This window comes from Leuciscus leuciscus, assembly GCF_965113295.1.
Source record: "Leuciscus leuciscus genome assembly, chromosome: 1".
Lineage (NCBI taxonomy): Eukaryota > Metazoa > Chordata > Actinopteri > Cypriniformes > Leuciscidae > Leuciscus > Leuciscus leuciscus.
Window position 1 is genome coordinate 25726649 of NC_138725.1, and position 285841 is coordinate 26012489.

The 285841-nt window shown below is 39.2% G+C and overlaps 9 protein-coding genes and 5 long non-coding RNA genes across 27 annotated transcripts in view; 5 read left to right on the forward strand and 9 right to left on the reverse strand.

Annotated features, from left to right (window-relative positions):
- Positions 1-228, reverse strand: part of LOC309492988 — a 7275-nt gene extending 7047 nt beyond the window's left edge. Inside the window, exon 1 of the long non-coding RNA XR_014203761.1 lies at positions 1-228. This exon is cut by the window's left edge and continues 90 nt beyond it. This is a non-coding gene — a long non-coding RNA (uncharacterized lncRNA).
- Positions 229-7698: 7470 nt separating this feature from the next.
- Positions 7699-20570, reverse strand: LOC309501728 (uncharacterized protein). Of its 3 annotated transcripts, XM_082173918.1 has the most exons (9): positions 20418-20570; positions 13896-14210; positions 13441-13794; positions 12892-12981; positions 12626-12688; positions 11772-11819; positions 8797-8877; positions 8623-8685; positions 7699-8537 (listed from the first exon to the last, which is right to left on the reverse strand). In XM_082173918.1, the coding sequence occupies exons 1-8, from the start codon at positions 20476-20478 to the stop codon at positions 8630-8632; spliced, it is 1068 nt and encodes a 355-aa protein (XP_082030044.1). In that variant the 5' UTR covers positions 20479-20570; the 3' UTR covers positions 7699-8537; positions 8623-8629. The 3 variants fall into 3 exon arrangements, with proteins under 3 accessions (XP_082030044.1, XP_082030043.1, XP_082030045.1); XM_082173917.1 differs by having other exon boundaries at positions 8529-8685; XM_082173919.1 differs by lacking the exons at positions 12626-12688; positions 12892-12981 and having other exon boundaries at positions 8529-8685.
- Positions 20571-29901: 9331 nt separating this feature from the next.
- Positions 29902-210174, forward strand: LOC309498471 (uncharacterized protein). 5 transcript variants are annotated; one of them, XM_082169238.1, is made up of 7 exons: positions 29902-30022; positions 184535-184870; positions 186357-186704; positions 187518-187565; positions 187711-187791; positions 209404-209504; positions 209596-210174. In XM_082169238.1, the coding sequence occupies exons 1-7, from the start codon at positions 29962-29964 to the stop codon at positions 209659-209661; spliced, it is 1041 nt and encodes a 346-aa protein (XP_082025364.1). In that variant the 5' UTR covers positions 29902-29961; the 3' UTR covers positions 209662-210174. The 5 variants fall into 5 exon arrangements, with proteins under 5 accessions (XP_082025364.1, XP_082025363.1, XP_082025362.1 ...); XM_082169239.1 differs by lacking the exons at positions 29902-30022; positions 209596-210174 and adding an exon at positions 174606-174783 and having other exon boundaries at positions 209429-209504; XM_082169237.1 differs by lacking the exons at positions 29902-30022; positions 184535-184870; positions 186357-186704; ... (2 more) ...; positions 209404-209504; positions 209596-210174 and adding exons at positions 100856-101023; positions 106017-106301; positions 125031-127080; positions 138070-138872.
- LOC309503787 lies at positions 50977-53174 on the forward strand. Its single transcript, XR_014207860.1, has 4 exons — positions 50977-51148; positions 51937-52020; positions 52900-52947; positions 53093-53174. It is a non-coding gene; the product is annotated as an uncharacterized lncRNA (long non-coding RNA).
- Positions 67746-75320, reverse strand: LOC309497695 (E3 ubiquitin-protein ligase TRIM35-like). The gene is made up of 6 exons (XM_082168023.1): positions 74739-75320; positions 74565-74660; positions 73102-73332; positions 73002-73024; positions 72802-72920; positions 67746-68269 (listed from the first exon to the last, which is right to left on the reverse strand). The coding sequence occupies exons 1-6, from the start codon at positions 75132-75134 to the stop codon at positions 67770-67772; spliced, it is 1365 nt and encodes a 454-aa protein (XP_082024149.1). The 5' UTR covers positions 75135-75320; the 3' UTR covers positions 67746-67769.
- Positions 76250-79809, reverse strand: LOC309473871 (GTPase IMAP family member 8-like; the record flags this gene model as incomplete). The annotated part of the gene is made up of 2 exons (XM_082136106.1): positions 79116-79809; positions 76250-77196 (listed from the first exon to the last, which is right to left on the reverse strand). The coding sequence occupies exons 1-2, from the start codon at positions 79771-79773 to the stop codon at positions 76250-76252; spliced, it is 1605 nt and encodes a 534-aa protein (XP_081992232.1). The 5' UTR covers positions 79774-79809.
- LOC309473903 (zinc finger protein 862-like) lies at positions 88580-92083 on the reverse strand. Of its 3 annotated transcripts, none has more exons than XM_082136156.1 (4): positions 91342-92083; positions 89551-91300; positions 89176-89393; positions 88580-89059 (listed from the first exon to the last, which is right to left on the reverse strand). In XM_082136156.1, exons 2-4 carry the CDS (start codon positions 89709-89711, stop codon positions 88734-88736), a joined length of 705 nt encoding a protein of 234 aa, XP_081992282.1. In that variant the 5' UTR covers positions 89712-91300; positions 91342-92083; the 3' UTR covers positions 88580-88733. The 3 variants fall into 3 exon arrangements, with proteins under 3 accessions (XP_081992282.1, XP_081992281.1, XP_081992283.1); XM_082136157.1 differs by having other exon boundaries at positions 88812-88822; positions 88948-89059; positions 89551-92083; XM_082136155.1 differs by having other exon boundaries at positions 89551-92083.
- On the reverse strand, positions 159974-232862 carry LOC309501239 (uncharacterized protein). Of its 3 annotated transcripts, none has more exons than XM_082173304.1 (4): positions 232792-232862; positions 224348-224590; positions 222684-223713; positions 208039-208829 (listed from the first exon to the last, which is right to left on the reverse strand). In XM_082173304.1, exons 2-4 carry the CDS (start codon positions 224472-224474, stop codon positions 208823-208825), a joined length of 1164 nt encoding a protein of 387 aa, XP_082029430.1. In that variant the 5' UTR covers positions 224475-224590; positions 232792-232862; the 3' UTR covers positions 208039-208822. The 3 variants fall into 3 exon arrangements, with proteins under 3 accessions (XP_082029431.1, XP_082029430.1, XP_082029429.1); XM_082173303.1 differs by lacking the exon at positions 208039-208829 and adding an exon at positions 219273-220554; XM_082173305.1 differs by lacking the exons at positions 208039-208829; positions 222684-223713 and adding an exon at positions 159974-161437.
- Positions 175546-179588, forward strand: LOC309487293 (uncharacterized protein). Its single transcript, XM_082154906.1, has 2 exons — positions 175546-176057; positions 176159-179588. Exon 2 carries the CDS (start codon positions 176544-176546, stop codon positions 177870-177872), a length of 1329 nt encoding a protein of 442 aa, XP_082011032.1. The 5' UTR covers positions 175546-176057; positions 176159-176543; the 3' UTR covers positions 177873-179588.
- Positions 232863-237828: 4966 nt separating the features above from the next.
- Positions 237829-240145, reverse strand: LOC309512653 (E3 SUMO-protein ligase ZBED1-like). The gene is made up of 3 exons (XM_082188352.1): positions 239250-240145; positions 238176-238777; positions 237829-238086 (listed from the first exon to the last, which is right to left on the reverse strand). The coding sequence occupies exons 1-3, from the start codon at positions 239320-239322 to the stop codon at positions 237895-237897; spliced, it is 867 nt and encodes a 288-aa protein (XP_082044478.1). The 5' UTR covers positions 239323-240145; the 3' UTR covers positions 237829-237894.
- A 1738-nt stretch (positions 240146-241883) lies between these two features.
- On the forward strand, positions 241884-243390 carry LOC309503430. Its single transcript, XR_014207641.1, has 5 exons — positions 241884-242107; positions 242192-242254; positions 242334-242401; positions 242480-242606; positions 242705-243390. It is a non-coding gene; the product is annotated as an uncharacterized lncRNA (long non-coding RNA).
- A 5844-nt stretch (positions 243391-249234) lies between these two features.
- Positions 249235-250741, forward strand: LOC309503426. Its single transcript, XR_014207640.1, has 5 exons — positions 249235-249458; positions 249543-249605; positions 249685-249752; positions 249831-249957; positions 250056-250741. It is a non-coding gene; the product is annotated as an uncharacterized lncRNA (long non-coding RNA).
- A 5309-nt stretch (positions 250742-256050) lies between these two features.
- LOC309496321 lies at positions 256051-262189 on the reverse strand. The gene is made up of 2 exons (XR_014205108.1): positions 261860-262189; positions 256051-256230 (listed from the first exon to the last, which is right to left on the reverse strand). It is a non-coding gene; the product is annotated as an uncharacterized lncRNA (long non-coding RNA).
- Positions 262190-266353: 4164 nt separating this feature from the next.
- On the reverse strand, positions 266354-272029 carry LOC309501167 (uncharacterized protein). 4 transcript variants are annotated; one of them, XM_082173229.1, is made up of 2 exons: positions 269356-272029; positions 266354-267920 (listed from the first exon to the last, which is right to left on the reverse strand). In XM_082173229.1, the coding sequence occupies exons 1-2, from the start codon at positions 269411-269413 to the stop codon at positions 266860-266862; spliced, it is 1119 nt and encodes a 372-aa protein (XP_082029355.1). In that variant the 5' UTR covers positions 269414-272029; the 3' UTR covers positions 266354-266859. The 4 variants fall into 4 exon arrangements, with proteins under 4 accessions (XP_082029355.1, XP_082029354.1, XP_082029352.1 ...); XM_082173228.1 differs by having other exon boundaries at positions 266354-267950; XM_082173226.1 differs by having other exon boundaries at positions 266354-268040.
- Positions 272030-285841: the final 13812 nt, after the last annotated feature.

A 285841-nucleotide genomic window follows, 5' to 3' on the forward strand; every position in this document is an offset into this window, starting at 1 on the left:
GATCATTTGTTTATCAATATTTGTTTACCATTGAGCTAGTTTCAGCCAATTTTAGCGCTCCATGTAAGTGACGTCACCGATTAACAGCACATATGTTTCTGTTAAATAATACATACGTTTATGTTAAATAAATTAGCTCACTTCCAAGCAAAACCCTTAACAAAACTATTAAAAACATCTAATCTACATATAAGATGTGATTAAAACCCCAAACTTTCATAAACAAAAGCTCAAGCTAGTTTTCGAAGACAATAAAGCATTTCTATAAGTAAAAATTCAACAGAAGCGTGTCAATTACAAATAAGATAAATGTCAAGCACACTTGTGTGTATTATTCGTGTGATTTAAGAAACTAAACTCACCTGAAAGCAATAAAAACACCACGAGAGAGGGTTTAGCTGCTCGTCAGTTGCAGTGGTGGCCCGCCGTTTCCATGGCGACTCTATGCCGCTCCAGTGTTTGAAAAAGCGTCTGGGACGTTCACGAGCACGCGCATTAAAACACGTCAAAGTCACGCACGCAGCATTTACAAACATAAACATCTAGAATTAGAACATTACATAAATACAATTCGTATAAAAATAAAAATAAAATAAAAATATTATTATAAATTATTTAATTGGAAGAGTAATTATAACAACATAAATTGATTTTGCACTAAATCCTAATTGTAATCGTATTGCCCATATAAAAGAGTTGTTTTTAATTTTCTATACTGATATTGCCTCTTTCAAACTCCTTTTTTGGTTCTGTTAACGTCCCGAATGTCCTCTTTGTAACGTTGTTGTGTGACCATATAATAACCAATATCGAACGTCCCCCTAAAGTAGCTACATTTACATTTATTCATTTATTCATATTCATTTCTTCAATTCATTTATTCATATTATTCAGCTAATAACGGGAACGTTATTATATGACCAACTGAGAACCGTATGGGAACGTTCTGTTAACGTCCCGAATATACTCTTTGTAACGTTGTTGTGTGACCATATAATAACCAATATGGAACGTTCCCCTAAAGTCACATTGGGAACGTTATTATATGACCAACAGAGGACCATGCGAGAACGTTCTGTTAACGTCCCGAATGTCCTCTTTGTAACGTTTGTTATGTGACCATAAAATACCCCAAATAGAACGCCCCCCTAAAGTCATATAAGGAACCTTGAACTGCAGCACTTTCATAACCAAAAGAGGACGTTCTATGAACGTCCCTAATGTTCTGTAAAGGTTCGGAACTTTCGTTACCTTTAGACAACTTTTAGGGAACGTTCCACAAGGTCGCGAGAACGTCCCCTCCTACGTGGGTATGTGCTTGTGTTTCTTTTGCCTTTAGAATTTTTGTCTATGTATTATTCTGAATCTTTTAAAATAAAACAAAATCATGTTGTGGTGATTCGTAAAACTTTTTAAACAAGTCTCAGAGTAATTTTTCCCTATAAATATTTCATGGCTTTGGTCATGGAATATTAATAAAGGCCTTTATCTCATTTCCTGGATTCGGGAACGTTCGAAATTGCCAAGCAGTGTACTCACACTTCCAGTGGTTACTTAGTTACACCTTTAGATGAAAAGTAGGTCAGTAAACTTAAATAAAATCGCGATATAGACCAGTGTCTGTCAATATTAAACCGCATAAAGACTATTTAAATAGGAATCATGCATCTTCTGCGTTTCTCTGTGTGGTAAATGAAACAGCGCGTCTGTGCCATTCATTCACACACACTGAGGCACGCATGACACTCGCGATGTTTTCAGCCTATATGAGGACATTAATGCACTTCATCAACACAGCCGCTCTGAGAGTCACTTCAGCAGCATTTTAGCTTCATTTGAGAAAACCTATCGTCATATCATAAAACACAGAGAGACTCAAAGGTCAAACTGTCAAAATAAAAGTTTGGTTTAACCTTTGAAGAAAGTTTTGCTTAAATCATTACATTTTAAATAATTGGTTATAACAATTTAATTAAACCAAAAAAAGATGCGAGAGTGAAGTAGTCCAGTGATAATTAACAGGCAGCCATGGTGAATGCAATAACCGGAAGACAATTTTTCACGGCTACTTCCGGCGTTCAGTTGTGATGCGATAAAGGCCTGTTAGCAAATTCCCAGAGCATTCGAATTCATGATTGAACTGGTTAGAGGCACCGCCGAGGACCCAGAAACGACCTCCTACATCCTTATTCCCAAAGGTAAGAACAATGTTTAATTGCAACAAATTATGAAGATATATGAGAATAATTTAGGGGTTACAGCGGTATAAAAATACAACTGCTTTAAAAGCATAAACTGCTTTAAATATAACTCTCACTCGCCAACAAGATAAAGCCCATTGCCACGGCTCACAAAGGGTCACCCTGGTGAAGAGGGAACGTCCACGGGGCGAACAAGAAGATGTCAATAGCACAAATCTAAAATAAAACATTCCCATATCTAAAGAAAAGAACACTGACAGCTGCGGCCCTGTGCGAGCACAAACGAACCGGACAGGTTTGTAGACGAGATGGATGGAGAGCGCGGCTTGCTTGCGTGACGTCACGACTCCTCCAAAGATTTTGTGATGTCTAAAGAATGGAATCATTTATGATGGTTCTTTCTACTGCACAAATCGAGCACAAACAAAAAGCACCGGTTTGGGGCGATTTGGACGGTATGGGGTGGAGAGTGACGTCACTGTCACGAATCCAATGTGTTATTTCTTAGGAGGGGGAAAAGATACAATGTTCATCGTAGCGGCACAAACCAGCACAAATCGAGCACAAACGAGCGGCACAGTTTTGCAACGATTTGGACCATATGGGGTGGACAGTTATGTAATTGTCCTTAAAAAGTTTATTTTTTAATGTTTAAGAGGGGATCGTAGTGCAATGTTTCTTTCAACGGCACAAACCGGCACAAATCGAGCACAAACAAACGACACCGGTTTGGTGCGATTTAGAGGAGGTGGGGTGGAGAGTGACGTCACAGCTCCCGAATTAAATTTGTTCTATCTGCGAAAGGAAAACAGATACAGTGTTTGTTTTAACGGCACAAACCAGCACAAACCGAGCACAAACGAATGACACCGGTTTGGAGCGATTTGAAGGACATGGGGTGGAGAGTGACGTCACACAACCCAAAAAATAATGTTCAATATCTCAAACACCAAACCAGCACAAACGTTCGTTTTTGCGGCACAAATCAGCACAAACGCAGCACAAACGAATGGCATAGTTTTGGAAATTATTTCGTTTTATGGGGTGCCAACTTCACGGAGGTTTTTTACCTGACATTGGGTTGCACAGTTTTCATTTAGGACACTTTTTTTTTTCATACACGCACACATAGGGGAGAGCGGGGCACAAAGTAACGCTTTTTGACTTTCTCAGTTTGTGTAAATCTATTTATGGTTCAGAGTATTTTTTTATTTTTTTTACATTAATTTCCCACAAGTCTAGTACAATTATGTGGTTTTGTTTTATTAATACAGTATATTTTTTCTGGATATACCCCCAAAAGAATTGAAGTGAAATGTGACAACATGCCCCATAGGTGGGGTACATTGTAACATGTGCAGGGGCACATTGTAACATGACATATGCCAGCTTAAAATGTTATCTGATCTAATAAAAAAAATATACAAGACAAACTAAAATATTTTCTAAATAAAATACAATTAAAAAACTTTTTCATATAAAATAATGGCAATTTTTAATAATTAAATATAAACTCATTTTTGAGTTTTGACTACGAACACATGAAAACACAGCTATACAACATAGTTAAAAACAAATAAATAATTAGTAATTTCTGAACATTGACTCTCAGTCTTTATTCACCTTTTTCTCACGTTTTCTCAATAAAATGAATAAAAGTATAGAATATAATAGCATATTTCTAATAGGGGCACATTGTAACGCAGTGTGACAACATGCCCCCGCCTGCACAACTGGGATTTAAACCCGGCTAGTGTCTTCTGCTAGTTAGTGAAGCATTAAATAACAATCTCAACTGTTAAATAACATATTGGAGATTAAAATAATATCAGATTTGTTTAATTTTAAATAAACACAAAAAAATAGAGATGAAAAATTAACTTAAGTAAGAAATTTACTTTTTTTCTATGGTTTAATAAATGTCTATGGATTTCTTAAAAAAATAATTATTATTTTGGCGCAATTTTTTCTCTATAGTGTTGATATGGCAACTAGTAAATGCACCAAGTTTCGTCATCCTAGCATGTGTGGAAGTATTTAAAACAAGTGTGTTACAACTAGCCCCGTGTTACATTGTGCCCCGCGCTCCCCTACAAATGCACGCATTCATAGGCACGCACACATACACATGCACGCACTACATGCAGAGATGGGCATAAATACATGGAAATGTATTTAAAATACAAATACAAAATACTGTGTGGAAAAATGTATTTAAATACAAATACAAAATACTGTGTGAAAAAATTTATTTAAATACAAATACAGTATTTTGTATTTTGAAAATACACAAAATACTTGTGAAATTGGCCATCCAGTGCAGGGATAGGTCACAGTGAATGAAGAAACTACACAGGCCTACTGACTTATCATTCCTAACCTCATCTCTGCCCTCTCTTTCTTTCTTTCTTTCTTTCTTTCTTTCTGGCAATTACAAATAAACTTATGCAAAATAGCAGCCATTTATATACTTATTTCTGGTTACAATGTAGTCTATTACTTGTGGTGAACACTATTAAAAAAATCATACTGCATGTAAAACTGTGGGAACCTTTTCTGCTAATTAGCAAAGAATATGGATGGGCGATATGACCAAAATCTCAATTTTACTTCACAGTAACAATATCATGGTTTCACAATTCTCCATATCAGTTTTGATTCCACAGCATAGACTGAATTTCAAACTCTTTTGATTTTAAAAAAATAAATAATTAATCAGAGCGTCATCTCACATTCCCTTTAAGAGCAGGCGCGCTTGTTCCATGGCAGATTTGCTATTATAACGGCGGATTTGCTAGACGCACGCCAGGAGCGGTTCACAGCCGAGGAGAGCGACGTTCTCGTCAGGGCCGTAAAACACAGAGAAGTGACATTGGGGATGGAGAAACACACCCAGATTAGCTTCGGTTAAACAGGCGTATGATAATTTGGGTAAATGTGTAAGCTAGATTTATGCCTATTTTTTCACATCTTCATGGACACAACAATGATTTCCCCTGAAGTCCACTGAGCACGTAGCCTGGGTTTCCCGATGCTGCCTTGCTCGCAGCGCGATTTTATTCACGCTGCTAGGCAGCCTGGACACCATGGACCAGATTTTCCCCTGAAAAAGGGAACCAATCACAGAACGGGGAGGGAGCAGCAAGACGATGACGACACCGAAGCAGTTTGTTTATATCTATGGATCCAACATGGCATCAGACTCGACGTTACCTCTACCCTCATGTTTATCTTGCACAAACGGTAATATTCGCTAAACGCCATCGTGTACAAATAAATCTTTGACCCATCGTCTTTTTCCTCGTCGAATTTCTGTCACTCTACATATGTCATCTGGTATAATTGAAACGATTGGCTATGAGCTACGTACAGGCACATTTGATAGACATTCATAGCGCCCAATAAACGGCTCTGGGCATTCGTAAACCACGCCTCAAATACGAGAAAATGAACATGTGGTTCCCAGACCAAGTCTCAAATGAGACTTGGTCTGACGTTAGCCAGGCTACTGAGCGCGGGTGCAAAATAGGAATGATACATGCATCGGTGTACAAAGTCAATTGTGCTGGGTGCAAGATAGGGCCCGTAGTGTCATATCACCCAGCCCTAACATGCAGTAATGCTTTAAACACATTTGACAAGCTAGTTGATCAAAATAAACAACCGGTCAAGACTGATTGGCTTACGCTATTTTCCCACTTGTCTCTGCTCTTTTATTCTTTCACGTTAACTGAAGTGAACAATGCACTATTTTAACTTTAATCAACAAGTAGAATTGATCATGACATTCTCACCTTATTCCAAAAAAAAAAAAAAAAAAATCACTGATCTAATGCTGAGCTAGTGAATGTCTGAACTAGTTGATGCACAAAATCAATACCCTGATAAAGAGGTTGACTGGCAAAAAGTATTTTATGTATTTTGAAAATACAAAAATACTCATCTTAAATGTATTCAAATACAAATTACATTTGATTTTTTCCAAAGGCTTTAAAATACAAAATACAAAATAGTATTTTGTATTTCAAATACGTATTTTAAATACATGTATCTGAAATACTGCCCATCCCTGACTACATGCTTAGATACGTGAAAGAGTAACGGCCACCCGCCTCCCAAATTTCATTAAAAATCATCCCAATCCCCTCTTCTGCTGTCTAACAGTTCTTTCGCCATGTATTTGTTTGTTTCTTTTATTATTTTATCAATCCAAAACACTCTAACCTGCCGCGCGTCGTATCTCTCTGTTCAAATCCATCCATCCCGCTCTGCCAGAAAGCTGCTGTCATTTGCAGACGGAAAGCATGACATTACCGTAATAAGCCGTATATTGGTGAAAAGCGCATATGTCTACCTTCAGGAACTATTTGAATTATTGTGATAGTGCAAACGGTTGAAGAGTTACAGTGACATGAATACAGCTTGGTTGGCTGTGTCGTCGACGACACATCCGGTTTTAAAGGTTTAAGAAAAACCCTCATTTACTTGAAAAAAACAATGGAATTGACTCAAGATACTGTAAGGGTGGATTTCCTGCAGGGGTTCAAGCTGCAAGACTGCCGAATGAAAAAGAAATGTTATTCGCAAGAATGGTAGAAAACTGTACATTTCTTGTCTATTCCACCCACTGCCACTTATACCAACGACGGAAATAAGCAAAGTTACAATAGCTTAATATGTGGGAGAGCGTTGCTATAGAGAGTGATGATATTGAATTGCAATATGTAGCACTTCAAAGTCAATACCAAATCATAACACATTATTTGTAATTGAAACGGTTTATTGACAAAATATGGTTATGGTTACACTTAAAATAGTTACAAAATAGATGTATAAGATGATGATAACTTATAGCATTAATGTTACCCAGCATGTAAAATGTTATGAGAGAGAGAGAGAGAGAGAGAGAGAGAGAGAGAGAGAGAAGAGGAAGCAAAGGGAGAGAGCCTCAAGAAAGGGACCCAGAGAATAAGAAGAGAGCGAGAGCATAAAAGAGACAGAGCATCAGTTACAATCTTGTTTTATCCTTTCCCAGACCATGTGACTAAAGAAATGTGAGACATTCAAACTGACCAATAAGATAATTACAACTCCCCCCATTGAACTAAAGGTGTGACAATTCATAAACCCCAATGGTAGCGCTGCGGCTGCAACTCGGTATATAATATTAAAGATTCGTTCAAAATGAACGGAATCGTTCATGACCGACCCATCACTAATTTACACCAATCCCTGATTTTGCTGATTTTGACGTAAAGTTTTGGATCGAACCAGAATCAGAACACAGGAATCACACATGAAATGAATCCTCAACTGAATCAAGATGAGAAAGCTGATGTAACATGACAGAGGAGATTAAGTGGAAACAGACATGTTAAATACATACAATATATGAAGAATAAAATTTTTCCTATTGCTTCCCCTTTGTTAGACTGTGTATTCATACTCTTGTGTAACCTTTTGTCTGGTTTTAATTGAGCAAGGTGACTGTAACAGGGCCTAAGCCATTCGGCTGATATCTCTAAATAAGCTCTAACTTTAATAATGTTCGAACCCTAGGTTGATTTTACTCCGAACCATCCCTTTAAGGGGTAAAACAATATATATATATATATATATATATATATATATATATATATATATATATATATATATATATATATATATATATATATATTACAAATGCAAAAAGAGGGAATGTAAAAATAAACATGTTAAACATTTGTATCTATGTATGAAGACTTCAGATGCAAAAGCCTCTAAGAGCCATCTGAAATTTTCCTCTAGAATGATCGTTTATATCAAGCTTGTATGTTTATGTTCAGTTATTTCACTTTATTGGCAATGAAAATCACCTATTAATTGTCATTAAAGTGAAATATACAAGATATACCTAAATATACGAGCTTGATAAAAATGCTAATTTTAGGAGAAAATTTCAGATGGCACTTAGAGGCTTTTGCATCTGAAGTCTTCATATATATAAAGTGACTAAATAGTTGCAAAATATATACAAAAAAATATTGTAATGAAGAAAACACAAACAAACACAACAATAACAAACAAACAACCCTTACAATTGCCTTAAATTTATGAGATTAAAACTATATCAATAGACATGTGAGACTAAAGCATTAAAGAACACCCTCTCACCCCCTCCCCAACCCCCCCAATCCGCCCGGCCCACCTTTCATCTCATATCTGGAGCCGGGCCTGCTTGTGACTCACATTGTGATCATATGGAGAGATCACTGTGAGATCAACGTGTTGACTGGGATGTTAATGAAGATAAATCTGGCCTTTTATTTGTAAAAAAAAAAGTTTTTTCTTTGTTTTCTGAGAAGAAGAAAATAAAACGATAAACAATCCTCTGTAAGTTTTTGCTATTGTAAATATTGCTGCAGATTCGCTCAAAACTCACCAGTATTTTATTCTAATATTGTCGGCATCTCTATTTCCTCGGGGTGCTTCGAGTCCTTCCTCCCTGCAAAATAAAAGCATTGACTGACCTCTCGTATGTGTTTTTATCATGATTGCAGATTGTTCCAGATCAGATGAGTGTGAATGATCAGATCGTGTGATGCTCAAAACTCACCAGCTCTTCTTGCACAGATGATCTGAAGAAGAATCACAGTAGGAGCAGCAAACACTGCGATCTCAACAATACTCACAATCACTGCAGGAAACATGAGAGGAAGAAGAGAAACTGTACATGACTGAAGTCAAGGGTATTCAACTATCAACAGTTATTGATGAAGCTTTTACAGACTGACTGATAGTTTAATGTTATAAAGCTGTCAGTACACTCAAAAAAAAAAATGTGTCTAAAAATAAGATTTATGTATTTGAATTGCATAACAAATTTCCATGCATTTGGATTACATAGTTTTAACATAAACCAATCAATAATCTGAATGTGATTCATATTTTTAAGTCATATCTAAATGAAACAGATAAGATTTATGTAATTGTATTAATAAACTGAATGTGATTTATATTTGTCAGTCGTATGTAAATGAAACAGGTAAGATTTATGTAATAGTACACAGAAAAACGCCCATGTTAAATTAACACTGCTCAGTGTTCATATGTGTGCACACTACAGAGGTAAAGCGGTCTTGAAGTTAATGAGATCATTAACTGATGATTGAGCATTAATTATGAACACCTGCTGTTAACAAGCAGAATCACTGAAGGAAAGAGAAACACAAGAACTGACTTCAGCCACAGCCTTAGATTGACATCAACTGAAGAGAAAAGAAGACATTAAATCTGTGAAGATCTCAGCAGAGGAGGATTAAACAACTCCACAAACAGCATTACCAGCTTCACTTATTACTAACCAGACTGACTTTATTTCATTTCCGTTTGAATGAAAACAATAGGTGTATTTTTAAGTCACCATGATGGTGGTTAGCGTTTGCTTTAGTTGGACTCTTGACCCTTGACTCTTTAATAAAAAAATTATTTGGCTGCTATAATTATGTGTTTATAAAACACGTTTGTTGCAGCAAAAAAGCCAAGAGAAAAAGAGATCAGGTGATGTTGGCTGTTTATTGATGATGATGACGACGACAAAGTCATCATCATGTAATTGCCTCATTCGCTGATCTTGTTCAGTGTCTAATGCTTTGATTATATAGGACTTGTGTTTTTTTATTTTGTTTTATCCATAACAGAAGCCATTTAATTTTACAGCATGAAATCTGTCAAACAATATACTTTATTTTTTTATAGTTAGTGCACAAAAACCTTTCATCTATGGCAATACTTAAACTCACACAGACATCAAGAAACAGCATATGAATCTCAACAATGGTGACAAAAGCTACAAAAATCCTGATGCATAATTTATTAATGCCGCAATGCATGCTGGGAGATATGGGTGAGTTTTGATTGGTTGTACCCAGCATGCACTGCAGCATGAAGCATTTCATTGATTGTCACCATTGTTGAGAGTCATACACTGATTCTTGAGAGTCATACACTGATTCTTGATGTCCAAGTAATAATGTAGAAAGTTTAATGCACTAAATGTTTTTAAAATTCTTTATATTATTTGATTAACTGTTGGATTTAATGCTGTCAGGTCACACAGCTACTATAACAGTTAAAGCTGCCGTCGGCAAGTCTGGCAGATTGGGTCGATTAGCCAAAATTTTGAATGTTTACAACTCTCATGCCCCTCCCCACTACCAGCGAGCACCCTCCCATCGAGGTCGTGCTCGTCAGTGCGTCACTGTGCGTGTGTACCTGATTTTCTGTGAACGCGTCCGTCTCTTCAGCATCTATCAACACCATGGACTCGGAGGTAGGCAGCCCTGGCTAATCTATCCATAGATAGCAATTAACCGAGGAATTGGAAGCTTGTTAGTAGATTTTCTCTCCGCCATCACGCTTCATGCAATCTCCAGGCGGACTTCAGGCATGGCGTGTGCATGTGATATTAACGTGCGCGAGTGAGGGGGGATCTGTGGCGTGTGCACGACCTGTGATTGACAGTCAGATCTCACACCCCCCTGCGCTGATTGGACCTGATGAAGCGGGAGCGCTGGATTTTTGCAAAACAAATAACACGCTCCAGGTGGAGTTAGAAGCTCGGGTTTTTTTCTAAAACCACCTTATTTATGTTGTTCTGTCGGATTATAGTGTCGATTACACTGAATATGATCAAAAAAATGTTGCCGACGGCAGCTTTAAAACAAAATCACATAAGCCCAATAATCAAAGCATTAGACACTGAAAAAGATAAGTGATTCAGGCCACAATATGATGATTACACCTTCATCAATAAACAGCCAACATCAACTGATCTCATGTTCTCTTGGCTTTTTCGCTGCAACAAATGTGTTTTAGAGACACATAATTATAGCAACAAGGAAAAAATTACATTATAGAGTCAAGGGTCAAGAGTCAAACTAAAGCAAACGCTAACCACCATCATGGTGACTTTAAAATATAACTATTGATTTCATTCAAACGGAAATGAAATAAAGTCAGTCTGGTTAGTAATAAGTGAAGCTGGTAATGCTGTTTGTGGAGTTGTTTAATCCTCCTCTGCTGAGATCTTCACAGATTTAATGTCTTCTTTTCTCTTCAGTTGATTTCAATCTAAGGCTGTGGCTGAAGTCAGTTGTAGTTCTTGTGTTTCTCTTTCCTTCAGTGATTCTGCTTGTTAACAGCAGGTGTTCATAATTAATGCTCAATCATCAGTTAATTATCTCATTAACTTCAAGACCGCTTTACCTCTGTAGTGTGCACACATATGAACACTGAGCAGTGTTGATTTAACATGGGCGTTTTTCTGTGTACTATTACATAAATCTTACCTGTTTCATTTACATACGACTGACAAATATAAATCACATTCAGTTTATTAATACAATTACATAAATCTTATCTGTTTCATTTAGATATGACTTAAAAATATGAATCACATTCAGATTATTGATTGGTTTATGTTAAAACTATGTAATCCAAATGCATGGAAATTTGTTATGCAATTCAAATACATAAATCTTATTTTTAGACAAAAAATTTTTTGGGAGTGTATAAATGAACGTGTCGTACCTCTGTATAATAATCCAGCAGTCACACTGACTTCAGTTTCTCCTGGATCTGTGGATCACGTCTGTTAGTTCAGTTCAACACATAATGCCACATATACACAACATCATCATCACATAATACTTGAGCTTCACATCACAGAAATGATAAATATGTGCACGAGTCTGTCATCATTATCTTCTTACTTCAATCTCAAGCTGTCATTCATAGATATTCATGTTAAAGGGATAGTTCACTTTGAAATAAAATGTTGGTATGTTTTAGCTTACCTCAAGGGCATCCAAGATGTAGGTGTCTCTCAGATCACTTCGACATGGCTGTGTTCAAGAGGTAAAAACGATATAACTACTGTTCGTTTTCTCACACAAACCGCTCGTTTCGTGTCTTAGGCCATCAATGTGTACTTACGATGGGGAATTGTTTAATTTGGACGATGGGGAATTGTTTTAATTTGGACTCTGTGCATGCTCTTTGAGGTGGTGACCATAGGACCTGCATTATATGACTGACAGACAAGAACGGTTTGACCTAAAAATATCAAAATTGAAACTACTGCGGAAAAAAAGACACCTACATCTTGGATGCCCTTGAGGTAAGCTAAAACATACCAAAATTTAATTTCAAAGTGAACTATCCCTTTAAGTGAGTTTCTAGCACACTTGCATTTCAAAGTTTGCAGAAACATTGAAATGTTGAATATCTATTTACTGACGACATCTAAAACATACAATGTTTCCTGTATGAAAACATTGAAATGCACAAATATTGAGGAATCCTTCGAGGTTGATGTGTGTGACAGTGATCATGTGATCATGAACTGTGTGTAGAAGCTGCTGCTGTAGTTCGTTCACACACACCTGGATTCAGAGAGATTGCTGTGGTGTCTGGAGTCAGTGTTGTTGCTGTAGTTGATGTTACAACTATTAAAAACAAGATGGAAATAGTAACATGGGATGAGTTGTGTTTAATAAATCCTCACTATGATTTTATTAATTTATCATAGGAGACTAAAGAGCTTTTTTTGTAGCTAATATGTGTGATGATAAAGCAGTCTGTGAGAGCCAGTGCAAACCACTGAAGCGAGAGACTGATGATGTGTGACAGTGATCATGTGATCATGAACCTTGTGTAGAAGCTGCTGCTGTAGTTCGGCTTGATGTCTTCTCAGAGTTTGAGCTTCTGACTGGAGTCAGTGTTGTTGAAGCGACTGGAGCTGCAGAAGATGAATGTTCAGACGCATCAGGACATTAACATCATATTTTCATATTGATCATGACATGCAGTTTGTGTTCAATCATCACAGCTTACAGTGGCAGTAGTTGAGAAGAGAGATGTTACTGTATCATTTATTCCTGGTTTATATGAGAGTGAAACACAGTGAGCTGCTTCCCATAAACCTTCAGCTTTCCTGAATCAATGACATTATTAATTAAGCCTTAGAATTCCTAAAACAGGGTCATACTAGGCTTTAATAGATTTATGCAATATTTCATATATGACCCATGTAGTGAATTATATCAATGTTGTGAATTATAAGGATTTTACATGCAGTTTATGACTTACTGAGGACCACTAATATTTTTACAATTGCCAAACGTATGAAGCCATCAGAAAGAGTCGAGCCAGTGTGTGAAAGTTTTGACAAATCTCTCTGAAAAGAGTGTTTTCTCACCTGAATACTTGACAGTGTATCTGACTGAGGTCTTGAGTTGATTTCTGTGAGTAAGCTGACATCTCCACTCTCTCTTGTTATCTTCATTCAGGAGAGTTGTAGTCAGAGTGATGATACAGTGATATTGATCTGATGATGATGATGATATCTGATATCTGGAGTCTGTCTTCAGATCAACACCAGCCTGATTCACCCACAACAGCTCAAATCCCTCATAACGAAACCGATCATCACAGGAGAATCTGTAATCTGAATACAACTGACAGGAGAGAGTCACAGAGTGGCCTGGACTGATCTCAGTCTGTGAGGATGAAGATGATGATGATGATGATGATGATGATGGAGACACTGAAACTGAACACAAGACACAAATCACTGACTCTTCCATCATCATCTGAGTTTAAAGGGAGAATCTGCCCTTTAAAAAAAAATTGACCACATAATCATAAACTTACCATGAAGAACATTCAGATAAACATGTGCATCAGTTCCTTGTTGTTGTCCGTTCACATATTGTCTGCAGGTGTAAGATCCATAATCTTCTACTGTGACGTTCTTGATGTTCAGAGAGCAGTCAGACTCCAGACTCAGTCTCTCATGTCTCTCTGTGTCTTTATTCTTTATCCCTAAAGTAATCAGTTCAACTGTCTCTGAATGATTGTTATAGTAGATCCATGTAGTTGATTTGCAGTCAGGAAGAGCTTTATTACAGGACAGACGCACATTTTCACCAGAACTGATGAACACATGATCCTCCACTCCACTGATACCTGAAACACAGTATATCTCAGTGATCATTATGGTATTAATAAAAAAAAATAAAAAAAATAAACCATACCAGCATAACAAGCAGAATATTCAAATCATAAGTAAAATGACCTCTTAATTCTTTTTTTGTAGCTTCTGAGCAGCAGAAAAGACAGTCCCCCGCTGAAAATGAGGAGGCCATGATGACTACAGGGACAGGTAGGATACCAGAGTAAACAATATGCATTAAAGTTATTTAACCCTCAGGTTGTGTTCAAAACCCTACAACACCGTCACCTTTTGTGTTCCCAGTCAAAAATGAATAAATAAATTGTGGAATAGTGTAATATTTTTTGTTAACTTCTCAGCTTAAGTGAATTATTATTTAACCTTTACATTATTTGTTGAACCATGGTATTAATACAAACTACACAATAGTAAGAGCTGAACTGTTGCTTCATTTATCCAATTTGGAAAAAGTGCTAATTTGGAATTCCACCATGGAAAAAGTGGGCCAGTGTGTGTGTGTGCGCGCGTGTGTGTCTGTCTCTCTGTGTGTGTGTGTGTGTGTCTCTCTCTCTCTCTCTCTCTCTCTCTCTCTCTCTCTCTCTCTCTCTCTCTCTCTCTCTCTCTCTCTCTCTCTTCCGATCAGAAGCTGCTGAAGTTCAGCAATGCGTCTGACCTGCACCACAGATAAGACAACAAATGATTGCCTGGCAACCATTTTTTCAGTATAGCATTATGCGTTTTTTATTGAGTCAGTTTTACTCTAATTGATAAGGAATATATAAAATGTATAATCCTGTTGCCTCAAATAATAAAAAGCTTGTGAGACGTAGTGGGGTTTTCTGCAAGAATCCGCCCCCCTCCTGAGAGCCCGCGGTGTGTGCCTGCCCCCTGCTGGCGTCGCACGTCGTCGCATTGTGCAGAGCAGTGGCGAAGCGCATCAAAGCAGAGTGAAAGAGTCTCGCAGCGGATCTAACGAGTGTGTGTACGCATTGTAAAGCGAGAGAAAATGAAAGCTCTTTAATTATTAATTACTCTTTTTATGTTATTGCGCACAGAGGATGCAGCCTGTATAACGAGAGGATTATTTTTTTTTTTTTTCTCGTTTGATGCAGTGAATAAAAGCAGTTAAGATAATGTTATAGGTTAAGTTATGCAGCGTTGGTCAAGATAGATCCGCGGTGTGTGTGTGTGTGTGTGTGTGTGTGTGTGTGTGATCACGTTCGTTCCACATTGTATTTGTGCTCTTGTACATTAACGTATGGAAATTTTCTGATTTATTCTGGATTTATTGGTTTTTTTTGACAAATGGAAAATAAAAAAACAATTTTCATTTCAAAGGTCTTGAGTGTGACTTTTTTTTTTTTTTTTTAATACCTTCAGAACAACTGAATCAAGCCCAGTTTTTGTGTGTGTAAAGATAGAAAATTTAGAAGTCACAAAATCTTATTGCACTTGGTTGAAGGACACCATTTTTTTTTTTTTTTTTAACTAAAGAAAAGTCGACTGGGTCATACTGACCCTAAAGGACAAATTAGGGTTCGGTCCTGGAGGGCCACTGTTATACTGTTATAGTTGTGTTTTATTTTCTGAGAGTGCAAGCATTATGTTGAATCATCATCATCACATTGTAACATAAATTCAATGCCATTATCATTGATTTTCGGATGAAATCTAAAAAAACATTATGGGTGTAAAAGTGATGTTGATTCAATGCAGTAACATTGACACATTAACAGTGGTTTGACATTGTTTGGATGGTTGCTTGCTATCTGGGACCCTCATCAAACACAGCTAATCAATGTCTCCAGGATTACTAGAAAGCTACAGACAGGAGAGTTTATCAGGGTTGGAGATAAACTCTGCAGGACAGTGGCCCTCCAGGACCCAGTTTGCCCATCCCTGGTTTTCTTTATGAAGCACGTCACCGTTATTGAGTTTCACGCGCTGATTCTTGAGGTTTGAGTGTATCAAAGCGAAACAGTAGTTCAAAATGTTTAGTGTTTTTCTATATGTTTTTACTCTATTCAATTATATATAATTAATAACACATGACAGTCTAGAAGAGATCAGCTGATCAGAGCACTACATGATGACTATATCATTATCATCATCATCAAGTAGATGACATCATCTGATCACATTAGTAGTGGGAATCTAGTAGTAGTAGTATATTTATCAAAGTGATTTTCCCGATCATAGATAAAGTTTAAATTACCAACTCTTGGTACATTCTTATGGAGAAGAACCATCATGATAGAAATTCAAAAAAAATTGTATTGAAAGAAATAAGAAAGCTATAAGAAACTGAGATTGAGACCAAAAACGCAGCATGTAACTGTTAAAAAAAAACTGACTACACGCTTGTTTATAAGAAAGTTTGGGAATTATTAACTCATTTATGTGTCCAGCGCTGTCACATCACGTCAGGTGTCAAAAGAACGAAAGACTCCGAAGAATCAGACCCGAAGACTCAAGAGATGAACTTATCATTTCTCTTTCCGGTACAGAACCCAGAGGATTTTGTGCATGCGCGGTCGACACAAGATGAACGAATCACTCTCTGAGACAACTCAGTAGTCCTGAGTCATATTAAAGATTTGTTCAAAATAAACGAATCGTTCATGACCGACCATCACTAGAACACATTTACTTTTACTGTTCTTGCCATAACGAACAGTTCCAGCAGCCAGAGAAAAACTAACATTAAAACATCGAGTCAAACTGACCAGCTAAAGCAAACACTGATCACCATAATGATGACATCAAACCAAACTACACTGAAAAAATATTTTCATTCATCCAATTAAAACATTTTAGGGTAATGGTTCACATCTAGGCTATATTTTATAACTTGAGCCAATGAAAAATAAATAACTTGCCCTTACCAATATTTTCTATGTCTATGAAAACTATTTTATAAAACTTGGCACAAAGCATATTTTTCTTGTTGAAAAAAATCAATTAATTTAAATTCTATTTTTGATCTAAACAAAAATATATAGATTTAATCAAAACAAAAATTCTCATTTAATAAATATGTATTAGAAATTATTTGTTTTCTCCAATTAAATAGATATTGATTCAATAAAACATATTTCCCATTAAGGAACATTAATTAATCTTGTCCAAAATCAAATAAAAAAGACACATCATTTTCATTAAATCGATATTTATTAAATTATTATATACATTACTTCCACACATCCACAATTTCGTGTCAGATTTTCAACTTTTTCAACATTTGCGACAGACAGCAAGTCCCTCAGAACCTCTTGACCCATATATGATTCCAATGTTTGTGGGTATACAGCTTGTGCATCTCTGATGACAAATATTTCCATGGTTTCTGCTGAAGAGTTTTTTCAGCCTCTTCCTTCTCCAACACCTGGAAAAGAATTTAGGAAGGAGAAAAGAATAGAAAAAAAGAATAAGGAATCAATACAGCTTGGGTTTCCCCCCAAATTTGTTTACATAATACTAATACTTCTAACTAATTATAAAATTTACTCCAATTTGTTGTTGACATATAAATATAAGTTGCACAAACTTTCCAGCACATGGGACTCTGATTTTAGCTGAAAGTAATTGTCTCTATATTTGAAATTAGCCTTCAGACTGTTATCAGACATATATCTGAACATAGTCTGATGGCTAATTTTGAAGTGGACAGCCATATCTAGCATTTTCACATCTCTAAAGTAATCTGGCCTTACCAGGAAATCTTTGATGAGGTCCTCCACTGCTTCTCCCATATAAAGGATGAGATATTTCAGTGCTCTTTGTATCGGTGTCAGTATCCTGCATCAAGATAGTACAAATTTGGCATGAGGGTACATTATGGTCAACAAACTTTAGCACAATATACTATCAGTTGATATAATAATATTATAATATATGATTCAATAGTGTGTCAATCCTATTACTAACGCCACGAAAAAATGTCTGCCCCCCCCAGTGTCCTCTGGCTAGTAGCTGCTACTACACTTTTTTGAAAACCAACCGACATCAACCGATTGGCGCCAATGCAGCAATACTTCTATGCATACAATCCATAAATAAATGACCATTGTGAGTGTCGACAGTCATACGTGTTAGATAACGTTACCATTAATCACAAGTGAACGTCAGTCCTTTTACATGTAAGTTAACTTTAGCTCCTTAGTTGTTGATCAGGTTTCTACGGTTTTAACCAGAGAACGTCGTTCTTATGACGCTGCATCGAGATAACGTTATGTTCAATGATTAAACGTTCACGTTAATTACCATTGTAAAATCGAAATAAGCCAGGGGTAAACGTATATGTTCCCTTTTGCAATCGGTCAGGAATTGATTAACGTCGACACATTAACGTTAACTTGCCTAGTGTAAACTAAGCTAGCTAACACATTTTTAAACTAACGTAAGTTACATAACGACATCTAACAGATAAATTCGGCAGAGCAACATGTCTTGTACAGGCTTCTAAATATACAGCAGCACATTTAAATGGTTGTTTGTTTCACTTACTTCAGTTTATCCGCGATGAAATCTGATTCTCTCTGGAGCAGCAAAGTGATCCAAGGAACGTAGAAGAGCGGTTACAGCGGTCTGCTGACGTGGTCGTTGTCGTCGAGAAGATTTGTGTTTAATGCCCATGCGCAATCCTGTGTGTAACCTTGAAATTGTACATTCGTCGAAACAAATATTTCTTATTTGAGCTCTTAATGAAAAATATTTATATTTAACTATGTTTTGAACGAAAAAAATATTATTTGAAAAATAAAACAAATAATGGTAAACTGAATTGAAAGACAAATTATTAATTGGATGAAGTACTGCTTGAAAACCTTTTTACAGTGTATTATTATTAATAAATCATCAACATCTAAACCTCTGTTAATCTCAATAAGGACTTTTGAGACATCAACCCATTTTCCAGAAGTCAGAGAACGGAGGTGCAGTCAGGGTACTTCTTATTCCTTCTTAAAGAGGCAGTTTGATTTGGTTTATCCATAAATGTTAATGAACGCATTAACTATCAAACATGTACTAACATGTAGTTAAGGCTGCCGTTATTCATGCGTGAATCCATAATGACTCCAGCCGTAGTTCAGGATAACTCTTCAGTGGTTCATGATTAGTTCATGCTTTCAATTATCATTAGTTCATGTTGAATTAAGTATAAATCCAGGTATTAGTACATGATTATTATTCATATACCCTTATTGTAAAGTGTTACCATTTTTTACTCACTTAATGCAAACAACACACTCTCCAGAATAAACTATTAGTCTTTATCAGAGAGCTGTTCAAATCACTGACACACTCTTGTAGAACTGAAATAATCTTGACTGTTTTTCCACCCCCTCTTTCCACCACAAGGACCATTTGGAGTTCCCAAAGACACAGATAGTGATCAAGGCCTGTAGGCCAAAATGTGAAGTTCGAATTATCTGATTGGTCAGTTTAAACATCTCACAGTTGGGTTAAAGTCAAATGGTTAGGAATGGATAAAAGAAGATTGAAACTGTTGCTCTGTCTCTTTTTCTTTACTTCCTCTTCTCTCTCTCTCTCTCTCTCTCTCTCTCTCTCTCTCTCTCTCTCTCTCTCTCTCTCTCTCTCTATCTCTCTCGCTCTCTTTCTCTCTCTCTCTCTCAGGAAACAATTACATGCTGGGTAAGATTAATGGTATAAGTTATCATCATCTCATACATCTATTTTGTAACTATTTTAAGAATAACTATAACCATATTTTGTCATTAAACCTTTTCAATTACAAATAATGTTCTAAATAGTTTTGATTTGGTATTGACTTTGAAGTGCTACATATTGCAATACAATATTGTCACTCTCTATAGCAATGCTCTCCCACATATTAATCTATTGTAACTGCACTTATTTCCGTCTGTGGTATAAGTAGCAGTGGGTGGGATAGACAAGAAATGTACAGTTTTCTACCATCTTGCTGACAACTTTTCTTTAGTCATTCGGCAGTCTTGCAGCTTGAACCTCTACAGGAAATCCACCATTACACTTTTAATATGAAGATCATTCTTCATCATCAGATGTTTGAGTGACACTATGTCCAGTATCAGGAATAATACAGTATGATCTGTGTTTATCAATACACAACTCTGAGATCACAACGTGAATGTGTGCAAGAATAAACTGAGCATGTTCAAATGAACTCTTTCCAGACTAATTCCACTAAATGTCTTTAGAGAAAATACAGATTTCTTTACCTGTGAGAAGTGAAGAGAGAATGATCAGTCCCAGCAGACACAGATCACACTTATCAGCCATTTTGTGTTTCTGTCAGTCTTCCTCTTCATTTGATATAGTTACAGCTCCTCCTTTAAACATCATCAGCTCCTCCTCTGGTTGGTAACTTCCTCTGATCTCATCAACTGAGTGTTTAGTCCTGACTCTATGATAAAGCTGAAGAAGCGATCAGAAAGATCTCTGGTGTAAAACTGTGTTGACTTTGAAAATCTCTGGATCAGAAAGTGAGCTGAACTGTACAGTGGCGTCCAGAATCCAACCAAGTCCATAAAGAAGTATTATGTTTGACACTGAACAAAGTGCTTTGAATGAACATATCCACACAAATCAATACATGATGTTTCCATCAACCTGTTTGTATGCGCATTTGAAGTATTGCATTAGAAACGAGTGATGGAAATGTCAAATTTCGAATAAAAATCCCTTAATTTGCAAAAAAGTTTTCACGCTCGCTTGAGGTGGTTTTTGACTTATCAGAGGGCCATATCTTGCACCCAGCGCAATTGACTTTGTACACTGACGGATGTATCATTCCTATTTTGCAACTGATGCACAGCAGACTTTTCCCTCGACAGACGCATGTCGGTAAATTAGAGAAAACTTTCTTCAGTTAAACAAAGACAAAACTGAAGTCATTACGTTTGGAAACAAAGAGGAAGTTCTCAAGGTGAACGCATACCTTCACTCTAGGGGTCAAACAACTAAACATCAAGTCAGGAATCTTGGTGTGACACTAGAGTCAGACCTTAGTTTCAGTAGTCATGTCAAAGCAATAACTAAATCAGCATACTATCATCTGAAAAATATTGCAAGAATTAGATGCTTTGTTTCCAGACAAGACTTAGAGAAACTTGTTCATGCTTTCATCACCAGCAGGGTGGATTATTGTAGGATTACTCCTCACTGGCCTTCCCAAAAAGACCATAAGACAGTTGCAGCTCATACAGAACGCTGCCGCCAGGATTCTGAGCAGAACCAGAAAATATGAACACATCACACCAGTCCTCAGGTCTTTACACTGGCTCCCAGTTAGATTTAGGATTGATTTTAAAGTATTATTACTGGTATATAAATCATTCAATGGCCTAGGACCTCAATACATTGCAGATATGCTCACTGAATATAAACCCAACAGATCACTCAGATCATTAGGATCATATCAGCTAGAAATACCAAGGGTTCACTTTAAGCATGGTGAGTCGGCTTTTAGCTATTATGCCAGCCGCAGCTGGAACCAGCTTCCAGAAGAGATCAGATGTGCTCCTACAGTGGTCACATTCAAATCCAGACTCAAAAAACTTCTGTTTAGCTGTGCATTTACTGAATGAGCACTGTGCCGCTGTTCGTCCGACTGTACTGTACTGTATTTCATTTTATTTTTCTAAACTGTTTTAATTATTTTTATTTCTTTTAAATATTTAAATTTCTTCTATGTAAAGCACTTTGAATTGCCATTGTGTATGAAATGTGCTATGTAAATAAACTTGCCTTGCCTAGCCAATGAACTTGCGCTCCTGGGGGCGGTGCAGCGAAAAGAGGAGGCGTGGTCCGGTGCAAACGTTCCCTGGTGCTATTTTGCAGTTCCAGAAAACAATTCCGCCACAGACCAGGAAAAACCTAGTCTAAAGTCAGTGCCGTGTTTTCAGTGGCGCGTTCAGATGCTATTTTAAGGGCGCATGCTTGGCCATAATGTAGCGAGTGCACAACGCACATACACTTTGCTTCTCTCATCTACACACAGACACAGCAGTTGACATTTTTGCAAACCATACATAATTACAAGAAAAAATATTCCACACGAGGGAAATCATTGTGGTGTCCATGAAGATGTGAAAAAATAGACATGAATCTAGCTTACACATTTACCCAAATTATTATACGGCTGTTCAACCGAAGCTAATTTGGGTGGGTTTCTCCCATCCCCATACAATGTTTCTTCTATGTCTTTTACGGCCCTGACGAGAACGTCGGTCTCCTCGGCTGTGAACCGCGCCTGGCAAATCCGCCGTTATAATAGCAATCCGCCATGGAATTAGTTAGTTAGTTTAACCACACAAGTTTTTAGAGAAACACGTGTGGTTAAAGAAGAAAGAAAGAAGAAATAAAGAAGAGGAACTGACATCTTAACCCACACAGAAATGATCATCTCTGAACCCAGTTTGGACTGAACCTGGTAAAACAAAACTAACGTATTTAATGGATAAATACAAGTATTTGTCTGGTACCTCATATTGGATGCTGAATAAGACAAAACAAGAGAAAATGAACTTCCATATATTGCAGATCCTTTATGTATTCCTTAACATGTTTTTAATGCCGCCCCCCTGGTTCAGAGATGACCAGTTCTGTGTGGGTTAAGATGTCAGTTCCTCTTCTTTCTTTCTTCATTAACCACACGTGTTTCTCCAAAAACGTGTGGTTAAACTAACTGAGTTCTCACACTCAGCAGTAACATGTTTCCAAACCTCAACAGTGAGTTCATCGCTCTGAAAATACTCCTGAAAATATGTAGTCACACTAGTTCCACATTACTAAATTAAAACTAGACCAAAGGTTATTAAAACAGTTCTGGAAGCGCTAGAACTCAAAGCCAGAACACAAAGAGGACAAAAGACAATAATTCATTACAATTTGTTTGTTAACATGTAAAAGACATTGAAAGTATTAACAATGAATGAACCCATTAGGATTGAGTTATATTAGACTGATATTCCTCTGCTCATGTGGGTTTTGTATAATTATTTGACTGATTTGTTCTTGTTCACAGAGGCATAAAGTTGACTGCAGTTCTCCTGAGCTCCAGCTTTTGCTCCTCTGATGGAAGCATAAGTCACTTTATCATCACAGCGAACCTGAATGAACATCACAGTTCTTTCAACCCACAATTATCACAGCATGTTGTTTGAGCTCAATTCATGAAGAACTGCATATAATCACACAAATCAAGAAGAACTGCATATAAGAGGAAAATATACAAAAATCATGTTGAGAGAAACTGGACAACATCAAGGAAGTGTTCGCTCACCTTGTTCTTTTTGCCTCGTTTTTTACTGTACGCAGCGACTTCAGTATAAGTCACATCATCTGTCTGCTCCTAAACATCAATGGAAATATGGAAAAAAATCAAGCTATTAAATGCCATCCATCAATAAAATTTTCCTCGGGTTCTGCAAATGTTCAGGTAATATATGTGTAAAACGTGTGTCCTGGCAATTTCATGACCTCATCGTCTTCAAAGATTCACATTTTGTTGTTTACAGGGAGAGCGTTTTCAAATACTTGCACTTTAAAACCCGTTTTCAAAACTTTGCATTTTCAGGGACCCAAAACACAGTTGCCGTGTAAATGAAGACTTCTGAGGCAGTGTTACGGTTTAATGTTCTACAGCAAAATAGAGTGAGCTTTTGTGAAAACTAAGTGAATATTTAATGACACCAATAGTAATTTCTTGCTAGAAATGGCATCATAAGTGGAAAACATTGATAAAAAATTTACATTTACACACAAACTGACAAACAGCCGCAACTTTCAGACGCCATCTTTATTTTTCTAGCTCAACTGTCACAGAATGGAAAGCACAGGATTGTGGGATATCAAAGGCAGTGTGTCACAGTGTCTGGTTGGTGTACCCTGGGTGTCCACTAGAGCAGTGGTTCTCAAACTTTTTACACCAAGTACCACCACAGAAAATATATGGCTCTCCAAGTACCACCATAATGACCAATATTAAAATACAGTAGCATAGTAGGCCTAACTATTCAGCTACAGTTATGCACAGCTCAAACACCAGGCAGTTTTATTTATAATAAGAATATTTATTGTTGTCAGCCACTTTAAACATTGTAACAACAGTTTTAACATCAATACTGCATTGTGTGCTGCTTACATACAGGTTTTTTTTTTTTTATGATTAAATGAAAATGTATTGTACTTAAAAGTACACTGTTGTTAGCACTTGTGCTCGGTTCACTCTCATCCTCTTCAGGTCTTGTATTTGAAATATTCTCCTCCTGATCCAAACTTCTCTTGCCAGATTGAAGCCACAATAGCAGTTTTGAATTATTCATAATTTAATCATCTACCTAACATTCATTTATATTTAACCTTTTCACACACTTAAGTTAAAAAAATTTAGCTGCTCCCCAAGCGTAAGCTTTTCAAGGCGACCGTTATAGATCGTATCACTTTGTTTCCATGGTGACGCGTCATTGCTTGTCACGCGACCACAACCACTCAATGACTGATGATCTGCTTTTATTTATTTTTTTATTCAAAATATTCACAAATTTGTTAGCTATAGCATTGAATCGCCTTTATAATGATCACGTTAGTTTGAAAAAAAATCACAGTTTGAATTTAGCAGTTGATCACGTTCTACTCACACCGGTGAGATCGAAATTCAGTGTTTCCTCTGCGTACCACTAGAGAGAACCTGCGTACCACACTTTGAGAACCACTGCACTAGAGGTATCTTCCCCATACCGTCACCACCACATCATGAACTGCATTTCCCATAATCCTTTGTCTGAACTCATCACTGATCATTGCACACAGCTGTTGCCACTCACATTGTTTGTATCTGTCTATTTATACCCTGTCTGTTTCAGTTATTGTCATGGAGTCCTTGTTTGATGTCAGATTGCATTTCTGAGTTCCATTCCTGTTTTGTTTCTTGTTTTTGGACTGTCTTTGTATGGATTTTGACCCTTTGCCTGGCTGGTTTATGATTACGGATTACCCCATTAAACTGCACATGGATCTTACCCCCTTTTGTGTGCATCCTGTGACGCAGTGAAGGATAGATCTGCGCTGCCTTTAGTGATGGCAAAATGAGGCTTCTTGAACCACTGAGACCTTGCAGCCCATTGCTTCAGCCGAAGGTTCATTACGCGAAGCTTCATTCATCATTGCTCACTAGTGACACCTAGCTATTGTGCAAAGAAATAGCAGACAAATTAATTCATTCTGAACAAGTCTGTTTTATTTATTTATTTATTTTCTACTCACTGTTAATGTCTGTAACCTTTCATTTGCTATAATAAAAAGACCTGAGCAAACATTTGTCCATTACCTGAGTACAATATAAAATATGTATCTTTCTCTGTCTGAATTTACTTGTGCAGAGACAACTGTCACACAAATAGTTAATTAATTATTCATAAATGGTTTGGATAGTGACAGTATGAACAACAACAGTGACACTGTGTTGAGTGCAGTGCTTATGTTGGAGGGAGTGTAATAAAGTAAACTGCAACAGAATAGTCTGGAAGGAAGGATTACAATAGATTTTTATTGAGAAAGTGTGTTTGGTTTTATACGATTCCTCTTCTCGGACAAAATCTCTACAGCCTTCAGAAGGAACAGAGGATGCAGGGGAACATAAAACTGGCAGTGCCAGCTGGTATAAATGAGGATACTGATGCTTCTGTTGAGCCCAGACAGGGGAGGATTGCCTCTTTCTTGCTGGCTCCATTACCAGGAAAAAGGAAGAGTCACAAAAAGCAAACATATCCAAAAGGGCAATCCAAATAAAAAAGCAGTCCAGTCCAGATCCAAAAATTTCAAAGCAATCCAAATAATCTTATCTAATTAATATAACAAGACTATAATATAGCTACTAGAATTAAAGCTGCAGTAGGTAACTTTTGTAAAAATTTATTTTTTACATATTTGTTAAAACTGTCATTATGTTCTGACAGTAGAATATGAGACAGATAATCTGTGACAAAAATCAAGCTTCTCTGGCTCCTCCCAGTAGTCCTATTGCCATTTGCAGAAATACACCGCTCCCGGTCAGAAACAACCAATCAGAGCCAGGAGGAATGTCTTAGCAGTGTCAATCAAGCCGTCAAAATCGTCGTTCAAAATCAAGATTGCCGGTGTGCCGCAGCTGTGCTAATGGCGGACAAACAACCAAAAGCAATCCAAATAATCGTATCTAATTAATATAACAAGACTATAATATAGCTACTATAATTAATAATACGAATATTTTATAATTATTCTAACCTGATAATGTAATAATATACAGCCCTAACACATATATGACACAATAACGATAATGACAATGACAGTTCTCTAACTCTCTGACTCTCTGACACTACAACTGCTTCTTCTACTCCTGCAACACCCACAAGGTGGCGCGAGTTTCGAACCGCCTTTTATCCGGAAGCGACACTCAGACCGAACCGATGACGTATCCACACAAACCGAGGCCTCGTTTGTCATTAGTCACGTGATTTTCATGTTAACGACACAAGCCTCGAATCGCGGCTTCATCTGGCACGCCCATTTTTTCTCGACACAAGCTACACAAGACCCAGAAACGACCTCCTACATCCTTATTCCCAAAGGTAAGAACAATGTTTAAATGCAACAAATTATGGAGATATATGAGAATGATTTAGGGGTTACAGTGGTATAAAAATACAACAATATGGATATTATGAACACCTACAGTGTTCAAGGTCATTTTCTTGTGGTTTGTATATAAACTGCTTTAAATATAACCCTCACTCGCCAACAAGATAAAGCCCATTGCCACGGCTCACAAAGAGTCACCCTGGTGAAGAGGGAACATCCACGGGGCGAACAAGATGAACTACGTGTGTGTGTCCAAGAAGATGTAGACCAACTAATGCTTGAAGTTTAGTAAGAATCCGGTTATGTGGTGATTTTGATCATTTTATTCCATTTAATCAAACTAAAGGGCTGAGAATTGATATTAATCTCAAATTTGAAATTCATTTGAAAATATTTCAGGCATATGACTTTTGACTACTATTTTGAAGTTACTGTACTCTGCCTTTGTATTGTCTGCAAAAAAGTCACACCAAAGCAAATGGCAGTAACTTCTACATTATCAAGATTTGGTTGCTGATCACCATTTACAAAATCATTATAGTAACACCCAGAGCCGGATTATCCATAAGGGCACTTGGGCCAGTGCCCAGGGGCACCAACCATTCACAACCACTAGGGGGGGCACAAATGTGTCATTTTTTTTAACGGCTACAGAAAATGAATCTAAATCCAAAATGGACAGACCACCACTAGTTTTTTTGTGAGATCATCACTAGTTTTTTGTGAGAACATCACGGGAATTGCGATCACTAGCAGCGCTGAGTCTGACGAAGCCGGAGCTAACTGTGGAGACGGTAACACTCGCATCTCAGATGGTACCGCCGGCGCTAGCGGGGGAGATGCTGCAGCCCGGTGCGTGTCCACTGTTCTCGACTTTATGCAAATATCAAGCGAAAAACGCGGTCGGGATGTGACATCTGTTTTGAGAGTTTAAAAATATGCAAATTGTGCCAGAGTTTGTGCTGGATTTAGTGCGTAAATCATTTTGTTTACAAATTAGACGCTTTGCAGTTGTTATATATATGTTGAATATTTTATTTTGGATGTGTTTATTGTGATTATATTGGCTGGGTTTATAAAAGTTTATAAAATTGAAATGATCTTTGCTTGGTGCATTTGGAAACAAAGTTTGTCTATTTCTAAATGTAATCGTGTGCATCGCTGATGATTACTGTCCGTGTGTTGAAAAAAACACTTTTGAGGTATAGTGCCCAGGGGCACCACACTGTCTTAATACGGCCCTGGTAACACCTGTATAAAATCCAGTGATCGTGGAATTATTTTTTCTGATGATTACAATTACTTTGTTATATGGTGCAGTTTGGTAGCCTATTCATTATAGCTGACTAGCCTATTATGCTATAGGCTTCTAGCTAGCTAAATACAGTAGATTGTGATCTATCTAATTTGTTTGTCTAATGCATATTTTGTCTTACTTGACCTTGATGTCTGCGTTTCAAAGCCATCTAAACTATCATTTTCCTTTGAGAGCAATGGGCCATCCTTAAATGTTATTAGTAAAAACAACCACTATTCAACTATATCAACTATTTGCTTTACCTACACTTTAATTCAGGTCAGAAAGCACAAATGTATGACACAGGCTAATTTAAACGCAGAAAACTTTAATGGACAGTAAAACAAGGGCATAGTGCAGTAACTTCAGGATGGCACAGCCTAACTCAATTTGAGCATTACAAACAAAGGCGAAGAAAGGTAAATGGTGTTAGGGTCCTCTGCCTTGGTTTTTCCCAGTGGTGTAGTCTACGTGATAATGCAGGTATACGCCGTATACCCACTAGAAAAGGTCAAGGATTTCCGTATACCCACTTAAAAAATCGTGAGGATACGTAACAACTTCGTTTTGTGTCAGAACTTTCACTTTCATTCATAAATTCACCCCGTCTGTGTTTGCGAAGCGACACCGAATCGCGGAATCCAGTCACAAATAGAGCTTGCTAAGCAGAACGTCACCGAATTTGGCTATTTTTGAATGAATAAATCAAAAGTAGGGCTGTACAATGAATCAAATCTCGGTATAGACTAGTGTCTGTGAATATTAAAGTTAAAAGAGACTGCAATTGTTCTACGCGTCTGGAATGAGCGCTCAATGTGTGCTCCACCACACACACCCACACACACCCACACACACCCACACACCCACACACACCCACACACCCACACCCACACACCCACACCCACACCCACACACACCCACACACCCACACCCACACCCACACACCCCCACAAAGTTTCATGTGGAGCATTCGGATATTTTTTTTTGTTTTTTTGAATTACCGCTGGGTGTGAATTGTGCTAAAATACGTTGCCTTATCTTCTCTGAAATGCGTTCTGCACATTCAGCTGACATAAAATTACTCTCTAAATAAATGAAAAAACATATCCAGTGATGTAATGTTTTCTGTGTTGACACTAACCTTGTGGGATGTCCATGTCCTAACTGCTGGGATAATCACACAACCGTATGACACGTCCAATTCGCGAACTAATGACTCCTTTGAACCGATTCATTTTAATGAATAGTTAAAACAACTGATCTATACAATACATTGTTATTACTGATAAAGTGCAAACCTGCTTATATTTAAATAATGGTGAACAATATTGACATTGAATATTGCACAACACCGGCATTCTGGATAGAGATTCAGTGGAAACACACATGTTAAATACATACAATATATGAAGAATTTTATTTTTTCTATTGCTTCCCCTTTGTTAGACTGTGTATTCATACTCTTGTGTAACCTTTCGTCTGGTTTTAATTGAGCAAGGTGACTGTGGGCTTGTGGGCTGTGCTTTTATTGTGACATACATGTTTTCCGTTGTGTTTTCAGTGCTGTGAGCTCACTGTTGAGGTTTGGAAACGTGTTACTCAGAACTCAGTTTGACCACATCGAGCATTGATCATCTCTGAACCGTGTTCACACTGATGATGGCTGTGGATTCTGTTGGTAGTTCCTCTTCTCTCTTTTAGCTGGTTGCTTCATACAGTAGAAGCTGGTGCGGATCTGGACTCTCATGATAGACTTTATGAGTCTCTACACATAAAGTCAAGGTATTGCTGAGCTATTTTTACTGATGATATTTAACTGAAGGAAAGACTGACAGAAACAGAAAATGGCTGAAAAGAGTGATTTGTGTCTGCTGGGACTGATCATTCTCTGCTCATTTCTCACAGGTAAACACATTTCTACATGCTCTTTAAACTCACGAGAAAGGGTTAAATATTAATATACTTACATAAAAATGTTTTACTAGAGCTGGTCTGGCATGGAGTCTGTGAATGAGTTAGTTTGAACATGCTTTATTCGTCCTCACATTCATGTTCTGCTCTCACAGTCACTGTCACTTGCTGTGCACCACCTGATGTATTCTGGTATGTGTATCACATTATATTGATAACTCAGCAGAAAAATAAAAACTTCCATTCCAATTTATTAGCAAAGCTATTTGTGTCACTGAACACTTTTAACTAAAAATGTAGACGCTACAAAATGTATAAAACTGAAATAGTACTTTTTTAAATAAAAATGTAAGTGCATTAAGTAAACATTCATAAAACTGAAATAGTCAGTATGCTTAATTACAACAATATTATTGATCTGTCTGCATTGACACCATTATATGAGAACTGAACTGAGCTGGACGATGACATCACTGTTTTCAGTCCTGCTGTATATATAAATGAACTAAATTAATAACTAATGATTTTTACAACCTAAATGACCTTGGACAATATGGACAATGACACTTTTCTTTTAGAGCTAAAGTAAAGCCTTAAATAAACTGTGTTGCATTATTTTCCTGTTATCTCTGTAACGACAATGACTATGACATGCGGTCACATGCTGTTCAAATTAGTAAATCCTGATCTCCAAACAGACAACGAGTTGTTCATGGCGTCTCCAAGTCTGCTTGAACGGTCAAAATTGCATCTTTGTGGCTCCCCCGAGGGACATTTGAGTCACATAAGGAAACCCTGTTTTCTTAGAATCCCCTCTAAAACCCCCATTTCAGCATGGACTCCCTGTGACTTTTCACAGACTCGTGACATTCCACACACACATACACACACACACACACACACACACACACACACACACACACACACACACACACACACACACACACACACACACACCAACATCCTTTAATGTATGTAACTCAGACTTGTATCTGAACTTCCTGTATGCATGTGTGATTAATGTTGTTTTGATCATATAGTTATGATCTTCGAGTGTTTGGATCTGAAATGTATTTTTGAAGAATGTTCTCCCAGTAGAATCGATTTCCGTAACCCGAGCTCATTGGCAGGTCATAAAATTTGACCACAGAGCTATCCAGCCGTATGCATGAGATAACAGGGTCGCAACATTCCAACACACACACACACAAACACACTCTGGACTTTGAAACAGAAACCCCCTACAGAAAAGGACTTTTACCCATAAAGTCACTCTTAAATGTACTAAATATATATATTTGTGTGTTAAGAGGTGTGTGTAAACCATAGGAAAGCATATGTCCTATTTGTAACATTAATAGAACTGCTATTGCCTATACAAATGCATAATAATGTATCTTTGCATGGCTACAATGCCTAGATTCTATTTTTCTCTCCAGCTAACGGAGTTGAATTCCGATAGCAGAATTCAGTGATGCGCATTGTTTTATAAGTTCTACCAGAAAGACTCGGGAGATAAAATGATATAACGAGTAAATTTATTAATAGCTCAGCAAGCATAGTCTTTGGCGTAGGCCCCGTCCTTAGCAAGCAATGCGAGGGTAACGGAATCTGCAAATCCCGCCTGAAGATGAAGGCAGGGGCGCAGCCGACCCCCTGGAGGCAAAGGAAGGGACCATCCTGGTGGTGGTGGGGAGGATGGAGGGAAAGGACCATCTTGGAGGTGGTTGGGGAGGATGGAGGTAATTGGCGCCGTCATCTGCGAACTCAGACGGATGTAAGTACCATTCTTTTATACTGAGAGTGTTAACACATGATTGGTTAGAAGTGAGTTAATTCATGACGCGCTGATTGAGTCTTCCTGGCAGAACTTAACGCTAAGCTTACATTTCTACCAGAAAGACTCGGGAGATAAAATGATATAACGAGTAAATTTATTAATAGCTCAGCAAGCATAGTCTTTGGCGTAGGCCCCGTCCTTAGCAAGCAATGCGAGGGTAACGGAATCTGCAAATCCCGCCTGAAGATGAAGGCAGGGGCGCAGCCGACCCCCAAAGATAGGTGGAGGAACACCTCCGCCGGGACGGAGGAACACCTCCGCCGGGACGGAGGAACACCCCCAAAGATAGGTGGAGGAATACCTCCGCCGGGACGGAGCCCACCCCCGAAGAACTGTAAGTAAGAGTACCCACCAGTCATGGATCCTGCAGTTCCTGGAATGAGAAAGAAAAGTTAAGAATAACGTGAAAAAGCTTTTTTTAATTTTTTTATATATATTAAAAAATGAACTGCATAAAGACAAGGTCACGATAGACCATACGTGAAAGCCATAATATTGCTCGATTATGATGACCACTTAGACAAGGCCTCAATGGACCATAATACCAAATTTGCTGTGCATAAACATGATGTGATAGACAACATAAAGACAAGGTCCAAAGACCACACATAATAGCTATAAAGCACAAGGTCGTGATGACCACATAGAGACGAAGCAGCGATGGACCACTTGACCCTGATAGGCTGCACATAAAAGCCATTGAGGCGCCAGGTCGTGATAGACCACATAAACAAGGTCAAGCTTGACCACAAGGCCACGATGGACCGCACGTAAACACAAGGTCATGCTTGACCACAAGGCCACGATGGACCGCACATAAACACAAGGTCATGCTTGACCACAAGGCCACGATGGACCGCACATAAACACAAGGTCATGCTTGACCACAAGGCCACGATGGACCGCACATAAACACAAGGTCATGCTTGACCACAAGGCCACGATGGACCGCACATAAACACAAGGTCATGCTTGACCACAAGGCCGGCTCGACCACACATAACAAGGCCGCGATGGACCAACATACCTCAATGGGCATATGCAGACAAGCCATGCAGGCTACACGGCCATGATAGACCACATATAGCTGGCCATGATGGCCATTAGACACAAAAGACCACAAACGAGACAGGCCACGATAGACCGGACGGCCATTGGACCACATAAAACCAAGGCCTCGATGACCCACAAGGCCATAATAGCCACAAATAGGACAAGGCCACGGTAGGCCACACGGCCATGGGAGACCACATAGACGAGACCGCTTAGGAGCCACAACGGCCGCTAATGCCACACAGAGACAAGCCTATAAGACAAGGCAACTAAGCCACACAAAACCGAGGCCTCGATGGACCACAGACCCCGATGGGCCACACACAGGACAAGGCCACGATAGGCCACACGGCCATGATAGACCACACAAAACGAAGGCTGCGATGGACCACAGACGGCCACACATAGGACAAGGCCGCAATAAGCCACAAAGCCACTAAAGGCCACACATAAACAGGCTAAACATAGACACGGCCATAAAGCCACATGAAACCACGACCTCTAGAGGTCACTAGACCTCGATGGGCCTTGCAGGACAAGGCCACGATAGGCCACACGGCCATGGGAGACCACAGAGACGCGACCGCTTAGGAGCCACAACGGCCGCTAATGCCACACGAAAGACAAGTTTCACAAGACAAGGCCGCTAGGCCACACGAAACCAAGGCCACGATGGACCACAAGACCACGATGGGCCATAAGGACAAGGCCACGATAGGCTACACGGCCAAAATCGACCACACAGAACGCGGCTATGATAGCCACTCAGGACATGTCCACAAACGGCCACAAGGCCGTGATGGACCACACATAGGCGAGAGACAAGACCAGACAGCCACATGAAACGAGGCTGCAATAGCCACATGGAGACAGACCACATTATCTGCTTATCGGGTGATGCAAGATAGAGTTCCAGCACAGATTAATTGAAACATGACACCACCACCAGTATTTGCATGAGGATTTACCTGAATCGGTACTGAAGAGCTTGCTGAGCTTCCAGAATGATTTTAGAATCATTTCTTAAATAAGACTTGAATGCAGAGGAAAACCATCTGCCCAGCATCTTGATAGCTGAAGTAGAAATGCCGCATTTGGCTGCTGTAGTGGCTGCCCCGATCCTGCAGGAATGACCAGTATGCTGAAAGGGAGACAGCTGTAGCTTTTGAGGACTGAAACTAGATGAGTCCTGAACCAGACTTTAGAGAGAGATGCTTCGTTAGGTAGGAAAATAGAGGGAGTGATCTGAGAAACTAGGGAGGATTTTAGGAATTTACTCAGATAGAAGGGACAAAATGTATTGCTAATTTTAGAATTTGTTAATGTGATACCAGAACTTTAGTCATTTGGAGTGCTTAAGAAAGAGTAAAGAAATTAAGTGAGAACGTAAATCAGAAAAAGAAAGACCATGGCAAGATCGGAGTGTTTAGATCTGAAGTAAATTCCCCTGGGTGCATGAGCCATGAATGCTGTTAAAACATGGCTACAATCGAATATGAAAATAGAAAGAGAAGACCATTTCGAATGGAAGTTAATTAAAAGGGGGGTTAAATGAATTCCACTTTCTGATAATGTTGCTGTTAAAGCATTTCAACAATTGCAAAGTTACAATGCACAAAGTCGAGCATGGAGGACTTAATTTAAAGAGATTGCATTGTAAGGACTACAGCAACGCTGAGAGGGACTGAGCGGCATTCCTTCCGGATAAGTGGCATTGCAAACCCTAAAGTTACATAAATCCAGCTCCCAGAATATGATTTATAGCCTATCGAGACAGGATGAGATAGTGAATGACTAGAAGATTACTACGCATAAGCTACATAAATTCATCGACTAACCATCCGGAAATGGTGTCTACATGTTGATGCTTCGGAGTCTCTCCATCTCTGAGTAGGTTTGACGAAGCTAAAAGTTTTGAAAATGTCTGTGAGTAATCGGAGCTGCAAAACGAGCTGTTGAAACTCCACCCCCTGTGCCAGGGAGCAGCAGCCTGACTGCGTCCAAAGGGACAGACAAAAACAATGCACTTTACTCACACTCAAATGACAATTCCAGCATAATAGAAGAAAATATCTTTGGAGCATTCCAAGTCAAACCCCTCACACACACCCTGGGGACACTGGAGACCCACCAGACATTGATTTCGTAATTGTAGACTTGGAAGGAACAACCGGCCGTGATGAGGATGGGAAATAAAGGAATAGCACATATTCTCTTCTGTAAGTAGCACGTCCTAAGCGCAGCGCCATCAGAAATAAAGGAATCTGAAAAGAAAACCGAAACATTATAAACAAATACTGCAGAAATATAAGCTTTTAAGGTGTAGGGAGCCACGCCTTCAGTGATATATGGTCTAGCTGGATTGAGCAGAGCGACTAATTTACATGATCACTGTTAGAGGAGGCAGGGTTGCTGAAGGGCAGAGCCACCTGAAGACTAAAGTGTGTATCTATAGCATTGCAGTGGTCAGGAATGTGCTCACGTGACCTTAATCATGAAATTGGAGACTACTGATTGCCAGATAAACATCTCAGGAATAGCATGATCGTCTAACAAGATCTGCCTCGATGTAACCGGTCTTCGTTAGCACATACAACATACGTTTTGCCACCACTTATGTTGATGAACCCAAAAGGATGTTAGCAGCCACTATAGGATAATTTCTGTAAAGCGTGAATGAACTCGTTCATTTCTGAGCCTGAGCAGGCTCGATAAGTTTTTTTTTATTTATTTTTTATTTTTTTATTTTTTAAGCCTAATTCTTAATCGTATTAATCTTAGTACAATACTTACCTGAAGTAGGGTGACGGCATACCGATAAGATACAACATCAATCACACTTGATATTCTGTTGTTGACTTTTGAGCATAGAATCTATTTCTCAGCTGCGCAGCGTACACCTGACATTACTCTCGAGTTGCTCTTGTATGAGTGAAGTTTTATTCCCGTCCAAGAGATCGCTGGCCATGGCAACAAAGGGAGTCCCTTGAATAGAAAAATCCGTGAACATTTAAATCATACAGATGAGTAAATATAATTTCACTTGAGTCTTCTTGACTGATATTATTATTATTATTATTATTATTATTATTATTATTTATTTTTTAATTTTATTTTTTTTGTAATTTTTTTTGTTAAATTTTTTATTTTTATTTTTATTTTTTTTTGTGATTGGTTTGAATGATAAAATTTAAACATAACTATTAGGTCTACTGTGTTAATCACATTTTGGCAAAGTCTGTGACCTTTGACCTGAGCATCCTTAGTCTGCCTTCTTTATACATTTAATATCAAATACCTATTACGTAAATATTTCTATGACACATATTGGTGGATTAAAGTAGTCGCTGAGAACATTTGTGTTGCAGCGATTGTACCATATTTCTGTTACTGAAGAACTTAAATGCGGGTATGAAAAGATCTTGATGATATGAAGAAAAAAAAAAGTATATATAGTTTGGAACAGCTTTAGAGATTTATCAGCACTGTAAATGTATCATTTACTTCCTTTATATTATATACTCATGCAACATACCCATATAAGCCCGACATACCCTTCATAACCATGTCTACTATACACAACGTCAAATGACCAACCTTCCTTTAAGGTCAGCTTCTTTCTTTATGATAATGGTCATATATTTACATGTATCATTTTCACATTTTTTTTTATTTTTATATATATATATTTTTTTATATATTTTAACGGCATTAATTGCTGTTGTTTTATGTTTGAAAAATAGATAGTTATATTACGAAAAACGAGCTGAGATACAAGTAAAATAATATTCCCCCTATTGATTGGTTGAAGTCTGCAATCATCCAGTTATAAGTCGAGATATTTCCGGCGGTCGGGAAGTGATTGACAAAAACATCTCCATAAATGCCGAATCAGAAAAGAGCGTAAAACAAGTTGAATAGGTAGGCCTAGGCTACTGCTCCTTTAAGATGGAAGGCACTCTCACAATGGTGAGTGAGCAGATGAGGAGCGCGAGCTGTAATATATGGCATATGCATATAAAGCCGATTTAACATCTTAGTTGCTTTTAAGCTTGTTTTAATTTTATTCAGCAACCCAGTTGTTAGTATTTTGCAACTGCCCATGAGTGCGTGGGATCAACGACGCTGAAAATAGATTTCACTGCGCTGTGGGATATCAGTTACGTAAGTCTTTGCATATACACTTGCTACAACCAGCGAGCTATCCGACCCTACTTTTTAAAGCGTTACAGTGTTGCGTTGCGGACTGCAGTATAAATCGGCATTTTTTTATATTATTTTTTTTTATAAGAAAACTACCACGTCACCACAGTCGCCATTTGAACTATACCGCTGATGAAGGGAACAGTAGAGTAGCAAGTTAATATACTTACCTGAATGAAGTTTAATCAAAGTAATGGGGACATGTAAACAGTGGCCGCTGAAAGCGCCTACCAACGTAAAACCTTGAAAGTGGAACTTGAAAAACCCTGTGTGGAGATCATCTCGCATGAGATTTCAAGCTGCCGCGCGCTTGTTTCCTACACAAGTGTGTCGCACTCGCGCACCGCGAAAGTTGCTGAGATCTAATCAACGATACGCGAATGAGTGAACGCCGGCGTCGGTTTCGGCGAACTGAATGGAAGCGTAATTGGCGCCGTCATCTGCGAACTCAGACGGATGTAAGTACCATTATTTTATACTGAGAGTGTTAACACATGATTGGTTAGAAGTGAGTTAATTCATGACGCGCTGATTGAGTCTTCCTGGCAGAACTTAACGCTAAGCTTACATTTCATATGTCTGGAGAAAATCCTCTCCAGTTAAAGTCAATCATTACTCATTCGAGTGGGCGTGTCTAACCGGACAAAGGAATCTTCCCGCTCGAAAAATCTCGACAGCTGATTCGTCCTACACGAAGGAGGGGACGGCACCTGGGACACTGATAAAAGTCCAAAACCTTCTCTCTCATCTCTCTCTCAACTCATCCAACTTCTCTGGACCCTCTTCCTCGGCGCAGCGCTTCTCCAAAGGAACATCTGGAGGAGGCCCTGGCCTTCTCCATCGAGCGAGCACATGTTCGAGTCGTAGCTGCGTCCTTTGCAACAAACACTGTAAACCTCTCCCATCCCGGGAGATGAACCTTATTTTCCGGTAACATTAAATTCAAGTGAGCCTTTACATCGTCTTGCGAAACGACCCAGAAGACGAAGCTAGACGCAAACCAGCCGGACACGCGCACGCGCGCCCCCTCTTCAGCACCACACTGAAAGAACACAGAATCTTGCAAGTAACGTAACGCTCTCTAAACGCTGATTTCAGGTGTCCAGGTCTTAGGTCTGTGATTTAAGTTACCCTCTATCTTCCCTCTATATCTTTCTCTCTTTCATTTCATTTTCATTCTGATCACGCTATGTTTATGTTTTCGTTCGATTAAATGTTTGTTTGTTTGTTTGTTTGCATTTTTACGTACGTTTATGTTTGTAGTTTATATAATCTCTAGTGTGTGCCATTTTATTAATAAACCCATGTATACTTTTAATTGTCTCTGTGTTTGAAAACCCACCTTATAAAGTCAATGAAATTTTAAAAGATCTAAGCTACAAGCTCGATATTGACTACCTTGAGTAGTTTTAATTCATAAACTCAGAAAGTTTGATATTCGCGGCCAGAAGATAAAACTTTCTTGGAGTTTGAAAAGAGATACCCCCTTCTTAACTGTAATGATCAGACAGTACAGAACAAGGTAATCTCGATAATTGATTAAATAAATGTACATGCGACTTATGAATTATGACCATGAGTCATAAATATTAATATTTCCAAAATTCCCTATATTCTTGAGCTAATTCACATTTACCCCGAGTCGTTATTGTTACATCTCTGTAAAGCTGCTTTGAAACGATCTACGTTTTGTAAAAAGCGCTATATAAATAAACGTGACTTGACTATCCTCTAATTTGCTGTAAACTATTTTTTGGTATTTTGATAACTGCGAGTCGGGATCACAGCGCATGGATCCATAAATATTATATATATATATATATATATATATATATATATATATATATATATATATATATATATATATATATATATATATATATATTAGGGGTGCAACGGTACAGATAGCCCACGGTCTCTGTTCGGTTTCGGTACATGTTTTGTGCAGAAAGAGACTGCTATTTCATCCCAAAAATATGTTTTATTTTTCTTATGAGCATAAACAGAATGTCACAGTAGGAAGAACATCAATGTATGGAATAAATTAACACTCTAGTCTGTACTGAACAACACTAAGTAATACAACCTCTTTAACTATCACTTATATGAAATACAAAATGTAAACAAACACACTTCAAAATATTCAAGTGGATCCCAATTCCAAACCTTGATAACTGGTATATGAAGTGATCAATGTGAAAGAAAAAGTGCACTTTTACCTTTAACAAACATAATTTAGCTTGTGCTTTGAATAAAAAAAAGCAGAGCAAAATAATATAATTAAAAAAATACTGCATTCAGGATACAAAGTGCAATGTTATTTACTCATCCACTATTGAGAGATTCTTGTGCAAAAAGATGAGTCTATCAACACTGTCTGGTGCAAGGCGAGACCGGTTGGCACTAACGATGTCCCCAGCAGTGGAGAAAATTCTCAACTTTTCAGAATGCCGCAAGCGCACCGTAGGTCACGTGACAAGAACCAACCAGAGCGCAGCTGATGGTTGCTTTAGCAACGACAGACGCCTCCAGAGCGCAACCACCCTAGCACTTTGGAAAAAGGAGAACGCGGCGCGCCTAGCGTTTTCTATGCGTTTTTAGGCGCGATATGTGAACGGCGCCTAAAGCAAAAACTAAAAGGATCAGTGTGAACTCAATGGCAAAACCGAAGTCCCGCGGGACACGAGGGTAGATTGTCCCGTGCAGGGCTGACCGAACGGTCCGGGATTTTACCGTGTACCGTTGCATCCCTTATTTATATATATATATATATAGGGGTGTAGTGATATTCAAACCAAACCGAAAACCGTGGTACACCACCCATGATGCGTATCGCGATACTCTCATGGCGTACTGAGGACGCCCCGCCCCCTGCTGCCCCGGCCCAGCCCCGGCTCAATGGACCTCATGTCTTATGTGTACACAACGAATACAGCGTTTTAGCCTAACCACCATTAACACCCTATAATAGCAAGCTCCGTATTTTGTTACTTTCGAGGTGTAATCTCTCAAATTCTGTCTATTTGATCACAAAATTCAAACAATAAATGCCGTTTTGGCGCTCTTTGATGTGGCGTGACAGATCACTGTACTAGCTCCTCATTTTAAGCGGCAGCAAGCGCGAGTAAACGTGATTCTCTTCCTCAGTTACAGAATAAACATGAATGGACACCTGAAGGTATGTTAAAATATACAGTATACTTACTGAAAGGCATCATAACTTGTGTAATCGATCGATCAGTGTTTCAGCAGCGGAATAACGCCAATAAAACATCTTAGTTTGTCACATCGCCTTATATTTACCTCAGGCAAGTCATTCAGTGCCCACAGCTTGTTGGTTCCTAAATGAACTCTTGCACTAAATAAATGCACTATATTAGCCTATATAATATATTTTACTTAACATGTTAATGATTGATATCTTGATTATTTAATGTAGCCTATGTTTTAAATATCTGTCATGAAAATGACAGCAACTGTGAAAATATTTATATTTCAATAACAAATTAGAGTAGAAAACATAAGTTAATGATAAAACTGCCTTATGTGCAGTTTACATGTTTTCATACAATGTGTTGAGTGTTGATTATTATATCTAAAAATAAATAGTATCTGAAATTAGGCTAAAAGTCTAGGCTCTGTTGTTAACCTTTAAGGTTATAGTAATGTGTGGGCTCCCTATAGTTTACAGCATTAGCAGATCTTTTTTTTTTTTTATCCTTGCGAAAAGTTTAATTGTAATTGAATTAATTTAAAGACAAAGACAGAATTTGTTCATTAAACCACTGTAAAAAAAAAGAAGCAATTTTAGCTTTCTAAACCCCCCACCCCACCGAACCGAACCGAAACGAACCGAGATGTCAAAACCGTGGGGCGTACCGAACTGTCAGTTTTGTGTATCGTTACAGTAATATACACTGTGTATATATATATACACAGTACTGTGCAAAAGTCTTAGGCATGTTAATAGGAGGTGTTACGATATTAAAGTGTCTAGGAAATATACATAACATTAAGGATATTAAAACACCACTGGTGTGTGGAACGTGGTGGAAGGAAACATGACAGACAACTTCTGAGAGAGAAATTTGACTGGAGTTTTATTTTACAACAAGCCGTAGCCACTGAATCCAGTCAAAGCAATTATATGTCTGTGGGCTATGTACAATGATAAATAAAATAAAAAGAAAAATGGGAAAGAACTTAAGTGGCGCCAAAGGAAATAACAAAACATAACAAAACAATCCTTAACTAATCCCTAAACCTAACCAAATATAAACCAAAGAAAAATGCAGAAAACAAACCGAAATCTTCGCGCTTCCGGCGCCTAAATAACCTGACTAATAATAAAAATACAAGGGTTGGCGCTCACCTCTTACCTGGTGTGTATATACACAAAAGCAGCTACGGGCAAAATGTATATCGCGATATACTGACCTGATGTTCCTTCCCAAAATAGCTTTGCAGCTGAAAACTCTTGTTATATTCTCATATAGTGATACACACGTAATACGAATAAGTTACTAAATATAAATATAATCACTAAAGCACATAGCACACTTCTCCGGGTAGATTAGATTAAACAGGCAAAAACTCTCAAGGAGTATACAAAAACTCAGCACGCCGCATAACAGCTTGCTGCCGCAAGAGAGGGAGAGAGACAAGTGAATGAACCCGCCATCTCTCTTAAACCAGCTGGACTGCCTCTGATTGGTTCTGGTGCTCCGCCCTAAGGATAACTGACAGATGAGTCAGCCAGTCACAGCGACCTAGAGGCGGGCACAAACAGAAAGAAAACTCAATGAACGCACAACACACGTGTAGTGCATCAGCGAGCGAAAACATCATTCCCACGCCAGCGAAACGCACGTGGAACGTAACAGGAGGCCAGGGAGGAGATGACCCTTCAGGAGGCCAGGGTGGACCAGACAGTTCAGGAGACCATGGCAGCGCGGCCTCCATGGTCCTATCAAGGGACCTCCTGCCCCCCCAAAAAAATGTCCTTGGGGGCGGCTATGGGGTTATGGGCAGGAACCGACAGCGTGGCAGCGGCCATCTCTGCTGAGGGCTCAGGTTCAGGCGTGGCGGCGGCCATCTCTGCTGAGGGCTCAGGTTCAGGCGTGGCGGCGGCCATCTCTGCTGAGGGCTCAGGTTCAGGTGTGGCGGCGGCCATCTCTGCTGAGGGCTCAGGTTCAGGTGTGGCGGTGGCTATCTCTGCTGAGGGCTCAGGTTCAGGTGTGGCGGCGGCCATCTCTGCTGAGGGCTCAGGTTCAGGTGTGTCGGTGGCTATCTCTGCTGAGGGCTCAGGTTCAGGTGTGGCGGCGGCCATCTCTGCTGAGGGCCCAGGTTCAGGTGTGTCGGCGGCTATCTCTGCTGAGGGCTCAGGTTCAGGTGTGTCGGTGGCTATCTCTGCTGAGGGCTCAGGTTCAGGTGTGGTGGTGGCCATCTCTGCTGAGGGCTTAGACAACGTGGCGGCAGCCATCTTGTCCAGAGACACTGGCTCGGCGGCGGCCATCTTGTCCTTTAAGACGGTATCGTTTAAGTCCACCCCATGGCAGAGCACACAAAACTCTTCAACATATTCCTCTATCGTGCGATTACCTTGGCTGAGGCGGAAGAGACGGATTACTGGGTTCATGGTAGGTCTGGGTCTTACTCGGCTGCTGGATCTATGTTTGGCGAAGTTTTCTGTCACAAACTGCTCCGAGACTCGAAGGTGAGATCCAAATGCCGCCTTTATTATGGGAAATCCAAAGGCGTAATCCAAAGAACAGTCAATGGGTCAAAACACAGGTAGGCAGTACAAACAAACAAACAAAACAAAACAAAACAAAACAAAACAAAACAAAACAAAACAAAACAAAACAAAACAAAACAAAACAAGCAGGGGTCAGAGGCAAGAGAGTAGTCCACGGAACAGGGAAGAAATCCAAAAACCAAGAGACAGGAAACCAGGGGAAAAATGCTCAGAGATGCAGTGAGACACAAACAGAACTTCACAGAGAGTAAATGAGAGAACATGGAATAAATAGGCTGAAACTAAGATAATGAGACACAGGTGAATGTGATAATGAGTGTTGATGAGTCCAGGCAAAGAATGATGGGAGATGTAGTTTGTGAGTGAAACATGATAGTCTGGTGTGGAGTGAGCATTCTCAAGGGCACTCCAGCTCTGGTGACCGTTACACATTTATTGCTAAAGGTTAGTAAAAATGATAAGATTTCAGAAAAAGAACTGTTATTCAGATGTTTTGGCGTCTACTATTTTAGTTCAATTGGATGTTCGTTTTATTAATGATTTTGGTATAGTTCTATTATAGAAAATCTGTTAGTGTATCAATCATCTACTGTGTGAAACAACTGTGAGAGAGTCTGGAATATTGTATTTATTATTATTAGGGGTTCAAGCATGAAATGCTGAAACCCTATTGTAATTGTAAGGATTTGTAAAACGCATCGTGCAGGACAAACCGTAAGGCCTAGAGACTTGAAACCTGGCCAGATGGTAGGCCTCAATTTGGGGACAACCTATCAGAGTATGACACCGATTGGCCCATAGGTGGCGCTACAGCAACCAAAAGTTCAAAATTGCTCATAACTCTTAGACCGTTTGTCCCAGGATCAAGTGTCTTATATCGTTGGAATCCTTGGCTCAAGGTGGACAAAATGGCTATCTCCAATTTGCTCGCCCTTCAGGCGCCAATTTCGAGTAAATTGCATTTTTAAAAAACAAACAATTTTTTCGAACTTCTCCTAGGTTTTTGGCCCGATTGGAACCAAACCACTGCAAGAATATTCTCTGGAGTCTGACAATCAATAATCATCCAAACAATTCAAAATTTCAATTAACAGTCGATAAGGGGAACCAAAATATTTGATGGCACCAGGGCCACTTTTACTAAAACGGTTATAAATTGTGAACGGAAAGATATTTTTTTGCTAAACTTGGGATACTTCTTCCTGAGCTCAATCTGAGATCACTTGAAAAAAATCGCAACAATTGGCCATTTGGTGGCACTATAAAACGGTTATAACTTGTCAACGGAAAGAGATATTTTCGCAAAACTTGGGACACATGTTCATGAGCTCATTCTGAGGTCATGTGAAAAAAAATCATGACAATTGTCCACTTGGTGGCACTATAAAATGGTTATAACTTGTGAGCAGAATCTGAGTTGACATGAAAAAAATCGTGACAATTGGCCACTTGGTGGCGCTATAACAGTGAAAAAAATCATTAAAATAGCTATAAGCGCACCCAACTGTTAGTCTACTGAAAATTGGCACGCAGTGTCTTTGTCCAGGGTGCCATGATAGTCTATGAGAACATTGGTGTATCTCAAAAAACTCAGTATACGTCATTGGCACAATGCCAGTGTTTTTTCACAGGAGTGACCTCCTAAGACTCCTGAATCCTTGCCGAGTCCAACAATACCAAACATGCCAGGTTTCGCCTTATGGTTTTTGTAAGTGTTATTTAGAGCTTTAAAAAATTGTGTTTATCTTCAAAGCCGTTAGTCCGATCGAGACAACAACAAAAAAACAAAGGAAATTTGAAAACATAGGTAAATAGCTAAACAATAATGCCAAAATGTTAAAATTATGATAGGAACTGACAAAAAAATGAATTAAATCCAATCAATTTCACCCATGGATCATTTTGATGCTCTCACATGTTTGAAACGAACAATGATGGATTGTGATGAAATTTGTTTTGAATTGGGACTGGCGAATCCCCGTCCATACTGTCAAAAGACCCGCCCACTTTAGTTACTGTTGCTATGTCTGACAAGCGACACCACTCTCACACCACACCAAGTTCTCACACAGTGAAAAATACATTACGGATCAGAGAGGAGACTGCGCGCTGACAGACAAGTACTTTTGATATGAAACAAATGGCGCTTTTCCACTACACAGTGTAACACAGTGTACATTTTCCACTGTGTAAAAGTTGTACCTGTACCTGCTTCCAGGTACTTTTTTTCGTACCACCTCCGGCGAGGTTCTAAGCGAGCTGAGGCGATACTAAAATGTGACGTGAAAACACAGCAGACTGCTGACTGGTCAGAGAGAATCGTCACTATTCACTGCGTCATCTTTGCACGCGCCAGACGGAGTATCCTGAATAAAAAACAGCAAAAACAAAAACATCCAAAAACAGCATACACTCGATTTCCTCCATTGTCCTGTGTGTGTGGGTAGCGGGTGTATCTCGCGTAGAAGATTAAGTCACAGCAGTTTCCTGCGGCGTCGCTATGACGACCAGGTACTATTGTGGAGGTACTATCTGCAATGGAAAACGGAGCGAAAAGCGAGCCGAGCCCAGTCGATTCGAGTCAAGTTGAGCTGGTACTGGTAATGGAAAAGCGCCAAAAGTCTCACCTTTCAAATGTAGTCATTTTTTAGAGACATTTAAACAATAAATACTGTTTTGTGACTCTTTAATGTGTCTGACAGATCGCTGTAGACTCGAGGCTCAGTTAAAGCTGCTTGTGAACTGATCATCTCTTCCTTCTAGGTAATTTATAGCATTAAAATAAACATGAATAAACATAAAAGGAATGTTGTTTTAAAGTGCTAAGACGTCAGTACACTTTGTTTTTCAAATTTAAATCCTCCAATGTTAATCTACTAACTCTCCTGACTGCTTTGTGGGACAAAATGGCTGATTATGATTAGTCAGATCGCCTGTCAATCAAACTCCCTGCAAAGGGTCAATTGAGAATGCCCGTGCGCACAGTCCTGATCTAATCAACAACTTTGCAGTTGCACATAGGAAAGCCCGGAAAATCCCGCTATAATGTAAGAGAGCATCTTTTTTATGTATTTGGACATAGGCCTAACAATGTGTTATGGTGCGCTGTCACCAGTGTTTTTTGTTTTGTTTTTGTTTTTGGTTTTTGGTGAGCGTAGGCTCCTCCTGATTTTGTTAGTCATCTCATCTCTTATATGCTGTGTATGATCATATCCTGCCCTATTCATGGTAGCTTACTCGTGGACATTGCGTCATCAATGTCATCAATTGCGTCATCAAGGGGCCCGCCTTGATAATCCTACTTAAGGGCCCGGTGTTGGCTCGTTACGCCACTGAATATACTTGTCTAAACTCCTTATCAAAATTACATATTTACAACAAATTTGACACATATATATGGGCACACTTTGAGTACTACTAATAAAAGTGGTGGAGATCAGGCAAGACTGTAAGAAGACTTACAGAAGACCATATATTTCCTATGTTAAATGGCCTGTATTGGCTGTAAATGGTCTATTCCATCATATATGTCAGTGGTTAAATGCTTGCTAAATAAAACTTAACCCTTGTGCATCCTTGAGGACATTTTTGGCTTTTTCAGTTTTGTTTTTTTGATCACTTTGCCTGTGTTAATGCTAACTGCATACAATTTGGCACGGGTGTGTTTTTTTATTGGAATTTTACTATTTCATCATCATTTTCTTTAAAAAATCTATTTTGCACTAGTTACACAAAATACTTCCTCTCAGGACCTTAAGGACAAAAATGTCCCCATTGAAACCCATTAAAACTGCATTTTTTAATCCCTGTGCCGTTTAACTATAAAATGATGCAATCTTTTTTAATAGGCTTTCATTCTGTTGGCAAGGCTTCAAAATTGACATAAAAAAAAAAATTATCAAATGGTGCCATTTTTTCAGGTTAGGCCTATAAAGCAAATACTCACTTTATTCCTGTTTTCTGCTTCGGCATATTATAGAGCCAATTGGATAAACTATGCAACGATAATTGTGTGGGTTTGTTGGTATGGATGTCTAAGTGTGGTTTGTATGTGTGTAATAAAATAAAAAGGTTGTTTGTGTGCTTGTAATATTTGAGAGAGAAAAACTCAACTGCAAATCGAAAATTCAATCACTGTGTTCACCAGTGGAGTTTTGCTGGCATCCAATGGGGAAAGTCTGGTACTGCGCCCAAACAAAATCTTACTGAAAGCTTATTTTTTGAGATATCGTCCTCAAATTCGGAACACAACCTGTTTAGATTTATGGCTTTGAATTTATATCAGTTTTAGAGTTCCAAATGTTTCATAAAATATATATTTTAGATAAAATATTGATTATAATGTTCATAAATACTTTTCATAAACTTAAATTTCTATAACATTTTTTTGGTTGCACTTTTTAAAAATGTTTCACTTCAACAACAATCTGCCAAGGGTCTTCTTTAAAATGAGACCAAACTTAAGTATTTGCTCCCAAGCATAACAATTTTATGAGAGTTTTTTTACTTGGACATTTTTGTCCACTTTGGACCTGTGTGTAAGTTTTTTTTTTTTTTTTTTTATGTTAACTGCATGAATTTTGGCACAGGTGTGTATTTTTATTGTAATTTTACTATTTCACCCCCATTTCATTTGAATTTTTTTTTTTTTGCACTAGTTACACCAACTACTTATTTATATTTTATATAAAATATTGATTATAATGTTCATAAATATTTTTCATAAACTTAAACTTCTATAACTTTTTTTTTGGTTGCACTTTTTTCACTTTTTTCACTTCAACAACAATCTGCCAAGGGTCTTCTTTAAAATGAGACCAAACTTAAGTATTTGCTCCCAAGCGTAACATTTTTATGAGAGTTTTTTGACTTGGACATTTTTGTCCACTTTGGACCTATGAGTAAGTTGTTGTTTTTTGTTAATGTTAAATGTTAATTTTGAGCTATTATAGAGCCAATTGGATAAATTATGCAATGATAATTGTGTGCGTGTGTTGGTATGGATGTCGTAGTGTGGTTGGTATGTGTGTTATAAAAAAAAAATGTGTTTGTGTGCATGTGTGTGTTTGTAGTATTGATAGAGAAAAACTCAACTGCAAATAACAAAGCCAATCACTGTGTTCACCAGTGGAGTTTTGCTGGCATCCAATGGGGACAGTTTGGTACTGCGCCCAAACAAAATCTTACTGAAAGCTCATTTTTTGAGATATCAACCTCAAATTTTGAACACAATTTATTTAGATTTATGGCTTTGATTTTCTAGCCTTTTTAGAGTTCAACTTGTTTCATAAAATATATATTTTATATAAAATAATATTCATAAATCATTTTCATAAACTTAAACCTATATAACTTTTTTTTGGATTTACTTATAAAAAAAATTTAACTTCAGCAATAATCTGCCAAGGGTATTCTTTAAAATGATACCAAAGTTAAGTCTGTGCTCCCAAGCTTCAACTTTTTATGACAGTTTTTTGACATGGACATTTTTGTCCTCTTTGGACCTATGTGTAACTTTTTTAAATTGATGCACAAGGGTTAATAACTTTTGATGCTTTTGTTCTTAAAGGCCTTAACACTAGAACTGCCATGGCGGTCATTTTGACCGTTTTGAATTTTATATCTGCAATAACTTTGTTGAAAAAATAAATAAAATCCTGCCGGTACCTGACTTTTCCTAAAAGTGTCTGTATTTTCATTTAAAATGTTTTTCATATAAATTGCACATAAGGCAAAAAAAAAACAAATGAACATGTTTACCTATTTCGGCCATAGACGGTCATATTGACCGCACTGAATTTCGCGGTATTATTATAGGCTATACCAATATACACAACAATAAAATGCGGTAAAAATACACAAAACAAATTCAACAACAAATAATTTAAATGTAATGATATTCAGAACAGAACAAGAATGAAAAAATAACTATAAACAAGCCAAAATGAAATACTTTATAAGCGAAAGTGAAAGTAAGCGGCGTTAGGCTCACGTAACTCTCTAATTAGAATCGAAATGTTTCAACATTTGCGATGTATTTGGATGGTAAACTATTTTAAACTAAACTACTTTATTATAGGCTTTGTACTTCACTCACGTTCCAATATCGACGGAAAAAATCATCCTCTTCACACGTGCAAAATGGTACGAATTGGACGAGGCTATACTGACTATATAAACAGAGCAGTGGAATTTTTATATGTTAGGTTGACTATTTTATTATGGCTATAATGAACAGGCTGCAATGTCAAGACTGCAATTCTGTAATATGGTGTGTGTGTGTGTGTGTGTGTGTGTGTGTGTGTGTGTGTGTGTGTGTGTGTGTGTGTGTGTGTGTGTGTGTGTGTGTGTGTGTGTGTGTGTGTGTGTGTGTGTGTGTGTGTGTGTGTGTCGGCGGGCGCGATCGAACAGTGGAAACATGAAAACAGGCTACTCCGTTATTTTGTTCAGGACATCTACAGATATTATTTATAAATGTATAATTAAACTTGTTTAAATGCACAGTTTGGTGTTGTTTTGTTTTTAAAATATATCCTAATACAATAAATGCATTAATCTCTCAATTGGGTATGTATCATTAAAGATATAGAGTTTGGAATCTAGCGGTCAAAATGACTGCTCGCGGCAGTTCTAGTAGTTATGGAATTCTGGCACTTCTAGTGTTAAAGGCCTTAACTGCTTGAACCCCGATAAATGCTGCTTGCAGCTTTAATTATTATTATATTTGTTGTTTTCTTTGTGTATATATTTGTTTACTTATTTATTGAGAGTTAAGAAAATTACATTTGTTTCATGGTATTGAAAACTATGCTTAAATAATAAAAAAACAACACAGAGAGGACCACTGAAATAACACAGTTTCGTCTCTCTCACTCTCATTTATTGCTAAAGGGAGTACTACACATACTAAAACTACTGTAGGTGATGATTACATCGTTATCATCAATATCAAACCAACATCATCTGGATGTATTCTCACTTGGCTTTTTCTGTCAAATGAGTCTTACAAACACAGTTACAGCAGACAGAGAAAATATAATGTCTAAAAGTCAAGAGTCATGAGCCCAACTAAAGCAAACACTGATCTCCATGATGTCAAATGAATTAATAAAACATCAACATCTAAACCTCTGTTAATTCTCAAACAGAACTTTTGTAGACGTCTGACAGAAATAAAGTCAGTCTGGTTAGTAATAAGTGAAGCTGGTAATGCTGTTTGTGGAGTTGTTTAATCCTCCTCTGCTGAGATCTTCACAGATTTAATGTCTTCTTTTATTTCATCTAAGGCTGTGGCTGAAGTCAGTTGTGTGTTTGGAGAACGTTCTTATAAGAAACATCTGTTATCTGGCTGTGCACTCATACTGTGAAATAATTTAAAAAAATCTATATTTTTTAAATATAAAAACTAAAAACTGACATTTGACACTGAGAATGTCCTGTTGTCACAGGGGTTTTGTTTGTAGTTTAATTTATTAATATAATAATGATCACTGAGATATACTGTGTTTCAGGTATCAGTGGAGAGGAAGATGCTCATGTGTTCATCAGTTCTGGTGAAAATGTGCGTCTGCCCTGTAATAATGCTCTTTCTGACTGCAAATTAACTACATGGACCTACTCTAACAATCATTCAGAGACAGTTGAACTGATTACTTTAGGGATAAAGAAGAAAGACACAGAGAGACATGAGAGACTGAGTCTGGAGTCTGACTGCTCTCTGAACATCAAGAACGTCACAGAAGAAGATTATGGATTTTACACCTGCCAACAATTTGTGAATGACACTCAACAAGGAACTGATGCACGTGTTTTTCTGCATGTTCTTCATGGTAAGTTTATGATTATGTGGTCAATTTAAAATTCTCCCTTTAAACTCAGATGATGATTGAAGAGTCTGTGATTTGTGTCTTGTGTTTAGTTTCAGTGTCTCTATCATCATCATCATCATCATCATCTTCATCCTCACAGACTGAGATCAGTCCAGGCCGCTCTGTGACTCTCTCCTGTCAGTTGTATTCAGATACTGGATTCTCCTGTGATGATTGGGTTCGTTCAGAGGGTCTTGGGCTTTTGTGGGTGAATCAGACTGGTGTTGATCTGAAGACAGACTCCAGATATCAGATATTATTATCATCAGATCAATATCACTGTAACATCACTCTGACTACAACACTCCTGAATGAAGACAATAACAGAGAGTGGAGATGTCGGCTTACTCAGAGAAATAAACTCAAGACCTCAGTCAGATACACTGTCAAGTATTCAGGTGAGAAAACACTCAGGGCCCTATTTTAACGATCTGAAACGCAAGTATCAAGCGCGAAACGCAAGTAACTTTGTGGGCGGGTCTTGGGCGCTGTTGCTATTATACCGGTGGGATAAATTACTCTTGCGCCCGACGCAAATCTAAAATGGGTTGGTCAGGCGCGCTTGTTCTATAGCGGATTCCTATTATAACGGCGGATTTGCCAGGCGCGCGCCAGGAGCGGTTCACAGCCGAGGAGAGCAACGTTCTCATCAGGGCCATAAAACACAGAGAAGTGACATTGGGGATGGGAGAAACCCACCCAAATTAGCTTCGGTTAAACAGGCGTATGATCATTTGGGTAAATGTGTAACATTGATTATGGCCAAGTATGCGCCCTTAAAATAGCAATTGAATAACATGCGCAACGCGCCACTGACTTAAGACTAGGTTTTTCCTGGTCAGTGGCGGAATTGTTTTCTAAACCTGCAAAATAGCATCAAGGAACGTTTGCGCCGGAACACGCCTCCTCTTTGCGCTAAACCGCCCCGGGGAGCGCAAATGTATTTCCTAGTTTACCGACGTGCGTCTGTGGAGAGAAAGGTCCGCTGTGCGCAGGTTCAAATACATGCGTCGGCCTACAGTCAATTGCGCTGGGTGCAAGATAGGGTCCTCAGTGTTAGAAGACTTTCTTTTAGACGTGCTATATAATGATAGATATTGCTAGAGTTATCTTGTGTGTTAACTCATTAAAATATGATTGAAATCTACAGGTATGAATCATCTGAACTAACATTCATCCTTTACAGCTCAAGCTTCAACGACAGCAGTGAATCCAGTCCACATCACACACTCTCAGGATCCCTCAACTACAAACACACACGTATCTAAAGGTACATCATCACTGTCTTTCTCACATCAGCGCTTTGCAGTGGCTCTCAGATTCGGCTTTCTTCTATAATCAGTCCCTAGATATATAATTGATTCCTCTGTGACGACATTAAAAGATGGAGAACTGTGTGCAAAGTAATAAGTTTGCCAATGTGCTTTTGGTACACTTTATCACTGATAAGTTATTAGTTAATGATGAGCTAATCATTTACAAAAAATGACTATATATTTATAAATTATTAATAAGTGATATGCTAATATTTGATAAATATTTTGTTAATTCAGTTATAAGTCACTTATAAGTTATTAGTTATTTATGAACTAATCATTTACAAAACATGACTATATAATTATAAATTATTAAAAAGTGGTATGCTAACGATTTACAAATGTGATGTACGTATACTTTATTATTTTCACTCTTGGAATATTTTCTTTATTTTTAATGAAAATAAATGCCTTTTCGATCTGATATGTGATGTGAAAATGGAGTAGAGCGAGTTCTGCTTGAGTCAATTTGAATCAACTTTCTGCCACTGCTTTAACCCTACACTATTGCTACTGTGGACCATCCAGCGTCTAACGTCATTTTGTCTGCCCCAATCAGACGTCAGTGGGCGGAGTTAGTGTAAATAGACACTTCACTGTGATTCGCTGAACTCAAAGAAGAAATGGTTCCATGTGTTTACAAATGTTTTCAAACCTGCCCTGTTATAATGCTGAATGAACACAAACCATTAAAGTACATAAATGTATACCAATCACTTTATGTTGATGATCCAGAATTCAAGGTCCAGCACATGTTCATCATCATGTGATGATGATGTTTCGTTTATATGATGCATTATGTGTTGAACTGAACTAACAGACGTGATCCACAGATCCAGGAGAAACTGAAGTCAGTGTGACTGCTGGATTATTATACAGAGGTACGACACGTTCATTTATACTGACAGCTTTATAACATTAAACTATCAGTCAGTCTGTAAATGCTTCATCAATAACTGTTGATAGTTGAATACCCTTGACTTCAGTCATGTACAGTTTCTCTTCTTCCTCTCATGTTTCCTGCAGTGATTCTGACTATTGTTGAGATCGCAGTGTTTGCTGCTCCTACTGTGATTCTTCTTCAGATCATCTGTGCAAGCAGAGCTGGTGAGTTTTGAGCCGCACATGATCTGATCATTCACACTCATCTGATCTGGAACATCTGCAATCATGATAAAAACACACAGACCCAGCAGCAGACACAAATTCACAGACGGGCATTACATTTTTCCAGGGGGGCACAAATGAGATCAACCTCATTGCATAATAACATTAATCGATTATGAACATATGGTCCAATGATAATGATCAATAGTGCATAATAATATATGATGTATAATGTACTGACGCTAAAGGTCCTTGCAAACTGAGTCCGAAATTCTCTTCCGAAATTTTCTCACGTTAAAAAATAAATACGACCTCACATTGTGTAATTTAGCAGCGATCTGGGAAAACCCGTCGGATGTTTTTATTTTTTTATCCAACGTTATCGTGAGATGCGGAGCGGAGCACAAGAGAACACTTCAAGAGTCTGAAGTAGCTGCTCGCTTAAAAGATCTTGCTCGCCTCTCAATCGTCCAATTTCAAAACGGTTTTCACAGGATGAATTTTGAGTTCATAAGCTTTCGAATGATACCTAATCTATGAGGATTACAAAAATATGTGATATGAAAAAAAAAGGCAATAAAAAAAGAGCGGCAATCGCCCAGCTAGCAGGACGTGACAGTTAATTAAACCCGTTTTTCTCAAAATTCCAGCCGACTTCAGATAACCATAACTTTTGTTACCGACAAACGCTGAAATAAATAAAAACTGATTTGGAAAAGGTTCAGAACCACCTTTAATATGGTATCAAAACCTGTAATCGGTAAAATTTCACCATGTGGTGGGTTTTCCCAGATCGCATCACATATACTGTTATATATATATAATTTTTTTTTTTTTTTTTTTTTCTTACAGACCAAACACATTTTTATTTTTATTCAGGAGTTATAAAACGATAATTTTTGATAACAAGTGGCCTATTGATAAAAAAAAAAAGTGACTCACAGGGCGGGCCAGGCCCCCAATGCCTGTCCATGGTGCTGGGACTGAAAACACATACGAGAGGACAGTGAATGTTTTATTTTGAATTATACGAGAGGTCAGTGAATGGCTTTATTTTGCAGGGAGGAAGGACTCGCAGAAGGACTAGAGATGCCTACAATATTTCAATAAAATATGACAATACAAATATTGGTACGTTTTGAGCAAATTTGCAACAATATTTAAAATAGCAAAAACTTCTTGAGAATTGTTCATTGTTTTATTTATTTTATTTTTTTATTCTCAGAAAAAAGAGGGGGGAAAACTCTGACCACCCTGAAGAAATAGTGACACCATCAAGTTTAGATTAAAATATTTTTACAATGTCACGTTTTGGGTTTGTTCTTGTCATGTTTCTGTGTCATGTCTTGTTTCCAGGTTTGTCATGTGATCCTGCCATGTCTTGTTTTTGGTTAATTGTCTGATCATTGTTCACAGGTGTCCCTTGTTTTGTCATTAGTCTGTGTATTTAAGCCCTCATGTTTGCCATGTGTCTTTGTCAAGTATTGTTTCCTGTAGTCTGCTGTTATGCAAGTTCATGCTACGTCATGTTTTGTTTTAGTTAATAAACTGCACTTGGGTTCTCATCTATCACTTGCTTCCAGTGGATCCTTATTACAGAAAACTTGACCGTTTACCATGAACCCAGCAGTTGTTGCCCTCCTTTCTCTTCGCCAAGACAACCTCACCATTGAGGATTATGTTGCAGAGTTTTGTGAACTCTCTCACCTGGTGGACTTTAATGATGTGGCGCTCAAAGACATTTTTAGGGTAGGTTTAAATTAGCCTGTTTGCTACCAGCTACCTGGGGGAAAAATCCACTGGTCCTTGGCCCAATATATTGACTATGCCCTATTATTGAGCGGTTCCTCATTTACTGTGGGTTTTGAGGAGAAGCCCCACAAACCCACAGTATCTGCCAAGCCTGAGCCACTTCACGTCATGCCTGCCAAGCCTGAGCCACTTCACGTCATGTCTGCCAAGCCTGCCAAGCCTGAATCTCTTCACGTCATGTCTGCCAAGCCTGAATCTCTTCACATCATGTCTGCCAAGCCTGAATCTCTTCACGTCATGTCTGCCAAGCCTGAATCTCTTCACGTCATGTCTGCCAAGCCTGAATCTCTTCACGTCATGTCTGCCATGTCTGGGTCTCTTCACGTCACGCCTGCCAAGTCCGAGCCTGTGTCTCCTGACAAGATGGCCGCCGCCGAGCCTGTGTCTCCTGACAAGATGGCCGCCACCGAGCCTGTGTCTCCTGACAAGATGGCCGCCACCGAGCCTGTGTCTCCTGACAAGATGGCCGCCGCTGAGCCTGTGTCTCCTGACAAGATGACCGCCGCCAAGCCTGTGTCTCCTGACAAGATGACCGCCACCACGCCTGAACCTGAGCCCTCAGTTATGGCTACACTAACAATTATGGCCACAGCCATATGGTGTGTGTGGTCGGTGCACACATTTGAAGTTCACGTCACGTCTGCCGGGCCAGAGCCTGTTCACGTCACGTCTGCCGAGCCAGAGCCTGTTCACGTCATTTCTGTTCTGGAGTCGTTGTCTGTTCCAGCCCATAACCCCATAGCTGTCCCCAAGAAAATTTTGGGGGGGGGGCAGTAGGGCTGGGCGATTTAAATCGCGATATTGTTATGCGCATCTCATCAGTAAAGCCGGTTCCTTGATTAGTAGTAAATCACCATCACCTGCTTTCAGATGGAGCGGCATTTACTACAAAGAGCCGTAGTTAACTGACAAGCTGAGCCAAATCACATCAATATCGCGGACGTATCGCCAGCGATATTTAATGCGATATGGCTCAGCTTGTCAGTTAACTACGGCTCTTTGTACACAGCAAAACCTCCAGTGTTAAATTAACACTCCTGGGAGTGTGTGAGTCCACACTCAAGAGTGTTTAAGTTAATGAGATAACTAAGTGATTAATTTAGTGATGATTGAGCATTATTGAAGACACCTGATGTTAACAAGTAGAATCGCTGAAGGAGAAAATCGCAAATTGTAAGTTACCATTATTGTGATGGGTAGTTGCTTTAGTTGGGCTCTGACCCTTTTGTGAATACTTTACATTTTGTTTTGACTGTTGTGTCTGAGCTAAAACTGCCAGTTGCACAAAGAATAAATAGTGATCTGATGGTGTTGGTTATATTATGACAAACATCATTTGAACTTGATCACTAAACTCAGTAAAATCCTTCTTTCTGACTTTGATTTATGTTGTTGGTTACAGCATAACTGTGAATCTGAATAAATGACCAGAATTTTTGATATAATATAAAGGATTTCTTAAAAGTTGTTTTAAAACAAAAATCGTTCGTTTAGGCACACACAGATATCAAGATTCAGTCTATGCATCTCAACAATGGTGAGGAGCAGAATAGTCAATGAGGAAAAGCAAATTACATAGACAATTCAGATCATAATTTATTCATACCGCAATGCATGATGGGAGCCATTAATGAGTTGTGATTGGTGGCAGCCACTGCAACATGCTTTATTATTGTCACCATTGTTGAGATTCACAGGCTGATTATTGATGTCTGTGTTTTAAATGAAGTAATCTGAATATCTATTGATCAGAACAATGTTTATTAAATATTTTGAATTATAAGTAAGTACTAATAATCATAGGCTGAAGAATCACTAAACTGTTGCTAACATGTTAAACCAAAATATCTTAATATGTTTCATTTTTCAGATCACAGCATGATTATATCAAAACATAACCAACACTATATGATAACAATTTACTTTGCTCATTTAACTGTTATTAATCAATAACAGCAGACAAACAACTGTAAATATTAAAGAAAACATATAATGGTCTAGAGCCCAACTAAAGCAAACACCCATCACCTTAATAGTAACTTACAATTTGTGATTTTCTTCTTCAGTGATTCTGCTTGTTAACATCAGGTGTCTTCAGTAATGCTCAATCATCACTCAATTAATCACTTAATTATCTCCTCAGCCCTAAATGCCGCTCCATCTGAAAGCAGGTGATGGCGATTTACTACTAATCAATGAACCGGCTTTACTGACGAGATGCGCATAACAATATCGCGATTTAAATCGCCCAGCCCTAGGGGGCAGTAGGGTCCTTGATAGGACCATGGAGGCTGCGCCGCCATGGCCACCTGAGCTGTCTGGTCCGCCCTGGCCACCTGAGCTGTCTTGCCACGGCCCAGGTCCGCCCACGCCTTGCCACGGCCCAGGTCCGCCCACACCTTGCCACGGCCCAGGTCCGCCCACGCCATGCCACGACCCAGGCCCGTCCACGCCATGCCACGTCCCATGTCCTGTCCCCCTGCACGTGCCTGAGCCCACCATCCCTCCCCCATGACCTTCTCCACTCCACCACCCTCCTGGTCTTATCTTGTGTTTTGGTTTTGTTGGGCGTTGGGAGACGCCCTTAGAGGGGGGGATTCTGTCACGTTTTGGGTTTGTTCTTGTCATGTTTCTGTGTCATGTCTTGTTTCCAGGTTTGTCATGTGATCCTGCCATGTCTTGTCTTTGGTTAACACTAGAACGGCCATGGCGGTCATTTTGACCGTTTTGAATTTTATATCTGCAATAACTTTGTTGAAAAAATAAATACAATCCTGCCGGTTCCTGACTTTTCCTAAAAGTGTCTGTATTTTCATTTAAAATGTTTTTCATATAAATTACACATAAGGCAAAAATACAAATGAACATATTTACCTATTTCGGCCATAGACGGTCATATTGACCGCACGGAATTTCGCGTTATTATTATAGGCTATACCAATATACACAACAATAAAATGTGGTTAAAAATACACTAAACATATTCAACAACAAATCATTTAAATGTAATGATATTCAGAACAGAACACGAATGAAAAAATAACTATAAACAAGCCAAAATGAAATGCGTTATAAGCGAAAGTGAAAGTAAGCGGCGTTAGGCTCACGTAACTTTCTAATTAGAATCAAAATGTTTCAACATTTGCGATGTATTTGGATGGTAAACTATTTCTTTATTATAGGCTTTGTACTTCACTCACGTTCCAATATCGACGGAAAAAATCATCCTCTTCACATGCGCAAAATGGTATGAATTGTAGGCTAGCCTACTAGGCTACAAACAGAGCAGTGGAATTTTTATGTTAGGTTGACTATTTTATTATTATATTTTATTGTGGCTATAATGAACAGGCTGCAATGTCAAGATTGCAATACTGGAATATGGTTGGGGGTGTGTGTGTGTGTGTGTGTGTGTGTGTGTGTGTGTGTGTGTGTGTGTGTGTGTGTGTGTGTGTGTGTGTGTGTGTGTGTGTGTGTGTGTGTGTGTCGGCGGGCGCGATGCGATCGAACTGTGTAAACAAATATGGGCTACTCCGTCATTTTGTTCAGGACATCTACGGATATTATTTATTTATAAATGTATAATTAAACTTGTTTAAATGTACAGTTTGGTGTTGTTTTGTTTTTTAAAGACATATTAATACAATAAATGCATTAATCTCTCAATTGGGTATTTATCATTAAAGATATAGAGTTTGGAATATAGCGGTCAAAATGACCGCTTGCGGCAGTTCTAGTAGTTATGGAATTCTGGCACTTCTAGTGTTAATTGTCTGATCATTGTTCACAGGTGTCCCTTGTTTTGTCATTAGTCTGTGTATTTAAGCCCTCATGTTTGCCATGTGTCTTTGTCAAGTATTGTTTCCTGTAGTCTGCTGTTATGCAAGTTCATGCTTTGGTTTTTGTTTTCATGCCACGTTTTGTTTTAGTTAATAAACTGCACTTGGGTTCTCATCTATCACTTGCTTCCAGTGGATCCTTATTACATACAAATAACAGCAAGATTTATTTTCATTTATATGGGTATTATGGACATTTGCCTACAGTGTTCAAGGTCATTTTCTTGTAGTTTGTATATAAACTGCTTTAAATATAATATAATGGACGTATTCAGAGGTGTGTAAAATCCTCTCTCTGTTCCTGTTTTTAGCTTCTTTTTATTTTTAATCACTGCTACTCATTTTCAGTAAATCCTTCTGCAATTGTGTTTATTATGTCACCTTTCCTGAAATATATGACTCTTGAGTTTCTTTTACTTAATTATGATTATGGAATAGTCTATAGATGATTTAATAATCACCATTATTATGGTCACTTGAAGAGATATAAATAAACAAATTACTTTCTCATTTTATTTTCTCACTTCATTTTCTTTTGTTTTTTACTTGCTAGTAAATAGTTTTTTGTGTCAATGCATCTTTAAAAATAGCAGCCATGAGTCTCGTGTGTCATACTGTCATTAAAAAATGTTATGCAAAACTGTTTTTCTTGTTTTTAAAAATAATAATTTTGTACTCCCAAAAAGCTTTTTTTTCTCAGCAATTTCTAACTATTAAACATGTTTAGAACTTGACATGACTAGTAAAAATGTTATTCATTATAGAAATCCCGATTACTTTTTTAAGATTTTATTAATTTCCATATCTTTCCCAGCTATAGAAATCACAATTTTAATATTTCCTCATGTATCCAGTGAAACTCAGTGCTGCATCATGGCGTTGACGCTATGGGAATGCTTCTCGTGAACCGGTTTCTGAAGCATGTTTGATACACGCCTATTTCTGATTGGCTACGGCAGTTGGATGATGTCACAGGTGTGCTGGCAGGCTATAAAAGGGCAAAACCAGATTTGGCCTGTGTTTTCCACATTTAATTACTCCAGAGGGTTTCTGAGCACAGGTATGTGGTTGTTATTCCCAGGTGGAGGATACGCTTGGCATATGTAACAGCAGGCCAGACTGATGATGCTTTACACACCATGGCAGTGTTGCAAGCCTTTTAAGCCGACTTACTGAAGGACCTCAGTCAAGGCAATCACATATGAATGTGCTTTACAGAAGATGAGAATGGAAATTACTGCCACACGCAGACACTCCACACATGATTAGATTGATTGTTCCCGTCTCACTCCCTCATCTGTCGCCCTTACTACAGCATGGACATGGAGGTGATAGTGTGGACATAGTCGTGGAACTATGTTAACACATTTTCTAACGGCTTGCGAGGAGCCTGCCTTTGTTAACCTATTTCTGGCTTAAAAGACTGTGTTGCAGTTGTTTTGAAGTTTTTTATGTTCTTAAACTTTTATGTTAGTTAAGGGCAATCACGTCATGTTCACTATGGTTTCACAAGGACAGGAGACCTGCAGGAGACAGGTGATTGTCTTAGAAAATCCATTGCAAACATGTGAATGTAAAAATTTATTAATTTAATAAATGTAAAAATTATTTTCATTCGAATATATAGTAAAGTGTAATTTATTCCTGTGATCAAAGCTGAAATTTCAGCATCATTATTCCAGTCTTCAGTGTCTCATGATCCTTCAGAAATCATTTTAATATGATGATTAGACTCGATCTACTCCATTTGTGTTTTGATCGTTTTGGTCATTCTGAATCTGATCTGGATGTAGTCTTTAGCCTCTTTTCACACAGGATAAGTATTAGCTGGTGACCTCTAGTCATTTGTAATAATTGCGGAGGTTGTCTGAGATCTTAATCCCATGCGAATCGGCCATGTCTGTAAAAGTAAAAATTCCCCCGCAAATGACCAACCATATTTCGCTGAACACCGAGGTCCTGTGATAATATTAGTCCCATGCGAATCGGCATCTCTGTGATTTGGCGGGGTCGTTTATAATTTTTTCAAGGTTTTTGTTTGCTGTGCGCTTTTTTATCCATCTTTCGCGAAGAATGGAGGCTGCGTTGGAGTGTTTTGATAGTATGTTGGGTGCTGGGTCACATCGCTATACACCATGATACGATACAACTATACAATTTGCAGAAAGAAAAAGCTGAAAACCTTCAGAAGAGCAAAAGATGGAGATGAATGACATGTATAGCAATATGTGGTAAGGAACATTCTTCTGTTTATGATATAATAAAGCTATAATAACGACAAGACATTTCCAAGCAATAGCCTATTGACATCACATCCGGGAGATAAGTCAGTAAATTCGAGTAAAATCACAGGCTTCGCTTATCCCGTGCGAATGCGCCACACGAAATTCAGATGTGGGGGGTAATTTCTAAATCACACGAGGTCCCCAGATAATACTAATCCAGTGCGAATGGGGCTTTAGAATCATTTTTGTTATCAAAATGATTCCAGGTCGCATGGATATGCGGAAGCGACAAAAAAAAATGTATTATGAATTTTTAAGGCCAGACAAGTAATTTGATGAGGTCAGTTTGTAAAGAAAGACTATACAGCTGCGCACATGTATTCAAACGCGCACACCTATAGACTGAACACGTAATACGCATGTCCACGCCGTCAGCGTTTTCACAGGTTTGTGTTTTTTTTATTTTACAAAGAGATGATAACGCTTTTCAAAAATGTTCTAAAATTAAAGCTGCAAGCAGTATTTATCGGGGTTCAAGCAGTTAAGGCCTTTAAGGACTTTAAGAACAAAAGCATCAAAAGTTATTAAGTTTTATTTAGCAAGCATTTAACCACTGACATATATGATGGAAAAGACCATTTACAGCCAATACAGGCCATTTAACATAGGAAATATATGGTTTTCAAAGCTTTTTGACAGTTATAGCACCTTTTTGCCTGAGTCTTCTTACAGTCTTGCCTGATCTCCACCACTTTTATTAGTAGTACTCAAAGTGTGCCCATATATATGTGTCAAATTTGTTGTAAATATGTTATTTTGATAAGGAGTTTAGACAATTATATTCAGTGGCATAACAAGCCAACACCGGGCACTTAAGTAGGATTATCAAGGCGGGCCCCTTGATGACGCAATTGATGACATTGATGACGCAATGTCCGCGAGTAAGCTACCATGAATAGGGCAGGATATGATCATACACAGCATATAAGAGATGAGATGACTAACAAAATCAGGAGGAGCCTACGCTCACCAAAAAAAAAAAAAAAAAAAAAAAAACACTGGTGACAGCGCACCATAACACATTGTTAGGCCTATGTCCAAATACATAAAAAAGATGCTCTTTTACATTATAGCGGGATTTTCCGGGCTTTCCTATGTGCAACTGCAAAGTTGTTGATTAGATCAGGACTGTGCGCACGGGCATTCTCAATTGACCATTTGCAGGGAGTTTGATTGACAGGCGATCTGACTAATCATAATCCGCCATTTTGTCCCACAAAGCAGTCAGGAGAGTTAGTAGATTAACATTGGAGGATTTAAATTTGAAAAACAAAGTGTACTGACGTCTTAGCACTTTAAAACAACATTCCTTTTATGTTCATTCATGTTTATTTTAATGCTATAAATTAACTAGAAGGAAGAGATGATTGGTTCACGAGCAGCTTTAACTGAGCCTCGAGTCTACAGCGATCTGTCAGACACATTAAAGAGTCACAAAACAGTATTTATTGTTTAAATGTCTCTAAAAAGTGACTACATTTGAAAGGTGAGACTTTTGCCGCTTTTCCATTACCAGTACCAGCTCAACTCAACTCGGCTCGGCTCGCTTTTCGCTCCGTTTTCCATTGCAGATAGTACCTCCACAATAGTACCTGGTCGTCATAGCGACGCCACAGGAAACTGCTGTGACTTAATCTTCTACGCGAGATACATCCGCTGCCACACACACAGGACAAAGGAGGAAATCGAGTGTATGCTGTTTTTGGATGTTTTTGCTGTTTTTTATTCAGGATACTCCGTCTGGTGCGTGCAATGATGATGCAGTGAATAGTGACGATTCTCTTTGACCAGTCAGCAGTCTGCCGTGTTTTCACGTCACATTTTAGTATTGCCTCAGCTCGCCCCAGCTCGCTTAGAACCTCGCCGGAGGAAGCAGGTACAGGTACAACTTTTACACAGTGGAAAAAGTACACTGTGTTACACTGTGTAGTGGAAAAGCGCCATTTGTTTCATATCAAAAGTACTTGTCTGTCAGCGCGCAGTCTCCTCTCTGATCCGCAATGTATTTTTCACTGCGTGAGAACTTGGTGTGGTGTGAGAGTGGCGTCGCTTGTCAGACATAGCAACAGTAACTAAAGTGGGCGGGTCTTTGCGAATGGTCATTGACAGTATGGACGGGGATTCGCCAGTCCCAATTCAAAACAAATTTCATCACAATCCATCATTGTTCGTTTCAAACATGTGAGAGCATCAAAATGATCCATGGGTGAAATTGATTGGATTTAATTCATTTTTTTTGTCAGTTCCTATCATAATTTTAACATTTTGGCGTTATTGTTTAGCTATTTACCTATGTTTTCAAATTTCCTTTGTTTTTTTGTTGTTGTCTCGATCGGACTAACGGCTTTGAAGATAAACACAATTTTTTAAAGCTCTAAATGACACTTACAAAAACCATAAGGCGAAACCTGGCATGTTTGGTATTGTTGGACTCGGCAAGGATTCAGGAGTCTTAGGAGGTCACTCCTGTGAAAAAACACTGGCATTGTGTCAATGACGTATACTGAGTTTTTTGAGATACACCAATGTTCTCATAGACTATCATGGCACCCTGGACAAAGACACTGCGTGCCAATTTTCAGTAGACTAACAGTTGGGTGCGCTTATAGCTATTTTAATGATTTTTTTCACTGTTATAGTGCCAACAATTGGCCAATTGTCACGATTTTTTTCATGTCAACTCAGATTGAGCTTATGAACATGTGACCCAAGTTTAGCGAAAATATCTCTTTCCGCTCACAAGTTATAACCATTTTATAGTGCCACCAAGTGGACAATTGTCATGATTTTTTTTCACATGACCTCAGAATGAGCTCATGAACATGTGTCCCAAGTTTTGCGAAAATATCTCTTTCCATTCACAAGTTATAACCATTTTATAGTGCCACCAAGTGGCCAATTGTTGCGATTTTTTTCAAGTGATCTCAGATTGAGCTCAGGAAGATGTACCCCAAGTTTAGCAAAAAAATATCTTTCCGTTCACAATTTATAACCGTTTTAGTAAAAGTGGCCCTGGTGCCATCAAATATTTTGGTTCCCCTTATCGACCGTTAATTGAAATGTTTTATTGTTTGGATGATTATTGATTGGCAGACTCCAGAGAATATTCCTGCAGTGGTTTGGTTCCGATCGGGCCAAAAACCTAGGAGAAGGTCGCACAAATAGGTTTTTCAAAAAAATGCAATTTACTCAAAATTGGCGCCTGAAGGGCGAGCAAATCGGAGATAGCCATTTTGTCCGCCTTGAGCCAAGGATTCCAACGATATAAGACACTTGATCCTGGGACAAACGGTCTAAGAGTTATGGGCGATTTAGTACTTTTGGTTGCTGTAGCGCCACCTATGGGCCAATCGGGGTCATACTCTGATAGGTTGTCCCCAAATTGAGGCCTACCATCTGGCCAGGTTTCACGTCTCTAGGCCTTACGGTTTGTCCTGCACGATGCGTTTTACGAATCCTTACAATTACAATAGGGTTTCAGCATTTCATGCTTGAACCCCTAATAACACATTAACAGTTAAAACGGTGTCGTGTTAAGCAGGGTTGAGTCTGGTCAGGACCTGGATGGGAGACTCCTGAGAAACTAGGATGCTGTGGAAGAGGTGTTATTGAGGCCAGTAGGGGGCGCTGCTCACCCTGTGCTCTGTGTGGGTCCTAATGCTCCAGTATAGTTTAATAAGCACCGTCCTTCAGATAAGATGTTAAACCGAGGTCCTGACTCTCTGTGGTCATTAAAAATCCCATGAAACTTCTTGTAAAGTGTAGGGGTGTAACCCGGTGTCCTGACCAAAACCCTCCATTGACCCTTATCAATCATGGCCTTCTAATAATCCCTATAGTTCTATGTGTGCTGTCTGATTTAACCTTGCCACGCAGGTCGCACATGTGCACTAAATGCAATAATCAGTTGTTCCACAAGGTGGCAGCCTTGGCCCTCTGAAGATCTTAGTTTTCTTTATTTATTTAGGGTAAGAGGTTATTTAAAAGTCAGACTTCTTTTGGTTTTGTTACTTTCTTTTCTTTAGCGCCGCCCACGTCCCCTCTTCCTCTTTGTGGTATTGACCATCTTACAGAAATACTGTATATCCACTGTATATATTATTTATATTATTTACGTGTTTGTCTTGCTTCACTCTTGCCTATATAACCTTTTTTGTACTGAATAAAGGTATTGGCTTTTTGTACAGTTACAATTGGTGGTTCTCAGCACATAGATTATATATGTTTCTCTTTAATGTACATTTTAAATGTTAGAGCCCTGAATCCCTAGACTATCTTGGGGGTCGTAACAGAGAGCCTCAACTTTAGTTTAAAATAGGGATGCACGATATATCAGCCACCATATCAGTATCGGCTGATATATGTTCATTTTTGATGTTATCATTATCTGCCCGATAAGAAAATTTGGCCAATATATTAAAGCCAATAAATAAATACTGAATTATTTCCTATAGCCAAGACACTTCAGATGCGCAGTTCACCATGATGGTTTTGAATTGCTCTCCTATGCTGACACATAAAATAAACAAAAGAGATCTTGTTGCACGATAACTGGTGTCTTGTCCAGGGAATTGAACAACACGGTAAAAAGCATAATTTTCAAGTCTTGAAGTATTTCAAGTCCGAAGATTTCATATCGGTGCATCCCTAGATTAAAAGAGTTCAAAATATTTGTATTGGTCACAACATCTAAAAATAGAGCAAAATAGGGAGAAAAATAGAGCAGACACTAGACAAAGATGAAAAGATGTCAAGTGCATGTGTCGACCAAACCTGTGGAAGATTTTTATTAATCAGAATATAAATGATTAAAATATAATATAGCCATTGGTGTGAAGTTATTTTCCTACTATAATCATGTAGCTGACTGTGTGTAGAAGCCTGTAAGAGAATGTAATGTGTTTGCATAATATGGAGCCTCTCGCTCTGCCATTAAATCTATGGTAAGCTGTGTGTCTCGTTCTGCCATTATAGAATATTTGTAGGATGACTGGGGGCCTCTAATCTTAAATAGGTTGGGGTCTTTTGTTCTACTTTAAAAAAACAGACTGATTTCACACATTTAAAAATGGAAGAATTAATAAACAATAGTGTTGCAGTGTTTGAGAATGTATGTGATGTATTTACCCCCACTTGGAGGAGAGCTATAGGAAAACTGTATAAGACTGTGCTAGAACTGGTCCAGCAGTTGTTCTGCAGACCAACTCGGCTTAATTTCTTTGTAATAAAGTGTATCTTCTGGCATCAAATCCCCGTGACTTTAAGAGTGGTTTTTTCGAGGCGACAGTAGCCACCAAGCATGCTATCAAATGGAGTATACTTTGAAAGGCTGTGCGTTCCACTTGTACACATGCGCTAGCGTACGCCAGAGTTGCCAACTCTCGCGAGACAAATAAGCAACTGGAGCTTCAAAAACAAGCCCAAAACAAGCCCAATATTATTAGATATACTAATATATATATATATATATATATATATATATATATATATATAGTATAATATATTATAGTAGCCTATACATTCTTATACTTGTATAAGTAATTCATATATACTAATATATATAATATACATTCTTAATACAATATTATTAGATTATTTAGTTTCAGCATTGTCATTTATTATTTATTACCAATATCTCCGTTTTACACTACCTGCACATCGCTTTACTCTGATCACCAACCACTTGACGTATTCAGTCTTTAAGTTGTTTATCCTTTTCCCAGTCTTTGTTGTACTTTTTGCCATACTTGGACCACTTCGTTGAAGGCATTGTTTGTAGAAATTGAAATACATGTATGTGTATTTACGTCTATCATAGCTTGGATTACAGCGTCGCGTGCGCCTGCACGTTGAACGGGATTTTTCTCCAATGAGGGGGATAAGGGGGCGGATTCGGCGGAATGTTTTGACGAATTACGCCACAGCACTTATATGATTGCACTGATTGGCTATAGCTGTGTGCAGACAGTGTCAATCAATATATTGGAGATTGAGAAAACGGCAACCACGACCACAGATGTAAAGAAAACGAAGTTGCTTGTCAGATTTTCCTAACAAGCAAACATATTTTTTTAATAAGCCCAAAAAAACGCAACCCGCAACCCGTGCTGTTTTAACGTGACTTACTAAAAAAAAAAAAAGCCCAAAGTCACATATTATAAGCGGACTTGGCAACTATGGCGTATGCATAATAAAATCTGTTCATCAGCCACCAAGTGGTAGTTTTATGTAACAGCAGCGGCTCTGGACATGTGATTAAGAAGTCAGCTTTTTTCACCATTTAAAAAAAAATGTTTACATGCTTGCTAGTTTTTTTGGTTTTACAGTGAGGCGTTTATTCTGACCAATATTTGACGTCTGTCAGATGTTGGAGCTTGACATTAAACAAAATTTGGGTTTAGACAGTTGGAGTCCAACATCTTCCTGATGTTACATTGATATACTGTGCCTGCTGGGCTCATACTACACACATTCATACTTATAAGTACCTACTGAAAAGAGGATGCAAATTTGGACACTGCCACACTCAAAACACTGTCCCTTACCATTCACGTCATACCGTTATGTTTTACCTGCAGACATAACCAATCCTCATTCTATTACACATGATGACTGCAAAAGATGAAAACAGGAAGATCCAGACCGTAACAGGTGTAACGTTTATTGAATACTGACCGGAAAGATCCTCAGAGGGTAACGACTGCAGAAGAATGGAAAGACTGTGTGAATGAAGGTTGCTGTGAATGTGTGTAGATGTGTGTTAGTTACAGGATCAGAGAATGAAACCGTTCCTCTATCATAGTCCAGATTCACTCTCACACTCTTTAGCCTCTGTTTAACAAGAAAGCCATACTGTTCAAATGGTGATTTGAACTGATCATATCGCACACACCAGACATCAGTGTTAAAGAAAACGTTTCCCTTCCTCTGGTTTGATGCTGTAGTTACTCCAAGACTCCAGACTAAACTCTCTTTAACCTCCACATCCCAGCAGTGTGTTCCTGAGTTAAAACCCTCTGAACCCACAACACAGTCATAACAGTCAAATCTCTCTGGATTATCAGGAGGAAGTTGTTCGTTTCTTCTCCGTTTGACACTGGTCAGATCATCAGACAGGACGAGACGTGGATTTGCAGTGTTTGGATCCAGAATCACAGGAGCTGATGAGACACAATCAACAGATTATGAATAACGACACTCGTTCTGTTGAACAGACACATTGTCGGTGCTATTAGTTTCATAGTAATTTTTACCATCAGTGTTTTATGATGCATCACAGAAACTATAAACATTAAATATGTGATTCAGACATTTGTGTCCCATCAACAGAAACATCTCTCAGGTATGTAAGTATCACGGTTCCCTAAGAAGGAAACAAGACGCTGTGTATCGTGGTGTTGATGCAATGGGAATGCTCCTGCCTGTGCTGGTGTCTGAAACGTGTGAAATCACACCAATTCAATAGCCGACGAAAGGGTCAGGTGATGTAGCATGGTGCGTCAAGACCATAAAGGGGACCTGCGTCAAACGTCATCAGATTTGGATTGTCTGAAGGAAGATACACAGGTATGCTAAAGTATGGCAATGCAACACAGCGTCTCGTTCCCTTCTTAGGTAACCGGGTTACATATGTAACCTGAGACGTTCCCTTTAGAGCAGTGGTTCTCAACCTCTCCTGCAGGGACCCCCTGACAGGCCATGTTTCTGTTTTAACCCTGAAAAGGCACACCTGATTCAATTAATGAGTAGTTATTAGAGTAGGAAGAGTAGGACTTAGTCAATTAATCAATTTGTCAACTACTCATTAAGCCTTTAATTAATTGAATCAGGTGTGCCATTTCAGGGTTAAAACAGAAACTTGGCCTGTCAGGGGGTCCCAGCAGGAGAGGTTGAGAATCACTGCTTTAGAGGGAACAAAGTGCTAAGTCATGGTTTCGACGTTATGGGAGTGAAATACCCAATACGCCATACTGAAAGAATGCCTGCCCAACAAAGCTGTACCCAACCAAGCTCTTGCTGGGCATATAGGCCTGGAGATGTGTTTAGGTCAATTTTTTATGCCCTTCCCTCACTGACTTCCCTTGTTCACTCAGATGCTTATATCGCATGAGTGCCCACTACTGGTGAAACCCTTGCAAAACAACTGGAATGCCCGGCCTAAGACCTTGATCACTTGGAATCCAGTTTTGTCCTTTTTAATTTGTTTTACACAATTCTATAGGCCTGTATGTATGCTTGGGATGTTGGAGAAAATATAAAAAATTACACAAACGAAAATGATAACACTACAGTAAACTATAACTGTACAAAAACAGTCAGCTTAAGTATTATGCTGTTAAATATCAAAATAACTCCAAGTGTACATATTGAGTATACTCGCTACCTCAAGGGGTCGAGGGTATGTCCAAATAAACTTCCCTCACCCCCTTGACAAAGTTTAACACACTTCAAAATGGCTTTGGGGATTCCCCCGATGGAAAGTTCTTAGTGAAGTTTGCGATTGTATGTCTAAAAGTGTCCTTGCGGAGGGAGCTCTAGCATTCAGAACGGTCTCAACAACCTCAGTCGAGAGACCAGACTGTAGAAGTGGGCCCCCCTCGGGAAAAAACAGAGGGAATAGATTCTACAGAGGTGAACAGGTCCACTTCAGCTCTGCTGAATCGAGATGGGTCTGTCTGCGGACTGCAAGAGAGGGGAGTAACAGGAAGTGGGCGTAACTTGAAGTTGTCCAAATCACATAGAACCACACGATATGTCAAACTCAAAATGAGATGTTGTCGGCAAGATGCCAGCTCGTATAGAGACATTTAGTAATGTCGTAAGTTTAACATTTAAACCACATTATTAGATTACCCTTTGACTTTATGAATACACATAAATGACAGCTTGGAAATATATTAAAGGTTTTAATTAAATATTATTTCAAAAAAAAAATTCAGCACATGTAGTCAGAGGTACAGAAAAATAATAATAATTCAGCAAATAAGGAAATTGTTTTATTTATTTTAATCATGTTTGTTAAAAGTATGTTGAATGATGTTAGTTCATTTGTGCAACCATGTATTTGCTATAATGATGAAAATATTTGAAAACCAGTTAAAATCAAGTAGCCTAATGATGCAATCCTTAGTTTAAATCTTAACTTTTGAGTGTATGCAGAATTAAATGGATGTAAAATGATCATGTCACATGTGATATTTTATTTCATGTGACAGAAAAAAAAAAGACAGTAACACCAGTGACACACAATGAATTACCAATGACATACATAAGACCAAAGATCATTATTCTTCAATAATAAAAATAATAATATAATCATAAAGTTTTATTTTTTTATTTTTTTATTTGTTTTAGCACAATTCACACCCAGCGGTAATTCAGGAAAAAAATATCCGAATGCTCCACGTGAAACTTCGGTCTTCCGATCTTTTACCATCGTGTCAATTCTCAATTGATTTTGATTAATATGCGGGAGGGAGCGAGAGAGAGCCAGACAGTTTGAAGACGCGCACGCGCGCGACCGGGGATTTCTCTCTCTCTGCTCGTTCCTATCGTATGCACAGCAGTCGTCTACATTCTACATCATTTACCGATCAAATAAGGCAAGACAAAAAATCGCTTGTGAGAGAGACGCGTGAGTGACAGAGAGACGGAGGGAGAGCAAGGAAAGGAAATGCAGCTGAATGAATACGCTACGTGTTTTAAATAGCGAGCGTACTTTTTATTTATTTTTTTATAACGAAACGCAATATGTTGCGGCCGGTGTTGATTCTGTGGCGCACGGCACTATGTGTGGGAAACAGTTTGTTCTGTTTATGTTAAACTCGTGCAAGAGCGATTCAAAAGCATTCATAAGTGTCTGTTTGCTCTTATCGCTCTCGCGGTACTTTGATATCATACACCGACCGGTCTGTGCAGCGCAGCTTTAAGTCGAAAAAAACAGTGAGCAACTTGAAGTGGACGTAACTTGATATGACGTAACTTGAAGGGGCGTAACTTGAAGTGGGCTAACTTGAAATGACGTAATTTGAAGGGGCGTAACTTGAAGTCTTGCAGGATGCAGACAGATTCTATTGGCTGAATCTCCCCCCTGGGCCTCAGTGTCATGATCCTGCCTTCCTGTCTCTGATTTTCCCTGGTTTTGAGGCAGGATCATGACAGGCCCATGTTTTATGTGCAAGCACATGGCCATTTGTTTGGGCCATGTGCTTGTGTTGTCTCGTCACCTAGTCCCGCCCCCTTGTTATCCTCGTTTTGTCATTATTGCTTCACCTGTGTCACCCGTTTCCCTCATTAGTTTCTCCCTATTTAATCCCCTCATGTTTTCTGTCCTGTGTCGGTACATTGTCTAACTTAGTGTGAAACATTGCTTGTTATACCCTGTGAGTACTTTGTCAAAAGACCTGTTAATCAGTATTGTGAGTTTGTTTTCTGTCATCGTCAAGTCAGAGTCTAGTCTTTGTTTATTACTTTGTCTTAGTCTAAGTGACCTCTCCTCGTTCCTGTTTTGCCCCCTCGTGGGTTTTGTTTTCTGTTTTGTGTCCAAATAAACCTTGAGTGTCTGCACCTCGTCTGCGTTTGGGTTCTCTCCTTCAATCCCATGACACTCAGCCTATGTCTTGACAAGATCCCAGACAGCAATATAATGTCGGCCCAGATCTGGCCCACATTTGATACTCATGGATTCCACACAGCCCAGATGTGGGCCGGATCTGGGTCGACGCTATGGTGCTGTTTGGGATGTCTGCTCCCACATTCGAATGCCCAGGAATGTAAAATGCCGTCAATGAGAACAGTTTTCCCTAGGTTCAAAGCAAAGTCTGCTGCACCAGCCTCAACTGGGGGAGTGAAAGCAGCCCATCTTGGAGGTTTATATAAGAGACTACCACTGTGTTGTCCAGCAAAGCAGGTTCTTCTGTGCTGGTGAAGTCAAAATGTCATTAGTTGAACAGACATTCATCATTAAGTCACCATTTGAGGCACACTGGCAGAACCTCGGGAGAATATTTATATCAGCCAGTTCTCTGAGGAGTTTATTAAATGAGCCCACAAGATTCTGCATGATCTCTAGAGACTGTCAACTGTTCCTCCAGTGACACCATTATAAGGCACTTCAAATACGTGCTGATCGGGTTCCTTGAGTACACACTATTATATCAGAGGTTCTCCAGTGGTTTCAGTCTGAAGAACCCAGTCTCTTTTCATTTAAAAAAAATCATTATTAGAACAGCAGAACCTGATTTCACCAAGTGCAACATGTTTTGATCCTGGAACAACATTCCAATCAACCAATTAGATTTGAGGGACAAGTTTACAGTTTATGTCAAGTTTTGGCTTATAACCAGGGTTAGGTGGTTCTACATCAGTGTTATTCACCTATCATTACCCTCTGATTTTAGGGATAACTTATGGGTAGGATTAGGTTTAGAGGTGGGAATATGGTTAGGATTAAATTTTGGGACATGAATGTTGTTCCAGGATCAACAAAATATATTGACCCAGGAACACTTCTACCTCAGCAAAATCAGGATGTGCATAAGAACATAATTGAAAATATTTACTATCAGACCTAGTATGATCTTCCCTTACTACAAACCCTTAAATAATCTAGTATACATGTACTGTGTCATGAAAAACCATTAACTATCCACCCATCTGTATGTGTAACATTACAGATCTTCTCCAGACTTACTGTTTTGGACGATGTTCTGCACCTTCTTCCAGACTCTGAACGGCAGGTTGCCCAAGTATCGTGGCACATGAATCAAAGCTCCAGAAGCCATCTGTGGATCCGGCTGTGAGATCTGGACTCTGGAAGAACATTCAGGAGTCAGAACTGCAGTGGCTTTGGATCAGAACCAGAGAGACCAGAGACACCAGCAGATCACTCACCTTTCCATTGAGACTGGAAACTCCTGCAGAACAAACACACCATTTATCACCAAGAACTCAATCAATGAACCAATGATCAATCAATGATCTGAAATCAGACCTTCAGAAAGCAGACGTCATTGGCTTTCATCATCTCCTCCATGTCTTTGATTCTGTGTGAAAGAGCTGAGATGTGTGTGTTAATCTCCTCCAGCTTCTCCTTCATCATCTGCTTCTTCAGCTCCTCTTCCTCCCTCAGTGCAGTGACTGTAGCTTCTTCTTCATCTCTGAGAAACTGATGAAGCTTCTCAAACTGCTGTTTAATCTGACGCTCTGTGTGCTCAGCTTGAAACTGAAATCAAATCATATTCACATCAATCATCTCAAAGGCACAACTTATTCTGGAGCAGAATGAAGCGTGAGTGGCTAAATGTTGGTTAGTTAGCTACAACTTTAACTTTCTGAAGTACTTGTACTATAGCTGTAGATGTTCTGTCTTTGTAGGGTGAAAAATATCATCAGCCTCTCTTCACAAAGTGACAAAGTTTTAAATGGCTTATGAATAAGATACATTCATATGTAATATTTTGCTGGGTAGTAACTAATTACATGTAATATGGATTCCATAATCAGATTCCAAAAATGAAGTGCTAGTAATTAGATTATAATACTTTTTTAAATACTCGTAATCAGACTACTTTTATATTGATTACATGATTACATGTTGTGCTCACAATGGCTGTACATTATTAATAATTAATTGATTCATCAATTCATATCTTTCATATTTAAATTCCATTTATTCCAACTTTTTTTGTCAGCTGAACCTCTTTGACTTAATACGTTTACTTGAAGTACCCCCTGAGATTTTAAGTTAATACGTTAGGTTAATAATACAATTAATATTAATAGCTTTTCATTAAACTCACAAACCCCATGCAGTTCCATCACAAACCCCAGTCTAGGAAACCCTGGCGTAATGTTATGTTTAATTCACTTCATGTGGTTGATTACAATGAATGGAATATATGTATTTTCTTTCTCTTTGTATTTTTATATCAATATGGTACAAGATTATCCTATTCAAATCAACGTGGTTAACGAGTTAGGTGAAAACTGAAAAGTAATCTAAAAGTAATTAAAAAGTAGTCAGATTATGTTACCTTAAATGTGTAATGGATTAAGTTACTAACTAAAATTTTTTGTCATACAAATTGTAGTTGGTTACTGATTCCAAATTACAAGTAATCTACCCAGCACTGTTGAAAGCATAACAACTGAACCTTTAAGGAACATCAGTCAATAAAGCATTTTTATTAACTCTATGAACATTATAACTAAAACATTGCAACCATGTCTGAATGAAAATGCATAATTTTCATATTAAACAGAATTATGTGCTGCTGGTGTTTTAGACATTATTGGTCATTTAGTGTTTCTGTGAACAGGGTTTGAATAAAAAGTCTCTAAAGTTACTTATAATTATAAACTAATATTAAAATATTGATGACACTTGTACATATGAATGTCTTCAAATTGTGTACGTACAAGTGTCATCAATATTTTTCATCCATCAATCCTCACCTTGATGTGTTGAACTGTTTCCTCAAACTCTCCTTTAATGTTTTCATTGTGTTTAAGTTTCTCTTGTAAGGACTTCAGTGCTGTATTGAGCTCTTCCTAGAATTTAAAGAGAAAATCTATAAGACACCAGATATTTCTCTAATGTGTTCAAATCCTTGAATAAATCTTTCTTACCTTATATGATGAAACCGCTTCACTGATTGGTCTGACTTTATGATTGTCATGTTTCTGTGAATCAAAACACACTAAACACACAGGCTGTTTATCCTCCAGACAGAAGAGTTTGAGTTTCTCACTGTGTAAACTGCAGATCTCCTCAGATCCTGATGAACGCCTCTCCTTTCTCTCCTTCAGGAACGACTCGCACAAGTTTTTTAACGCCAGATTGAACGGAGGTTCATCGCTTGAGGATCTTCTCCTGCAGAAAGGACACTCCTGAGTTTTCTTGGTTCTCCAGAACTGTTGAAGACACTCTTTACAGACACTGTGACTACATGATAAAAAAACAGGATCCTTGAAGATTTCATGACACACGGGACAAATATAATCATCTTCAGCTGCTGAAGCCATTTTCACTATTTGAGCTCCAGCAATCTAAACTTTACTTCACTTTCTGAATGATGTTGCAAAAATTAATAACCAGAGAATCACAAATATCTTCTTGAAAGTGTTTTTTCTTCATTCTCCACTGATCACTGAATATTTTTTTATTTTTTTTGAGAGTGAGTTTGACAGAAAGGAGAAATAATGAGTCAGACTCTTCCTGGTCAGTGTTGTAAGAGGGTGGAGTTTATTATTAACTTTGGTTATGTTGTGAATTAGGTCAGACTGCACCTTCAGGTTAAAGTTTAACAAAATGTGAAGCATTGACTCAAGTAGTGTATAATGCTCAGATCAAACTCAAATAAACACATGAGAGAACACAAATATTGATAATAAAAAAGACACTAAAAAGACAGTATAGTTACGTTTGATCACTTAAAATCACATTATTTTATTTCATTATAATGAAACAGCAGTAAGTGCTGAATTATTACTTATACAGGCCACTTTATTTTACTCATTCCTTTCTAAAAACAGCACTTGAAATGCCACATAAACATAAAAAACAATCAAAAACTGGCCTATGTACACGAGTCCGGGTCACCAGCACAGCAGCGCCGTCAAAATATCAAGGTAATTTAGATTTTTCATGTCATAAGCCCTTTTAGATTATTCTTATTTGAGCAAAATACTACAGAATAAGCCTTTACTGCATATGTATCAAAGGTGGCATACATATACAGTACACATATACAGTATGTATGTATATGTGGCCAAAATCTTGGCATAAACATACAAAAACAGGAACCATCTGAAAGATATCTTTCAAACAATATCTTTCAGTATGACAGAAACACCTGAAAACTGTTAATCAGTTGCTCTTTTATTTGCAACTGCAAAGACGCAACTTTTTCCAGATTTAAAGACCCTCATTCAGCTATTAATTTCAGTTTTATAGTTGAATCAAATTAGTTTTATAATGAATGGACTTTACACAGTAATTGAACTGAATCAAAATGACTCGAATCTGAATTTGGTCAAGTATGGTCAAGTAACCTACAATGGACTACTTGAGATGGATTGACCTCCTAGCACATTATACTCATGATTTGTTTACTGAATCACACACAACTTCTGTTTGGCTAATGTCCCTTCCTACGACTGATTCCTATGCTCTGAGCCTCCTTTATGGCACTCGCTCTCTCCTCATCGGTCACTCTTATCTTCCCTGTTAACTGGGCTAGATCTGATATGTATAAATCAGGAATAATATACAGGCTTGTTTTGAAAATGTCAGAAAAAGATTGCTTAGCTTCTCGTCGTGACTCTTTTACTAAACGCCAGTATATTTTCTGCCATTCTGTCTGAGTGAGCCGTTTGTGCTCCCGTTTGTGTTGATTAATTTTCTCATCTAGTTTCTGCTTCTGAATCTCCTGAATGTGTTTCTCTGCTTCATCAAACATGTCATTAGTGAAGTGTGTCCCTCCATTTTCTTCCACCATCTTCTCTATTTTACTGAGCAGATCTTTAAACTGTGGGAAACTGGCAGACTTGTTGTCTAGAAAGAAGGACCTGTTTCCACAACTGTCAACAAGGTTTTTAAGATCTTGATCACCATTCTGTAGAAACTCTTCAATGGTTTTATTTTCCTCCTCTAACTGATCTTTATGGGTGAAGAGGATCATGGTGTATTTTTCTATGTGTTCTCCAAACACTTCTTTGAGCGTTATTGTGTTTTTCTCCTCCTCAGTGAATCGACCCGCTTTTATGATGATAATAAAAGCATGTGGCCCAGGAGAGGATAATGTTACACATTTAACTATTTCAGTAATAACCTCCTTTTCATCAAGTTCAGTATCATAAAGTCCAGGTGTGTCGATCACTGAGATCTCTTTACTTAACCTCACTGTAGTTTCTGACTGACACTGTTTCGTCTGAGACTTTGAACTGATGGAGGATTGAAACACGTTTTTGCCGATGATGGTGTTTCCAGTGGCACTTTTCCCACATCCAGTTTTTCCCAGCAGAACCAGCCTGATCTGGTCTTTCCTCGCAGGAATCTGATGCTCATGTAAAACTTCACCGCAAACTACAACACAACAATTTCACTCATCTCATTATTGTGATATTATAATTCTAAAACATCCTCTTTTCTTTTAAGAACATTGATTGATTTACATAAAAGGCAGGGTTCCTCAAATCCGGTCCTGGAGAGTTCAGTTACATCCTTTATCAAACACACCGGTGAGTTTGATCAGGGTTTGATCTAAACTCTGCAGTAAGTGGGCTTCTGGACATGAGGAATCCTAATGTAAGGCATTAACAGATGCTTTAAATCAGTGGGTTTCAAGCCTGTCCCGGAGGACTGCATATTTTGTTTGTTTGCCTTACCTAGCACACTTGATTCAACTCATCAGCTCATTAGTAGAGACTGCGAGACCTAAAGTGAGTGTGGCAGATAAGGGAGGTCCTCCAGGACAGGTTTAATAAAGGCACAATGTGTAATTTTCACCACTAGAGGTCACCTATTCAAAACAAAGGTGTGGCCGTGAATGAGCGTGGCATCAGGAGAGTTGTCGTCTTCACCTCCACAGCTGATGGAAAGGAATCCGACGAGGAAGAAATCATGTTCATGGATGAGCTAATATATTAAAGTTTTACTAACGTTACAGTAGTGAAGTAGGGGTGTTACGGCTCTCTCTAAAAAAAAAAAAAATCGAACCGTACCATTCTCCACCCCTGGTTCGGCACGCACTTGCACCGCGGTTCATCTCAAATCTGATGACGCATCTATCATATGGTTTGTTGGTAAAACAGAGAGTTTCTCTAATGTATGTCGATGGGTGCACATGCTGGCTCCTCAATAATAAATTACAAAAGTCATAATAAAAAAAAAAGGTGGACAAAACTAAACTCTTTGTAAACTTTGTTCAATAAAAGTGTTGTATGCTCTAATATGAGCAGTCATTTACGCTGTCATATCCCGGGTGTTGATAGCGTGCGAGTTAAGGTGAGACCTGAACAATACACGTTGCTATCAGTGATTAAACTAAACTCATTTAAGCTTTGCCAATTTGAACATTTGAGCGCAAGACGCGAAAGAGAACTTGCGCACGCTGTGAGAATATTTGTGTGTGTGTGTGTGTGTGTGTGTGTGTGTGTGTGTGTGTGTGTGTGCACGCATCCGAAGCGCACACACGTCTCAGACAGCACGCAAATACTGAGTTCTCTTTCAAGTCTTACGCTTGAATGGACAAATTCACACAAAAATTTTGTTCCGACTTGATGAGTATCCTAGCAGACTTAGTCTGTTATGTCTTAAGTAAACTTATACAGTCGAGAAAGATAACGTGTGTATACATGTGTATCAGTATCAGTGTACTGAATCTGTGCAATTTGTCTTAAAGGGACAGTAATATTCCTAATATTCCTGCTGTCTGTTTTTAATGTTAATCAAACAACAAAAGACATGGAAATCAGTCACTGCTCTTGATTGAATAGCTTTTGTAACTTTAATAACAATTAATCTTTAATTCAACAGTCCAATATGCAATGTTATTTTACATTTGATTATGTGAAGTTGAAAGTTAAGTTATAACATTATGAGTGCGTTCATTTGGTGGCTGCTATGAGAGACTTTGCAGTAATCTAGATCAATATTAGTAAAACTGGAAATCGAGGGTAACGCGGATATGACGTCATTGACAGGCGATGCAATGACACGGTCTTGTGTCCTGGTTAAAATTTATGATTTCTTTGGATTTAAACATTGTTGGAAACATTTGGGATAACGTAAGTACATAAGTCAACAAAACATAGAACATAGTTCTAGTCTTTTTTTGGGATATTTTAATTTAAAAATCTTACATGTTGTGCCTTTAAAAAACCATTGCTTTAAATAATAATAGCTCATAAATATCACTGCTTTACATTTAGTAAACAGGTAAGCCTAACACATCATGTATCACTGAAGTAATTTATAATGACAAAAATATAAAATAAACTCACACAGGACACCAGGATCATCCATGCTTGAACTTCTCCTCATTCGTTCCATGGGAAATTTCCTTCTGTTCTCCATCATTATTTGTTCAATCTTCTGCAGTAGTTCTTGTCTCTGACCATCTGATTTACTCCTGTTATTGAAACAGTGAAACCTTCCTCCACATTCCCTCACCAGTCGCTGGAGATCCACATGGTTTTCCAGATATTCATCAATGGTCTGCGGTTCATCCAGATCCTCCAGATCATCCTCACGAGTGAACAGAATCATGATGCACTTCTGAACTTCAGGACCAAATAAACCTTTAATGTAATCCAGGATCTCTTCCTCATTTTCTACAGGTTCCTCTAGAGGAACGGTGAGCAGAACTGCACTGAGACCTTCTGAACATCGAGAGACCAGTTGCTCCTTCATCATCTCCAGCTTATCTTTATTTAGATCTGGATCCAGTAGATCTGGACAATCAATCACAGCAACCTGCTTCTCTCCGATCTGTGTTTTATCCTCACAAACTTCAGACTCATGTTTCTTCTTATGTTTGTGCACTTTAAACTTCTTTTCTCCCAGTATAGTGTTTCCAGATGAGCTTTTTCCAGAACCCTTCCTGCCCATCAGAAAAATAAGGATCTCTGGATCATCTGGACTGGAGCTGATCTCTGACATCCCTGAAAGAGACAGAAAATATGGAGTATGAATGTAAAACAAGGTCAAGTAAAGTGTATTGTATCGTCTGAAGAATGACAGACAAGGGAGGCTCCGTACACAAACACACCAGCCTAAGAGAATCGGTCTTGAGAATCGAGAGTTTGGAATCGATTCCATCAAGGTGAATCAACTTCTCATTTAGAACCTTTTTCATTTCAACAAAGCGTATTATTTAATTTGCTTCTCGCTTGCTAATCGTGATTAGAAGTCTGATTCAATGTCCACAAAAGCTTATTTCGGCTAGTCCGTTTCAGTGAACCAGATAAATAAAAAAACTATTCAGCGCTGCACAGACTTAAGAGCTACTTGCTATAGTAAAAAACGCAAATTCCACATGCATCTGATTGACAGATAAACCACAAAGATAAGAGCTTATATCAGTGTTTTTGTTAAAGGAGCTATGTGTAGGTTTTTACTTAAAAAAATCGTTAAGATAGAGTTTTCATTTGTACATGTATGAGCCAACCATGATGTAATAAAAATAATGACACCTTGACTGTCCACCACGGTTGCCTCTATCAGCCTGTAGGCTCAATTGTGTGTGGAGGAGTCGGGCCCGAATCAGCGCGAAAATTCACAAAATGTGACGTCATGCGCGTTCTCGTCTACTTGGGCTTACATCCGTACGACACGGCAGCCATTATTAGTAAGCAGCGGCAATCGGTAGTGTTTTCAAATGGTGTTTTCTTACCTCAAACATTATGCTGGTGAATCTCGATGAGCCTTCAGTGGTTGTTGCGGCAACCCTGGTTGATGTGGTCGTACGAGCGTGTGCGCACCGAGAACAAGAATGAGACTGCCTGCAGTTCCTCTAACGGCCACTGGTGTTAGTAACTGTTAGAAATTTCAGAACCTACGCAATGCTCCTTTTATGTTCTGGGCTGCGTTTTCCAAAACCTTCTTAATGCTACGACGTTAATACGTGTTTCCTGAAACGTTCTTAGTTAGCTTTACCTTATCACTGTTGTAGGTCTATACCAAGCGGCAACATTCTAATCTGAAAAATGAAGCCTACCCGGAAGTGCGAAAAACTGCAATACATCGAAAATCCGCTAGGGGAAGGTCCCAAAAGGGAGCAAATGTCCATACACCCCCATGTTAAAATGTCCGTTTTCACAGCATAAATTCATGTTTTTACAGGTTGGTCCCATGGACTTTTATTGTATTTTTCGATAGGTTCCGAGTGCCTGACAACTGTGAGGGGGGTGAATTTTTTTCTAACTCGTTAGTTTAGATCGTATTTAGATATAAAATGTATGACAAATAAGGGCGCGATTGACAGCTTGATTGACAGCTGACAACGAGCATAGGCTGCGCCGAGTGGAATTCCTGAAATTTGACGTCTCGGCCATGATCTGACACAACACATCATACCTGTAAGTTATCCTTTCTGAACATTTGTATTGAAATATGGCGCCGCCCATACCCCCCATAAACGGCCTCAAAACCGTTCTTCAGAAGTCGTGTCACGGTGTGACAAAAATTAGAGAAAAGACTAAAGTCCTTGTGATGCAGTGTTGTTGTGGAGACCTCCAGTGGACACCCGTCTCTATTGCACTGCGAATCTGTTGCCATGGCAGCAAGGCCAATTGCCCGATTGACAGCAGGTGTGGAGTAATTACAGAGAGTGTTGTGAGAGGGACACGTATTGAGATGGGGTTTTAAAAATAGAGAGGAAGCAGACTGCCGGGTGGTTCTCCTCCCCGCCTGGGGGTTCTCCTCCCGTGAGATACTGTGTTTTTGTCGACGGGTTGTTCTTTTATTGAGGCTGGGCTATGAAGTGGGCGAAGATCGAAGTTGAGAAGTAGAGAGAAGAGAGTGAAGTATTTGTCAGCGAAAACCCAAGGAATATCGTCAGCAGTGGGAAAGACGCAAAGTGATGAGTATTGGATCTGTTGTTTATATGCACTAACACTGAAGTGGTGTTGAGAGTTTGGAAAGTGTGCGGCACGAGTGAATTAGTACACCGAGTGAATTGTTGATCTGTCTCCAACTTTTGTCCGCTCCTCGCTGAATGTGACGATCGCTGCACCCGTCTTCTGCTGTCTCCGGAGAGAAGTTGAGCCCTTGCGAGAGACGAGAGTCGATCAGGTGGGAGAAAGACCGGTGGGTGAGTGCTGGCCCGAATGCACGTGTGCGAGTGGAATGCAGTGCCTGAAGTGACGATTCACACGGTTTGTGTTATGGAGTGAAGTTCATCGTGTGGAGAAGCAATAGTAGTCTGCTGTGCACTCTCTCCTTACAGTCTTTCACCCGCTGTCTCCAAGGAAGGTTTTGATATGTCGAGTGCCCAACTTACCATTTTGAGACAGCCCGGCTCTGTTAATGCTGAATGTTTTATATGCTGTTGAACTGTTAAACCCTGCTACATTGTTACAGTGTACAGCTGAAGCGGAGTGTCTCGCTTAAAGCATCCTCTCTGCCTGGTGGTCTCCACACGCTCCTATCGAAAGCCGCTGCCCTGTTCAGAAAGAGAGAAGGTATTTCAACTGAATGTTTCATATGCTGTTGAATAGTTAAACCCTGCTACCTGGTTACAGCGCACAGCCGAAGTGGAGTGTCTCGCTCAAAGTGTCCTCCCCGCCTGGTGGTCTCCACATGCCCTATTGAAGGCCTCTGCCCTGTTCAGAAAGAGAGAAGGTATCATTGTCGAGTGCTTGTATACCATTGAACCCTGTTGTATTGTTGCAGTACACAGTCGAAGGGGAGCGTCTCGCTCAAAGTGTTCTTCCGTCTGGTGGTCCCCACATGCCCCATTGAAGGCCTCCGCCTTGTTCAGAAAGAGAGAAGGTATTTCAACTGAATGTTTCATATGCTGTTGAATAGTTAAATCCTGCTACCTGGTTACAGCGCACAGCCGAAGTGGAGTGTCTTGCTCAAAGTGTCCTCCCCGCCTGGTGGTCTCCACATGCCCTATTGAAGGCCTCTGCCCTGTTCAGAAAGAGAGAAGGTATCACTGTCGAGTGCTTGTATACTGTTGAACCGTTGAACCCTGTTGTATTGTTGCAGTACACAGCCGAAGGGAGCGTTTCGCTCCAAGTGTTCGTCCGCCTGGTGGTCTCCACATGCCCCAGTGAAGGCCTCCGCCCTGTTCAGAAAGAGAGAAGCCCTCCATGCCTACGTTGCAAGCCGCTGCCCCTGTTGAGAAGGAAAAGGAATAGCTGCGGCACGTGCCTCGAATCGAAGTGTCTTCCTGTTGTCCAAGGTTCCAGTCCGAATGGGGTCCGAATAACCACGACTTCCTCTTGAGTCCTGTAAAGAGTACTTACCCAGTGACCTACCTAGACGGTGTGAGTTTCCCGCTGATCCCTCTCCAACGAGTTGCAGGGCCGCCAATATCGTTCTCCCCTCTACGGTCCAGGGGGCCATCGAATTCCCTCTGGTGACAAGAAGAAGATTTTAATTAGGAACTTTCAAATTACTGCTCTTAACTTAATAAAGAAACCTGTTATTCCTTTATTCCCTTGTCTGTCTGGTCCTTGACACGTTCCTCGAGGTGGTACCCGGTTTCCAGGGGTGGGTGCAGTCTGGTTCGGCCCACCCCGACCTGTGACAGTCGCTTTGTCCATATTTTTTACAGTCTATGGTCTATACGAGTATAATTCTGAAGTTGTAATACACTCAGACAGTGTTCAGTTAGGCTAATTCAAGTGTTTTCATGCAAAGAATAAAATTGTCATTACACTGATTGTTGTTATATTTTTAATTATATTATCCAAAGGTACATCAGCTGGCAAACCATTATAGGCTTAATAGTCTATTTAAAGGGAATGATTGTGGTGGGGAGTTTGCTCAAATTAAGAGATTCAAAATTCACTGTTGAAATCCTTTTTGATCCGAGCACCGTACGTAAGATGTACACTTTTATTACTGAAATGCTGGAAAGTAGGCTATTTACAAGAACAATATTTCATTGCAGCTCGACCTCAGCGAACAAAATGGGAAAGAGAAGAAAGCACGTAAAAAAATTGAAATGGTTATTATGGCAGCAATATATAATACAACTTTAAATTATGTAGGCTAGGCTATTATAGTTTGGATAATTTTTTATATCCTAATAAATGCAATTTCAACTATTTCTGAAGTGCTTCTTTAATAAAGAACACCGCTTCCTCACATAACGCAGTGAAGCAGCCCCTGCACGAGAGAATAATTGATTCTCGAGCCATCGATATCAACCAATTCAGCACCATCGCCACGGACAGCACCGGGTAACGTCGCACGTAAGAAGGTATATCTTAAGCAGCTTCCTAAGGTATGGTTTGGGGAACACGCCTAGCAATGGTATACCTTTAGTTAAGTTATACCGTAAGAGTCTTCGTAACACACTAATAGACAACGTTATCGGGAAACGTAGCCCAGGTTATTTTATTTCAGTGTAGAGTTTAATTCTGTGCAAAGCATACAGTTAAAGTAAACTGTGCACATGTATTTAAAGTAAACTGTGCACATGTATTTTTAGACACTTCATCTTGTTCCATCCAAGCAATAAATGCATGTCCACAAATAAGCCTTTGAGTTATGAGCTATGACCCATTTCAGGGGCAATGGAGCCAAAATTACAATTTCAAATCAATCAGAGCTATAGAAATGTATCTTCATTTTACAAATAAAGCTTTATATTACGAGAAGGCAACTTTCTACAACCTTTATCTCATGGCAAGATTGGGATCCTGCAATGTAAATAAAAAACAAGAATTGAAAACAACAGTGAGGAATCGATTCTTGGAATCGACTTCCTTCGAATTCAGAGCTAGGAATAGGATTCAGACTCGATTCCTCTCCCGCTGACCTTTTCCGAACTTACCGCATTATCCCTATTACTGCCAGATCAAAATAACACAGCAATTTCACAACAAAGAGTCTGTGCGCTACAGTAGCCTATTTAACACAAGATTAAGAGAAAAAATAAAACCTTAGTCTGCTACAAACATAGAAGACACACAACAGTAAATTATTTTCAGAGCACTCAGTTAAAATACTATCTGAAAAAAGTCTGAAAACACTAAGAAATGTGTGCATAAAAAATAAAATAAAAAAAAACTATGCCACTGTTCATCAAGGTTCAAGAATCAAATACGGTATTACACATGAAAATTATTATTACTGCTTAAAATTAAATAGTTTTAAAGTCTGATTAGGACAAAAACTCGGATTAACAGTAGCCTACATTTATGGCGTACCATATTGTCCCCATGTCACGTGATTCAAGGGGCGTCGCTTTACCTATACTGAAAATTACAGCGAAGTATTATCATCAGTATAGCATTACTGGAAAAATCATTGTATGAATGGAAATTACCTTGTACCACTCTGGTATTTTTATTTTTATTTTTTTTTTGACAATATTTATAATGCAATAATGTCATGAGAGTTTTATTGGCTGTTTAGAACAAAACGGAATGCCAGATTCGTAAATGAATCACTGTTGGTCAAAATTATTAAGGCATGGCAACTGCTGATGGATCTTAAAGATATAGTGGAGCTTGTTGTTTCACCCAAGTTTTCAGAGGACAGTCTTTGCTACCTGGAGACTAAAATATCTGACCATCGCAACCTTTTTACAGAAGTGTTTCCAAATGAAACATTTAAACCAAAACACCATTTTCTGGAACACTACCCAAGCCTGGTGTGGAGTTCTGGACAATGCGCTTTGAGGCAAAACACAGTTTCTTCAAGCGTGTTGTCCATAACGTGCACAATTTCATATTTTCAATTTCAACATATTGCAGACATTGTCCACCCAGCACTAACTTATGGTTGCACATGTCATGCAGTCTCCCAGCTTTTTCAAACAATCCATTCATGTTGACAAAGTAAAAGTTGTGAAGGTGTCCTCTCTAGAAAGAAAGGTGAAAACAGCTGTTGAGAAAAAATGTGCTTACCTTAACACTGTATCTCTTGCATCAAACACTGAATTGCATGGGACCTCATACTCCAAAGGTATGATGGTGTCTGTTGGACACTGTGGCAGCTTGCCAGAATTTGCAAAGATCCACTGCATTTTGTTAATTGACAGTGAGGCTTCTTTTGTGCTGGATAGATTTTCTTCTTGGTATGTTGAACATGTTCGTGCCTTTAAGGTTGAAGAACTTCCATACGAAGATCTGATTATTGCTGAGCTGAAGGATTTAAATGACTTCTACCCACTTGCAGCCTACAGTATCGGGGGAAATCTCATGGTGTCGCCTATAATGTTTTTTGTTACATTAAAGTTTGCATTTTTCCGATTGGGATTGCAAGCAGCATGAACAGTTAAGCAAGAGAATGTTAATCACTAAATGGTATATTTTGTTTCAGAAAAACACAATGTTGCTGTGAGTGATCGTGAATCCAGAGTGCATAAAAAAGCTGACACTCCCCAAAGTGCCATCATCAGTAGATGAGCTCAAATAAATTATTTGTGACAAACTGAAAATTGATCAAAACTTTGTGATCCAGTATGAGGACCCCGATTTTGGTGGTCAGCTTTGCAATTTAAGTAACGTAGAAGAACTTCCATCTGAAAAGGTCAGACTGAAGATTATCTGGGAAATGTTCAAAACTGCAGCAGTAGCAGAAGTGAAAGCACAGGGTCTGAGGCTGATTTTACCCTAGACACAGCAAGCATCTCATCCAATCTGTCCAGTCCATCTTCTTCCACAGTCAGGGAAGAGCGCTGGCCACGCGTTTTCCTAATTCCACATTTCTCCTATGATGTAGAGTTCAGACTGAGAAAAGCGAATGAAGTCTATGAAAAACAGAACACTTTGATGTTACACGAGACATCAAGATAGAAATACTGGAGAAGTTGGCAGAAACAATGTACTCCTTTAAAGCTTACCCAAGTGATTCTGTAATTGAGCAGGTGGCACTTGCGTAAGTTTCCAGACATCCATGTCTAAGAGAACTTGGCTGTGACATGGGATGCAAAGGCTGGAAGATGAGCTTAAAATTTAAAATGGGGAATTACAGACAAAAATTACGCAATGCTGGATGTAGTGATTTTGACAATAAAAGAGATGATGGTTCAAGAGTACGCTAGAAGAAACCAAGAAGATCGTAAATCAACTTCCTTCCAGACAATCCTGTTGGTTTAGATGATGCTGCATTGGAACATGAAAGGGAATAGCTTTAGATTGAAGTCAAGAAAAGGAACATGGATATGACAAAACTGAACACCAAAATGGAAACTGCATTCCCTCTCAGGAGAAAATAAATAGTCAATGAGCAACCCTTGGTCTCTGTCATCAAAGAAAGATGGCCTGGCCTCTTTTTGGAGGAGCAAGTATGTTACAATTTGTCTGTACATTATTTTGTCCTGATTGTATATAGATTTTATTGTTCACAGATTTTTATCCTTTCACTTCCTCAGGTTTGTACAGAGTTCCAAAGGATCACTTGTGTGGACCTTAAAATGGCTTTCATGACAGCTCTACATCAAAATGTATCGGGCAAAAAGTAAAGACCTTGGAGATGACATGAAAAGGATCCTGGACCATTTTGACGAGCAGGTATGATTTCTATACTTGCAATTTTTTTTTTTAATTAGGGGTTATATCTTTAAATCTTTTGTGAGAATTATTTAATATTTTTGAAAACCCAAAGATGCTATATATATATATATGGTTGTAAAGGAGTACAAAGAAGTTACTCTTTAGGCCATGAGAATATTGTTGCCTTTCCTAACAACATATCTTTGTGAGACTTCTTTCTCAGCCATGCTGGCAATAAAGACAAAATACAGGGCACGGCTTAATGTTGACGATGACTTGAGAGTTTGCTCATCCTTAATAACACCCAGAATTGATAAGCTCTACAATAAAAAAGACAGTCTCATCCTTCCCACTAACCCTTACGAAAAAGAAGTTTATTCAAGTGTTCTATAGTATACTTCTTTTAAACTAAAAATAAGAAAGTATACTTTCAGTCTACTTTTTATATACTTCTCAGAAATATACTTTATGTACTTCTCAGAAATATACTTCAAATTGCACTCAAGTATACTTGACTTATACTGACAGAAACGTCTAAGTACCCAGGTGAAAATAAAGTGTACTTAAGTGCACTAAAAAACACTTAAATACAAGAAAGTACATTTGTAGTACATTCTTATTTTTTGTGCTAAAAAAACCTGTAAAAATTATACACTTTAAATACACTAATTAAACGTATATTTTAACTTAAGTAGTACTTAAGTGTAATTGCGAAAGTATACTAAATACCATTGATATTTTAAATGTATTTTTAGTGCATAGAAATAAGATATACTATTGAAAAAATACACAGAAGAGTTTTATTAGTGTATTTCTTACAAGTAAATTTTTAACGCATTAAAAATAGTTCATTGTTAGTGCACTTTTAGATAGCTATCATAAGTTTAAATTAAATTGATTTCACCAGAAATATGTTAGAAATGTATTCACAAATGTGCTATTTTAGTACACTCTATATAAATACACTAAAGAGCACTAACACTGAAATTTATTTTAAGTGTTAACCTAAATTAAGTTTGTTTAAAATATATTAGCAATGTAATAGTTTAAATTAACTGTGCTACTTAAGTATACTTAAATGCACTAAATCTTAAATTGATTTTAAGTCAAACATAGCACACATATTCAGAAGTGTTTTGCATTAAAAAAGCATGCAGCGATCACTTTACATAAAGTTTTAGCAGATTTAATATCACTAAGTTATATTTGGATTTTCATGAAAAATACAGTAGATATAACCTTGTAGGTGCTTAGGCTGTACTATAAATGCACTAGTATCACATTAAATGTCCTCACAGCTTTCATCATCAGATTCATCCTTTCTCTGCTGGTCTCTGTGCTCCATGAAAGCTGGCCTTCGAGACCGGAGACTTCCCACATGCCACAACTTGATGGCTGGGACTGGATCAAAGTCTGTGATGGAAACAGTGGACAGCTGTACAGTCAGCAGGTCTGACAAGGTCTGATCTTAAGACTGGCCCGCCAGTCACTTTTGACCAACTTCATGGCACTAAATCCCCGCTCACAATCAGCTGTTGAAGCAGGGATGCAAAGGATGAGGTCAACCACATGCAGTATGTCCGGGCAGTCCTGGCCAAGCTGTTGATTGACCTCACGCCATGAGATGTTTTTTAGAACACTGGGGTCCTGGTACAACCTTGACTTAAGAACAGTCCACTGGTCCAGGACTTCTTCCACCTTCACCCCAGCTCTCAGCAGCAGAGGTTCAAAGTGCGTGATGAGCTCCTGTACATCAGAATCCCCAAAATCTAAAATAATAGAGATATAAGAAATAGAAGATGTGTTAGACAAAATTATATAAAATCAGTAACTTAATGTTTTGATTAGTCTGGTGACTTTGCATACAAAAACACTCCCAGCTCACCAGCATTTCTGTCTGCCTCTGGCCAATATCGGAAGTTGGTAATGCGCATGGCACGCAGGATCCCATGGCTCACATCTCCAAACCTGTTGTCCATTGTCTTTGCCAGCAGGTCAATGAGGTGGTCTTTGGACTGATTCAGGGAGTGGTCGTCACATGGTTTTAGGCTGACACCTTCATACTGGTTTGTTCCCAGCACTGTCTTTAACCAAGGCCCAGGTCTACAAATTATAAGAGAGAGAGAGACAGAGACACACACACACACACTACTTTGAGTGACTTCTTTTAATGATATATTGATATTATTATGATTATTTTTTATTTATAATATTATATATGTACATTTAATGATAAATACAGTCTATTTGGTGGTTGTACCTGGATTTGTATTTGAGCATTAAAGCCATGGTGGAGGTCAGGCTGTCGTGGACTTCGGCCACAGTCACTGAGGAACGCTGCATGGTTAGGGACAGGCTGCTGAGCTGAGTCAGCAAGTCACGAAGGAAGCAGGAGAATTTGATGACCGCCCCATCCTTCATAATATGGAGAAACCCTCGGGCCTTTGCCTTCTGTGTTTCATTCCCAGCTCCTCCAGGTGACTGTGCCTGACATGACAAATGTATAGAATGTAATCAGTATAAAATAACATTTAAAAATATCGAGTAATTATTAAAATGAATGAATACACACTTCAACTACACTAAACTAACACACTTCTCCTGTACTGTTTCCAGGCCCGACATATTAATATTGCCACCATAACTGTCTTTTTCCTACCTGTACTAGCCTACTATACCTGCTCTAGGTGGTGCACGAGTCCCTTGTAGCCTTTCAAAAAGTTTTCAAGGGCTCGCAGGAAATGTGAAACCCACCGGGTTCCTCCTATCCTTGTCGGCATCAGATGCCTCATGCCAATCTCCTCGAAGCTCCCCCTTAAGTTTGGCCTGTTCACACAACTCTTGTGATAGAACGTATACAGGCCACTCAGCAGGTCATTAACTTTCCTTGCCAGCTTGTTATGGGACACGGCATCGGAGTAGGCCAACTCCAGTCGATGAGACATGCAGTGTATGCCCAGAATCTCCACTCTGTCTCCACGCAGCTGGCTAACTACACCTTTCTTGACCCCTGTCATGACAGCAGCGCCGTCTGTCCCACACACTACCAGTTTTTGTAGCTACTGTCCTGTCTCATCTTCGCTCCCTGACACGGTCTCCATTATTGAGGATATGGCCTCAGCGATGTGGCTAGCATCTGGTTTGTCCACCGATTGGATACCAACAAAACGCACCTCCATCTTCCCTGCTGTTGCCCACCTGACATACACCAGCTCCTCTTCCATGACTGCACTGTCTGTCGAACTGTCACTCATTACTGACAGGAACTTTGAGCTGGCTAGAGCTTCTCTCAGTTTTATTCTTTCAGCCTCAGCAATGTAAAACATGAACTCCTTAGCTCTGTTTGAGTTCCTGTATGTACTTCCAACTTTCAGACCTTTTTTCTCATCGACCCTAAAACACAAATTGAATGACGTTATGAGTCATCATCATGACTAACCTAGCTTTCTAACAAATTAATTAACATGCACAACAATACTTACTCGCACATCCACACGTAGTCCGTGAAGGGCCGACCTTTCTTTCCTATAGCGTGTACGTTGCGAAACAGCATCCCCATCTTCTCAAACTCGGCCGACTTCATGAGGACCAGAGATTTCACCGCCACACTGTCTTGTAGCGAACCAGCTGCCTTCACCCGTTTAGTCGAAATGCTTCCGATATGACCAATGGACACTTCATGATCCTTTACAGTTTCGACTTTAAAATTGCTTGTCCCAATCACAAAAGATGCCCCCTTTACCTTTTCACCGCCGTACGTCCTACAATCGGAGCAATACATGATTGTGTTGGCTGGATCATATACCAGCCATTCTCGACCTGACTTCCACTTTTCGTTGAAAAGTCTTTTGTTTTTCTTTGTCTCTTTTTCCTTTTTACTTTCATCGTCAGGTTTTCTCTTGTGTGTTGTCTGCTCACCGGGTTTTGTTACACCTTTTATATGTCGCCACATAGCTCCACCGCTAGCAGCTAGCTGTCTCTTCGTGTCCGTGTTGTCAACTTGTCGGTCACTAGCGCGCAAGCGCAAGGCAACACTGTGTGCATGTAGTACTCATGGGAGTTGTAGTTTCGTAGTGTCACACTGCAATATGGCTTATTTCAGATGCCTTTTGAAAAGACTACAATTATTCAACCCGCCAAAGTGGCTAGTTGGAGTGACTGTGTTACCCGCCACGCGCAAAATCCACCCGCATTTGGCGGGTTGGCGGGTGTTAATGTCAAGCCCTGTTGACTTGACTTGACTTGACTATGATACCATTAAACAGGCTGATTTCATGTTTCCTCCTAACAATATTTTCTTAATTATCAAGACAACAACATTTAGGGATTTTCTGCGGCACAAACACATTTATTCAACACAATCTCTACTTGGAGAAAATTACCTGTATGATTTTGTCCAAATTAAAGATGCATTGTCCAGGAATTTGCATACGCGGTGCATTGAGAATTGAACAGGTCAAACAAACGTTTTAAATACATTTGTCCTTGGGTTAGAATGTTTTGGATGGTTCTCATCAGAAGGTAATATGATGCCATAAAGAATCATATGCGCAGGGTAAGATTTGTGAAAGTGTACATAAGTTTGCAAGCGTAAATTACATTTGCATGCACGAGAGAAGATTTGTAAAGGTGTAAATCACCTTTCAAGTGTAAGAAAAAAATATTTGCAGCATTTTACCGTTATTCATAAGTGTAATGCATGTATTGTGAAGCTGCAGCTTCATGCTGGTGCAAAATAAATAGGATCTGTATTCGTCGGACTTTTCTTTTTTTCACGTTTGCCGCACAAATTCGTCCAAAAGCATTGCAGGCCTGTGAACAGCAATTTGCAACCGAAAAACAACAGAGTCACAAACTGCAAAAAAACAGACTGGTCGCGTAAAACCAACCTTTGTGTAAAAAAATAAACTGTTGTAAAAGTCTGAATGACTTCTTGTGTGCATGGGGCAAAAAAGTTCCCGAAATAACCCGATTTGTACAGTTGGGTCTTTCTTTTAGCTGCGCTTACAGTTTTGGCACGATTCTCTCACTCATTGAGTTTTGCAAGTGAAGAGGGTCTTCCACCTTCTAATGTCGCCAATCAGATGAGCTTCTCGCTGACTCTCGATTTATTCTCATCTGTCTCGTTCAATAAACATGGTTCGATAAACACACCAGTCACCAGATTTATTTAGATACCCATTTATCTATTTATTTAACATCTATTTATGGATTAAAAGTACCATTTTGGCAACGAGAACATTTCTGAGCCAAATGAAGATACAGTAAAGATGTGTTCTGGTGACGGGCGTTTGTGGCGTGATCTTCTCTCATGCAAATTTAATTTACGCTTGCAAACTTGTGTACACTTTCACAAATCTTACCCTGTGCATGCGATTCTTTACGGCATCAAATTACCTTCATACTCTCAGTTCAGTACTTTGAAAATCAACAATTATTAAACACATTTAAAGGTGAATACAGTCATAAGGGAAAGGAAAGCTGATGTGCATTCTAAAAAGCAAAATAATTTGGATAAGAATGTTTCTAGAACAGTGCCGCCTCTCCCTATAAGCGAACTAGGCGGCTGCTTGGGGACCCGGGGGCTTCCCTGTAGCTCAAACAGTGGAGCGTTGGCGCTTGCTACACCAAGGCAATGGGGTTGATTTCCAACGAAAGCAAGAACTGATAAGAATGTAAATGTGTACCTTAAAATGCAATGTAAGTCGCTTTGGATAAAAGCATCTGCCAAATGCATAAATGTAAATGAAAAAAATGAATGAAATTTCAGAAAAACTTTAGACGCTTTTTTTAAAAGTTGAACTTATTGTAGCTTGAGCACCGTTCTTTTAGAACGCCATATCAAGCGGGAGATGCTGCAAAAGAAGCGAGCGCAACAGTTATACACGTCCTTCTAGCGATCAGCGTTATATTAGCAATTTCAGCCAACTTAAAAGCTCCTCTGACCACCTTGACCTCCTCCAGAACGACGTTCAGGTGGTCTGGTGCAGCCAAAGCTTTATTTCCAAACTTAAAAGCTGCTTTGTTTCGGCTCCCATTTTGATAGCCCCTGATCCGTCACGTCAGGTCATGGTGGAGCTCAGAGGTGGGCGTAGGTGCGGTTCTTTCCCAGCGCTCTTCCACAGAAGACAAGATGCATCCTTGCGCGTTTTTGTTCCATCATCTATCATCCGCCGAACGTAACTATAACATTGGTAACAGAGTTGTTGGCAGTCAAGTTAGCGTTGGAGGAGTGGCGCCATTGGTTAGAAGGGTCAGGGGTACCTTTTATCGTTAGGAACGATCACAATAACTTGGAATATATCAGATCTGCCAAAAGACTCAACTCCTGATTTTGTTCTTTCATATGTCCAGGTTCCAAAAACATAAAACCCGATGCCTTGCCTCGTATTTTTGATCACTCCAAATGCCTGTCCACTCCCGAGTGCATTTTATCTGAGAGACTCAGGGCGTTTTTCCACTGGGTTCGTTTGCTGCGGTCCGAACCCGAGTGTGCTAGTTCCCAGCGCCCCCCGCAGCGTTGGTCTGGTTTCAAACTCAATCAGTTGTATCGAACCCAGGTGCGTTTGCAGTGATCTTACGTCATCGCAAACGCACACGGAAAACGCATGGAGAATACAACTCGACTGAGCATAGCTGTAATTTGTCTGTTTTTTTTGGTGCTATTATGCACAACATAGTGAGAGACAACTACGTTTATGTTCACGGCATTGCTCGGTAGTTCTATGAAAACCCAACTGTTTTAATTTGGTGCTGAGTAATGCATAAACGTCTGCATTCTTGTGTGTTGTATTTAACTGCTCCTGTATGGTTTGTTCTCCCCAAATTTGAATGAGGCACCTCACCTCTTCAGTGTCCCACAACGTTCCCATGCCACTCATGGTTGTCGTGTGTGAGGAAACAATGATATCGACAGTGATACGCATGCGCGGGATACTATACTTCCTGAACAAGCGCGCACCCGAGTCCGTGTTGCTTGCACATTAACGCGAACCGAGTCGATTGTTTGTGCCGGAGGAACTACGGTCTGACGTCATTCGGTGGGGTCATTGTTTCAACGTAGCTTGTCATCCGGGAGTAAACCGTACCAGTTTTTTTTGGTTAAGCAACTGTGGTGATATGGAAGAAATCCATACCAGCTTTTCAATTTGTCTAATGGGCGGACACCAATGAGTAAATTGAATATAAAAGAGAGCTAGAAACGGCAGAGGGAGAGTGAAAAAAAAAAAAAAATGTGTAGGTTATCGGAGTGGGAAGGCCGTCGTTGCTATTCTTTGCTGGAATCTCTGTGCATGCACTGACTGGGTGCGATTGCCAAAAGTGACGGAGAAATCGAGCTCTGCATGGTTTGCCTGACTGGTGCAACACAATCCAGCCTGGTTCGCCTGCCTCAGGTATTAGTCTTGATGTCCATCATCTTTTAACCTCACACCAAGTCTCCAAACTCTTTCCCCGGCCCTGGATTTGCGGCCGCTACACAGACTGCCTCACGCAGCCAACACACACCCACACACACATACACGTTCATTACACATGCACAAACCCATACACCAAACACTTGTTTGGATTATTTCTTTTTCTTTTTTTTTTTCTTTTTTTTTTACATTTCTTTTCTTTTGGTTGAAATTGAACAGGAAAAATTGAGTTTGAAAAAAATAACGAACTTTAAGACATTAGTGAATGAATCAAGGATTTTCATGGCTTTTTTTTTTTTTTTTTTTTTGTGAAATCTTGAACAGCAATCTCCCCTGTCTGGTTTCATTCAATCTTTTGTCATTTGTCATGTGAGGCAAAGAAAAAATCAAATCTATGTGTGAAAATTGAACTTTGTGTAATTGTTTTTATTTCTGCAAAATGGTTTCTTAACCCTCATGTTATAGAAATATAAAACCAGTTCTAATTGAAAGAAAACAAGTTGACAAAAATATTGAATCCAAAATTGGGTGATAATATTGCGTAACGAGTGATTTATAAGCAATTTTTTGTAGGCCGGTCATTTTTGACCGGGAAGACCACAAGTGTGACAATGTGCCATTTTGTACAAAATAAAAGTTTTTCAAAACAAAATTCCTGGTGAAAAATTAAAGTAGACTAGTGTGATAAACAGTGCCAATTTTCTTCAGATTTTATTTAATATTTCAAAAATTATTCAAAAATAATGTTTTTTTTTACTCAAAAAATTTGATCCCTACTGTCAAATAAATGAGGCCTATGATTAATTAGATGCAAATAGAAATATAAAACCAGTCCTAATTGAAAGAGAACAAGTTGACAAAAAGATTGAATCCAATATTGGGTGAAAATATAGTATAATGAGAGATTTATAAGCTATTTTTTATAGTCCGGTCATTTTTGACCGGGAAGATCCCGGGGGTTATAGGGTTTTGAACACCACACAAGGGTAAAAACAAAACAAAAAAACATTTGACCTGAAACCCTTCAATCTCTGAATGTGTGTCATTTAAGCCCTATTCTATGTTATTGTGGGTAAATTAAAACCTGTGTTTCATTCACACATTAATCTGCTGGTCCGTTTTTTCCCAGAACAGTCAGGGGAAAGCCTCAGTGATTCACAAGGTTTCATTTCCCCATCCCTATCAGGCACAATTCACAGATATCCAGGAAGGAATAATCCACAAAGGAATCCAGGAACTCTCAGGAACAGAATCAAAATCCAGGAAGACAGGTGGCTAAGAGGTCAGGAAACAGGACTTGACATCAAACAACAATTTAACAATACAAGACAGCAGACAATAAGCTAATAAAGGCATGGCTAATAGACCGCAGCTGGTGCTGATGATAATTGAGGTAATCAGCGGCCACACCCACAAGCACACACAAACACACGGGAAGAGAGACACTTGAGACAACCATGACACTTTCTGGACGTGATCTATAAATAATCAAGTATATTACTGAATATAAAATTACATACATTATGATATATTAGTAAATATACTGTCACATATTTTTAAATATATGAAAAGCGGCAATTCCTTATTATTCAGTATATTGTAATATATTAACACAATGTATTATTCTGTATATTTTCAAATATACGGTTAAACCATATATTGATCATTCATAAATGGGAAATATATTTTCTTTTCATAAGGAACGCCAATGAATATGATGGTCAAATGTAATGTTTCCATTCAAGAAGCTGTTAGACTAAGTGGTATTAAAAAACAAAACACAGTAGAAACAGTTGAAACTTAATACAATGTTTCTGCTCAAACTCACTCTATTGTGACCTAATGCAGATATCATATATAATAAACTGACGCATAAATGTATTATGAGACAGAGCGCAGAAGTTTACCATCACGGTAAGGTGGGAATTATCATCATGCAATATTGATTGATGGATCGGCAGAGAATCGTCTTTCTGCGAGATCACTTGATTCTATTTTCCCTTGCTATTACCAAACCAATTGAATTGCGCTGATGCCCAGTTTAATTTAAATGTCATTTATTCTGCCAATAAGATTCGTTTTCACATTTCACCAAATTGGTCAGACATGTTCATTGGTTCTTTGGAAGTGACGTCATGTCACATCTATTACCATAATGCACAGCACCTTGACCTGGAAATTAGAGAAATTATAACAGTCAATCAAGGGGGTCAATCCAGCAGCCGAAAAGCGTACCACCCCTGGGCCGCCATTTGCTAACAAGCCATCACCTGCTGTTAGCATTCCATTGTCTCCCATTCAGCCTGGTTCGCCTGCCTCAGGTATTAGTCTTGATGTCCATCATCTTTTAACCTCACGCCAAGTCTCCAAACTCTTTCACCAGCCCTGGATTTGCGGCCGCTACACAGACTGCCTCATGCAGCCAACACACACCCACACACACATACACACTCATTACACATGCACACACCCATACACCAAACACTTGTTTGGATTATAATTTTTTTTTAATTTGTTACATTTCTTTTCTTTTGGTTGAAATTGAACAGGAAAAACTGAGTTCGAAAAAATAACGAACTTTAAGACATTAGGGAATGAATCAAGGACTCATGGCTTTTTTATGTTTTTTTTTGTGAAATCTTGAACTGAACTTGAACAGCAATCTCCCCTGTCTGGTTTCATTCAATCTTTTGTCATTTGTCATGTGAGGCAAAGAAAAAATACAAACTCTGTGTGAAAATTGAACTTCGTGTAATTGTTTTTTTTTCTGCAAAATGGTTTCTTAAAAAAAAAAAAAAAAAAAATTGACCTGAAACCCTTCAATCTCTGAATGTGTGTCATTTAAGCCCTATTCTCTGTTATTGTGGGTAAATTAAAACCTGTGTTTCATTCACACATTAATCTGCTGGTCTGAAACTGAAATGGAAGCACACATCTTACCTAATTCAGACTAAAACACATCTATTTAACCTCACATACTGACTTTTTTGTAGTTCATACTGTTTTAATACCCTGTATTTTCTTTCTCATTTTTAGGAAAAGCACTTAATTACCATTGTTTATTTCTATACCAAATGTCATACACTTGCAATGAAGCTAAAAATATAAACAACTGGAATTTTACAATTCCACAACATAAAATCTGGCCCCCTTTAAAAAAGTGTGGACACCTCTGTTTAAGTGAGAGTTCCCTTACGAAAAAGAAGTTTATTCAAGTGTGCTATTAGTATACTTCTTTTAAACTAAAAAATAAGAAAGTATACTTTCAGTCTACTTTTTATATACTTCTCAGAAATATACTTTATGTACTTCTCAGAAATAAACTTCAAATTCCACTTAAGTATACTTGACTTATACTGACAGAAACGTCTAAGTATATTTGGCCTATACTTGTTGATCGAGATATACTTAAAAGTATAATTAAGTATTCTGAAGTATTCTTGGCTTGTACTTGTGTTTACTATTTTGATTGAGTAGCTTATTAAATACTTTTTAAAAATTATAATATTACACACCGTCTTATAAACTAACAAGTTCAGCTTTATATAGTAACAAACTTTCGGGTGGAATAGCTTATAGAGTAAATAAAATATGCATGGAAAATAAGTTTATTCAAGTGTTCTATTAGTATACTTCTTTTCAACTAAAAAGAAGAAAGCATACTTTCAGTCTACATTTTATATATTTCTCAAAAATATACTTTAAGTACTTCTCAGAAATATACTTAAATTACACTTAAGTGTACTTGACTTATACTGAGAGAAAAGTCCAAGTATATTTGGCCAGTACTTGTACTTAATCTTTTGTTTGAGATATACTTCAAAGTTTAATTATTCAAAGAAAAGAAAAAACACTTTTCAAAACACACACACACACACACACACACACACACACACACACACACACACACACACACATATATATATATATATATATAAAATATTAACCTACATGTTTTGCCCTTTTGGAAATGACAACAGCTTGAGTTGACAGTATCTGGCCCCCAGGTGTGTCCACAACATCAAATCTGGCCCCCTTTAAAAAAAGTGTGGACACCTCTGTTTAAGTGAGAGTTGTGGTTTATAGAGAAGTGGACATTGTATTACATGTCGATTGGATCATTTGATTTAATCAATAAAACTTGTATATACTGTCACGGCCGGCTCGCAAGCCGCGTGAGGAGGAGACAACACCTTGGATATTGCTCAAAAGAATAACATTTATTAAAGTAAGAATAATTAAATGAGACGGCGACGAGACGAAAAGCAAACAAACAACGGAATCCAGGACGCAAACGGCACGAGGATGGGAGAGCGCGCCCCATCACAGCTGAAGGGAGCTGCTTTAATTGCCGGCATCAGCTCCAACGCATTCTCATCCTAGGGCGTCATATACTGACGCTTTTGACATTTCGTCTACATCCAACGCACATGGCACCCTTTAGCGTCAATATGAGACGCACAGAGCTTTGTTCGGTTATGAGTAGGTTTAGGTCTGGGGTAGGGTTAGGGTTAGACCGCTAGGAGGCGCCTTCTGGCCCATATCTATCTGCGTCTCATACTGCGTCGAATATCGCTTCCGCCTAGTCCATATGGGAGAGTATGGATGGTCAAGCGATGGGGGTGTATTTGCTGGCTCAGCCATAGGGCAGGCACTAGATGCAAAGAAGCCGTAGGTGCCAGCTGAACAGCATCTTCCAGGAGCAGAGCATCTGGGGAACATGCAATTCACCATTGTTGGGGATGCAGCATTCCCATTAACAACTTTCCTGATTTGGCCTTACCCTGGTCGGGATTTGTCTACACAACAACGCATCTTCAACTACAGATTGCCTCGAGCATGTAGCAGAAAATGCCTTTGGCATATTGTCATCTCGCTGGAGGATCCTGCATAGCAGGATCAACATACACCCTGACAAAATAAACAGCCTTATTTTGTCAGCTTGCATCCTGCACAACTTTCTTCTCAAGCCAATGGAAGTAGAGAGGTGGCTGAATACCAGTGCCACAACTACTGAATCGATGGAGAGCATTTCCACTGTTGGTGGAAACAGTTTCCACTGTTCCAACAGAGGCCTACACAGTTCGAGACACATTCTGCTCTTATTTCAACTCTGAGGGACATGTATCTTGGCAGAATGAAATGGTTTAATGGTCACCATAAGTTTAACTATGTATTCAATTTAATTGATTTTAGAATTGATCACTTCCTTAATATCTTAATGTATGCTTGCCTACCTCATAATTTAGTCTTTGATTAGCATTACTATTAGATTAGCACTAATCAATTATTAGAATTATTACAAATTGATTTCAACATTTCTTATAGCTAATAATATGATTTGTTTGTTCAATAAAACAAAGATGTTACATATTTGTTGCTTAAGCTATTGGTTTCATTTTTAACAATTAATATTCCTATGGTGCACTGAGGCAGGTTATTGGAGTCTTAATTCAACAGATTTATTTATGGAAATATCATTATAGTCAGTTGGTGGTCAAAAATATTGTTGAAATTAAAATAATGTCTGTACTGTACGTTATTTTACTGTACAATTATGCAGGGAATCGTCATTATGCAGATTGAGGACTGATGTGTCTCTTACACCTCTAACACACATCTGTGCCATTTGCTTCACAGGACACACACACACACACTTATGCACACTACATACTACTGATCTAGTGGTTTCTAACATGTTTTGTCTCATCTGACAGCATATAAACTGAACAGAATTGTGCTGAACTTAATTAAGAAATCCTAATGTACAATCTAGATACTGGAACATAAATAACTTAAAATTTATCAGATTATTTATATTGGAGTCAGATAACTAACTAGAACTAACTGCTCATTTTCCTTCAACTGCTTTTTGATCTTATTATTGGTTCAAAATAGCACTATAAGCCTTCAGGACTTACAAAATATAGTGTTCAGCAGCTGTTATAAAGAGTTGATCAGCTTTTTTCGAAGGTTTGATTATGTTTATGTGATGCAGTCTAACATGTGTTCATGCTTCTTTAAAAAAAAAAAAAAAAAAAAAAAAAAAAAATTATAAGAAGCCTCGCCCTCAGAAATACACGATGGGCTCTGATTGGTCAGCTTGGCCCAGTCTGTGTTGTGATTCGCTAAGCGCCTAGTTCACGCTGTCCGGAAGCGTCACGCCGTTACCATAACAGTAGTTGCGCTCCGGTGCAATGTAAACACAGGCGTCAATATTGCCTTATCAATTTCAGCCCGAATCAGATTTAGAGAATATTAGCGGAGGAATCAAGCAGAACTTGCGCACGAACGGCTGTTACAGGACGTTTCAGAAAGGTATGTTTTTTTGTTGATGTCTCATACTTTTTTATATAGGCCTACGCTGTTATTTGTAAATGCTAAGTTAAATGCTAACTTACTCTTTATGTTAAAACACGCAAAAAGTTCATACAATCGTTGTATGTGAAAGAAAGAAAATGTTTACACAGAAGACAGAACCATGTTTAATGTAACGTTCCTGTAGCCATGATATAATTATTTTATGCCGTGTTTCAGACTTATCCCTTGACAAAACATGAACAAATACAGTGAACTAGAGTATTTGTATAATCTGACATAACGTTACATTTGACAGTAATATATTATTTAGCCACAGCCACAAATCTAACACTAAATCTGAAAAGGGTATTTTAGTTTTGCAATATAACTTAACTGTATAGGAAACAGTGCAACAAATAAATATATGAATATAAATAATTATAAATGAATAATATTTGGAAAAAAATCTCTTTAAAACTTTCTAGAAACAATTTTGCTAGATAAAAAGCATTTCAGTTTTTAAATATGAAAGTCCAACAGAAACGTATACTCAGTCTTTCACTACAATCAGTGTAGTGAAATAAGAGACTTGAGTAATAGAGTACATCTCAAATTAACAATTAAAGGGTCAGTTCACCCAAAAATGAAAATGATTTACTTGCCGGCCCAGATAGTTAGTAAAGACAATGTTTAAAGGGTCATGAAACCCCCCTCTTTCAGCTCAAGGGAGGGGAGGGGAGAGGGGAGGGGAGGGGAGGGGAGGGGAGGGGAGGGGAGGGGAGAGGAGGGGAGGGGAGGGGAGAGGGGAGGGAGGGAAACTGTCATCGATCGGCAGTGACCCATGCATATCGACTGTCACTAAAAAACAGTGGTAAAACGTGAGGAAATGCTAGATTTTTTTATAGCTGGCAAAGTTAAAGTCTAATGAAATACACGCACACCTTATTTTTGTCCTTTCAAAAGTGACTGAATGTCCTGCTACATATATTAGCGTGCAGTAGCCTAATCATAATTGTATTTAAAACATGTAAATTGTTTCTATACACACTATTGAATAAGTTAGGGTTAGGGTAATAAGTTTATTATATTAGGGTAATAAATTTTCCGCTTAAAAAAAAACGTTCCGTACATAGATCTACGCGCTCCCTAAACCCATAATAAAGATGGACAGTGACAGAGAAATTTTCACAAATTAAGCATACGTTCCATACACGAGGTATTATCGAACTATCTCAATTTTAATAACGAGTGATTATTTAACAGAAGGCAGGTAAAACGGTCAGATTTACATTTTAGACACACACACACACACACACACACACACACACACACACACCTCTGAAGCGATAGAAAAGTCCTCGGGACCGCATCACTCGCAAGACGAAACCTGCATTGGTGTACAAGGCCGAAGTCCACCATTCTCCCGTTGAATGGTTGACACACACGTTTAGATGTGTCCGTCGTTGATGGCCAACCAAACGCCCGCAGTCAGAGTCTAGCCCTGGCAGCATCGCGGGGAAAGATGCACTGGAACTTTTGCACCACGAAAACAAACGCGCGTCCCATCATTGCACTCTCATCTACTACGCGATATCACAGTCTGTCATTGGAAAGTTCCACGTGGTGTCATGAATAATTAAGAGAAAGTGTTTTCTCATTGGATAAGAAAACTCAGTAGATGAATAATAATAAGACACCGATGAGTCATCAAAGGACTATAGTGCTCTGTGACGTGGACACAATGAAGATTTTAAACCCGGAAGATGAAAATAGCATAAAAAAACTAAAATTTAACCATTTTCCCCCTATTATTAAATCTAACAGATGCTAACATTGTCTTCAATGGTGTTCAACACACATATCTCTGTTAAAATCTCAGAAAATTTGGTTTAGGGTTTCATGACCCTTTAAAGGACTGATGAAATAGAACAGTTAAGATAAAATTTTGGACAAATGCTGCTGTCCCGAGAATTTTAGGTTTCTTTCGCTTTCCCCCCCACCAGTAGACTGGGTGTATAGGTGCACTCGAACACTCCTTCCTAAAACACATTAAACTTTCGTTTACAAAGACGTGAAACTCACCGAGTGGTAAAACTCGTGGAGCTATTTTTCCAAACGCCTCACACCCGTACATTCTTCCGTTGAGAGCTTGAATAATAGACACTCCAGCCCAGTTGGTGGCGATAATGCACCTCTGCAAGCAAACCACTGGCATTTCAGTTTGCGATCCGCCGAGGAAAAAAAAAACAAAACAAAAAAAAACACGAAGAAGAAGAAGAAAACAACCCCTGAACCACATTACAGTTTCCGGCGCGGAGTAATAAGGCTTGCTAATGTGTCGTCATCATGACGTATACCCAGTGGTGAACGCAAAGCATTTTGGGAATCCGCGGCACAAACATAAGGTGCCAGACTTCATTGCATGGAGGGAAGAACGTAGTGTTCAAGATGCCGTCTACCTCCTGTTATAAACTGCAATAGCAGAGCTGCCAACTCGCGCATTCACCGTGAGACTCACGCAATTGACACTTTTCACACGCTCTCACGCCACACATAAATTTTCTCACGCACAGAAAAATTGCGAAGCAAAGAGGACATGGAGACCGACAGACTAGACAGAGCAGGTTACTTATGCTATTAAAAAAATCTCAGCTTTCAGATTATGTCACTTTTATTACGAAATTCAAACAATAAATACCGTTTTGGCGCTTGTAAATGTGACGGGACAGATCCCTAGCGGCACGTGAACCGATCATCTCTAGCTAATAGTAAATAAACACGAATGAACAATGTTGAAAGATACAGTACAACTTACCGAAATGTATATTCCTCATACATAATATCGACCAATCAATCTAACAAAGGGGTCAATAAAACAGCTGGAGAACAATTATGTCACATAACATTTACCTCAGGAAAGCCATTTGATGACCATAATATAGTTAGTTGGCTAGAAAAAAGCTATAGAGTATTTTGCTAAATATGTGTACTATATTACATATTTATTATATTTGTACTTAGCCTATAGCATTAAATAAAGTTGTTATTATAATAAAAAAAAACACATTATATTTCATTTGAGTTATTTTTAACCTTAAATAATACTGCCAGCTGATAGGGCTCCGGCTCTCTGTATGTCTATTTACAGCATTAGGTGAGTTGTTTTTTTCTTGAGAAAAATGAATGCCTATAGGCCTATCTTGTGCAGCCTACGTAATATTTATCCAAATGAGTCAAATTAAATCAAATCACAATAATTGAATTGAAATAGAAATTGTACCATGTAAACATTGTAACATGTTGTCCATAAACCTAATACAATTCAGTTTAGTTACTAAAATGTTTTGACAATCACAATACACTTATTGTGATGCAATATTTTTTTACACCCTATGTTTTTATGTTTCCACTGTTCGATCGCGCCTGCGCCTCTCTCTCTCACACACACACACGCACGCACACACGTTGGTTTGTTGAATTCTGACTGCATGCAGATAGATGAGAGTGAGCGAGGAGTGTGGTGCTTAAAACATTAGCATACCTTTGAACGGACGACATTTTTCTGCCCCACTTTTACAATCTCCAGCTCCATTATTTTCATGCCAGAACACTACCCTACTATGCCAACCCATGGAAACGGGCCAAACATACCCATAATTCTTTGCGTTCTGATGACGTTGCCGCCCAGTTGGTCACATGTCTTAGCAATCTCTATACCATACCTCACAGCACATCCAATGCAAGTCAATGGAGGAGACAAAAACTACGATAAAACCTGTTGGAAAGCATATTTTGCAGCAATTTATGTGTGAGCATATCAGTGGACACCCCTGACCACTCGGTGAGTTTCACGTCTTTGTAAACGAAAGTTTAATGTGTTTTAGGAAGGAGTGTTCGAGTGCACCTATACACCCAGTCTACTGGTGGGGGGGGAAATTGAAAGAAACCTAAAATTCTTGGGACAGCAGCATTTGTCCAAAATTTTATCTTAACCGTTCTATTTCATCAGAAACGATCTGTAAACAGGGCTTTAAGTGTAAAATACCGAACTTGTCCTTTAAGTGACTACAGTGGCTCAACCATAAGTTTATCAAGCGACGAGAATACTTTTTGTGCGGGAAAAAAAACACACAAAAAAAACGACTTTATTCCACTATTTGGTTATTTGCTTATTTTTGGGGGTTTTTTTGCGTACAAAAAGTATCTCGTCGCTTGATAAATCATGATGATTGTCAGTTTCTGCACATAAAAACTGTTACGTGTTAGAGATCTAATTGCTTTAATACAATGTAGGCCTAGTTATCATAAAATCAAACCATCTTTCAGTTCATAGTTAGGCGTTTCCATTAACCGATGTTATGCGACATAGCCTAATTTTTTCCTCTTGCAATAAGTCATTCCAAAATTCATGGCAACGGACGTTGGTAAGTTTTATATATATATATATATATATATATATATATATATATATAACAGCCACATACCGCACTAGACATTATTATTATTATTAATGGAAGGAAACGTAGGCGTGTTATCCAAGCATTAATGGTAAGGAAAGACCCTTATACTGTGTCTGTGAGCGTCACATATGAAGTGTTTCTGGGTTTTTCTCACTCATTTCTGCTCCGAGGTCTTGATTGTGGCATTTATTTGAGGTTTAGAATCCAGTATTTCTGTCATTCTTTTGTCTTTTATGAATTTAATAAAGAACTCCGTCTCGTATTCTGTCCAAACACACCGCGCCTTCTAAGTCAGGTGACTATAAATGCGCAAAAACTGTTTCCATTGCAGTTTTGCGAAATATTTCTTTTTCAAATTGCCTGAAAAACCACCTCATGCGAGCGTAAAAACTACTTTTTGCAAAATTGACGTGTTTCCATTGAGCGTATTTTCAATTGGCAATTTCAATTTGCACAATTTGAAGGGTAATGGAAACGCGGCTATAGACAAATGCTTTAATGTCATTTAGTATTAAAACAAACTCAGTAACTGATAACTTTGGTTTTGTCAGATCAGCTCCTCCCACAGCAATCACATCATCAGTGAAGCTCCTCCCACAGCAATACATCATCAGTGAAGCTCCTCCCACTGTAATTAATCATCAGTTAAGCTCCTCCCACTGCAATTCTCCAATAAATGCTGGAATATTCCCATCAGCTACAAGTGAAGACGAGCACAATGCATCAGGAAGAGATGATATCTGTAAAGACTGAGTTTATTAAAGAGGAAAGTGAGAACATGAGTGATCCAGAACCCTGCAGAATGAAACACACTGAAGATCCTGAAGAACAAAGAGGTTGGTGTTTATTCTTCATTCAATCATGATGCTGAAGAACATTCATGTTAGAAACATTCAAGCACTTCATTACTTTTAGATAAACAGTAAAACTATGAAATGGTAAGTGTTCTTGTTTGTTTACAACAAATGGTCAGTAAAGGGAGGTTTTAGAAATTGTTATATTGACTGTCAACATCAGTTCCAACTAAATATTTTAGCTGTTTTATTTTACATTTATAACTGGCTCACATTTTTTGCAGCCATGTTACCAAACATTTTGACATTTCTCAATATAGTTTGCTGGGTATTTATTGACACAAGTTTTGATTAAATATCTATTCACAAGCTTGAGATTCGATTGTTTTGGATATACTGATGTATATCAGATTAAGTGCATGCTCTCAAGGAAAGAAAATCTCTCAAATAATGCTGTAAACTACACATGGGAGTCAGTTGGTACTTCACTACTTTAATATTGAAGGTTACAATTTACTGATTTGTATACAAACACTTAAATTACATTCAAGGATGTTTTTTTTATAATAGTAAAGTTATACTAACTTTACAATTACATAATCATATTTCTACCTTTAAATATTCACATTTAAATGGTGGCTGTCACAAAAACTTTACTGATTTATTCAAACATGCATTAAATATCGAACATTAAAAATTATAATGCATATGTAATGTGGTGCATTTATATATTTATGAAAATGCTCCTCTAGAATAATTTTTTTTAGCTGACTAGCAAGTTTTGGTTACTGAATATGGTTTTCTTTTTTGTATGATTGTATGATAATTTTTATGATGCATACATAAAGAAAATAAGTAAACAACCAAATAAATAACAAAAAAGGTAAAGGACAAAAAGTAAAAAAAGGAAGTAGTAAAATAAATCTAAATACATTCTCATCAGCAGATGACACTGGAAAACTGAGAAATACTGAGACAGACCAACAAAGTATTAAGTGCACTTAAAACTGAATTCTAAACATCATTGTAGGGCTGGGCGATAAAACGATAACGATAATTATCGCGATATAATTTTTCTTGATAAAACGATATCAAGAGGTCGATAAATGTTCGATAATGTTTATGCACCAAAAGCGGAACGAAACTCATTTGAACCGCACACCACACGGACCGTTTATCTGCTCGGCTCAAAGTCCAAACGGCAGCGCAGCGCGAGCTCACTAAAGTTAGAGCAGATGCGTTTACTCTGATCGTTCTCGGTCACGAGATCCAGTGAGAAGCGCTTGAATTCAGCGAAGAACACAAACGTCTCAGTGATTTAAACCAGTTTAAAGGCAGATGAAACAGCGCTGATGAACAGGGGAAACACTGTGCGCAATGATACAGTCAGAAGGCTTTTCCGTCTACAAATTCCCATCATTTACCATAGATTTACTGTAACGTTAGCCTAGTAATATTAACTGCACCATGAAATGTGGGATATCCATCCATCTGTCCATCCACATTGAATTGTATTATATTATTCTAATGTAATATAATTACAGTATTTAATAATGTATTTAGGCTACTGTTTTTCATACAAATACCATAGAAAACAAAGTTACATTTTGCCATGATAGTGAGGTGCTGTAGGCTATGCCTGGTTTTATCTGTGGTTGTCATGATCGCATGAGACTGGATGACCAATGGTTCATTTTAATAAAACTCAAACAGTCAGAATATTACATTTTACCAAAAAAAGAAAAAAATTAGCCCATGAAGAAACTAAGAAATTGTCCAATAAATATATTTATTTTGTTAAGGAAAAATGACAAATGTTTGAATGTTCTACCTCAGATTTATGAAATGTTCACCTGTTTGTCCCCTTTAATAATAATCCCCTTTCATTGAATTGGCTCTATCACTCTCTCTCCTCTCTCCACCTATAGCTGGTGTGTGGTGAGCGCACTGGCGCCGTTGTACTGTGGCTGCCGTCGCATCATCCAAGTGTATGCTGCACACTGGTGGTGTTGAGGAGAGATCCCCTGATATGATTGTAAAGCGCTTTGGGTGTACAGTAGTACATATGAAAGCGCTATATAAATGCCTCATTCTATTCTATTCTATTCTATTCTATTCTATTCTATTCTATTCTTGTCCTGATATGTTCTGACAATAAAGAGTAGTTTAAAACCACAGTTAACGCTCTGGTTTCTACAACTTTCACTTAGGAGCAAAAATCTGCCTTTAAACTTGAAAGAAATAAAGATTTGACTTTTATCGTGATAATTATCGATATCGACTGATAATATCGCCCAGCCCTACATCATTGTAAAATTACAAAGTAGCCTACTAGCTGGAATGGAAAGGGTTAATCAGACATTTTAAAGATGACATGTGCTAAAAAGGGCTTCCAGATTGTAGAGAATCATGCACTGGGCCGGTGAAGAGAAAGTCAATTTTTTTTTTTGACTTTTTTTTCAAGTTTGATGAAATACTTTTTGGATTGTCTTCAATCCACCTAGAGTGTGATGAGGGTGGAATATGGTTTTTCTGAGGTAAATGTGATGTTACATGACATATTGTTTACAAGATGTCTTTCCGTGGTTGAAACACTAATTAAGCGATTACATGAGACATGTTACGTGTTTAGATGTTTTACTGTATGTTTTAACACACCTTCAGATGTCCATTCATGTTTATTTTGAGCTGTAACTGAGATTAAAGAGGAGATGATCAGTTCACGTACGTGTGCTTCTGTCACGCCACATTAAACAGCGCCAAAACGGTATTTATTTTTTGAATTTTGTAATAAAATGACCGTAATTTCAAACCGTAGACTTTGTTTCATATCAAAAGTAACAAAGCATAAAGATTATGGCGATTTATTTAGAGGTCGACCGATTCATCGGTTTTGCCGATTAATCGGCACCGATAGTTGATTGGTGGAACTACCGTTATCGGCAAAAATACATACCGATAGTTTTTCCTGGTTGCGTCCGTTGCTGGAGCGGCTGAGAAGCGCGCGCTGTCATTCATTACACAGTAAGAGAGAGCTGAGAAGGGTCTGCTGGCATCATGCAGTACAAGAGCGGCCTCTAGAGGTGTAATAAAAGCTATCGCTGATGCCTCGTGTTTATTTCGACACGTGATGCTGCGTGCTGCACTGAGAGCACACGCTGCGTGGAGAGCGCTGACATCAGATGCGCGTTTAAAGCACCGACAGCTAAAAGGTAGCCTATGTATACAGTACATTTTGTCATATCATTATAAAGTGATTAATTTGTTGACTAAATGCTGCATTAGTAGAGAAAGAACAGCACAACAGTATGTTTGTTTGCCTTCGAGGCTGAGAGGACGCTAACATTAGTAGTACCTCAAGCGGTTAAAACACTGACAAAAATAAACGTAAGTCCGACCCGAATGTTTAATGTCACAATTGTTACCATCTATTTGCATTAGTTTATATCGAGCTGGTCACTTTTATGCATTTAATATGCAGAGAAGTTGCATATTTAAAGCTAGAGACGTAAGATAGCAAACTGATATGTTCATACACTACAGCCGACAGAAACATATAAACAAATCAGAAAAGCATTCGATTTCGGTTATTTTTTCGTCATCACTTTAATACATGTTTTGTTATTTTGATTAGATAATCATCAAGTGTTTATAAAATAGAAGCAAAAGTGTGAGACTATACATTTAATATTTATGTCATTTCAATGCTCTGGCATTGTAGATATTTAAGCATGACTGTTTGGATTTATATGAAATGATAACACTTACAATAAAATTCCATATGTAACATTAACTAAGGTTAATAACTTCTGTATAAGGATTGTTCATTATTTGTTAATTAACATGTACTAATACATTTTTAAATTAAGGTTTTTATTTGTTAACCATAGTTAATGCACTATCAAACTAACATGAATGATCAAGGTGCAATTGTATTGCTCAAATATTATACCGATCAAATTTTGTTACTTTTTTATTCATTAAGTTGGCTTGAAAAATAACAGTTTAATAGTTACATTTTGAATGTAACTGGTTTTATTTGTTATTTAGAGTATTACTTTTTGTTTCAGTTTGAATGAATGTCTTTTATTGACTTCAATATTTATTCATATTATATATTTATTTCATTTAGCATGTTTTCATGGTTCAATACAGTTTTATTATTTTTATAATAAAGTTCAGCACTGTTTTACTTGGAGTGTTATGTTTGTTTTTATCCAGTATCAATTTTAAAAACTATCGGTTGATTAATCGGTTATCGGCAAGTATGGCCCAACCTAGCAATCGTTATCGGTAAAATCCACTATCGGTCGACCTCTAGATTTATTGGATGGGATGTGCGCTATACAATGTTCCGTTCATTCATCAACTGAAAACAGGATAGACTAATCGATTCTTGGGATTTAAGAATCGAAATCGGTTCGTAAAAATGAGAATTGATTAAAATCGAGAAATTTATATTTTTTTACCCAGCCCTAATAAACCGTAAACTGTATTAAGTAAATAAGCTTGAATCCCAGAATGGCTGACAGTGATGTAAACATAACCTATTTATCGGTTTTCCTGTCACCAAAGAACATTAACCAGAAGAGTCTCCGAGTCACTCCTCAGATTTCAAACACACTCAGTGAGGAGGAGAACGACTCCCCATCACTAGACACCAAACTTGTGTTTGATTTCTTTAAATGTGGTTGAGTGGTTATTTTGGGGGTACATTTTTATAACATTTTTTCATTACAATTTTTTTTTTTTTTACTTTTTTTTTTTTGACAAAAAAAAACAGACAGACCAAGGGGCAGCAGGCATAATCATCATAGTTAACAGAAATGCTCAACATCATGTTAAAACAACAACAACAAAAAACATCTCACTTTGTATTCAGATAAGATATCCAGTTTTTCCAATATGCTTCACATTTCCTCCTGGCATGTCTCAAAGAGAAAGTCAAATGTCCCGTAACATACATTTCCCATTCAGCAATTGTCAGGGACTCTCTACTTAGCCATTTCCTAGTTATTGCAACAGTAAAATTAAACTCGAGCTCTGAGCCGATTATTGACCTTATTTCCGTCACCACCTCTACCCAATACAAAGAAATAATAAGACGCTCCCAAAAGATATGAAAATGACCAGCAGACATATTACCACACATTCTCCAACACTGACCATGCTCAGGATTGTTGCTCTGTGATTTCTTTATATTCTCCAATAGTGTTAATATGTTTATTGAAGTGGTGCCTCAGTTGAAGGTATCTGAAGAAATCTTCTTTCCCTAAATTGTCTGTATCTTTTTTTTGACTGAGTTTTTTAAAGGTATCCAAACCGTCAGTGGAGGATATTATACAGTACGAAGTGATACCTGAATTCATCCAGTTTTATTCTGCCAATCTAGCTGGTGCGAATTCTGTATCATAATTCACCCAACGTAATATTAGTACATTTCTTTCAAATTCCTTATTTTTAGTTTGTGCCAGATGTTAAAAGGGACTGCCATCTAATTAGTTCATTTGTTCAGATGTTTCTTCAGGAGAGTTTTTTCGCCCAGTATAGATTGGAGAGGTATGCTTATTTGATTTTGCTCTAGGACCTTCCATTTTGCATCACACTCAGGGTCACACAAACATACCAGAGAACGCAACTGTGCTGCTCTATAATAGTCTTCCAAGCACGGTAGAGCCATACCACCAATGTCCTTGGGGAGATGTAATGTTTGAAATCTAATTCTTGGTTTTTGTTTTCCCCAAATAAAAGATGAGATAATTCTATTCCATTTACTGACTTGTTTGGGAGGTACTTCAACAGGCAATGATTGAAAAAGAAAAATCAGCCTGGGTAGTAGTTGTACATGTTCATTGGTAATAATGAGCTTACAGCTTATCAGCTGTTATAGGAATGTAATTGTGGTCATAAATGGCAGAGATCTCTTTAGGTATGTGTATCCCTAAATGTTTAGGCCTAATTGTATTACCTTTCCATTTAAATTGTCAGATTTTGTAAATGATTTCTTGTGGTTCATAGTCGAAAGTAAGCGTTTGAGTTTTATGCAGATTTAATTTATAGCTGGAATATGAACCAAATTCTTTAAGAAGACATAATAATTTGGGCAGGCTTGCATTAGGACTGGTAAGTCTCACAAGTATGTTGTCCGCATATGCACATATCTCATGTTGTGTGTCTCCTATTAATACCCCTGTTATATCCTTGTCATCTCTAATTGCCTGCGCCAGAGGCTCTATAAAGGGCGAATAGGGTGGGACTGAGGGGACATCCCTGTCAACATCCCCTTTCAAGAGATATTGTTTTAGATAAGTCCCCATTTATTTTAATTCTAGCCGTAGGAGAGGAGTATAGGGAGTTCAAACATCTAATTACCTGGTCATCAAAACCAAAGCATCTAAGGACCAAATATATTTCCATCAGACAGAGTCAAAAGCCTTTTCGGCATCAAGACTTGCAGATTCCATGTCACTGTTTCTCATGTGGTCAATGAGGTGGAGAGCCCGTCTAAGACTGTTTGGTCTGTGTCTATTCAGTTTTCCAGTCGTTTTGCAAGTATTGACGCATATATCTATAATCTATGTTTAACTGATATGTCTATAAGAGCTACAGTCTGTTTTGTTTTTACCCATTTTAGGAATCACTGAGATTACTGCTGGTCTCCAGGACAGCGGGGTCTCACCACCTCCCAGAACATGGTTTAAACAATCCTTAAGCATTGGTGTTATTGTTTCCCTGAGGGTTTTATACCATTCTGATGGGTACCCATCGGCACCTGGCATTTTATTTGCTTTCAATCTTGATATTGCCTTGTTTATTTCATCGTCTGTTATCTCCTGGGTTATTATTTTGTTTTGCTCTAGATGGTAAATCTAAAGATGTTAGAAAGGATGATATGACAGCTGACTCACTTGTCCGAGATTGAGCATATAATTTTGTGTAGTACATTTCAAAGGCATTTTGTATGTCTTCCAAATTATGATACATCTCATTGGTCCTGGGGTCCTTCACTTTATGTATAAATCTCTCAGCCTGTTGTTTCCGTATTCTCCATGCAAGTAGTTTCTTAGACTTAGGGCCATTTTCATAGAAATTTTGTTTAATTAATTTAGCTCTCTTCTCTACTTGGTTTTTCATATAGGTTGTTTAAGGTTTGTTTAGTCTCCATTATGAAGCCATTCCACTCCATTATTTCCATCTCCGAAGTATGCATTCTACTTACAGTCACTCATAGCGCCTTCGCCGCGTCCAAATCCCTTTAGTTTCTCCTGGATGTGTTTCATGCGTGCATCCCAGTGACGACGTGGTGTAGCATCTGCCGTTTCCCAGGGAGGTGGTCTCCGTCTCGCCGCGGGTGTAGCACGGTCTTCCGCCGGGGTCCCGGCTCTGAGTTTTGCTGGGTGAAGAGTCTGAAAACGGAGCCCCTGTTCTTTAAGCGTCTTTCTGATGGTGGAGTAAGCCTTTCTTTTCATAACTATTTCGGTTGGATAGTCTTGCTAGAAAAACACTTTTCTCCCATCGTATTGGATGTTATTCTTTTTCCAGGCCGTGCGAAGCACCAGCTCTTTGGTTTTATACTCCAGGAAATAGACAACCATAGACCTCGGGTTAGCGCCTTGTGGTGGTTTGGCTCCAAGGGACTGGTGACAATGTTGTATAGCGAGGGTGACAGCTCAGATTTAATAAATGTCTCTAAGAACTCCTGTACATTGTTTCCCCTCGGCTCCCTCTGGGATCCCGTGGATGCATATGTTGTTTCTGCGTGAGGGTAGATGACAAATAAGGGTGAAACAGCATTTTTTAAAACAAAGTTCTAAATTGCTTAAGAATTGTATGAATATGTAAAGTACAAATACTGTTGTTTTTGAAACTGTTAGAGGTTAGCAGATTTTTTTTTCTCATTATGTAATTTATTAAGCTTTTCTCACAGCTCCAGGCAAAATATGTCCTGCGGTGTGACATGACATTACTATAAAATTCAAATATTGAAATATTATTCATTTCAAATACAAATCAGGTATGTTTTATGTTTAACAAGTACTCTTAAAGAATGATCATTAAAATTATGCATATATTTTTTTTTCACAGCTGTTTTTCGATTATATTCTTTGCTTGTGCCATCTTTTACCACTCACTCCAGTGGAAATATTATTTAAAATGAGAAAAAATATTTGAAAATGTTTATTATTTTTTTATATAGTTATATTATGCAATGTTTTCAAATGCATATAATTATTTAAGCTAGTTAACATAGTAAAAGTCGTTTAATTGTGTTTGAAGTGATGTCACACCACAGGACATCCCGTCACACCACAGGACAAAATGAGACACTGCATGAACATTTATGGTGAAATTTATTGAATACTTTTGTAACAAACAAATTCATTTGCATCTCTATTTGAACATTAATGAAAATCCACCATATCAGTACAATCGTATTACTTAGTGTATGAATTTGAACTAAAAACATAGTGAACAAGACATACTGAATAATTAACATTTTGGAGGTGTCAGATCAGACCCAGTCATAAAGACCATTCATTTCTATTTTTAACTTAAAAGACTAAACAAATATCTTGTTTCTCAGGGGAAAGTCATTAAAATCATGCTAAAATAATTAAAAGCATGTTAAAATCATCAATTCAGCTCTTTGAACAAAGATTCCAGTGAACAAGAGAAATCTGACTTCATCATTTCCCTGTACCTTCTTGTCCTTTCTTTACTCATGCCTAAAAACTGACAAATCACTTTAAAAACAATGATCAGTGACTGTTAACATACACATGCAACAAACAAATGAAGACAGATATATATATTTATGCTTAATATATGTATAATATAGGTATATTATGTATAATGAAGACAGATATATATTTATGTTTAATATAGGTATATTATATATAATATTTACAATATTTGTTTAATATATGGGTCAGTGACGTTTTAGAATTTCAAAACAGTAAAAAAATTAAAATGAAAAGACAAATTAAATATAGCATTTTTTGAGTAAATCTATGTGTATATTTTTTGTTTTTATTAGTGCCCTTTATAAAAAATAACAATATATGACATTTTAATGTGTTTCTTTGTATACAGTCCTTGAAAATGTCATACGGTAAAACGAAGTGATTTTTATAAATAAATTAAATTTGATATTCATGACACGGTTAAATACAACCAAGAATGTAATAGTTGATCTGTAAGTATTCTATAACAAGTTGCAAAATATAAACACCTACACCACAAATACTAGATATTTTGTTTTTTAACGACTACAGCATGTCATCTATGGACATTTGTTCTATTTTTTTGCTAGAAATTAGTCAAAAATGCCTTGAAGTTATATATATATATATATCATACTAGATCTCCTCCATTATTTTCATGGCCCATGTAAACAAACAAAGTATTTATTTTTATTTATTTTAAAATTCAATGTTTTACCATATGACATATTTTGTTTTACCGTATGACATAGTACAATTTCAATGTTTCATTGCATTTTTAATGTAATAAATTGATGTAGGCCAATTCAGAATGATTTCAAAGAAACACAAGGCATCTCAAGTGAACCTTTTATTAACAGTAGAATATATTTCCCAAAACTTGAACATTTCTTTTAGTCAACTCAACTCTTTCAGTACAAGGAACACATAGGACGTGCTATATGTAATACATTTACATTTACATTTATTCATTTAGCTGACGCTTTTATCCAGAGCGACTTACAATTGCTATATATGTCAGAGGTCGCACGCCTCTGGAGCAACTAGGGATTAAGTGTCTTGCTCAGGGACACATTGGTGTCTCACAGTGGATTCGAACCCGGGTCTCTCACACCAAAGGCATGTGTCTTATCCACTGCGCCACCACCACCCCCTAATACATGACAATATCAGTCAGATTTACAACAGTGAGATAACTTGTGAAAAATTCAGTTTTTAACATTGTTAAAAAAGAACAGTAAAATTCATGTCTGCTATCAAAAGGTTATGAACAACCTAATCTCATATAATTTACAGTAATAGCTCATATCAAAAGATTCATAACTTTTTTTACAAAAAACGTATAACAAATAACAGTAACATTGTGGAGACAAACAGTAACATTATCTTTCATCAAATGTATAACTCCTCACACAGTTTTTTGCCTTTCAGCTACAACAAAATTCATCACTTTACTAAACCATTACAAATGAAGACAAACCTGTTATTCTTAATGCATATGAACAAACATCCCCCTCCCCCCACCCACGCACACGCACGCACACCACTACCACAAAGAGCTGGTCATTCTTATACTTTTCAGACCGATATGAATCTTTCCCAGTCCTCAGATGACAATCTTGAGCTTCGACTGGTTGATGGTTCTGGTTCTGAGATGACAGCTATGATATCTGATTGGAAGTAAAAGAGCACATCTCGGGTTTGGGGCCATATGAAGCAATTCTTCGTCCCAGACTGTTGCATACAGGAGACCTCGATTTCTTCCCCGACGATCTTCAGTACCTGCCCAACAAAAGGCTTTTTGTCATAAGAGACTAAAACCATCTTTCCAGCCATGTCCTCTTGTGCCGGAATGGTGGTGGAGGGTGCAGCTTTTTCAGCATTATAATCTAAGACTGAGGGTGATTCACATTCACAGGAAAGTCCCATTCGATGGCAAAAACAGGACAGTTCTCTGTAGAAGATCTTGCCAGGGGTGTTTGTTGTCACTTGATGAATACCCAAAGTGCCTCTGACTACTGGCAAAGCACCTGGCACAGCCTCATCCACCCTGGCGATGTCAGCCTCTGACACCCAATGGAATTTCACACTCGAATTTGCTTTTGTCAGAAAGGAAAACAACTCTTCAGGGTGTTGGATATCACCTCCTTGAAGCACAAATGCATCGGCAATCCTTTTCATTGAGCCACCAACACCATCTGGCGCGCCTTTTCCATGTGCCTTCTCTGAAAAGTTCCATGTTATCTCCTTAATGCCACGAAGAAAAGGCAAGGTGCACATCAAGTAGAAATTTTTCCTATTCCTATATTGCGTTAGTGGGCCATCACTCATGAAGTGCACAGTATTAATTCTTGGACTGAACTGAACTTCATCTAACACAGGCTTCAGATGTGCCCATACTGCCCGCTCGTCATGTCTTAAAGAGTCAGAGATTGTGGCATAAGCTTGTGACCCTTCTGCCGTATAAACCATGCATGTGTGGACAGTGGCCTGTTTTCGACTCCCCCCCCAATGATAGTGCTGGACCTCAACATTCAATTTACAAGCGTAGTTCTCAGAAAAGTCCATGTGGACTACAGCCTCATGGTCTTGGAGACTGTTCTTTAGGGCCCTGCATTGTTCCACCTGATGTATCCATGTGTACTGATGCTTGGCCAATCCATCGAGTTTTTCATTGAAACTCTTCATGAGATCCTCCCACGTCCCAGTCAGAGTTTTCTTCACAAAATGTGAATAGGTTTTACCTTCAGTGCAGACCTTCTCCCTCTGCCATTGACTCCATGACACCTGGCGGGTTTTGTCTGGTAGGAGTAGCTCCACATCGTTATAGCAGCACTTTGCACACAGCCTAAACATACACGCCCTACTTTTCAAATCGCACACAATGTGCGCGAGTGCTTCAGAAGTACTTCTACTGCCTACAAGGCCACTCTGGTGTAGTTTCTCGAGTAGAAGGCTTACATTCTCATGGTCTAGGCAGGCACAGGTGTTTCGGTCATTAGCCTTTGGCTCAGTTACATAAAATGGACGGAGGCGGACAAACTGCCGGTATGACACTGCCCGTCCCTCTCCTGCATCTGCATTGTAGTCTTTATGAAGCTCTTTTAAAGACTTTGTCAACACCCGACGCTGTTCTTTGACCCTATCCTTTGATACTGTGTCCTTTTTTCCAGCTAGGAGACGGCTGTTCTCATCTCTAGTGAGGAACTCCACCACACTCTGTCTTCTTGCTGGCCCCTTCCTGAAAACCTTTGTTGACATGTTTTTTCTTGCTTTTCTGTATTTTGCTGTCATCACCCTGTTGGCTTTCTTGCGAAATCTATCTGCTCTTCTCTTTTCTCTCACAACATTATTTTTTAGCTGTTCTATCTCCCTCCTCAGTTTCTTTATACGTACCCCTGTTCGACTGCTGGAGGTTGTTATCTTTAGGGGTTTATGAGGGGTTGAACAGTATGGCCCAGGTGGTGAGGAGTGTTGAGACGGCCCAGGTGGTGAGGAGTGTTGAGACGGCCCAGGTGGTGAGGAGTGTTGAGATGGCCCAGGATGGTCATGGTGTTCGTCCACAAAAGAGTCCTCAGACACTGGTGTCAGATTCATCAATGCCTCCACCTGCCTCTTTTTCTCTCTGCATCGTCTCTGGTTGAGCCTCCACTGTTCCGTCCTCTTTGCATGTGCAGCTACTGTCAACTCTTTGACGGCACGATAATAATCACCCTGTTCAGCTTGTTTCCTCTGCCGTTGCCTGCGTGTAAACGTACATTTATTGATATTTATTCATAAATATACATACAAATACACAAACATACATTTATATATATATGTATATTTACACACACACACACACACACACACACGTGAATAATATATCTAAATATATGAAGCCACTTTCCAGAAACATTGTGATGCTGACTTCAACTCAGGCCTATAGATAAGATACTGCCTATACTGACAAAACTGGCACATCCTGACATTACATTCTGGTTTATTGGAAATGGATAATATAATTAAACTTCTTATTCTATTTGGAAAATATCATATACATAAAGCAAAATGTATATCGACTGTACCAAATATTAGACTATTTTCCACTGATCTGAAGATTTTTTATGACTCTCTAACTTCAATACAAAACAATCGAAAAGCTCTAAAGACATCTAAACTGTTGAAAAGGATACTTAATGTATTAGAAACATGATTGATATGTGATATAGGATGCATAATGTTGATCTTTTTGTTTTACGGATTCAAATGTCTCTGTATTCCCTTTTTTTGATATTTAAAAAAAAAAAAAAAAAAAAAATTATATAAAAAAAAATTTATATAAAAAAAAAACATCCTGACATTACTGACATCATATACTCTCACAGTTATACCTTTCCCTCCTCTTGGCTAGGTTCTCCTCTCTAGCTGCAGGATCTGCCCTTAGCTTTGCACGGAAACGTGCACCCCTCTCCTTACTAGAAAGAGGCATCTGTAATAATGTGAAAAAATGCTTGAAATAGGCAGAAATATATTATATATGTTAATATTAATACATAGTAGTTGTACAAACTATATATGTGACCCTGGATCACAAAACCAGTCTTAAGTAGCACGGGTATATTTGTGGCAATAGCCAACAAAACATTGTATGGGTAAAAATGATCAATTTTTCTTTTATGCCAAAAATCATCAGGATATTAAGTAAAGATCATGATCCATGAAGATATTTAGTAAATTTCCCACCTTAAATATATAAAAAATATATTTTTGTGAGTGGATGCAGCACAATCGCCTATAGAAATGGACAACTTTAAAGGCGATTTTCTCAATATTTCGATTTTTCTGCACCCTCAGTTTCCAGATTTTCAAATAGTTGTATCTTGGCCAAATATTGTCATATCCTAACAAACCTAATATCAATGGGAATATTATGTATTCAGCTTTCAGATGATGTATAAATCTCAATTTAAAAAAAAATACACATAAGACTGATTTTGTGGTCCAGGGTCACATATGTGATAAAACAATTAAGAAATAACTAAATAATTCAGTTAAATGCTCTGTGTCATATGGTATAGCAACATGTCATACAGTAAAATCGTTTGTCTGTATGACATTTTTTGTTTGTCCTTATGACAGTTTTATGCTTTGTCATGCTTTGTCATTTATAACAGGCAGTTGCTTGGCCACCGCCTTCCACCTTTACTCTTGGCCTTGACTTTTAAACTTTACATTTCACCTGTAAATCAATATTTTTTCAAATTTTAAATGTATTAAACCCTTTTTTGACGTTTGACCATATGACACCCAAATCTGTGACACATGGTAACACACTTGGAAAAGGTGAAATTACCTGAAATTTAGGAGCAAAATCTTAAACTTACTTTCAACTTGGCTGGTCTTCAGGGGTCCTCTGAGTGATGTCATCACATGTCACATGACTTAAGTCATTAATATTCAGTTCCAAAATGGCTTCCAAACTTTGTTTTACCGTATGACATAGGGAAAATGTGTCTTTGAGGAACAATTTGTTTTAGATACTAATGACATTTCTTAAAGGTCTATCTTACTGATACTTTAATATGCTTATCTTAAGACTTGAAAAAATATGCCAAATGAAAATTTTTATCATTAAAAAAAAAAAAAAAAATTTTAAATGCAATTGTCTTAAATAACTTCAAGTGAATTCCGTTTGACCGTATGACATTTGACCACATTAATAGTCTAAAATTTACCTATTTTTGAAATTTTCACACAATTATGAACAGTGAGGAGGACAAATGATGTGAGATTAAAGCATATATATAATTTGAAACCTATTTTATATAAATATATAATATTTATTGCTCCTGGAAGTGCAAATCAGTGCGGCACGTCACTGACCCATATATATAGAGACAGAGATATATTTATATTTATGTTTAATATTGCAAACATAACAGACGAGAATCTAGCTAGACATCTGATTTAATTATGTCACACTACAGGACGGGCTGTCACACCACAGGACTTTTTCACCTTTGCAGCCATTTTGAGTAATTGCTATACAAGACTGACCTTGGGCATTACAGTAACTGAATAAGTTCATTGTTTTAAACCTGAATATGATTCTTTTTTTAAAATATTTAAAAAAAATTCTCGAACTAGATCAGTCTAGATCAGTCACACCACAGGACTATCAAAAATGGACACGTTCATGGTCTGACAGAAATGATAAAATATATCAAATTAATAAGAGATTAACACTCACATTTTAACCTCCTTAGCACATCCAAACATCTGGGGGACTTCCTGGTAGGGGGCTTGACTAAAGGACCCCTATGGCTGTCCATGTAACTGCCAGTACAAAAATCTAATATCCTATGTCACACTGCAGGACAGCATTTGTGTTTCAAAACTAAATGTACTGTAAATATTATTTTAGTACTTTTTATTATTTTGAAAACTTAAGTTAAGTAAGTAAATGCATACAAAAAAATGCCAAGGCATTTATTAGCTGCTCCAAGCATACCTGCTTTATTTTACTAATATTTACATTTGATGAGTCATCAATGTTACAGTCACACCGCAGGACATTTTGCTATTCACCTTGAAATATGAACAACACCAAATAAATTTTACGTCCCAAAATCATAATATTTAAATAAAATGATGTTCTATGCCCCACTGGCATGTGTTGTTTTAATAGAGAAATGCAGTTCAATAAACATTTACACTTGATTACAGAAAAAACATGCGTCACGTCATCTGCCCGTGAGCGGGACTCCAAGTCCGTCAGCCAGGCTTGTAGTTTGTCTTAGAGCGCCAAAGTGTGGGAAAGCAACTCACTGTTTTCTGCACCCCGCTCCTACATGTAAGCCACTCTCTGCTCCGTCTCCTCGACTCTGTCGGTAATTTCTTTTAAATCAGTAACGATAGCGCTTAGCTTCTGGCTAAAGTCTTCCCTGAAGTCCACCAGTTTCTTCTTTAGTGGACCAATTGTTTCTGTAAATTCTTTTTTCAAGTCCAAACAAACCGCCTTTATCTCGGCAATAATGTTAGCTTGGATAGCTTCCATAGCCTCGTGGTCAGCTTGCTTGCTAGCACCGTCGCCAGTATCTCCACTTCCAATCAGATTTCTCGTCTACGGCAGGGGTGCCCAATCCTGCTCCTGGCGATCGACTGTCCTGCACAGTTCATCTCCAACCCTAATCAAACACACCTGCCTTTAATTTTCAAGTGATCCTGACGTGCTCTGAAGACCTTAACCCTCTGAGGTCGGAAAACGCGCCCCCGCGTTTTGCTGGATTTTCTTCACATTGTAGTACAATAAACTTAAATTACTCCGTCATTTATGGTTATACAGAAAAAAGAAATATAAAAAAAGAATCTGTGATATTTCTACTTTTGTATGTGTCCACTTACAATCAAATCAAAACATTGTGCTTTTGTAAAATAAAGAAAATAAACAGGGTGTGCGTTCTGCCTCTCCGTCGCGGTGAACTTTTTTTTCTTGAGCACGTCTATAAACTGAAACAAAACTCAGCGAATCCTTCTCACACATTTATGAGCCATACACCTTTATACACATTTAAGTGTGTACTTTTAAATGATCGGATTCAAACTGAAAACAAATATTCTCTGTTTAAGTAATTTGTATAAAACCAACAGGATGTCCAGTATCTCAAACGCTTGCTAATTACTTTTAATTTGGCCACGCCCACTCGCGCAAAAGAGATTCACATGCAAATCTCCACATGGGACGCGAACGCCCTCGTTACCTCAATCACAAAACACCAAAACACTTCACAAGTCTCTGCTTTTCGTCGAGTTTGGAAGACACGTCTGAGCTTACATTGGATTTAACTCAGAAGAAGAAGAACGCGATTTGAAGACAAGAAAGATGTAAGGTAAGAAATTCTTACTTATTAGTTTATGGTATTGTTGCATAAACTTCACATTGCAGTTGAACTGTTGCTAGATATATGGTGAATATTATACTATTTAGACCCGTGTTTACTGTTAAATACTGTTTGTGGATATCTGCTCAAGCATAGATATGTATAACCATAATGTATCATATTTTGGAGCGCGCTGTGGGTTTGAGTATCATATTTTGGAGCGCGCTGTGGGTTTGAATGTATCATATTTTGGAGCGCGATTGCGTTTGAAAGGAAAAATGCACCAAACATTAGGCTTTATGTTTTTACTATTATCTCATTTCATATCATCATAACGAATGGAAACATTTGAAGTAACATAAGATAATCAATATATTTTTCTCTAGCATTGTTACTGAAATCTTTTGGAAGATTTATAGGCTGCTTTGTAAAATAAAATTATTTTATGCAGTACTGCACATAGCTTATGCCTACAAGGCACAACAAATATGGTGTTCTTTATATTATATATTGTTGGAAACATTTGTGTGTGTGTGTGTGTGTGTATTCTGTGAATTTTAAAAAGCAATTTTAACCAGAAAAATCTAAAATGTATTCCCAAAATCGTGCAGGCCTAGTTTCTCTTGATACCAGTATGTTCACTTTTTTCTTTTCTTTCAGGGACCAGATGCAACTGAGTCCTGCTGACTTCAACATTCACATGAGTCTCTGTACATGAACATGGTAAAGTGAAAATCAAACACCTTGGAAATGGTATGTACAATGTTTTTAGGAATGGCACAAAGGTCTCTGTCTTTGGATCATTGTTTTCAATGTGCTCTTTTGTCATTTGTATTTTTGGATTATGTTGTGTTGTAAATAAATCCAAACAATCTAAAAGCCATTCTTTTTTAAATCTCCTCATTCTTTGTGCAAGGTTGCTCTGAATGACAGGGCCTGATCGCTCCTAATAGGGCAGTTAGGGGAGTGTCTTTGTCTTTCTCAGGTGTTGAAGGCTTACATATTCATGAGATGATCACGCCTCTTCGAATATGGCTTTGTCACACAAAACACGTCTTAGAAATTTTAAATCAATATATTGTCTTATCTGAATGAGCAGTCAGGGTGATTTTCACATAGTTTTGGAGCAAATATTCTAGGCTACGTCATACAATTTTCAAAAGTCTTGTGAAGAAATAATCAGTATGGGTTTCATGGCCTTATTTCAGTGACAATTTTTTTTTGTATTTTCACAAACCACGCATAAATGTCATTATCTCAAAACTACAAACTTTTACATACATGCTGCTGATATATTATTGTAGCAGAGTTTGTGCTGAATACAGTGTAATTAGACTTTAGCCATGAAAATGTCACTAGTAACAGAAAAAAACACAAATGTCAGAGCATGTCAGAACACCTCCAGGCCCAGAAAACAGCTCAGACCTCAGAGGGTTAATTGGTTGCTTCAGGCGTGTTTGATTAGGGTTGGAGATGAACTGTGCAGGACAGTCGATCGCCAGGAGCAGGATTGGGCACCCCTGGTCTACGGGTTTTGTTGCGATGTTCCTTTTGTCATTCTCTTGTTTCCCCCTTTTATTCTATAAATGACAACTTTTCCTATCTGGATAACCAGTATTTATTTCGGGGGAGTAAGACCGTCTGGGAGCCTCTAACTTATGTTGCTGACCGCGTCCACGCCACACCGGAAGTCCTTTCATAACATTTCTAACAACTTTTTTTCATTCATTTTACATACAGTACAAACCATTGTTTATTTCAGAATAGATTATTTTGTATGTAGCCTATTAAATCTCCTGCTGTTTATTATGTCATCTGTTATAATAAACAACAGTTAAGCTGAAAAAGAAAAACAGTTCTTGAATTGAAAACATTATGGCACTGTTTTTGATGTTTAATGTGTTTATTACATTAGATAAGTGTGTCATTAATCAAATATTTTAATAGTTCTCTTGACAGAAACATGGGATTTGTACCTATAATGTTTTAAAAGTAATAATTGAAAGATTTATGTTCCTCATTCATGGAGATTTTCAGGGACATGCATAATTCATTTATAAAAACTCATCAAAATGATGGGAATTTTTTAGGGCTCACTTTATGTCCTTTAACTTTATAATCATATTTCTCTCTTTGAATTTTGATGTACTGAAAACGCAATTAAGCTTTTTGTTCTTTCATTTCAGACCTGATGGAAGTGAAGGAGGAGAGTGAAGAACTGAGTGAAGTGAAGGAGAGTGAAGAACTGAGTGAAGTGAAGGAGGAGAGTGGAGAACTGAGTGAAGTGAAGGAGGAGAGTGGAGAACGAAGTGAAGTGGAGGAGAAACATTATATGAGGAAACCTGGAGAAAAAGAATCTGAGATGCCTGGAGAAAAACCTTTGAGTCGTTCAAAGACTAAAAGCACATTTTTAAAGAAAAGAAGAGCAAAGAAATCTACAACCTGCACTCAGTGTGGAAAGAGTTTCGCAACCACGCGTAATCTTGAGATTCACATGAGGATCCACACCGGAGAGAAGCCGTTCCCATGTGATCAATGTGGGAAGAGTTTCACATACAAACTAAGTCTTAAGATTCACATGAGGATCCACACTGGAGAGAAGCCGTTCACATGTGATCAATGTGGGAAGAGTTTCACATGCAAACAAAGTCTTGAGATTCACATGAGGATCCACACTGGAGAGAAGCCATTCTCATGTAATCAGTGTGGAAAGAGTTTCACAGCCAAACGTAAACTTGAGATTCACATGAGGATCCACACCGGTAAGAAGCTGTTCCCATGTGATCAATGTGGAAAGAGTTTCACATACAAACAAAGTCTTGAGATTCACATGAGAGTTCACACTGGAGAGAAGCTGTTCACATGTGATCAATGTGGAAAGAGTTTCACAGCCAAACATAATTTTGAGATTCATGTTAGAGTTCACACTGGAGAGAAGCCGTTCCCATGTGATCAATGTGGAAAGAGTTTCACATCCAAACAAAGTCGGGAGATTCACATGAGAGTTCACACTGGAGAGAAGCCATTCACATGTGATCAATGTGGAAAGAGTTTCACAGCCAAACATAATTTTGAGATTCATGTTAGAGTTCACACTGGAGAGAAGCCGTTCCCATGTGATCAATGTGAAAAGAGTTTCAGATCCAAACAAAGTCGGGAGATTCATATGAGAGTTCACACTGGAGTAAAGCCATTTACATGTGGTCAGTGTGGGAAGAGTTTCCGATACGTACAAAGTCTTGAGGTTCACATGAGACGACACATGAAGATCCACACTGGAGAAAAGCTGTTCATATGTGATCAATGCGGGAAAACATTTTTTAGTGCATCAAACCTGAAGAACCACCTGACAGTTCATACGAAGGAGAAGCCTCATTCATGTTCTGTGTGTGGAAAGAGTTTTTCACTGCTGAAATCTTTACATAGACATCAGAAAACTCATACTGGTGTGAGAGAGTCCATGTGCTTTGAGTGTGAGAAGACTTTTACTACAGCTGAACATTTAAGACGGCACCAGAGCATTCACACTGGAGAAAAACCTTACAAGTGTTTACAGTGTGACACGAGATTCAGTCAGTCAAACCATCTGAAAACACATGAGATGATCCACACTGGAGAAAAACCTTACAAGTGTTTACAGTGTGACAAGAGCTTCAGTCAGTCAAACCATCTGAAAACACATGAGAGGATCCACACTGGAGAAAAACCTTACAAGTGTTCACACTGTGACAAGAGATTCAATCGGTCATCAACTCTGAAAACACATGAGAGGATCCACACTGGAGAGAAGCCGTATACATGTGATCAGTGTGGCAAAACATTTCTTTGGGCATTAAGCCTAAAGACACACCTGACATCTCATACGAAGGAGAAGCCACATTCATGTACTGTGTGTGGAAAGAGTTTTTCAGTGCTGAAATCTTTACAAAGTCATCAGAAAATACACACTGGTGTGAGAGAGTACATGTGCTTTGAGTGTGAGAAGACTTTTATTACAGCACAATGTTTAAAACAGCACCAGAGGATCCACACTGGAGAAAAACCTTACAAGTGTTCACACTGTGACAAGAGATTCAATTGGTCAGCTAATCTGAAAAGACATGAGAGGATCCACACTGGAGAGAAGCTGCACACGTGTGATCAGTGTGGAAAGAGTTTCTATATTAAAAGTCAGCTGAAGATACACATGAAGATCCATGCAGTGGAGAAACCACATCACCGCAGTTTGAGATCACGGTGAGTAGTTCATCTTTATGCCCAGAGAAACAAAATCTCTTCTGTGTAAGTTAAGCCCCTTTCACACAGAGATTCCGGAAAATACGCAGATAAAGTGACCCGGGATTTGATCCGGGTTCATTTGATTTTGGTTCATTCACACTGCCAGTGATTTTCCGGAATCAGTCAGTGCTTTCACACACTTCCTGTAAAGACACATGGCATCGATGTGACATGTAATGTCTCAGCAGCGTCTTAAGTTTGATTATGAGCTGCGATTTCTCTCTTGAGAAACTACGCTTGTGCAATTTTTTTCTCTGTTTCGATCATAAACTTGCGCATTACGATTACGTGATCGATTCTGGCCTCAGCGTCATCATTACGACACGGCATTGATTACGGCTTTTGCTCACACAGTGCGCGTTCCGGAACTGAACACGACAATGTTACTAGGTCCCCAACTCGGCATCGATCCCGGAATCAATCCCGGGTCGTGTTCTGGCAGTTTCCCAGCAATTTCTCTTTCTGACATTACCGATTATGGTGAAGATAAAACGTCAAACAGTATTTTCATGTTTTCTAACAGCAGTTCATGTTTTTGTATTTGCTCTGGTGCAATACAGAGATGAGAATACAGAGATGAGAATCTTCTAGATTCTTCCTCTGTTTGTTAGAAAGACGTTGGAAACTATGTGATTGCTTACAGTTTACATGTCAAGCATGCGCCATCTAGAGTTTCATGACCAAACTAGTGATTTATAACACAAATCATCTTCATGACATTAAAATAGATCATAATTGTGCACAGCAGTTGATGACCAGATATGATGGGATTAAAATGATTATTGAACTCATCAGTGATCTTGACTTAGAGCTTCACTTTTCATTTCACATTTGTCTCTCATCTGAAATCTCACTTGATTTAATGTTTCTTTTAGACCTGACGGACGTGAACAAGAAAGGAAGAACTAAAGGTAAAAATGTGCCTCAGTGTAAAAAACGCTTCACATGAAGACTGAAGATTCACATGAGAGTTCACACTGGGAAGAAGCGGCTCAGGCTTTCGCTCTAAAATCACATCTGCTTCTCATTCTGAAGACCATTTAACTGTGATCAGTGTGGTAAACAGTTTCATTGAGCTTCACTGATTCACACAAAGGAGAAGATTCATTCATAATTCTACTGCAGAAAAGACACGGCGGTGTGTGTTTCAGTGCAGGAAGTCCTTTTACTACAGAAGATGAGCTGAAAGACCACCAGAAAATTCACACTGGAAAATACAACACCACATCAAGAGATTCAGTCTGTGAGAAACACATGAAATGATTCACTGGAGATAAACACATCAGACTTTTATTGTTAATTGTTTCTATCACTCAGTTCTCTTTTATAAAGGAAAGCAGTATTTTTTTTTTTTTTATGAACACAGTAGTGTTCTTGTGCTCTCATGGTTCAGGAGCTGAAGAAGAAACCATAAAACTTTTGAGAGAGACATGAATCTTTCAATTGTAGTTAATGTTTGTATTTGCTTCCAAAAATGATTGATTTAAACTCATTACTCATTTTATCACCAACTCATTGTTATTGTACATTTTTATCAATATAGATTTTAAATGCCTAATAAATTATATTTCACCACACACATGACTGACACTGAATGAGATTGCTGTCTGTCTACATTATTAATAGTTTCACCCTTGAAATGCAGCAGACATGTTCACAAGTCCCTAAATGCCAAGTCCAAGTCAGGTCTCAAGCCTTACTGTATATCTATTTAAAACAATAGTTCTTTTGACAAGTTATTTTAATTAACAGTCTTGTAAACAGCCTGAGGGCCCTCAGAGCGGGGTGGAAGATGGGCCCACAAGGACGGATCAAAAGGTAACAAAAGGATAGAATAACGTGTAGCGACAATGCCTCTAGTTTAGGGAATTTATTAGCTCAAATGAGAGATAATATTCATAAGATATGAATATGCATATGCCGTTTACACAAATCGAATTATTCCAAAAAGGGAATAGGTCAGACCTCAACGTATATCAATAATTTCCACGATTACTCGTAGAATTTACTGATATAAGTAGATAGAATTATATTTTAATTAGGGGAATTTAGATAGAGGTTAATTCTCATTTATCATACAACCATCCAGTGTTTCCCACAGAATTAGATTCTATTTGTGGTGGTTTGGGGGGGGGGGGGGGTGATGATGATGATGATTAGTGCACAACAAAAGGGTTAAATATATCATATATTTTTATTGACAAGTACACATTTCCTTTGCCAACACTTAGTGTCAGATAACTTAAAGATATTACTATTGCTACATTGCTATGCCATTGCTACACTTTATGACTGCTCCAGAGACGACTTGTTGCTAATTTTGCTCATACACACACCCACCCACACAAACACCCACACACACAAACAAACACAGGCTCACACACACTCACACATTCAAAAAGACTCACACACACACAGATTCAAACACAGACACACACTCAAACACAGACTCAGACACACACAGGCTCACACACACACACACACACACACACACCAACCTGGACCTGGAGGTGGACACACACACACAGACTCAGACACACACACCAACCTGGACCTGGAGATAATAATAATAATGTCTAGTCTGATTAATAATAATAATGTTTAGTGAGTCTGGTTCGATTCTGATTCGGTTCGGGAATATAGATAAAAGCCCTCCCGCACTGACAATTGATTGGTTGGGTACTTGCGCTTCGTGAGGCGTACACGCACACTAGCACACACACGCAAGGTCTCTCGCTCCCTCTCTCGCTACGTATGCGCGCTCTTGCTCGCTCGCTCTAGATTCCGGGAGATTTTAAGTAATTTGCGGGCATTAGGGAGCCGCTATCAACATGCGGGAGACTCCCGGAACTTCCGGGAGAATTGGGATGTCTGCCGTTGCCATGATTTTTGGAATGACTGATCGCGAGAGGAAAAAATGACGTTAGTCGCATAACATTGGTTAATGTAAAGAAACGCCGTCATTTCGCAATAGTTTTTTATCGATATTTAGAAAAGAATCGCAAAAGTTTTGCGCGAATCTGTAATGGAAACGCGGCAGCGTTTAACATAGACTAACTTCTCAGAGTTATGTTGTGCAACAGTGTTCATTATACTAACCATTCAACTCCGGATTGATTCTGGAATCTTCGGCTTCGCTGGGGGAATAAGCATTAAGCACCGGCAACAATCCGTCCTCTAACTAACGCATGCTCATGTTTTGATTCAGATCGTGCTCGAAGAGGAGGGGCTAGTCGTGCCTCCGTTGTCAGTTTGTGAGAGAGAGAGGGAGGAGGGAGCAAGCTGCGCGCAGCTCTACAATAAAATACAATTTTACCCATATTAAAATAGTAAAAAAATCGGAATCAATCCGTGGCGGTCAGCGTTGGTATTGTGGCGGGCCGCCACAAATGAATGAATGTGTGGGAAACCCTGCCATCCGTCCGGCAGATCGGATGCACGATTTCTGAACAGAAACCTATTGTCTCCAACACGACAAATAATTTTCCTGTGGCCACAAAGGAATAATTATTTTCGTGTCTTAGACAACTTAGATTGTTGGATAGTAAAATAAAGGGTAGAGCTGGGTAGGAGATCACACTTTCTGGGATTCCAGTAATGAAACAATATGAGACAGATTCAATTCACAAAGATTATAGGATTTTAATCAAACAACTAAGATTACAGGTACTATTTCAATCACGCAAGAGTAAATATGCATAACAAACAAATAATATAAACGATCGCAAATAAAACATAAAATAAAACAAAATATATGAGAGGGAAAGAGAAAATGAGAGAGTTTAAAGGAGAGAGTTTAAAGGAGAGAGTTTAAGGTGTGTGTGTAAGATGGTAGCGTGAAAAGGTAGGTGTGTGTGGTTTTTAAAGCACGTGCGTATGTTTTCCTAGGAACGCGTGCGTGTATGTGTGTGCGTGTTGGTTTGAGAGCACGTGTGGGTGTAAGGGTGTGTGTGTGAGGATAAGTGTGTGCGTAAAGAATGAATGAGAGAGTTTAAAGAAAGGCACAGACAGTTTACAACATTCCTTCACACCGAGACCCCAACAGTTTCTAGTAATTATTAGACAACTTAAACAGCATTTCTTTCAGATTGCGAATTTAAGAATGGAAGGTTTTTACTTTACTTGTCCTCGCTTATTTAGGCCCTCGTTTCGTGCGTCTGTGGTGTGTAAAGGAGCCTGGAACACGTGGTCTGGTGCGTCGTCAAGGCGGAGCTCGTTGCGATGGTAACTCAGAGCGTTCAACTTAGCCGAAGATGATTTAGCCTTAAGTTGGTTTTCTTTGGTTTGTAAGAAATGATCAAACTGAGGTAAACTTTCAAGAAAAGAAAGACTTAGAATAGAAAACGAAAATAAAAGCAAACGAAGGTTCCTTGGAAGAAGGAAGGAGGCGGGTCTCTCTCTCTCTCTGGCGAACTGCTACCTGAATAGAGAGGACGCGCCGTGTTTTGAAGGGGCTAAGCCTCCGCCTCCTGGCGTACGTGAACCAATCGTCTGGAAGGACCATGGTGGCCACCTCCTTACGTTTTTCAACGGTACACGCCTTCTCTGACTGTGTACTGACGGAATAAACTCGTTCATGAACATTTATAAACCTAGTATTAATGAAAGAATGCATCTTCTGATATTTTGTGTTAAAGATTCAACACCGTTGGGTTCTTTGGAACAAAACAATACCGCGAATGATACTTTTGTGAGCCTATAACACTCAGATACATGATTTCTCGTGATTATACACACATCAAATGGGTTACATACAAATACAGTTTATATAGATAGTATTTTGGGTATGGAGACCACGGAACACTTCAAGAAATACATTTTAAACATTTAGAAAGATAACTTTGCACACATGTGGTCGGGTATGAGAGTGAGTCTCTGTGTGAGTGTGTGTGACCCAGGCTGAGAGTTCACAACCGCGCGCTGAACTTTTGTCCTCGAGCCGCGGGGTTGAGAGACTATGTGTGTGCGTTTTTAGAAATGATGTAATTAACATGGTTTGGACATTTGTTCGGATAAGAGTCTTGTTGTTCTGAAGTGTAAATCAGTGTCTAAGAGATCCCTAGGGGGTTCTCTCGAGATTGCTCTATTGGTCAGCGGATGTTCGCCAAACAGTAAACAGAGGGTCTTGTTGATTCAGCAGTAAGAGATCAGTGTTTTCAGATAGGCAGTCAATGAGTTACGCCGTTTGTTGGCGCCATTTGGTCTGCACGTCCTGCGCGGCGAAGATTTAAGACAATGGAGGTGTCTGTAAATGGGGATTCCAGTAAGTTGATTAGGTCCCAGACTAGAGAGGGGGTTTGATCACAGGGTAATCTCAGTAATTTAATCAATAGAGAGAGAGCTGGCAATCTGACCATCTTCTTTGCGCTACAAACGACAACAATAAAATCCTCCGGAAGTGTGCGTGTGGATGGGAGAAGGTGACGTCAATCAGGGGGCTGCATATCCATCAAGGGAAGATGAAGAGTACGAAGCAGGCAGACCAGCAACCTCGCGCAGGTCAGACGACAGGGTCCAGAAGCCGGGAGAGCAACCACAGTGCTGCAGGATCCACTGCTGCTGAGTCTCCTGAAGTGGCAGAAGGAAACCCCTAGATGGAGAAGGTACCCCGCGAACACGAGGACACCAGCCCACCAGAGGCACACCCGACAAAGCCGGTAACAAAGCAGCCAGGTAGGTGCGACAAGATCAAATGGCCAAAAAGTGAATGACCGGGTGGCATGGCAGAGTCTGGATGCTGACGTAAGCCAATTGTTGGAGCTGGCATTGAGAGGGAGCGTCGAGAGCAAACTGAACATCGTTGGGGACATCATCTTTGAGGCATGCAGAGAGGGGTTTGGTGAGGTCAGTAGGAAAGAGCCTATAGCCCCAGGGAAAGGAAGAAGAGAGAGAGAGAGAGATCGAACAGCCCAGGAAAGCAAGGCGCCAGCTCCGTCGGAACTGGAGAAAGGCTGCATCTCAGGAGAAGGAAGGCCTGAAGGAGCTGTGGGACGAGGTCAGACAAAGCCTCGCCAGGTTGAGGAGTGTGGAGAGAACTAGAAGGAGGAGGAAGAGAAGAGAGAAAGAGAGAACCAACTTTTTCAGAGATCCCTTCAAGTATGCCCTGCAGTTGTTGGGCAAGAAGAGAAGTGGCAAGTTGAACGTCAGTAAGGAGGAGCTGGAGCAATACATTTAGAACCAGTACAGTGACGACAAACGAACATCACAGCCTGGTTCTCCAGGGTATGTACCATGCCCAGTCCCCCCAACTTTACCGTTTGACAGTTCTCCACCTAAGCTGACCTAAGCTGAGTTCTCTCCTGACCTCGGAACCTGCAGACGCGCATCTTCAGACCTGCAATGTGCGCTGTTGAACACACGCTCTCTAACTGATAAAGCATCAGTGCTGAATGACATAATCACTGACACAAACCTGGACATTCCATGTCCCTAGAGCTAGATTCCGCGTCCAGGGATCGGGTTGTCTAGGCCCCCGCCTTTGACTGCCGCCCGATCCACTTAGCACCGGCCCCTTGCGGTCCCTCCTGCAGGTGGTGGGTCCACGGGAGGGTGGCCCCACGTCGCTCCTTCGGGCTGAGCCCGGCTGGACCCCATGGGGGGAGGCCCGACCACCAGGCACTCGCATACGAGTCCCAACCCCGGGCCTGGCTCCAGGGTGGGGCCCCGGCTGCGCCATGCCGGGCGACGTCACGGTCCTCGAATTTATGGTCGTCATAAGGGTTTTTGAACCGCTCTTAGTCTGACCCGTCACCTAGGACCTGTTTGCCTTGGGAGACCCTACCAGGGGCATATAGCCCCAGACAACATAGCTCCTAGGGTCGTTCGGGTACTCAAACCCCTCCACCACGGTAAGGTGGCAGTTCAAGGAGATGTCCTCCATTGAGGAAGCAGAGGCTGAGGGCTCGGAGGCGGACTCGTCCATCACCCAAGCTGAAGTCACCGAGGTAGTCAAGAAACTCCTCGGTGGCAAGGCACCGGGGGTGGATGAGATCCGCCCTGAGTACCTCAAGTCTCTAGATGTTGTGGGGCTGTCTTGGCTGACACGCCTCTGCAGCATCGCGTGGCGGTCGGGGACAGTACCTTTGGACTGGCAGACCGGGGTGGTGGTCCCTCTTTTTAAGAAGGGGGACCCGGAGGGTGTACTCCAACTATGGGGGGATCACACTTCTCAGCCTCCCCGGGAAAGTCTATGCCAGGGTACTGGAGAGGAGAATCCGGCCGATAGTAGAACCTCAGATTCAGGAGGAACAGTGCGGTTTTCATCCCGGTCGTGGAACACTGGACCAGCTCTATACCCTCTACAGGGTGCTGGAGGGTTCATGGGAGTTTGCCCAACCAATCCACATGTGCTTTGTGGATTTGGAGAAGGCATTTGACTGTGTCCCTCGCGGCATCTTGTGGAGGGTGCTCTGGGAGTATGGGGTCCGGGGCCCTTTGCTAAGGGCTATCCGGTCCCTGTACGACCGGAGCAGGAGCTTGGTTCGCATTGCCGGCAGTAAGTCAGACTTGTTCCCAGTGCATGTTGGACTCCGGCAGGGCTGCCCTTTGTCGCCGGTTCTGTTCATAATTTTTATGGACAGAATTTCTAGGCGCAGCCAGGGGCCGGAGGGGGTCGGGTTTGGGGACCACACAATTTCATCTCTGCTCTTTGCGGATGATGTTGTCGTGCTGGCCCCATCAGACCAGGACCTTCAGCGTGCACTGGGACACTTTGCAGCCGAGTGTGAAGCGGCTGGGATGGGAATCAGCACCTCCAAATCCGAGGCCATGGTCCTCAGTCGGAAAAGGGTGGCTTGCCCACTTCAGGTTGGTGGAGAGTTCCTGCCTCAAGTGGAGGAGTTCAAGTATCTTGGGGTCTTGTTCACGAGTGAGGGAAGGATGGAACGAGAGATTGACAGACGGATCGGTGCAGCTTCTGCAGTAATGCGGTCGCTGTACCGGTCTGTCGTGGTGAAGAAGGAGCTGAGCCGCAAGGCGAAGCTCTCGATTTACCGGTCAATCTACGTTCCTACTCTCACCTATGGTCATGAGCTTTGGGTCATGACCGAAAGGACAAGATCCCGGATACAGGCGGCCGAAATGAGCTTTCTCCGCAGGGTGGCTGGGCGATCCCTTAGAGATAGGGTGAGAAGCTCGGTCACTCGGGAGCAGCTCAGAGTAGAGCCGCTGTTCCTCCACATCGAGAGGGGCCAGCTGAGGTGGCTCGGGCATCTTTTCCGGGCATGTCCCACCGGGAGGAGACCCTGGGGAAGACCTAGGACACGCTGGAGGGACTATGTCTCCCGGCTGGCCTGGGAACGCCTCGGTGTCCCCCCGGAAGAGCTGGAGGAAGTGTCTAGGGAGAGGGAAGTCTGGGCATCCCTGCTTAGACTGCTGCCCCCGCAACCCGGCCCCGGATAAGCGGAAGAAGATGGATGGATGGATGGACAAACCTGGACATGCTACTTCTGACGGAAACCTGGCAGGTTCCTAATGACCTTTTCAACCTAAACCTTTTAACTCCACCTGGGTACATCTATTTCTCTCAACCGTCTTCATCGTAGAGGTGGAGGGCTGGCTGTAGTTTGCCGTGAGACCATTAAAATTTCTAAGATCAAGTTTCATGATGTTTCAGCATTTGAATACCTCACGCTGAAAATGACTGGCCAAACGCAACTGGCTGTAATCTTAATTTACCGACCTCCAAAATGTCCATCTGACTTTTTCTCTGAGATTAGTGCATTACTTACTCTTGTCTGTGGTAATTATTCATCTGTAATTCTGCTTGGTGATTTTAATATACATGAAAACACTGCACAATGCAATGAATTGATGTCTGTACTGGACTGTTTCAACCTAACTCAACATGTAACTTTTGCTACTCACTCCAGGGGTCATATACTGGATCTCTTATGTACATCTGGCTTAAATAATATCCTTGTAAATGGCTCTGACTTTGCTTTCTCAGATCATAAGCTCATAAGCTTCAGTTGTAGCTTTCCAATACCTATATCACCACTGAAGAAAATTCTGACTTATCGTAAAATTAACTCTGTGAATCCATCTTCCTTCTCTGCTTCAATAAGGGCTTCCACCTTGTCAGAATGTCTACTATCTAACTGTCCGTCAGAAATCTGCTTTATATACAATAACGCTTTGTCTCAAATACTTGAGAGCCATGCTCCTGTTAAAACAAGACTGGTTCCATCTACTCGTGCCTCACCCTGGTTCACTCCTGAACTATGAACAATAAAAACTGATGGTCACCGCCTAGAAAGACTATACAGGAAAACTGGACTTATCGTGCACTCTTTGGCTTTTAAAGAACACTTGCTTAAGTACCGTACAGCCCTTAACGATGCTAGATCCTCTTATTTCACCTCTACCATTAGGAATTCCAAGTGCAGGCCCAAATCACTCTTTGCAATGGTTAACTATCTCACAAATCCACCACAACATGTTATTTCGGACTCTGTAAGGCTTGTAAATAGCTTTTCTCAATTCTTCTCCGATAAATTGAAGTCAATCACTGCATCCATTATCAAAAACACTCCTCATATAAGTGACTCAAATGTTTTTAAAGTTCATTTAAAGTTCGCTGCTTCCACTCACTCAACAAACTATCTCTCTGCTTTCACTCTAACTACTCCTTCTGCCATAAGTGACCTAATTGTGACATCAAATTCCACATCCTGCCAGCTTGATCCTACACCTACTGTTTTGCTTAAGTTGTGTGTGCCCGAGGTTGCACCCTTCTTAACACACATGATAAACTGTAGTTTGGCATCTGGCATTGTTCCAGCAGAATTAAAAATGGCTGCGGTGACCCACATTCTTAAATAACAGGCCTAGACCACCTAAATATGGTCAATTACAGACCAATATCCAACTTAACATTTTTAAGCAAAGTCATTGAAAGGGTTGTTGCTTCACAATTGCGATCACATTTGGATGGTAATGGTCTTTTTGAACCTTTTCAGTCTGGTTTTCGCCCATCACATAGCACTGAAACTGCCCTTCTTCGGGTGGTTAACGACATTCTTTTGTCCATGGATTCAGGGCTGATAAGCATCTTGATGCTCCAGTGGCGGAGCCAGAGGGGGGTCCGGGGTGGCACTGGACACCCCTGACATGCGATTGGCCACCCCGGGTGCCACCCCAAAATTTTATTTGCTACTGGCATTTGCTGATGCTGATTTAAAAAAAAAAAAAAAAAAAACGTGCGCGCGCAGTTTTCAAACGGACGAGCAGAGGACGAGAGATGGTTGCAAGTTAACTTCACTCCTCAGTCCGTCTCGAAAGTTTCTGTGGTCTGCTGAATGTCAGCATGCTTTTAACTCGGTTAAAGATCTTTTGTGTAATGCACCTGTTTTAGCCGCTCCAGACTTTGATTCTGCTTTCAAACTCGATGTGGATGCGAGTTATGTGGGTGCTGGGGCTGTGCTAATTCAAGGAGATAAAGATGGTATTGACCATCCCGTCTGTTATTTCTCTCGCAAGTTCAACAAACACCAGTTAAACTATTCGACGATCGAGAAGGAGGCATTAGCGTTGCTGATGGCCCTTCAACATTTCGATGTGTATGTTGGATCGAGTATTAGCCCAGTTACAGTGTTTACCGATCACAATCCATTGGTTTTCTTGTCTCGCATGTATAATCAGAATCAACGTTTGATGCGCTGGTCTCTGATTATGCAGGGATACAACTTAATTATCAAACATAAGAAAGGCGTAGAAAACGTGATCGCGGATGCACTGTCTAGAGTTGCCTGTTGCGGCGTCTGAGTACATTCGTTTGAACAACTATATGTTAGGTTTTTTTTTTCTACATATAGTTGGTTCTTAAGGGGGAGGGTGTTACGTTCCACGTGCGTTTCGCTGGCGTGGGAATGATGTTTTCGCTCGCTGATGCACTACACGTGTGTTGTGCGTTCATTGAGTTTTCTTTCTGTTTGTGCCCGCCTCTAGGTCGCTGTGACTGGCTGACTCATCTGTCAGTTATCCTTAGGGCGGAGCACCAGAACCAATCAGAGGCAGTCCAGCTGGTTTAAGAGAGATGGCGGGTTCATTCACTTCTCTCTCTCCCTCTCTTGCGGCAGCAAGCTGTTATGCGGCGTGCTGAGTTTTTGTATACTCCTTGAGAGTTTTTGTCTGTTTAATCTAATCTACCTGGAGAAGTGTGCTATGTGCTTTAGTGACTATATTTATATTTAGTAACTTATTCGTAATACGTGTGTATCACTATATGAGAATATAACAAGAGTTTTCAGCTGCAAAGCTATTTTGGGAAGGAACATCAGGTCAGTATATCGCGATATACATTTTGCCCGTAGCTGCTTTTGTGTATATACACACCAGGTAAGAGGTGAGCGCCAACCCTTGTATTTTTATTATTAGTCAGGTTATTTAGGCGCCGGAAGCGCGAAGATTTCGGTTCGTTTTCTGCATTTTTCTTTGGTTAGGTTTAGGGATTAGTTAAGGATTGTTTTGTTATGTTTTGTTATTTCCTTTGGCGCCACTTAAGTTCTTTCCCATTTTCCTTTTTATTTTATTTATCATTGTACATAGCCCACAGACATATAATTGCTTTGACTGGATTCAGTGGCTACGGCTTGTTGTAAAATAAAACTCCAGTCAAATTTCTCTCTCAGAAGTTGTCTGTCATGTTTCCTTCCACCACATTCCACACACCAGTGGTGTTTTAATATCCTTAATGTTATGTATATTTCCTAGACACTTTAATATCGTAACAATACCGAACTTCACCGAATAAGAAAACATCATATTTGAAGTAAGTTTTCAAGGTTTAGCATCAGGGTGGTTTGTTCCGAATACATTAGGCCTAATACACGCATACAGTAGGCTACCTTGCCGTGTGTACGTTACAGTATACAAATGTTCTAGCTAATGTGAGGATAGGATATCAAAACGCAGGCAAAGAAGAGCAGAAATAAGTGATAGGCTATATCATAATGCGATCACTATAGGACTGTGAAGCTTTATGGGTGTAGTAGGGTGTTGATGGACTCGATCTACTGTGTTTTTATTGTCATTAAATCGGATCTAGATGTAGTCTTTGATACAAATGCGATTTTCTCAGCTTTTTGCTCATGTTGCTTTTTATGAAACTTGCCAACATTCAAGTGTTGATAAAAAAAGACGCACGAAGCTAGAATAAAACAGATTTTTTTTTTTTTTTTTTTAAAGCACAGGGTCTGTTCTTTCTTTTGGTATGTTCAGATATTCATACAACAAAATATTCTGGGGTGCAATGAAATTGTGAAAATGACCAAAAACACCCTTTTTTTATACTGGCGAGAAAGAGTTAAGATAAAAATGTTGGTAAATGGATGATGATTAGAATATGAATATGATTGGAATTTGGAATCATATTTTAAATGTGTCATATTTTTGAACAGGGTCAATTAAACATGAAAAGAAAGGGAGAGATAGGCTATCAGAGATCGTTTTAAATAAGCACAAACATAGTCCAGTCATTTTTATGAAAAAAGGTTGAACAAATTGCAACAGAAGCAAACTCAAATAATTTTGTATCCTCAATATGTCCTGAGTAAGGAAAAAAAGTCCAGAAGAATCCCATTAGGGGAAAGTTTCGAAAACTGTTTCTGGGGATTCACTTTTTATTTTACCTACCTTTTGTCTTCTGCATTCTCCTTACCATTGTCTCCTGTTCTTCCCTCAGACTCGTCCCCCAGACACAGTCCCACAGACCCAGCCCCAAACCCCATCTCTTAAAAATTAATAAAGGCTGGTTTCTAAAGTACTTCTTCCTGCCTCTATGTATTAATGCTCATGGGTAGCCGTAATGGGTTCCATTCAGACCTTAACATCAAGTATTTTACTGTTATGTCTCAACAAGATTCAACAAGACATTTTCACCTGGCAAGACCCAATGTTTAGATCTGTTGTGGTATTTATGCAAATTAGCACATACGTAATTAGATTGTGCACCGTTTGTCCATGTTAACAAACAATTTAAAAAAAACTTGTAATACATTTTTTGTTTGTCTTGATGTAAGTAATCAAACTCAGTCATTTTCATGGTGATATCTAAAGGTTAAATTTTTTACCCTATTCATGTGAAAGAAAGAATGAATAGGCTATATTTGGGTCTTTTTTGAAACTTTCCCCTAATGGGATTCTTCTGGGCTTTTTTTTTCCTTACGTAGTTCACCCAAAAATGAACACAAAAAAAATATTATAAATTAAATAATTATAATTAGAAAGATTAATTATAAATTATTATAAATAAAGAATTATGTTGTATTAAATCTTCCTAGGATAAGATTTTATATTAATGGGCAATAAAATTGTTTACATTTTTCAAGTACATGTCTGCTTGATGGCTGCTATATAAAAAATAAAAAAATAAAAAATGCAGCAGTTCATAACAGACACATGCTACGGTATCTTATCTCCTTGGTGCTTCAGCTTTGTTTTCTGCAAATATTTTGGATGTTCAACAACACTTATAGACACAAACAGAGTGACCCAATTCCTTCCATAAGCTTTTCCACTGTCTGTGTGTCTGTGTCTGTGTGTGTGTGTGTGTGTGTGTGTGTGTGTGTGTGTGTGTGTGTGTGTGTGTGTGTGTGTGTGTGTGTGTGTGTGTGTGTGTGTGTGTACTGTGTACCCCCGAAAGTGGCAGTGGCCACCCCCTGGCCACCCCATGTATAAAACTCTAGTTCCGCCACTGTGATGCTCCTTGATTTAAGCGCTGCTTTTGACACAGTCTGCCATGAAATAATGAACTCTAGGCTTTCTGATCTTGGCATCACTGGCTCTGCTCCTTCCTGGCTCATTTCCTGCATCAGCGACAGAAAGTATTACATCACTATACAAGGGTTTAGATCTGCCACTGCTTCACTTACAGAGGGTGTTCCCCAAGGTTCGGTTCTTGGCCCGCTATTGTTCATCATCTACATATATCCACTTGGTGACATCATACGCAGGCATGGACTTAAATTCCATTGCTACGCTGATAACATTCAAATCTATCTTAACACCAGTTCCGATAGGCCATTTTTGCCTGACTCACTCACTGCATGTATCAGGGACATCAAGCATTGGATGTCCCTGAATTTCCTCAAATTAAACGATAAGAAAACCGAGATATTAGTGATTGGTTCAACTGCCTCAGTCAAAAGGATGGACCAGTCTTTTGATATTGATGGAATTCACGTTAAGCCTTCGTCATCAATTTGTAACCTTAGTGTCTTATTCGATCCAACTCTATCTTTTGGCTCTCATATTTCTTCTCTTGTTAAAAACTCTTTTTTCCATCTTCGTAATATTGCTCGTCTACGATCTTCTCTCACTTTAGCCGATGCTGAAACATTAATTCATACATTAATCACATCACGCCTGGACTATTGTAATGCTTATTTCTTGGTCTTCCCAAAAAACTTATTTCAAGATTACAGTATGTTCAAAACTCTGCAGCAAGAGTTCTCACCTCCACTAGGCGTTCTGCTCACATTACTCCTCTGTTTCATGACCTTCACTGGCTACCTGTGGCATCACGTATCCACTTTAAGGTATTGCTCTTAACGTTCAAAGCATTAAATGGTCTTGCTCCCAAATACCTGTCTGACCTACTCTACCCTTATCACCCTGCCCGGTCGCTTAGATCAGCTGAACTTGGTTTATTGTCCATCCCTCGTTTCCGGCTGTCTACTGTAGGTGGAAGGTCATTTGGTGTTAATGCTCCTCAATTGTGGAATTCGCTACCTCTTACACTACATAATACCTCATCTGTGGCTACTTTCAAGACCCAGTTAAAAACATATCTATATAACATGCATTTTGGATAATGTGACTATCTGTATCCTATGTGACTGTAATGTATTTGTGGGTGTTTAAATGTATTGTAATGTACAATGTAAAGCGACCTTGAGCTATGGAAAGGCGCTATATAAATAAAACTTCTTCTTCTTCTTCTTCTTCTAAGCTGCGAGAGGTGGAGGAGGTAATCAAGAAGGCAAGGTCAGCATCAGCACCAGGGCCGAATAGACACTGTAGAAGCTAATGAAAACAGCTTGGAGGAAGCAGCAAGTTCCAGCAGAGTGGCAGCAAGCCGTCTGTGTATTCATCCCAAAGGAGCAGAAATCCCAGATCATCGGCCAGTTCAGAAGCATTACCTTGTTGAATGTAGAGGGAAAGATTTTCTTCTCCGCTCTGGCAAAGAGAATTACCAACTTTCTCATGGAAAATGGGTACATAGATACAGGCTGCCAAAAGGCAGGAATCCCCGGCTTTCCAGGGTGCATTGAGCACTCTTCTCTGATATGGTATCAGATCCAGCATGCAAAGAGAGAGAAGAGTGATGTGCATGTGGTTTGGTTGGACCTGGCTAACGTATATGGCTTGGTTCCACACAGGTTGATTGACTTCGCCTTGGAGTTCTTCTATGTCCCGGGTTGTGTAAAGAACATCATCGTCAGATACTTCAGCAGCCTGCATATGTTTCACGCTAGAGGGCTACATGACGGGATGGCAGTAGTTAGAACGTGGAATTGCGATGGGATGCGCCATCTCACCCCTCCCGTTTGTGATGGCTTTTGCAGAATAAGCAGGTGGTTGGAGGTATCAAATTACCATCGGACGTGAGGCTGCCACCCCTGAGGAGCTATATGGACAATGTGACAAGCAAAACGGCTCTGTAAGCCCGTCTATTGGTCCAAAGAGGGTTTCCAATAATACAGGGAAGGTTTCTCTGTGTATTACTTGCCTTTTCCCTTTTTGCAACACAACAAGATTAAATGCAATATATTTCCTCACATGTATGTACTCGTTATTTCATCTGACTCCATATATGAAAAAGATTTGAATGATGTTTGGACATCATTAAAAGTGAACGGATATTTGATTATTCTTTTATCAACTCTGATTATATTCTACCCGCTTAGATCTGGAAACTATATCACTCTGAGGTCCTTCTTTCTCGCAAGGTCTCACGACACAATCTCGTCAGTTCCAGTCATCAAAAGGTAATTTGGCTAAATATCTGGGATTTGCCGTATTCACACATACACAATCAAACATACTTGAATAGCCCCCTTGGAATGCCCCTTCTTGAATTTAATTCAAACGTTTACTTCAGTAGAGGTTTTGACCACCATTGAAAGATGTTAGTCAATCAACTTCACTTCTCTGAAAATGGCTTCTGGTCAAGCCCATGCTTGCTCACGTACACTTATCTAACATTAAATTAAAACAGAAGTAATTAGACGCACCTGATTCTAGGTTGATCACAACAGCGTTTGCTGATTCTAGACGGAAAATATCTCGTCTCTGCATTCAAGTACACTTGAAATTTGATACAAGAAAATTAGCCGTCGCTAATCTGACGCAAAACTTGTGGAAAAATAAAAATCCAATAATCAGGGAAAAACAGTCTCAGAGTCAGTCAGAATAAAATCAAACGTTTACAATTTATTGACCAGGTTATGAAGCAATAATTCAAAAATCCAATTCATAAGAACAAAATCATCAGTTAAGCATATCATAATAACAATTCAGAAATCGAGGAATTTATAGAAATTATTACCTATCAACAAAATTACACACAGCGTTTGTGTGGGAAGTCAACCTACAGACTCCCAGAACTTTTCTGCTCTTTTCCTTTTATACCCAGATAATTCAATATTCATACCAAATGGTGGCTTCTGTCATTATAATCAGATTTTGGTCCCCTATTGGGGGGTTCACAGCTGTGGGATCAGAATTTGTACTTGAATGGATTGTGGTTTTACATACAGGAGGTAGTCTGAATGGAGGTTCTGGGTGAGGCAACACTTTTAAGGGACACATCACTTTTCTCATATTTTATAACTTCTTTTAGCTTTCCAATGTGGTTGGGAGAATGAGACCATTTTACCAGAAGCACTGAGACACTTAAAATGATATCTAACATTCATAGTTTCTTCATGTACATACTTAACATTGCATAGGTTCTCAGATGAGGAGGAGGAGGGTGATGAAGGGAGAGATGGTTGGGGTGAGGTTTGAGCTGCACTGTATGCTGCATCTCGAATGTTCCTGTTACATATGCAAGCGACAGTTCAAGTGTTAATTCTCAGGAGAGCCTTTTGTTTCATTGAGGGGTTGATCAGACATACTGGCACCTGTAACTGTAACAGCTCCTTGTACAACCAGTCTCCTCAGGCACTTTGATGAGCTTCTTACATGGGTGAGGATGAAGGTCAAGAAGCCTGTCAATAAGGAAAGGCATAGTGCAAGCCCAGGATAGCTTTGTCGCAGGAGGGGAGCCCATTCCACAGCTGGACCAAAAACCACTGCAAAGCCTGGGAAGGCAGTATATGGCAGACTTGTCAGACAGGCAGATGGGAAGGATAACCAAACATCAACTTGCAGAAGGTCTGGCAAAGATTGAGCAGAGTCAACTGCCTGGGAAGCACATGGTGTTGTGTTATCAGCACATCCTCCATCAATGTATCCTGTGGCCCTTAAAGGTCTGCGAAATTGCTTCATCAGATGTCAGCAGAACAGATAGCCTAGCCAACAACTACATCCGCAAGTGGCTGGGCTTGCCCCAATGCTTTTTAAACGCAGGTCTTTTTAGTCGGAGCATGCTGGAGCTCCCCATCAAATCCATCAGCCTAGGATATAAGCAGGAAAAGGCTTGCCTTGTGATGGAACTAAGGAGCTCAGCAGACCCGCTCATAAGGAGTGTGAATGTCCCCATCCGCACAGGCCGCAAATGGAAGGTGCAGGCAGAGGTGGATCACGCCATCGCCAGCGTGTGCAAAGTTTCATGAATTTTCGAGCACGTTTAGGCCCTCCAAAAAGCTATTCCCTTTGGAGAATAATAATAATAAACGGAGCAGAAACAATAGGGTTCTCTGTAGAGTTCTCTAGAGTTTAATGTAGCTGTAGTTTAGTGGGGAAATTCATGACACCAAGCAAAAAGTATCTGTAGTGTCACATTTTGACCAACAAATGTCACTGTGGTTTAACCTTGAAGATGTATGTGTACTAGTAACACTAGAATAGTCAGCCTGTTATTGTTGTAATGGCAGAGAGTACATGCTATAAGAAGATTATAGGCCTTTCAATATTTTCATTATCCCCTTAATACTTGTTTCCTCATTTGTTATGTGGTAATTGCCCAGATTTACCATTGCCTTCTTCCCTTTTCATTTTCAGACTCCCTCGTTCAAGATGTCCAAGACCTCTTGGGAAGTGGTGCTGAACAACCTCTCCCATCACACTGGAGGAACAGGTAAACTTCGTCTCTGGAGAATTGGACAGTAATGAGCCCCTTCATGGTGAACAATATGTTGTCATCTGAGAAGCCCAAGGAGGGGGTTTGCCATCATTGTGGACACAAGGCTGCAGTAGTTGTGTGTAGGGAGCATCCATGGTGGAGGGGTTCTTCAAACACCTGCCGCCATCCACTTTTGTTCAGCTGCATGAGGGAGGGAAATTCTCCTATCATGAAAAGAGTATTCTCAGGTTATATAGGCTGTTTTACATTTGACACAAACCTTGTTTACTCCAACAAACATGCTGGATGAAGTTTTGTTTGATAGAAACAACACCCTCACTGTTGAGTTTTTGGTTTAATTTACTCTAATATGTAAGGCAAGGCAAGTTTATTTATATAGCACATTTCATACACAATGGCAATTCAAAGTGCTTTACATAGAATAAATTAAAATAATAAAAAGAATTAAGAATAATTAAAACAGTTTAGAAAAATAAAATACAGTACAAACAGTCGGACGAACAGTGGCACAGTGCTCATTCAGTAAATGCATAGCTAAACAAATGTGTTTTGAGTCTGGATTTGAAAGTCTGGATTTTTTAATGTAAACTAATTCTGATTTTTTTTTTTGTTACCAATCGTTTCCTCCCTGCTGCAACTGCTCCCCTGGGCAAACAAGCTTTTCCAAGGGAAAGTCATTTTAATTGGAATGAATGGTAATGGTAATGTTTTTTTGTTTGTTTTTGTTTTTGTTTTTTTATATTGTGTTTTTTGTTTCTTGTGATCAATAGAGAATTGTTTGTTTTTCTGAAATTTCAGGAAGATACAACCTCTTCCTTCCATCAGTAAACTGCTCCTGTGGGAAAAGCTTGCCAGTGACCATAAGTGATTTGGTTGAAAGTGGTTATTGGCCAGCAACTGTCAATTTTGAGACCTTGTACATTGTGGACTTGTTCACCACGTATGAGGATCTAAAAATCACTGCCCCAGGGATGTCGAATTTGAGGTTGACAAGCTGTCTCAGGTCCAGCATGTTCAGTGCCCAGCATGCACACCCTCCATTTTGGCAGTTGCAGTGGATGGTAACTGCAAATTATATCGTTTCAAAAGCCAACCAGGGTGTGTAACATTAATGTTCAATGAAATGCTAGTGAGCCACAAATGACTTTTATACAGTAAATTTAACCCACATCTATATATTTCTTTCAAGTCCTGATGGGTTCTTTTTGGCCAATGATGCTGAGGTGTCCTAGCCTGGCTGCGCCCTCCTACGCACTTCCGCTCAATTTCATTTTCCTTCAGTACTACGTCTGGGACTGCTGTATATTCTTAGGTTTCCAGAAACCAATTTTTTGTAGGACCAATCAGCGAACAGAGGGAGTGGCTGAGAACGATGACGTTGATGTAGTGCGTCAGTTTGCGTTGGAGTTCAGTAATGGCAGCGGAGAAAGACGTGAGAAAAGCTATTCGGTCCGTTGTTGCAAAACTGCCGAATATATAGAAGTTAAAGCCGGAGCAAGAACAATGTTTTCTACGTTTTTTTGGTGGCCATGATGTTGTGACCCTCCTCCCCACGGGGTTCGGGAAAAGTTTGATTTTCCAGCTCACTCCGCTAATGAGTTAGCTAAGGCGAACGATAGGGATGCAAAGCCGATAGTTGTTGTCGTCTCCCCTCTTGTTGCACAAGTGAAGGAGGCAGAAAAGTTAGGAGTTCGTGCTGGGCAGCTCGGCGTGCACGATGACCTTGACATTTTGGACGGTGATCACTGTACAGCATTTGCGGCAGATCCAAAACGACCGCAGCGGCATAGATATGTAAACTAGATGTCGCCTTAAAGACATTCGTTCCAATTAACTGCCGTAGACAAGGCGACTTCTAGTGTATATATCTATGCACCAGTCTGCGTACACGTCACACACCACGATGCGCGCGTGCCCTCAGAGAGGTAAAAACGATATAAATAGGCTACTGTTCGTTTTCTCACACAAACCGCTCGTTTCGTGTCTTAGGCCATCAATGTGTACTAACATTGGACTCTGTGCATGCTCTTTGAGACAGTGACCACAGACCTGCATTAAATGACTGAGTGTCAAATATACATTTAGAATTTACAATTGTTCCTTGAACTCTTAAATTCGATGAACAAAACCTGCAGCTCTCGTTGACAGACATCTTATTCTAAACATAATCCTCTGATCATTCGGACTTGTTGTTTCCGGCCGGTTTCGGCGCATGACATACGTCACAACCACACGTTAGCGATTGGCTATGGCAGATCCTGAGTGACTCTGGGCAGATCCAATAGTTTTGAACTTTAACAGCGAACCCGCCTACAAGGAAGTAAACGTTTCTCAATGGAGGAAGCCAGACTCTCTGTACAAATGAAATGTACGAGAGTCTGGTAGAACCAGGCTAGAGGTGTCCTCCTTTGTTGATTACATCCATGGAACAACTGGACATGTAAGCTAAATTTATATTTCTTCATGTGTAACACCACAATTTAAATTTTTTATGAATGCTTGCCAGTTTTTTCCCCCCCTAAATTTAAACATTATTTGGTTTATATTTAATGCCAATAGAGTGGCATTACTGTATCAAATGCCATAATACCATGATTTACAGCAATGTTTTTTTAAATGTAACTGTGAAAATGTCTGTATTTGCCCTCATCTGTTTAAGAATCCAAGGAAAGGGAGATGTGGTGCGGTAATAATTCCAATATTTCTGCAAAGTGCAGGAATGTCCTGACCTACCAATTTTGTCCTCCATTTAAAAAAAATGATTGTTTAAAATAGATTCCGAAAAAAAATTCCCTAGTTTTTGCACAATTTTTCAAATGATAATGAAACTTGTGATGCGAAAATTATCACACAACATCTGTCACAATAATCATAACACATACATGCATATTGTGAAGTCTTATTTTGTATGGTGCTTTTGTGTAGTCATCGTGTGAATGCACACTCATTTTGTATTTCTCATTGTATGTGGGAATAAGCGAAGGCATCAACTAAGAAGAAAGACTGCTGTTGAGAAGAAAGCCTTGGAAGTTGCCATCAATGACCACAATGCTACTGTGGGGGAAGTTGAAAAACTGCCTCCTCCCAATGAACCCCTGGCTGTGGACAACTACTCCTGGCCATGGGAATGTAAGTACTTCCTCTGAGATGCACTGAATACAAATTGTTTGATGCACTCATCTTGATGTAAATATGGAATCTGATGTAAAAAATGTTAAGACATTGGACAATATGCAAAAAAAAAAAAAAAAAAGAATGCAGTAATTTGTAAATGGATGTGATCAAACCCCTTCGCGAAGTGCTGGGGTTCTATCTCATCCTGTCAGGGCTTATTTATTAGGGCTGAAACGATTCATCGAGTTACTCGATTTACTCGATTACAAAAATTCCTCGTGGCAAAAACTCTGCCTCGAAGCCTCGTTAAATTCCTATGACGCGCACTATACGCGCAGGGATCTGATTGTTTCACACGGACCGTTGTATGTTCAGGAAGCACACCATAGCGCGTGATACATTTTGAATTTAGTTGGCGCGATGGCGGACAGTAAAGATGTCCATAAACGGCAGAGAATGTCTAAAGTTTGGGATCGCTTTCTTTCAGCGTCGCTGAAACAAGGTAACGATTCTGTCCCCCGCATTTTTTTTTTTTTTTTTTTTTTGACCCAGCGCCAATATTTCCGCCCGTGCCTAAGCCTATACATTGATGTTCGCTGATTTTAATCCCATACTATATTTGTAGGGATGTCGTGATGCGGTTTGACTAGATATGATGTTTAGCTTTGATGTTTTTAAGTAGTAAACGTATTCACGTTCAATTGCAAGAGAGTATAGCCTAAAAAAAGAACCCCTTCACACACACACACACACACACACACACACACACGCACCCTCGTCTCTCTCACGCGCCAGTCAGACCAATTGCGGCAATGCATCACATATGCTTAAACTTTTATGTAGCCACGCAACAATAATTTCAGCATGCATTCACTGTATACACCGGGACGTGATGGAGGAAAAAATATTGTATTGCAGTCTTTGCGAGACCTTGTTTGTAGGCTACGTCACGTCTGCCAAATAGTTACAGACAACAACAAAAAAATTTAACTCCCCAGCCTGCTTCTCCAAATCCACTCGTACTTTTGGGGAAGACATAATCGGCTACCAAAGTAATTGAGCATAGAACATGTTCAATTAACAAAAAAATATAATACTACAAGACGTGCTAATATACTTCAACTAGCCTAAGTGAAAAACAAAATGCTGTTCTTTTTCTATTTAACAAAATGCATATTTGCAATAAAACATTCCCCTTTTCAAAGCTACACTTATTTTTTTTTATAAATTGTATACATTGTGTACCTGTTTGGCTTGATATTTTATATTAATTTCATTTATTTTTGTTCTCCGGTGGGTAATTTGCAGAAGGTGCAATCCTTTTTTTGTAATGTTGAAGACAAAACTAAGGCCAAATGGCCTTTACTATTTAAGTTTGTATTCATAGTTTTACATGTTATACATGTTTTACAGTATAAAGTTGACTTAACTGTATTGTTATATAATTGTTGGCACTGGCACTTATAAAAACTCTAAATGGGTAAAAATTACAATAAATAGGCTTAGTTTTGGAGCCAAATGTTGGAGTTGGAATAAATACCTCTTTTTTTTGTTTTTTGAGAAATAAAAGCCAAATGCTTGATCATTTTACAGCCACATCATTTTCGTTATGCATTATTTGTTTTGGTTGTTTAAAAACACACAACATTTTTTTATCCGATTACTCGATTAATCGATCGATTAAGTGCTAGATTAATCGATTACAAAAAGAATCGATAGCTGCAGCCCTAGTAGTAGTACAGCTTGCAGAATATCTTCCGTCCCAATATTTTTATAGGAGGATGTAAGATAACACTTTGATGTAATGTATTGCAGGTCATAGTGATATTGAGTGAAAAAAAAGAAAAGTTTTTGACAAGGTAATGCTGCTGGCTAGATTGAAAGAAGAAGTAGTTATTGTGGTTCGCGAAGTCAAGCAGCACATGGAGTACATGAGGAGTGTTGTTGGACTGATTGAAGTCTTTTTCTTCAATTTACTTCTCTAGTAACCATTGGCTCATTTCTTTTTTCTTATATTTTAATGTCACATTCTCAGGCAGTGCAGAGGGCTTAATGGAGAAAGGACGTGAGGGACTACTCTGTGTGCTGAAGAGAAGATTGTGTGAAGTTGAAGCACAACTGGCTACAGCACGCACAACATACAAAAAAGTATTCTTGGACTGCAGTATGTCGTGATTGTCTGCTATATTTACTTCTTATTTGTTAAATCCAGGCAATTGGTTCATGAAACATTGATTAAAATTAAGATATAATTAATACAAAACGAAATTCAATTTAAAGAAAGGCAGCTGTTCTGTTTGAGGTCTCTGTGAAAGTTTTAAAGCAGTCTTTTAGTGCCGCTTTCAGAGCGCTCACGTCCGTAACCGTAAACTGACACATTGTTTTTTCCCTCATAAATGCGAACACGAAAAATTTAATAAAATAATTATTATAATGTTTTTTTGTTGGGTCAGACAATGATTACCAAATTTCTCTCTCATATTGCTCCTCATAACCACTGAAAACGGTCAACGGAAGTTAAAAGTGGTGGGTACAAAATGTATCCCACCATCCCCACCGGAATCGACGCCTATGCTAGTACAATATATTTGCTTCTGACAAGTTTCTGTAATAAATCTGTAAATCAATCACAAAACTTGTTGACGTGTTGGCGAATAAAATTTGAAATTGTCAATTTAAATAAAGCAGAAACGTGTATAAAACCCGCTTCAGTTACAGTTATCTGAACTGTGCTCTTTTGCATACTTCTAATTTTCTCATGCACTTTGTCTTGTATTTCTGCAATACATTAATTGATCTGGCCATATATGTGACCAGACTAACGTAATTTCTCTGTCATTTCTCTGTCTTTTTATCTCTTTAAAATATTGCTACTTTTAGAAAAAAATGACATAATTATGAATCAAATTATTATGAACAAAACAATGAAACTGTGTCAAAATTCGACAACACAAAGAATTATCAAAAGGCGAAATAATGCACATCTCAGGTTAAATTAATTATATAAAAAACAGGGAACATTTTGTAACAGCAAAACTGAACAAAATGCGTAATTAAAATAATTGTATTATGTTTTACCAAATATTTAATACCACTTCCCCATAAAGTTGTGATTTATTTTTAAAACAACATCTGTCAAACTGTCAATCAGATACCTCTTATCTGGTCTTATCTTATCTGGTTTTATTTTATTTTAGAAGTCATAACTGTTGATCACCCTTTATATGGATTTTGTGAATATGAACATTTAAAAGATTTACAAACTGTCGGCAAGACCTCAAGCCAACCCCGGACATTCTGAGACTAACGTGGAAAAATCTTTATGCTTAATGCATTAAGACAGTTGAATTAAAATATTTATTAATAATGTAATGGCAAATCAGATGCGCCCAAAATATAAATGCAACGCGTTGTGCTGCAACATTACCTCACAAGAAATATCTGGCCAAGAACAATCACACAAGAAATATCTGCCCAAAAACAATCACACATGAAATATCTGCACGAATTAAGAATCTGGGTAAGTCACATTATTTAAGCCTTTCATTATGTTAGGATGATTTTGTGTATAAAATAAAACAAAATACTGCTGTGTTTTTACAGGCAGAGTCACGTGTATTATGCTCACACTAAATTCTCTGTTGCACTTAAATGCAAATTGCATGCACAATCATCTTAATAATTGTACAAAAAAGTTATGCGCTGGCAAGAACGTCACTTTGCTGTTTTAATAAAAGCAATGTTAAATATTCTGCATGCACTCATCTCCTGGAAACCACAGCAATGACAAAGCATATACAGTATAAACATTTTTAAAGGTTGTCCAATACCCCTTCTTGTCTTAAAGGGGGGGTGAAACACTCATTTTCAGTCAATCTCATGTTAATCTTGAGTACCTATAGAGTAGTTTTGCATCCTTCAAATCTTCAAGAAGTCTTTAGTTTTATTATATTTATAAAAGAAAGATAGGCTGTACCGAGTCTTTCCGGAAAAAAACCGAGCGGCTGGAGGCGTGCCGTGTGAGCGGAGCTAAAGCTGTGCTTATGCGCCGAGCTAACAACACACAGAGACATTTGAAGCAGTTTTACTCACCGCCTGCGGTTCCAACGCACGACCGCGAACCTTTATCATTGTGACTGCTCGATCCTTAAGCATTAGACGATCTGCAAATCCGTCGATCTGGGCTTTGTTTATAAAACAATCATCGTCGAAATGCAGGGAACAAACAGTCTTGCACAACTCCGTTGATGCTCTGGAAAAACAAACTCCATCCACTGGTCCCTTAACGCTGGGTTCTTTAGGAATCTGTGCAGGGTTGTCTTGCCCTGGCAACCAAAAACACACTTCTTTGGTGACACTGACTTCCCTAAAGCCGAGCACAGCGCTTTGATGGGCGAACTGCTTTGGCTATCTTCTCTCTCTGGTCTATGGATGCGCACGCGCCCGCGCCTTTCCGGGAGTAGTGCCCTTAGGACCCATATAAGGAAATTCCGCCCCATCTGACGTCACACATTCCCATACTCGAAAAAAAAACTTTCCGAAACTTGTGACAAACCGGAAGGAGAATTTTTGGCACAGAAATACTCCTTCAAACGTACAATTTAATTTTTGAAACTTTGTCCATGTTTAGCATTGGAATCCAACTCTTTAACAGTGTAAAAAAACTCAGTATGCATGAAATAGCATTTCACCCCCCCTTTAAGACAACTTTGATGAACCTTTTGGATTTACAAATATTTTCAAATGTCTGTATAATACAGTACTGTAAATATTTGTGTCTATTACTATTTATATTTTATATTTTATTGTGGATGTTTTCTCACAATCATGACGTAATGTGAAGTAAAAATAAAAAATCTAATGTAAAGTTTTTTATGCGCCACCTGGTGGATATTCTGTGAAGCGAAACACATTGAGGGAATTTTTAAGTACGCCCCCCCCAAAAGCACTTGCAGAATTCTGCGAGACTCTGTGAGACAAATTGCCGAATGCCGCGGGAGAAAACGCGTGTTTTTAAAGGCCACATCTGTATCGATATTTTTTCCGTGGCTGGATAATTTCATACGTCTATTATTAATGGCCCGCAGTATATCGCACTCCCACCACTCACTCATACTGCAAATCCCACAATGCACAGCAACAGCTGGCACACAGGTCATAAAAACGAATTGGCAGCTCAAGGGCAGAAATGTATAGTTATTCAAATGCAAAATAAACTATATCGATATTAACAATATCTCGTGCTGTATCGTGTTTGAAAATATGAAACACACATGAAGTGTTAATGTCTGACACTACTGATAATGCTGAAGTAGGCCAAATTACAAACATTTGTAATGTAACACTTAAATAATGCAGTTCCTTTGTCACTTTGGTTAGTAAATGTTGATTGTTTTATATTCTAGTTTTAAGATGCCATGAGGGTCAACAACAACAACCTGCGTGAGCTGCAAAGCAGATATTGGTGTGGCCACCAAGACCTGCAAATATTGCCAGTCAGTACAGCCGAGAAAGCAAAGACTGGCGAAAAAACGTCAGAAATTTGAGACCAGAAAGGAGACGTGGTTGAAAAACAAAAACAGAAACCAAACCACCTCTCATGTTATTGATGAGGCATCTGTCTTGGTATGTGTTTAACGTCTGTAGTTATTATTTACATAATTACAGCCCACATTTCAGACATTTATAATTGCTTATATTTCTGTATATAATATATAATATATATCTTTATTTTCAGGTCAAAAAGTTTAACACATTGGGGTACAAGGTCATAGTCTTCATTGGAAAGAAAACGAAGAAGCAGAAAACCTCCAGCTAAAATGGCAGCTGTCAGACCATTCTGAAAAATGCCTTGAAAGGATGAAGGCTCTCTATGAGCTGTTAATTAATGGTAAGTGTGTGCGATTATTTAAAATTTTACTCCACAGTCAGCATAAAAATAAATGTGGCACAGACACAGCAATTACAGTTGGGAATTTTCTTGATACCGCTGTCACAGAGCAAAGTACAGTGGACCAATAATAGCTATTCACCTGTTGCTTCATCAAATTTGGTCTTTGCTTTATCCAATAGAGACAAGATTCACGCTACCTCTGTGATTAATGAGCTCAATACTACATTAACATGTTGAGGTTGTTGCTGATGTGTTAATGCTGATGTGTTAACTCACTTTTTATCCAACATAAATGTTCCTTAATTTATCAACAGTACAAATAAAATATATAACTTTGTTTATAGATTTGTTTTACCTTCCTTACAGATCATTTATCTAATGTAAGCAGTGTTGACAACAGTGAATTCTCTTACATAAAAGCACACATTCATCACTCAGATGTCTATTTCATGTTGTGATGTGCTCTTCTGCAATACTTTTAGAAGATTTTCCTGTCAGATGTAAATAGACATTTAAAATGAGCGTCTTTAAGATCTATATGGTTTATGTAAATCCACTTTGGAGACGTAAACGTGTGCTTACTGGAGCTCTCCAGATAGCTATACATAATAAAACTTATTTTTACAGCAAAATCACAACTATACTATATGGTCTAACGTCTTTACACCTTCAACAATTCAACAGTTCACTCTACAGTAGTTCAACACATGCGATTTTAACACAAGGAACCGTGTTTACTCACATTTGAAAGCACCCGCGTCGCTGATCACTGCGATGTTTGATAATGACGTATCCTCTCGCGTGGCCTCCTGGGATAGAAGAGTATCCATCGGTTGAGCACTCGAAAATGGGGGCGGAAGCAGTAGATCATCCGGGTACTTCTCGCCTACTCTTTTGTGAATACTGATGTTTCGAACATACTACTCCTTTCACGTACTGTTTTCTCCTACTATATAGTAGGTAAGTAGGCATATTCGAACGCACATCCGAATCTGTAACCTCTGTTGGTAAGAGTATTGTCCATGTTTATATCTTGTTCTATGTTAATGTTTTTTTAGTTTGTAAGAACTGATTTTCCTGCTATAAACAAAACGCACCCTGCAATAAAGCCATAAAATGCACCCTGGACAGCAGATAGCAAAGACAGAGCACAGAACCTTGTCCTGCCCAAACTTATCTCCTTGTCCCCTTGTTTGACTTCAACTCATCCCCCCTCTCCTTCCTCAAGGCACTGAAAGTTCATTAAGAATGTCTATATAACACATATGGTGTATCTTGTGAATATGTTGTTTTTCCTTTTCATGTTTGGTGTCATTTTAGGGGTCACAGTTCGATTGGTGAAATGGTCTTAATTTCATTGCAGTCATTGGTTTAATGAGAAAGATTGAGAACTAGGAGAATCTTGCTTCTCCTCTCTGGCTGATATCTGTTTACAATATCTCAAGAAACCAGGTGCTACCCCCATGAGGTACATTGATTGGCCCAAACAACTCTAAACAACATTTGTATAACCCCTGTTGTTCTGGTCTGGTATTTAAGGTGAGGGGACAGAGCAATCTTTGGGACTCTTTACCAGGATCATCCCCCATAGTGATGTTTCAGTTCTTTTCGGTTGGAAAGCCCTGAAACACTACTGTGTCTTTGTCAGGAAAACATTACTTACTTTTAGAGTCATGTTTGAGTAAATGATGTCATATATTTTCTGAATTGGCTTTTAATAATTTACTTCTGTAATTGGCATGATACATTTTTACCTGACAAATAAATGTTACATCTTGAATTATTCTGAAGTTTGAGAAATCATTCATTTTAGTAGATTAATGTGTAGTCTGGTGTTTCCGCAAATCTCTGTCCAGGGTAGATCAAACTGAAGGCACTTTGAATGGACCATGGGGCACATCTTAGGAAGACCTTCTGATTTCTGACTATCTCCTGACTTAGCATGTTGTACGCTGCAAATATTATAAAAAAAATTACACCTATGGGTCTGTAGTGCATGGCTGCATAGGGTAAAATAATTGCACTGCACTGTCTGACTATTTCAGGACTGGCTAGTTTGTGATCGTGAGCGCGCACTCGTGACGTGACATCTCAAAGCGACACTAGGTCCGTAATGAACAAATAATTGAAAGTATGGGATAATCATTTGCGATTAAAAATTCCCCAACTCTAGACTGCTTTAAGAGGTCTTTAAAGACCCATCTTTTTCAAAATGCTTACTGTCTTTGAAGTGTATCTTATTTATACATATATATATATATATTTTTTTTTCTGTTTTTAATTATTGTTTAATTATCTTATATTATGTTTACTTTACTGTGTAGCGCTTTGGGTTGGAGAAAAGCGCATTACAAATAAAATGCATCATCATCATCATCATAATCAGAATAATCAAAGATCTAAATTAATTCATAATCAATATTTATGATTATTTTCTAATCAGAAATACAATCTAAATTTGATTATCATTTGAAATTGGAGTCAGATTAAGCGTAGAGCTATAGTAATACTAAAACTAAATTCCAATAAATTAAGTGAACTTCACTGGAGCGCTGAAAAGACATACACGCATTAAACCTTCGCCAGGCCGTTGGATTCCGTCATTGGGCCAATGGGTGGTCCTTACAAGTTCATGCCATGCCATTCTTTTGTTTCATGTTTGTAAATAAACTGCATTCGGGTTCTCTTCAAACTTGCCTTCAGTGGAATACGTTATACTTATTGATCAAAGGTTCAGTATGGTGTACCACAAGGATCAGTACTAGGACCGTTGCTGTTCATGCTGTACATGCTACTGTTGGAAAGTTTTTCTTTGTCGAAGCAGAAACCAGGAGATGTTTGGGATCACGTTCAAGAAGTAATTCTTTATTGAGGACTTTGCGTTGATGTGGCTGCAGTTCTTCCAAAGTCGTCTAATCCAGCGATTCCCAAACTGTGGTCCGCGGACCACTAGTGGTCCGTGAGGGTACTGCAGGTGGTCCGTGGAAAGGCAAAATAAAATATAAAATAATATTTTTTTTACCTTCATTTTAACAGGAAATTCACATAAAAAAAGTAAAAAGAATATGTAGGCCTATATTGATATAACATTTTAATTAAATTGTCAAGTTATTGTGTGATTACTAAAAAAGCCTAGTGGTGTTCGGCCGTGACATTCAAGTTCAGTGCCATTAGAACCACAACATTGGTTCGGTGGATAGCAACAGGTTCTCTGAAGAGAAAAGGGCAGAGGCAAATATGTTCTCATTATCACATCACACGCATAGCCTTTAATGGTGCGTTCACACCGGACGAAATTTCGCTTCAAACTTTTGTTTTTACGCGTGTCAATTTCGCTCTTGACGCGCGAATTGATACAAAGTGGTCAAGCGTATCACTAGACGCGGCAGGCGCGAATTTGACATATGATCCCTTTTTGAATTTGACGCGCTATTCGCGTCCGGTGTGAACGCACAGTTAGGCATAGGCAGTTTATATGAAACAAAATGTTTATAAATGGAATGAATAAGCCTGTTATTATTTTAATTTCCAGTTAGTTTCTTGATCTCGCGTTTCTGAAATGTTTTGCGGATGTGCTGTTAAGTGGACAAACTCGAGCCTAGGTACTTTTTGAGGACTTGTAAAACTCTGAAGATTAATAATCCCCTAAAATCGCCAAAGGTTTTGAATGTTGACTATATTCCAGTGTTCTAATTACTGTATAGATTTCATACTCCATTGCTATGGAAATAAGCCTGTTGTTCAAATGAACCTGATTATGCCCTCGGGCGCTTGAGTAAATAAATAAATTAAATATGTGGCAGCCGTTGTGTGCAGTAAACTTTCTTTTAACAAGCCTGTTGTACTGATGTGATGACCAATGATAGTTTTAGAGCTAGTAAGCCTATTTAGAGGTGCAGATTAGTTCAGGTAGGACTCTGTGTAGACATATTTTATCATGTGTATTATGAGGTGGTCCGTGAAAATTCTTGATTACAAATAGTGGTCCACACACACAAAAAGTTTGAAAACCCCTGGTCTAATCTAACATAACTTTACATGGTATCTTATAGCCATTTTAGGAGGGGGGACTTTTGGGGGTGGAGACAAATTCAAACAAAGCATGTAAATGGGTATACAGGTTAAGGAACCCGCCCCAGACCCCAACGTGTTACCAGTCTCAATTTAATCAGCATACCTATTCAAATGCTGATACTGGCCAGGAACTCCGTTTCCAAGGGCCATCACAGAGCCATTAAAGACAAAAGGTGAAAGTCAATCAACCTAATGATTCAACGTCTGGGCTCCGAAAGGTGAGAATCTCAGTGATCTGACTCATTTAAAACACAATAAAGAAAACAGGTCTGGCCTGGTCTCAATAATCATCTGAAATCAGTCTAAACTTTATTAGTTTATTGTCGGTTCTGTCAACACTGCATTGGCTCCCTATTAAACATTGTATACATTTTTAAATATTGCTTATCACTTACAAAGCACTAAATGGTTTAGCTCCGCAGTACTTGAGCGACCTCTTAACGCATTATAGTCTTTCACGTCTATTGCGATCTCACAATTCCTGCCAGTTGATAATACCCAGAATATTGAAATCGACTCCTGGCGGTAGATCCTTCTCCTATTTAACACCAAAACTTTGGAACAGTCTTCCTAACATTGTCTGGGAAGCAGACACACTCTGTGTCAGTTCAAAGCTAGACTAAAAACAAATCTCTTTGGCCTAGCATACACATAACACATTATAGATTTATATAATTCAATGTTAGGCTGCATAGTTTAGATCAGCCGGAATCGGGAACACTTCTCATACACCCTGATCCACTTGGTACATCATAAGAGGGATGGCGTCTATGCTTATATTGGTCTCTCGGTTTATCCCGAGGTTTACCACAGTCCACCTGATCCAGGCCTTATCCAAATCTGATGAAGGACCTGCGCTTGGACACGACGACAACGCAGTCCTGAAGAGTCAACTAGTCTCTACCTCTGTACAGATAAAGTATTGTTGGGATAATTTACGGTTCAAATGGCTACGCGGAAGCGATACAAAATTCGGTATTATACATTTTTCAAGGCTTGTATCTTGGAACCTATTTCATGGTTTGCGTTCTTGAGCCACCAGGCATGTTTTGTGCATATGAGCAGCCGGATTGCATTAAGGGTTTTCAGTTAGAACAGTGTTATGTAAGTGGCCAATAAGTTAATAACTAATGATCGGGGCGACAGAAGTGAATCAATCAAATCTAACTTTAGCTGGACAATAACTTTATTCTTGAGCTGCTGTAAAGCTAAAACAATCTCTGTTACTTTAACCTATCCTTGTATCTCTGTAAAGCTGCTTTGAAACAATCTATATTGTTAAAAGCGCTATAAAAATTTAAGGTGAATTGACCATTCAAGTGTGATTGAGTGGGTTCAGACATTTTGGCACCAGTCTTACACCACTATCAATCTCCACTTACATTTACCTAGTTATTTTTATTACTGACATTTTAATCAGGCTACTCCTCAGGTCGGGCAAGTAAAATTCTCATTCACTTGCCCCTTCAAAAGATCCACTTTTTGTCCCGGACAAGCGTTAATGTCGCGTAAAATTTAATAAAGAAACTCTTCCCACACTGATCACACGTGTGTAGCTTCTCTCTACTGTGGATCCTCTCATGTGTTTTCAGATGTGCTGACTGACTGAATCTCTTGTCACAGTGTGAACACTTGTAAGGTTTTTCTCCAGTGTGAATTCTCTGGTGCAGTTTTAAACATTTCTCTGTTGTAAAAGTCATCTCATACTCAAAGCACATGTACTCTCTCACACCAGTATGATTTTTCTGATGTGTATGTTAAGATTGCAGAAGTGAAAAACTCTTTCCACATACAGAACATGAATGTGGCTGATTACATGTGAACGACATACATTTACATTGTATCATTTAGGACGAGCTTTTATCCAAATTGACTAAAAAAATTAGAACATTAGAAGCAATCAGACCAGCAAGAGGCAAACAGTATACAAGTGTTGTAACAAGTCTCAGTTATTCTAGCACAGAACACATACGTTTTTTTTGTTTTTTAAATCAGTGAACACTTGTAAGGTTTTTCTCCAGTGTGGATCCTCTCATGTGTTTTCAGATATGATGACTGGCTGAATCTCTGGTCACAGTGTGAACACTTGTAAGGTTTTTCTCCGCTGTGGATCTTCTCATGTTTTTTCAGATTTGATGACACACTGAATCTCTTGTCACAGTGTGAACACTTGTAAGGTTTTTCTCCAGTGTGGATCCTCTCATGTGTTTTCAGATGTTGTGACAGACTGAATCTCTTGTCACAGTGTGAACACTTGTAAGGTTTTTCTCCAGTGTGAATGATCTGGTGCTGTTTCAAACATTGAGCTGTAGTAAAAATCTTCTCACACTCAAAGCACATGTACTCTCTCACACCAGTATGAATTTTATGATGTATATGTAAAGTTGGCAGCAGTGAAAAACTCTTTCCACACTCAGAACATATATGTGGCTTCTCCTTCGTATGAACTGTCTGGTGTGTCTTCAGGTTTGATGCCTTAATAAATGTTTTGCCACATTGATCACAAGTGAGCGGTTTCTCTCCATTGTGGATCATCATGTGTTCCTTAAGACTTACTTTTTGTGTGAAACTCTTCCAACACTGATCACAGGTGAACGGTTTCTCTCCAGTGTGGATTTTCATGTGTTCCTTAAGATTTACTTTATGTGTGAAACTCTTCCCACACTGATCACAGGTGTACGGCTTCTCTCCGGTGTGAATTCTCATGTGTTTCTTAAGATATGAGTTTAGTGTGAATCTCTTCCCACATTGATCACATGTGTGTGGTTTCTCTCCGGTGTGAATTCTCATGTGAATCTCAAGATTATATTTTGTAGAGAAACTCCTCCCACAGTGAGTGCAGCTTGCAGATTTCTTGGCTCTTCTTTTCTTTAAAAATTGATTTTTAGTCTTTAAACGACTCAAAGGTTTTTCTACAGGTTGTACATGATGTTTCTCCTCCACTTCACTCAGTTCTTCACTCTCCTCCTTCACTTCTATCAGGTCTGAAATGAAAGAAAGAAAAAATATTTTTATTTTCAAAATAATTCAAAAAGAGAAATATGAAGTGAGAGGACATAAGTAAGGGTTAATGCCCGATGAGGTGTCCGTTGTCAGGTATTAATGGACGACAGCGAGGCGTGAACCGTCCGACGCGCAGCAGAGGGGGAAAACACGGCACAGAATCTGCTCTTTTAAAGGCTCATAATGATATTCTATTAAGTGCTGATTCGGGATCCTCAACAATTTTGGTGTTATTAGATCTTAGTGTGTCATTTGATGCAGTGGATCATAACATATTGGTCTCTCGATTGGAACACCATGTTGGAGTGCGAGGAATGGCCCTTCAGTGGTTTAAGTCCTATCTAACGAAACCGTAGTTTTGCAGTTAAACTTGGCGAATGTTTGTCGACTTCAGCTCCACTTACTTGTGGTGTACCTCAAGGGTCCATTCTTGCTCCCCTTTTGTTTTTGTTATACATGCTCCCTTTGGGATCTATTTTCAATAAACATGGTGTCTTTTTTCACTGTTATGCCAACAACACACAGATTTATCTGCCATTCAAAAAGAATAACAAGAACGCTTTAAGTCTGCTTGACGTAAAAAGCTGGATGGCTTTAAATGATCTGAAACGTAATGATAATAAAAAAAATTTTTTTAATTGGACAAATTGAAAATTCAGTTTCTCTCAATTCTAATCTTGGTCCTTTGGCTAAGTACAATAAGGCGTTTGTGAAGAACTTAGGCGTACTTTTGACAAAGAACTCAAATTTGATAAGCAAATAAATAATGTTGTTAAATCCTGCTTTTTTAATCTGAGACTTCTATACAAGTTTAAGTGCTTTCTTTTAATGACCTTGAGAAAGTTATCCACGCCTTTATCTTTTCCCGACTCGATTACTGTAATACTCTTGGCGCGTTTACAGATAGTCCAAAATGCGGCCGATAGGATATAGACAGGTACAAGAAAGCGTGATGATTGCTGTTGCTGATCCGTTTCCGTATAGGATAAACTTTTAATGTTTGTTTTTAAATCCTTAAATTGTTTGGCACCCACACATCTTGATTCCTTAGTGAAACGTTATACATCAAATAGATCCCTGCGGTCTTCCGATCAGTCTCTTTTAACGATTCCAAGATCTAGATTAAAACTTAGGGGTCGCCTTCTCGATCGCTACCCCAAAACTTTGGAATTTGTTACCAGTTCACATCAGATTGGCTCAGACTATTTTGAGTTTTAAATCATTGTTAAAAACTCATCTATTAACTCAGGCTTTTAATTCCTCTGGGCATTGAGTCAAAATTCTCTGTAGTTGTTTTATGTTGTTTTTGTGTTATGTTGTCTATGTATTTATTTTTAAATATTTATATCTCTGGAAAGCACATTGGTGCAACTGCAGTTGCAATGAATTGTGCTATATAAATAAAAGAAAGAAAGAAAGAAAGAAAGAAAGAAAGAAAGAAAGAAAGAAAGAAAGAAAGATATTACGATTTCTTTACCATGAGTCCAGCAGGCGTAAATGATATGACGCAGCGCCTGAAAATAGTCCCCAGCTCGGTAACTTCCAACGTGACCGGGACTAAGTTTGTCTAACCTATTAGACCTATTTTCAGGCGCTGCGTCATATCATTACGCCTGCTGAACTCATGGTACGGCAGCAAAGTTTCTTGATTATTATGCAGGAATGAGTGTATAGTTCCTAGCCATACCAGCCTAGAAAATCGCAACTTTACATTTTCCGTCGGTCTTAGTACACGATGTAACTACAGAAGAGTCAAGTTTTAAATAGGAAAAATATTGAAACTCTTTGGTAATTTTTTTGAGAGAGATGCTAACGGTCTTGTCCGATTCAATGATCTATGCTAAGCTATGCTAAAAGTGGTACCGCCAGACCCGGAGATCGGCTGAATGGATTCGAAAATGGTAAAACTCAACTATTTAACTCTGGGGGAGTTGTAAAATGAGCCTATTTCCAAAAAAAGTGGAGTATCCCTTTAATGTTAGTTCATGTTTGTTTTTAATGAATCTATTGTAATAAAAAATATATTTTAATAGCCTATAAATTAGCATTTGTAGAAATGCATATAAGCCAAGATTTAAAAAGGCTATTTTGTAGAATAGTGTTAATGGATACATAACCTTAAAGTGTTCCTGGTACATTAAACATCCTTCCATGGTGAGACTAAAAATACCATGAACTTTCCCAACTAAACCTTAACTAACTTTTCCTCATGGAATAGTAAGAAAAGCCCTCTTTGTTCTCTTTATACTGAACATTTTCCTTATGATTCTGAAAGAAAACGTGTCGGGTGTCTACTTTTGCTATATTAACGATTACGAACTTTAATGCACATCTGATTGATTGATAGATAGATAGATAAACCACACACACTTATTTCAGTGTTATTAATGTTGTAGTTATTTCAGCAGTTTCCTTCGTACATTCAGTTTAACTACATTAAGTCATTCATGATTCATCGAATGAAACTCATCTCCATACCAGTGTGATGACTCCAATCTTCAACCAGATGGTAGGGCTGCAACACCGATTGTTTTGATAATCGATTAATCTAACGATTATTAGAACGATTAATAACCTAATCGTCGATTATTTCGCCCATTAATCAGTAAGTTTGGAACGATTATTCAGCTTTTTCATTTAGTTAAAACACTGAGTTATACATATTTTAACTATAATATAAAAAAAGAAAATCACTTTCTTCTTTTGAAATGGTTGTTTTAATGAACTTTGAGACAACTAAACAGGTCATTCTCTTTAAGTTTTCAGATTTCTGTCCAACTCAAATCACACACACAAATGCTCTCTAAGCATTGGTTAAATATTCTGTTCTCTTTCAATAGAAAAAAATAAACAAAAATTAATCAGCTGAATTACAGACAAACTTTATCTGCAATCAAGTATTATAAGTATACAATAAAATAAAATAAACATTGACATGACAATTGAGCTGACAGAGACATTCTCATTCACCTTTTAATTTACAGTATAAAAAAGTAACTGTCATGATATTCTTCATAACATCTCCTTTTGTAAGTCTTCATGAATATGGAACAAAATACAGGCAAGTGATAAGACCGTAATACCTAATAGTGTTACAATAATAAAAAAAGCCCTGACTCCTAAGCTCGATCAAGCTTTATTATATGTGTAATTCTATTATTATTGTTAATATTATTACTATTATTAGTTGTATTGCATTCTCTAATAAAGAGATTTACTGCTAGTTATTTAGCTCCAGCTGGAGAATATTCACCTCTCACTGGCTCCTCTCGTGCCGGGGTGTTTCCTTTTTAAGTGCTTTAACATGCATGTTGTGCTCCCGTGAAAAGCAAGTTCCACCTTGCATGTATTGCACACGACAGCATTCTTGGTTTAAAGTATTGTGAAACTTTCACACACCTAGCTAGTTTGCACTCCTATATATTTCGCTCTGTTTTCTTCTACCGCAATAGCATTAGTAAGGGCTGCATTACAGCCTAGCGCTACAGCGTCGCAGCGGTCAAATCACGATATTGCAGGCCCTTACATTAGGTCACGTGAGATCAAACGACTACTCGACAACAAAGATATTTTGTCGAAATTTTTTTTACTTTCGACTAATCGTTTCAGCCCTACAAGATGGAACTGGATAATATTCTGAATGTTCTGATCCAGTCTGACTTCTGACCTGTAACGCTGCCTGGATCATAATCATACACTGTTCATTTATTGGCCAGAGGAGAACTGGCCCCCGACTGAGCCTGGGTTGTCCCAAGGTTTTTTTCTCCATTCTTTCACTGATGGAGTTTTCATTCCTTGCCACTGTCGCCTTTGTCTCTTGGCTTGCTTATTTGGGGACACCTAATATTCAACAATATTTTTGACCTGCCTGCATTGTCACCACTATATTAGAACTGAACTGAACACAAACTAACTTTGTTATTTTCCTATTATCACTGTAAAGCGGCTTTGAAAAAGCGCTATATAAATAAAGGTGACTTGACTTGAAGCTGGTAATGCTGTTTGTGGAGTTGTTTAATCCGCATCTGCTGAGATGATGCAAGCTGCTCATCCCAAATAAGGGGAGTGGCGATACTAGTAGCGTCCACCGTGTTTTCCTCATTAAGTTCTGGGGGAGAGAAACACCTGTGTTGCATTAGCAATCAGAGATCAAAACTAGTATAAAGGTATGATGTATTTGTTGTTTGGGAGGGTTTTACTTGTTGCTGCTGCTGAGTTCCTTGCCGAGGCTGCTGTGCCGGAAGGTGGGTTGGTTGCTATGTATTTAGCATGAGTGGGATTGATGGCAGTGTTAATTTCGCTGCCGAATAATTTGTCATTATTTTCGTCAACGACATTTTTTCACAGACGACAACGAGACGATAACTAAATAAAAACTAGTTTTGAATGACAAAAACTATGACGAAAATCTATTGACATTTTCGTCAACGAATAAAAACTAGACGAAAATGTTAGATAGTGACGATTTGGGAAGCGATCCAGTCTGATGTCCTGCGTTTGTGGTAACTTAGATGTGCACATTTGTACTGTGACGTGATCTACCCAGCGGCACACGAGTTGGCATGCGCTGCATGTCTCATAAAACGTTAAAACATGTAAACGTCTGGGAGAATGAGTAGAGCAGACATGAAGATCTGAATGAGAGACGATGCAAAAAAAGAGCTAGGCTATATTCGGTACGGTTTTCTGTGCGCACACACCCGACCCGAAGCGTGCAGCCATTCACATCATACAGCGTGCGAGTACAGAATTGAGCTCTCTTTCGTGTCTGAATGGACAAATACACACAACAGCTAGTTGTTACCGAATGGACAAATACACACAAATATTATGTCTAAATATCCGTTTTGGAGAGTATTCACGTAAATTATGTCGGTTATGTCTTAAACAGTTGTGAGTGTATCTATGTGCATCAGTGCATTGGATCCGCATGTCATTGGACATGATCCGATGTCTTAAAGTGACAGTGGGTAATAAACAATGCGATCTGTGTCCTTAATATTGATCAAGCAACAAAAGAAAAAGAGAAAAGCATACACTGCTTTTATTATGAATTATTTTTATGAATATTAATTCATACAAATAAATATGTCTGCTTCAAAGAATAGAGAATGATGTAGGCCTATGCTTCTAAAGAATTCATCATTCATTGAAAAAAAGACTGTCGTCTACTTTAGGAAAAGTGGTTTTATTTACTTTTAAGATATTTTTTTAAGTTACAGTAGTTAAATCTGTATCTGTATTGCACGTTCAAACTTTAAAATCATATATTAGCAGGTTAATATACGTTTTCTCCGGGAGTATATGGGTTTGGCAATTTTAGAGAAATTCTAAATAAATGCATTTAAATTGAAACCCATTATATTTTAGTCGACTACCGTAGATTTAGTCGAATACAATCTTATTGTATTTCGTCGACTAAAACTAAAACAATTCAGATGACTAAAATATGACTAAAACTAAATGGCATTTTAGTCAAAAGACTATGACTAAAACTAAATCAAAATTTGCTGTCAAAATTAACACTGATTGATGGTCTGTCCTGATTGATATTTGGTGTGTGTATTTATTGGTGTGGTTTTTAATATGACTTTGAGGTTTGCAGTGCAATGAAATTATGCATGAGAGGTGATCACATGTATTGATTTAATGCTGAATATATTATCCTGTTTCTTGATGTCTTATTCTCTAAGGTAACTTATTGCTGGTTATCATTAACTAAGTATCTGAGTTGAATTGTACCTGTCATGATTGCATTAACCTGCTGCCCCCCTGGGTTTTAATATTATGATTGTCTAAACAAATAAAATTGTAATCTAAAGAGTTTTTGGTACTTGAGTGTCTTGGTTTTTGACCCACCGAAAATCTTTGGTCCAGTAGAGAACCTGTGAATCACTCTTACTGTGAGTTTGGGCTGGTTACAATGACATTTACATTACATTTAATCATTTAGCAGCAGACGCTTTTATCTAAAGCAACTTACCTATAAATACAATATTTACAGTATATTATATTATATTGTAATATTTACATAATACAGTGACGCAATGAAAGATTATTAATAGCCATTCTTGTTCTGTCCTATCTATCATGTGTTGCTACCTCATTAAACAGCTGTGCTATACATTTAAAAAATGTCTAAATTTCATAGTAGGCTATATATAATTGATATTTTTGTTATCTTGTTTTTCATGAACGATACAAAGAGCAATGTGTAACGTTTTACCAGATTTAGTGTTACACTTATTGTCTCTAATTTGTTCCCCACTAAACGTTTTTTTCACAACATGTTCAGATTTTATACAATTATTGTGCACTCGTGATTTTTCTAGACTAAATTTTACTGCTGAATTATCCACTAATCTAGTTCATAATAGCATTTATGTCAGATTATGATCATATATTTTGTATACAAAAATAATACACATTTAACAGAATCGATTGATGTATGAAACTCCTATGGAAAATCAAAGTCAACAGAGTATTTATGAGTTTCTTTTACACTAATAAAAAAAAAGCGAGCTGGTATCGCCGGCGATACCGTAGACCTCAGGGGGTTAATCAAATAATATAAAGAATTTGAAAAACATTTAGTGCATTAAACTTTCTACATTATTACTTAGACATCAAGAATCAGTGTATGACTCTCAACAATGGTGACAATCAATGAAATGCTTCATGCTGCAGTGCATGCTGGGTACAACCAAAAAAAACTCACCCATATCTCCCAGCATGCATTGCGGCATTAATAAATTATGCATCAGGATTTTTGTCGCTTTTGTCACCATTGTTGAGATTCATATGCTGTTACTTGATGTCTGTGTGAGTTTAAGTATTGCCATAGATGAAAGGTTTTTGTGCACTAACTATAAAAAAAAAGTATATTGTTTGATAGATTTCATGCTGATAAAACAATATAAAAAAACACAAGTCCTATATAATCAAAGCATTAGACACTGAACAAGATCAGCAAATCAGGCAATTACATGATGATGACTTTGTCATCATCATCATCATCATCAATAAACAGCCAACATCACCTGATCTCTTTTTCTCTTGGCTTTTTTGCTGCAACAAACGTGTTTTATAAACACATAATTATAGCAGCCAGAGAAATTTTTATATTAAAGAGTCAAGGGTCAAGAGTCCAACTAAAGCAAACGCTAACCACCATCATGGTGACTTTAAAATACACCTATTGTTTTCATTCAAACGGAAATGAAATAAAGTCAGTCTGGTTAGTAATAAGTGAAGCTGGTAATGCTGTTTGTGGAGTTGTTTAATCCTCCTCTGCTGAGATCTTCACAGATTTAATGTCTTCTTTTCTCTTCAGTTGATGTCAATCTAAGGCTGTGGCTGAAGTCAGTTGTAGTTCTTGTGTTTCTCTTTCCTTCAGTGATTCTGCTTGTTAACAGCAGGTGTTCATAATTAATGCTCAATCATCAGTTAATTATCTCATTAACTTCAACACCGCTTTAACTCTGTAGTGTGCACACATATGAACACTGAGCAGTGTTAATTTAACATGGGCGTTTTTCTGTGTACTATTACATAAATCTTACCTGTTTCATTTACATACGACTGACAAATATAAATCACATTCAGTTTATTAATACAATTACATAAATCTTATCTGTTTCATTTAGATATGACTTAAAAATATGAATCACATTCAGATTATTGATTGGTTTATGTTAAAACTATGTAATCCAAATGCATGGAAATTTGTTATGCAATTCAAATACATAAATCTTATTTTTAGACAAAAAATTTTTTTTGAGTGAGCGGGACATGGCGGGAGACCAGGTCAGAACATACGCATGCAATTTGCTCGCAATACAGGGCAAAAATAAGTTAAATGTATGCAGCTGCATATATTAATAAACTCCTAAGCCTAAAACAAATTCTAACAAAAGGTTTCTCAGCTATTTTTTCTAGTATTAGGTGCCCTTATTAACATACTAAAAGTTTACCAAAGTTTGACCACTAGAAATGTGTAATTTTCAAGATGGTGTCCAAGATGGGTAAGAAACCCTTAAAATGTCCTAACTCCTTCATTATTTTACCTAGTTAACTCCTTGTTTTCTGGATCTATGAATCCATTGGTCTAAATTGCCCTGACATGATTACATACTTATGGAATACATGAGTTTGTAAGATTACTGTAAGGTTTTATCTTTGTTTGGGGTGAACCAGAGATGTTAACGATTTAGCCATGATTTAGCGATTTGTCATGTAACTCCTACTCAGTATGTGTTTTTAGACACATACCCTCTTTTTGCTAAAACACAGACTTGACATTCAATTTAAAAGTTATTGCACCCAAAAGTAACTTAAGCAACTCTGAAACCCCGAAAAGAGGCCTGTGTGTGAACCCTCTAAAATGGTCACTCATTTAAATTTGAATAAGTTAATATATATGTAATGCATCCTCTATAGATGTTTTTGAGTATAAAGGTGGCATCATACTAAACCTCAGGTTTAGCAAAATTCAGGTAAACCTTCAGACTGCTACTTCTCGTCCCAAAGAAGGATGGGGTTTGAGCCCCATTTTGGACCTGCGTCATCTGAATTTTTCCCTTTACAAAGGAAGTTCAAGATGCTGATGTTGAAAACTATCCTGGCGCAAATTCAAACAGGGGACTGGTTCGTCACCGTGGACCTGAAGGACACCTTTTACCACATCCAGGTCATTTCAATGGCACCGGAAGTTTCTCTGGTTCGCCTTTGGGGGAAAGACGTATCAGTGTCGGGTCCTTCCATTTGGTTTAGCTCTGGCTCCGCGGACGTTCTCCAAGTGCATGGATGCAGCTCTGGCCCCCTTGAGGTTCCAGGGCATCCATGTGCTAAATTATCTAGACGACTGGCTCATTCTGGCTCATTCCAAAGAGTTGGTGTGTCGTCACAGGGACGTCCTTCTCCACCACCTCCGGTCTCTTGGTCTCAGGTTGAATGCTCAGAAGAGTGTCTTAACTCCTTCTCAGCAAACCACTTTCCTGGTAGTCTAACTCGATTCTCTCTCGATGCAGGCCCGTCTGACCCCTGCTCGAGTTTCCAGTCTCCGTGCGTGCTTGGCCCGTTTCACACTCGGCCATCATGTAGCGGTGGGCATATGTCGCATGTATTTGGGGCTCATGGCAGCAGCCTCTCCTGTGCTGCCCTTGGGTCTCCTTCATGTGAGACCATTCCTGTGGAGGATGAAACTCAGGGGCATCCGCCATTCTTGGTCTGCCTTCCACCTGCTGAGAGTGTCGCGCAGGTGCCTTTGCACTCTTTGGAGGTGGAAATACTCCCCTTTTTTACTACAGGGGGTCAAGATGGGTGTAGTTTGCCATCGCCAGGTTGTCACAACGGACTCCTATTTGACTGGTTGGGGTGCGGTCTTCGAGGACAGACCGGCGTGCGGTGTTTGGATGGGCGAGCCTCTCTCGTGGCACATAAATTGCCTCAAGTTGCTAGCCGTCTCTCTGGCCTTGTGTCATTTTCTCCCAGCCCTGATGGGTTTTCATGTCATTGTCAGGACAGACAACATGGCAGTGGGGGGAACACCTTTGCCATAATATTATATTTTGGATATATCATATGCACACAGTTATTCAAAACCTAAAACTCTTTTTTATGAGCTCCTATGTACATTTATTTACAAGATTGAAAGTAATTGGCAGAGAGATGTTGAAAAGTTCACGGTAAACACGAAAGCAAGATTGAAACCAAACTATTTATTTTTTTACTGTAAGTGTTTGTGGTTGTGAATACAGTATTGCACAGTCCGAACAACCTATAACTTGACCTTTGGCCTTTTATAGGCCTATTCGAAAGCCATGATTGATTGGTGTTCAGTAAAGCAATGAGTGTTTGCGTAAGGATGATAAAAATTATGTAATACTGATACATTGAATGGGTTGATATAAGTTAAAGATACTTAAAATGGTCCATAAAAAGGAGAAAGTTAAAATACACTTACCACTTGTAGATCGGTAATCCATTGCTTTTTGGGTAAAAGAGGCTAAAGCGATTACAGTTTTTCTCAATTGTTTACACACAAATACTGGTACTTGAGACACAATGACCACAATGTGTAACTCATTCACCAACCGCCTGAACCAATTCTGCTAAACTACAAGCACAATTCCTGCTTTACACTCAAATTGCAGTTTCTAAAACACACCTTTTCCAAAGCACTACACACAATTCTCTGCTTTTGGCACAATTTTCATGCAGAAAATCTCTTGTTTTCAGAAAGAACACACTGCCATTCAAATATTCACACTGACTCATCACAAGGGCAAACACCCGTCACACAGTTTTACAATTAGCAATTAGAGCTTTAGCATAAAAGGGCAACAGGTGAGCTCTTCAATGGAGCAATGGATGCCAACATTGGATTTTTTTTTTTTTTTTTTTTTTTTACTGTATACAGTCAATTCTTCTGTTGTTTTGTATGTAGACCACTGTATGTACAACTTTGTGTTGGTTGGGATGTACACTGTGTAAATTTTTTGTGGGAAAAATAAAATATATTTGTTACCATGTATTTGTGTGTTCTGAGTATAAAAACAATATTTTAAAATATTTTACAACACACTTATGTATGTACTGTCTGTAGTAAGTGTAACACTGAACAAAAAAGGCCTAAGTCATTATGATGAATGGAGAAGTGTTTTGCATTCATCATCATAGTGTTTTACATTGAGCACATCAGTGTTCAACTGGTTCTTATAAATGTCCATTCATATGATGGTTTGTGTGTGTCATTTGAAAACAAAATACCATTTTGATAAGAAATAACATTGGTTTGAATGTAAAGTTTCATTTTGCATGAGAATTGAGGGGTTTTGCCCATTGTGTGTGTTTTTTTGGATTTGTGTGTAGAGTTCTGAAAATATGAGGCATGCTTTCAGAAAATGTGTGTACAGAAAAACTGTAATAGGATAAAAAGACGATCTGTGTTTAAAATGCTGTTTTATTTAACTTCTATAACATTTTGGGGAAATGCACCTTAAAGTACAATATGCAGTGTTTGCTTGTTTACATAAGTTTCACTTTCTTTTTGCCAAAAGTTTAAGTACCAGTTTGTGATTGGAGGATCTGTTAATGATTGCTAATGCCTCGTTCAGCCTGTGTACGGAACGTGTGGCTTACGTTCATCCATTAAAACATTGGACTTGACTGAAGCTACATCGTGTCCGTGTCGTACTTTCTATTTCCTCTTTTACAGAGGCGTAACATTTGCACACGTGAGGAGAGTGTGTGAGGATCTGATGAATTATTGTGGCATTTTGAAAAAGGAAATCAAGATACTTCTTGTTAGATTTTTGTGAGTTACATAGAGAATTGTGTGTTGTGGTTTGCAAAAAAAAGTGTCTTTGACTTAGTCAAAGGCCCAGATTTAGTGTATGGTTTTGTTTGTATTGTGTAACAAGTAAGAATTTTATGTGAAAGCAGTTGAAAAAAAAACTATTTTTATAGTTTAATAATATAATAATAATCAAAAGAAAGGAGTGTTATGGCAATTAATTGTACTTCATGTAATGTATGTTCTTGCATGACAACAGCCAATAGTTTAGTGGAGAATTACTGTGTACTGTGTCCAAATGTGAGCTGAAGATGTCTTTGCAACATAAGGTGTTACATGTCTACAAGACATTCTGCAATTTCTTAGAAACAGTTCCTCTTCTTGGGACTAGAGAATGAGAGATGTTTTTGTCTCCTTGTATGGTATAAATCTTCGTTCTGAATAACAGTAAAACAGCAGTGAGGTGTGAGTGATGTAAATAAAGACAGCCCGCACTAGCCGTTGTTGCCCTTCACTGCAGAAAACTGATGTCTGTGTGTAAATGGCCTTCTTGCAAGAATAAAATACTTTAAAGACAAGTGGGTTTGGTTTTCATTACAGTCTCACCACTACATAGATCATTTCCGCAATACTCTCGAATCTTCGGGTTCGAGTAGTTCGTTCATCACGTGACATCCCCTCATAAACTGAGCTATGCAGTCGGTACCGGGTACAGAATTGATTAGTTCATGTCTTGAGTCTTCAGGTTTGAGTCGTTCGGTCTTTTGTAACGTTACGAATCGTTCATGACCAATCGTTCGAACCAGAATCAGAACACAGGAGAATCACACATGAAATGAAACCTCTTCTGGATCAAGATCAGGAAGCTGGCAGGAGTAACATGACAGAGGAGAATCAGTCTGATTCAGTGGAAAAACACACAAAAAAAAATGGTTTCAATGAAAAACATAAAACTTTAGCTAAACAATATTTTTTATGTCTATGAAAATTATTTCATGACAATGTTTGGTCGCCATTGTGGTGATCAGTGTTCCTTTTAGTTGGGCAGTTTGACTCTTCGCTTTTATGTGAGTTTGTGGTCTTTGTAACAGTGTTTACTAATACACATAATTTGTTGCAAAGGGAACCAGAAACCAAAATGATAAGGTGATAATAGTTCTTTATCATCATAAAGTACAATAGTTCAATAATCGTATCCCTAATAAAAAAAGTGGTTAATTATTATCAGTAAACTATTTCCAGTTTTCTTGCCACAGATCCGACATTTTGAATATGGATTTTTAAATATGTTGCATTGGATTTTTTTAAACACACACACAGACAACAAGAATAGGCATTTGAATCTCAACAATGGTGACACTTCATGTCTTCATGAAACATGTCACCATTGTGTCACAACTAAAACAAACAATTTAAATTAATTGATTTTCTTCAGCAAGAAAAATAATACTTTTTATGTTTTATGAAAATATTGTCTAGGGCAAGTTATTCATTTTTCATTGGCTCAAGTAATGAAATATAGATGTGAACCATTACCCTATTTTTCATTGGATGAATGGAAACATTTTTAAGACAATATATGAAGGATTTTCTTTTTTCTTTTGCTTCTCCTTTGTTAGACTGTGTATTCTATACTCTTGTGTAACCTTTTGTGGTTTTAATTGAGCAAGGTGACTGTGGGCTTGTGGGCTGTGCTTTTATTTCTGATATTACATGTCACATGTGAGCTCACTGTTGAGGTTTGTTACTCATGTTACTCAAAACTCAGTTTGACCACATCGAGCACTGATAATCTCTGATTCGTGTTTACACTGATGATGGCTGTGGATTGTTGTTCCTCTTTTCTCTTTTAGCTGGTTGCTTCATACAGTTGAGTAGAAGCTTTACACATGAAGTCAAGGTATTGCTGAACCATTTTTACTGAGGGGCTGATGATGTTAAACTGAAGGGAAGACTGTCAGAAACAGAAAATGGCTGAAAAGAGTGATTTGTGTCTGTTGGGACTGATCATTCTCTGCTCACTTCACACAGGTAAACACATTTCTACATGCTCTTTAAACTCACGAGAAAGGGTTAAATATTAATATACTTACATAAAAATGTTTTACTAGAGCTGGTCTGGCATGGAGTCTGTGAATGAGTTAGTTTCAACACGCTTTATTCGTCCTCATATTCATGTTCTGCTCTCACAGTCACTGTCACTTGCTGTGCACCACCTGATGTATTCTGGTGTGTGTATCACATTATATTGATAACTCAGCAGAAAAATAAAAACTTCCATTCCAATGTATTAGCAAAGCTATTTGTGTCACTGAACACTTTTAACTAAAAATGTAGATGCCACAACATGTATAAAACTGAAATAGTATTTTGTAAATAAAAATGTAAGTGCATTAAGTAAACATTCATAAAACTGAAATGGTCAGTATGCTTAATTATCAACAATATTATTGATCTCTCTGCATTGACACCATTATAATGAGAACTGAACTGAGCTGGACGATGACGCTGTATATAAATGAACTAAAAATGATTTTTACAACCTAAATGACCTTGTACAATATGGACAATGACACTATTTTCTTCTAGAGCTAAAGTAAAGCCTAAATAAAGAGTGTTACATACTCTGTAAAGCTGCTTTGAAACGATCTATGATTTGTAAAAAGTGCTATATAAATAAACGTGACTTGACTATCCTCTACTTTGCTGTAAACTATTTTTTGGCATTTTGATAACTAATCTGTGAGTTGGGATCACAGCGCGCGCATCCATAATATTATATATATATATGTAACGAGTTATAAGTACAATTCAAGTTTAATGTATTGTTGTTGTCTTTTCCACTAAAATCCTTGTTTTATTACTGATTTATTTTTGTTTTCCTTTGAGCAATATATGTTGTTTCTGCTATTCACATTAGAGACTTTTATTTTGACATGTTTTTCTGTTGCTGCATTGGTGCCATTTTGAGTGCGCGCGCGCCTCTCTCTTTAGTTCGCATTGCACATGCTGGGGAGAGGTAAGCGTTTTGCAGAGCTCTTCGATTTGTGAGCAAATTAAGTTTGTAAAGTGTGTAAATCGATTTGATAATCCTTTGTAAACAGTACGGAGACTGTCTAATATGTTCTGTTGTATGTTATATGTGTGTGTGGATCAATAATTTGAAGATATATCGTGTGAGTTTTGTGATCTGTATTAGCTAGGTTTTGAGTCATTAATCAGCTAAACTAGTGTTGTATCATTCAGGTGATGCAATAGTGAGATGCTCACACGACGTTTATCAACTTTATTGCTGTAATCCACAGGTATTTCACTTTTATTGTGTTTTATTTTCTATATTGTGTTAATGTTATGTGTAGTTAGCATAATTGTTGCATTTAGTTCGCATTGCACATGCTGGGGAGAGATCCACAGTTGGTGAAAGCCCATGTTGGGTGTGACTGTGAATAAACATCGTCATTGTGATGAACCGCAGTAACAGTGTCCTGGTCCTTATTAAACACAACGCAGAGAAAAGAGTATCGTGACAGCGGTTGGCAGCAGACCGGTTACATTGGTGCCGTGACCCGGATCAGAAGATTTGCTTCAGGATCAACGTCAGTTGGGTCACCGAGGGACGCTGCATTGAGGTTCAGTTTTGCTGATAAAAGAACTGTGAGAATACAAATGGACATTTGAGATTTCTAATATTGATTTAATGCATTCTCTCATTTAAGTGATTTATTTTTCTCACATTTTCTGACATTTTTCATTTGTTTATTTTATTTGAAATTTGATTTTCAAGTGTAAACATGGCGTTTAGTTTAAAAGATGATGAAATTGACGCTTATGAGACAATGACTGGTTTAGGTCTTGGGAGGGGGAAGTTTTTTAGTGAAACTCCAATTGTGAGAGAGAGTAAGGTGAACAGAACCCCCCGTGTATTAAGCTCCACACGTGTGACTGATCATGATACTGTGCCCTTAGCTGTTCCAGACATAGCAGATCCAAATTGGCAAGGTTTGATAGCACACATAGCTCAACAAGTGGGGCAGACCATGTTAGCATCTCAAAAAGAGGCTAGTTACGGTGAAGGAGAGAATAAGAGTGCACAAACACAAGGGTTAGGTACCAGTAAGACATTCTCAGACATACCTTCACTTAACTTGACTGGAGTGAGGTTAGTAATGCAAAGTGAAGCAAAAGAGCCCCCAGTCTACCGTGGTGATGCATCAGACAAGCTTGGTGTGCGTGAGTGGGAGGAGCTGATGGACACATATCTGAGAAAGAGAGGAATACCATTAGCAGAGCAGCATCAAGAGATCTTAAGCAGATTGATGGGTAAAGCTAAAGATGTCGTCAAAGTCACTCTTCGCTGTAATTCAGCTTTAAACCCAGTTGAGAACCCAAAGGTTATCATTGACATCCTGAAACAACATTTTAGCGATGCTAATTATTCATGTATGCCTTTGGCTGATTTCTATGGAACTGTTCCATTAGCAGGAGAGGATCCTGTCGAGTACTGGGTGCGGTTGAACAAAGCAGTGGATCTTGCGGAGGAAGCTTTAAAGAGACTTGGGCGACGAATGGAAGATCCATGTCAAGAAGCTGCAATGATGTTCGTGAAGTACTGCCCAGATTCCACTCTTGCTGCAGTTTTCCGTTTCAAAGCTCCAGAAAAATGGACCGCACAGGAAATACAAGAACAGCTTGACCGTTACCACACACAGTTAAAAGAGCAGATGTCAGCCAAGCCAAAGCGTCACCCTACTACAAGGCATGTCACCGCTCACGTTCAGACGTTCAATGAGGATGAAGTGGATGTTGGCTCTCCAACAGAGCCAGGTGAGTGCAGCAGAGTCAGTAATGCACACACTGTACAGGATGACAACAATTGTATGAGAACCCTGATTAATCTCCTTGACCGTGCGCTGTCTCAAAATGTTCAAATGCCATCTCGCCAGCCCCAAAGCAAGCTCTGTAGAGTATGCCAATCTCATGATCACTCTACTGTAACACATTGTCGACGAGAACATCTGTGTTTTGCATGCTTCCAGCCTGGGCACAGTAAAAGGGACTGTACAAGTGACAGGTCCAGACCCGGTCCAGCACCATTCCGGGGTCCATCAGGTTTAAACTAGATGGCTCACGTTCGGAAGGGGGATGCGTGAGCACAAGTGAAGAACCCCTAGAGAGTGTTGATCTTCACCAGTTTTATGAGAATGCACGTGCACAGGCTCCCATTGGAACCAAGGTGATCGCACAAAATGTCCAGGTAGTTGAGGCATTCGACGATTTGTTCTATGCGCCAGTCAGTGTTAATAATGTGTTTTCGATTAAGGGAATGCTTGATACAGGCTCCATGGCCTGCACTTTTAGTGACAAAGTGGAAAAAAAGATGTTAAGTGAGAATGTATTGCCTTCACCCACACCACTTCAGGAGGAAGTCATCTTAGTAGGATGTGGTGGCAAGGTTACAAGACCAAAATGTATGTATGAGGTCCAGTTGAAAGTTTATGGAGAGAGCTGCATAGTGCCTATTCTCGTTGTACCCGGCCAGCGGGATGATCTGATCATTGGTACAAATGTCATAAAATTCCTTGCGCATCGGATGAAAGGTAGCAATGATTTTTGGAGACTTGTTTCTAATCATAGAGTGGAGCCAATGGCAGGATGTGAGCAGTTCCTGGATGTAATGGCCAACACGTGTCGGTGGAAGGGTTCTGAGCTACCAGATAAGGTGGGAACAATCAAGCTACAGCAGTGTGTCACTCTTTTAGCAAGGCAGGAACATCTTGTCTGGGGAAAGCTGCCAAAAAATGTCCCGATGTCACCCGGGAGCACAGTTGTAGTGGAACCTACAAATTCAAGGTCTGTGTCACGAGACATTATGGTCGGGCGGGTTGTCACGCCATTATGGGGTGATCGCTGGGTTCCCGTAAAAGTCACTAACTTCTCTGATAAGCCAGTCACCCTTAAGAGGAATCGCAAATTAGCAGACGTGTTCCCATGTGTTGCCATGGAAGATTTTGAACTTTTCCAAGGGCTGAGTCGAGCCGAAGTGTCTGCGGAGGAGATTCAGCATTCCCCTAAATTGTCAGATGATTTCAAACAGAGATTGGAAACTGTTGGTCTTGTTGATCTCGACATTCATTCTGTTTCTGTCAGCCATGTGACAAAGGAGAAGTTAGTACAGTTACTGGAGAGATACAACGACGTGTTTTCTAAGCATGCATTGGACTGTGGAGAAGTAAAGGGTTTTGTTCATCGCATTCGGCTAATGGATGAGCGTCCATTCAGACTCCCTTATCGTAGAGTGCCGCCTGCACACTACCAAAAGTTGCGGCAGGTTTTGTCCCAGATGGAAGAACAAGGGATAATTAGGAAGTCTGTAAGTGAGTATGCTTCTCCGTTAGTCCTAGTGTGGAAGAAGGATGGCAGTCTGAGGCTATGCACAGACTTCAGATGGTTAAACGCAAGAACGATAAAGGATGCACACCCACTTCCACACCAGTCTGACTGCTTAGCTGCTCTGGGTGGAAACACACTCTTCAGCACCATGGACCTGACATCAGGGTTTTATAACATCCCCATGGCTGAAGAGGACAAGAAATACACTGCGTTCACGACTCCTGTAGGGCTGCATGAGTATAATAGGATGCCGCAAGGGCTATGCAACAGTCCAGCCTCCTTTATGCGGATGATGGTAAGCATCTTCGGAGATTTGAACTTCAGCAGCTTGTTATGTTATCTCGACGACCTGTTGGTGTTCGCTCCGAATGAGCAGGAAGCGTTAGAAAGACTGGAGGTCGTGTTCAGTCGTCTGAGGCAGTACAATCTTAAGCTGAGCCCTAAGAAATGCCACCTACTGAGAACCTCTGTAAAATTTCTGGGTCACATCATAGACAGGGATGGAGTTTCAGTAGATCCTGCCAAAGTCGATGTTATCTCGAAGCTGTCTAAGGCAGATCTTATGGAAGATGACAAATGTACTCCATCAGTGCAGAGGATCAAATCAGTTCTTGGGATGATCTTATATTACCAACATTTCATTCCCGGATGTTCTACTTTGGCAAGGCCGCTTTTTGCCCTTACGGCTGGGCAGAGGAGGAAAAGAGGGATCAAGGGAGATATTAAAGCAGGAACTTACAGGAAGCTCAAGCCCACGGATTGGACTTCAGAATGTGATAGCGCATTATTTTGCCTCAAGGAGAGTCTGCTTCAAAGTATGGTTTTAGCGCACCCTGACTTTACTCTGCCTCTGATCCTGGCGATTGATGCCTCACTGGACGGACTGGGAGCTGTATTATCCCAAGTGCCTGCGGGTGAAGAGCGAGCTCGTCCAATCGCGTTTGCAAGCAAGACTCTGAGCAAATCACAGAGGAACTATCCAGTTCATAAACTCGAGTTTCTGGCACTCAAATGGAGTGTGTGCGAGAAATTTAGCCATTGGTTGAAGGGTCAAACATTCACGGTATGGACAGACAACAATCCGCTCACGTACATCATGTCCAAGGCAAAACTCGCTGCATGTGAGCAACGTTGGGTGTCCAAACTGGCATCTTACACCTTTGAACTGAAGCATATAGCAGGGAAGAAAAACGTGGTGGCGGATGCTCTGAGTAGAGACCCTTTTGTCAAGACCGTGAGCAGCAGGCTAATGAAGGAACGATATCATGATTTACTTGTGGAGGCTGAAGCGGTTGATGGAGATGGAGTTCGAGATGCGTTTCGTCAAGGAGCTCAGAACTTACAGATCTGTCTCCAGTCCTGTCTTGTCTTACCTTCTGACAGTGCCACTATCAAAGCCTGTTTAAGTTTACATGATCAGTGGGAAGAGACTTCTCAAGCAAGAGCTGTGCAGCTAATTCAGTCTTACCAAGATTTAATACCAGCAGGTATTGACACCCTTCCTATGATTGCTGCGGATGAAATTCGGGAAATGCAAGAGGCTGATTCAGTCATTTCAAGAGCGACGTTCTTTGTGAACTTGAAGCGTCAACCATCGAGGCGAGAGAAGGCCAACATGAGTTCCAAAACCATATCTCTTTTCAGGCAGTGGGACAAATTAAAGCTCAAGGATGGAATACTGTACAGAGTCACACAAGATCCACACAGTAAACAGAAGCGGTATCAGCTGGTCTTACCTTCTAGCCTCAAGGGGCAGGCTTTAAAGGGTGTACATGATCTTGCGGGTCATCAGGGGCAAGCAAGAACCATTCATCTAGCCCGCCAACGCTTCTTCTGGCCGGGAATGGGAAACGATGTGTGTGAATACATCAAGTGCTGTCAAAGATGCATCCTAGCCAAGGCTCCCGAACCATCTGCAAGGGCCCCTCTTGAAAGTATTAAGACCTCTATGCCCATGGAGCTGGTATGCCTGGACTTCTGGTCTGCGGAGGATGGGAAGAAACGCTCCGTGGATGTGCTCGTTGTGACAGACCATTTCACGAAGTTGGCACATGCCTTTCCTTGTGCGAATCAGTGTGCGAAACAAGTTGCAAGGAAGCTGTGGGATCGTGTATTCTGTGTGTACGGTTTCCCAAGCCGCATCCACACTGACCAGGGAGCCAACTTCGAGAGTACCCTTCTAAAGGAGTTGCTGAAGCTATCAGGAGTCGCAAAGTCTCACACCACTGCGTACCACCCCATGGGAAACGGAGGAGTAGAGAGGTTTAATCGGACTTTGGGAAGTATGCTCCGAACTCTGCCTCTAAAAGAGAAGCACAAATGGCCAGAGCAAATACAAACACTGACTTTTGCTTACAACGCTACGGTCCATGAGACAACTGGGTTCGCTCCATTTCAGCTCATGTTTGGTCGTGTACCAAGACTGCCGGTGGATGTTATGTTCAGACAGGTGCTACATGACCCTGTGGTTGTTGATCATGGTACTTACCTGAAGTCGTTGATGTCATACCTCCATGAGGCGGCTGAGATTGCGCAACGACATTCTGAAAAAGAGCAGAGGAAACAGGCAAAAGGTTACAACAAGAAAGTCAGAGGGATGTGTCTGAATATTGGGGACCGTGTGCTGGTGGCGAATAAAGGAGAAAGAGGAAAGAGGAAACTAGCGGATAAGTGGGACCCTGTGGTGTACACTGTAGTCGACAGGAACCTGCAGAAGCACATTTACAAGCTAGAGGATGAGAAAGGAAATGTGAAGATTGTGCACAGGAACCTGGTTTTAGACATTAGTTTCCTACCTGTGGAATCGCCTGATGAGGAGGAAAGCATTCTGCTCTCTGCGGAAGATTCAGAGTGTGAGTCACGTAGTGTCAGTGAGTCCTGTGCGGATGACTTTGAACCAACAGATCTGGAGGAGAGAACCAGGAGATGGGTGAACGTAGACTCTGAAAGTCCTGTAGTTCCAGATTCTGATGATGAGGAAGCTGAGGGAACAGACCATTTGCCCAGTGATCAGTTTCACACTGAAGAGAATAAGAGCAGGGATCTCCCTCAGAGTAGAGCTGAATGCAGTCCATCATCTCTTGATGTTAACATTGACTGTGACACAGATACACATACACGACCACAAGTTCTGATTGACACTCAAACTGACACTGATACCCAAGTTCCAGTTACTGACGTTCAGGGTGTTAGGACACGGGCAGGTAGAGTTGTTAAGAAAGTGAACAGATTAATTGAGTCGATGGTTCAGAAACCCTTTTACCTCCAAGGTGTAGGAAGTAATCTGAAAAAGAGAAGTGGGTCATTCCTTTCTTTGTTTTAAAGAGTATTTTGTTGTTTTATTTTTGTATGATGTGAAGATACATTTTGATTCCAAATATGAAACATTAGGGTCAGGTCATTTTATGGTGTACAAGGCACCGTATTGTTCCAAGATAAACTTAGGTTTGATCACCCTGGGGTTTTTCTTGACCTATTTGTGGGTAACTGACAAGTTGAACTAATGAATGTTTCATTGGCAGACCTGTACCAGTTGTTATTTGATTTGGATCCAGTACGGATTTTAGTGAAATCTGGAAGGGGTGAATGTAACGAGTTATAAGTACAATTCAAGTTTAATGTATTGTTGTTGTCTTTTCCACTAAAATCCTTGTTTTATTACTGATTTATTTTTGTTTTCCTTTGAGCAATATATGTTGTTTCTGCTATTCACATTAGAGACTTTTATTTTGACATGTTTTTCTGTTGCTGCATTGGTGCCATTTTGAGTGCGCGCGCGCCTCTCTCTTTAGTTCGCATTGCACATGCTGGGGAGAGGTAAGCGTTTTGCAGAGCTCTTCGATTTGTGAGCAAATTAAGTTTGTAAAGTGTGTAAATCGATTTGATAATCCTTTGTAAACAGTACGGAGACTGTCTAATATGTTCTGTTGTATGTTATATGTGTGTGTGGATCAATAATTTGAAGATATATCGTGTGAGTTTTGTGATCTGTATTAGCTAGGTTTTGAGTCATTAATCAGCTAAACTAGTGTTGTATCATTCAGGTGATGCAATAGTGAGATGCTCACACGACGTTTATCAACTTTATTGCTGTAATCCACAGGTATTTCACTTTTATTGTGTTTTATTTTCTATATTGTGTTAATGTTATGTGTAGTTAGCATAATTGTTGCATTTAGTTCGCATTGCACATGCTGGGGAGAGATCCACAGTTGGTGAAAGCCCATGTTGGGTGTGACTGTGAATAAACATCGTCATTGTGATGAACCGCAGTAACAGTGTCCTGGTCCTTATTAAACACAACGCAGAGAAATGAGTATCGTGACAGCGGTTGGCAGCAGACCGGTTACATATATATATATATATATATATATATATATATATATATATATATATAAATTAATTTATATTTTCATCCAGTTTGACTTGACATGTGTATATATATATATATATATATATATATATATATATATATATATATATATATATTATCCACAAAGTGTCTAAATTACACATTTGAAAATTCTTCATTAATTCTTATGACATTGCTGGATCTCATACTGTATAATCACAGGGCTATTATAATTTTAAATATAAAATGAATAACACCTCACGAAGATTGCATACTAAAACTAGGTGATGATTGCATTGTTATCATCAATATCAAACCAACATCATCTGGATGTATTCTCGTTTGGCTTTTCCTGTCAAATGAGTCTTTCAAACACAGTTACAGCAGACAGAGAAAATATAATGTCTAAAAGTCAAGAGTCATGAGCCCAACTAAAGCAAACACGGATCTCCATGATGGAAATGTCAAATGAAATAATAAAACATCAACATCTAAACCTCTGTTAATTCTCAAACAGAACTGTAGACGTCTGACAGAAATAAAGTCAGTCTGGTTAGTAATAAGTAATGCTGTTTGTGGAGTTGTTTAATCCTCCTCTGCTGAGATCTTCACAGATTTAATGTCTTCTTTTATTTCATCTAAGGCTGTGGCTGAAGTCAGTTGTGTGTTTGGAGAACGTTCTTATAAGAAACGTGTTTGGCTGTGCACTCACATACTGTGAAATAATAAAAAATATAAACAATAATATAAAAATATAATATAAATTATAACATCAAATTAAATTTAGTTATTTAATATATTTTATTTTATTATTTAATATATATTTTAATTATTTATTTATTTATTTTAATTTATTACATTTCATTAATAAATTAAAATGTAATATAAAAAATATCACAATAGTTAGCTGTATCGATATTTTTGCACAGTCTTACCGAATAACTGACATTTGACACTGAGAATGTCCTGGTGTCACAGGGATTTGTTTATAGTTTCATTTATTAATATAATAATGATCACTTAAATGTACTTGTGTTTCAGGAACCAGTGGAGTGAATACTGATCATGTGTTCATCAGATCTGGTGAAAATGTGCGTCTGCCCTGTTTTAATGCTCTTTCTGACTGCAAATCTAAAACTACATGGACCTACGATAACAGATTCAGACATTCATCAGCAGGAGTTCAACTGATTACTTTAGGGATAAAGAAGAAAGACACAGAGAGACATGAGAGACTGAGTCTGGAGTCTAACTGCTCTCTGAATATCAAGAACGCCACAGAAGAAGATTATGGATTTTACAACTGCCAACAATGGATAGATGTGGATGGACAGAAACAAGGACCTGATTCACATGTTTTTCTGCATGTTCTTCATGGTAAGTTTATGATTATGTGGTCAATTTAAAATTCTCCCTTTAAACTCAGATCGTGAGCTTAGAATTATAAGGTTCTATTTCCACTTTTGGTCAAAATTGAGTTTTTGACATAATCTGATCCATTTGGTCTTTACTGTAACCGTCCCGTATACGGGACGCCTACGTTTACGTCACTATATTACAATTAAATCCTAATTTAATCATGACAAACTATATATTGTTGGAAAGGTCTAAGACTCCTTAATAGATATTTCAGCACTGTTTTTTGTTACAATTTATGCAGGAACAGTAATAGATGAATTTATGACAAGAGTGCACCTCAAAAAATCGACATCATAACAGGAGTTCTGCCGTTTGTCACAAAAAGTCGACGCACACACTTTTAATAATTGAAACTTTGGTTTTCATGCTAAAAGTTCATAATAAAACATTTAATCTAGTATTTGTCAATAAAAAAATATAAAATAATATTATCTTCTAAAAATTATGACATATATATTATCCTCTAAAATATTATATTATATTTTTTTATCGCCTTTTTTTATTACATTACATATTTTAGTAGTTATCATAAATTAGGTATCATTTGAAAGCTTACGATCTCAGAATTCATCCTGTGAAAACTGTTTTGAAATTGGACATTGTGTTACCATAGAAACGGTACTCTAAATTATTTTATCAGGCTCCTCCCCTTTTGGGCATCATTGTGTTTCATAATTTATGATAAAAAATATTTTCTAATCTTGACAAAACACATATTGTCAGAAAGGTCTGAGTCTCAAGGTTCCATATTTTGTGACAGAAGTGATATTTGGACAGAAATTTATTAATTTGTTATGTTAGAATGCATACAGTTAAATTCAATGGAATTCGATGACACCCGGTGGCTATTTTTGGTAATACGCCTAAACAAAATGTCATGGAAACTTCAATTTTTGTGATATCAACTTCAAATTTGGAACACAACTTGGTTAGATATATGGCTTTCATTTTATAGTAATTTTTTTGTAAAACATATTTTGTAAAATATATATTTTATATAAAATAAAAATATTTAAAAAATTATATTTGATTTAATGTAAATTTAAACTTCCATAACTTTTTCATACTTTAATTTTTTGTAGTGCTTTCACTTCAGCAATAATCTGCTATTTTTCCCCTTTAAAACAAGACCAAACTTAGGTCTATACTCCAAAGCATTCTTGAATTACAACCATTTAAGCTTGAATAGTGCATTTTAATGTACATTTTCAAAAAGGGGGGTGACAGCTAAGGGGTTAATGCCTGTGTGGTGTTATTTTTGTAAAAAAATATTTTGTTAGTAGTTATTAATAAAATAAAAAGGTTCCATCTCTCCATTGCCAGCTGGGATGTAAAAACTTTGATGCTCAATATCTCGGAACTACCCTAAACGGAGATAGAACCTTATAATTCTAAGCTCACAAGATGATAATTGAAGAGTCTGTGATTTGTGTCTTGTGTTCAGTTTCAGTGTCTCCATCATCATCACCATCTTCATCCTCATCATCATCTTCATCCTCACAGACTGAGATCAGTCCAGGCCACTCTGTGACTCTCTTCTGTCAGTTGTATTCATATATTGGATTCCCCTGTGATGATTGGGTCAGTTCTGTGAGTCTTGAGCTGTTGTGGGTGAATCAGGCTGGTGTTGATCTGAAGACAGACTCCAGATATCAGATATCATCATCAGATCACTGTAACATCACTCTGACTACAACACTCCTGAATGAAGATGACAACAGAGAGTGGAGATGTCAGCTTAATCTCAAAAATCTACCCAAGACCTCAGTCAGATACACTGTCAAGTATTCAGGTGAGAAAACACTCAGTGTTAGAAGACTTTCTTTTAGACATGCTATATATAATGATAGATAATGTTAGAGTTTTCTTGTGTGTTAACTCCTTAAAATATGATTGAAATCTACAGATATGAATCATCTGAACTAGCATTCATCCTTTACAGCTCAAGCTTCAACAACAGCAGTGAATTCAATAATTTGACAATGTGCACAAGCTTTTTTGGTAACACTTTATAATAACGTTCAGTTATAAGTCACTTAGAAGTTATTAGTTATTTATGAACTAATCATTTACAAAACATGACTATAGGCTATATTTATAAATTAATAAGTGGTATGCTAGCGATTTACAAATGTGTTGTACGTATACTTTATTATTAAACACACGTTAGACACTTTATTTCGAATTTTTTTTATTATGAATTTTTATTGAAAATAAATGCCTATGTAGTAGAGCGAGTTCTGCAAAATAAGGATTCGAACTTGGTTCAATTTGCGTCAACTTTCTGCCACTGCCTTAACCCTACACAATTGCTACTGTGGACCATCCAGCGTCTTACGCCATTTTGTCTGGCCAATCAGACATCAGTGGGCGGGGTTAGTGTAAATACACTTCACTGTGATTCGCTGAACTCAAAGTAGAAATGGTTTCATGTGTTTACATGTTTACAAATGTTTTCAAACCTGTCCTGTTATAATGCTGAATGAACACAAACCATTAAAGTACATATATGTATACCAATCACGCAGCTCAAATATTATGTGATTATGATGTTTTGTTTGTGATGCATTATGTGTTGAACTGAACTAACAGACGTGATCCACAGATCCAGGAGAAACTTTTGTTTGTGTGACTGCTGGATTATTATACAGAGGTACGACACGTTCATTTATACTGACAGTTTTATAACATTAAACTATCAGTCAGTCTGTAAAAGCTTTATCAATAACTGTTGATAGTTGAATACCCTTGACTTCAGTCATGTACAGTTTCTCTTCTTCCTCTCATGTTTCCTGCAGTGATTGTGACTATTGTTGAGATCGCAGTGTTTGCTGCTCCTACTGTGATTCTTCTTCAGATCATCTGTGCAAGAAGAGCTGGTGAGTTTTGAGCCGCACACAATCTGATCATTCACACTCATCTGATCTAGAACATCAGTTTATTAGAGTAATCCAAAATCGTAATCCAAATACAGGCAAGGGTCATACACAGGCAGGCAGTCAATACAAACAAACAAATCCAGAAGGCAGGAACGGGAAAACCAGGACACAGGCAGATATCAAGAACCAGGAACATAGACAACAGTTGAAACAACATACAAAACTTTGCAGTGAGTGATAGGATGAACCAGGCTTATATGAGGTGTGTTAAACCAGATAATGAGACACAGGTGGATGCAATCAGGGATGAGGAGTCCGGCCAGTGAGATATTGTTAGCCTCATAGCATAATTGCTTAAGTCCTATCGTTTTTTTATTTAAGGGGCCACCGGAGGAGTTTTGAGATCTGTTCTCAAAAAAGACATGCCCTCCCTTCGCCAGCAATACATTTTTCTATGACCCTCCAAAATGATTGTGAAAAAAGGCATGACCCTCCCCGATAATTTATTGATTAGCCTACTTCTGTGGTTTGCGCTTGGCAAAGATGTTCAGATAGCCATTGTTTGTTTGTTTTTTGTTGTTTTTTCATTTTTCAGCCATTCTCATATTAGGGCTGTAACGATAGACCAAACCTATGATTCGGTTCGTATCACGATTTTTGATTTTAGATTTGAAAAAATCATGTTTTCGGTGCTGATGCGGTGTGACTCGTTCAATATTTTGCCACCTATAAAATTAAAAGATTTTTTGTGTCATGTCACATGTGTTTCCCTTTCAAGGGAACTCGCGCTGCGTCAAGCGCTTCGGGAACGCTCCTGCGTGATTGCGTCATGAAGCACTCGTGAAATCAGTCCAATGGCGTGACGGGACGTCATAGGCGGGTGACGTCATTGACCAGGAAACTATAAAGCACCCTCCCAGACCAAACAATGACAGCTTCTGTGTCTTCACAAGCGCTCTATGTGAAATCGTTTCTGTCTATTTGATGTGTGTTTGTCTCTCTCTCTATATATATATTATGGAGCAGGAAAGCAGCAGTTTAAGCAGTGTGTCACTCCCTGCCCTCGTTTTATCACGGGTGGGGATACACACGAGCTTTGTGTGATGTGTTTAGGACTGGAACATGCCCAGTCAGCTCTCGAGGGGGCTGGCTGTGAGCATTGTGAAAAGTTGGCAATGAAAACTCTCCGGTCCCGCCGAGCGCTCTTCGAGGAGGGCGCTTTGGCTCGCGTTCCCCAGGGCTCGGGTCCCGCTTCTGCTGAGCCACGGCGGAGACGCTCGTCCTGGGGTTCACAAATGGATTTAACTGCGGGGATAGAGACGGGTGATCACCTATCTCTTCCTTTAACCGTTGAATCCGACGCTTCAGTTTGTGAGTCAGAAGCACGCGCTGCGGTTTCTTCTGCTCGCGCTGAAGCGCAGGTGCAACAGCACTCCAGTTCTGAGGAACTGGATGTTGTGAGCCTGAGTGAAAATGAGTTTACACAGTCACACACAATTACACACACACAAGAGGAGCTTTTGGAGGTTATCACTTGTGCTGTTGCTAGATTAAATCTGGACTGGCCAGCCGGTGAGCGAGAATTAAATCAAACAAAAAGTAAATTAGATGAACGATTTCTGCCAGCTCGATCTCAACCTCCAAAGCGGGGCTTGCCGTTCTTTCCTGACCTCCACACCGAGGTGTCGAAGTCATGGATTAGACCGGCATCATTCAGAGTTTTTAACCCAGCGACGTCTGAATATTCAAATATAGTAGGGTTAAAGAAACATGGTTATGCGGTGATGCCTCAGGTGGAAGAGACGCTTGCTAGCTATCTCTCCCCTGAGTCTGCATCATCGCTGAAAGCCCCGCAGCTGCCCACTAAACCAGTGAGAACGACATCGGCTTTAGTGGGTAGGGCATACTCAGCAGCAGGTCAGGCGGCCGCCAGCTTACACACTATGGCTGTCCTGCAAGCATATCAAGCTGATCTATTAAAAGATATAGACGATGAATGTGAGGAAGTGGGAAGAGAAACGATCGCGGAGATCAGGAGGGCAGCTGATCTGTCTCTTCGGGCCACCAGGGAAGCGGCAAAATCTATCGGCCGCTCTATGGCAGCAATGGTGGCCACGGAGAGGCATCTCTGGTTAAATTTATCTGACATTAAGGAAAGAGATAAAAAGTTTTTGTTAGATGCTCCTGTCTCCCCTACCGGTCTGTTTGGTGATTCAGTGAATTCGGTTGTCGAACGATTTCAAGAAGTGAAAAAGCAGGCAGCCGCATTTTCAAAGTTTCTTCCCCGAAAAGTCTATGTCTCTGGGGCTGCTGGGCGGGAGCAGCCCCAGTCGAGTATGTCCTCCTCTCACAGAGCTCAGCAGAAGATGAGCGTGGCTGCCCGTGCTCCCCCACAGAGAGACTGGGGACCGGGACAGCGCGCTCAGCCAAGGTCTTCCCGAGGTAAAGCAGATCTGAGGACTGTTATTATCTCCAGGAAGGCCTCGGCGAAGAAGTCCTGACGCCAAGGGTGTCAGGATTTCGATGGCAGTCCCCTCCGAGGGGAATCGGTGTGTCGAGGCACCCGTTTCCTCTCGGTGTCATCAGGGGGCTGTGTTGCCAACCCTGCCACCTCCGGTGTTTCAGGGCGCAGCGGTCCTCAGCGAGTACTCATCTCTATGTCCGCCCGGAAACGTAGCGGCATGGGGAAGCTCGCACCCTCTGAGGAGGGTTCAAAGTGGGTCAGTTCGGTTGCTTCCTGCCGGTGCGCCGTTTCAGGTCGCCGAGCTGGCCGCTCAGATATCACCAGAGACCAGCCTCGAGAGGCTGGTTCCCTTAGTAGAGTATCTGGCAGCGTGGAAACTTCTGCCAAATGTCTCAGATTGGGTCCTGCGTACAGTGGAAAAAGGGTACAGAATTCAGTTCGGGTCATGCCCACCCAGGTTCAATGGAGTAGTACACACAGTAGTAAACTCCGAGCAGGCCCTGGTGATGGAAGGAGAAGTACAGACGCTTCTGCAAAAAGAGGCTATAGAGAGGGTTCCTCCCCACAGCAGAGAGTCAGGGTTTTACAGCCCGTACTTCATAGTTCCAAAGAAGGGTGGAGGGCTGCGGCCCATTTTAGATCTGTGCCAACTAAATCGGGCAGTCAAGAAATTAAAATTCAAAATGCTCACGTTGAAGCAGATTGTGTGTCAGATCAGGTCCGAGGACTGGTGTGTCACGATAGACCTAAAAGACGCATATTTTCACGTCTCCATCCTTCCGCAACACAGGAAGTTCCTCAGGTTCGCTTTCGGGGGCGAAGCGTACCAGTATCGGGTTCTTCCGTTCGGCCTAGCACTGTCACCCCGTACGTTCACGAAGTGCGTGGATGCAGCTCTGGCTCCCTTGAGACTCCAGGGCATCTGCGTGCTGAACTATATAGACGACTGGCTCATTCTGGCGCAGTCAGAACTTCAGGCGGCCCAGTATCGAGATGCTGTGCTAGCCCATATGAAGACGTTGGGGTTAAGGCTAAATGTAAAGAAAAGCGTGTTAGTTCCACAACAGAATACCACTTTTCTGGGCGTAGTATGGGACACAAAGACCATGAGAGCCCGTTTGGCGCCCGCCAGGATAAAAACGATCCTGGAGGCCGTGCGCAGGATAAGACTAGGCCAGTCACTCACTGTAGTACAGTTTCAGAGAATCTTGGGTTTGATGGCAGCAGCGTCCAACGTGATTCCTTTTGGCCTGCTGTACATGAGACCCTTACAGTGGTGGCTCAAGACCAGGGGGTTCTCCCCGAGGGGAAATCCGTTTCGCATGATCAAGGTCACGCGGCGATGCCTACGTGCCTTAGTTATGTGGAAAGATCCTTGGTTCTTGTCCCAGGGTCCGGTGTTGGGAGCTCCTTGTCGTCGCTTAACGCTAACGACGGATGCTTCCCTCACCGGGTGGGGGGCGACCATGAGTGGTCGCTCGGCTCGGGGTCTGTGGAGCGACCATCATCTTTCCTGGCACATAAACCAGCTGGAGATGATGGCCGTGTTTCTGGCGCTCAGACACTTTCTCCCAGACCTCAGGGGCCACCATGTGTTGGTTCGCACGGACAACACAGCGGTGGTCTCCTATATAAATCGCCAGGGGGGGTTTACGATCTCGCCGGCTTTGGAAACTGGCACATCGAGTTCTGATTTGGGCCCAGGGGAAGTTGCTATCAGTTCGAGCACTGTATATTCCGGGTTACATGAACAAGGCGGCAGACTCTCTGTCGAGACAGGGAGTGGTGCCGGGGGAATGGAGACTCCACCCCGAGGTGGTGGAGCTCCTTTGGAGTTGATTCGGACAAGCTCAGGTGGATCTGTTTGCGTCTCAAGAGACAACGCACTGTCCCCTATATTATTCCCTCACGCACCCAGCCCCAATGGGGTTGGATGCCATGGTACAGACGTGGCCGAGGCCCCCTGTATGCCTTTCCCCCCCTGGCGTTACTGCCAGGAGTTCTGGAGAGAGTTCGCCGGGACGGGGTCCGGCTCTTATTGATAGCCCCGTTCTGGCCGGGCCGAGTGGGCCTGTGGCGCAAGTCTGATCAACTGTTTGTGTGTTTTGGGTCCCAGAGTAAAGGGAAGCCCGCATCTAAGCAGACTTTAAGTAAATGGATAGTCGAGGCTATCTCACTTGCGAATGAGTCGGCCGGTCATCCTTCACCACTAAAGGTCCGAGCCCACTCGACTAGGAGTATGGCTGCTTCTATGGCCCTATTGTCAGGGGTTTCACTTCAAGAGGTATGTGATGCGGCAGGGTGGTCCTCTCCGCACACTTTTGTGAGGTTTTATAACCTGGATGTGGCTTCTACTCCGGGTTCTCGGGTGTTTGTAGTTTAATGTGCATTACGATTTCACATATACAGGCACTTGAGGACTATGGCGACGTGGGTATTCAGTTCCCGCAGCGCTTGACGCAGCGCGAGTTCCCTTGAAAGGGAACGTCTCAGGTTACGTATGTAACCATGGTTCCCTGAGAGGGAACGAGATGCTGCGTCGCTTTGCCATACTCCTGGCATGCCTGTGACCAACTTGTTCGACCTATCAGAAGCTGTCATTGTTTGGTCTGGGAGGGTGCTTTATAGTTTCCTGGTCAATGACGTCACCCGCCTATGATGTCCCGTCACGCCATTGGACTGATTTCACGAGTGCTTCATGACGCAATCACGCAGGAGCGTTCCCGCAGCGCTTGACGCAGCGTCTCGTTCCCTCTCAGGGAACCATGGTTACATACGTAACCTGAGACGATTTCACGCATATTAAAGGTGAACTAAGTAACTTTTTTTACCTTAACTGAACAGCTTCGGAGTCATTGGAATGGTTATATTACTTATTTCGGGTTGAATGGTGGTCGTTTCGCACCCCCCTGGTGCCCGTGAGCGGAAAATACGCACTTGCAACTTTGAGCCGGCGGGCCGCCAGCCGCCGCGCCAGGAAGTCTCGCGATGTAAACAATTGCTTTACGGCCAAAAGAAATCTGCTAAAATGCTGTCATTAATGCGCTCCCTCACGCTGTCCGAACCCGAATGAAGAAGACGTTTTAAAGAACGTCCCATCTGCTTTGATGTCGTTGATCTATAGCCTCTGGTGTCTGAGAATCAACAACGAGTTTTTACGACAGTGTTGTCAAATATCTATTCCGAAGCTGTGGGGGGAGCTCTAGAGAGAAACCTGCGAGCAAAAAGCGAGAATACAGCGAAGAAGTCCTGAAGTTACTGAGTGCTGCTTTAAATATAAAACGCATGTGTAGACTGATTTTTTTCTAATGTCTTGACTCCTTTCTTAAGAGAGTATAGATATAATAATATATGTTTCAAAATATTGGTATTAAATGCATTTTCTGAGAATTTATATTTCAAGTTTTGACTGCAAATGTCACGTCCATAACACTGGAATCGCCCAATTTTAATGAATTTATCCTCAACTAGTTTTTGTGGTGTAGGTCTACGTATTTTATTATGTTAACTTAAATAATACTAATAGTAATTTAAAGATGTGGTAGCCCTACATCTTACACATCGTGGGGTGGGAGATATTGACAAAAATGAATATCTCAATATTTTTTTCCAATATCTCGATATCGATATTCAGGCGATATTTTTGCCATCCTTCAAATAAATGTGTGCAAACTGGCAAAGTAGGTCCAGTTGGTCTTTTGACTTGCTGCATTTGACCTATTATTGTAGGCTTTAGAAAAAAACAATAAAGGAGCTAACTAAACAGAATCTGAGGTAGCCCCTACTTTTTCCACTTACAAAAAAAAAAACCGGAACTAGGCACCTCTTGCAACAGTGATTATTAAATCAAACAATATTGTTGATGATAAATTAAAAGTAAAAAAAAATATTTTCAAAACGCTATAAATCCAACCATTTTTTCCCCAAAACGCTATAAAGCCATCATTTTTTCCCAAAAATTTATGGTTTGTCTTTTTAAAAAAGTCTTTTGTCTTTTATTTTTCGTGTTTGCATTTATGAGGAAAAAACAATATTACGTGACAGTTCTCCATTATGGACGCGAGCGCTCTGAAAGCGGCACTAAAAGACTTTCAAACTTTCACAGAGACCTCAAAACAGAAAGCACAAAGCCTTTCTTTAAAACGAATTTCGTTTTGTATTAATTGTATCTTAATTTTAATCTTTTTTTCATTAACCAATTTCCATTTAATACATAAAAAGTAAATATAGGGTAGCAATCACAACATATGGTGCTTGAACTGGAGATTATATCATCATGAACCGAACTGTAGCCTACTCGCCTCACAGGCCTAAAAAATCTGAAATATATTTACAGAAAGCTGGTTCTAAACATAACCATCCAAAACAAAATAAAACTAGCTTAATAAATGTGCATTTCTCCGGTGCGTTCACTAGCCTACTGCGAAGATCGCGAGTCAATAGCCTATCGTCAACTTCATCTTTGCAGCCGACACAGAAATTAATAAACAATTAAAATGTCTTGTTGCAATATTTTACATATTCATAATCATTACTTTTGCTGGTTCTTTGAGGCAGCTTTTTAGGTTTATGGCGTTTTGGAAAAGAGCTCTTCACGTACAAACACCGTTTCACCAAGGCACAGCGGCCCTTCAGCACATAAGAACAAAAAGAGAAAAAGCACGAACTTACTAATTACGAAACTTTGATGTGGTTTAACAGGTGAAACAGTCACAAATTCCTCTGCAACTTAACCCTTCTCAGTACGAGTTATGAAGGAAGAGAACAGCATACAGTTTTCAGCGTGTCCTCCTCTGATTGCTGTGTTGTGACTGAAAAAGTGCGTGCAGGAGCACATGCGCAAAACGTAGGTTTGTAAAATGTCCTTTAGTAAAATGATGACATATGATAAAATAAAAAGAATTCATATATCATTTTACAAAACGGTTTTGCGCATACATGTGCTTCTGCGCGCACTATTTCGAATTTACGAATGTGCGTTTTTGACGACGCAGGACCATGGGCTGGGCCACTCGGAGGTTGCTTCCGGGAATAGTAGCCTACTGCCCTACAGTATTAAAAATCGCTACATATAATTGTTTAGAAGGTTAAAGTGTGCGTAATTTGTTTTCTCTTTAACTTCTTTCAGCTCTTTTCATGTTTGGGGGGTCGGATTGGAAAGTTCATTATTTGCTCGTGCTTTAAAGCTTTGCCGGGTAAACATTTCATTGGCATTCTATTCTGACATGATGCACTTTTTCTGAGCGCGAACTGAAGTGCGCGCGTACTGTCAAACAGCGCCAAACTGGATTTTTGTTGGGTCAGACCCATCTAAAATCGAAGGGGGGCTGATAACACAACATGGAGCTAAATGGAAAAAAATAGCACCAAACAAGCCACTTTGAAATGTTGCTGTTTTCATGAATATAAAAGTTGGGTGACCCTCCCCCTAGACTAAAAAAAAGTTGGATGACCCTCCCCTCAACAAAGAATAAAAAGACATGACCCTCCCCTATTTTCCTCCGGTGGCCCCTTCCATAAATACTGAACGGTCCCTTATGCTAGGCAATTATGCTATGAGGCTAACAATATGGGAAATGTAGTTGTGAGTGAATCATGAAGGTCTGATGTGGAGTGCCCTCTGGTGGCTTTCATGGGCACTCCAGCAAATGATTGTTACAATAATGATGGATTGTGCATAATAATATACACTCACCTAAAGGATTATTAGAAACACCATACTAATACTGTGTTTGACCCCCTTTCGCCTTCAGAACATTGGCATTGATTCAACAAGGTGCTGAAAGCATTCTTTAGAAATGTTGGCCCATATTTATAAGGAACGAAACTGAGCTACTCATATTGTGTTTGTGTGGACCGTTTATCAGTTTTGACCAGTGAAGCGGGACTCGCGAGCCCTGTTCGCGAGCCTGATCAGGCAACACCACACAGCGCTAAGAGATCCAGACCAGTAAAGAAAGCATTTGAATTTCAAATGCTTTTTGAATTCGCCACTTAAGTAATAACATCGCTGCAAGATCTAGTGAGAAACATGCACATTTCTCTGTTATTAACGGATCAAACAGCGCTGACGTGGAAACCAGGAAGAAACATCGTGCCATGAATGAATTGGCCGGTGTCCACAGATCAGCAACATTCACCATGGATTTACTGTAGTAACACTAACTGCAAGGTATGGAAGTTTGTCAGGAATAGTGGGCTATAATGCTTTCAAGTAACATTACTTTGGTTTTATTTTGACATTATGAATACAATTGTTGCCCTCAAATGTTAATCTGAACTAAAAAAAAACTTTGTTTATAACTAGCCTACTACTACAATATTACATTTCATTTTGTCCAAGGAGCTGTTTTGTTTTATATGCTTATAAGAAGAGTCAAGTATAGCTCCATTATTGCTCAGTAAAAAAAGCAAAAAAAATATATAAAAAAATCATACTTTATGATGTTAGTTTAATTAAATAAAATAATAATGAAAAAAATGAATTCAAGGAAATTTCTCTGGCAATGCTGTATGGAAAATGTACCGAACCGAACCGTACCGAACCGTGACACAAGTGTATCGTATCGAACCGAACTGTGAATTTTGTGAATTGTTACACCCCTAATATATATATATATATATATATATATATATTAGGGTGCATCAAATTTGAATGGGAAATTTTAATTTCAAAAGATCAATTTGGCTGGCATTGCATTTTGTTCCAATTAACATAAAAATGACTTTTACAAAGTTTTGAGGAATTCCATTGAGATTTAGGGGTGCCACCTAACACATGAACTTTGGCGAAATGAAATTTTTAGTATAATTGCCAAAAGGTTGACCTGGAAATGTTGAGTACAGTGAACTTTTATACAGTAACATGTTCTATAGGGCAGTGGTTCCCAACCTTTTTTGTCTGAGACCCCCTTTTTCCCAAGAAAATATTTCAGGGTCCCCCTTCACATTTAATGATATTATCACTCTTGTAAGCTTGCAGCAAGGATGACAGAAAATTTACTTTTCAAACAAACTGTATATTTATTACTATAAACAGATAATTAATATATTTATATATGCAAAAATAATAGCCTATACTGAAAATACAATAAACAAAAACATCAATAGGCCATTTGTAATTATTTTTTTTCTCCTAAGTAGCCTATAAATTGGCCCTATTTGAAATGAAATATCAGTATTCAATTCAATACAAAAATAGCAGTATTCACATAAAAACAAAAAAAAGAACAAATAGGATATTTCAAAATGAATGCTGTCTGGGACCTCAATACTTGAATGTTATTATATACTCACTGCATGTTATTTGATTAAGATCAATCAGTGTGAGGATTGCTGCTGGCAGTTAGTAATAATTTTGTCAATTCGTGGAGAGATCTTTGACAGGGCAAGACGCATATCATCCTCAAGGGTCAGTCTGGCCCTGTATTTAGTTTTAAGGGCTGTCATGGTTGAAAACCCAGCTTCACAAAGGTAGGTGGTGCTGAAGGGAATCAGCACCTTCATTGCAGCTGTGTGACAGACTGGGTGTTCTTCTGCAATTTCAGACCAGAATGATTCCAATGGGACCTCACTGAAACGGGCTCTCAGGCTGGCATCAGAGGATATTTCTATAAGCTCTTCCAGAAGTCTTGATGGAAGAGTAGCTGGAAGCTTTGCTTCAATATTCTCAGTGAAGGGGTTTCTGATCCACAGAAAATCAGCTGCTTGCTCCTCAGTAAGAGCTGGGAAATAACTATCAAATTTCTCCAGGACCTTTGATAGATGCACTGTTATTTGACGTTGAATGATTTTAAAATTCAAATGTCTGTCTGCAATAAATGCATGGGTGTGCTCGAACATGTCACTGATTCCGGAGGAGACACGGGTTTTCCACATGTGCAGTTTTCTTTTGAAAGCCTCAACTCGTTCATGCTGCACCACAGTGTTTATGTTTGCACCTTGCATTGCTCTGTTAAGCTTGTTAATTTCACCGAATATGTCTGAAAGGTAGCTGAGTTGAGCGAGCCATTTGTCATCGTCCAAAAACTCAGCAAGGTCTGGTCTCTTGTCCGCAAGAAAGTCACGCAACTCCTCCCTCAGGCTGAACAGACGCATCAGCACCCGCCCTCTGGACAGCCACCTCACGTCAGTGTGCATCAGCAGGGTATGGTAATCAGCGCCGACCTCTTCGCAGAGCGCAGTGAATAACCGGGAGTTGGTGGCTCTGGCTTTCACAAAGTTTACGATTTTTACGGCCACATCTAAAACTCCATGGAGACTGGGTTCCATTTCTTTTGTAGCAAGCGCCTCTCTGTGCAGAAAGCAGTGCGTTGAAATCGCAAGGGGTGCAACACCTTTGATACGCTGAACTACCCCGGACTGCCTGCCAGTCATCGCAGCAGCCCCATCAGTACAGACACCAATACAGTCGCTCCAGTTTATCTCATTTGATCTCATGAAATTATCCAAAGATTCAAAAATATCGTTTGCCGTCGTCGTGGTACGCAGCTCTTTACAAAACAAAAAATCTTCTTTTATTTCGTTTTCCCATTCATAACGAACGTATGCGAGGAGCTGTGCCACTTTTGACACATCAGTAGACTCGTCTACTTGAAGTGCGAATTTATTACCACGAAGTCGTGCAGAAAGCTGATCCCTCACGTCTTCTGACATTGTTGTGATACGACGTTTGACTGTATTATTTGATAATGGTATCTTAGCCAATTGTTTTGATTTATCTTCTCCAAATAATTCCTTGACGATCTCTGTTGCGCATGGCAAAATCAAAGTTTCTGCAATTGTATGGCCTTTCTTTGCTTTGGCGATTTTTTCAGCAACTGTATACGATACTTTTAAAAGTTTCTTGTCAGTAGCTGTGATTTCCCTCATCTCATTTTGCGAGAGTGTCAATTCTTTTGCCTTGCGTTCAAAAAATGCCCTGGGCTTGTCGCGGTATTGGGGATGAGTTGTCTGAAAATGTCTTATTAGTTTGGACGGCCTCATGCACTCGTTAGCAAGGACTTTGGCACAGAAAATGCACTGTGGCTGGGGCAGAGAGTCTTTGCTACGAGAAAATGAAATAAAACCATAGTCCAGGTAACTGTCTTGGTATTTCCTGCATTTCGTGTTTCCCGTATTCGTATTGCTAGCACTGCTAGCCCCGCGAACAGACTTGGTGGGAGTTTCCTCACCTGGGTCCAGTATGTCTGGGTCATTGCTACCAGCAGCTGTAGGCGAATCAGTGGGACTCTGACGTTTTTGTGGAGGACGAATTACAAATTTGTCCATTTTTTGGTCTGCTAATTAGCAAATTTTTCATTAGCTAATCTAATATGATCGTTCTTGATACTTACTGCTCAACACTTTTCAAAATATGACGCGACCCCCCACAGAGCTCGCTGAGGCCCCCTTGTGGGCCGCGACCCCCCTGTTGGGAACCACTGCTATAGGGTTATCAAAGTAAAAGTTGTTTGTTTGAACCCTTTGGGCAACTTGGGCATTTCTCAGAATTCAACTTTCAAGATTCTCCATTCATTTGTCCTATAGACAAAATGAATGGAGGTCAATGGGACATGTTCACGTGGCCTTATCCTGTTAATTTACTGTAACAACTACAAAGCTACTCTCAATACACATGAGACATCTACAGTGGGCAGAGCAAGTATTTGATACACTGCAGATTTTTCAGGTTTTCCCACTTACAAAGCCTGTAGAAGTCTGTAATTTTGATCATAGGTACTCTTCAACTGTGAGTGACAGAATCTAAAACAGAAATCCAGAAAATCACATTATATGGTTTTTTTAAGTAATTAATTTGTATTTTATTGCTTGACAAGTATTTGATACATCAGAAAAGCAGAACTTAATTTTTGGTACAGAAACCTTTGTTTGCAATTACAGAGATCATACGTTTCCTGTAGTTCTTGACCAGGTTTGCACACACTGCAGGGATTCTGGCCCACTCCTCCATACAGACCTTCTTCAGATCCTGCAGGCTTCGGGGCTGTCGCTGGGCAATACGGACATTCAGCTCCCTCCAAAGATTCTCTATTGGGTTCAGGTCTGAAGACTGGCTAGGCCACTCCAGGACCTTGAGATGCTTCTTACAGAGCCACTCCTTAGTTGCCCTGGCTGTGTGTTTCGGGTCGTTGTCATGCTGGAAGACCTAGCCACGACCCATCTTCAATGCTCTTACTGAGGGAAGGAGGTTGTTGGCCAAGATCTCGCTATACATGGCCCCATCCATCCTCCCCTCAATACGGTGCAGTCGTCCTGTCCCCTTTGCAGAAAAGCATCCCCAAAGAATGATGTTTCCATCTCATGCTACACGGTTGGGATGGTGTTCTTGGGGTTGTACTCATTCTTCTTCTTCCTCCAAACACGGCGAGTGGAGTTTAGACCAAAAAGCTCTATTTCTGTATCATCAGACCACATGACCTTCTCCCATTCCTCCTCTGGATCATCCAGATGGTCATTGTCAAACTTCAGACGGCCTTGGACATGCGCTGGCTTGAGCAGGGGGACCTTGCGTGCGCTGCAGGATTTTAATCCATGACAGGGTAGTGTGTTACTAATGGTTTTCTTTGAGACTGTGGTCCCAGCTAGAGTTCTCAACGGGTCGGGTCGGCCCGACAAACCCGACGGGACCCGCGGGTTCGGGCCGGGTTCGGGTCGAAAATATAAACAAATGACTCGGGTCGGGTCGGACCTCGGGCTTAATCTTTTCCGCTCAGTAAAAAAAAAACAACAAAAAAAAACCATTTATTATCATCGCTGCTGTTCACCGTAAAGAAAGTCTGGCTGCTGCGCGCAACGTGCATCATGGAGAGGGGCGAGGGCAGACGCCGCTGCGTGCATGCCTTTAGCCTGGAGAAGAAGATGGAGTTGGTGAAAGTAAACTTGCTGCAGGTGAATTCACCGTCGCTACTACAGCCTATTTATATATTTAAAGTTTATTGTTTCAGTTGTTTGTATTGTTAAAAGGCGTGAACATTAAAGGTTGATTTGAATTCGCGTCTGCTGGTCATGATAATACGTGTATGAGAAAAAAAAATCCGACGCGGCGTCGGGCCGCGGGCCGGGTTCGGGCAGATAATTCATGTTGATGTGTCGGGTTACATCGGGTCCGGGCTTTAAAAGCCACGGGCCGGGTCGGGTCGGGTTGTAATTTTCAGGCCCGTTGAGAACTCTAGTCCCAGCTCTCTTCAGGTCATTGACCAGGTCCTGCCGTGTAGTTCTGGGCTGATCCCTCACTTTCCTCATGATCATTGATGCCCCAGGAGGTGAGATCTTGCGTGGTTCCCCAGACCGAGGGAGATTTACCATCACCTTATTGCATTTTCTAATAATTGCGCCCATCCTAGCATCCCATCCTTGTGCATGTCTACAATTTTATCCCTGATGTCCTTACACAGCTCTCTGGTCTTGGCCATTGTGGAGAGGTTGGAGTCTGTTTGATTGAGTGTGTGGACAGGTGTCTTTTATTTTTGTTTTAGATTCCATCTCTCACAGTTGAAGTGTACCTATGATAAAAATTACAGACCTCTACATGCTTTGTAAGTGGGAAAACCTGCAAAATCGCCAGTGTATCAAATACTTGTTCTCCTCACTGTATACTCTCCTCACTGTATAGCTTAGCTAACATAGATAGCTAACTGTGGTTAGCAAACTGTTGCTAGCTAACGTTAGCTAGATGTAATGAGCACCAAATACCTATAAATATGACTTAATGACTTATGATAAATAAGTATACAAAGACACAATTACAGATATGATAATAATTATGTAATAATACATACCCAACACAGAAAGATCACCTCAAACAGAAAGATCACCTCAGTTTTCTTGAGCTGTAGTATTGTTTACCTCAGATCTCCATTGTGACCATTGAGCACTGTTAACCCTCTGAGGTCTGAGCTGTTTTCTGGGCCATGGAGGTGTTCTGACATGCTCTGACATTTGTGTTTTTTTCTGTTACTATTGACATTTTCATGGCTAAAGTCTGATTACACTGTATTCAGCACAAACTCTGCTACAATAATATATCAGCAGCATGTATGTAAAAGTTTGTAGTTTTGAGATAATGACATTTATGCGTGGTTTGTGAAAATACAAAAAAAAATTCTCACTGAAATAAGGCCATGAAACCCATACTGATTATTTCTTCACAAGACTTTTGAAAATTGTATGACATAGCCTAGAATATTTGCTCCAAAACTATGTGAAAATCACCCTGACTGCTCATTCAGATAAGACAATATATTGATTTAAAATTTCTAAGACGTGTTTTGTGTGACAAAGCCATATGCGAAGAGGCGTGATCATCTCATGAATATGTAAGCTTTTAACACCTGAGAAAGACAAAGACACTCCCCTAACTGCCCTATTAGGAGCGATCAGGCCCTGTCATTCAGAGCAACCTTGCACAAAGAATGAGGAGATTTAAAAAAGAATGGCTTTTAGATTGTTTGGATTTATTTACAGCACAACACAAACCAAAAATACAAATGACAAAAGAGCACATTGAAAACAATGATCCAAAGACAGAGACCTTTGTGCCATTCCTAAAAACATTGTACATACCTTTAATTTCCAAGGTGTTTGATTTTCACTTTACCATGTTCATGTACAGAGACTTTTGTGAATGTTGAAGTCAGCAGGACTCAGTTGCATCTGGTCCCTGAAAGAAAAAAAAAAAGAAAAAACTGTGAACATAATGATATCAAGAGAAACTATAGGGCTGCACGATTTTGGGAATAGATTTTAGATTTTTCAGGTTAAAATTTCTTTTTAAAATTCACAGAATACACACACACACACACGTTTCCAACAATATATAATGAACACCAGGTTTGTTGTGCCTTGTAGGCATAGGCTACGCAGTGCTGCATAAAATAATAATAACAATAAATGAAATCTTCCAAAAGATTTCAAGAACAACTACGCTAGAGAAAAATATATTGATTATCATATGTTACTTCAAATGTTTCCATTCGTTATGATGATATGAAATGAGATAATAGTAAAAACATAAAGCCTAATGTTTGGTGCATTTTTCCTTTCAAACGCAATCGCGCTCCAAAATATGATACATTAAAACCCACAGCGCGCTCCAAAATATGATACATTCAAACGCCATCGCGCTCCAAAATATTAAACATTATGGTTATACATATCTATGTTTGAGCAGATATCCACAAACAGTATTTATCAGGAAACACGGGTCTAAATAGTATAATATTCACCATATCTAGCAACAGTTCAACTGCAATGTGAAGTTTATGCAACAATACCATAAACTAATAAGTAATAATTTCTTACCTTACATCTTTCTTGTCTTCAAATCGCGTTCTTCTTCTTCTGGGGGTAAATCCAATGTAAGCTCAGACGTGTCTTCCAAACTCGACGAAAAGCAGAGACTTGTGGAGTGTTTTGGTGTTTAGTGTTTGAGGTAACGAGGGCGTTCGCGTCCCATGTGGAGATTTGCATGTGAATCTCTTTTGCGCGAGTGGGCGTGTCGAATTAAAAAGTAATTAGCAAGCGTTTGAGATACTGGACATCCTGTTGGTTTTATACAAATTACTTAAACAGAGAATATTTGTTTTCAGTTTGAATCCGATCATTTAAAAGTACACACTTAAATGTTTATAAAGGTAAATGGCTCATAAATGTGTGAGAAGTATTCGTTGAGTTTTGTTTCAGTTTATAGACGTGCTCAAGAAAAAAAAGTTCACCGCGACGGAGAGGCAGAACGCACACCCTGTTTATTTTCTTTATTTTACAAAAGCACAATGTTTTGATTTGATTGTAAGTGGACACATACAAAAGTAGAAATATCACAGATTATTTTTTTATATTTCTTTTTTCTGTATAACCATAAATGACGGAGTATTTTAAGTTTATGTTGCTGCTATGTGAAAAAAATCCAGCAAAACGCGGGGGCGCGTTTCTCGACCTCAGAGGGTTAAGCACTTTATCCAACAAAAACAGATGTGTGGTGGCACCCCTAAATCATCATGTACTGGAAAAATATTTTGCATGTGTTGTTTCTACATATATTGGAACATTTTTAGCACCCAGCCATATCAAAATTCAAGAATTGTGTTTTTTGATGCACCCTAATATATGTATATATATATATATACCTCATAACATCAGTAACTCGACAGCCCTACCTAGAACGGTTTTCCTCAGCGTTTGTAATGTCTGTACAATGGGCAGCTGTGCGAAGATTCATTAATATTAAAAATGTATATTACCCAAGAATGAATTGCATTGCTATCCCACCCCAAAACATACAATAATAACAACGATAAATGCTGACCAATACTTAATTATACTACTTTTTACTGAAAATGATATAATTCAATAAAACAAACAAAATGTGATGGGTCACATTCTCGTAAGGGCAGGTGGAGTGATGGAGGGTCTCGTAAGGGCAGGTGGAGTGATGGAGGGTCTCGTAAGGGCAGGTGGAGAGATGGAGGGTCTCGTAAGAGCAGGTGGAGTGATGGAGGGTCTCGTAAGGGCAGGTGGAGTGATGGAGGGTCCCGTAAGGACGGGTGGAGTGATGGAGGGTCTCGTAAGGGCTGGTGGAGTGATGGAGGGTCTCGTAAGGACGGGTACAGTGATGGAGGTTCTCGTAAGGGCAGGTGGAGTGATGGAGGGTCTCTTAAGGACAGGTGGAGTGATGGAGGGTCTCGTAAGGGCTGGTGGAGTGATGGAGGGTCTCGTAAGGGCGGGTGGAGTGATGGAGGGTCTCATAAGGGCGGGTGGAGTGATAGAGAGTGTCTCGTAAGGGCGGGTCTCGTAAGGGCGGGTGGAGTGATGGAGGGTCTCGTAAGGGCCGGTGGAGTGATGGAGGGTCTCGTAAGGGCAGGATGAGTGATGGAGGGTCTCTTAAGGGCGGGTGGAGTGATGGAGGGTTTCGTAAGGGCAGGTGGAGTGATGGAGGGTCTCGTAAGGGCGGGTGGAGTGATGGAGGGTCTCGTAAGGGCGGGTGGAGTGATGGAGGGTCTCGTAAGGGCGGGTGGAGTGATAGAGAGTGTCTCGTAAGGGCAGGTGGAGTGATGGAGGGTCTCGTAAGGGCGGGTGGAGTGATGGAGGGTCTCGTAAGGGCCGGTGGAGTGATGGAGGGTCTCGTAAGGGCAGGATGAGTGATGGAGGGTCTCTTAAGGGCGGGTGGAGTGATGGAGGGTTTCGTATGGACGGGTGGAGTGATGGAGGTTCTCGTAAGGGCAGGTGGAGTGATGGAGGGTCTCGTAAGGATGGGTGGAATGATGGAGGGTCTCGTAAGGGCGGGTGGAGTGATGGAGGGTCTCATAAGGGCGGGTGGAGTGATGGAGGGTCTCGTAAGGGTGGGTGGAGTGATGGAGGGTCTCGTAAGGGCAGGATGAGTGATGGAGGGTCTCTTAAGGGCGGTTGGAGTGATGGAGGGTTTCGTAAGGACGGGTGGAGTGATGGAGGTTCTCGTAAGGGCAGGTGGAGTGATGGAGGGTCTCGTAAGGATGGGTGGAGTGATGGAGGGTCTCGTAAGGGCGGGTGGAGTGATGGAGGGTCTCGTAAGGGCGGGTGGAGTGATGGAGGGTCCCGTAAGGACGGGTGGAGTGATGGAGGGTCTCGTAAGGGCTGGTGGAGTGATGGAGGGTCTCGTAAGGACGGGTACAGTGATGGAGGTTCTCGTAAGGGCAGGTGGAGTGATGGAGGGTCTCTTAAGGGCTGGTGGAGTGATGGAGGGTCTCGTAAGGGCGGGTGGAGTGATGGAGGGTCTCGTAAGGGCTGGTGGAGTGATGGAGGGTCTCGTAAGGACGGGTACAGTGATGGAGGTTCTCGTAAGGGCAGGTGGAGTGATGGAGGGTCTCGTAAGGGCTGGTGGAGTGATGGAGGGTCTCGTAAGGGCGGGTGGAGTGATGGAGGGTCTCGTAAGGGCGGGTGGAGTGATAGAGAGTGTCTCGTAAGGGCGGGTCTCGTAAGGGCGGGTGGAGTGATGGAGGGTCTCGTAAGGGCCGGTGGAGTGATGGAGGGTCTCGTAAGGGCAGGATGAGTGATGGAGGGTCTCTTAAGGGCGGGTGGAGTGATGGAGGGTTTCGTAAGGGCAGGTGGAGTGATGGAGGGTCTCGTAAGGGCTGGTGGAGTGATGGAGGGTCTCGTAAGGGCGGGTGGAGTGATGGAGGGTCTCGTAAGGGCGGGTGGAGTGATAGAGAGTGTCTCGTAAGGGCAGGTGGAGTGATGGAGGGTCTCGTAAGGGCCGGTGGAGTGATGGAGGGTCTCGTAAGGGCAGGATGAGTGATGGAGGGTCTCTTAAGGGCGGGTGGAGTGATGGAGGGTTTCGTAAGGACGGGTGGAGTGATGGAGGTTCTCGTAAGGGCAGGTGGAGTGATGGAGGGTCTCGTAAGGATGGGTGGAATGATGGAGGGTCTCGTAAGGGCGGGTGGAGTGATGGAGGGTCTCATAAGGGCGGGTGGAGTGATGGAGGGTCTCGTAAGGGTGGGTGGAGTGATGGAGGGTCTCGTAAGGGCAGGATGAGTGATGGAGGGTCTCTTAAGGGTGGGTGGAGTGATGGAGGGTTTCGTAAGGACGGGTGGAGTGATGGAGGTTCTCGTAAGGGCAGGTGGAGTGATGGAGGGTCTCGTAAGGATGGGTGGAGTGATGGAGGGTCTCGTAAGGGCGGGTGGAGTGATGGAGGGTCTCGTAAGGGCGGGTGGAGTGATGGAGGGTCTCTTAAGGGCGGGTGGAGTGATGGAGGGTCTCTTAAGGGCGTTTGGAGTGATGGAGGGTCTCGTAAGGACGGGTGGAGTGATGGAGGGTCTCGTAAGGACGGGTGGAGTGATGCAGGGTCTCGTAAGGGCTGGTGGAGTGATGCAGGGTCTCGTAAGGGCTGGTGGAGTGATGCAGGGTCTCGTAAGGGCAGGTGGAGTGATGGAGGGTCTCGTAAGGGCTGGTGGAGTGATGGAGGGTCTCGTAAGGGCGGGTGGAGTGATGGAGGGTCTCGTGAGGGCGGGTGGAGTGATGGAGGGTCTCGTGAGGGCGGGTGGAGTGATGGAGGGTCTCGTAAGGGCTGGTGGAGTGATGGAGGGACTCGTAAGGATGGGTGGGGTATGCAGGGTATCGTAAGGTCTGGTGGAGTGATGGAGGGTCTCGTAAGGACGGGTGGAGTGATGCAGGGTCTCGTAAGGGCTGGTGGAGTGATGCAGGGTCTCTTAAGGGCTGGTGGAGTGATGCAGGGTCTCGTAAGGGCTGGTGGAGTGATGCAGGGTCTCGTAAGGGCTGGTGGAGTAATGGAGGGTCTCGTAAAGGCAGGTGGAGTGATGGAGGGTCTCGTAAGGGCTGGTGGAGTGATGGAGGGTCTCGTAAGGGCAGGTGGAGTGATGGAGGGTCTCGTAAGGGCTGGTGGAGTGATGGAGGGTCTCTTAAGGGCGGGTGGAGTGATGGAGGGTCTCTTAAGGGCGTTTGGAGTGATGGAGGGTCTCGTAAGGACGGGTGGAGTGATGGAGGGTCTCGTAAGGACGGGTGGAGTGATGCAGGGTCTCGTAAGGGCTGGTGGAGTGATGCAGGGTCTCGTAAGGGCTGGTGGAGTGATGCAGGGTCTCGTAAGGGCAGGTGGAGTGATGGAGGGTCTCGTAAGGGCTGGTGGAGTGATGGAGGGTCTCGTAAGGGCGGGTGGAGTGATGGAGGGTCTCGTGAGGGCGGGTGGAGTGATGGAGGGTCTCGTGAGGGCGGGTGGAGTGATGGAGGGTCTCGTAAGGGCTGGTGGAGTGATGGAGGGACTCGTAAGGATGGGTGGGGTATGCAGGGTATCGTAAGGTCTGGTGGAGTGATGGAGGGTCTCGTAAGGACGGGTGGAGTGATGCAGGGTCTCGTAAGGGCTGGTGGAGTGATGCAGGGTCTCTTAAGGGCTAGTGGAGTGATGCAGGGTCTCGTAAGGGCTGGTGGAGTGATGCAGGGTCTCGTAAGGGCTGGTGGAGTAATGGAGGGTCTCGTAAAGGCAGGTGGAGTGATGGAGGGTCTCGTAAGGGCTGGTGGAGTGATGGAGGGTCTCGTAAGGGCTGGTGGAGTGATGGAGGGTCTCGTAAGAGCAGGTGGAGTGATGGACTCATAAGGACGGGTGGAGTGATGGAGGGTCTCGTAAGGGCTGGTGGAGTGATGGAGGGTCTCGTAAGGGCAGGTGGAGTGATGGAGGGTCTCGTAAGGGCAGGTGGAGTGATGGAGGGTCTCGTAAGGGCTGGTGGAGTGATGGAGGGTCTCGTAAGGGCAGGTGGAGTGATGGAGGGTCTCGTAAGGGCAGGTGGAGTGATGGAGGGTCTCGTAAGGGCTGGTGGAGTGATGGAGGGTCTCGTAAGGGCTGGTGGAGAGATGGAGGGTCTCGTAAGGGCAGGTGGAGTGATGGAGGGACTCATAAGGGCTGGTGGAGTGATGGAGGGTCTCGTAAGGGCGGGTGGAGTGATGGAGGGTCTCGTGAGGGCAGGTGGAGTGATGGAGGGTCTCGTGAGGGCAGGTGGAGTGATGGAGGGTCTCATCCATGGCACCATCTCCAGGATTCAGCTCTGGGCTCTTCATCCTCAGTGCTCACACCAGTCTGCTGACATTTCAGATCCTACAAAAATGCATAAACATAACACAAAAGCAGTCATTTTAACCGCACAATGTCATTTGATTTCAGTATTATTTTAGAAGGCAAAAACTCTTTTTTTCACAATTTTTTTCACACATCAACTTTCCTTGCAGGTCCTGCTCCACCACAAAAGATCTGCAGCAAATGCACAGAAATCAAGAATCAGAAAAGTGCTGTAATAGCTCTGTTTGAAATTACAATAATTAAAATAAACTACAACTTAATATTTAAATAGTTGTTGTTATTCAAGTGTCACTCAAAGCCTTTGATGACAGCATTCAGCTTCATGAGCCACTCTCCACCGGATAAACACACATCTGTTCATCTGTCCCTGTAACATCCAGACAAGATTCACGTTACCTCTGTGATTTATGAGCTCAACACACACATGTTCATCTGACTCTGGTAACATCCAGACAAGATTCACGTTACCTCTGTGATTTATGAGCTCAACACTACTTTTACATGTTGCGGTTGTTTGAACTTTTTAACCAACATAAATGTTCCTCAATTTATCAACTATTACAGTGATATTTTTTTTTAAATTATACGATAGGTCAGTCAATGGTTTTATTTTGCAGGGAGGAAGGACTTGAAGAAACCAGAGGAAATAGAGATGCCTGCAGTATTACAATGAAATATTATAATAAAATACTGGTAAGTGTTGAGCAAATCTGTAGCAATATCTAAAATACCAAAAACGTATTGAGGATTGTTTCTTGTTTTCTTTTTCTTTTTTTATTCTCAGAAAAAAAGAGGGGTGAAAAACTCTGACCACCCTGAAGAAACAGTGACAACATCAAGTTTAGATTAAAATATTTTTTACAAATAACAGCAAGTTCTATTTTCATTTATATGGATTTTATGGACATTTGCCTTCAAGGCAAATCTGTAAATTTGTTCAAGGTCATTTTCTTGTGGTTTGTATATAAACTGCTTTAAATATAATATTATATACAGTAATGGACATATTCAGACGTGTGTAAAATCCCCTCTCTGTTCTGTGTGATGGAGCTGATTTGGTCATGTCTTCTGTTCCTGTTTTTAGCTTCTTTTTATTTTTTATCACATCTAATCCTTCTGCAATTGTGTTTATTATGTCACCTTTCCTGAGATGTATGACTCTTGAATTTGTTTGACTTAATTATGATTATGGAATAGTCTATAGATGATTTAATAATCACCATTATTATAGTCACTTGAAGAGATACAAACAAACAAATTACTTTCTCATTATTTTTTCCTTTCTTTTGTTTGTTTACCTGCCAGTAAATAGTTTTTTTTGTGTGTCAATGCATCTTTAAAAATAAAAGCCATGAGTCTCGTGTGTCACTCTGTCATTCAAAAATCTGATCCAAAGTTGTTTTTCTTGTTTAAAAAAAAATCTGTTCTCCCTAAAAGCTTTTTTTCCTAGCAATTTCTACCTGTTAAATATTTTTTAGAGCTTGACATGGCTAGTAAAAATGTTATTCATTATAAAAATCCCTATGACTTTGTATGGTGAACAATTGATTATGAATTTTTCTGATAAATATTCTTCTGAAAAACCTTCGTCTGAAAACTCCCCAGAAATAGAATATACAAGACTGCTTGAATGGATTTACTGCAACTGATGACGATGAAACAGAAAAGAGAAATGTTAAAGTCAAGGGCAAAGTTGAGATTTTTATGGACGATCTTATAGTTAAACAGCTCCAGAGGGACCACGCAAAAAGAGACGGAGAAGACGGAGAGAAAGGCGCTGGCAAAGGTCCTCCACAAAGGCTCAACCCTACCAAGACGAACGGATTCATCATACTCAGCAGTTAATAAAGATTATCAAACAAGTTGAACGATTAAATAAGAAGATAATGAACATTGCAAACAGTTTTATGGTTGAAAATGAAATAAAATGTTCAAACGAAGAGGTGTTGAATTTGCAGAGCCAGTTCAAGTTACTTAAAGCCTAATTTGAGCTTGGCCGGTCTAATTTGAGCTAAAACCTGCAATGTAGTTTTGCAGAAGAACTTTTGACGTCTCCAGCTTCAAACATAAAAAATGTGTGAGGTCAGAGAAGGGTCAAAGGGGTTATGATAGAAGAACTTATATACGCCATTTAATGTACGTGCTGCATAAAATAAGTGTGAACAACAAATATAGAGAATTTGTATGTGTGCTTGAGCAAAACTTATGCTTAGTAGGGAGTACCTTATAAGGGAATTGGCTGCACTACAATGACAGCCCCTAATTAAAAGGCGTCCCAAAAAGATAGTGTTAGTATAAAAAGAACTTTAAGAGGGTTTTTCGGGGGCCGCACTTTGGGTGAAGACTTTTATGTGCTTGTGTTACTTTTGGCTTTAGAATTTTTGTCTAAATGTAGCGCCGGTTCAAGACGAACAAGTTTTGTGTGTGTGAGCTGATCTGTCGAGTAAGTTTGGATTGTTTAACTTTTCTTCAGTTAAACAAAGACAAAACTGAAGTCATTGCATTTGGAAACAAAGATGAAGTTCTCAAGGTGAACGCATACCTTCACTCTAGGGGTCAAACAACTAAACAACTCCTACTGTAGTCACATTCAAATCCAGCATTAAAAACACTTCTGTTTAGCTATGCATTTACTGATTGAGCACTGTGCCGCTGTTCGTCCGACTGTTTGTACTGTACTGTATTTTATTTTTCTAAACGGTTTTAATTATTCTTATTTCTTTTTATTATTTAAATTTATTCTATGTAAAGCACTTTGAATTGTCTTTGTGTATGAAATGTGCTATATAAATAAACTTGCCTTGCCTTGCCTTGGATCTGTATCAAGGGCAAGCGGGATATTTGAATTCAGGCTTGTGGTTCAAAGCAAACGTATTCATCAAGAGCAGTCTTGAATAGTTGTGGGCAGATCAAGGCTTTGTGAAACACTGAAATAGTTGAAGCCACTCGACACGTATTGTGTCGAGGCTTCGAAACACTGACCTCTAGTGGTCAGAACAGTGTAAATGCAACAAAAACCCATGCCAAACATGCATAAAAATACTTTTTACAAATCTACTGCACATTTTTTATTGAAAGTAAATTATTTTAAATGCAATTATCTAATCAACTAATTAGATTATCAAGTGTATTTATGTTATTTTTCAATTGTCAGGGTTTGTTTTGTTTGTTATATAAATGGCTCAGCTAAAAAGACCAATAAGAGACTATTAACTACCATTATTCATTTTGATTATAATAATGTCTAATTAAAACGTTATCAGAGATCAGGTAAAACCCACATACACTTGTTCATTGGTTCTCAGTGACTCCTCATGATTCATGGGTTGACCGAGATCTTCACCCCCAGCGGTGAACCATTAAAATTTCACAGTGTTTTGAAAAAGTTATGACGTAATGAAGCCTTGTTTACTGAAATCACGTGACTCTGGCAGTTTGATACACACTCCAAACCATTGATTTGCAACAAAAGATTTGTATAGGTTTCAAGTTTAACGAAGCAGTGTTTTGAAATTTCCATCACATCTATTGCCATCATAAAGTTTGTCAGCAGCATTCTAATTCAGTCATCGCTCTTTATCGCCATGGAGTTAATATTGGGTCACTGTGTGCGTGCAAGTCAAGTAACTGATTATTGACTATTTCCTGTTTATTGTTGAGAATTCAGTGGTTTATTCCCATGTTATGGAAGTAGCCAATTAGCACGTATACAGTTGTGTTCAAAATTATTCAACCCCCCCCAATGCTGTAAATGGTTTTAGGGAATTTAGTGTACATTTGTAATTGTATTCAGAATGAAATCCTACAAGACTTCTTAAAGAACCATATGCAACTAAAATGACATCAATTGGTTTTGTAATACAGTAGTAAATGTTTCTTTTGTGAATTCTTCATTGACACAATTATTCAACCCCTTAAAGACTACCACTCTGAAGAACAGAGGTTCATTGAAGTGTTTTCAATCAGGTATTGAAAACACCTGTGGATGTCAGGGAGCAGCAATAAAGCCTAATAAGCACCAATTAGGCAACTTTAAAATGACTGTGATGCTCAGCTCCTTCTAGACATTTACTGGTGTGGTTACAAACATGGTGAAGTCAAGAGAATGGTCCAGGAAGACAAGACAAGAGAAGAGGTGATTACTCTTCACAGGAAGGGCAATGGCTATAAGAAGATTGCAAAGATGTTAAACATACCAAGAGACACCATAGGAAGCATCATTCGCAAATTCAAGGCAAAGGGCACTGTTGAAACGCTACCTGGTCGTGGCAGAAAGAAGATGCTGACTTCGACTGCTGTGCGCTACCTGAAGCGTAGAGTGGAGAAAAGTCCCTGTGTGACTGCTGAGGAACTGAGAAAAGATTTGTCAGATGTAGGTACTGAAGTTTCTGCTCAGACAATACGGCGCACCCTGCGTAATGAAGGCCTCCATGCCAGAACGCCCAGACGCACCCCCTTGCTGTCTCCAAAGAATAAGAAGAGTCGACTGCAGTATGCCAAAAGTCATGTGGACAAACCACAGAAGTTTTGGGATAGTGTTCTGTGGACTGATGAAACAAAATTAGAACTGTTTGGGCCCATGGATCAACGCTATGTTTGGAGGAGGAAGAACACCTTGCCTACTGTGAAGCATGGCGGGGGGTCAATCATGCTTTGGGGCTGTTTTGCTTCTGCAGGTACTGGGAAGCTTCAGCGTGTGCAAGGTACCATGAATTCTCTTCAGTACCAGGAGATATTGGATGACATTGTGATGCAGTCCGTCACAAACCTGAGGCTTGGGAGACGTTGGACCTTTCAACAGGACAATGATCCCAAGCATACCTCCAAGTCCACTAGAGCATGGTTGCAGATTAAAGGCTGGAACATTTTGAAGTGGCCATCACAGTCACCAGACTTAATTCCGATTGAGAACCTCTGGTGGGACTTAAAGAAAGCAGTTGCAGTGCGCAAGCCTAAGAATGTGACTGAACTGGAGGCTTTTGCCCATGATGAATGGGCGAAGATGCCCATAGATCGCTGCAAGACACTTGTGTCAAGCTATGCTTCACGTTTAAAAGCTGTTATAACTGTAAAAGGATGTTGTACTAAGTACTAAGATTGAATGTCACTTGGGGGTTGAATAAAACTGATAATAATGTGAGCACAGAAAAGACATTTGTGGTTATTTCATTATAAATGTTATGTTATATTTGTCTGACCTACACGTGCCTCTTTGATTTAATTGTAAGCAGGATGACTGAATGATCAAAATCAATGTCAAACCGGCCAAAACAATCAATTTCAGTGGGGGTTGAATAATTTTGAACACAACTGTAGCTTTAATTATCTGCTCTTTTCCATGTATTCTAGGGTGATTCTACATTATGTTGATGTGAGATGCTTGTGTATACATTGTACATCACGTTATTGTTGGATGTAAGTGCTGTTTGGAGATGATTATTACGTGGACTTTTTCCCTTAAGAAGTATAGAACAACACAACCAAATTATTGAGGAGCTGAAAGCAACCCCAACTCTGACAAATGTACAAGGTGTAAAAGGAGAATGTGTCTTACAAACTCATCTTGCTTGCTTTCACCCAGTAACCAGATTTCCTCCAGATGCATTGCACGATTTGTTTGAAGGAATTGTGCCGTACGAGTCTTTGTGTCTCCAGAAGCTAATAGCTGATAAGTTCTTTACCCTTGACCAGTTGAACAGTGTAATTCAGTCTTTCCCTTACTGTTTCTCTGACAAGGTGAACCGCCCTCAAAAAATACCCAAAACTTTCTTCTCCAAAAAAATCATTGGCGGAAATGGACACGAAAATTGGACACTCAATAGGCTCATACCACTCATGATTGGCAAAATTATTCCAGAAACTGAGAAGGCATGGCAACTGCTGATGGATCTTAAAGATATAGTGGAGCTTGTTGTTTCACCCAAGTTTTCAGAGGACAGTCTTTGCTACCTGGAGACTAAAATATCTGACCATCGCAACCTTTTTACAGAAGTGTTTCCAAATGAAAAATTGAAACCAAAACACCATTTTCTGGAACACTACCCAAGCCTGGTGTGGAGTTCTGGACAATGCGATTTGAGGCAAAACACAGTTTCTTCAAGCGTGTTGTCCATAACGTGCACAATTTCATATTTTCAATTTCAAAATATTGCAGACATTGTCCACCCAGCACTAACTTATGGTTGCACATGTCATGCAGTCTCCCAGCTTTTTCAAACAATCCATTCATGTTGACAAAGTAAAAGTTGTGAAGGTGTCCTCTCTAGAAAGAAAGGTGAAAACAGCTGTTGAGAAAAAATGTGCTTACCTTAACACTGTATCTCTTGCATCAAACACTGAATTGCATGGGACCTCATACTCCAAAGGTATGATGGTGTCTGTTGGACACTGTGGCAGCTTGCCAGAATTTGCAAAGATCCACTGCATTTTGTTTTCTTCTTGGTATGTTGAAAATGTTCGTGCCTTTAAGGTTGAAGAACTTCCATACGAAGATCTGATTATTGCTGAGCTGAAGGATTTAAATGACTTCTACCCACTTGCAGCCTACAGTATCGGGGGAAATCTCATGGTGTCGCCTAAATGTTTTTTGTTACATTAAAGTTTGCATTTTTCCGATTGGGATTGCAAGCAGCATGAACAGTTAAGCAAGAGAATGTTAATCACTAAATGGTATATTTTGTTTCAGAAAAACACAATGTTGCTGTGAGTGACCGTGAATCCAGAGTGCATAAAAAAGCTGACACTCCCCAAAGTGCCATCATCAGTAGATGAGCTCAAATAAATTATTTGTGACAAACTGAAAATTGATCAAAACTTTGTGATCCAGTATGAGGACCCCGATTTTGGTGGTCAGCTTTGCAATTTAAGTAACATAGAAGAACTTCCATGTGAAAAGGTCAGACTGAAGATTATTTGGGAAATGTTCAAAACTGCAGCAGTAGCAGAACACCCAAGAAGTGAAAGCACAGGGTCTGAGGCTGATTTTACCCTAGACACAGCAAGCATCTCATCCAATCTGTCCAGTCCATCTTCTTCCACAGTCAGGGAAGAGCGCTGGCCACGCGTTTTCCTAATTCCAAATTTCTCCTATGATGCAGAGTTCAGACTGAGAAAAGCTAATGAAGTCTATGAAAAACAGAACACTTTGATGTTACATGAGACATCAAGATAGAAATACTGGAAAAGTTGGCAGAAACAATGTACTCCTTTAAAGCTTACCCAAGTGATTCTGTAATTGAGCAGGTGGCACTTGTGTAAGTTTCCAGACATCCATGTCTAAGGGAACTTGGCTGTGACACGGGATGCAAAGGCTGGAAGACCAAGAATATCGGAAATCAACTTCCTTCCAGACAATCCAGTTGGTTTAGATGATGCTGCATTGGAACATGAAAGGGAATAGCTTGAGCTTGAAGTCAACACACCAAAATGGAAACTACATTCCCTCTCAGGAGAAAATAAATAGTCAATGAGCAACCCTTGGTCTCTGTCATCAAAGAAAGATGGCCTGGCCTTTTTTTGGAGGAGCAAGTAAGTTACAATTTGACACTGTACATTATTTTGTCCTGATTATATATAGATTTTGTTGTTCACAGATTTTTATCCTTTCACTTCCTCAGGTTTGTACAGAGTTCCAAAGGATCACTTGTGTAGACCTTAAAATGGCTTTCATGACAGCTCTACATCAAAATGTATCGGGCAAAGAGTAAAGACCTTGGAGATGACATGACAAGGATCCTGGACCATTTTGATGAGCAGGTATGATTTCTATACTTGCGATTTTTTTTAATTAGGGGTTATATCTTTAAATCTTTTGTGAGAATTTATTTAATCTTTTTGAAAACCCAAAGATGCTATATACATATATGGTTGTAAAGGAGTACAAAGAAGTTACTCTTCAGGCCATGAGAATATTGTTGCCTTTCCTAACAACATATCTTTGTAAGACTTCTTTCTCAGCCATGCTGGCAATGAAGACAAAATACAGGGCACGGCTTAATGTTGACGATGACTTGAGAGTTTTCTCATCCCTAATAACACCCAGAATTGATAAGCTCTACAATAAAAAAGACAGTCTCATCCTTTCCACTAAGGCAGGCTCAGTGTATTTGTACAGTGGTTATTACATTGATTTCTGCACTGCATGACTTCTTTTAAATTATATTGTAAAACTATTTATTTTTAAGTAGAGTGACATTTTTGTTTCATGCAGAAAAAAAAGATTGGTGAAAAAGGGATTCACGCTACACAAGGCGCTACTCCTGCAGATAAAGTTTGAGAACCGCTGGAGTAGACTGTATATTTTTACATTTTACAATGATTATTATTTGTAATATACGTCTATAATTAAGTTAAGTTTTTATTAGCATCAGCTCTCTGCAACACTCAAACCTATTACTTCTGACATGATTTTCCTCCATTTGAAAAACATCATTTCTTAAAATTGTGACACCCAGGGAGTGTTAGATGAATGTTTTATAATGGCAGTGGATTGCAACCAACAGATTGAAGTTCGAAAACGTGCATCCATCCATCGTAAACAAACTCCAAACAGCTCCAGGGGGTTAATAAAGGCCTTCTGAAGCAAAACGATGAATTTGTGTAAGAAAAAATGTATAAAGTAAAATAACTAGCTTCCGGCCAAATGAACATACAGATCCAATATCAGTGTAAAGCGCAACTTATGCGAGTAATGCGTCGTGTTGCTGATATTTACGTTATGCCATGACACACTACGCTACTTTTTACACTACGCTACTTTTTGTAACATTACTAGGGATACAGTTAGTCAACAGTTCAATACATAACTTGTTTTGTTTTTTTTAACCACGGTTTTTGCTGTGTGAAACTGGATTATTTGTTTTGGTTGAATGTAAAAAATATAAATTTTAGGATAATTGAACTTAAAAACTTAATTGTTTTGGAAAAAAATACGACTGTTAACCATATTCAACTAAACGGCATTGGATTAACCTTATGTAATTAACTTAAGTTAATTGAAATAAATAATGTTACATAAATCTAACGTAACCTAGTTACGTGGGACCTGTTGACATAAAAAAAGTTAATTAAAGCCAACATAGCATTTTTTTAGAGTGTCGTGAGGTGCCAGACAATTATGAGGTAAGCACAACACATCTAAATTATTTTTTTTAAAACAATTGCAAAACTGCAATTGCCAATAAAATCCAATTTATGTATATAGATTAACGAAAGTGTGAAGGACATTGTGGCAGAGGAATGTATTACAGAATGCATCAGAAGGCAGGACAGATTTTTTTTTCAAACTGTGCAGGACAACATTAGAAATGTGCAAGGTAAAGTTAAAAAAGGAAACTGGAGAAAGGAATGGCCATTGACATTCAGGTCGGAGACAGGGTCCTGCGGCAGAATATCAGAAGCAAGCAGAGAAAGGGGGGCAAGCTGAACCCAGATTATTTGGGTCCATACACCGTTATAAAAGTGGAGGGTAAATCCATTGATGTGGTGGATGATGAAGGGAAACAAATTCCCATAATTAATATTGACCATTTAAATCATTTTTGGGAGGATCCTCCTCCAAATGTTCAAAAGTTTTGCCCTCCTGCTACTGTGCCTTCAGTCCCTCACGTTCCTCCCCAGTCCCCTGTTCTGCAAGCACCTCTCAGATTCATGCCTTTCCTCCACCCTGTTACCCTGCCCTATACACACTTTTCCCTGCAGCATGTACCACTACCTCTCAATGTGTCTTTTTCCATGCCCCTTCCTCATGCCGTAATGCATCCTGGAACACAGTGTTCTGTTATTTTTAATCCAACACCTGCTGGCCCACCATTTTCAAAATCCATTTCTGCTGCCTGCCTTGACCTCCAGTCCTGCCATCGAGTCTCCACCTTTACCTGGCCTTGACCCCCAGCCTACCACCCAAGTCTCCACCTTTACCTGGCCTTGACCCCCAGCCTACCTCCAGTCCTGCCATCCAGTCTCCACCTTTACCTGGCCTTGACCCCCAGCCTACCTCCAGTCCTGCCACCCAGTCTCAACCTTTACCTGGCCTTGACCCCCAGCCTACCTCCAGTCCTGCCATCCAGTCTCCACCTTTACCTGGCCTTGACCCCCAGCCTACCTCCAGTCCTGCCATCCAGTCTCCAGCTTTACCTGGCCTTGACCCCCAGCCTACCTCCAGTCCTGCCATCGTCTCCAGCTTTACCTGGCCTTGACCCCCAGCCTACCTCCAGTCCTGCCATCCAGTCTCCACCTTTACCTGGCCTTGACCCCCAGCCTACATCCAGTCCTGCCATCCAGTCTCCCGCTTTACCTGGCCTTGACCCCCAGCCTACCTCCAGTCCTGCCATCCAGTCTCCACCTTTACCTGGCCTTGACATCCAGCCTACCTCTAGTCCTGCCACCCAGTCTCCAACTTTACCTGGCCTTGACCCCCAGCCTACCTCCAGTCCTGCCACCCAGTCTCCCCCTTTACCTGGCCTTGACCTCCAGCCTACCTCCAGTCCTGCCACCCAGTCTCCACCTTTACCTGGCCTTGACCCCCAGCCTACCTCCAGTCCTGCCATCCAGTCTCCACCTTTACCTGGCCTTGAACCCCAGCCTACCTCCAGTCCTGCCATCCAGTCTCCACCTTTACCTGGCCTTGACCTCCAGCCTACCTCCAGTCCTGCCACCCAGTCTCCACCTTTACCTGGCCTTGACCCCCAGCCTACCACCCAGTCTCCACCTTTACCTGGCCTTGACCCCCAGCCTACCTCCAGTCGTGCCACCCAGTCTCCACCTTTACCTGGCCTTGACCCCCAGCCTACCTCCAGTCCTGCCACCCAGTCTCCACCTTTACCTGGCCTTGACCCCCAGCCTACCACCCAGTCTCCACCTTTACCTGGCCTTGACCTCCAGCCTACCTCCAGTCCTGCCATCGTCTCCACCTTTACCTGGCCTTGACCTCCAGCCTACCTCCAGTCCTGCCACCCAGTCTCCACCTTTACCTGGCCTTGACCCCCAGCCTACCACCCAGTCTCCACCGTTACCTGGCCTTGATCCCCAGCCTACCTCCAGTCCTGCCACCCAGTCTCCACCTTTACCTGGCCTTGACCCCCAGCCTACCTCCAGTCCTGCCACCCAGTCTCCACCTTTACCTAGCCTTGCACCTCATCCTACCTAATCGATTCATTATTTACAAAACTCTTTGAAATGTATATATGATACTGAATATCAAGGGGGAACCTGTTAATAATGTAGACTGACAGCAATCTCATTCAATGTCAGTCACGTGTGCGGTAAAATATAATTTAGTTTGGCATTTAAAAGCTCAATTGAGAAAATTTAAACATGGAAAGCTAAAAAAGCAATAATATCAGGATACTTCATGACTTTCAGAACTAAAATTATTCCTGATTCAAGCAGAATCTGCAGAAAATAAGAAAATGGACAATAACAATGAGATGTTTGGAAAATGAGTAAAGAGTTTAATCAATAATTATATGAAGCAAATACAAACATTAAGTAAAAGTGAAAGCAAATAAGACATTATTACTAATGAATCTTCTCCTTTGTGTGAATCTTCAGGTGTTTCTTCAGGACTGAAGCCCAATGAAACTGTTTGTTGTCTTTCAGAGCTAAAGCCTGAGCCGCTTCTTCCCAGTGTGAACTCTCATGTGAATCTTCAGACTGGATTTTCATGTGAAGCGTTTTTTACACTGAGGGCAGGAGACAGATTTTTTGGCTTCTGTTTTTTCTTTCTTGATTACGTCCATCAGGTCTAAAAGAAACATTACATCAAGTGAGTTTCAATGGACTATTTTATAGTGATGGGCGATTTCGTGACACTTCTTCACGAAGCTCAGACACCTTTATGAATCTTTTCAAATCAGTGGTTCAGAGTGTATATCAAACTGTGAAAGTCACGTGATTTCAGTAAACGAGGCTTTGTTGCCTCATAACCGTTTCGAAATGTTTTAAATGTCTATGATCTCTGCGAACCCATCATGCGGCGAACCACTGAACAAGTGTCTATGGGTTTTGCCTGATCTCTGATCAGTTTTAAACATTTGTAGACATTTTAATCATACTTTTGTATAATAATAATAATAATAAAATAATAGTAGTGGATAGTCTCTTATTCGCCTGTTTAACTACCCAATTCATGGAACAAACAAAACGTATTAAAATGTATTACAGGGTATATGCAGGAATCTTGAAGTTAATTTTAATACCTTTTCAAGACCTTCTCAATACCTCACCGCCACTTCAAGCGTGGCCACGAATTAATAATACCTCAGCAGGTTATACTAATTTGTTCCCTCGTTTTACTATATTGTGGCCACGTTGTAAATTTGTAAAACGTGCTGAGGTATTATTAATTTGTGGCCACGAAACAATTCACCTGAATATTCACCAATTCACAAAAAAAAGGAATAAAAAGCTGTACGAGAATAGTTGGCCTTCACTGAAGAGCTATCTTCACAGGTAAGAAAAACAGTTTAATAAGTATTATTCATTCGTGGCCACGAAATAATTCACCTGAATATTCACCAATTCACAAAAATAGGTCTTTAGCATTCACTAATTAATAGTATCAAACTGTTTTTGGCCACGTTGTAATTCGTTAAATCAAAATGAGGGAGGGAATTAGTTCAAAGTGTCCACGATTTATTAAAATGAGGGAACAAATAAGTCGTCGTGACAACTAATTATTTAGATCAGTGGACAGGGCGCATAAGAACAAACAGAGAGAGAGAGAGAGCCCCGGCCGCGCACGCGCACTCACCGCCTTCAAACAACACGAGCGCTGTATTGCTCTCTCTCCCTCGCGCATATCAACACAATAGTAAAAGGTCGGAAGACCGATTGTGTTTTATAGATTAGTAGTTTGTTCATATAAAGTGTTTGATTAGCAAATACATGTTAAGGAAATGCATAATACAAATTGTATGGCTTAATGTAACTGTAAACGGACTCTGCGGGTAAAACTGTTGTGATGAAACTGCGCATGCGTGGGGTAAAACTGCTGGGGTAAAACTGTGGCTCTGCAGACAGATATTATTGCATTCTGTTCATGCGTTCACCAACCTTCTCTTAAAACATTTCGGTGCGTTGTAATACGCACTGGGTACGCCAGAGCTTACATTGTGCTTTTGAACTTCCGCCCGCCTGCCCGCTCTGGTGCTCTCAGAGGCAATTTATGAACGCACCCACAATAGCCTAGTTTTTTATGTACCTGTTCGTTTTTTTTATAAAAATGACTAAATTCACACACTTTTACGATGTTTTTGGGACTCAAACTGTTGGACAGCTAATTCAGAAAAAATATGTAAGACTTTATAAAGCCGTGATAAGACTTTTTACTACTTTTTAAGGGTCTTAATTTTCCCAAAATTGATTTATCACCTTTTAATACTTTTCAAGACCCCGCGGATACCCTGTATTAAAACCCACATATTATACAGATACTTAATATTTATGATATAAGATGATTTGTTGATTGCATTTGATTGATTACCTTCAATAACAAGTAAAAGGTGTTTTTATGCATGTTTGGCCTGAGTTTTTGTGGCATTTACACTGTTCTGAACAGAGTGTGACGTTTTGAACGTTTTTTTTCTACCCAATTCCTGGGTTGAGCCTTTTAGGTCCATTACATTACATTGTAGGGGAAACACTGTAACACATAAGTCACTATTTTTCGCCACCTCCTGGCGTATTTCTGTAATATGAACAAACTGAAAATGAACAAATCTCTAGAAAGAATAAAAATTTCCACCACTAATGCACACACACTACCATCACGGTTGGGCACGGTTAACCAAGTGTGTGGAAACACAACTGGAACCTTTTCCGAAGGTGGAAAAGTAGCTTGTGTTTCTCAGCACATAATGATGAACTACTTACTGTGACCTCAGACTGTGGTGATGTGGTTTCTCCACTGCATGGATCTTCATGTGTCTCTTCAGGTGACTTTTAATAGAGAAACTCTTCCCACACTGATCACACGTGTGCGGCTTCTCTCCAGTGTGGACCCTCTCATGTATTTTCAGAGATGATGAATAACTGAATCTCTTGTCACAGTGTGAACACTTGTAAGGGTTTTCTCCAGTGTGAATTCTCTGGTGCACTTTTAAACCGTTCATTGAAATAAAAGTCTTCCCACACTCAAAGCACATGTACTCTCTCACACCAGTGTGTATTTTCTGATGTGTTTGTAAAGTTTGCAGCACTGAAAAACTCTTTCCACATACAGAACATGAATGTGGCTTCTCCTTTGTATGAACCGTCAGGTGTCTCTTCAGGTTTGATGCCCAGATAAATGTTTTTCCGCACTGTTCACATGTTAATGGCTTCTCTCCGGTGTGGATCATTATATGAACATTAAGGTTTGCTAATTGACTGAAACTATTCCCACATTGATGGCATGTGAACGGCTTCTCTCCAGTGTGGATCCTCATGTGTTCTTTAAGGGATGATGATTGACTGAAACTATTCCCACATTGATCACATGTGAACGGCTTCTCTCCAGTGTGAACTCTCATGTGAACCTTAAGAGATTTTTTGTCTGTGAATCTCTTTTCACAATGTTCACACATGAACGGCTTTTCTCCAGTGTGAATTCTCATGTGAACATCAAGGTATGATGATTGACTGAATCTCTTCCCACATTGATCACATGAGGACGGCTTCTCTCCGGTGTGGATCCTAATGTGAATCTCAAGATTTTGTTTGGTTGTGTAACTCTTTCCACAGTGAGTGCAGGTGAAAGATTTCTTGTCTTTTCTTTTCTTTAAAAATGTATTTTTAGTCTTTGAGCGACTCAAAGGTTTTTCTCCAGGTTTGACATGATGTTTCTCCTCCACTTCACTCAGTTCTTCACTCTCCTCCTTCACTTCACTCAGTTCTTCACTCTCCTCCTTCACTTCCATCAGGTCTGAAATGAAAGAAAAATTAATTTTCTAAATAATCAAAATAATTTAAAGAGAGAAATATGGAGTGAATGGAGATAAACAGACGACTGCTATAAAATATTACAATAATTTCTTACAATAATTAATTAAACATCCCTGAAACTTTCCATGAATGAGGTACACTGATCTACCAGTTATTATTTTTTTAAACATTATAGGCACAAATCCCATGTTTTTCACGCATGTGAAAGTGGGCAACAAGAAACACAAGATCAAGTGAATTTCACTGTGAGAAAGAACACAAATGTTTGCAGTAAAGTGGAGTAAATTTGTACATTTTGGAATGATAATTATTTGTTATACATGTTTGTAAAAATACGCACAAAATTCAGGTCAAAGTTCTGATCAAATTGTTACAAATTGTAAACCATATAATAAATGTAAAATAAAACAGTTAAAATATTTTAATTTAGTTTGACCTGATGTTGACAATCAATATAAAACCTCCTTTTACTGACCATAAAAAAATAAAAATAAAAATAAAACTTTTGCAGCCATTTTATAGTTGAACTGTTTATCTAAATGTGATGAAGTGCTTGAATGTTTCTAACATGAATGTTCTTCAGCATCATGAATGAATGAAGAATAAACACCAACCTCTTTGTTCTTCAGGATCTTCAGTGTGTTTCATTCTGCAGGGTTCTGGATCACTCATGTTCTCACTGTCCTCTTTAATAAACTCAGTCTTTACAGATTTCAGCTCTTGAGCAGACTCTTGATGCATTGCTGCTCGTCTTTACTTGTAGCCGATGGGAATATTCCAGCATTTATTGGAGAATTGCAGATGGAGGAGCTTCACTGATGATGTGACTGCTGTGGGAGGAGCTGATCTGCCAAAATCTAAAATATATAAGTATTTTTCACTATATAACATGGATAAATCATCAGTAATAAAACAAAATAATTCAATAAAAAGGCCTAACCTATATTTGGGTAGTTGACGTGACGTGGCTTTTTCACCGTCACAGAAGATAAAAAATAATTTATTTAACATTTTCATCATTTAGAATACTATAAATGGTTAAACATTTTCTTGTTTTACATGAATTTGTTGTTTAAATACATGAGTTATTTTTTTTTTTTTTACAACTTTGAGCCAAATCTCAAAATCGTCCTATGGTGTGACAGTAGACAACATTATTTCATAAATATTAACTTTTATAAATAAAGAAAATAATGTTTAAACATCTTAATGAACACTCCTGGCATAATTGTGCAAGTGTTTATTTCACTAAGTGGCCATCACTTTTCCTATACATACATTTCTAAAAGTGTAGGAATTTAATAAAGTTTGTCACAGAAAAAAATGTCCTTTGGTGTTATGCAATAACCTGATATTAAGTTGGGCAATATCATGGACAACTAAATTTAGTTGAAAGACCCCATTCAAGGTCATGTGACTGAAGACCCCTATGAAGCCCATGAGCAGTGCACATGGCAAGTATTTCTCTCAGAATTGTTCAAATATTAAACTATGTTTTCAGACCACTGAAGTTGTTAAGTTTTTTTGTCCTTTAGTGTGACACTCCTAAATTAATTTTTTTAATTAAAATTTGTATTTTTAACAGCAGGACTATGTAATATTATGCAAATGTATCATGCCAATTGCTAATAACAGTTCAGCTAATATTAGCATGGTTATTAACTGCCACAAAAGCTCAAATGTCCTTTGGTGTGACAGAAAATGTCACAGAAAATGTCCTTTGGTGTGACACTTTGGCCTGTCACACCATAGGACACAGATGTCACACCATAGGACAAGACCTCCTTAAGAAGCTTTTAAAACGAATATATAAAGTTTAGGGCTGTCTATCGATTAAAATATTTAATCGCTATTAATCGCATGATTGTCATGAGTTAACTCGCGATTAATCGCATTTAATCGCACATTTTTTATTTGTTCTAAATGTACCTTAAATTAATACTTTTCAAGTTTCAAATTTACTAACACAAACATGTTTAGATTTTTGCATGACAGGGCAGCTCTTCTGCAAATGCTAAATGTGCATTTATTATGAATTATTTATTATTACATTAGTTTGTCTCTCTCTCTGTGCCCATTTTGATGAAGCTAAATTCTCAATAAAAGTGTTTTCATTGGTATATTTTACTGTTTCTGTTGTCAAACAACGGAATGAATATGAAATAGTGACTGAAACGCGACCCATTAAGACATAACCAGCTCTCCCTTTCAAGATGTTAATCTGCACAAAAATCCAGATAATCGAGCCGTCTTCTGATTAAATCAAATATACATAAGATAAAGATAATATATGTGATGTGATTTCGTCTATACTTGCATGTAAAATTAGAGAAGCAACATAATATCTGTGTTTAACTGAACTAAAGCGCTGCTCCTGTCTGCAGAGAGAGAGAGAGAGAGAGAGAGAGAGAGAGAGAGAGAGAGAGAGAGAGGTGAGCGCGCGCGCTGGGAGAGCAGTACCGGCGGTACCGGTAGATTCTCAGAAACTAAATAAGGTTTGGGCGCTTTTTTAAAGGGAAAAAAATCGCTAAAGGGGTCTACAATGTCGCTAAGTTGGCAACACTGTGTATCTCCATTTCTCCAATTAGGGGTTGGGCCACGGGTCAAACAGAAAATACTCGCTGCGTTAATCGCGCGTTAAAAAAATGAGTGCCGTTAATATGATTTTGCGTTAACGCGTTATTAACGCGCTAACTTTGACAGCACTAATAAAGTTTCAACAAAAAAACAAATGTTCTCCTTTATTATTGTTACAATAAACACTATATATTCTGACTCTTTATATGCAATGACTATCTTTGTCCTTTAGTGTGACGTTTTGTCCTATGGTGTGACAAACATAAAACAACAGAAAAATATACTTATTTTAAAATATCTTTAACCCCCTGAGGTCTACGGTATCGCCGGCGATACCAGCTCGCTTTTTTTTTATTAGTGTAAAAGAAACTCATAAATACTCTGTTGACTTTGATTTTCCATAGGAGTTTCATACATCAATCGATTCTGTTAAATGTGTATTATTTTTGTGTATACTCACAATAAAAACAGTGTTGTGCTTTTTGCCAAATAAAGAAAAATAAACAAGAAGCGAGTTCTGCCTTCTATCTGCCAGTGAAGTCCATTCTGAAACGCGTCCGAAAATGAACAATAACTCAGCGAATACTCAAACAGGCATACAGAGACACAGGCATGAAGCTTGAATTCTCTTCTTTTAAATGAAGTAATTTATATAAAAAACAAATATTCTCATCTTGTGAAATCTGTATTAAAAGAGAGCGATTCCAGTCGACCTCATTACAGCTAATTCAGATGTAATGTGACTCCGCCCACGGAGAGCGCGCGCTATTCAAACGCAAATGGCTGAGGCAATCCTGTGAACGCCCCCATCAGCTCGAGAAAACACACAAGTTTATTTAGATCATTGTTTACACCGTCTTGCAGCGCTCTGAGGAATAATACTAATGGAAAATGTCCCTCAGAAGTGCGGGTATATCGAGGAGCGAGCTGAGGAATACTAGTAAGTTTTTTCCTTCTCACGTGAATTTCTTCACGTGGGTTTCTGTTTATGAATGAATAAACGGCAGAGATGCGCGCTGTTTACCACAGCTGGCAAAGACAGTTTAAATTTAAATCGCGTGTGTGAATGAATGATGATGTTTTAGCAAACTGTATTGCTATACTGAGATGAGTAAAAACGTTACTGTCAGACGAAATATGAAAGGCAACATTTTGTTTAGTAGATTTGGGTACAGTTTTTCTCCACATCAAATAAGCTTTTGTTTAGCAATTTCTATATATAAAATACTATTTTTGTCAAAAATAAAGTCATCAACTAAGATGTTAGCTGTTCCAATGTTGGCTATATTCAAACTAATGAATACATAGCCTAGATCAGTGGTTCCCAACCTTTTTTTGTCTGAGACCCCCTTTTCCCCAAGAAATTATTTTAGGGCCCCCCTTCACATTTAATGATATTATCGCTCTTGTAAGCTTGCAGCAAGGATGACAAAATATGTTGTTTTCAAATAAACGGTATGTTTACTATAAACAGATATGTTTATGCACAAATAATAGCCTATAATATTGAAAATACAATAACGAAAACATCAGTTGGCCCTTTGTAATCTAAAAACGTAGGCTTAGGAGTAGCCTATAAATTGGCCCTATTTGAAATGCAATAACAAAAATATTCATACTGGTGTGTAGGTAAAAAAAAAAAAAAAAGAATATAGGCTATTACTAAATGACTGCTGTCTGGGACCTCAATACTTGCATGTTATTTGTGAGGCTTTATCAATGTGAGGCTTTATTTTTGAGGCTTTTGGCGCTATAGCGAGCGATAAAAAACTTGCGTTTATTAACAGAATAATGCGTCTTTCGGAAGAACATTGTAGCCGGAACTACTTCTCTCTGTGTACGTCTTTGACGAGTCACGCAGGTACTGTGCTACTCCGCAGCGGCAGCGATCCGAACCAGTGTTAAATAGTCCCAATGTAAACACTTATTATAGGTGTACCATAGTGGTTCAGGATAAGACAAAAACACGGATTGGAAAATGGATTCATGATGAACTCGCTCATTATATAAATTTTGTACATTTTTAACAGAAAAAAGTTAATGATTTTATTTAATGCTCATTGCTCAAAACTTTTCAAAATATGACGTGACCCCCCACAGAGCTCGCTGAGGCCCCCTTGTGGGCCGCGACCCCCCTGTTGGGAACCGATGGCCTAGATAAAATGTAGGCCTATAATCATTTTTTTTACAAAGAAAGAGTACACTTGAAATATTGTTGAAATTGTAATTATTGTTGTAATTGTAACCGTTTTAATAAAATAGCAAAACATATTTACAAGATAGATGTAAGCAAAATCTTAAATGGTCAATATAAGTCTTCTTCTAAATATATATTTTGTCCTTGCATTGTGGCTCAGTCAGTGTCACACCTGAGTGAATGGCTCATCATTATGCAGAGTGGGTGGGACATTGTATTCTAAGGTGTAAACCACTCCTCGTTCACGCCCCCCTCGCATATTGGCTTTCCAAGCAAAACCTGTTTTACATCAATTTAAATCAATGTATGGTTTTATGTGAACGATAAAGCAAGACTATTTTCACATAATTTTGAAGAAAAAACTATAGGCGACGACATCCATTAGTCAAAAGTCTTATTGCCACATATTTAGTATGTGTTTTGTGGCCTTATTTCAAAAACTTTAATTTTTAGTTTTTTGAATAACCACGCATAAACATTATTCTCTCAAAAATGAAAACATGTACATGTGGCTCACATATTATTGTAGTCCTGTTTGTGCTATATAGAGTGAATTTACACCTTTGCCATTAATATGTTTATAAGCAACTGAAAAAAGCACAAATGTCAGAGCATGTCAGAACACCCCCAGGGCCCCAAAAACCGCTCAGACTCCAGAGGGTTAAAAAAAGAGTCAAGTTTGGCATTAGGGGAGTTACAATAATATCTCCTCTTAAATAGGTACAATTTCAAACAGTTTTGTAAGGTTGGCAAAAAAGTTTTATTGACATTCGTAGGGAAAAGTTTATCAGGTTCATATATCCATGGTGAAAATGATTCTAATTAGTACTTTCATGTAAAATAAATATCACTTTAAGAAAATAATGTTTTAATAATGTGAACAATTCTGTCTCAAGTATTTTTTTAAGTTATTTAATATAGTTTCTAAGTACTTTTTAAATGTCACACCATAGGACACATTTACAGTACTGTTGAGTGAAAACGCGAAAAAAAATATGTCATTGACAAAATGAGTGACCACTACTATTTTCTGAAACTGCAGTTTTCATACTCCATAAATATATGTATTTTTTCTTAAAAAGTTATGTTTTCAAAAAAAGTACTTTTTCTTGGCCATTTGTCAACTACCCATTTATTAACCTCTACAGGCAAATAACTACTACACCATAATATGTGAATCTAAATATTAGAGATGCACCGATTACAATTTTCTAGGCCGATTCCGATTTCCGATTTTTCATTGAGTTTGACCTGCCGATACCGATTTTAGCCGATTCCGATTAAATTTTTTTCTAACCACTTTACAGCACACGCAAATATTTATTTTCGATCTTTTCTTTAACCCTTTCACGCGTAAGTTTAAAATATTCTAACTGACACCCCCACCCCCAGAGAGAGTTTTTTCAAGGCAAACGTTCCCTTTAATGTTTCCATGGCGACGCGTCACGCCATAGACAGTATAGATACACCGCAGCCACAATAATACTGTATGACAGATGTGTCGGACTTGCTTACCATGTCATCAACTACCTATCTGATATCCCGATTCACAAATACGTGTGAGTGTGTTTGGTCGTTTAAAAACCTTTATAAATAATCTTGATCTAATAACATGAGATGGGCGCCGCAATGTTGTCCTGTCAGTCGGATTTACAGCACGTGAATTCATCAGTTTCTCCCGAAATAAAAGCAAGAAAGTGGCCGGTGAACTGAGAAGAATAGAGTAAACTTTATAGTTCTTTCCACTATGTTTGTCTGATATGAATAACACATGTCGGCAAATTATATTTGAATAGATTGTTATTGCTGCTTCCACAGACATCAGTGTGTATTTTACAAACTCCAAATGTATTGTTTTACTCGTGCTTATAAATATCTGAAACCTAAAATAAACATTATGAGGTTGAAAACACTGCTTAGTCGTGATATATGACAGCGCTGAACGCGTCCGACTCTGGCCCAGCGCCAGCCAACGCGCGAAAGCACAGTTTGAATCTGGCAGTGATGCGACGTCACTGAACATTCTAAATGTGGCGCCGTACTCTCACGGGCGCAGGAATAAAAATCCCATGAGACCATATCGCTCAAAAGGTTAATCATGCGGCGCCCGAATGCATTTGACCGGCATAAAATCGGCATATGTCAAACTGACCGGCCAGTCGCCGGTCATGGCCGATCACGTGAAAATCGGCCAATTCCGGTCACCAGCCGATCAATCGGTGCATCTCTACTAAATATAGTTTGACTTTATAATAACTAGGGCTGTAGTCAACCAAATAGATGCTTAGTCGACCAAAGTCATGTCCTGCGCAACGATTAGTCAAAAAAAAAAAAAAAAAAAAAAAAGATGCGATGTTTTGCATTTTGATTGAACATTTATTAAACAATTGTCATAGAGCGTTTATAAAACAACAACGAAAAAAAATCAATAATACATAAAACTAAAATAATAATACAATTCTTTGAAAATTAAGTGATTTTTTTAACTGCAAACTGAGGAGCTCTGTCCAAGGTCTATAGTGACAGTCACAATCACGCACCTGACCACACCACACGCTACAAAAAATATAACTGCTAAAACTGCCAAATAATGAAAAAACCTAACAAAAGCTCTCGTTTATACAGGCTGTAACTTAAATTAACTGTAAGAAATATTCTTCTTTACTTTCAAAGCTATGGGTTACCTTTTATTAATAATAGCCTATCTTTTGAATGCTGAATGTTGCGCTTGTTCAATTTAATAAAATTAAAACTTTAATTGTGATCATTAAAATAATTGAATATTAAATAGCCTATTTAGTGGCCAAGTTTTGGCCTTCTCGTTTCTTTCTAAACAAATTCAAACCTCTTTTGTGTGTCTGTCTAGTGTCTACATTACACTACTACATATTAATAATAGTTATAGGCTACGTTCACACTGCAGGCTGAAACGAACCAATTCCGATTTTTTTGCCCCTATGCGACCTGTATCTGATCTTTTCATGACAGTCTGAACGACACAGATCCGATCTTTTCAAATGCGACCCAGGCCACTTGGGTATGTGGTCCCAAATCCGATACATATCCGATCTTTTGAAATGCGACTTCAGTCTGAACGGCCAGGTCGCATGTATCCGACCCGCACGTCATTGATACGCGGAAAACGTCATAATTCTGCGTTGAAGTAGTCGTCGGTTTGAAAACGGACTGCATATTCGTCGAGCTGAGGTAAATCTGCCGAACGGGTCGACCTCGACGAGCCCGTTAATAATTTAAAAAAATAATCCCACGGCCATTATATATACGTTATGTTAACTTATTTGTGCTGAATCTGATATTAGATAGGTCAGCGGCTGCTGTCTGGCTCTTGTGTAACGGTCGCTGCGCGCGCTCGTGTGTGTGTGTGTGTGTGTGTGTGAGAGAGAATCACAGTTAAAGTTTAGCTACTTGCCTACTTCCGCAAACAACAAGTGACGTCGTTGACCGTTGAGTACTCTTCTGCGCATGCGGGTCACTTCTGGGTCATTTCACGTTCACACAGGAGATCACAAAAGGTCGCATTTAATTGGAAATGTGAACGGCCTTGCAAAAAAATCGATTTTTTTCAAAAAATCGGAATTGAGCATTTAGCCCTGCAGTGTGAACGTAGCCATAATGACAGTAATAGCCATATATTGTAAAACAAATGCACTGAAAAATAATGGAAACTTTCATAATTAGTTTTGTACTAATTTCTATACTTGAAAGAGATAAGCACATGATCTTTTATTTGGGCGGAAACTGCATCAAGCTTTTATTTTGGCGGAAAACATGGTTTACAAACGCGTCTCATAAAAATGTAAGTAAATTGCGGTAATCGTCAACTATGCAGATGTGGAAATAATGCGTAACAGGGTAAGGGGTTCATATACCCTCATGATGACATAGCCTAAGTGTTTTGAAAGTAGTTCAGCTTTCCGCGGACTCTACACTGCACTCATCTTTTCCCTGATCCTCCTCACTCACTATTATCATCATCACGGGAGCTGATGAAGGTCCTGCTGCTGCAGAAAACATATTTGGACACATTTTACAGCGTCTGCTTGAAGGGCCTCCCTGTATCTATTTTTCACGCTATTTTCTCTGCTCATTCCTTGCGTTTCTTCTCCATCTCTCATACTAGTTTTGACAGATACACACTTACACCGCCAGTATGCGCACAAGTGTCGCTGTGCCCGATGAAAACAATACAGAAGCCATTACATGAGCCTGTCGCTAAATCAAACTGTATAAAGTGTTTGTATAAATAATGAGAAAAACTCATACCGTAAACTGCTCTCCTCAGTCCCCTCACCTCAGGAGACTGACCGCTGAAAATGAATGAGGGAAGAGACGGCGCGAGAGAGCGGTGACGTCATCGGCCTCCAACGCACGCGCGTACGTCACACCCCGCAGCCAATCAGGGTCACGCAGATTCACATACTAGTAGCCCTCGATTATTAGCCTACAATTGTTAGAACCAGGGGCGGACTTTACCATTAGGCAAAGGTCGGCAATTGCCTTGGGCCCCGAGCTACCTAGGGGCCCCCAAAATGCCCTATTAACTTATGCTTAATTATTATTTTTTTCTATTATTTTTTTTATTATATATTTCTAAAACTCCGTTTGCGAAAAATGGTATCAAATCATTATTGTCGTGTCGCAGACAGGAGGGGGCCCCCCACCTCACTACATTGGACTATTCCATTATCTCACTTACTGCGCATCTGCGAAAGTGACAAGGCTGTGCCAAAAAACTGACGGAGAAAAATAAGTGATTGACAGACAGAGTGTACAGAGTGACAGACAGAGTGTAGAGTAGTAGACAGAGTAAAAATGAAGCGAAGCTAGCTACCCAAGCGCAGCCGAAAAAAGGAGGAAGCGGGAGGAAAGCAAAAAGTCTGTAAAGGTGCGCGGCGCGAAAGTTAAACAATACGCAGTAACAGGAGGACTGGGAAATACACAAACAGAGCAAGACGAGTCTAAACGCGAAAATGTAAAGTTTCGAAGTTACCCAAGCGGCTAAAATAAAAGAAAAAAGACGCTGATAAGTATTTGGGAACGCTGCCAAAGATGACAAACTTTTTTACGGCTACTGTTGGGGATACAGATCAGGAACAACAAAGTCCAACGCACAGAAAAATCGTGAAGCAAAGAGGACACGCAGATCGACATACAAAACTGAGCAGTTTACTTATGAATCATGATATTTAAAAAAAAATATCAGCTCTCAGATTCTGTCAATTCTATTACGAAATTCAAACAATAAATACCGTTTTGCCATTTTAATGTGACGTGACAGATTCCTATAGCGGCACGTGAACTGATCATCTCTAGCTAATAGTAAATAAACACGAATTAACAATGTTGAAAGATACAGTATAACGTACCGAAATGTATATTCCTCATTCATAATATCAATCTTGTTTTTCAACCGCGGAAAGAGGTAAAACAGCTGGAGAACAATCGTCACATAACATTTACCTCAGGAAAGCCATTTAATTGGCTAGAAAAAAAAAGAGCTATTGAGAGTATTTGGCTAAATATGTGTACTATATTACTTATTTTAATCTTAAATTATACCAGCTGATAGGGCTTTTTTTTTTCTTGAGAAAAAGTAACGCCTATCTTGTGAAACGTTACCTAATATTTTTCCAAATGAGTCAATATTGAATCAAATCACAAGAATTGAATCGAAATGGTGAAATTTGTCAAAAAAAAAACAAAAAAACATAGCTTACCAGATATTGTACCATGTAAACATTGTAACATGTTTCTGTTTAGGAGTAAAGAAGTGTATGCAGGGTTAAAGGGGACGTTTTTTTCTCCTCTCTAACCTTTACTTCCCTGTAGATTAGCTTTACCTGCCTATCCACCATTCAGTCGGTACATATTTTTTTTCGTTCTCTTTTAAAGATTGGATGGGTAGGGGCCCATAGCCTACCTACCTTCGCCTTGGGCCCCCGATTTGCTAAATCCGCCACTGGTTAGAACTGAAGTGACTCCAGTTACTAAATGTGAAAGGAACTTTAATTAAGCACAAAGTAGTAATAATTAGGCTGATAGAGCACATCCTGCGTATTTTATTGCATTTTAATGACTATTTAACTGATCATGTAGAATAATAAATCAACAAACATGATAATATTCAGCACATGGTTTCAAATGTTGTTAAATACATATATTAAATCACTTCATGTGATCAAACCTCAAAGCCATATAAATAAATATTAATATAGGTTTAGGAAGGATGGTTGGAAAACAGCCATATAGAGAAGTAGAAACTGTGAGTCATGCACTAATGGACTGTTTATGTCATCATTCTTTCTGCTATTTGATTGATTTTTTCACTACATTTTTTAACTCGCAAGTTCCTTTATGCATATCATTAATGAATGTCTCTGCTTTCTCCCTGAACTAGATTTTATTTATTTGTTGATGTGTGGGTTTTGTAGGTTTGATAATAATATTGTTTTGTGGCGCTCTACCTTTAAAAGTTTTATGATCGTTTTCAGTTTCCCCATAAAAAACGGTAACATATTAACAATATAATTAATTTAGTAATGAATGTGGTTATCATAAAATCAAACAATATTTAGATGGTATTCAGGACGTATTATGATGTTGTAGATATTTATCTGAGTGTCATTAGTGCTTGTTTTTGTGTTATTGATGTTTTATCCATGTCATATTGTGAGAAATAACTGTATTGTCTTTTAGTAGAGCAGTTGTATAGGCAATTATCATGTATCCTGACTCAAATAATGTGTTTCTAACAGCAAAACACTCAGAATAAAGTGAGATGATCTGCTGATGATCCTGAATGGCTTGTTGAATGAGTGTTGATAGTCTGAGGCTCATCAATATTAACAGATCTGCTGAAAACACTCTTTATTTCATGACAATAGTTCCTGTTTTCACCTCATTTATTATGCTGATGTCTTCAGATCTCCTGTGAATTAGCACTTAAAGCTCATTTCATTGGTGTCAGCAGACTGAGGGATTTTGTTTTATTATAAATATGTACATTTATTTCTGTTTATGCTTTCAGCTGTTTTTCAATTATCTATATTTGGAAGAATGTACACTGTATATTTTTTCTGAATTTTTTCAGTTATCTATTTGTATTTTAATGAAGAGGCAGTATAGTGTTAGGATTAGCAATAAATATAATTTAGAAATTAGCATCAGTTACTTTACGATGAATAGAAAGACATAGGCTAAATGCTTAGAAGTGTCATTTATTATAAAAACTAATTCTGTAACTTATATATTTTTCATTTAGGCAGATCAGCTCCTCCCACAGCAATCACATCATCAGTGACGCTCCTCCCACTGTAATTCTCCAATAAATGCTGGAATATTCCCATCAGCTACAAGTGAAGACGAGCACAATGCATCAGGAAGAGCTGAAATCTGCAAAGACTTGAGTTTATTAAAGAGGAAAGTGAGAACATGAGTGATCCAGTGCAGAGAGACAATGTCCCTCATGGTTTTTAGTTAGAAATATTGATGTATTCTCATATGTTTACGTCAAATTTCTATAGAGAGGAGTAATATTTATTCAATTTTTACCCAAAATGAGGAGATGTGAGCAATGTGGAGCACGAAAGATGTCTGTTTCAGTTTTCAGTCTGTTTCTGTTTTCATAATCGACATATTTTCTTATATAGCCTTATTTTTTTTGTTAAAAAGCCACATCAGATCACAGAAAGTTATTTAAAACTCTCAACTTATTTTATAAAGTGAGTTTGGTGCAAATTGTCATGTTTTGATGGTGTGCTAAGCTAACATGCTAGCTAGTCCTTTTATGCACCTGACACTGGGAGCGAATATGTTTTATGAATACTTTTGAATTGTAAAGCTCTTTGGAATGTTTCTTTTTTCAAGAATGGATGCTTATAAGATGACAATAAACATTAGTTAGCATTTTAGAGTCTGCTCAAAATAAAAACACATGACATGGTTTTAGAGTTATGATCTTCAGATTTGAAACAGAACATGGCTTATGAAGTGCATTTCTAGACTGAAACAAGGCCAGCTTCATTTTTATTTTCATTAAGTTATTTCATTATAACAATAATGTATTCTGACTTTACAATAAGCTGCCAAGAGTCAAATGAGAGCACACTTATGCGTTTAGTGCAAAGGCTTCATGGTGACTGTCTCTGCTTTAGTTTGGCTATGGCATTTCTTGGGTTTTTCCAAAAGCCAGGGTGGAGGCTAACGGGTTAACTGTTTTATTTTACTTTTTTTATATATATATATCTGGTTCACAATTTGCAACAATATTATCAGAAATTTGGACATTTTCAATATAGTTTTCAACATTGTTATATTTTCTTAGGGATAAACAGTAAACTGTATCAAGTACATGAACTTTCCAGAATGGCTGACAGGGTTGTAATCATAACTTAAGCAAACTCTGATTTATGGTTACTGATAAAGTTGTATTTATCATAAATGATAGAAGTTCTTCATAGTTATAGAGATTATTATTTTTAATAACTTTGGTAACGGGGTTGATGAATGCGGTCAACACTGTACAGTTTGTGTAAAAATTGAGACAATGGATTGAGATTATTTTCTTGTCCTCCCATCATGCTGTAGAAAGAGCCCAGATGATGTCACTTCCTCTGTCATAAGATGCTTGATTTTTAAAATGAGGAAAATCAAGTTATAAGTAACAGGGTTGAATGAAACATGGACACAGATAATACTACTAAACATGATTAATTTAAACTAGGGCTGCATGATTTGGGAAAATTTTCATATAGAGGTTATTGAGGTTAATATTGCGATTGCGATTATAATAAATGTTATCATGAGTCAACTTGATGGGTTTTTAAGGAAAATGCACACTCAGATTAGTGATAATGCTAAAATGTGTATTTGTAAAACTCAAAATAATTTTTTACAAAATGAAATAACATTTGCATTTATGTAAACTTATTTTCTTAAAAGTATAGCTAAATTAAATAAAACAAATAAAAACAAACATTTTCACAAAAATAAGATTTTAAACATTTTGTCCAAACAAACAGGGACATTTACTCAGGATGTAACATATACTCTGTATAAACTCTTTTGAAAAGGAAACTATTATAACTATTAGTTATAATAGTTATAATAGGGTCACTATTTGGGTTTCTGAAACATTCGGAATAACCCGTTTACATGCGTGAGTAGAGAGAGTTACTCCTGTATACATGGAATTTGTAATCAATTGGCAATATCCCGATGTAAACGGCGACGCACGGTTAGCGTCTGGACGCACGGACAACGTTAAGACGCAATGTGCGTCATTTCCGATTCTGGAAATGATATCAATTTGAGTCAATCCATGCCCGCTCTGCTACATATTTATATATACAGTAATGTAACGTTAAGTCAACGGCGTTGATAAACACGCTGAAAAGCGATTATGCGTGTTGATAGCACGCCAAAAATGGAAATACGAATTGGCGTGTCATACATCCGCCATTTCATGAGATCAGTCTGAGCAGGTGGACTTTCCACATCCATGCTATCTTTCTCCATCACTGAAGTGCTTTGGGATACAGACTGCTGGCCGTGAATTTCCTGAAACAAATAAACAATGCACATGTTTTAGAAATGTGTTACATTGAATTCTTTCTTACCAGTTAAGTAAACTCCGTGGTTTCACTCACTATCAACTCAGAGATGGCTCGTTCCTTTAAGGTCTGGGTCTCTTCTTCAGAGAGGTATTGTGTTCGGAACCTTGGGTCTAGGAAAGTGGTGAAGTTTAGCAAGTCCTGCGTGCCTTCATATTTGTTGTTGAGGTAGCTAAGAATTTTTGATTTCAGTGATTTGGTCAGGTCAGTGTCTGCTTCGTCTTCAGCCAGCACTGAGGTGTTCAGAAGATGCAGAGCAGGTTTCACACAAGATATGCTCACATAACTTTCACCTGATAAGGCATCCGTGAAGTCCTGGAGTGGGCTGAGTGCCTTGTTTACAGATTCCAAGACCTCCAGATCCTGCCATGAGGGGAGTAGGTGTTGCACTTTGCGGTCTGTAGAGAGAACCTTGGACAACGCACTTTGCTGCTCCAGGACTCTTTCTATCATTTTCTGAGTGGAACCCCATCGTGTTGAGCAGTCTGTCACCATGGCATGCTCTGGGAGGTTGAGCTCTCGTTGTGCTTCCCTCAAGGCCACTCTTTTCTTCCAACTATGGGAGAAGTGGCCCACAATCTTCCTGCATATCCCAGGAGCTCTGTTAATGCATTGTGCATTATTTTTCAGAGCATTTTCTGTGAATGATAAGATGAAAAACATTTACTCACTACAGTGACATTGCAAAAACGTTTAATATTCACATTCTGATTACATGCCCAATTCATATGAATGGCATAAAACAGTAATACAAACATGACAACACACACACACAGTGTTAATATTTTTATCAAATCATGTCACCACTCTAGGCCTAATTAATTATATTGGAGTAGCAGGCAAATAGCAATGTCAGATTTGTTCTTTACACTCATCCATCTCTCACAGAGTTATGTTTAATGCTAATTAATAGCCCTAAATGAAATGGGCTACTCCTAGTATCTTTTGTGGCACACATCATTTTACATTGTATTTAAAGTTATTTCATTAATAAATCAAGGGTACAACTGCCCCTAACGCCTAACCCCAAAGTTAATTGCTCTTAAAAGTACAGTAGTTTAAAATAGTTGCTGTAGTGTAATAACCAACTATGAAATCAATTTAACTTACCAATGGCCAAATGAAGTCTATGCCCAAAACACTGGATTCTGGTCCACTGATTAAGCTCCACCGCTTTGACCATGTTAGTGCCGTTGTCTGTTGTTATGGCGACCTGACGCTCCTCGCAGAGGTCCCACGCAGCCAGTGCCTCTCTCAAGCCCAAGGCTATGTTTTCTCCTGTGTGGTCGTCGGGGAAATACGATGTTTGCAGGCAGTGGCTTTTCAATTCAAACTCCTCGTCGACAAAGTGCACAGTCAAGCTAATATACGGTTCACTTGTCCTGCTTGACCACAGGTCCAGAACGTCACCGTAGCCATTTCCTTTTGAACTTCGTCACGGCACGAGTTATAAAGTTTAGGGATCGCTATTTTGAGAGAAATAGTTTCGAGAGGGCAGTTGGCACCTCTTGTCCAGTGTGTGGATCATTTTCTGAAATCCCACTTTACTAACGGTGTGTATAGGCATCATGTCTTTTGCCAAACAGTGCGTTATGGCGTCGGTGATTTCTTTATGTCTAGGCGAAGACTTATCATATGGCGTGAGGCTTGCAAACACATCTGTAATTGTGTTTTGTTTTGTTCGGGGAACAGCTTAAGCTTGTGCCTTGTTTCCTTCAGTTGTCTCTTTACTACTCTGGGTTTTCACCGTCATGCATTCATCATATTTTTCTCTGTGCTGTTTCAGGTGCTGATATAAATTTGTTGTATTGCCACGTGATGTAGCAACTTTAATTTAGCAAATCTTGCACAGTACCTCTCTCTGCTCAGTGTCAGTAATCCTAATCTAAAATACCGCCATATAACAGAGGTAGAGTTTTTTTTTGGCTACCAGATCAGTGTCGATCTCCTCGGCATCCATCTTTGCTCTGGTATCTCCGCGCTGCACACTCAAGTGACCACGCACGCCACACGCGCACTTTACTGAGACTGTCAGATCTTTTTTGTTTGTTATTTAATTTTTTTTATTTATTTTTTTTTGCGGCAAGGAAAATCGGCAAACTGTTCTCAGAAAGTTTGTGTTCTCAAGTCCACACACTTATAATCGCAACATTTTGGCGTCATATAATCGCACAGGCTGACATCGTGATTGCGATTGCGATGTGATTAATCGTGCAGCACTAATTTAAACCCAGTTAAAGCGTTGTGAGTCTAGATTTTGAGCATGTGAAATTGTGATATGATGTCACGCTCTGCATTGTCTTTTTCTAACAAAGATTTACAGTATAACTAATAATAATGATTTGAAAAAGGAAAAATATACAATCTACTGCAAATTTGTGTTCTTTTTTTCACATCTAAATTGGGTTGAGCTTGTGTTTCTGGTGTCCCACGTTCACATAGGTACACTGTAAAATATTGGTAACACTTTATTTCGATAGTCCGCTTTAGACATTCTTCTAACAATCTTTGCTACTAAGAACTATAATACTAATACTGTATACAACACAATCTGAAACCAAAATTGGCAGGAAGTTTCTGTAAATTTTACAGCATTTTTTTTTTTTTTACAGTAGGAATTCAATGGAAGGAAAAGTCTAGTGTGGCCGGCCCTTAATAAATGGAAAAGTTTAGTAACATAAATTAAATATCAGTATAAAAGTTTTTGTCAAAATATGGCAGTATTGTATATTTTAATGATAATATCACATTGTGTCATTGATCACATTTAGTAAATAGTTTTCACTAGAGATAGGATGTGTGCCTATAATGTTTTAAAAATAATAATTGGAATATCAGTGTGCCTCATTCATGGAAAGTTTCAGGGACGTATAATTAATTGTAATAATTAATTTATAAAAATGCAAAAATACAAAATGTAGAAAGTGATTACATCAGGGCTCACTTTTATGACCTTTCACTTCATATTTCTCTGAATTTTTTGATTTGCTGAAAATGCAATCAAACATTTTTCTTTCATTTCAGAGCTGGTGGAAGTGAAGGAGGAGAGTGAAGAACTGAGTGAAGTGAAGGAGGAGAGTGAAGAACTGAGTGAAGTGAAGGAGGAGAGAGAAGAACTGAGTGAAGTGGAGGAGAAACATCATGTCCAACCTGGAGAAAAACCTTTGAGTCGCTCAAAGACTAAAAAGACATTTTTAAAGAAAAGAACAGCCAGTAAATCTTTCACCTGCACTCAGTGTGGAAAGAGTTTTACAACCAAACAAAGTCTAGAGCGTCACATGAGAGTTCACACTGGAGAGAAGCCATTCACATGTGATCAATGCGGGAATAGTTTCACAGCCAAACATAATCTTGATGCGCATAGGAGAGTTCACACTGGAGAGAAGCCATTCACATGTGATCAATGTGGGAAGAGTTTCAGTCAATCATCATCCCTTAAAGAACACATTAGGATCCACACCGGAGAGAAGCCGTTCACATGTTGCCTTTGGCTTGCTCAGTTGGGGATATTTTGGGGATATTTTATTTTATTTTATCAATCAATAAATTCCTCTTGAAACAAACTTTGTTGTATTATTTTAATTTAATACTGTGAAGCTGCTTTGATACAATCTGTATTGTGAAAAGCGCTATACAAATAAACTTGACTTGACTTGACTTGACATGTGATTAATGCGGGAAACTATTTCTTAGGGCATCACAACTGAAGATACACCTGACAGTTCATACGAATGTAGCCAGTGGGACTTTAGGACCCAGGAGCGAGTAGCAAGGGCTTAAATGCAGAGGTGTCCATAAGGGCGGGTTTTTGCGTTTTGTCGGCCGCTTGGACAGGAAACGGAGGGGAGTGGAACCGCGATTATAGGTGAGCGTAGGCAGCCAGGTGTTGGCGTCCCGCATGTTGAAGTGTGTGTGCATGTGCAGTCACCAGTAACTGAATCGCGGAAGCGTTTCGGAGTTTAACGCCGGTAAGTATGCTTCCCTTAAAGAGTGTGGTTTTGATGTGAGCCGTGAGATGCTGTGGGGTGATTTTATTGTGGTCTATTTTGTAGAATGGGCGGGTAAACAGAACGAAGTTTGATATTCGCGGGGAACTCTCTCTCTCTCGTGGCCAGGTGCGTATAGTCAACAAGGCATTGAGACGGTCCCCTGCTCTACGTGCCGAGTATATTTATATCCCATGCTTTTTAACAGACTGTGCTGGTGTTACAGGGTGTTTGCGTAATTGCTGCCGTGTGTTGGTGTGGGTGGCCTAGCTCAAAGTAGGTATCTGTTAGCCTGATATTCAATTAATTGTTAGACTTTGGCCTTGCAAAGACTCACGTTTGTTTTATGTGTAGCTCGTCATTATACCAGGTCCTGTGCGTTCCTTCATCCGTGCGCACTGGCTTGTGCGCCCTCCGGCGTTTGTGTGCTTCAAAGCACACAGGGTCATTAGGAGCCTTTTGTGAATGAACACCGTCTCTTGTGAGTGTTCGAAGGTTTACAAGTGCTTTTAATGTATATCATCAGTAGGGTGCATGGGTTATGGGGATAAATAAATAAGTGTGTTTCTGTCTTTTTAGGTCTTTGCAGTTTGTGTACTCTGTTTGGACATCCAGCCACTGTTTTCTCATGTATGACATTTTTGTATGTTTTTATCACTCAGTTATATCATGCCCGTGAACCTCTATGATTAAGGTCACGTTCTTCTGATTATTGATATTTTACCATTGAGACGAATTATTGTATTTGGGCAGTGTGCAATACTAAAGATTGGGACGGGGAAGTGCCAGTGGTATGTGCAATTTGGGTAGCTTCCTATACAGCTGATCATAGTAGTACTTTCTGCACTTTACTTGTTCTTAGACTGAAGCGGGCATTGCTTGCGTTCTCGCAGTTAGTGGGCAGGGCTCAATACTCAATGTATTAAGGTGACCACCCGTGTGGTGTGATTAGAATTGGTGTGTACTAACAAAGCACTTTATGGTTGATGCAGTGTAACCTCGGTTGCTGTCTTTGGTGTGCTGAACCCTTTTGGAGCCTTGTGCTCATGGTGAATTAAACGTGGATCCCTGTCAACATTGAGCACTGTGGTCCGGCCCAACATTATTTAGTGTAGTTTTTCGTATAGTTATATATTTGTCTGCGAGAATTCATGTAAGTGCTTCTGATGTATTACTGTCATTAATGGTTGTTTTCATGTAAAGCAAGTATTTTAACCACTTTGATTGAAGATCACAAATAAATAATGTCTATATTGCTTTTGTTACATCAGCCTTCAATTGTTTCATTTACTTGAATATTATTAGCGTGGGGTACATCTTTATTTTGGAGTACTAGTTGGGTCTCCCATCCCAGTCCAATAAATGGGAGTGGCGTAGTTAGACTATATTTGGGGTATACTATTTTGGGTCTTTACTCCCAAAGGCCACATTTGGCGCAGTCGGCAGGGTACTATTTGTTGGCTGATGTGCATTAGCTTGGGGAAGAATTGGGTTTGTTGTGAGAAAACAGTGGCTGACTGGATCTAGGATTGTGGCAGTCTTACCTCCTGGGAACACGGTTCAGTGTGAGTGGGGTGTGCCAGGTGTCCAGCAAAGAATTAGTTTTTTGTCCATCGTTGTTTTTGTTTTTTTGTGTATGTGTAATTATTATTTTTTTTCCTTACATTATTTCTTTAGATCTCATCTGTCTTGGGCTTTTTAAAAAAAAAAAAAAAAAAAAAAAAAAAAAAAAATTGTCAGTAATATGGAGGAACAGTTGAGGTTATTGACTGAACAGGTTAAACAGCTACAGGCTGATAATGAGCGACTTCGCCAGGGAACAAGTGGGGTTGGTGGTTCAGGGCAAGGGGCTTCTAATGTGCCAGATGGTAGTACCGCCACAGAACGTGTCTTATATCTTCCACGGGAGCGTAAAGCCCCTCGCTTTTCAGGAAGTTCCTCTCGAGATTCTCTCAGTGTAGAAGATTGGGTAGAAGAAATTAAACATGTTTTAAGTGTGAGGCCAATGACCGAGGCAGAGGGGGCATTATTTGTGTATGACTTATTAGATGGTGAGGCAAAAGCGGAGGTGAAGTTTCGTGCTGTGGGAGAGCGCAGTACGTCTACAAACATTTTTAAAATCCTTCAAGATAATTTTGGTTGCTCACAGTCCTATGTAGAAGCACAAAAACTGTTTTTTCAGCGGAGACAGCGTGATAGTGAGACACTTAGAGAGTTTTCACACTCACTTATGGCTCTCCTAGAGGTAATAAAGCGAAAAGACCCCCGAAGCATGTCTGATCCAGATCTACTGATCAGAGATCAGTTTATTGAGGGTGTGAGAGACAATATGCTGCGCCGAGAATTAAAGCGTCTTGTAAGGCTTGAGTCTAACATTTCTTTTTTGAAAATTCGCAGTGAGGCAGTACGCTGGATTGATGAAGGTGAACGCCCTAACCAGGGCCGTGCAAGAGCATACTCCTGTGACACCCATGCCCAGGTAGCTGGTGAGTGCAGTGTAGAAGCCAATGTTGTTGTGGTTAAACCTAGTGATGAGTTAATTGAACTAAAAGAGTGTTTTCAGAAACAACAGGCACAATTGGATGCTATATTGAAACATTTAGGAACTTCGCATCCACCAGCTGCTTCTAATAGTGGTAATAATTATCGCCCTAAGCGCTATCCTTTTGATGCAGATGGCAAGCCTATTTGTTTACGGTGCAATCATGTTGGGCATATTGCCAGATTTTGTTCAAACGAAGCGGGTGGCCCGTCTCGATCACAGGGCAGGAGAGGCTCTGCCGATCAAACTCGTGCTGAGATAGCGGCTACTACACTGGCAATGCAAGCGGGAAACTAGCGCCCTCCGGTGCTGGGAGCCAGGTACCGGGAGGGGGCTTTGTAGGCTCACACCGAAACTCAGTTTGTACGTCCTTGACACGCCCCACTCTGATTGGTCAGTGTCCTGTTGTTGAAATACGCATAGGGGGCATAGTGGTTCCATCCCTTTTAGACACAGGGTCAATGGTGACCACTATTACCGAAACTTTTTTTAAACAACATTTTCAGTCCCCAGTTCAGGAGCAATTGCAATCTTGTAGTTGGTTACAGCTGAAGGCTGCTAACGGCCTGGATATCCCATATAAGGGATACGTGGAATTGGACGTGGAGGTTCTGGGAAAAGTGTTGCCACGCAGAGGAGTTCTGGTGGTAAAAGATCCAGTCGGGTTGGGGGCCCGCCAGCATAAGGCATCTGTTCCAGGATTATTGGGTATGAATGTAATTAGTAGTTGCTACGATGAACTTTTTAGACAGCATGGTGCCGCATTGTTCCACTCCCCGTCAGTTCAAATAGCAGGTCAGGTATGGCAACAAGTGTTGTCAGCCTACCAGACTTTTGATCATGTGTCGGCCTCTGGAGTTCTGGGTAAAGTTTCAGTGTCATCGGGGTCTTCCGTTTGTGTTCCAGCGGGGTCTTTAAAATTTGTGGCTGCAGCGTGCCGCCAGGGTCTTGCCCCAATGGTCTCCTCGGCTTTCCTAGAGCCTGCGGGGCCAGAGGGACATCACTTGCCTGTAGGCTTGCTTGTTTCGAGTGCACTACTTCCAATAGGAAATGGTAATATCTGGGTCCCTGTAGTTAATGTGGGAACACAAGATATTTGGTTGAAGCCCAAAACCATCTTAGGGGACTTGCATTTGGCTGATGTACAACCGACTAGTCGACCCGTCAGTTTTGAAGAGCGAGAGCATGAGTCAGGTCAAGTAGCGTTTATAAACGCTATGGAGTCAACACCAGTCGTGGTGCCCGGGCTGGCTGAAGTCACATGGTCTAATTTGACGGATACTCAGGAACAGGAGGCTAGGTGTTTGTTGGATAAGTATCATGTTGTCTTTAGTCAGGGCGAAGGGGATATTGGATGCACCAACCTGATTGAACATCAGATCCCACTCTTGGATGAGGTGCCGGTACGTCAGCGTTATCGTCGCCTCCCCCCATCCCAGTATGATGTAGTTAAGGCTCACATACAGGCACTGTTAGAACAGGGGGTGGTACGTACTAGTTGTAGTCCATACTCCTCGCCGATCGTGGTTGTACAGAAAAAGGATGGCACTATACGCCTCTGTGTGGACTATCGTCAACTTAACGCTAAAACCCGACGCGATGCGTTCCCATTACCGAGAATTGAAGAGTCGCTGGATGCACTCTCTGGAGCTACGTTATTTTCCACCTTAGATCTTGCCAGCGGTTACAATCAGGTGCCAATGGCTGAAGGTGACAAGGCAAAAACGGCGTTTTGCACCCCATTTGGCCTCTTTGAATTTAATCGAATGCCATTTGGGTTGTGCAATGCGCCGGGGACTTTCCAACGCTTAATGGAGAGGATTTTAGGCGATCAAAGTTTCCATTCGTTGTTACTTTACCTAGATGATGTGGTAATTTTTTCTACCTCTTTCCAGGAGCACCTACGGCGGTTGGAGTTGGTTTTGGACCGACTACGGCAATACGGGCTGAAGCTAAAGCTCAGTAAGTGCCATTTCTTCCAGTCGGAAGTTAAGTATCTTGGGCATGTAATATCGGCTAAGGGTGTCTCTACAGACCCAGATAAAATCAGTGTTGTCAGAGATTGGAAGACCCCAACAACAGTCGGACAATTGAGGTCGTTTTTAGGCTTTGCCTCTTACTATCGTCGTTTTGTTGAGGGATTCGCAAAATATGCGGCACCCCTCCATAAACTAGTGTCAAAGTTGCAGCCAGGGCGTAAAAGACCATCACCATCTCGATCCGGCGGCTCTTTGCAGAACCATTGGGATTGGAGCTGTGAACAAGCGTTTAAAACACTAAAAGATAAGCTAGTCAGTGCACCGGTCTTGGGATATGCGGATTTCGGCAAGCCCTTTGTGGTGGAGGTTGATGCCAGTGGCTTGGGTTTGGGGGCGGTGTTGTCCCAGGAGCAGGGGGGGCAGCGCTGCCCGATAGCTTATGCGAGCCGTGGCCTGCGACCTACAGAAAAGAACATGTCCAACTATAGTGCAATGAAATTGGAGTTACTTGCCTTGAAATGGGCTGTAACGGAAAAATTTCGAGAATATCTCATTGGGGCTCTATTTACCATATACACAGATAATAATCCTCTCTGTTACCTTCAAACAGCAAAGCTTGGAGCTGTGGAACAGCGTTGGGCATCACAGTTGGCTCTGTTCAACTTTAAAGTTGTGTATAGGCCAGGATCCACCAACAAAAATGCGGACGCCCTATCAAGATTGCCAGATGATTCAACCCCTTGCTCGATGGATGAGGTGGCAGCGGGAATTACTATTCCAGTGGAGATCCAAAGCCACTCTGGGGAGCCTGGTAGGTCATGGCTGACTACTTCCTCGGCCATTGAGGCCATTCCCCATCGGGAAAGGGCTGACTTGAAAAGTCTGCAGATTTTAGACCCAGTGATTAGTGCCTTTAGACGCTACTGGCAACCAGGCGTACCCCCTACAGGGATTGAGCGAGCACAGGAACCACCCGCTGTTGTGGAGCTAGTTCGACAGTGGGCCCGGATCCAGGAGAAAGATGGGGTGCTGTATCGTACCACCCATGACCCTGGTGGACGGGAGCCATGCTTGCAGCTGCTGGTACCACAAGTTCTACAGACAGAGGTGCTAACTAGTCTTCATAATAACCATGGGCATCAGGGGGTGGAGCGTACAACCAGCCTGATCCGACAGCGTGGTTATTGGCCGTTTATGCGTCGAGACATTGAACAGTGGTGTAAAAACTGTGACCGGTGTGTCACTGCTAAAGCAGTACAACCAAAAATCAGGACTTTCATGGGAAGCCTAATGGCTTCCAGGCCCTTGGAAATCCTTGCATTAGACTTTACCACACTTGAGCGGTCCAGTGATGGATTTGAAAACCTGTTAGTGATCACAGATGTGTTTTCCAAGTATACACAGGCTTTCCCTACGCCAGACCAAAAGTCAGGAACGGTGGTAAAAGTACTGACAGAAAAGTGGTTCTATAATTATGGTGTCCCGCAACGCATTCACACTGATCAAGGTAAACAATTCGAAGGAGAACTTCTTAAACGTCTGTGTCAGCTGTATGGGGTAGAAAAGTCTCGCACGAGCCCATATCACCCGGCAGGCAACGGACAGTGCGAGAGGTTCAATAGGACCCTGCATGATCTCTTGCGCACGCTGCCTGCAGAAAAGAAGAGGCGGTGGCCAGTCCACTTACCTCATGTAGTGTTTGCATACAACACCACGGTTCATCAGTCTACAGGACATTCTCCTTACGAGTTAATGTTTGGCCGTAAGCCCCACCTACCAATCGACTCCCTCCTCGGCGTGGAGAAGGATGAGTCAGTGGAGGGAGGGGTAAGTGATTGGGTCAACGAACATCAGAAACACTTGGTCTCAGTCTATAAGGATGCTCGGGAACATTTAGAAGCGGCAGCCATCCGTAGGGGACGGGGTAATCCAAACTCTGTCCCTATTCTTGAGCCTGGTACTTTAGTGTATAGGAGGAACCATCCCCAAGGTAGACACAAGATTCAAGATATATGGGACTCCGTTCCCTACGTAGTGGTTCAGTGTCTGGATGACGTGGGGACATTGTATAAAATCAAGCCGCGAGACCAGGCAGGCCCAGAGAAAAACATTCACCGGACTGAATTAAGATCTCTTCCACCCCTGGTGAACCCCCCGACTTTGTCTAATGTTGCACCCTTAGAAGAGGATAGTACTGTCCCTGATGACTCGGCCATGCCAATGCATGAGGAAGAGCAGTCTGGTGATTGGGTAATAGTAAGGCAAGAGATTCCACTACAAAGTGTGATTCACTCACCAGTGACTCAAGAGAATAACCCTTCACCACCCCCGGGGGTACAGGAGGAGGGGGGTCTGGAATTGGTTAGGCGAACCTCTCGTGCAACAGCAGGTCACCATCCTAATCCTTTCAACCTACCCCGGTCGGTGGTGTAGCAACAGTTATAAGTTGAGAAGGCTATAGTCCAAGCAGTCTTCAGCGCTACTTTGGTATGGTCCAATGTCTTGTCCACGTGGTGGTTGGTCCCTGCAGTATGAGCATTGTCACCGGGACGGTGACATTTGAAAAGGGGGGTAGATGTAGCCAGTGGGACTTTAGGACCCAGGAGCGAGTAGCAAGGGCTTAAATGCAGAGGTGTCCATAAGGGCGGGTTTTTGCGTTTTGTCGGCCGCTTGGACAGGAAACGGAGGGGAGTGGAACCGCGATTATAGGTGAGCGTAGGCAGCCAGGTGTTGGCGTCCCGCATGTTGAAGTGTGTGTGCATGTGCAGTCACCAGTAACTGAATCGCGGAAGCGTTTCGGAGTTTAACGCCGGTAAGTATGCTTCCCTTAAAGAGTGTGGTTTTGATGTGAGCCGTGAGATGCTGTGGGGTGATTTTATTGTGGTCTATTTTGTAGAATGGGCGGGTAAACAGAACGAAGTTTGATATTCGCGGGGAACTCTCTCTCTCTCGTGGCCAGGTGCGTATAGTCAACAAGGCATTGAGACGGTCCCCTGCTCTACGTGCCGAGTATATTTATATCCCATGCTTTTTAACAGACTGTGCTGGTGTTACAGGGTGTTTGCGTAATTGCTGCCGTGTGTTGGTGTGGGTGGCCTAGCTCAAAGTAGGTATCTGTTAGCCTGATATTCAATTAATTGTTAGACTTTGGCCTTGCAAAGACTCACGTTTGTTTTATGTGTAGCTCGTCATTATACCAGGTCCTGTGCGTTCCTTCATCCGTGCGCACTGGCTTGTGCGCCCTCCGGCGTTTGTGTGCTTCAAAGCACACAGGGTCATTAGGAGCCTTTTGTGAATGAACACCGTCTCTTGTGAGTGTTCGAAGGTTTACAAGTGCTTTTAATGTATATCATCAGTAGGGTGCATGGGTTATGGGGATAAATAAATAAGTGTGTTTCTGTCTTTTTAGGTCTTTGCAGTTTGTGTACTCTGTTTGGACATCCAGCCACTGTTTTCTCATGTATGACATTTTTGTATGTTTTTATCACTCAGTTATATCATGCCCGTGAACCTCTATGATTAAGGTCACGTTCTTCTGATTATTGATATTTTACCATTGAGACGAATTATTGTATTTGGGCAGTGTGCAATACTAAAGATTGGGACGGGGAAGTGCCAGTGGTATGTGCAATTTGGGTAGCTTCCTATACAGCTGATCATAGTAGTACTTTCTGCACTTTACTTGTTCTTAGACTGAAGCGGGCATTGCTTGCGTTCTCGCAGTTAGTGGGCAGGGCTCAATACTCAATGTATTAAGGTGACCACCCGTGTGGTGTGATTAGAATTGGTGTGTACTAACAAAGCACTTTATGGTTGATGCAGTGTAACCTCGGTTGCTGTCTTTGGTGTGCTGAACCCTTTTGGAGCCTTGTGCTCATGGTGAATTAAACGTGGATCCCTGTCAACATTGAGCACTGTGGTCCGGCCCAACATTATTTAGTGTAGTTTTTCGTATAGTTATATATTTGTCTGCGAGAATTCATGTAAGTGCTTCTGATGTATTACTGTCATTAATGGTTGTTTTCATGTAAAGCAAGTATTTTAACCACTTTGATTGAAGATCACAAATAAATAATGTCTATATTGCTTTTGTTACATCAGCCTTCAATTGTTTCATTTACTTGAATATTATTAGCGTGGGGTACATCTTTATTTTGGAGTACTAGTTGGGTCTCCCATCCCAGTCCAATAAATGGGAGTGGCGTAGTTAGACTATATTTGGGGTATACTATTTTGGGTCTTTACTCCCAAAGGCCACACGAAGGAGAAGCCACATTCATGTTCTGAATGTGGAAAGAGTTTTTCAGTGCTGCTATATTTACTCAGACATCAGAAAACTCATACTGATGTGAGAGAGTACATGTGCTTTGAGTGTGAGAAGACTTTTATTAGACCGTAAAACTGCACCAGAGAATTCACACTGGAGAAAAACCTTACAAGTGTTCACACTGTGACAAGAGATTCAGTCAGGCATCAAATCTGAAAACCCATGAGAAGATCCACAGCAGAGAGAAAACACAAAACCTTGTTTAAAACAACTTGCGATACTGTGATCTAAATCCAGTGTTAGTTCAGTGTAATCGCCATGTATGCAGTATTTAATTTGATCAAACTTTTCAGCTGTGTTCCTGTAACTCCTGTAACACAGCTGTGTTCCTGTTTTAAACAAGGTTAATACGAATCCATTTCAGTGTCAGTAGTGTATTTTTCTTTATTTTTCCTTGCTGTTTTATAAAGTGTGTGTGTTTCTGTTCTAAAATCTGTGTGCTTTAGATGGGTTTTTCATCTCCATGGTGCACACTAGGACTGTCACCATTCCTCTATCAAAGTTGAGTATTCGATTAAAAAAAATCATCGCTTACTATTTATTCGTGTCGAGTAAGGCCGGCGACTATAGGAGTAAAATAATGACAAATGTTTTTGAAACAAAAAAGCTTGTTGAATTGCACTACTTAAAAAAATATGCATTGCATTAACCCTGCTTGCATTTTTATGGGCTGAAATTCAACATGGTTGTATATTTAGGCTGTGAATTGTTCAGTTTAGCAGTAGATTGTCACTGAAGAATCAGTCAACAAACACAGTGAGTCATGTCATCTTCTCCTATTATTATCACTTGCACCTCATGCAACATGTGTAGCATAGGCTTTCCCGTCAGCACAGGATTTACATGTGATAAATACAGGGAGATAGTAAAGCTGACAGGGAACTAGAGACAGAGAACTAGAGACACACATCCAAACCCTAATCAAGGTTAATTGTAAGAATGCAAGGGCTTTAGATACTGTTTTGGATGCGACTAGCTTAGAGAACTCTTTACATAGTTCGGTTCCAGCTGAAGTAGAGCCTGTGCAGCAGGGCAACTGGGTGACGCAGGATAAAACACCGCTCTTCCGTTCCAATTACAACATCAAACAGGTTCTCCCCAATCAGTGAAACACCCACTGTGAATCCTGTTGAATGTGCCCTAGTTATGGGCGACTCTATTACACGGAACATGAAAATAGAGACACCAGCCACCACATTCACATATTTGCCGGCAGCCAGAGCACCTGACATCAACCCTTACGAAAAAGACGTTTATTCAAGTGTTCTATTAGTATACTTCTTTTAAACTAAAAATAAGAAAGTATACTTTCAGTCTACTTTTTATATACTTCTCAGAAATATACTTTATGTACTTCTCAGAAATATACTTCAAATTGCACTTAAGTATACTTGACTTATACTGACAGAAACGTCTAAGTATATTTGGCCTATACTTGTTGATCGAGATATACTTAAACGTATAATTAAGTATTCTAAGTATTCTTGGCTTGTACTTGTGTTTACTATTTTGATTGAGTAGCTTATTAAATACTTTTTTAAAAACATAATATTACACACCGTCTTATAAACTAACATGTTCAGCTTTATATAGTAACAAACTTTCGGGTGGAATAGCTTATAGAGTAAATAAAATAAGCATGGAAAATAAGTTTATTCAAGTGTTCTATTAGTATACTTCTTTTCAACTAAAAAGAAGAAAGCATACTTTCAGTCTACATTTTATATACTTCTCAAAAATATACTTAATTACACTTAAGTGTACTTGACTTATACTGAGAGAAAAGTCCAAGTATATTTGGCCTATACTTGTACTCAATCTTTTGATCGATATATACTTACATTTTTAATTATTCAAAGTATACTTGGCTTGTAGTTGTGTACATAGTTCGGTTTTTTGATCGAGTAGCCTATTAAATGTACTTTTTTTTACATTGTTTTTCATATACAGTCTTATGAAACTTTGTTTGAAAATATTGATTAAAATGTTGATATAAAACAGATATGTTTCTAATTCTGCGTATCTGAATTTTTGTGTAGGCTAGTTCACTGGTAGTGTACATATTTACTTTAATTAAACTTTTCCCCACCATTGACTGAATTTTCCAGCTATCCATGTTTTCACTGGTATACGGTAGGGGGCGCTATGACACATCTTCTAGTACAGAATCTCTGGATCAAAACACAGGAGAAGAAGAAGCTGAACCATGTGATAGAAGATTGCTCACTCAAATGTAAAATAATGTGATCATCAAACATTAAACAGCTTGTAAATCAAAACTGCTAAATGTTTCCAAATGAAATGAAGCGTAGGCCTAACCCATGAAGAGAAAACGACTGTGAAGCTTTGGGGGTGTTGGACTCAATCTACTCTACCTGTGTTTTGATCATCATTCTGGATCTGATCAAGGCGTAGTCTTTGACAAAAATGTGATTTTCTCAACTATTTTCTCAACATTTTAACAAAATGTTGCCTTTCTTTATGAAACTTACTGACATTCGAGTGTTGATAAAAAAAGGATGCATGAAGCTAATAAAATGTTTTTAAAATTAAAGTAGAGTTAAAGGTATTTTTCAAGTATAAAAAATAACATTTGAACATAGTAGTATACTGTAGGCCTACTGCAACTGCAAAAATTGAATATAATTACGAAACTCGGATTCGGATTTGCTTCGGATGGCTCCATATGAGACGGCTTCAGCACTGGCTTCACAGCCGAGTTCCGAGATGGGCGTGGCAGAACGGCACATCACCCCGTACTGCCTCCAAACCTTCAGCCCGTGGGCGGACTCTACGTTTCTACAGGCAGGTGTTCCCCTAGAACAAATGTCCAGGCATACTGTGGTTTTCACGGATGCCTCTGCCACCGGCTGGGAGGCCACGTACAACGGGCATGCAGTTTCAGGTCTGTGGACGGTGCCTCAGCTGCATTGGCACATTAATTGCCTCGAGTTGCTCTCAGTAGGCCTTGCGCTGGGCCACCTCAAAGGTGCTCGCTACATGGCAAACACGTACTGGTCTGTACAGACAGCACTGTTACCGTTGATTACATCAACCTTGACGTCAAGGTGGTCTACACTCTCGCCGCATGTTACAACTCGCCCGCCATCTCCTCCTATGGAGTCAGAAGCATCTGAGGTAGCTTCTTGCCATTCACATCCCTGGCGTGCTCAATCGTGCAGGCGACAAGCTCTCACGACAGCCTACGCTTCCGGGAGAGTGGAGTTTCCATCCCCAGGTGGTCCAGCTGATATGGGACTTCTTCGGAGCCGCTCAGATAGATCTGTTGCCTCTCCAGACCCGACCCATTGCCAGTTGTTTTATAACCGAGGGGACCCTTGGTTCACATGCACTGGCACACAGCTGCCCCCGGGACCTATTCAAGAATGCGTTTCCCCCAGTGAGCCTTCTTGCACAGACTCTGTGCAAAGTCAGGGAGGACGAGGAGCAGGTCTTGTTAGTTGCGCCCTGTTGGCCCAACCAGACCTGGTTCCCAGAAGTGTGTGTGTGTATGACCGATGGAAATCGGCCTTAACCTGGTGGAGAGTCTCACAGGCTCTGTTAGTCATGGGCTAGTTGGCAGAAATTGCAAATATAATGCTGATAGAAATTGGCTAACCCCAGAAACCTCTGTAGGGCCTTACGGGAAACTAGGCGCTAGATTAGAAGGACGTGTATAACTGTTGCGCTCGCTTCTTTTGCATGGTGTTCAAAAAACACGGTGCTCAAGCTAAAATAAGTCCAACTTTTAAAAAACGTGTCTCAAGACCAAGTTTTTCTGAAATTTCAGTGCCCATTTTTTATTTACATTCATGCATTTGGCAGACATATTCAGTCAGTTTCAATAGTCTGGTAACCATGGGAGTCTTTTAGAGTAGTGGCTCCGAGTTTGTGGAATGCTCTTCCTCAAGACATCCTTCAAACATCCACCCTTCTCTCCTTCAAAAACAATTTTTTTATCTGAATACTATAGTATTCAAATAGCATATCTATGGAAGCTTGTTTCCGCCACTGAATAATAAATAAATAATAATAATTGCGACTTTTTATCTCACAATTGCGAGTTTACATCTCGCAATTCTGACTTTATTTCTCAGAATTGCGAGATATAAAGTCAGAATTGCGTTAAATAAAGTCGCAATTGCGAGATATTATGGAGCTTATAATATGACAAAATGATTTGAATTTGAATTGTGTAAATTTGAATTATTTGCAAGTGTAATCTAACAAAATTGAATTTTAGGTGATAGTTCTGAATTTGATTTTTTTTTAAACGAATATTGAACATTTGAAATTTAACAAATTGAAATGTTTTTATGGCTGAATTTTATAGACATGTATTTTCAAAACGCTAGTTTTTCTGTTCTGAATTCGTATACTGCAAATATTCAGTTTAAAAAAATACAGATTCAAGTTCAAATTCAGTTTTCTAAAATTCAATCTCAAAAATTCAAGTTCAAAAATTCAGATCTTACAGAAAGTAGGTCACAGGTCATCCACAGGGAAGAGTAAAGGATCTCAGATAAGTCGAACAGAGCATTTTGGCTGCACTGCAGTAGTTTTCTGCCACAAACGCGGTGGTGGTTCAAGAGAATCCGTGTATCTTTCGTTCAGTCGTTTTTTTATTTAATATTAAGAGTAGAAAAATTAGAAAACAGCTTGAGTATTAGATTTCTTCTAATATTCTAGTAATAATAGTCCGCTGCAGCAGTTGCACGGAGCTTACAAACGCGTGTATTGCAACTATAGGCTACATTTAATTTTCTCATCAAACAACTAGACTAACGAATGGCTCGGCACAACAGAAGAGCTTAGACAGGGCTTTCTCTCTGTGTAGACCAGCAGTTGGTCTGAATTTGCTATAACCTATAGCCTATTTTCCGGACTGTATAGGCTAAGTCACGTTTTATCATGAAACACGCTGTAATTTATTCCAAAGTGACTCTGGCATATATAATGCATTTAATGTTAAATAATCTAAATGTTGACTTTCAAAAGTAGGTGCGCCAAGAAGGCTATTCTCTGTATTTTGGTTCATTTTTGGTGTGTGCCAGAAAGATAGACCGAGATGCGCTAAAGCAGCGCATCATGTTGTTTTATTTATTTTTCAATGACATGATATTTTGTAGTCATTTTGAATGTACACAAATAAAAATATACATTTTACTGTTTCGGATGATGTCATATTATCTGTATGACTATAAATAACAGAGTATTAAGTTATTTCCCAGCAGTGGAACAAATCCAAGTGATGGCGCTCGCGCATCGCGCTCTCACACAACATAGTAGGATATCAGTTCTGGCGTTGCTTCATATCGCAGACTGCTCATTATCAAAATGAAACACAGTCAACCAAACATATAAAAAATTATTCTGCCTAATTTAATTGGTCTGTTGTACAATATAAAGGGCAAGCTGTGCCGCACACAGTCCTACTTGTTATTCCAAACATTTCCCTTGCTGTGAAGACACTGATTTAGCCTATACGTGTATTTTGGGACTCGACTGAAGTATGAAGCCTTCTTTATATTAATAGTTAGCATCCACATGTTACATTGCAAATATGAAAACTTTTGACTGAATGAGAGATGCGCGACCGTTTCGATTTAAATAAATTTGTTTAGGCTTGGCGTTTAAAATAGGCTAAATGTTGTTTGTAATAAAGGGCAAAATATAGGCTATTTTTATAGTCTATGTAGCCTATATTATTTTATTATACATGGCTACTTATTTTTCATTCTTGTTGTTTTCTGCATTCATTTGTCATAAGGGAAATTAAAATAGGCAACACATAGCCTACATGTTAATAGTGTTTATCATGTAGCCTAAATGTTGTATTTTATTTACAGGTCTTTACACTATTGCTGAATAGGCTAATATAAAAAATATAAAAAATTATGACGCGTTTCTCTCTCAACATGATCCGGTGTGACTTGTACTCATGTGCATGCGACTTATTTCCTGGCAAATACGGTCAGTTAAAAAATGTTGCTGTATTATTACAAAATGCATAGAGTGGAGACCATTAAAAAAAAAACAAAAAAAAAAACATATTGTGTTCATTACCCCCACCCACATTTGGGCTTAATCACTGTTATTATTAGGAAATGTATTTAGGTGTAGACAAAATCAGTTATGTTTATTTATAAATATGAACGTACCTTGCATCTCCCGGACACTAGCCGTTAGTCTACTTCTTTGGCCTCACTGATTCTTGAGAGTCAGGACAAAACACGTTTTAAAAAACTTTTTTTTTAAATACAAACTATATCAATTAGAGTTATATGTTTCTGCAGAGAAAGGTCTTAGCTATTTAACCATGTAAAGGAACAGGTTCTAAATAAAAACACATTTTTAACAAATAAACATGTTTCCCTTCAGAACTGGATTTGTGTCAACTCCGTCAGACACACTAAAAAGTATACAATTTTAATTCTTCAAATCCAACAAGAATCTAAAGTTCTGAAGTATATTGCAATAGTGTTTAATTACTCTGATATGTAAAAAAAATACAATATATAAACTTAAGTTGTGATTTCACACTATTCTGAAAACTCAGATTTCTAAATATTTGCATTTTCAAACTTTGATTTTAATTTCAATATTGTAAAAACAAATTCCTTAAATAAATAAAACATAAGAGGATGTAGATCAGATGGTCCTTTATTACAAAAACAACATAAACTGAAGGAAGAATATTTTTTTCCCCAAAAAAATTAACAAAAACATACAAACATCCAACGCTGTTGACGAAGATCTGACGGTGTTGTCGGAAAAAGTGACAGTGTTGACGGAAAATGTTTGAATGTTTTACCTCAGATTTGTGAAGTGTTCACCTGTTTGTCATGATATGTTCTGACAATAAAGAGTAGTTTAAAACCACAATTAACGCTCTGTTTTCTACAACTTTCACTTAGGAGCAAAAATCTGCCTTTAAACTTGAAAGACATTTATCGTGATAATTATCGATATCGACTGATATAAAAAAAAGATTGTGATAATTTTTTTGGGCCATATCGCCCAGCCCTACACTGGCTTCTCATTTCTCTATCTCTGTCTCTACATATATAAATATATATATTAAAGTGCTGGCAAAGTTACACGTTACACAATAATAAGTAGACCACTGCCTCCCCATTATCTACAAGTCAGATACGTATGGTTAAATAATGTAATGCATGCTATGTATGTGCATTTATGTGTAAATAAAACCCTGAAATAACAGTTTAACCCTTCACTATATTCACAAATAATATTATATTCGCACATTAAGAGGTTATTGGTGGATTTGTCAACTCCGTCAGCTTACAGGTCAACTCCGTCAGACATAGAACCTGACGGAGTTGACGTCTGACGGAGTTGACGTAAGGGCATGTATTTTCCTGCCAAAACATGTATTGTACACTGCAGCTAGGTAGTTTATCCTCAGTTGCTAGATGTCCCAATAACCTCACTAAAATGCTTAAATTCAATCCACTATGGTTTTAAAAAAAGTATCTTAACAGAAAGATGTTATTGACATGGTGCAGCTGTGACCATAGGAATATTGACATTGTTTGTCTAAAATATAAAAAAATGTAAAATGTACCAGAGCATGTGTGGTAGTGCTGCATTCACCACAGGCAGGGAGATGAAAAGGGGTCCTCAGGGATATAGCTGACCATGCTATTTCCTGATTTAAAGAGCTTTATGAAAAAATCTGACGGAGTTGACAGAAACTGAGGACACAACTTTAATAGGCAGATTTTTATAGAAAATATTGTTTGATGTTCACTCCATGCATTGTTTTTTATATTTATACCCCTTATTTTTTATTTGATATATATGTTTTCATAATTGTAGAGCTTTTTAAAAGTTTTTTGGGATGGTTAATATTGTGACCTCTTGCTGAGGACAAGTGCAATAACATGGACCTTCTAACCACAGACCATACATTTAAACAAATTTTCCCCAAAAAGATAAAAAGGGTTATTCTAAAAATCAGATAGGTATATAGAATTCCTTTAGATTTCACTTTGTAAGTATGTCAATCATGATGAATTTCTTAATTTTTGCTATAAATTAGACTTTTCTATGTGGGACATGTTTTGTCCCGACTCTCAAGAATCAGTGGCCTATTTTATTTTTCTCAAAATCTGTGTGGAAAAGCTGCGGAGCGCGGAGAGAACGCATAATGGCTTTGCTTTGGAAGTTTTTTTAGTTTTTTTTGGAAGTTTAGTTGCCAGAGAAAATAACACACCGTTTTGTTTAACATCAATTGATACTCAATATTAATTAAATAAATAAATATAATGTCAGAGAATGCACAAAGCGCATCCTTTTGAGATGTAAATTATAATACATTTTAATAAAACACACAAGGCCTACATCATAAAACTCAGAAGATTATGTATTTTAATATATTATATTATAATACAAATAAAAAGGCGTCATTCTTCAGTCGAGTCCCAATATACACGTATAGGCTAAATCAGCGTCTTCACAGCAAGGGAAATGTTTGGAATAACAAGTAGGACTGTGTGCGGCACAGCTTGCCCTTTATATTGTACAACAGACCAATTAAATTAGGCAGAATAATTTTTTATATGTTTGGTTGACTGTGTTTCATTTTGATAATGAACAGTCTGCGATATGAAGCAACGCCAGAACTGATACTATGTTGTGTGAGAGCGCGATGCGCGAGCGCCATCACTTGGATTTGTTCCACTGCTGGGAAATAACTTAATACTCTGTTATTTATAGTCATACAGACAGAGGTGGAAAGAGTACTAAAATATTCAACTCAAGTAAAAGTACTATTACTTCAATGAAATTTTACTTAAGTACAAGTCAAATTACAGGTCTAAATATCTACTCAAGTAAAAGTAAAAAGTAGCTCATTTAAAATGTACTCAGAGTAAAAGTTACTGAGTTACTTTTAAACCGTGGGGCGGGGCCGGGCCGGGCGGGGCCGGGCCGGGCGGGGCGGGCCGGGGGACTCTCCCAGGTTGTAGATTTTCACAGTATGATAACCATCTCAGAAATGATCACGGTTTACAGTATTAATCAATTATTAAATAAAAAAATAAACAGAATTATTAAATTATGGTTGTTATTATTATTATCATCAGATAAAATGACAGTTGAATGAAAACAGGTTTTTGAACAAACTCGAAAACCATTTGTTTTGTTTATTAAAATTTCAATAAAACTTTTCTAATCCACTAAATTCAATAATTGATAATTCTCAGATCAACAACTTATTTTTAACATTAATAATTTATTAAAATGTTTAAGAATAATATAGCCCTATGAAATGTTTTTATTCAGAAAACTATTTTTTCTTTTTATGACAAATATATTATCAAAAACTGTGGTAATCAAATGGAAATTTAAACTTTTATCCTTTTATTTTTGGGGGAAGTGCTGCAAAACAGATTTACTAAATTAAATCATGGACAAAAAATATTCCTTAAATAATATTTAAATAAACTGTCTTATTATTATTGCTGTTGTTATTATTCTGACAAGTGCTTTCTATTGTAGATCTACAATAATATATTTCTTTCATAATTTCTCCTATTTAAACCGAACTTTTATTTTGACGGGTTGTAGTGAAGACCTGTTCCAGAGTGTATTTGACAATGTTTTTTCTCAAATAAAATGATGAAAATGCTCATTAGGCGTTCTCTCAGAGCAGCTCTGGAAATGTTCATGTATTCATGTCCTCGTATTGTTTGTGAGAAACTGAAAACACCTTGAGCTTGAGTAGGCTAGCCTTTTTCAGCCACTTTGCATCCATATTTTTTTGCAAATTGTATATCCTCGAGGACAACCACGCGCAGTAGTTTACTGCACATCCAAATATTGCGGACGGTGTTGCGTCACTTTTTTTCTTTTGCACATTTGTTCTCCCGCCCTTGTAGTAGTTTCCGGAGCGCGATTTTTCCCCCCTTGTATTATTATTTATTTTAGATATTTTTTTACTCAGTAACGGATATGATTTAAAATGTAGCGAAGTACAATACTTCAGTCAAAACGTACTTAAGTAAAAGTAAAATTACAGATTTTAAAAACTACTTAAAAAAGTAGAAGTACACAAAAAAACTACTCAATTACGTAACGCGAGTAAATGTAATTTGTTACTTTCCACCTCTGCATACAGATAATATGACATCATCCGAAACAGTAAAATGTATATTTTTATTTGTGTACATTCAAAATGACTACAAAATATCATGTCATTGAAAAATAAATAAAACAACATGATGCGCTGCTTTAGCGCATCTCGGTCTCTTTAGATCTTTCTGGCACACACCAAAAATGAACCAAAATACAGAGAATAGCCTTCTTGGCGCGCCTACTTTTGAAAGTCAACATTTAGATTATTTAACATTAAATGCATTATATATGCCAGAGTCACTTTGGAATAAATTACAGCGTGTTTCATGATAAAACGTGACTTAGCCTATACAGTCCGGAAAATAGGCTATAGGTTATAGCAAATTCAGACCAACTGCTGGTCTACACAGAGAGAAAGCCCTGTCTAAGCTCTTCTGTTGTGCCGAGCCATTCGTTAGTCTAGTTGTTTGATGAGAAAATTAAATGTAGCCTATAGTTGCAATACACGCGTTTGTAAGCTCCGTGCAACTGCTGCAGCGGACTATTATTACTAGAATATTAGAAGAAATCTAATACTCAAGCTGTTTTCTCATTTTTCTACTCTTAATATTAAATAAAAAAACGACTGAACGAAAGATACACGGATTCTCTTGAACCACCACCGCGTTTGCGGCAGAAAACTACTGCAGTGCAGCCAAAATGCTCTGTTCGACTTATCTGAGATCCTTTACTCTTCCCTGTGGATGACCTGTGACCTACTTTCTGTAAGATCTGAATTTTTGAACTTGAATTTTTGAACTTGAATTTTAGAAAACTGAATTTGAAGATCCGAATTTCTTCATCTTGAAAACTTGAATCTGTATTTTTTTAAACTGAATATTTGCAGTATACGAATTCAGAACAAAAAAACTAGCTGTTTGAAAATACATGTCTATAAAATTCAGCCATAAAAACATTTCAATTTGTTAAATTTCAAACGTTCAATATTCGTTTAAAAACAAAACAAATTCAGAACTATTTAAACTACCACCTAAAATTCAATTTTGTTAGATTACACTTGCAAATAATTCAAATTTACACAATTCAAATTCAAATCATTTTGTCATATTATAAGCTCCATAAGATATAAAGTCAGAATTGCGTGAAATAAAGTCGCAATTGCGTGTTATAAAGTCAGAATTGCGAGATATAAACTCGCAATTGTGAGATAAAAAGTCAGAATTCTGACTTTTTTTCTCGCAATTGCGACTTTATATCACGCAATTCTGACTTTATAACACGCAATTGCGACTTTATATCTCGCAATTCTGACATCTTTTCTCAGAATTGTGAGATATAAAGTCCAATTCTAAGGAGGAAAAAAAGACGGACTTTTGTTTTTTTTTACCTCAGAATAGTTTATATCTCACAAGTCTGACTTTATAACACGCAATTGCGACTTTAAATCTCCCAATTGCGTATTATAAAGTCAGAATTGCGTGATATAAAGTCGCAATTGCGAGAAAAAAAAGTCTGAATTCTGACTATATAAGACGCAATTGCGACTTTATATCTCGCCATTATGACTTTATAACACGCAATTGCGACTTTATTTCACGCAATTCTGACTTTATATCTCGCAATTCTGACTTTATAACACGCAATTGCGACTTTATTTCACGCAATTCTGACTTTATATCTCGCAATTCTGACTTTATTTCTCAGAATTGCGACTTTATTTCACGCAATTCTGACTTTATATCTCGCAATTCTGAGAAATAAAGTCAGAATTGCGAGATGTAAACTCGCAATTGTGAGATAAAAAGTCGCAATTATCTTTTAAAATGTTTTATTCTGTGGCGGAAACAAGCTTCCATACATATCAATAACAAATAGCATATCAATAATAATGTAGAATGTGTGCTGAAGAGTATAAGAGTGAATCCCTCTTTTTTTGTATCTTTAACCTAACTTTGTAAGTGACCTCTGTATATGGTATGTGTAGTGTGCTTTGATGTTGATGTTTCTTTTGTTCTATTCCTTAACCCAGTCCCAGTGGTTCTCAAACTTTTTAGAGTTGTACCTCATGAGGCTTTTAACATCCTTCTGCGTACCCCCAATCTTCAGTCACACCTTTTTTTCAGTAAGAGACAATATTTGCCCCCCTTAAATCGATTTTTCCAGTGCATTTTTACCTTTACAAATACTTTTATAAAATAAATAATACTTTAAATAAAAATGTTCAATAGAAAACTATGCAATGATGGTAAAAACGAAGCAATGCTTTTAAATATTAAATTAAAACCGCCAGTAGGTGGTGAGTCACCGAGTCATTGATTCAGTAACAAAGCAAGTGGCTGTATTTATGAATTAATCATTAAATCTATGACTACGTTTACAAGCTGTCAAATATCGGGTTATGGTCGGGTTAAGGTCACTATTTGGGTTTCTGAAACATTCGGAATAACCCGTTTACATGCGTGAGCAGAGAGAGTTACTCCTGTATACATGGAATTTGTAATCAATTGGCAATATCCCGATGTAAACGGCGACGCACGGTTAGCGTCTGGACGTAAGGACAACCTTAAGACGCAATATGCGTAATTTCCGATTCTTCTTCCTGTATCCAAAGACAACAACAACAGCAGCAGCACGCGGATAATGAATAGTTCGGGGCAGATAGTGATCGCCTTTGTTTGCGCTTTCCTCCTCGCTCCAAAAGTGTGGTGCTGTGCTGCGTCTCGCCATGTTTACCTCTACTTCTTGTTTACTTCCGGTATACTGCACGCGGGTTTTTGTATGCACCGTCTCGACTCAAAAGACCAAGATTCCTTGCTATTAGAACATGCGCAGAACACAAATCAATGTTCCTTTTGATGGGGATATGCCGATACGCGTTTACATGACCAAATATTCGGGTTAGAAAAGGGGTACCCCAGGGATCATATCCGGGTTTTTAAAAACCGGGATATGAGCATATTCGGGTTTTTGCCGGTGTTTACATGGCCGTGCGCGACCGGGTTATTGCTAATATCCCGGTTTTGAACGGGTTATTGGCTGCATGTAAACGTAGTCATTGACTCTAATGATTCGTTCAAAGCCGCAGATTCGTTCACTAACACTGCTGTGTGCTGCAGTTCTGCTGTGGCTTTCGTTGGAGCTATTAATTTGTTGTAAAAATTACTGACAACTGGGTTGAAAATGAACATCGCTTAATATTCATATTTCGTTTGTTGAACTGTTGTATAAAATCATTGTCACATTTTCAATCATGTGGATCTTCATATGTGATCAACATTAAACACAGAAACTCACACAGGGTAGTGTCGGAGAGATTTTGAATCTTATATCGATCTCCATGCACAGCCTGTGTCTATATTTGTTCTTCATGCTAGTAAGTGCTAAATCCCTACTTTTACAAAGGTAACATACATTGTTGAGAATGGTAGTATAGTGCGATTTGCCAAGGCAACATAATCTGCACTAGACCTGTCATTAGCCTACACGCTGCTCAAATGCAGAAAGTTTTGACTGCAAAAGATGAGGTAATTTGATCGGATGTCATGAATTTACAGCATTTTACCTGAAATGCATGCTAAGTTTAAATCTTTTTTTTAAGGTGAGGTAGAATTAAATGAACGGCAAAATTCTGCATTTTGTTCCCGTACCCACATCTGTCACCTCATGTACCCCAGTTTGAGAACCACTGACTTTACATATCTTTTTAAAGCGACCTTGGGCGTTATAAAGGCGCTATATAAATACAAATAATAAAACAATTTAACACAAACTGCATGATACCAGTGCTCTGTGAAAAAGTCAGTAATTATTTAATGTCATATTACAAGGCTGAGGCATTCTTACACAAAAACAAACAAATTGCACAAACTTTCTATTTGCATTTGAAATTGAACTCAAACTGTTACTGTTACATTCTCAGACATATCCCTCAGTCCGGTAACTGTCCATGCTGGATCTGTCCCCGTTGTTTTAAAGGGGTCATATAATGATACATGCACTTTTACAAGTTGATTGTACTGAAATGTGTGTTGGCAGTGCCTGTTCACAACCATCATAAAATGATAAAAATCCATCCAGTGGTTTTTTTTTTTTTTAATCTTCTTATATGTTTCCCCCTCTCCTGAATCAAGCTGTTCGATTTTGTGACGTCACAAAATCGACGCCCCTCCCACAATGGTTGATTGACAGCAGCGTTTCAACATAGACCCGCCCTCGCGCCCTCGTGAGTGAGCTGTCAATCATTGCTGATAGCTGGAGCACTGAGTAATGGCGTCTAAGCGATTATGGTGTTCTTGGGTGTAATAACGAACACAGCATCATTTTGATGTTCCTAAATCCGGACTTCTGAAGACGCAGTGGCTGAGTTTGTTTTCGAAGGGAATATTCCCCACAAATCACGATCAACGTCAATGCTTTCATGTTTGTGCGAATCATTTCACCAGGCTGCTTTATAAACGAGGGTCGGTATAAAGCTGGTTTTACTAAGAAGCTGCTCCTGAAAAAAGGATCGGTACCAACTATTCGTGTTCCTGCTGCACCTCCAGAAGAAGTGAGTGTAACGTTTTATTAATCTTTATATTAATCTTTATATTAATCTTTGCAAATCGCTTGCTGCACGCTTCACGATGAATGCGGCTATTTTTACACTCAGGGTACATTACGGCATGTTTTCTATGTATGACGTTCTCAATATAATTAATAATCCCATGTTTATAATAAACAACGTGTTATGGTTATTGTGTTATTGTGTTACAAACAGTGTATACACAGAACAGAGGGGTAGGGTGAGCAAAGCTCATTATGATTTAAAGACCCATGCACTCAAACGGCGTGCTGAAAACAGAGCTGTTTTTGACCAGGTAAAATTAGTGTTTTCTTACAATACTAATGAGAATTTTTAATTAAAGTATATTACAAACTTTTAATTTAGACCCTAAATATTAGCTTGTACAAAAATGACATTATATGACCCTTTTAAAAAGTAATCAGGGTAAGCAAAACAAGGCATTATATCATGACCATCCAGCTAGCCAGGCCGATAGTCCGCTGTGTGATAGAGATGGGCGTGCAGTTTGGGGTGTTAAAAGAATCGCCCATAGCTGACTAGATTTGAGCTCTCTGATTGGCTACAATTTGTCAAACATTTATATCTTAAATCAGCAATTGGCTAAGCTGCTCCACAGACCCGCCTCTCTGGGGTGATTTCTCCAGCGCCCTTTCGTTGGCTTTCACCCTAGCGCCCTCTATTGGCCAGCCGTTATCGAAAACTCGACTTTTTTATCGAAAACTCGACTTTAAACGAGTAATCGTGACAGTCCTAGTCCGCTATCAGACCAGCTCTTCTCTTCCATGGAGATGAAAAACCCATCTAAAGCACACAGATTTTAGAACAGAAACACACACACTTTTTAAAACAGCAAGGATAAAGAAAATTAGGACAAATACACTACTGACACTGAAATGGATTCGTATTAACCTTGTTTAAAAGCTTTCTTTTCTAGTTGATCACTCAAAGATGCGACATTGCGATCTAAATCCAGTGTCAGTTCAGTGTAATTGCCACATGCTGAGCAACAACATCTCTTCTGTGTAAGTTAGTCACAGTCAAATCACTCCATCTCCACCTATAGCTGGTGTGTGGTGATGGTTTTAATCTGATGGTTTTAGTCTCAGGCTGGTTTTTCTTCTTCTGTTCATCATCATCTCATACTGCAGTATTTCATGATCACAGCAGAGAGAGACGAGATGAAGAGTTACAATAACACAGCTGAAGAGTTTGATCAAACTAAATACTACATGGTTTCTCCACTGCATGGATCTTCATGTGTATCTTCAAGTGACTTTTAAAATACAAACTCTTTCCACACTGATCACACGTGTGCGGCTTCTTACTGCTGTGGATCCTCTCATGTCTTTTCAGATTTGATGACAGACTGAATCTCTTGTCACAGTGTGAACACTTGTAAGGTTTTTCTCCAGTGTGAATTTTTTGGTGCTGTTTTAAATGTTCAGCTGAAATAAAAGTCTTCTCACACTCAAAGCACATGTACTCTCTCACACATGTATGAGTTTTCTGATGTCTGTGTAAATATTGCAGCAGTGAAAAACTCTTTCCACATTCAGAACATGAATGTGGCTTCTCATTTGTATGAACCGTCAGGTGTGTCTTCAGGTTTGATGACCCAAGAAATGTTTTGCCACATTGATCACATTTGAACGGCTTCTCTCCGGTGTGGATTAACATGTGTAACTTAAGACCTTTTTTTTGCGTGAAACTCTTCCCGCATTGATTGCATGTGAACGGCTTCTCTCCGGTGTGGATCCTCATATGTTCTTTAAGGGATGATGATTGCGTGAAACTCTTCCCACATTGATCACATTTGAACGGCTTCTCTCCTGTGTGAACTCTCATGTGAAGCTTAAGATTTTGTTTGGTTGTGAAACTCTTTCCACACTGAATGCAGGTTGTAGATTTCTTGGCTGTTCTTTTCTTTAAACATGTATGTTTAGTCTTTGAGCGACTCAAAGGTTTTTCTCCAGGTTTGACATGATGTTCCTCCTTCACTTCACTCAGTTCTTCACTCTCCTCCTTCACTTCACTCAGTTCTTCACTCTCCTCCTTCACTTCACTCAGTTCTTCACTCTCCTCCTTCACTTCACTCAGTTCTTCACTCTCCTCCTTCGCCTCACTCAGTTCTTCACTCTCCTCCTTCACTTCACTCAGTTCTTCACTCTCCTTCTTCACTTCACTCAGTTCTTCACTCTCCTCCTTCACTTCACTCTGTTCTTCACTCTCCTCCTTCACTTCACTCAGTTCTTCACTCTCCTCCTTCACTTCACTCAGTTCTTCACTCTCCTCCTTCGCCTCACTCAGTTCTTCACTCTCCTCCTTCACTTCACTCAGTTCTTCACTCTCCTCCTTCACTTCACTCAGTTCTTCACTCTCCTCCTTCACTTCCATCAGCTCTGAAATGAAAGAAAAATGTTTGATTGCATTTTCAGCAAATCAAAAAAATTCAAAAAGAGAAATATGAAGTGAAAGGTTATTAAAATGAGCCCTGATGTAATCACTTTCTACATGTTGTATTTTTGCCTTTTTATAAATTCATTATACGTCCCTGAAACTTTTCATGAATGAGGGATATTGATATTCCAATTATTATTTTTAAAACATTATAGGCACACATCCTATCTTTCTGTAGTGAGAACTATTAAATAAATGTGATCAATGACACAATAATCTAATGTGATATTATCATAAAAATATACAATACTGCCATATTTTGACACGAACTTTTATATTGATGTTTAATTTACAAAAAAAATTACTAAGGGCCGGCCACACTAGACTTCTCCTTCCATTGAGTTCCCACTGTAAAAAAAAATGCTGTAAAATTTACAGAAACTTACTGGCAATTTGGTTGCCAGTAAGCCTGTAAATTTACAAGAGTCCATAAATCATAAACTACAATTATACTGTAAAACCAGCAAAAAAAGAGCAGCTGTGAATTTACAGTTCTTTACTGTAATCTTTACACCACTGAATTAAAACTCATTTCATTTGAGGAAACTGATTATCTAAAAATTTGTTAATTGCCATTAAATATTTATTCTGTGGATTTTTTTATTTGAGTCCAATAAAAAAAGAATGCTTTTTAAAATAAAATGTACTTAACAACAGCACTCACTGTACAGTGTTGACCGCATTCATCAACCCTGTTACCAAAGTTATTTTAAACATAATAATCTCTAACTATGAATAACTTCTATAATTTATGACAAATACAACTTTATCAGTAACTATAAATCAGTTTGCTTAAGTTATGATTACAACCCTGTCAGCCATTCTGGAAAGTTAATTTACTTGAAACAGTTTAATGTTTATCCCTAAGAAAATATAACAGTGTTGAAAACTATATTGAAAATGTCCAAAATTATGGTAATATTTTTGCAAAGTGTGAGGTATAAAATAAATGTAATTGAGGTAATTACAATCTTTTACATTAAAACTAACAGTAACTCTGAACTAATGTAAAAAAAAAAAAAAGAACGCTTCAGTGCGACAACGTCCTCCCTCAGGTTAATATAATATTTAATGTCATCTGATGTTGACAATCAATATTTCTCAAATCTCCCTTTGCTGACCATTTGTTGAAAAAAATAAAGGAAAATGTGTACCAATTTCATGGTGTAACTGCATATGTAAATGTGATGAAGTGCTTGAATGTTTCTAACACGAATGTTCTTCAGCATCATGAATGAATGAAGAATAAACACCAACCTCTTTGTTCTTCAGGATCTTCAGTGTGTTTCATTCTGCAGGGTTCTGGATCACTCATGTTCTCACTGTCCTCTTTAATAAACTCAGTCTTTACAGATTTCAGCTCTTCCTGATGCTCTGATGCTCGTCTTCACTTGTTACTGATGGCAATATTCCAGCATTTATTGGTGAATTACAGTGGGAGGAGCTTCACTGATGATGAATTCAAGTGTGGGAGGAGCTTCACTGATTAACTAATTGCTGTGGGAGGAGCTTCACTGATGATGTGATTGCTATGGGAGGAGCTGATCTGACAAAATAAAAATATATAAGTTACAGAGTTTGTTTTTATAATAAATGACACTTCTAAGCATTTATGTCTTTCTATCTATTCATCGTAAACAGTGTTGTGCAAGTTGCTTACATTATAGATTACTTGTTACTGTTATTTAAAAGTTATTCTTTACCTTACAATATTACTGTCTCAGAATTCTAATGCGTTACATTACTCCTGTATTACGTTTGAGTTACTTTCACCAAAATAACTACAGAAGTATACAGAGTTATCCTTCCCGTCCGATCCAATGCTACCACTTCTTTAAATTACTGTTAGCATTATTTGAATTTAACATTATAAAATACGTGGGCATACACCACACAACTAGTTGAGGATAAATTCTTTGAAATTGGGTTATGTGAGTTATGGACGTGATATTTGCAGTTAAAAACGTATATATTAATATTAGTCTACACATGCGTTTTATATTTAATATGAGGGAAATAGACATGCATGCAAGACATGAAAATTATTTAACTTTTAGGTGGCAAAATATTTTTTAGTAATTCTGTGAATTACACTGCGCAAACCAAAAATAATACTATCCACCAGATGAAGAAGGATTGGCTCTCCACAGAACATAAAATACTTATTTAATTTTATTTTTCGTGTTCGCATTTATGAGGAGAAAACAATGTTACGGACGAGACAGTTCTCCGTTACAGACGTGAGCATACGTTTTTTGAAAAATAAAAATTTGGGCAAAAAGTGTGTTGTAACACAAGTGTTACTGAACATGTACCAAGTAAAATATTACTGAAAAATGATTAGTAATGCCTTACTGTGTTACAGCAAAAAGTAATACATTACTGTAATGCCTTACTTTTGTAACGCGCTACTCCCAACACTGATCGTAAAGTAACTGATGCTAATTCCTAAATTATATTTATTGCTAATCCTAACACTATGTTGCTTCTTCATTAAAATACAGATAGGTAACTATAAAAAATAAACAGTTGACAGAATAAACAGAAATAAATGTACAAATTTATAATCAACAAATACCCCCAGTCTGTTGAAATGAGCTTTAAACCTATGTAAACCCCTTTTTGTCTTAAACCCATATACTTATTTACACATTTAAGCATTTATATCTATCTGTCTATCGTAAAGTGTCAATTTACAGGAGATCTGAAGACATCAGCATAATAAATGAGGTGAAAACAGGAACTATTGTCATGAAATAAAGAGTGTTTTCAGCAGATCTGTTAATATTGATGAGCCTCAGACTATCAACACTCATTCAACAAGCCATTCAGGATCATCAGCAGATCATCTCACTTTATTCTGAGTGTTTGCTGTTAAAAACACATTATTTGAGTCAGGATACATGATAAAAGCCTATTAAATGGCTCCATTGAAAGACAATACTGTTATTTTTCATAATATGACATGAAGAAAACATCAATAATACAAAAAACAAACACTAATGACTAGAGGTTGACCGACTGATTGGGCCAATTTTTGGCATTTATTTATTAATTGGCATCGGCCGATTGTGCTGCAAATTAGGGCGATTAATAGGCAGGCTTCGGGTCTGTTAACTTTTTTGAAGAGAACCTGGTAAATTCCCAAGAAAATGGTAAGACTTAAGTTCTTATCTTTCGTTCTTAATAGCCTTATATATTTCGTTGGTTAAGTGTGATGCTATTTTTGGAGAGAGAATGCAAGTAACATTTTGGAACTGTATATTGTTAGCGAGCTGTAGTTTAGGATACTGGTCGGCATGGGAACCAATACCTGGTAACGAAAAAAAGTTGCTTACAAAGATGAGCCATGTATTTTTACTATGAATTAGGCTACTACTACTATTACTATTGTACCCTGCAATAAACATTTACTCAAACTCTCTCAACCACCAGTTTTTTTTTTCCCCAAAACATATTAGATTAGTAAATTGACACTTAAAGCTCATTTCATTGTGTCAGCAGACTGAGGGTATCTGTTGCTTACAAATATGTACATTTATTCCTTTGTGTTTATGCTTTCAATTATGCTTTCTTACAGTTCTTTACTGCTTTTCTAGGTATAACAGAATAATGTTAGAAATAAAAATAAAAATGTGTGAATCAGCATCAGTTGCTTTGCGTTAGACAGACAGATATAAATGCTTAAATGTGTCAATTAGTATATGGGTCAAAAAGGGGGTTACATTGCAAAAAATAAATAAAAATGCTTTTCAGGCATATTTAGAACAAGAATAATTTGATAACATATTCAAACACTGTATTTAAGCATCATAGTGCAGGCCAAAAATACTATTAATTGTCATTTTAAATCTTTATAATTTGCCACTGTCTTCAAACCACTAGGTTTTACCCATTTGTCAGCAAGAATTTTTAGTTATTTAAAATATAATAAAATTTAGTATGATCTTATATATTTTATTAAGTACAGGTCAAAATAAATGTGTTTTAATTTTTACATAAATATTTCTGTAATGCTGAATGACGATGGGACATTATTTGACCTGTATTTTGACATTTTCTTTTCACAAAAGTTTTTTGAAACATTAAAATAGACACTTGCATTGAATGGGTTTTCTATGTAAAATCACTTTTGTAAATTTAATTTGAGGCAGACATATTTGGCGTTTGACCCTATAAAAATTAACTCAGTAACTGATTTTTTTATTTTATTTTGGCAGATCAGCTCCTCTGATCAATCTGCAGTTCAGTCAGTGAAGCCCCGCCCATAGCACTCACATCATCAGTGAAGCTCCTCCCACATCACTCACATCATCAGTGAAGCTCCTCCCACATCAATCCAATAAATGGTGGAATATTCCCATCAGCTACAAGTGAAGACGAGCATCAGGAAGAGCTGAAATCTGTAAAGACTGAGTTTATTAAAGAGGACAGTGAGAACATGAGTGATCCAGAACCCTGCAGAATGAAACACACTGAAGATCCTGAAGAACAAAGAGGTTGGTGTTTATTCTTCATTCATTCATGATGCTGAAGAACATTCATGTTAGAAACATTCAAGCACTTCTTCACAAGATATGCAGTTACACTATCAAATAGGTACTGAATTTTCAACAAATGTTCAGTAAAGAAAGGATTGAGAAACCTTCTAATTGATTGTCAACATCAGGTCAAACTAAAGCCCTATTCGTACGAGATTAGTCCAGGGCTCTGTAATTAAGAAATTACCCCCTGATGTCTGTGTTTTTGGTGGCTCATTCACACGGGCAAATAAATGTTCGTAATTCCCTCGAGTTTACGGACTTTATAGCGTGCGCCCATCCATTCACACTTCACTAGCTGAACATCGCGCTGCAGTATTGCAATTCAAAAAAATAACTTATTTAAAACCAATTTATTAGAGAAATATATTATATATATTATAGAATATCATATTATTGTATAAGTATATAATATATCTTCTCTTTCTTTTATTCTTTGTCCATATTTACAACAAGCCTGCCTGAAGAAGCGTCACGATAGGCTTGTTTTTCTATTCATTTTATTTGGTTTATTTCATTTTATATCATTTTTACTCTTTCACACTTTGATTTCTTGAGATACTTACAGGATGGACGTCTTTAGAGGCCGTGTAAGACAAAGAAATGCTCCACGATACAGACTACTAAATTACACTACCACAAAAAGCGTCCAAACTTTCCAAAAGAGCTTCCATGTTGTGCCAAAATGCTTAATTTGACGTTTCCATGACAACAGTCCGAGTTGAGTTTCTGGATCACGTCTTTACTGTAGTTTGTTTTCTCTTTTGCAGCACTTCATAGTTTTTATTGGAGAAATACTATAATCGGATTGGAGTAGGCTATAGCATAGCGAGAGATTTTATTGTTAATATAGTTTTAATACAGACGTAAAATGGACTGTTAAACGGCCCGTAATGGTTATTGCGTTCTTTAAGAAACGATAGGCTCACAGAAAAACAGCCCAAAATCACAGACATGGGGATTTGCACGGGACTGGTATTATCAGAGGACCCCTGTGTTGGCCGAAATACGGTAGGTAATTTTTGGGGGCCTTTTTACAGACATTTTTACAGACATGGCAGATTCGCACGGGATAAAAATCACAGACGACCTCTGCGATTATTACAAATTACCGGAGGTCCCTAGATAATACTAATCCCGTGCGAATAGGCTGTAAGTATAATTTTAGCTCTGGTTCACAATTTTTTGCAACCATGTTAAAAAATGTCAGACATTTCTCAACATAGATTACAATATTGTTTTTTAAGCAATTAACAGTAAACTGTATAAAGTAAATTAACTTTACAGAATGGCTGACAGGATTGTAATCATTACTAAAGCAAACTCTGATTTTACTTTATATATATATATATATATATACTACAAAAAATGTATATATATATATATATATATAAAAATTGTTGTTGTTGAGTTCATCTAAATGATTACACTGTTTTAGGGCTCAATTTTATGTCCTTTCACTTCATATTTCTCTTGTGGAATTTTGATGTTCTAAAAATAACTTTAATTATTTTTTCTTTCATTTCAGACCTGAAGGAGGAGAGTGAAGAACTGAGTGAAGTGAAGGAGGAGAGTGAAGAACTGAGTGAAGTGAAGAAGGAGAGTGAAGAACTGAGTGAAGTGAAGGAGGAGAGTGAAGAACTGAGTGAAGTGAAGGAGGAGAGTGAAGAACTGAGTGAAGTGAAGGAGGAGAGTGAAGAACTGAGTGAAGTGAAGAAGGAGAGTGAAGAACTGAGTGAAGTGAAGGAGGAGAGTGAAGAACTGAGTGAAGTGAAGGAGGAACATCATGTCAAACCTGGAGAAAAATATTTGAGTCGCTCAAAGACTAAAAATACATTTTTAAAGAAAAGAAGAGCCAAGAAATCTACAACCTGCACTCAGTGTGGAAAGAGTTTCTCAAACACACGTAATCTTGAGATTCACATGAGGATCCACACCGGAGAGAAGCCATTCCCATGTGATCAGTGTGGAAAGAGTTTTACAACCAAACAAAGTCTTGAGATTCACATGAGAGTTCACACTGGAGAGAAGCCGTTCACATACAATCAATGTGGGAAGAGTTTCAGTCAATCATCACACCTTAATATTCACATGAGGATCCACACAGGAGAGAAGCCGTTCACATGTGATCAATGTGGAAAGAGTTTCAGTCAATTAGCAACCCTTAATGTTCACACGAGAGTTCACACAGGAGAGAAGCCATTCACATGTGATCAGTGTGGCAAAACATTTCTTGTGTCATCAGCTCTAAAAGCACACCTGACAGTTCATACAAAGGAGAAGCCACATTCATGTTCTGTGTGTGGAAAGAGTTTTTCACAGCTGCAATCTTTACATAGACATCAGAAAACTCATACTGGTGTGAGAGAGTACATGTGCTTTGAGTGTGAGAAGACTTTTATGACAGCAGCCAGTTTAAAACTGCACCAAAGGATCCACACTGGAGAAAAACCTTACAAGTGTTCACACTGTGACAAGAGATTCAGTCTGTCATCAACTCTGAAAAGACATGAGAGGATCCACACTGGAGAGAAGCCGTATACATGTGATCAGTGTGGGAAGAGTTTCACTTTTAAAAGTCAGCTGAAGATACACATTAAGATCTGTTAGATCTAGGGCTGGAAATGGCTGAGATTCACTGGGGAACTCTAGTTGGGAAGATTTTTTACTTTTAATGAATAGATATTCTATAATATAAAATATGATATAATCTATAATACCATTAAACAGGCTAGTTTCATGTTTCCTCCTAACAATGTTTTCTTAATTATCAAGACAACAACATTTAGGAATTTTCTGTGGCATAAACACATTTATTCAACACAATCTCTACTTGGAGAAAATCACCTGTTTGATTTTGGCCAAATTAAAGACACATTGTCCAGGAATTTTCATCTGTGGTGCATTGAGAATTGAACAGGTCAAACAAACATTTTAAATACATTTGTCCTTGGGTTAGAATGTTTTGGATGGTTCTCATCAGAATAAAGAATCATATGCGCAGGGTAAGATTTGTGAAAGTGTACATAAGTTTGCAAGCGTAAATTAAATTTGCATGCACAAGAGAAGATTTGTAAAGGTGTAAATCACCTTTCAAGTGTAAGAAAAAAATATTTGCAGCATTTTAAATAGGATCTGTATTCTTCTGACTTTTCTTTTTTTCACGTTTGCCGCACAAATTCGTCCAAAAGCATTGCAGGCCTGTGAACAGCAATTTGCAACCGAAAAACAACAGAGTCACAAACTGCAAAAAAACAGACTGGTCGCGTAAAACCAACCTTTGTGTAAAAAAATAAACTGTTGTAAAAGTCTGAATGACTTCTTGTGTGCATGGGGCAAAAAAGTTCCCGAAATAACCAGATTTGTACAGTCTTTCTTTTAGCTGCGCTTACAGTTTTGGCACGATTCTCTCACTCATTGAGTTTTGCAAGTGAAGAGGGTCTTCCACCTTCTAATGTCGCCAATCAGATGAGCTTCTCGCTGACTCTCGATTTATTCTCATCTGTCTCGTTCAATAAACATGGTTCGATAAACACGCCAGTCACCAGATTTATTTAGATCCCCATTTATCTATTTATTTAACATGTATTTATGGATTAAAAGTACCATTTTTGGCAACGAGAACATTTCTGAGCCAAATGAAGAAACAGTAAAGATGTGTTCTGGCGACGGGCGTTTGTGGCGTGATCTTCTCTCATGCAAATGTAATTTATGCTTGCAAAACTTGTGTACACTTTCACAAATCTTACCCTGTGCATGCGATTCTTTATGGCATCATATTACCTTCATACTCTCAGTTCAGTACTTTGAAAATCAACAATTATTAAACACATTTAAAGGTGAATACAAGTCAAGTCAAGTTTATTTGTATAGCACTTTTCACAATACAGATTGTATCAAAGCAGCTTCACAGTATTAAATTAAAATAATACAACAACGTTTGTTTCAAGAGGAATTTATTGATTGATAAAATTTAATTAAATATCCCCAAAATATCCCCAACTGAGCAAGCCAAAGGCAACAGTGGCAAGGAACCGAAAAACTCCATCAAGTGACCTAATGGTGTCCTAAAACTCCATCAGGTGACCTAATGGTGTCCTAAAACTCCATCAGGTGACCTAATGGTGTCCTAAAACTCCATCAGGTGACCTAATGGTGTCCTAAAACTCCATCAGGTGACCTACAATACAGTGTAAGAAAAAATGACGTGGACGTCGAAGATCTCAAAAATGAAGTTTATTACAGCAAAGTAGTAACAAAGTACAGACAGCACTTCGGATTCAGCGGAGTCATACAGAATGCCTCTCATCCTCTCAGCACAAACATTTATCCTAAATTTCGTTTGTCTTCCCCCTCTACATGTAAATGAAGCTCTGTTTTTAAGTGTAATTTAATGTCTTCCCTCTCAACATGAGGCTGAAACTCTGTCTTAAATGTAAATTGAGGATCTTTCCTCTGTGCCCACATCTTTGATGTTCTGTGAAATCAGAACAGCAAAAGGTTAAGGTGATAAAATCTATCTGAAGTGGATCTTCTGTTAAAACAAAACGGTCAAATGTTTTAGGTGATAAGATTTATCTGTAGTGGTCACATCTTTGATCTTCTGTTAAAACAGAACGGTCAAATGTTTAAGGTGACAAGCTGTTTGAAGTCCCTGTAATCAAGATGGTTGTTGGTTGCCCTCTGTGATACTATTTACATATTACTGAGATTGGATGTAATTGTCTCTATATGATAATTGAGCTCTTTTAAGTGAAGGAACACTTTGATATATATATATATATATATTGGAGTGGAAGTTGTTGGGAACAAAACATAATTTCTTATAACAGTCATAAGGGAAAGGAAAGCTGATGTGCATTCTAAAAAGCAAAATAATTTGGATAATAATGTTTCTAGAACAGTGCCGCCTCTCCCTATAAGCGAACTAAGCGGCTCCTTGGGGACCCGGGGGCTTCCCTGTAGCTCAAACAGTGGAGCGTTGGCGCTTGCTACACCAAGGCAATGGGGTTGATTTCCAACGAAAGCAAGAACTGATAAGAATGTAAATGTGTACCTTAAAATGCAATGTAAGTCGCTTTGGATAAAAGCGTCTGCCAAATGCATAAATATAAATGAAAAAATGTATGAAATTTCAGAAAAACTTTAGACGTTTTTAAAAGTTGAACTTATTGTAGCTTGAGCACCGTTCTTTTAGAACGCCATATCAAGCGGGAGATGCTGCAAAAGAAGCGAGCGCAACAGTTATACACGTCCTTCTAGCGATCAGCGTTATATTAGCAATTTCAGCCAACTTAAAAGCTCCTCTGACCACCTTGACCTCCTCCAGAACGACGTTCAGGTGGTCTGGTGCAGCCGAAGCTGCATTTTCCAAACTTAAAAGCTGCTTTGTTTCGGCTCCCATTTTGATAGCTCCTGATCCGTCACGTCAGGTCATGGTGGAGCTCAGAGGTGGGCGTAGGTGCGGTTCTTTCCCAGCGCTCTTCCACAGAAGACAAGATGCATCCTTGCCCGTTTTTATTCCATCATCTATCATCCGCCGAACGTAACTATAACATTGGTAACAGAGTTGTTGGCAGTCAAGTTAGCGTTGGAGGAGTGGCGCCATTGGTTAGAAGGGTCGGGGGTACCTTTTATCGTTTGGAACGATCACAATAACTTGGAATATATCAGATCCCCCAAAAGACTCCACTCCTGATTTTGTTCTTTCATATGTCCAGGTTCCAAAAACATCAAACCCGATGCCTTGCCTCATATTTTTGATCACTCCAAATGCCTGTCCACTCCCGAGTGCATTTTATCTAAGAGACTCATTGACTCCACACTCACATGGGAGATTGAGTCGAGGGTCAACACGGCCTTTAAAGGGGTAACGTCTCTGCCCGGTTGCCCACCGAGTCGATTGTTTGTGCTGGAGGAACTACGGTCTGACGTCATTCGGTGGGGTCATTGTTTCAACGTAGCTTGTCATCCGGGAGTAAACCGTACCAGTTTTTTTTGGTTAAGCAACTGTGGCGATATGGAGGAAATCCATACCAGCTTTTCACTTTTTCTAATGGGCGGAAACCAATGAGTAAATTGAATATAAAAGAGAGCTAGAAACGGCAGAGGGAGAGTGGGAAAAAAACAAAACAAACGTGTAGGTTATTGGAGAGGGACACACGCTACCTGAAGGCCGTCGTTGCTATTCTTTGCTGGAATCTCTGTGCATGCGCTGACTGGGTGTGATCGCCAAAAGTGACGGAGAAATCGAGCTCTGCATGGTTCCCCTGCCTGGTGCAACACAATCCAGCCTGGTTCGCCTGCCTCAGGTATTAGTCTTGATGTCCATCATCTTTTAACCTCACGCCAAGTCTCCAAACTCTTTCCCCGGCCCTGGATTTGCGGCCGCTACACAGACTGCCTCACGCAGCCAACACACACCCACACACACATACACACTCATTACACATGCACACGCCCATACACCAAACACTTGTTTGGATTATTTCTTTTTCTTTCTTTTTTTTCTTTCTTTTTTTACATTTCTTTTCTTTTGGTTGAAATTGAACAGGAAAAACTGAGTTTGAAAAAAAAAACGAACTTTAAGACATTAGTGAATGAATCAAGGACTCTCATGGCTTTGTTTTGTTTGTAAAATCTTGAACAGCAATCTCCCCTGTCTGTTTTCATTCAATCTTTTGTCATTTGTCATGTGAGGCAAAGAAAAAATACAAACTATGTGTGAAAATTGAACTTCGTGTAATTGTTTTTTTTTCTGCAAAAGTGTTTCTTAAAAAAAAAAAAAAAATTGACCTGAAACCCTTCAATATCTGAATGTGTGTCATTTAAGCCCTATTCTCTGTTATTGTGGGTAAATTAAAACCTGTGTTTCACACATTAATCTGCTGGTCTTAGAGACAGAGACAGACAAAGTATACATATAGTGACACATTAATAGATACATAGATATAAATATATATAGACAGCTAGATTAATAGATAGATGCGTATATATATAGATTATATCTAGTACCTATCTAGGTAGATACATAGATTATAGATACATATCTAGATACATAGATAGATTCATATAGATAGACACATAGATAGATGATTTGGATAGATAGATAAAATGGAGGCTCCCTAGAAGAGATGCCGTACATCTGTGGTGTGGGAGCATTTCCGTTTAGAAACCCCAAATAAAGTGAGATGTGTGTATTGTGATCGGCAGATAGCCTACTGCAACAATAGGCTACATCATCCATGATGCGCCATTTGAGGAGAATTTGAAATTTGCGTATTTGCCCAGAACTCATGATCCACTAACTTACTGGAAAGAGAGAGCAGTAATCTTTCTTCATTTGTATGTCCTAGCTTAAAAATATATTTGCATGCCAGCAACAAGTGTCCCTTGTGAGAGGATTTTTTCAAAGGCTGGAGAAATTATCTGTAAAAAAAGTAGTAGGCTAAGTCCTTCCACAGCAGAGAAATTAATATTTTTGAATAAAAATCTCTAAAAAAGTGAGACATTGTGGCTTGATTTCTTTTATTAATATTCATTTTGCAGGACCAAAATAACATTATGCACAGTGAGGAGCCTATAGGTTACAAGCTTCACATAGGCCTATTAGAAAAATACAATAAGAAAAAAACAACACTTTTTTAATGGCTCGTTGTCAAGGTTGTTTCAGATCAACACCTGCAAGTGACCACTAGGTGTCACCGTTGAGACGGGTGTCGGATTGATTCGAAGCCTCGAAACATTATGGCCCATTTGGTTCAACTGTTGCTTCACGAAGCCTCGATCTGCCCATCACTAGTCAGGGGAAAGCCTCAGTGATTCACAAGGTTTCATTTCCCCATCCCTATCAGGCACAATTCACAGATATCCAGGAAGGAATAATCCACAAAGGAATCCAGGAACTCTCAGGAACAGAATCAAAATCCAGGAAGACAGGTGGCTAAGAGGTCAGGAAACAGGACTTGACATCAAACAACAATCTAACAATACAAGACAGCAGACAATAAGTAGGGGTGACTCGATACCACTTTTTCATGTCCGATACCGATACCGATACCACACACTTGAGTATCTGTCGATACCGATACCGATACAATACCATATATTTTTTTCTTAATTAAGCTGTTAATAACACATTTGTCAGGAGGATGCACTGTACTTAACCTAGCCATCTAAAAAGCATCATGCTCAAACAGTTCAATAAATGTTCTACTTTCCTAAAGGAAGAAATAAGTAGCCCACAACATGACTCAGTTGTGCAATACTGCTGCTTAATTTTTATTAAAACAATTTTTAAACAGAACTTGTAGCAGCATTTTTAATTATTCAGCACCATTCAATTAATGAAATTTAAAGTGCAACTGTGCAAATAAAACAAAAATTATAATTCCAGTGCCAAAAACTGGATGTAACACAAATCTCTTATGTAGTCATAATAACTTAAATAAGTATAACCTAACATAAAAATAAAGGTATCTCCATTATAAAATGTGCAATAGAACGCAGTCCAATAAGGCACTCACAAATTAGACTCTAAGCCATTACACCTAAAAAAGGGGGGAACAAATCTAGGGTAGACAGAGCAAGCTGTAAAGTTTTCACATACTGAGGTTGAACTGTAAAACACCTGTATAAAACTAATCATTAGAATGAATACAACTCCATGTATGAAAAGATACTTGCAATGTTAACAAAAATATTTGGTTCAAGTTTTCCAATAAGACGAAAAGAAACCGCAGTAACTGCCTGACCTTTAAAACGGTCACAAAAACCACTGACTCATGTTTTTACAGTCCATCTTTGACTTCCAATAAGTGTGTTCACTTTAACATGAGAGGCAAATTCTTCTTTAGAAAAATGAGCATTTCAGCCTTCTCAGCTTTCAGGCTGCTCCTCCTTTCATCAATAATAATAGAGGCTGTGCTGAAGAGTCTCTCGCTCTCCACACTTGTGGAAGGTGCAGAGAGAAATTTAGTTGCCACGGCTGTCAGGGAGGGCAGCCTAGGTTGGTTGACTTTCCAGTACAGCAGTGGATTGTCCGAACGTGGAATAGTTGGCTCGAGGAGGTAGGTTTGAATTTCAGTGCGTGCATTTGTGGTGGTTGACTGAGGATCAGATTCTACTGTGCTTTCTTCCAGGATTTCATCAAAAATGCTCCCAAGTCTGTTCTTGCTTGCAGCTTCCACCCGTGGAGTCTTCTTTGCTGGCTCTGAGGCTGCTGATTCAGATGAGGTCCCCTCTGCTGGCTCTGAGGCTTCTGATATGGTCCTCCTCAGCATTTCTTCCATCTTTCTTGCCTCTGCCATTAATGCATCCTTTACATGGCTTGAGGTTTCTGCATTTGCAAAGTACCTGTATAAATAAAAACACACATATGTAACATTTAAAATGATGCTTATGCTTGAGATTAAATACTTATGTGCAATATTATGTAATCATTAGATGTGCAAAAGTAAAACCTTCACAGACACATTAGTGTCAATCTCTCTCTCACACACACACACACACACACACACACACACACACACACACACACACACACCTAATCATTAGATGTGCAAAAGTAAAACCTTCACAGACACATTTGTGTGTCAATCTCTCTCTCACACACACACACACACACACACACACACACACACACACACACACACACACACACACCTAATCATTAGATGTGCAAAAGTAAAACCTTCACAGACACATTTGTGTGTCAATCTCTCTCTCTCACACACACACACACACACACACACACACACACACACACACACACACACACACACACACACACACACACACACACACACACACACACCTAATCATTAGATGTGCAAAAGTAAAACCTTCAGACACATTTGTGTGTCAATCTCTCTCACTCTCACACACACACACACACACACACACACACACACACACACACACACACACACACACACACACACACACACACACACACACACACACACACCTAATCATTAGATGTGCAAAAGTAAAACCTTCAGACACATTTGTGTGTCAATCTCTCTCACTCTCACACACACACACACACACACACACACACACACACACACACACACACACACACACACACACACACACACACACACACACACACACACACACACACACACACACACCTAATCATTAGATGTGCAAAAGTAAAACCTTCAGACACATTTGTGTGTCAATCTCTCTCACTCACACACACACACACACACACACACACACACACACACACACACACACACACACACACACACACACACACACACACACACACACACACACACACACACACACACACACACACACACACACACACACACACACACACACACACACACACACAATATTAAAAAAAGTTAACAGAGACCCCACATACTTGTCTTTATATCTAGGATCCAGTAGCGTTGCAACTGCATATAATGGCTCAGATTCCACGTCTATGAAACGTCTGTTCACAGCTTGAAGGAGGGTGCCTTTCATGGTTTTAATTCCCTCGTCGGCCTCGTTTTCTCGTGCGAGAACCCGTTTAAGGACACTGACAATGGGGATGACATCAGATGCAGAGGCAGATGAAGAGCTTACCTCTCTTGTCAGCTCCTCAAAAGGGGCTAGAACTGCGATGGTCTTTTCCAGTAGCCCCCATTGGTTTGCAGTCAATGTGGTGGGCAGGTCGTATTCCGCTGTGTATGCACCCAGAGCCCGTTTCTGTGCAATGAGGCTCTCGACCATATAATAGGTGCTGTTCCACCTCGTTCGTACATCTTGTTGAAGGCGCTTGGGCGGCATATTCAGCTCCAATTGAATGTCCTCTAAGCGTGAATAGGCAAGTGCAGAGTGCTTGAAGTGACCCACGATTTTTCTGCCGATAGCCAGTGCATCACTAACACTGCGCTGTGCTAGCAGTCCCTCATTCACAATAAGTTGCAGAGTATGTGCGAAGCATCCCAAACTGGGAACTCCAAGGCGACCCATTGCTTTTATTACGTTACTAGCATTGTCTCTTAAAATGACATGGACTTTACTCTTCTCAATTTTCCATGTATTTAACATCTCCTCCGTTGCTACAGCGATGGACTCTCCTGTGTGTGAGCCACGAAAGTGTTTAGCCTGCAGCACTGCTTTTTGCAAAATAAAGCTCGAGTCTATCCACTGTGCAGTCAGGCTTAGTAATGACATAGGACACACATCTGAGCTCCAAATGTCAGTTGTGAAGCTAATCATGGCAACATTTTCCAAACATTTAGAAATGAATTCACACACTTGTTTGTACTTATTTGGGACAGCCGTGTCGGAGATGAAATGCCGGTTTGGCATCATGTAGCGAGGCTCCAAATGCTCCATTAAGCGTTGAAAACCCATATTCTCAACAACAGAAAGGGGTTGGTCATCCAGCACAATGAATTCAGTCACTTTCTCCGTTATCAGCTTTGCTTTTTTGCTGTCTGGGGGGAGTTTCTCACGCTTTTGAATTGTTTCCTGCAATGTTGGTTGTTGCGGCACACTTTTCTTCTTGGCACTCGTCGCCTGTATAAATTCAGCATACTCCTTTCCATGATGCTTCTGCAAGTGTTTAATCAAGTTTGTGGTGTTGAAGCTTCCAACGATGCTGCCACCTCTCGAAACGCTTACATTGCATAAATTCCACTCGGCTTTTGTTTTGTCGTCCTTGAGTTTGAAATAACTCCACACAGCTGACATGATAACTTAATTGCTGAGAGGGCTTACCTCACTCACCTCTAGCTACCGTTCACGTGATGCCAGTGTTGCCAAGTCCGCGGTCTCTCCCACCCCGAAACGCGATTGGCTATTTTCTATGTTTTTAAGAAGCAATTGGGCGGGATTTGTATGTGAAAATCTGGCAACCCTGCGTGACGCATGTTGCTCATCTCTCTTTACGGCATGTCTCTCAGGTGTTGTTAAGCATTTGTATGACAATTTAGGACTAAGGGACGTGATCGTATCGGATCGGGTTATACTCCCGCGATTCATGCAATATCCGATCCAGTGATTTTGGCCAGTATCGGACTAATACCGATACCGAATATCGGATCGGCGCATGATTGCTGATGATAATTGAGGTAATCAGCGGCCACACCCACAAGCACACACAAACACACGGGAAGAGAGACACTTGAGACAACCATGACACTTTCTGGACGTGATCTATAAATAATCAAGTATATTACTGAATATAAAATTACATACATTATGATATATTAGTAAATATACTGTCACATATTTTTAAATATATGAAAAGCGGCAATTCCTTATTATTCAGTATATTGTAATATATTAACACAATGTATTATTCTGTATATTTTCAAATATACGGTTAAACCATATATTGATCATTCATAAATGGGAAATATATTTTCTTTTCATAAGGAACGCCAATGAATATGATGGTCAAATGTAATTTTTCCATTCAAGAAGCTGTTAGACTAAGTGGTATTAAAAAACAAAACACAGTAGAAACAGTTGAAACTTAATACAATGTTTCTGCTCAAACTCACTCTATTGTGACCTAATGCAGATATCATATATAATAAACTGACGCATAAATGTATTATGAGACAGAGCGCAGAAGTTTACCATCACGGTAAGGTGAGAATTATCATCATGCAATATTGATTGATGGATCGGCAGAGAATCGTCTTTCTGCGAGATCACTTGATTCTATTTTCCCTTGCTATTACCAAACCAATTGAATTGCGCTGATGCCCAGTTTAATTTAAATGTCATTTATTCTACCAATAAGATTCGTTTTCACATTTCACCAAATTGGTCAGACATGTTCATTGGTTCTTTGGCTATTACCACAATGCACAGCACCTTGACCTGGAAATTAGAGAAATTATAACAGTCAATCAAGGGGGTCAATCCAGCAGCCGAAAAGCGTACCACCCCCGGGGGCCGCCATTTGCTAACAAGCCATCACCTGCTGTTAGCATTCCATTGTCTCCCATTCATTTTTGCTTCACTTTGACAGCAAATAACTTAACATCTGAGGCATTTAAAGACTCCATTTGTCCATTGTTTATTTCTAAAGAAACACAACAATGTATAAAAGGCTCCATTGCCTTGTATCTTACGTTATGGCCCGTAGAAGCAGTTTTTGTAAAAATAGGCTAACGATTGACGCGACTCTCTGGAAATTACCGTATAGACAGGAGGAGAAGCTTGAAGTCAATCGGGGG

Bases quoted from the DNA above. Each gene is read 5' to 3' on its own strand.
- LOC309501728 (XM_082173918.1), bottom strand. From the start codon at position 20,478: ATGGCTGATAAGTGTGATCTGTGTCTGCTGGGACTGATCATTCTCTCT. The intron at 12,982-13,440 runs GTGAGAAAACAC...CATCTTCTGCAG, and splicing joins ATACACTGTCAAGTATTCAG to CTCCAGTCGCTTCAACAACA. The intron at 11,820-12,625 runs GTGTGTGTGAAC...CGTGATCCACAG, and splicing joins AGCAATCTCTCTGAATCCAG to ATCCAGGAGAAACTGAAGTC.
- LOC309501239 (XM_082173303.1), bottom strand. From the start codon at position 224,474: ATGCATCAAGAGTCTGCTCAAGAGCTGAAATCTGTAAAGACTGAGTTT. The intron at 223,714-224,347 runs GTTGGTGTTTAT...CTTTCATTTCAG, and splicing joins AGATCCTGAAGAACAAAGAG to ACCTGATGGAAGTGAAGGAG. The intron at 220,555-222,683 runs GTAAGTAGTTCA...TGTTTCTTTTAG, and splicing joins CACCACAGTCTGAGGTCACA to ACCTGATGGACGTAATCAAG.
- LOC309498471 (XM_082169236.1), top strand. From the start codon at position 106,142: ATGCTGGAATATTCCCATCAGCTACAAGTGAAGACGAGCACAATGCAT. The intron at 106,302-125,030 runs GTTGGTGTTTAT...CTTTCATTTCAG, and splicing joins AGATCCTGAAGAACAAAGAG to ACCTGATGGAAGTGAAGGAG. The intron at 127,081-127,997 runs GTGAGTAGTTCA...TGTTTCTTTTAG, and splicing joins CACCGCAGTTTGAGATCACG to ACCTGACGGACGTGAACAAG.
- LOC309497695 (XM_082168023.1), bottom strand. From the start codon at position 75,134: ATGGCTTCAGCAGCTGAAGATGATTATATTTGTCCCGTGTGTCATGAA. The intron at 72,921-73,001 runs GTGAGTGATCTG...ATGTTCTTCCAG, and splicing joins TTTCCAGTCTCAATGGAAAG to AGTCCAGATCTCACAGCCGG. The intron at 68,270-72,801 runs GTAAGTCTGGAG...GTGTCTCATCAG, and splicing joins GCAGAACATCGTCCAAAACA to CTCCTGTGATTCTGGATCCA.
- LOC309512653 (XM_082188352.1), bottom strand. From the start codon at position 239,322: ATGGTCAAAGCGGTGGAGCTTAATCAGTGGACCAGAATCCAGTGTTTT. The intron at 238,778-239,249 runs GTAAGTTAAATT...TATCATTCACAG, and splicing joins TAGACTTCATTTGGCCATTG to AAAATGCTCTGAAAAATAAT. The intron at 238,087-238,175 runs GTGAGTGAAACC...TATTTGTTTCAG, and splicing joins GAGCCATCTCTGAGTTGATA to GAAATTCACGGCCAGCAGTC.
- LOC309487293 (XM_082154906.1), top strand. From the start codon at position 176,544: ATGGCGTTTAGTTTAAAAGATGATGAAATTGACGCTTATGAGACAATG.
- LOC309473903 (XM_082136156.1), bottom strand. From the start codon at position 89,711: ATGAAGGATGGGGCGGTCATCAAATTCTCCTGCTTCCTTCGTGACTTG. The intron at 89,394-89,550 runs GTACAACCACCA...TATAATTTGTAG, and splicing joins ATGCTCAAATACAAATCCAG to ACCTGGGCCTTGGTTAAAGA. The intron at 89,060-89,175 runs GTGAGCTGGGAG...CTATTATTTTAG, and splicing joins AGAGGCAGACAGAAATGCTG to ATTTTGGGGATTCTGATGTA.
- LOC309501167 (XM_082173226.1), bottom strand. From the start codon at position 269,413: ATGAGTGATCCAGAACCCTGCAGAATGAAACACACTGAAGATCCTGAA. The intron at 268,041-269,355 runs GTTGGTGTTTAT...CTTTCATTTCAG, and splicing joins AGATCCTGAAGAACAAAGAG to AGCTGATGGAAGTGAAGGAG.